Source organism: Silurus meridionalis, chromosome 28 (genome assembly GCF_014805685.1).
Source record: "Silurus meridionalis isolate SWU-2019-XX chromosome 28, ASM1480568v1, whole genome shotgun sequence".
Taxonomy (NCBI): Eukaryota; Metazoa; Chordata; class Actinopteri; order Siluriformes; family Siluridae; genus Silurus; species Silurus meridionalis.
In genome coordinates this window covers 10494427-10760352 of record NC_060911.1, presented here as the reverse complement: position 1 = coordinate 10760352, position 265926 = coordinate 10494427, and the positions used below count along the sequence as shown (strand labels likewise).

The 265926-nt window shown below is 38.0% G+C and overlaps 11 protein-coding genes and 1 long non-coding RNA gene across 19 annotated transcripts in view; 9 read left to right on the top strand and 3 right to left on the bottom strand.

Annotated features, from left to right (window-relative positions):
- The first annotated feature begins 10164 nt into the window (after positions 1-10164).
- chrna9a (cholinergic receptor, nicotinic, alpha 9a) lies at positions 10165-32993 on the top strand. The gene is made up of 6 exons (XM_046842702.1): positions 10165-10217; positions 12859-13004; positions 23218-23372; positions 26209-26392; positions 28274-28628; positions 31738-32993. Exons 1-6 carry the CDS (start codon positions 10193-10195, stop codon positions 32511-32513), a joined length of 1641 nt encoding a protein of 546 aa, XP_046698658.1. The 5' UTR covers positions 10165-10192; the 3' UTR covers positions 32514-32993.
- A 5983-nt stretch (positions 32994-38976) lies between these two features.
- LOC124381615 lies at positions 38977-41187 on the bottom strand. Its single transcript, XR_006924895.1, has 2 exons — positions 40825-41187; positions 38977-39273 (listed from the first exon to the last, which is right to left on the bottom strand). It is a non-coding gene; the product is annotated as an uncharacterized LOC124381615 (long non-coding RNA).
- A 1580-nt stretch (positions 41188-42767) lies between these two features.
- Positions 42768-65501, top strand: erlec1 (endoplasmic reticulum lectin 1). The gene is made up of 14 exons (XM_046843232.1): positions 42768-43365; positions 43707-43811; positions 49796-49876; positions 52657-52734; positions 52892-52955; positions 53044-53093; positions 53232-53455; positions 53873-54011; positions 54469-54630; positions 54808-54867; positions 55787-55911; positions 61685-61762; positions 61852-61927; positions 64987-65501. The coding sequence occupies exons 1-14, from the start codon at positions 43225-43227 to the stop codon at positions 65056-65058; spliced, it is 1455 nt and encodes a 484-aa protein (XP_046699188.1). The 5' UTR covers positions 42768-43224; the 3' UTR covers positions 65059-65501.
- Positions 65502-68995: 3494 nt separating this feature from the next.
- Positions 68996-72033, bottom strand: gpr75 (G protein-coupled receptor 75). Of its 3 annotated transcripts, none has more exons than XM_046843216.1 (2): positions 71878-72033; positions 68996-71396 (listed from the first exon to the last, which is right to left on the bottom strand). In XM_046843216.1, exon 2 carries the CDS (start codon positions 71302-71304, stop codon positions 69667-69669), a length of 1638 nt encoding a protein of 545 aa, XP_046699172.1. In that variant the 5' UTR covers positions 71305-71396; positions 71878-72033; the 3' UTR covers positions 68996-69666. The 3 variants fall into 3 exon arrangements, with proteins under 3 accessions (XP_046699172.1, XP_046699171.1, XP_046699173.1); XM_046843215.1 differs by having other exon boundaries at positions 71885-72033; XM_046843217.1 differs by having other exon boundaries at positions 68996-71393; positions 71885-72033.
- An 18459-nt stretch (positions 72034-90492) lies between these two features.
- thbs2a (thrombospondin 2a) lies at positions 90493-111815 on the top strand. 2 transcript variants are annotated; one of them, XM_046843170.1, is made up of 22 exons: positions 90493-90906; positions 91556-91627; positions 91878-92431; positions 93876-93960; positions 95661-95854; positions 97060-97200; positions 97280-97373; positions 97971-98141; positions 99869-100045; positions 100516-100689; positions 101058-101185; positions 101444-101596; positions 102249-102467; positions 102559-102666; positions 103538-103697; positions 105077-105195; positions 108018-108252; positions 108818-109045; positions 109132-109403; positions 110262-110359; positions 110530-110669; positions 110968-111815. In XM_046843170.1, exons 2-22 carry the CDS (start codon positions 91561-91563, stop codon positions 110973-110975), a joined length of 3525 nt encoding a protein of 1174 aa, XP_046699126.1. In that variant the 5' UTR covers positions 90493-90906; positions 91556-91560; the 3' UTR covers positions 110976-111815. The 2 variants fall into 2 exon arrangements, with proteins under 2 accessions (XP_046699126.1, XP_046699127.1); XM_046843171.1 differs by having other exon boundaries at positions 90822-90906; positions 91924-92431.
- A 3166-nt stretch (positions 111816-114981) lies between these two features.
- Positions 114982-122623, top strand: memo1 (mediator of cell motility 1). The gene is made up of 9 exons (XM_046843395.1): positions 114982-115379; positions 117873-117954; positions 118068-118136; positions 118221-118333; positions 118597-118708; positions 119704-119846; positions 120089-120165; positions 120303-120407; positions 122049-122623. Exons 1-9 carry the CDS (start codon positions 115160-115162, stop codon positions 122178-122180), a joined length of 1053 nt encoding a protein of 350 aa, XP_046699351.1. The 5' UTR covers positions 114982-115159; the 3' UTR covers positions 122181-122623.
- A 6502-nt stretch (positions 122624-129125) lies between these two features.
- On the top strand, positions 129126-151612 carry tasp1 (taspase, threonine aspartase, 1). 2 transcript variants are annotated; one of them, XM_046843243.1, is made up of 14 exons: positions 129126-129308; positions 130475-130692; positions 132546-132613; positions 135669-135737; positions 136955-137075; positions 137885-137969; positions 138096-138175; positions 139292-139398; positions 142348-142485; positions 142603-142681; positions 142770-142880; positions 143639-143746; positions 144154-144227; positions 150140-151612. In XM_046843243.1, the coding sequence occupies exons 2-14, from the start codon at positions 130548-130550 to the stop codon at positions 150230-150232; spliced, it is 1278 nt and encodes a 425-aa protein (XP_046699199.1). In that variant the 5' UTR covers positions 129126-129308; positions 130475-130547; the 3' UTR covers positions 150233-151612. The 2 variants fall into 2 exon arrangements, with proteins under 2 accessions (XP_046699199.1, XP_046699198.1); XM_046843242.1 differs by having other exon boundaries at positions 135660-135737.
- A 4692-nt stretch (positions 151613-156304) lies between these two features.
- Positions 156305-192214, top strand: fam184b (family with sequence similarity 184 member B). Its single transcript, XM_046843587.1, has 19 exons — positions 156305-156700; positions 161455-161634; positions 161715-162365; positions 166107-166242; positions 168086-168237; positions 169527-169790; positions 176076-176171; positions 177592-177801; positions 177975-178081; positions 180310-180427; positions 180605-180796; positions 181022-181238; positions 183829-183959; positions 184093-184259; positions 185632-185823; positions 185965-186073; positions 186181-186285; positions 189915-190138; positions 191714-192214. Exons 1-19 carry the CDS (start codon positions 156581-156583, stop codon positions 191802-191804), a joined length of 3462 nt encoding a protein of 1153 aa, XP_046699543.1. The 5' UTR covers positions 156305-156580; the 3' UTR covers positions 191805-192214.
- Positions 192215-193388: 1174 nt separating this feature from the next.
- On the top strand, positions 193389-210559 carry haspin (histone H3 associated protein kinase). 2 transcript variants are annotated; one of them, XM_046842459.1, is made up of 18 exons: positions 193389-193518; positions 194859-195057; positions 195279-195407; positions 197765-197995; positions 198171-198279; positions 198401-198957; positions 201216-202023; positions 202118-202286; positions 203649-203773; positions 203902-204087; positions 205069-205154; positions 205574-205636; positions 205738-205829; positions 206050-206129; positions 207010-207098; positions 208170-208312; positions 209830-209932; positions 210199-210559. In XM_046842459.1, the coding sequence occupies exons 2-18, from the start codon at positions 194894-194896 to the stop codon at positions 210401-210403; spliced, it is 3339 nt and encodes a 1112-aa protein (XP_046698415.1). In that variant the 5' UTR covers positions 193389-193518; positions 194859-194893; the 3' UTR covers positions 210404-210559. The 2 variants fall into 2 exon arrangements, with proteins under 2 accessions (XP_046698415.1, XP_046698416.1); XM_046842460.1 differs by lacking the exon at positions 193389-193518 and having other exon boundaries at positions 194923-195060.
- Positions 210560-212668: 2109 nt separating this feature from the next.
- On the top strand, positions 212669-246983 carry tarbp1 (TAR (HIV-1) RNA binding protein 1). Its single transcript, XM_046843045.1, has 29 exons — positions 212669-213632; positions 213707-213804; positions 214924-214993; positions 215072-215220; positions 218519-218571; positions 218680-218777; positions 219284-219419; positions 219584-219680; positions 219913-220002; positions 220134-220266; positions 220706-220960; positions 221040-221137; positions 221221-221379; positions 221685-221908; positions 224661-224868; positions 225672-225857; positions 229503-229696; positions 229833-229904; positions 230022-230142; positions 230259-230369; positions 230464-230616; positions 231022-231108; positions 232893-233113; positions 233587-233668; positions 233817-233988; positions 237964-238143; positions 239398-239522; positions 245388-245524; positions 246250-246983. Exons 1-29 carry the CDS (start codon positions 213062-213064, stop codon positions 246410-246412), a joined length of 4443 nt encoding a protein of 1480 aa, XP_046699001.1. The 5' UTR covers positions 212669-213061; the 3' UTR covers positions 246413-246983.
- A 137-nt stretch (positions 246984-247120) lies between these two features.
- LOC124381433 (G-protein coupled receptor 161) lies at positions 247121-252433 on the top strand. Of its 2 annotated transcripts, XM_046843047.1 has the most exons (4): positions 247121-247663; positions 247784-247955; positions 248710-248870; positions 250668-252433. In XM_046843047.1, exons 2-4 carry the CDS (start codon positions 247793-247795, stop codon positions 252018-252020), a joined length of 1677 nt encoding a protein of 558 aa, XP_046699003.1. In that variant the 5' UTR covers positions 247121-247663; positions 247784-247792; the 3' UTR covers positions 252021-252433. The 2 variants fall into 2 exon arrangements, with proteins under 2 accessions (XP_046699003.1, XP_046699002.1); XM_046843046.1 differs by having other exon boundaries at positions 247121-247955.
- Positions 252434-259075: 6642 nt separating this feature from the next.
- The window catches only part of lrba (LPS responsive beige-like anchor protein), a 208705-nt gene continuing 201854 nt past the window's right edge, over positions 259076-265926 (bottom strand). For both annotated transcript variants that reach the window (XM_046843284.1, XM_046843283.1), the window contains 2 exons: positions 261128-261279; positions 259076-260918 (listed from right to left, as the gene is read on the bottom strand). In XM_046843284.1, coding sequence (XP_046699240.1) covers positions 260828-260918; positions 261128-261279 — 243 coding nt within the window. In that variant the 3' untranslated portion in view covers positions 259076-260827. The remainder of the gene's footprint in view (positions 260919-261127; positions 261280-265926) is intronic.

Here is a 265926-nt window from a genome sequence, read left to right as displayed (position 1 = left end):
AGCTCAAGTGTGTAAAACCGGTGTGTAAAGAAATGGGTCTGTGTACAAAAGAGAGAGAATACAGAAATTGTGTAGATAGTTGAAATCTCCCATGAGTGAAGTAGACACCTGGCTACTTATCCTGTTTTTCATGTGTGTACTGATGCATGTGTGAGTTCACGAAGAAGAGAAAACAAAAAACAGAATGTCTACCTTAACTATGGTACTAAACATGTATTCACTTCCATTAACAGTACATCATCCATCTTCAATTTTGAAATCTTTCATCATGCACATATGATAGACTGTAAAAAAATAACAACGTTATCTATGTGAACATTGTCTAATTTAAAAAAGCATAGCTATACTGACTGTGTGTATTTTATTATGGTGACTGTGGAGATCACTACAAATTATATCAATGCTAAGATGCTAAGAAACTTTTCAATGTGTCCTTTAATGGTTTTTGAACCTTCAAATTGTACATTTGGATGATTTTAGCTTTTTGTTACAAGCAGGTCTTACATGCATATTAGATATACAATTTGGAGTTGAAAGAATTGTTCAACAAAAACAGCTCTGCATGAGTTTAATGGTAAATGATGTGGTCTATAGACACAGTGGCTTTAAGCAGATGCTTTTAGAAAACTATCGAGGGTACAAAACCCCAAAACCACTTCCCAGTAGGAGCTCTCGGCTTTCTCACAACCTTCTGAATCCTACCCGAGCTTCACCAAGATGGTCTGATCCCTTTGTGCTTCACGCACAAACTATAATAAAACATTGAGCTCACGTAAAGTCAACTAGAGTTATCTATCGTTAATTACATAACAATCCTAAGAATGTTTTAAGGTGGATGGTAAATATACATATGAAAAAAATGACTTTTTCGCACTAATTAATGGCTAGTGATCTTTAAAGAAATAAGCTACTGCTCAGTGACCCCTTAGATCTTCACTTATTTTAATGTTTTTAGGAAAGTCATGCTTAAATAAGTGCTGTAATAGGAGTTTTAGAATATTAATCTATGCTATGCATCCTGTATATTTGTGAATGGTAAGTCTTTTCATTCACTGTTTTGAAATGAGAAAAGGTTTATTATATATAGAAGTTTGCTTTGATTTTGCATATGTCACTTACTTATTTTTTATAGTATACTTTGCTATATAAATATATATTCTACTATATACAAGTATATACATACTGATATATGACAGTAGAATATATAAAAAAAGGAGTATAAATATACACACATACACTATCTATCTATCTATCTATCTATCTATCTATCTATCTATCTATCTATCTATCTATCTATCTATCTATCTATCTATCTATCTATCTATCTATCTATCTATCTATCTGTTTGGTATATATGGTGGTATATATTCATATATATATATATATATATATATATATATACACCATACAGATAGATAGATAGATAGATAGATAGATAGATAGATAGATAGATAGATAGATAGATAGATAGATAGATAGATAGATAGATAGTATATGTGTGTATATTTATACTCCTTTTTTATTACAGCCACTGTGAAGATTCTTCTTACAGAAAAAAAAGTTTCTTTGCTTTTTTGTCATACATTAGAATCAAACACCAATATTGCACCGATGTCTACATTTTCAAATTCCACTTTTTTACATTTAATCATCCGTTATATATCCGAAAAATCCTAACTTGTTTTTGCCATTGATGCTTAGCAGCACTATAGGCATGTGTTCATGTGTGTGTCTATACCTGTGAGTGTGTATGGATATATCTGTATGTAAAAGGGTGAGAGAGAAGGAAAGACATAATGTTATGACATGGCTTGAAAAATTCGTAGGTCAGTTCAGATTTTCCGGCAATTGAACACTCAAGGGTCGGTGAAACACACACATTCAACCACAAGCCTGTCTGCCTCTCTCGCTCTTTCTCTCTCTCTGTCACTCGCTTTCACTCGGTCTCTCTTCTTTCTTTCTCTCACAGGAAACACCTGCATTGAGCTCTTACCACACAAGCGCACGCTTGTGTGCTCTTACACAAACACACACACACACACACACACACACACACACACACACACACACACACACACACACACTCACACACTACTGATCACAAACACTATCACAAACATGCACAGTTGTAATTGTGACAGTTGAGCACTCGTTTTAGAGATTATGCATTATCAGTTCATTTTTAGTTTCTTCTTTATGCATCCCTACGGATGTACAACATGCAGCTATACAGGATGATCAAAGTGCTGTCGTACCATTTACACCTGCCAACATGGAGCGAAAGCAAGAGGCTTGGTGCAATGTATATATAACTACTATTAAAAGACATTTTGCAGTCTCTTGGAGGAAAGAGACCAGTCTTGTGGTGCATTTACTGTATTACATTAGACTGTTTTTCCACTCTTTACAGTCGCTCTGAAGCGCATGAAGACTACGCGCAATCATCCTTTTCTTCTATGTATTGGGTGTCAGCAGCATTTTGTCTTTAAATATTAGGCAGACGTTCAAATAATTCTTTGTCTGCTTTCATGGATCCATGTCTTGCCTGTCTGATTGTCAATACTTTTACAGTGCACCACTGTGCCTCATCTAAATATTTCCATTCTTGTAGCAACACAATCTTGAATACACATGGATACAAATGGATTTAAGCAGGATTTTTAGCATTTAAGTTACACAAAGTCTTCTCAGTATGTATTCAAACCACTTTTGGTTGCGATTAAAGCCGCGAGTCTTCTGAGTCATATCTTGATCCGCTTTGCACATCTGGATCCTGACATTTTCATCAGTTCTTCTACTTCTTTTTCTTTTAGATTAAATGTAAAGTTTGATATCTTGTGATTTGTAAACCATGTGAGGTCCTGATTGAATAAAAGAAAAGAAAAAGAAAAGTAAAGAAAGGAAAAGAAAAAAAAAGAAATGAAAAAAGGTGCTTTATTCTTGTCACATGTAATTTTCAAGCACAGTGAAATTCTTAGTGATGTTTCTAAGCTGGGGTCAGAGTACAGGGTCAGCCATGATACAGCACCCCTAGAGCACAGAGGTTAAGGGCCTTGCTAAAGGGCCCCAGAGTGGCGGTTTGGCAATACCGGAGCCTGAACCCCAACCCAGAAGGTGTTACAACTTTGAAAATGATACCTTTTGTATTTATAACTTTGATTGAATGTCTGGCCACATTGCAGCCTGATGATCATCTACCAGCAGGAGGAGGTGTCTATATAATGTAGATCATAATGGAAAGTTTCTCTCCTGGCCTGGGTTTTTGGCACCTTCCCAAACTTTGGCGTGTTCCCAAACATACCTTGAGTGAAAACAGCCAGGTCTGACTTGGTGACTCGCACTTTGAGTAGTCAGTTGTGTTGTTAGCTCACAGCTAGCTCATACTGTACAGGCAGGCAATACCCTAAACTAACCTGAATATGAACTGGGATTTTGACCTTCCAAAACAAGGTCTCATCAGACCAGACATTGATTTCCCCCAATATTTCCTTCAGCATGCTTTCTTTTCATACATTTTCTCGGTGTGTTGTCCAGGCTATGCTTGTTCTTTGCACATCTGACCTGTGGATCTCTTTTTCTTTCATTGATTAAAATTGCATGATATCCTTTAGGAGCTGATTGTACCAAATACATCAAATGTTTTAATGATGAATTTAATGGTGAAACTTTTGCTAAAAAGCAGTTCTACTGAGATCATGTAGCATTTTCATTACTAATTCAAATTATTGAGACTTGAGTTTCAAACTATAACTCCAGCACCAGTGGTGCATACCTACACAATCACATTTTTACATTATTTAGCTTTCGTAAATAAGTCTTTCAGATACACAGACTAATAAAATTGTTAGTATTAGCAGTGAGTGTTGGCAGTGAGGGTGTCCACACAATCTTTTTCAATTAAATGCAAGTTTAAAATTCACATTAAACATCTATAATAATTAAACTTGACTAGGACCAGGAGTTCTGCAGAGTGTAATACTACAAAAAATCTCCAGGGAATCAGCTAAAATCCTGTTAAGAATGTCCTACTGTTAAGATGTAAAATAAAAAAAACCCAAAACTACATCCTCTGATTATTACTATACCTTACTTTTAGAGCATAGTGGGAATTGTAGTTCCCAAAAAGTGTCTTAATAAGAGGGAGGGCAGCAGAAGCGGCAATGAGTGAGCGAGAGATTGCGAGTGAATGAGGTTGAAGAGCATGATGACTTGAGAAGAACCACTTCCTGTCTCACTTGTCTGATCTCTCATCTCAGAGCCTGCTTCTTCGGTGTGAGTGTGTGATTATGTGCGTGTGTGTTTGACTAAGGTGTAGGCAGTTGTAGGGGGTTGCGAAATACGAGTGGGTTGAAGTTTAAGCGATTTCATTCAAAGAGATCTCGAAATAACTGACACAAACTTAGCAATTCATTCACTGGAGTAAATAAAACAATTAACATCTACTGTAATTCAATTTGATGAGTAAAGATGCAGTAGGTGATACGGTTTACGTATGAATGAGACAGTGCCCTCTACTCTAATTTTCATGTTTAGTTTTAATAATCTTGCATTAAAGTCATTCAATTGCTGTCTCATACTTTTTATGGATTGCAATGAGTGTTGACTTTATAATATGATAGGTACGTAGTAATTACAAAAAATTACAACTACAAAAATTTTAACTCCTGGTCTGCAGTATACCTACAGAAACACTCTTACACTGTATATAAACTGTAGATGCTGTCTACAAGTAATGGGAATTTACGATTTATAAGATTATTTTATTGCCAGTGTCATAAGAAATCTATATTTTTACAGACCCTAATTCAGAGTAAGCAGACATTTGATCATAATTTGCTACCGTGCTGAATAATAATTATAACAGACAATCAATTACAAAGCTTCACTCCTATTCATGAGAATGACTTAATTGTATTAATTTCCTCATCAAAATCATCAACCTGCATTCTCGATCCCTTGCCTACAAGTTTCTTCAAACAGATAATTCCAGAGGTAATTGAACCTGTTTTAAAAATAATAAACTCTTCCATTAGCACTGGTTATGTACCTAAATCCTTCAAACTGGCAGTTATCCACCCCCTTATTAAGAAACCTGACCTTGACCCATGTCAGTTGTCCAACTACAGACCAATATCAAATCTCCCCTTTATATCCAAAATTTTAGAAAAGGTTGTAGCACAGCAGTTATGCTCACACCTACTTATGAATAACATTTTTGAAATGTATCAGTCAGGATTTCGGCCTCATCATAGCACAGAGACGGTGCTAATTAAGGTGGCCTGTTATTGGCCTCTGATCAGGGTTTTGTCTCTTTACTTGTTTTGCTCGACCTTAGTGCAGCTTTTGACACCATTGATCATACTATACTGCTTGCTAGACTTGAGAACGTTGTTGGAATAAAGGGAACAGCTCTCTCTTGGCTCAGGTCTAATTTGACTATTAATGGTGAGTTCTCCACACTCTCTGAGGTAAAGTTTGTTTCTCAAGGATCTGTCTTAGGCCCACTGCTTTTCTCTTTATATATTTGCTGCCTCTTGGTGAAATTATACATAAACATGGGATTCGCTTCCATTGCTATGCTGATGACACACAGCTGTATATTTCAGCAAAGCCAGATGAGCGAGATCAGCTTAACAATGTTGAGAAGTGTGTAAAGGACATTAGACAGTGGATGCTTAATAACTTTCTTCTGCTCAACTCAGATAAGACAGAAGTACTTTTACTAGGACCACATGCAGCTAGAAGCAAACTTTCCGATTATGTAGCATCTCTGGATGGTGTTTCTGTTTCAGCGTGTACGGCTGTCAAAGACCTTGGTGCTATTATTGACCCGAGTCTTTCCTTTGAGTCTAACGTGAATAATATCACCAGAATCGCCTTCTTTCACCTTAGAAATATTGCTAAAGTTAGAAATATGATGTCGTTACAGGATGCAGAAAAACTAGTTCATGCTTTTGTTACTTTTAGATAAGACTACTGTAACGCTTTACTGTCTGGGTGTGCGAGTAAGTGCATAAATAAGCTTCAGTTAGTTCAGAATGCAGCAGCAAGGGTCCTCACTAGATCTAGGAAATACGACCACATCACCCCTGTTTTAATTATTCTACACTGCTCCCAATCAAATCTCGCATTGATTATAAAATATTACTACTGACGTATAAAGCACTTAACGGTCTCGCACCGCAGTATCTGAGTGAACTTCTGTACCAGTATGATCCTCCACGCCTACTTAGATCAAAAGGTGCTGGCTATCTGTTGGTTCCTCAAATAATGAAGACTACAGCAGGGGGCAGATCTTTCTCTTATAAAGCCCCACAGTTATGGAACAGCCTTCCAATCAGTGTTCGGGACTCGGACACAGTCTCAGTGTTCAAGTCGAGGTTGAAAACATATTTATTTAGTCGAGTCTTTGATCAGTAGATTTTTTCTCAGGTAAAGGCTCAGATCTGGAGGGAACATGGATAAAGAGTGTTTGGTGAACTGGGATATTTGTATGCTGTCCTCCCCTCACATTTACACGTTCACTCAGGTTCTTTGACAGTCGTGTAGTGGGTCGTCTCTTATCCCAGAGATCCCTCATGTCGGTGTTACCTTCTGGTTCTCCCTTGTAGTTGTGCTGCCATAGCGAGTCTTGCCAGAGTCCAAACTGCACATTGACATTAACTTTCATACAACAATAAGGACACTTAATATCTTTATATATTATTATATATTATATATTAATATTGTGGATCTTCCCACTTCGTCCAGGCCTGCCTCTGGATAGTGTTCTCTTCGACTGGAGGCCACTCTGTGCAGCTTGGGACGGTTTCTCATCAACACCTTGGGTGGTTCCATGAAATTCCGGAGTAAGAACAGGAGCTTTGAGGATGGATTTGGACTGTAGTTAATGTCAACAGTCTCCTACACTGACTCAGGAATACTTTTCGCTTCTGATCATCATCACTGTACCCCGCAACATCGTATATCTGCTATAAATGGACATTCAGTGCAACCCAGATGAGGATGGGTTCCCTCTTGAGTCTGGTTCCTCTGAAGATTTCCTCCTTATGCCATCTCGTGGAGTTTTTTCTTGCCACAGTCGCCACCGACTCACTCATCAGGGACAAACTTACACTTATAAAGAACATATTCATTTTTAATCACCACATTATCTGTGTAAAGCTGCTTTGAGACAATGTTCATTGTTAAAAGCACTATACAAATAAAAATTAATTGAATTGAATAAATGAAAGCTTTTAGCTACAAATTCAATACAATTTAATTTAATTCGAATGTACAGTGGAACCCGGTTATGTCGATGTCCTAGGGGGTCGCCAAAAAGCATCGAGGTAACCGATGATCGAGATAAACGAAAATCAATATGGCGGCAATATATTAACGTGCTTGAAATTTCTTTATGTACATGATGTGCGTTAATAAATGAGAATGTGCATGCACGTGTTTTTGAAGGTTTTTTTTACACAACGGCGTTGCCGCGATTTGTTTGATGAAGGCATGCTATAAAAATACATACAGTACATGTTTATCTGTCAGGAATCCACCTGCCACGCCCCCTTCGGCCCCCTTCAGCGTGGCAGGTGCTTTCTCGGCCGCTTTCTCTGAAGCTCCGCTTCAATCGCGCACATATGGAGCTCGTTTATCCTCATCACCAGCTCCTATTTAAACTTCCACACTCTCACTGTCCGTTATTGTTGGTATATGTTGGTTCACGGCGGTCGTTGTTATCGCTCATGTGTATCCCGGTACGTGCCTTCCCACCGGCACTCTCTCAACGGCTGCTCTTTTCTTCCCAAAGCGCATTGCGGATTCCCCCCCCCCTCCGATCCTGCCGGTGTTCATTTTATGCTTTTGGATGGTCATCACACGTTCCGCGCCGCCAAGCGCGGCTTTCGCTTCCCGTTCATTGCATAACATTTAACAACAAAAGGCATATGTGCACTAACTAACAGCAGAAATTCACCAGTATACAATACAACACCTGTAGCAGCTGTAAGCCTTGATTTTTCCGCCACTTCCGCAAGTTCTTCTGCGGCTGCACCGAGATAACCGACGTTAAATGGCAAATTTTTCCCCCATTGTGCTCGAGATATTAGGGTTCGGTGACATAAAAAAAGTCGACATAACCGATAAAAAATGCTTAGAAAAAGCGAGAATTTGCCGGTTCCACTTTATAAACGTCGACTTAATAGGGTTGTCGAGTTAACCGAGGTCGAGATAACCGGGTTCCACTGTATTTCTATTGTGTTTTTCATAATGGACATTGTATCAAAGCAGCTTTACAGATTGTATGAATTATATGAGGCTGGCTCTTTTTGCAAGAAAGTACTTTATTTAATCTACATTTACACACCTTCAAAATAGTCCCCTTGCATTGCAATACAGCGCTCCCAGCGTTCCTGACACTTCTGGAATGTGTAATGGAAGTCTTCTTTTCACAGCGTGTCAAGCATCTTCTTTGATTCATGCTGGATCTCTGCAATGGTGTCAAAACAGCAACCCTTGAGCTTCATCTTCATCTTTAGGAAGAAGGCGAAGTTTGCAGGAGTCAAATCTAGCGAGTAGGGTGTGTGTGGAATTGAGATCATGCTGTTTCTGTTGAGAAACTTATGTGTTATGAGAGCTCTGTGACAGACTGCACACGTGGTCAGAATAGCAGACGTGGTAACACACATGGTCAGAATAACACCATTTGTACACGATACAATGTCTTTTGACAAACTGACTTATGAAAGTTGGTGCTCCCTGTGACTGTGCATGCAGCCTTTTGCTGCCATCTGTTACAAAACTAGTCTTGAAACTTTCCGATACTGCTGCATAAAACAAAATTCACTTATATTTAAATGAATGTGTAATTATCCCTGATGAGCAGCCTGGAGTGAATGTAAAAAAACTCTCGGAGAGTGAGAATTATGAGCACTGAAGTGTGTGATTATGAGTAATGTCCTTTCTATACTCTTATACAGTCAGTTGGAGTTGTAGAAGCAGGAGCTCCTGATCAACTCATAAATTAGCTCAACATCTGCGATCATCATATGTTTAACAGGTTTAACAACAACTCCTCCATTCCAAAGCGTTTAAATGTTCAAAGATGGAGAAACAGCACATGTAAAATATTTTTTGGCTATTGATTCAAAGTTTTTTTATCCTCAAAGTCCAATTTCCCAAATCGTCATGAAGCTGGTACTGGTGCATGTCTAAAGTCAGTTGTCATTACATTCTAAACTCATCCTAAAAACATCCTGAGGTCTGCAATCAATATGATATTAAAATAAAGTCCATATAAAAACTGACAGCTGTTTAAATAAAACATTATAAGTATTTATTAGTATTAGCATTATTTTAGTACTAAAATCAGCACTTGACCCCAGTGATCACACACACACACACACACACACACACACACACACACACACACACACACACGCACTCACACACACACACACACACAGACACACACACACACACACACACACACACACACACACACACACACACACTCTCTTTCTCTCTCATAGCACTGTATTAAAGTCCTCGTTTTTGCATATTCCTGTCAAGTCAAGTCAAGAAGCTTTTATTGTCATTTGTACCATATATAGCTGACGCAGAACACAGTGAAAATTAGACAACGTTCCTCCAGAACCCTGGTGCCACATTAAACAACATGGAGCTACATCACACAACATGAAGCTACATAAAGTGCATCGAGAGCAACCGAGTGCAAACAGTGCAGACAAAAAAACAGTGCAGACAGACAACACAAGTGTGGGACAAATCCACATAACACAAAATACAAAATAGTGCCAACCAGTAAATCTACTGTATACTGTGATTATACAGTACTGTGCAAAAGGGGACTATAAAGGACTATGAACAAAGAGTATTTGTAACCAGAAACACAATGCAGTGCAAAAACAGCAGTAGCAGCAGTCAAGAGGTGCAAAAAAACAGCATGTAAACAGAATAATATGATTAAATATAAATAATAATAAAAAATGGTGGTGGAATGGATTGAGATGAGTAATGAGTGCGTGTTAAGTTCAGGTTGTACAGTTCAGTAACACACAGTTCAGTGAGTGTGTGTGTGTGTGTGTGTGTGTGTGTGAGAGTTTCAGTTTCAGTTCAGTTCTGTGTTGAGAAACCTGATGGCTTGCGGGAAAAAGCTGTTGCACAGTCTGGATGTGAGGCCCGAATGCTTCAGGACTTCTTTCCTGATGGTAGGAGAGTTATATGTGTGTGAGGGGTGTGTGGGGTCGTCCACAATGCTGTTGATTTCGCGTATGCAGTGTGTGGTGTAAATGTCCGTGATAGAGTGGAGAGAGACTCCGATGATCTGTCCTCACTATCCTCTGTTGGGTCTTGCGATCCGAGACAGTGAAGTTCCAAAAGTCAAGTCAAGTCAAGTCATTGTCATTGACTTGACTATGTTATTGTCATTTCAACCATACATAGCTGACGCAGTACACAGTGAAATGAAACAGCGTTCCTCCTGGAAACTATAGACTTCTTCGACATGGGGAAGATGGTCGTTGTCTTGAGGCACGTAGGAACAACCTTGCTGCTCAGGGAGATGATAAAGATGTCAGTGAAGAGTCCTTTGCTCATTTGCTCATCAAGAGTCCTTTGCTTATTTGTCCTGTTTTACCTGCTGTCTTATTCTTGTTCTCCTTGTGCTCATGGTTTATGTTCCTCTTACATTTCTGAATTTTGTTTTATATTCGTTGAAATGCCTCACAGTATTTAAGTATGATTATGTCACATGTCACGAGGAAGCAGTGCAGGTGTTACTGCATGTTGCCCTAGGAACACTATCCTTAAGTAACGTGTTACCAGATATTGTAAGATGAGATGAGCCTGTGACTTCAACAAACACTTTACATTAAATCTGAATTTTAATATTTCAAATACTCTACCAGGTGATGGCATTTTTCTGTCATGCTAATGCAACCCTGTGTTTGGAGATCATGATTTCACCTGGTTTCCTTAGATACTAAGAGAAAATGTGTGTATGTGTGTGTGTGTGTTCACATGCTATGTGATACCCCAGGTCTTGTTCCACAGACACAGGAAGATTGACATTCAGGCCTTGCTCTGTATGTAGTGTGCTGTAAAGTCAGCCTGTGCCTGAGCACTATGCGAGTAGCGCACACCCATAGCTGTGGCTTTTAAATCCTGCCCCTACTGAGGTATTTAATCTATTTGTTTTTGTCGTTTTGGTCAACTTGATTTAAGTATAAAAAAAAGATGAAGGTTTGCATTCTTGGACTTCTTATCAGTATGCGACTTCATGGTGAGTAGTGACTAATGTTGCATGATAGTGAATTATATAATTTTACTGTAATAAAAATTTCCTAAACAAACATAATTTTATGAAGTAAATAAATAAATGTTGTATAATTAATGCTGTAACTACAGTATGGCACCTACTTGATATAGTGAAGTTTTCTCTGAAGAGATGTTTAATATCCAAGTAACTCTGTATCCAGTAACAGCACTTTACAACAGAGCCATTCATGACCAGCAGTCTAATTAAACAAAATTGTCAATGGTCTCTGGATGGGAGGATTATTGCATTACTCTCTTTCTCTCTCTTGAAAGAATGCCAATAACCATTAATGAGGGTATGTAATACAATGTATGTGGCAGAGAGCTTTTACTGTAGATCCGGGTTTGTAGACTCTGTGACATAAAGAGCAGCTCATAAACAGGTAGTGTCTGGATTTATGTGTCTTGGAGGAAGCATGTGCTACACTTCACTAGCCTTAGTTTGTAGCTAGTGGATAGGAAATATTGAATAACCAGAATGTGAGAAAAAAGAAGATAAAAAAATCTGTCATCTTACCCCTGCTTCAAGAAAGTTATTGTACATCATACACACCTGCCATTTAGATTTTTTTGTCCTATGACAGTACAAACCTATTATGTTTCACTTCTTAAGTTAATATGTATATTGGTCATTTCTTAGGCAGTTTTTTACGTGATTAAAAATATCAGTAATGTTTATGAATATACCTTTGTGTTTTTATGTACATGATACTATATGCTGAGGTTGTAAAATGTTCTACTCAAGTAAAAGTACTGTTATTTGAATGACATTTTACTTAAATACATGTAAAGTTACCAGTCTTAAAATCTACTAAAGTACAAGTAAAAGGTAGGTCATTTAAAATTTACTCAGCGTGAAATTTACTTTCTAATTGTTTATAATTAAAGGAACTCCTTTACAAGTTAAAGTGCAATAACAAAAACAAAAAACACCAACCCATGACGAGTCTAATGTAAGTTCTCAGCAGCAAAAAAAGTTTATAATGTCGTTTATGATAAGAGAAATTGCAAATGCAGATTCAGGATTCAGACAATACGTGCACACATTGAACAACTTTGGATTTGACAGCATTTCGCTCTCAGTCAAGTCTGCATAACTGCCGTCTGTCTTGTCCGTCTCCATCTTTCTTTTTTGTGAGTTTAGCATGTTTGTTCTCTGTCCATCAATCAATCAGCGCAGTAGTTTTTCCGGGCCTTGATTTTTCCCCCTACATTATTTTTATTTATTTAATGATTTATTTATTTATTCAAATATTATTATTTGTTATCTGATATTATTTAAAATTATTTAAAATTAATTTTAAATGTTTTTTTTAACCAAAAAATACTTAAGTAAAATAACAGAATTAAACATTTTTTTACATTTAAAATTCATCTAAAAACCTAAATTGTTACTTTCCAATTTTGACTATGTGTGTGTTTGATCACATCAACTCTTGTATTCTGTTGTTCAAAATGCAAACCAAACCAGTGTAAAATCCACCTGTACTAAATCTCTTTCTGTCCCCATTACTCTCTCTTTTTTTACTGCAGTGGCGCTATCTGCTCAAGGCCGCTACGCTCAGAAGCTTCTCAACAATCTGATGGATAATTACTCTAAGGCTTTGAGGCCTGTGGAGGACACGGACAAGGCTCTTAATGTTACATTGCAGATTACACTCTCGCAGATAAAAGATATGGTGAGGTCACCCCCTCCACACACACACACACATACACCCCCACCATATACACGCGTACACACATGTGCACACATCATAAGCAGTAACTACAGAGAGATGGCTTTGTAAGATGGTGAGAAAACTTCTCAGCTCTAACCATTGTCTCTGATATTTAGGTCAACAGCAGTAATGCAAAACATGCCACCTCCAGCTTCCTCTTGGTCTTCTTGTGGTTGATTTAAAGTACATTCACTATGCCCTTCTGCCTGCAGTGATGAAACCGCATACAGTATGACACAGATTTTAGGTCGTGATTCTGCCTAACTATATTTTACTGTTTCATTTAAAAGCTTATCCAACTGAAAAGTTGTACCACCTTTTTAATACAAAAGAGTTTGATATAATATGTAAATAAAACACAGAATGCAATGATTAGCAAATCTAATAAACCTGTATTTTATTCTTAATAGAACATGGAAAACATATCAAATGTTTAACTTGAGCAAAAGAGTAAATATATTTTTGAAAAAATAAGCTAATTTTGAATTTGATGGCTGCAACACGTCTCAAAAAAAGTATTTAAAATTTAAGTTTAAGTTTAATTTAAGTTATTAAAATTAAACAGTTAGAGAAACATTTTACATCTAATCAGGTTAATTGATAACAGGTCAGTAGGATGACTGGGTATAAATAGTGTATCTTAGAGGCAGAGTCTCTCAGAAGTAAAAATAGAATAGAATAGCCTTTATTTGTCACATATACATTACAGCACAGTGAAATTTGTTCTTTGCATATCCCAGCTTGCTCAGAAGCTGGGGTCAGAGCGCAGGGTTGGCCAAGCAAAGAGGGATAAGGGCCTTGCTTAAGGGCCCAAGAGTGGCAGCTTGGCAATACCAGGGCTTGAACCTCCCAGGGCTTGCACCTCCCGATCAGTAACCCAGCACCTTAACCACTAAGCTACCACTCTCCCATAGGCAGATGGGCAGAGCTTCACCAATCTGTGAAAGTCTGTGTCTACAAATTGTGGAAAATTTTCAGAATAATGTTCCTTAACAAATTGCAAAACAGTTGAATATAATTTACAGAGCATAATAGAGCCCTGCGTGGGACTGTTTTCTTAATCCCAATCCCACTGAATTTGTGACCATTACCGCCCGCTTCTGCAACGTGTGCGTCCCGCTCCCGCAAAGTGTGTGTCCCGCTCCCGCAAAGTGTGTGTCCCGCTCCCGCAAAGTGCGTTTTCCGCTCCTGCAACGTGTGTGTCCCTCTCCTGCAATGTGTGTGTCCCGCTCCTGCAAAGTGTGTGTCCCACTCCTGCAACGTGTGTGTCCTGCTCCTGCAAAGTGTGTGTCCCACTCCTGCAACGTCTGTGTCCCGCTCCCGCAAAGTGTGTGTCCCGCTCCCGCAAAGTGTGTGTCCCGCTCCCGCAAAGTGTGTGTCCCACTCCCGCAACGTGTGTGTCCCACTCCTGCAACGTGTGTGTCCCGCTCCCGCAACGTGTGCTAATACACGTCAGGGCTGCGATTAACTTACAGAATAATAACAAACATAAACCATTAAACTTTAGCAATGCTTTTAGTAAAGCACTGCACATAAAAAACACTGGGATTTTTATAAAAAAATTTTAATAGCCTTAAAACACTAACTTAAACAACTTTCAAACAAAACATTACCACTAGCGGAATCTGCGTGATGCCAGGATTCATGCTATATTTGTTTGACCGCCAACTCCCATCCACAACAAAAGTAAAACCACTTGGTCTCACAAGATTTGTGTTGGGACCCCATGGGATCTCAATCCCTATGCAGTACATAATATCATCAAATATAATATAATCAAAAGTTTGAAAGAATCTGGAGAAATCTTTGTGCAGAAGGGACAAGGGGTGAAAATCAATATTGGGCCTTTGATCTTTGGGCCCTCACATGGCACTGCATTAAAAACAGTCATGATTCTGTAATGGAAATCACTGCATGGGCTTATAATCACCTTCAAAAATGTCTGTAAACACAGTTTGCCATGTCATCCACAAATGTAGATGAAATATCTAACATGCAAAGAAGAAGCCATTGGTGAACATGATCCAGAAACGCTTCTGTCCTCTCTGGGCCAATGCTCATTTAAAATGTACTTGTATAATACTTGTACAATTAAAATGTACTTTGACAAAGAGGAAAACTGTTCTGTGGTCAGAAATGTATTTTTGGAAACCTCCAAAAGTAATTACCGTAATTTCCGGACTATAAAGCGCATTATATATAAGCCGCACCCACTGAATTTTACAAATATTTTTATTTTTAACATGAATAAGCTGCACCTGTCTATAATATATATTTATATACTATATATATTAGTGTCTACACTAATGTACTTTACACAGGCTTTAACGAAAGACACAGTACACACGGTGTAACGGTAGAAATATGTTGCGCTTCCTTTAGGAGCATAGCATAGCGAGCTCTCCCTTCACCCTGACTCAACGCGTTACAACGGCTTGTATCTAAACAGTAGCCGACCAAGAAAGTCATTGTTCACTGTCTTCCTCCTTCCTTTCACAACTATTTCTCTCGGGAGTTTATCTTTTGGCGTTGTCATGCGTTTAAAAATCACCCGATGGAAGTTTTTTCTCCCGATGCCGTGCAGCTCAGAACACAGGTGAGGTGCGTTTTTTTGTTTCCGTTCGGAAATTTCATTGGTCTAATGTTATGGGGTTCAGTTTTTTGGCTTGAAGTTTGTGAAACCGGGAAAAACCCAGGAAAAATCCATAGCCGCTTCGTTGTTTAAGCCACAGGGTTCAAAACGTGGGAAAAAAGTAGCGGCCTATAGTCCGAAAAATACAGTAAGACTAAAGAGGAGAGGGACCATCCAGCATGTTATCAGCGCTCAGTACAAAAAGCCACAAACATGATGTTATGGCAGTGCATTAGTGCCTAAATGGGCAGCTTGTACATTTGGAAAAGCTTTGTCAATGCTAAACAGTATATACAGGTTTTAGATGGGTTTATACAGGTCTTTTGTTTTTTTAGTGAAGGCCTTGCATATTTGAGCAAAATTACTATTCTATTACAATAGCATGACTTTGTAGTAGTCCAGGTGCTGAACTGGCCTGCCTGCCATCTCCACCTTTCACCATTTAAAAACATTTGGCGCATCATGAAACAAAAAATACAACAAAGGACACTCAGAACTGGTGAGCAGCTGGAATCCTATAACAGACACATATAGGACAACATTCTTCTCCCAAATCTTCACTGGTATTCTTATTTCCCAGATGTATACAATTAAAAAAACACAATAAATGTGGCACTTTTGCATCCAGGCGGACAGCCGAGGGCAGTAGTTTGCAAAAAATATCTTTGTGATCCCGAAGAGAGGGAGCAAATGTGTGAAAGCGGCTCTTTTACCGTTGAGGAACAACGGGATACGAATTTTGTCTAAAATAGACGATTATCTGATATGCTTCTCATTGAGAGAGCGAGCGATCAGAGATGCGAAGAGCGTGGTCACGCATCTCTACAACTTAGGATTCAGAATAAACAGGGAAAAGAGCTGCCTTAAACCTGCGCAGTTCGCTTAATATCTAGGGCTCAGTATAGATTCCCTCTCCTATCAAGTCACGCTGACAGAGAGGAGAATTGCATCTCTCATACAGTGTCTCTCCCGTTTTCAGACGGGGACTTTAGTCCCATTCAGAGTGTGCTTACGGATGCTGAGTTTAATGGCCTCTGTAATTTCTGTAGTACATTTGGGACTTCTCATGATGAGAAATTTCCAGCGATGGGTTGCGCATCTGCGGTTGTGTCCCCGGTGACATCTCAGTTGACCGGTTAGAGTAACGCATGCATGCATCAAAAAGCTCTGCCAATGGAGAAACCCCGCGACTCTTCGGTCAGGGATTCCCTTGGGGGTGGTGTTGTCGAGAGTTACTATAATGACGGACGCATCCCTAGTGGGCTGGGGAGTGACCTTAATGGGCAGAGCTGTGAATCCTGAGACATATAAACTACTTGGAGTTGTTGACATTGATTCTAGTGCTGAAACATTTTCTGACCTTCATAAAGGGTCAACATGTCCTAGTGAAAACCAACAATTTCACGGTGGTCTCTTACATCAACCGGCAGAGAGGCATACGCTCCCTCCAGTTGCATCAGTTGGCAAGAAAACTGATAATGTTGACACAAGGTTCTTATCTATTAGAGCCACTCATGTCCCAGGCATATGGAAAAGGTGTGCGGATTTATTGTTCCCCTATACGGGGAATGGAAGCTGCACACCTAAGTGGTGGAGCAGATATGGCAGAGATACAGCCGGGCTGCTGTAGATCACTTCGCCTCATGAGAAAAAGCTCAGTGTCCTCTGTACTTCTCTCTAAGGTACAAAAATGCACCGTTGGGTGTGGACGCCCATGGCCGAATGTCCTTGCATTCTATCCATTGAGCTTGATTTCCCCCATTCTAGTCAGAGTCAGGGAACTGGGCTTGTCACTGGTTCTGATAGCTCCACGCTGGGCATCCAGACACTGGGTCGCTGAGATAGTTCAACTGCTGTCAGATCAGCCGTGGCCACTCCCTTCACGGAGGGACCTCCTGTCCCAGGCGGGAGGGGAGATTTTTCATCCACACCCAGACAGGATAGCTCTCTGGGCCAAGCCCGTGAAAGGTGGAACTTGAGTGTTGCAGTTTAACCCCCATCAGTTATACACACTATTCAGAGTGCCATAGCCTTATCTACTAGCACACTTTATAACAATAAATGGCGAGTCTTTGAAGAGTGGTGCAGCCATAGCCACATTGTCTCTTTCCAGTGTTCAGTGGGAGACATTATATTTTCTCCAGGATTTGCTGGACAAAAGGAAAGCTTTTTCTACTTTGAAAGTATATCCAGCAGCTATTTCTGCATGTCATGTCGGGTTTGGCAACAAGCCTGCAGGTTGGCACCCTTTAATAAGTCGTTTTATGAAAGGAGCACGCCGTAAGAGGCTGGTGTCTAGACAGATGGTTATACTGTGGGATCTGCCTTTGCTCTTGGAGGCCCTTTCTCAACACCCTTTCGAGCCATTCGATTGCATAGGGTTGAAATTTCTTTCTCTTAAGACGACGCTGCTTGTGGCTCTGGTGACAGCTAAGCGTGTGAGTGAGCTGCAAGCCTTTTCTGTCAGTCCATCCTGTTTTAGTTTGTCCCAGGGCTCTTAAATGTTTCCTTTTGCCCTAACCCGGCGTTTGTACCTAAAGTACTGGATTCTTCTTATAGATGTCCCATTGCAGAGCTTTCGGCTTTCCACCACCCTCCATTCTCTTCTTGGTAGGAGGAGAGGTTGAATTCTTTGTGTCCAGTGCGGACTCTCCATACATATGTCAAGAGAACAGCAAGCTTCAGGAAGAATGACTAGCTATTTGTGTCTTGGGCTGCTCCTCAGAAGGGAAAGCCATTGTCAAGACAGCGACTGTCCCACTGGATTGTTGAGGCTATATCTCTAGCATATGAATGCAGAGGTTCTCAGGTGCCTGAGGGTCTAAGGGCCCATCATGGGCACTACTTAAGGGAGTTTCTGTTCAGGAAATTTGTGCGGCAGCTAGTTGGGCTACGCCACAGACTTTTGTGCAATTTTATAGATGGAATGTGTCTCAATCATCCTTAGCACATGCAGTGCTAGGAGCCAGAAGGTCAGAGCCCATGTAATTTGGTATAGCGGGATCATGTGCAATCCGGGAGTGGTCTATAGGTCCCATAGTGAAACACAGAGCAAAGTAAGAAAAATAATGATGCTTTACTAAACTTAATCCCTGGTTCTTTGATAACAGAGTGAGGTGTTTCACTATGGGAAGCTCCTATGACACCACGTCTGTCTTGAAAGACAGGTCAACCTGTCTGTTTTTTTATTTTTATACCAAATATCACTAAAATTGCATTTCTCTCTCAAAAGATCTGTGGAAATTTTGAGAGAAAATCATGCCAGTAACAAAAAGCTGATTGGCTGTTGAATGTTGGTCTGATTTGTAGTTGTAATACAGCAAGTTATATTTGGACTAGCAAAAGAAAGAACTACAACACCATGGAAACTAACAAACAAATACATTCTAACATGAAGGTGGTGAAGTTGAATTAATGAATGAACACAATTGAACAATCAAAATCAAATTATCCAGCCATCAGCAGCGTTTTAGCCTATTTTCTTAGGGTTCATTTTCACTGGAATGGTTTGATAGGATTCATTCAAATTGCAGATTCTTTTTTACAAGTTTCAGAAAAGGCCTTGAGTATAATTTGATATTTTACTTGATAATAACTTGGTTATACTTGATTCCACAATGTACCTATGAGTGTGTGCATGACTAGATTTGTTTTTATTAACTGTGCGATCTTGTGAGGCATTAGCGGCTGTTTGTGGTTTGGGGTTTTACTTATCGCATCAGTGCAAAAAAAAATAATCTTTTATTTGTGATTTTATCATTCATATTTTGTCAGACTGCTTAGATCTTAGCAGCTTTATTTTTTCTTCTGAAACCAACTGAGAGTTTCCTTGGCTGTGAGTTTGGGATCACTGTCTTGCTTAAATGCCCACCCTCGTTTCATCTTCATTATCCTGGTAGATGGCAGCAGATTTGAATCAAGAATGTCTCTGTAAATTTTTTCATTCATACTTCCTTTAATTATATGAAGTTTGCCAGTATTGTAGGCTGAACAACAGGCCCATATCACGATGTTCCCACATCCAAACTTCACTGTTGTTATGGTGGTTTTGGGGTGATGGTTACTGCCATTTGTCCTCCAAACATGGTGAATATTACATCATCCAAAAAATTTATCAAAAGAGTTCAATTTTGGTCTCATCTGACCAGACTATATTCTCCCAGTATTTCACAGACTTGTCCAAATTCTGGCAGCAAACTTTAAACAAGCTTCAACATGCTTTTTCTTCAGAAATAGAGTCTTGCGTGGTGAGCATTACTTATTGTTTTCTTTAAAACAATTGTACCCACTAATTTCAGGTCTTTCTGGAGCACTTGGTCATGGCTGGTTTATGGTTAAATGTTCTTTCCACTTCTGGATTATGGCCCCAGCAGAATGAACATTCAGAAGTTTAGAAATGCCATCAGCGTGTTTTGCAACAATGAGATGTTTCTTGTGTGACACCTTGGTAATGATGCAAAATATTTTTTATTGTGAAACAAACAAGAAATAAGACAAAAAAACAGAAAACTTGAGCGTGCATAACTATTCATGCCCCCAAAGTCAATACTTTGTAGAGCCAACTTTTGCAGCAATTACAGCTGCAAGTCTCTTGGGGTATGTATCTATAAGCTTGGCACATCTAGCCACTGGGATTTTTGCCCATTCTTCAAGGTAAAACTGCTCCAGCTCCTTCAAGTTGGATGGGTTCTGCTGGTGTACAGCAATCTTTAAGTCATACCACAGATTCTCAATTGGATTGAGGTCTGGGCTTTGACTAGGCCATTCCAAGACATTTAAATGTTTCACCTTAAACCACTCGAGTGTTGCTTTAGCAGTATGCTTAGGGTCATTGTCCTGCTGGAAGGTGAACCTCTGTCCCAGTCTCAAATCTCTGGAAGACTGAAACAGGTTTCCATCAAGAATTTCCCTGTATTTAGCGCCATCCATCATTCCTTCAATTCTGACCAGTTTCCAAGTCCCTGCTGATGAAAAACAGCATGATGCTGCCACACCATGGGATGGTGTTCTCGGGGTGATGAGAGGTGTTGGGTTTGCGCCAGACATAGCGTTTTCCTTGATGGGAAAAAAGCAAAATTTTAGTCTCATCTGACCAGAGTACCTTCTTTCATATGTTTGGGGAGTCTCCCACATGCCTTTTGGCGAACACCAAACGTGTTTGCTTATTTTTTTCTTTAAGCAATGGCTTTTTTCTGGCCACTCTTCCGTAAAGCCCAGCCCTGTGTAGTGTACGGCTTAAAGTGGTCCTATGGACAGATACTTCAATCTCCGCTGTGGAGCTTTGCAGCTCCTTCAGGGTTATCTTTGGTCTCTTTGTTGCCTCTCTGATTAATGCCCTCCTTGCCTGGTCCAGGAGTTTTGGTGGGCGGCCCTCTCTTGCCAGGTTTGTTGTGGTGCCATATTCTTTCCATTTTTTAATAATGGCTTTAATGGTGCTCCGTTGGATGTTCAAAGTTTTGGATATTTTTTTATAACCCAACCCTGATCTGTACTTCTCCACAACTTTGTCCCTGACCTGTTTGGCGAGCTCCTTGGTCTTCATGGTGCCGCTTGCCTGGTGGTGCCCCTTGCTTAGTGGTGTTGCAGACTCTGGGGTCTTTCAGAACAGGTGTAAATATATATACTGAGATCATGTGACACTTAGATTGCACACAGGTGGACTTTATTTTAGTAATTACGTGTGTAGGCAGTGCAGGCAGGGTGGAGTGGGTGGAGAAGAGTGACAGGAGTGATTTGTGATAGTAGGGTATCTGCAAAAATGAAAGGGAAAGTTTATAGGACTGTGGTGAGACCTGCAATGTTGTATGGATTAGAGACAGTGGCATTGAGTAAAAGACAGGAGGTGGAGCTGGAGGTAGCAGAGCTGAAGATGTTGAGGTTTTCGTTGGGAGTGACGAGGATGGATAAGATTAGAAATTAGTTTATTAGAGGGACAGCGCATGTAGGATGTTTTGGTGACATGGTGACATGAGATGGTTTGGACATGTGCAGAGGAGGGACATGAATTATATTGGTAAAAGAATGCTGAGGATGGAGCCACCAGGTAGGAGGAAAAAAGGAAGGCCAAGAAGGAGGTTCATGGATGTGGTGAGGGAAGACATGCAGGTAGTTGGTGTAAAAGAGGCAGATGTAGAGGACAGGGTGGTATGGAGACGGATGATCCACTGTGGCGACCCCTAATGGGAGCAGCCGAAAGAAGAAGAAGAAGACGTGACTTCTGAAGGTAATTGGTTGCACCAGATCTTATTTAGAGGCTTAATAGCAAAGGGGGTGAATACATATGCACGCACCACTTTTCCGTTATTTATTTTTTTGAATTTTTTGAAACAAGTTATTTTTTTCATTTCACTTCACCAATTTGGACTATTTTGTGTATGTCCATTACATGAAATCCAAATAAAAATCAATTTTAATTCCAAGTTGTAAGGCAACAAAATAGGAAAAACGCCAATACGTCAATACTTTTGCAAGGCACTGTATATAGGCCATTAGTTGGGACTGAACCAGCTGATATTAATTTGCACTAAGACAGGGCAGGATTGCTTTCTAATTACTGATTAATTTTAGCTGGTGACTTGGCTTCCCATAGCTTCCTTTTTTCACCTCCCTTTCATCCTGTGCTCAATACTGTTTCTATGTGTCATTTCATATTATTACACATAACTTCATTTATGGACATCTATGATTTCTTTGCATGTGTGGATTACATGGGTTGTTACTAACATCTGGTAAAGATTACATGTCAATAGCACCTTAAGAAATATATTTACTGAAAAAAATTGTGACGTGTTCAATACTTATTTTACCCGCTGTTCTTGTTTAACCTCCACATCCTGCACACCTGTTGGTAACAACCCATGTAATCCACACATGCAAAGAAATCAAACATCATAGATGTCCATAAATGAAGTTATGTGCATTGAAAATGCACAATTTAAAATTTCTGAAGAAGAAATTTAGAATTGTGCATTTTCAATCATTGTGATCCAAACCTGGGTACATCGTTTGGGCTCTTACCTGGGGACAGGTGGTAGAAGCAGCCACTAAACCTGATGCCTCTGCTTTAATCACTGGCCCACCATAGGCACCTCTTCACATATCCACTCTGGACTAGATCAGATGGTCACAAGTTAAAATCCCAGCACCACCACTGCTGGACCCTTGATCAAGGCCCTTAACCCTCTATTGCTCACTTGTAAGTTGCTCTGGATAAGAGAGTTCTGTAGATGCTGTAAATGTAAATTATCTATTAATAAAAAACCTATCTCAGTTTTTCAGCAAACTGGGGCCACAATGATGGAACTAGGAACAATGGGTCCAGGGACTTGGGTTAGTTCTAATGGCTGAAACAGCCTGATAGCCAACAGTAATCTGTTGCCAAAATCCTAATTCTATACTCTATTTTAACCACTTTACCACTGCTGGAGTATCAGTGTGGTTAGAATTTTATGGAATGATGGATTGATGAATGAATGATGAATGAATATTGGCAGCGAATTAAACTTTTTTTTTATGGCAAATGTATATATCTTTTGTTGATAGGATGAGAGAAACCAGGTGCTGACCACATATTTATGGGTGCGGCAGATCTGGCATGATGCGTATTTACGGTGGGATAAAGATGAGTATGATGGTCTGGAGGTCATCCGCATCCCTAGTGATCTGGTCTGGAGACCCGACATTGTCCTTTACAACAAGTAACGCAGTTTATAATTCTTATATATATATATATATATATATATATATATATATATATATATATATATATATATATATATATACACACAAATATTTGCTTTTTTTTGAACCAGCGTTTCTTTTGTTAATCAATAACCATGCTTAGCTGCCTGTAGCATTATAATCTCATAGTAGTAGTAGTAGTATGTAACCACATACACAGCTCGGGCATACCATTATGACCACCTGCCTAATATTGTGTTGTTCCCCCTTTTTCTGTCAATGACCCTGTCACCAGTTCACCACTGTTCCTACCTTGGAGCACTTTGGATAGATACTGACCACTGCAGATTTTGAAAAGCCAACAAGAGCTGCAGTTTTGGAGATGCTCTCACCCAGTTGTCTAGCCATCACAATTTGGTCCTGGTCAAACTCGCTCAAATCCTTACGCATGCCAATTGTTCCTGCTTTTAACACATCAAATTTGAGGACAAAAATTTTTACATGCTGCCTAATAATATCCCACTCGCCAAGAGTTGCCATGATGAAGAGATCTTCTTCTTCTTCTTTCGGCTGCTCCCATTAGGGGTCGCCACAGCAGATCATCCGTCTCCATACCACCCTGTCCTCTACATCTGCCTCTTTCACACCAACTACCTGCATGTCTTCCCTCACCACATCCATAAACCTCCTCCTTGGTCTTCCTCTTTTCCTCCTTCCTGGTGGCTCCATCCTTAGCATTCTTCTACCAATATAACTCATGTTCCTCCTCTGTACAAGTCCAAACATCTCAATCTCGCCTCCCTCACCTTGTCACCAAAACGTCCTACATGGGCTGTCCCTCTAATAAACTAATTTCTAATCTTGTCCATCCTCATCACTCCCAATGACACCTATCACCACAGTCCTATAAACTTTCCCTTTCACTCTCACAGATACTCTTCTATCACACATCACTTCTGTCACTCTTCTCCACCCACTCCACCCCGCCTGCACTTTTTTCTTTACTCCCCTAACACACTTTCCATTACTTTGCACTGTTGACCCCAGGTACCTGAACTCCTCCACCTTCTCCACCTCTTCTCCCTGCAACCACACCACTCCACTGCCCTCCCTCTCATTTACGCACATGTACTCTGTCTTACTCCTACTGACTTTCATTCCCCTTCTCTCCAGCGCATATCTCCACCTCTCCAGGATCTTCTCAACCTGCTCACTACTCTCATCACAAATCACAATATCATCCGCAAACATCATAGTCCAGGGAGACTCCTGTCTGACCTCGTCCGTCAACCTGTCCATCACCACTGCAAACAGAAAAGGGCTCAGGGCCTATCCTTGATGCAGTCCAACCTTCCCCCTTCCCCAGTCTGTCGTTCCTACTGCACACTTCACTGCTGTCACACTGTCCTCATACATGTCCTGCACCACCCTCACATACTTCTCTGACACACCTGACTTCCTCATACAATACCAGCCATGATGAAGAGATAATCAGTGTTATTTACTCACCAGTCATAATGTTATTATGTCATAATATGCCTGATTGTTGTAGTATACACTCACCGGCCACTTTATTAGGTACACCTTACTAGTACCGGGTTGGACCCCCTTTTGCCTTCAGAACTGCCTTAATCCTTCATGGCATCGATTCAACAAGGTACTGGAAACATTCCTCAGAGATTTTGGTCCATATTGAGATGATAGCATCACGCAGTTGCTGCAGATTTGTCGGCTGCACATCCATGATGCGAATCTCCCGCTCCACCACATCCCTAAGGTGCTCTATTGGATTGAGATCTGGTGACTCTGGAGGGCATTTCAGTACAGTGAACTCTTTGTCATGTGCAAGAACCCAGTCTGGGATGATTCGTGCTTTATGACATGACACGTTATCCTGCTGGAAGTAGCCATCAGAAGATGGGTACACTGTGGTCATAAAGGGATGGACATAGTCAGCAACAATACTCAGGTAGGCTGTGGCGATGACACGATGCTCAATTGGTACTAATGGGCCCAAAGTGTGCCAAGAAAATATCCCCCACACCATTACACCACCACCACCAGCCTAAACCGTTGATACAAGGCAGGATGGATCCATGCTTTCATGTTGTTGATGCCAAAGTCTGACCCTACTATCCGAATGTCGCAGCAGAAATCCAGACTCATCAGACCAGGCAACGTTTTTCCAATCTTCTATTGTCCAATTTTGGTAAACATGTGCAAATTGTAGCCTCAGTTTTCTGTTTTTAGCTGTCAGGAGTGGTACCCGGTGTGGTCTTCTGCTGCTGTAGCCCAGCCGCCTCAAGGTTCGATGTGTTGTGCATTCAAAGATGCTCTTCTGCATACCTCGGTTGTAACGAGTGGTTATTTGAGTTACTGTTGCCTTTTTATCAGCTCGAACCAGTCTGGCCATTCTCCTCTGACCTCTGGCATCAACAAGGCATTTGTGCACACAGAACTGCCACTCACTGGCATATTTTCTCTTTTTCAGACCATTCTCTGTAAACCCTAGAGATGGTTGTGCGTGAAAATCCCAGTAGATCAGCAGTTTCTGAAATACTCAGACCAGCCCGTCTGGCACCAACAACCATGCCACATTCAAAGTCACTTGAATCACCTTTCTTACCCATTCTGATGCTCGATTTGAACTGCAGCAGATCGTCTTGACCATGTCTACATGCCTAAATGCATTGAGTTGCTGCCATGTGATTGGCTGATTAGAATTTTGCGTTAACGCGCAGTTGGACAGGTGTACCTAATAAAGTGGCCGGTGAGTGTATGTTCTGTTAAATAAATACAAAATCTGGCTACATGTACATGTAAATTTTCTTTCATGCTTTCTCTTTTTTTCAGTGCTGATGAAGAAGACTCGTCAGGCCCTCCTGACACTAATGTAGTGTTACGGTACACAGGTGAAATCACATGGGATGCTCCTGCAATCACAAAGAGCACATGCGTGGTGGATGTCTCCTATTTCCCTTTTGATAGCCAGCAGTGCAACCTTACTTTTGGCTCTTGGACTTACAATGGCAACCAGGTGATACATAACAGAGACACTAACAAAATAAATACACACTGTAAATATATGTTTTAAAAACATGAAAAAGTGCAAGAGGTAATTACTCAACTTAGTAAATATGAGGTTTAGTGCTTGTGAGTAAGAAGAGTCCGTATAATAGTGTTTAGTATCTGCTTCCATGCACTGCATTTGAATAGTCTTATGTGGATACAAGGGTTGTGCATCTCTATAACTGAGGCCGATGCGATTCACATCTCGATGATATCAGGGAACCACCAGCTTTGCCCTCCCACTAATCACTCTCACCTGTCTCTAATCTACTCTCCCCTTTATAAGGGCCCCATTTCCACTCGCTCACCGTCCGATCTATGGTTCACACTGGCGATCATCCCTGGACTACCCGCATTATGGATTATACCCGCATTACGGATTATACCCACTCTCCAGGTCGTTCTTATTCTCAAGCCTCTGCCTTGTGTATTCAAACAAATAAAGCGTTTAACCATACTCTGGTATAGTCAACAATTTATGGTCATTTTTTTGTTTGGTCCTCCTGCACTATGAGGTGCATTGGGCGGCAAGGGTCTGATGCGCATTGCTTTTACAAGGGCACAAGTGTGGCAGCCAGGCATGGCTGGGACTTAAATCAACAACCACTGGATCCAAATCTTTCACCACTAGGCTACCACCTCCCCTGCATAGCTACCGATATGACTACATATACATATGAAGCAGCTACCAATGCGATACGCTTCACCCCTATTACAATGCAGTGCAATATGATTTTGATTTGATTCAATGCACACAATGCAATTCAACGCAATACAATGCCACAAAAAAAATAATAATAATAATTATGCTATGCATTTCAATGTGGTACAGATAGTTCATGTTTATTTATTTGGTTCAGACAGACAGAAAATCATCAATTTACTTAAGTTCTGAGGTGGTGCTGAGAGAATGCGCTTGAGAAACAGTTTAGCAAGGAGAAATCAATCTACATATAAAATATTGGTCACAAATTATTGGTCACTCTGTAAATAATATAAGTATAGTGCATCTATTGATAATTACATGACAACGACAAAATCCCTCCTGCAGTGTGTGCAAACCTGGTGAAAAACTACAGGAAACGTTTGACCTCTGTAATTGCAAACAAAGGCTACTGTACCAAATATTAACATTGACTTTCTCAGGTGTTCAAATACTTATTTGCAGCTGTACCATACAAATAAATAGTTTAAAAATCATATATTGTAATTTCTAGATTTTTTTTTTAGATTATGTCTCTCACAGTGGACATGCACCTACGATGACAATTTCAGACCCCTCCATGATTTCTAGGTGGGAGAACTTGCAAAATAGCAGGGTGTTCAAATACTTATTTTCCTCACTGTATATATATATATATACAAACTGTACTTTCCCACGATTCTAAATTGCACTGTTCTTAAGGTCTCCAGATCTTATTTAAAGTTGTGCTACATAATTTATAACTAACTTTATTATAATTTTATAACTATAATAAATTTTCACTTTAACCGATGCAAATATGTTAAAAATGATGCCTTGCGATACAAATGCCAACTTTGATGCACACTTTTTTAAATTGATGCATCACATAGTTAAATTTTATGCCGATGCACCGCTGCGATTCGCTGAATATTACCATCCTAGTGGATACTGTAGATTTGTACTTACAAACTATTTTAACACACTGAATAACTGATTTCTGACTGATTTTTGACTGTATCTATTATTAAAAATATTATGACAGTAAAAAAATGAGTTAAATGGAAAATCTGACACAGACCTACAATACAGCATGAGCACATGTTACCACAATCTGCATATCTCATATCACATATATGATCATTCTTCTGCCCCGACTCACTCTAGGTGGACATTAACATGGGTGGTATGAAGAGTGGTGACCTCTCAGACTTTGTGGAGAACGTGGAATGGGAATGTCATGGCATGCCCGCTGTCAGGAATGTAATCATGTATGGCTGCTGCTCAGACCCATACCCAGACATCACCTACACAGTGCTTCTCAAACGGCGCTCCTCGTTCTATATATACAACCTGCTCCTCCCCTGCTTTCTAATCTCCTTCCTGGCACCACTTGGCTTCTATCTCCCGGCTGACTCTGGCGAAAAGGTCTCACTCGGAGTCACAGTGCTTCTAGCCCTCACAGTGTTCCAGATGATGGTGGCTGAAAGCATGCCACCGTCTGAGAGTGTGCCACTCATTGGTGAGTTTGGGGTGGGGGGGGTAGTTTTAATCCATTTAAATTTTCTACGTAGGACTTGTTTGTAGGTTTTGTTTCAAAGAGGAAAGAAATATGACATCATATAAAGTTGGCCAGCATTGCTTTTATCAAAAGGGAAGAGAGAACCTTTCTACCTTGTGAGCAGGATCAGCTATGTTCTCTTAGACTCATAGCCATGTATGTCGGTTTAAGGTTTCCGCTATAAGGCAAACATGAACTGCCACATGGGAAGTTATTGTTGTTATCCATCTTAATTTTGCACTTAACAAATACTAAACAATTAATCAGGTAGCATGTTACACACTTATAAACATTTACCAGGTATCCAAAGTCCACATTAATGCTAGAAGTACGTTCTTGTACACAGAGCTAATCTTTTTGATACCACCTCGTACTAAATTACTTTACTTTACTACAAAACAATGCAGTAGTTATCTTAGTAAGTTATTGTCTCACACCATATGCAGCTTGACACAGATGGCCTGCCTCTTGATGGTATTCTCTGCATTTGGAGGCTACTCTGTGCAGCTGGGGACGGTTTCTCATCAACGCCTTGGGTGGTTAAATGAAATTCTGGAGTAAGAACGGGAGCTTTGAGGATGGATTTTTACTGTAGTTAATGTCAACTGTCTGCTACATTGACTCAGGAATACAGTTTGCTTCCGATCATCATCACTGTACCCCGCAACATCGTATATCTGCAATAAATGGACATTCGGTGCAACCCAGATGAGAATGGGTTCCCTCTTGAGTCTGGTTCATCTCAAGGTTTCTTCCTTATGCCATCTCGGGGAGTTTTTCCTCGCCACAGTCGCCACCAGCTCGCTCATCAGGGACAAACTTACTTATATAGAACATATTCACTTTTAATCACCACATTATCTGTGTAAAGCTGCTTTGAGAAAATTTTCATTGTTTAAAGCGCTATACAAATAAAAATGAATCGAATTGAATTCCACAAAACTGTACTGGAGGGATGAACACCATTCTTTCCACATACACCAACCAGGCATAACATCATGACCACCTGCTTAATATTGTCGAGCATTAACAGTATTACCTTCTTCAGCAATTCGAGCTACAATAGCTCGTCTGTTGGATCCGACCACACGGGCCAGCTTTCGCTCCCCATAATTTAACAATGGCCTAAAAAAGAAACCGTGAGAAACCAACTCACAAATGTCCATTTGTTGTTGGATTTGGAGAGGGAGAGAGAGGGATAGAGAGAGAGAGAAAAGTGGTGACAGGGAGAGAAAGATATGGACTATTAAGTATCCTTATTTTTGTATAAAAGTTAAGGTCACTGTGCAGTTGAGGACTCCAGCAGGATTTGCTCTGGCAGCATAACTTAAAGTGAGAGCCAGAAGGTAACACAGATGTGAAGGATCTCTGAGATAAGAAACGACCCACCACACCATTGTCAACAAACCTGAATGAATGTGTTAGGGTGAGGGGATGACAACATACAAATATCTCAGTTCACAGAACACTCGATATCCATGATCCCTCTGATCTGCTCCTTTACCTAAAAAAATTCTACTGATAAAAGACTTGACTAAATAAATATGTTCTCAGCCTCGACTTGAACACTGAGACTGTGTTTGAGTCTCTAACACTTGGAAGTTTGAAGACATTGGAAGATTGTTCCATAACTGTAGGGCTTTATAAAGAAAGATCTGCCTTCTGCTGTAGTCTTCATTATTTGATGTACCAACAAATAGCCTGCACCTTTTGATCTAAGTAGGCATGGAGGATCATAATGGTACAGAAGTTCACTCAGATACTGTGACGCGAGACTGTTAAGTGATTTATACGTCAATAGTAGTATTTATAATTAGTGTGAGATTTAATTGGGAACAGTGTATACTGATTTAAACAGGGCTGATGTGGTCATATTTTCTAGATCTGGTAAGGACCCTTATTGCTGCATTCTGGACTAACTGAAGCTTATGTATGCACTTACTCGAACACCCAGAGAGTAAAGTGTTACAGTAGTCTAATCTAGATGTAACAAAAGCATCAACTAGTTTTTTTTGCATCCTGTAACAACATCGTATTTCAAATTTTAGCAATATTTCTAAGGTGAAAAACGGTGATCCCGGTAATATTATACACGTGAGCCTCAAAGGTAAGACTCGGGTCAACAATTGCACCAAGGTCTTGTACTGCTGCACACACTGAGACAGAACACCATCCACGTAATCTAAAAGTTTACTTCTAACTGCATGTGGTCCTAGTAAAAGTAAGTCTTATACGAGTTGAGCAAAAGGATGTTATCAAGCATCCCCTGTTTAATGTCCTTTACACACATCTCAACATTGTTAAGCTCATCTTTCTCATCTGGCTTTGCTGAAATATACAACTGTGTATCATCAGCACAGCAATGGAAGCTAATACCATGTTTACTTATATTTTGCCCAAAGGCAGCATATATAAAGAGAAAAGCAGTGGGCCTAAGACAGATCCTTGCAGCACAAGTTTAACTGAGAAAATGTGGAGAACTCACCATTTACATCAACCAAATGATAACGAACAGTCAGATATGACCTAAGCCAGGAGAGAGCTTTTACCTTCTTTCCAGCAACATTTTATAGTCTAGCAAGGAGGAGATTGTGATTAGTGGTGTCAAAACCTTGGAGAATTTTGGAGATAAAGGGGAGGATTGATATTAGCTTATAGTTGGACAGTTGAAGGGTCAAGGTCAGGTTTTTAATTAGGGGGTTGATAACAGCAAGTTTAAAAGATTAAGGTACATAAACAGTGCTACTAGAAGAGGTTTAATTACTTCTAGAATTATCTGTTTGAAGAAACTTGTAGGTATAGGATTGAGAATACAAGTTGATGATTTTGATGAGGAAATAAATGAAATTTATTCTCATTCTCAAAGTTATGAGAATTTATTCTCATTCTCAAAGTCATTCTCTTAAATAGGAATAAAGCTTTGTAATTGATTGTCCGTTATAATTATAGTGCTACAGGGTTTATTAAATACTTTGGATTTATATCAGTCATCAGGATTTTTTGCCTAATGTTTACATTATTATTTGTTAAAAATGTTATTGCTTATGTGCTGCATGTTTTTATGCCACAGGCAAATACTACATCGCAACCATGACAATGATTACAGCCTCCACCTCATTGACGATCTTCATCATGAACATTCACTTTTGTGGTGCCGAAGCCAAACCGGTGCCCCACTGGGCCAAAGTTCTAATTATAGACTACATGGCAAAGATTTTCTTTGTGTATGAGGTAGGGGAAAACTGCACCACTCCTCAAAGTGAACGTGTGCCATCTTTTCTTGAGGATCCCCTGGCTACTCTGGAAAATTACGACTATTTCTCCAGCAGTTTTTACAGCAATCATTTACATGACGAGTCAGTTAATCAGTATAACAGGTATAATAACGGTGGCAGAGACTGTCACCATGCCAGAAATAACCAGTCAAATGGCTATCAGTTCAATTCTCTGAACGCAACACATATACCACCACAGAAACCGCACCAGCCAAAATTCATACACCACATTGGCAGAGATGGTAATGCAGTAAACCTGAGGGAGGAGAAGCTGAGACAGGGTGATCTCTCTACACCTGAAAAACTCAACGGGTACACTTATGAACCGTACACAATGCAAGACTACAGTAAAAAGTCTAGCACTGAAGAGTGCATCTGTGTGTGTGCTCAGCACCAGAAAGTGGTGCAGAACATTGAGTACATCGCCAATTGCTTTCGGGAGCAACGATCAAACCAGGCCAAAGGAGCAGAGTGGAAGAAAGTTGCCAAGGTAATGGACAGGTTTTTCATGTGGGTGTTCTTCATCATGGTCTTTCTTATGAGCATCCTCATCATGGCCAAGGCTTCTTGAGATCCAAGTTGAAGATAGGGGTAATGTGTAAAGATATGTTCCATTCAGAAGAAGCTTAAAACAAAAAGAAATGATGTAGAAAATGAGGAACACTGTTCTTCATGCTACTAAAATAGTAATTTTACCTGCAGAAAATGATAATAGAAAATTGGAATAAAACCCATATCCATTGTGACATGGATTCTTGAGGTAGACTGAATTTAATTATGATGTATAGGTTGCTGCCTGACAGGTTCCAGAGTTTGATACTGAGCTTGGGTTAGTGTCTATGTGGTGTTTTTGTGCAAGTTATATACAGTATGTTTGCTTTCTGTGGGGTTTTCCATATCCCAAATGTCATGCCAGTAAGTGGAAACTATCACTTGCCCTTTAAATGTGAATGAGAGCATCTCAATGGTCCTGAGTGCTTACTGAATATGCTGAATAAATGAAAGTATAAAAATATGCTCTGTGTCTTCATAAAGGCTTTATATTAAACACAAATTTGAATGTACTCATTAAATTGTTTCTAGTTTTTCCCTGGATGCATGTACTGTATTACATACACTATATGGTCACTATATGCATATGCAACATCCCATTTCACATTCTAAAAACAATTCAGGGGATCTGTTTTGACCACTCAATTAAAAGTTTTGTTGCAAAATAAAAAAAATCAAACTTATTGATTTAGATAAATCTTTTATGTTGCAAACATTAATGCATTACATTAACACATAAGTGTTGGTAATATATAATTTGTGTTACTTTATATTAAACAAACTTCAAGTTGCAGTAACTGAATACATTTTTGTTTACAACGTGAGTTAAGAATAAAAATCTCTGTGGCCTCGCCCACTGAACATGCCTGGACAAGTTCTGTTGAGACAAGGGAACACATTGCTTAATTAATTTAGATATAAAACATGTTTTGAAGCAACTATGACTTTGTAATTAGTAATATTTTTAATTGTGTTAGGACAAATATTGATTTAGTTTATAGCGGTTTGGCTTCACTGCCAAATGGGGGGTATGGAGATGGATGATCCGCTGTGGTGAACTCTAATGGGAGAAGCCGAAAGAAGAAGATAATGGTATCATTGCTCATGATAAGTAGTGGATTTTCCAGATAACCTTATTATTGTGCTGTGATAATTGTGGTAAATAAAAACATTTTCTTTTTCTTTTCTTTCTGTTATCATAGTTTATTGAAACAATATAGCTGTTTTGATCAACTGAATTAAAAAGAGTGACAGTTTAAAAAGCATTCTCTAATTTTAACCTAAATGATCTCTAAAATACATATCTCTAAAAATAAAGATAACCAGTATTATTATTTGCTTTACAAGGACATTAAAGAGTTTAAGCAACGCCTGCATAAGCAATGATGCACATTGCTCTCGTCACTGACCACACTCTCAGATCTGCAGCCATTGTGGTTGAATGAACTGTGAACTGAAGATGCTGTGCTCTGTTGATGGGCATAATATAAATCCAAAGGAACTCAAATATACATTTGAGGTCTTTCAGAAACAGTTCTTTGAAATTGATAGTATGAGTTTTTGGAAGCTGTTTGGGAAGTTCAGTGTTTGTGGATCATCATTTTATTTGTTGTTTTCTATCAAGATTTAAATATTGCGTAGTGTAAAGCTGCTGTTTAATAAAAAAGTTAATTGTGTTAATTGAATTACTTTAGTTATTTAAGCTACATGAATGTAAAACCAATATGAAGTTAATAAAAACATCTGATTGGAACAACTTTTTTAAAAATTGTGTCAACTTAAAATACTTTGTTGAAAGTTATTGTAATTAGGCACATAACACCAAAAGATTTCTTCAAATAATATTAAGAAGATATTTGGGACAACTTAATTTTTTGATGATTTTATCTTTTATTTATCATCAAATTAAAAAAAAAATATTCTTATCAAATATTAAGTAGGCAACTAAACTAAAAAAAAAAAACTACAAAATAGTGGTGACTGTAAAAGAAAATCTGATACCCCTAACTAAATATAGTTTGCTGGTTAAAAACAATTTCATCATAAGTTGGCGGAACTCAAAAAGAATAATGGAGATGGTTGTTTTGTTTTTTTATGTTGAGCCAAAATATTACTTTTTAGAGTGCACATTTAGTTCCCATTTGCTGTTATAATAATCTCCTAATAATCTCTCTTTTTTTTCTCTCCATAAGTGTACTTATGGAGATTTGTGCTTAAAAGTGTTAGTAAAGTCAGGTAGTAATGTAGGTGAGATGAGGAGGACTGGGGTGCAGTCAGCACTCACATTCATCCCAAAGGTGTTCAGAATAGCTGAGGTCAGGGCTCTATAGCAGGCCACTCAAGACCTTCCTTCCCAACCTTTTGACATGCTGAAACAGGTTTGGGATTCCTATTTTATGTGAAGGGAAACTTTCATGGTACTGGATCCAAAGATGCCGATACAATTATGTGCCTTCAGCTTTGCAATAACAGTTTGGGAACGAACCACATACTGTATGGCTGGGAAAGTCAGGTGTCCCAATACTTTTGTCTATATACTGTAGTGTATTTCTTTACATTCAAACACATCTCAAGGTAAGAACATTACACTGATGTTGCACAAGATATGAACACAAATGCACTCAGTCTTTAATGTCTGTTTTGTTCTTTCATTCTGTAAATTAATCCAGAAAGTACATACACAATTAAATCATAATATACAGTCTTTTGTTATAGTTAAAGCGCAGAGATGTTACGACGTGCTTGTGAGGAGTAAGACAATCTTGGCATGGACACATTAATAATATATAATTAACCTCAAGTGCACACACCCATCAATAATTTATAAACGAATTAACTGATTAAAATATATTTACAGCGCTTTAATGTTAAAAAGAAAAGCACTGTACACACACAAACACAAAGAATTACATCTTAACAACTACAACTATAACCACAATGCATTAATCACTCTGTCCTTCTACAGTAAAACATTAAGCAGAAGTACCTGTTCCACTTACTAGTGCACACTAACATTCACACAACTGCCTCCTAAACATGAAGACCTTCTGAACATTACTTTGGGAATCACTTTCACAGAGAATTTAGTGGACAACAAAAGCACACACTTCTCAGAACTAACGTACATCAGTGTAAGACCAATATCAATCTAATTCTAGAAGTAAACATACTGTTTACCTGTTTATAAATTCAAATTATTTTACAAGTAACCCTGTAGACAGCAGTGTAATTATAGCAGACAATCAACTACAAAGCTTCACTCCTATTCATGAGAATGACTTAATTTCATTAATCTCCTCATCAAAATCATCAACCTGCATTCTCGATCCCTTGCCTACAAGTTTCTTTAAACAGATAACTCCAGAGGTAATTGAACCTGTTTTAAAAATAATTAACTCTTCCATTAGCACTGGTTATGTACCTAAATCCTTCAAACTGGCAGTTATCCACCCCCTTATTAAGAAACCTGACCTTGACCCATGTCAGTTGTCCAACTACAGACCAATATCAAATCTCCCCTTTATATCCAAAATTTTAGAAAAGGTTGTAGCACAGCAGTTATGCTCACACCTACTTATGAATAACATTTTGAAATGTATCAGTCAGGATTTCGGCCTCATCATAGCACAGAGACGGCCCTAGTTAAGGTGGTAAATGACCTGTTATTGGCCTCTGATCAGGGTTTTGTCTCCTTACTTGTTTTGCTCGAACTTAGTGCAGCTTTTGACACCATTGATCACACTATACTGCTTGCTAGACTTGAGAACGTTGTTGGAATAAAGGAACAGCTCTCTTGGCTCAGGTCTTATTTGACTGATCGCTATCAGTTTGTTGATGTAAATGGTGAGTTCTCCACACTCTATGAGGTAAAGTTTGGTGTTCCTCAAGGATCTGTCTTAGGCCCACTGCTTTTCTCTTTATATATGCTGCCTCTTGGTAAAATCATTCATAAACATGTGATTCGCTTCCATTGCTATGCTGATGACACACAGCTGTATATTTCAGCAAAGCCAGATGAACGAGATCAGCTTAACAATGTTGAGAAGTGTGTAAAGGACATTAGACAGTGGATGCTTAATAACTTTCTTCTGCTCAACTCAGATAAGACGGAAGTACTTTTACTAGGACCACATGCAGCTAGAAGTAAACTTTCCGATTACGTAGCATCTCTGGATGGTGTTTCTGTTTCAGCATGTACGGCTGTCAAAGACCTTGGTGTGATTATTGACCCGAGTCTTTCCTTTGAGTCTCACGTGAATAATATCACCAGGATCGCCTTCTTTCACCTTAGAAATATTGCTAAAATTAGAAATATGATGTCGTTACAGGATGCAGAAAAACTAGTTCATGCTTTTGTTACTTCTAGATTAGACTACTGTAACGCTTTACTGTCTGGGTGTGCGAGTAAGTGCATAAATAAGCTTCAGTTAGTTCAGAATGCAGCAGCAAGGGTCCTCACTAGATCTAGGAAATATGACCACATCACCCCTGTTTTAATCAGTCTACACTGGCTCCCAATCAAATCTCGCATTGATTATAAAATATTACTACTGACGTATAAAGCACTTAACGGTCTCGCACCGCAGTATCTGAGTGAACTTCTGTACCAGTATGATCCTCCACGCCTACTTAGATCAAAAGGTGCTGGCTATCTGTTGGTTCTTCAAATAATGAAGACTACAGCAGGGGGCAGATCTTTCTCTTATAAAGCCCCACAGTTATGGAACAGCCTTCCAACCAGTGTTTGGGACTCGGACACAGTGTCAGTGTTCAAGTCGAGGTTGAAAACTTATTTATTTAGTCAAGCCTTTTATCAGTAGGTTTTTCTTAGGTAAAGGCTCAGATCTGGAGGGAGCATGGATATAGAGTGTTTGGTGAACTGGTATATTTGTATGCTGTCGTCCCCTCACATTCACACGTTCACTCGGGTTTGCTGACAGTCGTGTAGTGGGTCGTCTCTTATCCCAGAGATCCCTCATGTCTGTGTTACCTTCTGGTTCTCCCTTTTAGTTATGCTGCCATAGCGAGTCTTGCCGGAGTCCAAACTGCACAGTGACATTAACTTTCATACACCAATAGGGACACTTAATAATCCATATCCTTCTCTTCCCATCACCCTCTCTCTCTCTCTCTCTCTCTCTCTCTCGGTCGAGTTAAACATGCTCCTGAGGCTCCAGTGACCACTGTTCCTGCCCCTCTCCCCTCCGTGGATCTTCACACTTCTGTGCAGCTTGGGACGGTCTCTCATCAACACCTTGGGTGGTTCCATGTAATTCCGGAGTAGAACGGGTGCGTTGAGGATGGATTGGACTGTAGTTGGTGTCGGCGGTCTGCTGCACTGACTCGGGAGTGCAGTTTGCTTCTGATTGTCATCACTGTACCCCGCAGCATTGTATATCTGCTTCAAATGGACATTTGGTGCAACCCAGATGAGGATGGGTTCCCTCTTGAGTCTGATTCCTCTCAAGGTTTCTTCCTTATGCCATCTCAGGGAGTTTTTCCTTGCCACAGTTGCTCTTCAGGGACAAACATACTTACAAAGAACATATTTACGTTTAATCACCACATTATCTGTGTAAAGCTGCTTTGAGACAATGTTCATTGTAAAAGCGCTATACAAATAAAAATGAATTGAATTGAATTGAATTGTTTCTGAACATTTTGAGAAGTTAATCCTTTAAGTTTTATGGAGACCTCTGTTCATTGACATAAGCTTCTATGCTGAATCAGGAATTATATTACTGTCTGTGTAAACTGATGCACAGATACACTACAGGGACAAAGGTTTGTGGACACCTGATCATAAGATTTGTATGTGCTTTTTGAGCATCCGATTCAACATTTATTCCCCAATTGCTTTTATATTAACCTTCTCGTTCATAGGAAGATGTTCCAATAGACTGAGATAAAGAGTGATTGTGGAGATTTTAGGTGTTATTAAAGTCAGATACTGATGTAGGGTGAGGAGACCTAGGGTGAGCCTGCAGTTCATCCCAAAGGTGTTCAGTAGGGTTGAGGTCAGAGCTCTATAGCAGGCCACTCAAGATCTTCCACTCCAACCTATATAAAGCATATCTTCATGGAACTGGCTTTGTGTACAGGGAAATGATCATGCTGGAACAGATTTGGGTCTTCTAGTTTGTTTGCCAATTTAGTGACTTTAAATTAATGGTGTCAGTTTAAAGAAGACCCACATCTTCTTCTTCTTCTTCTTCTTCTTCTTCTTCTTCTTTCGGCTTCTCCCATTAGTGGTCGCCACAGCGGACCATCCTAAAGTAGAATCACATATGGCTGGAAAAAATAAGTATTCCAATACTTAGGCCCATATACTGTATTACATTACATTATTTGTATTATCTTTTTTTATTGACTGTGTATCTTATGACACATGTGAAGATATGATTCATGTGATCTTTGCAGTTGTTTATCAGCATGTAATTGCAATAAAAAACAGCTTATAGATGTCCTGAATCCTAAATCAGTTTTTGGTTGAACCTTCTTTAATTACTGAAGTTAAGTCAAGTAGATTTTATCGTCATTCAAACTATATACAGTGCAGTACACAGTGAAACAAAACAACGTTTCATCAGGACCAAAGTGCTCTGTCAGACTTTAACAAAAGGAACTACACAAAACTGTAAACTATTAACACAAACTGCACATGTACAACATTTAGTGCAAAATAAACAAACAAAAACAGCATAAGACAAAAACAGCAAACACTGCGACACTGTAGCGGAGACCAAAACAGTACAGAGGGTTGTGCTTGTGGATTGTCCCTATAAGAATAAAAAATAAATACTGTACATTTAAAATGTAACCAATAAGTTTAACAATTGAATTAGTACAAACAAATATTTTGACTAGAATGATTGAATAAAGTTAAAATGAATGACTAAAACAATTGACTATTACAGTAAAACAGTTGAGTTTTGACTTGTCGAATATGTTAGTTTTACTTCTCAATCACCCCTAAAAAGAAAATTAAGCAATTATTTGAAAAAAAAAAAAGAAAGCATTACTTTCCTTTTTTCCTGCACATTCATTTATTATTTTTTAGCTTCACTGATTTAACTAGGAATTTAAAAGCCTGGGAAATATTCATCACTCCTTGTACTTTCAGACTAATTTCACTAACAGCACACAACAAGACTGACCTGGAAAAGAGACAGAACAACTAAAGCTAATCAGTTCAGGGTGAGGTAAGGTGATCTTCTTAGACCAGAATCTGTTTTCACCTTTACATGCAGCACTCAAATACTCAAGTTTCAATAGTCCTTTCACTTCAACCTGCACTGTGCTCCCCTGACACTGGAAAAACCTGTAAAAATAACGTGTACAGTGTTGGGCTGCAGCTATCGATACTTTTAGTAATGGAGTATTCTACTGATTATTCCATCAAAATACTTTTTTTTTGTTAAAGAGTTGTATTTATTATGATTTTACTATTATTTTTATTGATTATTTCTTTATTCTCGAACTAAATTCATACAAAGCTAATTATAAATGTTGTTGCCTAATGAATGTATCCAGGCTTAACATACACTAGTCAAGTCAAGTCAAGAAGCTTTTATGTCATTTCAACCATATATAGCTGACGCAGTACACAGTGAAATGAAACAACGTTCCTCCTGAACCCTGATGCTACATAAAACAACAATCACAGAAACAGAAAAACACAGGGCCAAGGACTAGCAAGTGTCCTCGCCACATAAAGTGCATGTGTGCAACCTGGTGCAAACAGTGTAAAGACAACACAATACAGTGCAAACACAACACAATACAGTGCAAGACAATACACAAAACAGCTCCGCCAGTAAACCTGTCGTAATGAGATAATGTGGACAGAAGCAAAAATGTAAACAGAATATTGTGCAAAAGAATACAATACTATATAGAACACAAGCAGAGAAAGGAAGATGATTATCAGGTGATCAGGAATGTGTCTGTACTCAGTCATGTTTACATCACTGACGCCCTCTGTCTCATACACATTACCTTTATAAACTAGTCTACGTCTGTGGTGTGTTATAACCAGGAAATGATACACCAGTGAATTGAAAAAGCTGCACAATGACAGGAAATCGGTTTATGGGCTGAAAACAATGTACAATGAGAAGGAAAAATAGACTTTTCTTCAAATTAAATTATCAAACTAAAGTAACGAGCCTGTTTTAAACATGGAAGTAGAAAGTACAGATATTTGTGTAAAAATGTAAAAAGTGAATGTAAAAAGTTGTCTAAAAAAATAAATAGTGAAGTAAAATACTGACACCCGAAAAATCTACTTAAGTACAGTTACAAAGTATTTGTACTTCGTTACTTCCCACCTCTTCCGGTAACCATGTTGTTGGCCTGAAGTTTGAAGCTGTTGGTGTATGAACGAGGCCTCCACTGCTTCATCTTTCTTATTCCAACTCCAGTTTTTTCCAGGGATCAGAGGCTTAGTCTGATACCATGCGAAGCTATTGATTGTGGCCCATTTCATTTTCAATGTGTAAATTTTTCTGGCACTACAGAGGGGGTGACCCTGCCAGACTGGCTAAAAAAAAATCTGTATTGCGTGAAATAAAGTCAGAATTGTGAGAAAAAATACATTTTTCTTTTTTTATGTGGCGGAAACGGGCTTCCATATGAATCGTCTCCTCACCACTCTCTGTTTTCTCTGTTTTCTCTTCTGTGTTACCTGCCCAAAGCACTCCAGAGTTTAGTGGGTGGTGCGTCAGTAATAAATGTCCGTGGGGAAACACATTTTTTTTGTATTCAAATTACTCATTTCACTCGAGGAATTATTTCAGCCCTAGTACAGTGAATTCTTAAAAATAACGTTGGGAAAAATTGACGAGTATAAAGATCTGAGTGAGTTTGACAAGGTCAGAATGTGGTTGCAATAAAACTGGTATTGGAACAACTACAAAATGACAAGTTTTATAGGGTGTTTTTTGATATGATGGTTAGGAGCTAACAAAACTGGTCCAAAAAAGGATAACAACTGAACCAATAACAAGCTCATGGGCACGTAAGTCTCACTGATGCACGTGGAGAGCAAAGACAAAGGCAGTACAACACAATCTACTGAATAAGAAGAAGGCAAATCAAGTGAGACAGTGCAAAGGAAGCTCTGGGCAACATTCTGCTGGGAAACCTTTGGATCCTGACATTGAGGTGGATCTTACGCAGACAAATACCATCCACCTAAATATTGTTGCAGACCAAGTTAAACCCCTTGGTGTTTCCTGTAGCCTAGTGATGGGTCATTCATGAATGATTCTTGAACGAATCTTTAATGTAACTCAGAAGAACGAGTCGTCTCAAAAAGAGATTTTTCTACTAAACGCACATGAGCAAAGCATCACAAAATCTCTGTAGGTTATGTAGAGGAAACAGAATTGGGCAGCTCATCTCATGAGTCTTCTGGTTCGAGTCTTCATTTTTTTTTCATTTGACTCCAATAGATGCTACACATATTAATAGATCGAGTTTTTGTTCGAATCTCAACATTATTGTTACAATTTATGGGAGTCACGTGTAAAAAGAACTAATGACACAGACCAGAAGATATGAGAGGTGAGCTACTCATTTTGTTTATCATAATTTGTCCTTAGCTGCATTGTCATATTTTTATTTATATGTAGACGTGTTAGAGGATCTGCTTATTGAAAATGTTCAATAATTATTACTTTTGTAATAAAGTAAGAAATTTTATTTCTGATCTACGGAACGAAATAAAGTGAATGACTCGGAAAAAAAGGATTCGTTCATTTTGATGAACGAGATTCAATGAACCAAGTCACTAAAATGAATCTTCCCATCACTAATCTGAACACATTAAGATGACGTGTCGCTCTAAAGACAGATCTCGCGAGAATCCTCGATTTTTCTTTTCGAGTCTTTCGAGACCTACGTGTTCAAATACTGCGCATGCGCACGTTTCTGCTCCGTCGGATCTCGCGAGACCCCAAAGGCGCTGTATAGCGCTATAACGTGAGAATACGCGGAACGTGAATAGCGGACAGTGCATCTCCACTTCCAACCTACATATTAGTCAATTGTGCAAAAATTTTATGACAGAAGGCAAAAAATCATTATATCTTTATTATCATTAGCAGACAATAAGTTTTACGACTTATGACTTCAAGAGAGACAGGAAACAGGCACACACGCATGATGGATTTAATTTTGAACTTGACAAAAATAAAACTCGTATATTCTCATGTCATTTGTGATTTTCTGTTCTCACACCGGAAACAGACGTGGCAAACTGAACGGTCCCTGTTGTTTACAGCTGCACCTGGTCCCAAGTCCCAAAAATTTTTGAATCGACTCAGAGTCGATTCCGGGAGTGCGTGTGCTGCGTGTACTGCTTTGACACTTATCCTTAAAATACTTAGTACTTGGGACAACGTTTTGTTCATTAGACCGGTGTAATTAGTGTAAGGGGCAAAATGAACCATAGCCCTATGCCAAAATCGTTTTCATAGTAAGGAATCGACTCTTCAGGTTTAGTGTCGAATCTTGATTTCCAGTAACTGGGAACGAAGTGTCGGATCTTTTGTTGTTTGACTCCCACCCCTAGCATGAGTGCGCGGAGGTAGTTAGATGTACAACGAGCACTGCTCTGTGTCGGATGTACCCGTTAATTAACCAGTATCCTCGGGTAGTCTCTGTCCTCTGTCTCGTTACCTGTCCCATGTCTCTGTAGCAGCCGGGACACAGGGGCCGGTGGAGCCATGCTCGGAATCCGTGTGTGTGCGTTGTTTTCGTGGGCGCTGCTGCTGTATGTCGGATCTTTTGCACATCGAGGAGCCTCGCATTTATTTACAGATGAGATCCCTTTCAAAATCAACTGGCCTGGAGAGCATTTCACCCTGGTACACAAGATTTCCACACATTTTATCTGCCAAACCCGTGACGTGTTGTTTTCTAGCTGTGTCTCGTTTACACAAGGACATATGGCTTTTCATTACATCTGTATCATATTTATTGCAACCGAAACTCGTTTACTAATATCTTTATTATATAGCAGTTATTTTGAATGGGAACGTAGAAAAAATGATAAAATAAAATACAATTTTATTCCTGATATTCCTACTAGTACTCTTGTTATGCTCGTATTTCCGGGTTTGGTGCGTTGCGATTGCTGTTGTGGATCACGTGACCTCTTTCATTGTACATTAACTCTGAAAGTGATCTGCTCTCTTCCCTTCTGAAGCCAACATCCGGGGCCCTTTATGAAGATGATGACTTCCTCATTATGACCACGGCAGACAAGGAGAAGTACAAGTGTCTACTGCCTTCTTTGTCGAAGGGAGATGAGGTCAAGCATTTGACAGTATATTTTAACATGCACACATTCATTCTCTCTCTCTCTCTCTCTCTCTCTCTCTCTCTCTCTCTCTCTATCTATCTATCTATCGATTATCTCAAGTATCTATCTATCTATCTATCTATCTATCTATCTATCTATCTATCTATCTATCGATTATCTCAAGTATCTATCTATCTATCTATCTATCTATCTATCTATCTATCTATCTATCTATCTATCCATCGATTATCTCAAGATTCTATCTATCTATCTATCTATCTATCTATCTATCTATCTATCTATCTATCTATCTATCCATCTATCCATCTATCTATCCATCGATTATCTCAAGATTCTATCTATCTATCTATCTATCTCTATCTATCTATCTATCGATTATCTCAAGTATCTATCTATCTATCTATCTATCTATCTATCTATCTATCTATCTATCTATCTATCCATCTATCTATTAATCGATTATCTCAAGATTCTATCTATCTATCTATCTATCTATCTATCTATCTATCTATCTATCTATCTATCTATAGATTATCTCAAGATTCTATCTATCTATCTATCTATCTATCTATCTATCTATCTATCTATCTATCTATCTATCTATCTAATAGGGGTGGCACGGTTCACAAAACCCACAGTTCGGTTCGTATCACGGTTTTAGGGTCACGGTTTTCGGTTCTGTACGGTTCTTGTTGTTATTTTTTCTTTTAATCTTTAACACTCCAGAAATTTCTTTCAGCATTTGATATATAGCTTATTAGCTTAACTATCCACAATTTAGGATACAGTATTAACATTTTTGTAATGTAATCATGCACTAACTGAATTTGACTTGACTTTAAGCACATTATTGGGACCATCTCTGAGTAAAAGCTAGGTGAGATTTTGATACAGCAAGAGAGAAGACATTGATGATGACATGCTTTTCGTTTATTTGGCAAAAAAAAAAAAAAGTGTCGTCGAGAGGGAATATTAAACCGCGGCTCGAGTACATTCATCAGCTGACAAAATCCTTCACACTCAATCACGCTGCACGGTTGCATATCTTTTGCTATAAACATCACCAATGCTTTAGTTATGGCTATTGCCCTGTCCGACTTCTCACTGAGAGGCTGCTTAAATGCTGCGGACAGTAGAAGCTGTTTCCTAACCGGCTCTCTCCTGTTTGTGCTGTTTGTATCGACACATTGGCTTGATGTCTTCTCAAATAAACTGTCATATTAGAAGTGTTGCACACAGTCTGTTTTATACTGTTTTATTTCCGTTGTCATCGTAAGTAACACGAAATCCAAAATGTTCCCACACACCGGATTGGAATGACGCGGGCGCATCCGCCAACTCCGTACAGCCTTCATTAAATCCTCCACTTGCCATTTCTGCAGCACTCCTTACTCAACTTTTACTGTCTATATGTATGTACGTGCGAAACTGTCTGAGGCGAAACTGAGCACGAGGCTACATTGCGCATGCGTCGAACCGTGTGACGCACACGTGAACCGAACCGAGACAAGGGAACCGAACCGAGACAAGGGAACCGAACCGAGACAAGGGAACCGAACGGTTCGGGTGTTTTTCCATGTACCGTGCCACCCCATCCATCCATCCATCCATCTATCTATCTATCTCAAGATTCTATCTATCTATCTATCTATCTATCTATCTATCTATCTATCTATCTATCTATCTATCTATCTATCTATCTATCTATCTATCTATCTATTATCTATCTATCGATTTTCTCAAGATTCTATCTATCTCTCTGTCTGTCTGTACAGGGTTATTCAAAAAGAATGAACCGAATTAATTACACAATATTTTATTAAGGAAAAGTAATACAAAACTCCAGCCAAGTCACAAGTATTATACTCGCAATCAACTTAGATAATTCTTCTTTCAAATGGTCACCTACTCATTTTATGCCGATGCCTGAGAACTGAAGCAATGCGTCATGATATCGGTTCATTCTTTTTAAATATCCCTGTGTATATGTATACACAAACTAGGGTGTGCATCTTTATAACTGAGGCCAATGTGATTCACATCTCGATGCACAGCCTGATGCGATACAATTCACCCCTGTTGTGATGCAGCGTGATTCGATTTCGATTCAACAAAATGTGATTCAGTACAATATGATGCTGTGCAGTTCAATATGGTACACTTTTATTTCTTCGGTTCAGACAAACACTAAATTATCATTTTCAGTTTGCTTAAGCGCCTCCTGACCTCTAAAACACTATTTCACAAACAGGCCTTTGTAGTGCAAAACAACTAAAAATTACGATTAGATAAACCCAGCCGTTCTTTTCCTGTTCTGTCTCCAGAAAGTGCAGCTCTACCTCTACCATGTTAATCTGTATTCTACGTGATTCTCAGGACACGCCTCGGTCTTGGAGAGCGCGCTTAAGAAACAGTTTAGTGAGGATAAATCAATCTACATATCAAATATTGGTCACTTTCGAAACAATAAAAGTATAGCGCATTTACTAATAACTATATAATAAATAAAATGTTTTTTTTACCAATGAAAGTCTGTTAAAAAATGATGCATAGTTATACGAATGCCAACTTGTATCCTGTGCACACTTTTTTTTTTAATCGATGCATCACAGCATTAACTTTTATGCCAATTCTCTAATGAGAAATTTACCATCCCTTATATATATATATATATATATATATATATATATATATATATATATATATATATATATATATATATGAAATGATAGATATAATCTATAGAGAGAGAGATAATCTAGAGATAATCTATAGTCAAGTCAAGAGGCTTTTATTGTCATTTCTGCTATACACAGTACACAGTAAAAACGAGACAACGTTCTGCCAGAACCCTGGTGCTACACTAAACAACAACATAGAGCTACAACACAACACAAAGCTACATAAAGTGCATCCAGTGCAACCTAGTGCACACAGTGTAGACGAAAAACAGTGCAGACAGACAACAGAAGACAAAACACATAACCCAAGATATCACCGACCAGTAAACCTACTGTATTCTCTGATGATACAGTACTGTGCAAAGAGAAGTATAAAAACTATAACTGGGAGTAAATATAAACAAATGCAATGCAAAAAATCTAACAGGATAATTTTGGTTAAAACAACCAGATTTCATGCAACATTAGTTTAGGAACATTACATTAGGAATTTCTCCTCTGGACTTTCATTAATCACATGCACACAGCACACTTACTGCAGGGCCACTGAGGCCACGCCCCCCAACATGCACTGTTCATAACACACATTTCTTGAATCCTGCACACAAAAATAACGTCACAAAATATCCATCATGGCGAGTATTCATGCAAATTACATAAATATTACATACATTTACATTTAAAACTTCAATGTGCCATGTGTAAGCAACTATGCAAAAAATTATACTAACAGTTAAATCAAAGTCAAAATGTCAGTTAAAAAAAATAAATCGGACTTTGCATGCGTCAGCTTGTGACCAAACAAAATGTTTTGTATTTATGCTTGTTTGTGATTTATATATTTCTCTAAATCTTTATCAATTCCCATAAATTCCTGTTAAGTTTCCAACTTGGAATATTTCCAAAAATCCTGAGATGAAGTTCCTATGGAAATTTTCTGTAAATTTACCACCCCATTGCAACCCTATTCTGGTTTTACCAAACATTTCATTAAAGTTGTTCACTACTTAAGAACACAACACTGTTGTTGTGGCGGACAGACCACTTCACATATATTCGCACATGGATAATTCATACACGAGGCAGTTCTTCAGCACATAGATATATCTTAACTCTTGTCTTTACTTTTGCATATTTAGTGGTTAGTTTGACAATGAATACTGATTAAAAAGTGGACCCCAGCTGTTGTATTGATCCTGTGCCATGTTAAGAAGCTGAAACTGTGTCTGTACTTGAGTCATTGTCATTTTTTGAATGCAAATAAACAAAGCAGGAACACAATTACACAGATCGGCAAAACAATTGAATATTTATTTCAATTAATTTTTATTTGTATATCACTTTTAACAATGAACATTGTCTCAAAGCAGCTTTACACAGATAATGCAGTGATAAAGATTGAATAAGATGTTCTTTATAAGTATAAGTTTGTTTCTAATGAGAAAGCTGGTGGTGACTGTGGCAAAGAAAAACTCTGAGACGGCATAAGGAAGAAACCTTAAGGGGATCTAGACTCGAGGAAACCCATCCTCATCTGGTTCTTACTGAATATCCATTTATTACAGATAAACAATGTTGGTGTGCAGTGATGGTAATCAAATGCAAACTGTAGTCATGAGTCAGTGTTCCAGACTGCTGACATTAAATACAGTCCAAATCTATACTCAAAGCTCCTGCGCTGCCCCGTAATTTTATGTATACCCAGGCCGTTGATGTAAAAAAAACATTGGAGGACACTCTGTGCAGCTGACAATCAAAGAGAACACCATCCAAAGGCAGGCTGGGACAAAGTGGGCAGATCCAAGGAGAAGAGAGGGGCAGGAACAGTGATCACTGGCACCAGCATGTTTAACTCGACACACAGAGAGAGGAGAGAGAGAGAGAGAGTGCGAGTGCGAGTGCAACAGGGGTGACAGGGAAAGAAAGATATGGGTTATTAAGTAGCCTTGTATAAAAGTTAAGGACACTGTGCAGTTGGGACTCCAGCAGGACTCGCTATGGCAGCATAACTAAAAGGGAGAACCAGAAGGTAACACAGACATGAGGGATCTCTGGGATAAGAGACGACCCACCACACCACCGTCAACAAACCTGAGTTAATGTGTGAAAGTGAGGGGACGACAGCATACAAATATCCCAGTTTACCAAACACTCTTTATCCATGATCTCTCCAGATCTGCTCCTTTACCTACTGATAAATCTACTGATAAAAGACTTGACTAAATCATTATGTTTTCATCCTTGACAACACTGAGACTGTGTCTGAGTCCCGAACACTGATTGGAAGGATGTTCCATAACTAAGGGGCTTTATAAGAGAAAGATCTGCCCCCTGCTGTAGTCTTTATTATTTGAGGTACCAACAAATAGCCTGCACCTTTTGATTTAAGTAGGCGTAAAGGATCATACAGAAGTTCACTCAGATACTGCTGCGAGATCGTTAAGTGCTTTATACGTCAGTAGTAGTATTTTATAATCAATGCGAGATTTAATTGGGAGCAGTGTAGACTGATTAAAATGGGTGATGTCATATTTTCTAGATCTAGTGAGGACTCTGCTGCATCCTGAACTAACTGAAGTTTATTTATGCACTTACTCGAACACCCAGACAGTAAAGTGTTACAGTAGTCTAATCTAGATGTAACAAAAGCATCTACAAAGTTTTTTCTAACTAGTTTTTTCTGCATCCTGTAACGACAGTATATTTCTAATTTTAGCAATATTTCTAAGGTGAAAGAAGGCGATCCTGGTAATATTATTCACGTGAGTCTCAAAGGAAAGACTCGGGTCAATATAACACCAGATCTTTGACTGCTGTACACACTGAGACAGAACACCAACCAGAGCTGCATGTGGTCCTAGTAAAAGTACTTCCGTCTTATCGGAGTTCACTATAGATATAATATTTTTTCTCTTTTACGTCTTTTGTAAAATCATGCCAATGACAAGCATAACTTTTTTCTTTTCCTTATTCTGTATGCTCTAAAACTATAATAGAAATGTAGTTTGTGTGTGTGTTTTATTTGAAATAGATTTGGCTCCATCTAATTTTTTCATGTAAATATCTGTTTTGGGCCTTTTCTGCTGATCTTTCATCTAAAATAATAATAAATAAAAAAAAATGAGTCATGTCATGTCACTCTTTTCAAATTTCTTAATATAAAACCAATTAATTTTTATAGTCTATAGTCTATAATATAATATATATAATATAATAGTCTATAATAGTCTCATTCTCATTGTTTCCTTCTGATCATTCTTATTTGACTCCTTTCTGATTACTTTTTTTCAGGATAAGGATAAGGAGTATACAGGACACAGTCCGGCTGTTCTACTCGCACCATTATTCAAACAGAGCAGCTGCTCATACAGGGCAAGTTTCACATCTATTCACATGAAGTTTCACATCATTCTAAATCTCTTTCAGTTTTCACTATGTGATAGTGAGTGATTGTGACCAGAACAGATTGTCTGCATGTATTCAATCGTTTAATCTGATGAGTTGATGATGGTGAACAGATTTACTTCAGCCTGAAACACTGGTTGGCGTCGGTGTTGTTTCATGATTTTAACCACATATTTCTGGATTAAAGTTGTGATGTTTTAATAAAAGAAAGTCCTAATATTTTAAGTCATATTAGTTGTTTTCAGAAAGGCTCAAAACGTTATATTAATAAGTGGGTGCACGCAACAGTAACGCGTGGTGGAGGTTTCCTGCAAATAGAGTTGGAGATTTGGTTAGGATTAAAAATATGTGCTAAATTCTGCGAAATACACTCGGATATGTATCCATTTTGCAAAATTATCAGGAAGGCATATAATTGGCCTCAAATTTATTCTGCAGCAGGACAATGACCTCAAACATACAGCCAAAGATTATCTTCATAATAATTCAATTCAATTCAATTCATTTTTATTTGTATAGCGCTTTTAACAATGAACATTGTCTCAAAGCAGCTTTACACAGATAATGTGGTGATTAAACGTAAATATGTGAATAATGAGAAACAACGAGTCCTGGAAGTAATTTCTGAACTCAACAGCATCATCAAGTCTGTCTGGGATACATGAAGAGACAGAAGGATGTGAGGCAGCTTATATACACAGAAGGTCTGTGGTTAGTTTGCCAAGTTCCTTCAAAAAGATTTATGCACGTTTATCGCAAAGAACAAGAAGAACTGATGCTGTTTTGTAGGTGAGGGATCGTCACACTAGATGATTTGATTTGGATTTTTCTTCTGTTCATGTACTTGCCATTTTATTCATTGATAAACTATTATTTATCACTATTATTTAATATATTATTGATAAACTCTTATATTTGTAAGAATTCTCATGAGATTAAGATGGTTTGGACATGTGCAGAGGAGGGACATGAGTTAAATCGGTAGGAGAATGCTGAGGATGGAGCCACCAGGAAGGAGGAAAAGAGGAAGGCCAAGGTGGAGGTTTATGAATGTGGTGAGGGAAGACATGCAGGTAGTTGGTGTGAAAGAGGCAGATGTAGATGCAGTATGCTATGGAGACAAATGATCTGCTGTGGCGACCCCTAATGGGAGCAGCCGAAGAAGAAGAAGAAGAAGAAGAAGAAGATTTGTAAGAATTCTCACCTTACAGCATTCTTTCACACCTGCCTAAAACCGTTACACAGTACTGCGTAATGTGTACAGAGCCTCCAGAATGTATTCACAGTGCTTCACTTTTTTCACATTTTGCTATTTTTCCAGCCTCATTCCAAAATGGATTAACTTAATTATTTCCTTTAAAATTCTACAAACAATACCCCAAAATGACAACATGAAAAAAGTTTGTTTGAAATCTTTGCAAATTTATAAAAAATAAAATAAAAATATCACATAAATAGGTTGCCATGACCCTCAAAATGAAGCTCATGTACATCCAGTTTCCACTGATTATCCTTGAGATCTTTCTACCACGTAATTGAAGTCCACCTGTAGGAAATTCAGTTGATTAGACATGATTTGGAAAGGAAGAATGGAAGAAATTTGGAACCACCAGGACTCTTCCTAGTGCAGGCCACCCGGCCAAACTGAGCGATTAGGGAGAAGGGCCTTAGTTAAAGTGACCAAAAACTTGATGGTCATTTAGAAAGATCTCCAGCGTTTCTCTGTGGAGAGAGCAGAACCTTTTAGAACAACATCCACCTCTGCAGCGCTCCTCTAATCAGGCTTGTATGGTAGAGTGGACAGACAGATGTCACTCTTCAGTAAAAGACACATGACAGCCCACCTGGAGTTTGCCAAAGGGCACGGAAGGACTCTCAGACTCTGGTCTAAAAAAAACAAGATTGAACTCTTTGTCTTGAATGCCAAGCATCATGTCTGGAGGAAACCAGGTACTGTTCATCACCTGGCCAATACCATTCCTACAGTGAAGCATGGTGGTGGCAACATCATGCTGTGGGGATATTTTTCGGCAGCAGATACTGGGAGACTGTTTAAGAATTGTTTCAATAACAAGTATTTTTGGTGAATCCGCCAAAGTTTTCTTTCTGCCACTGGATACCACGGACACTGTATTGTTTTTGTTAATGATTTATTTAATATTTAAGCACTATCTCAACATTTAATCAGGAAATTTTATCCTTGTTTTTACTGCGTATATTCCTTCCAGTCCAAATACAGTTCATATATTCTCTCGGTTATCCTCATAGGAGACTGCATTAATTAAAGACCCACACATTTATTACAGTGTAACCGTATACTTTCTGCCTTATTCTCTGATAAAAATGGAGAAAAACAGATCACCAGCATTTCTGTCAGAATTACCCACGATCGGCTGCCTCTGTTGCTATGGAGACGGAGCCAGACAGAGGCATTCATTGCTAAGTGACATGAAAAATATATAAATACATACACGCGTTATATGTACAAAAGTATTGGGACACTTAAATTTATAGATAGAGGTCAGAGTAGATCTATGACCAGACTCAGCAGGTCAGATTGTTACCATATATGTATTCATACACACCTATAAGAAATCCACGTGTATGAATTCCTGGGGATGAAATAATTGTGTAGCTTTAGGTCGTATCTTCTTACGTTCCATAATTCCATCTTTAAAACATATTTCTGGGTAATGATTTTGCCACATCATTTTCTTTGTCATATAACAAAGACTCTTTCCTTGCAGATTGAGTCTTACTGGTCCTACGAGGTGTGCCATGGTAAACATGTCCGCCAATATCATGAGGAAAAGGAGACCGGTCAGGTCTGTAATATTCCCTTTGTTTTTATAATATATGCCAAGCACAGAATTTAGCAATGTTTAACCCGTTTGGTAAAATTGCCCTTGTACATTCACCTAAATTGTTCATTTATAGAAATTATGCAGATGTAATGCTGTTTTTTCTGTTCTGGGCCTGCAGAAAGTGAGCTTACAGGAGTATTTCCTGGGAACCATGACCACCACGCACGGTGATTCTTCAGCAGGTGATTATTATATTAGTTAATTTATGGGTTTTAAATTAATTATAGGCAAACGCATATGAAATTTACATATGATTTGTCTGCTCCTTAGAAACAGAACCTAATAATGAAACCGATGAAAGACCAGACACCAACACTGAGGTACTTGAAATGGCAAATCAATCAGGTCAAACATATTGCATGTGGAATTTTGCATGTGCAAAGTTAGTTTCTTAGATTCTGATATATTACTAGTTTGGCCACATTGTTGGTTTTTAAAAATATACTTAAACATTACAGGTGCCATCTAAGAATATTGAAGGCCAGCTGACTCCTTATTTCCCAGTTGAGATGGGCAATGGGACCCCATGTGTGTTGAAACAGAATAAGCCTCGTTCTACCTCAGTGCTGTACGTGTGTCATCCAGAGGCAAAACACGAGATCCTTTCTATTGCCGAAGTGACAACCTGCGAGTATGAGGTGGTGGTGCTCACACCACTGCTCTGTGCTCACCCTAAATATAGGTAGGTAGAAGAAATAGAGCTAAGAGTAAACACAATTATTAAAGAAAGCAATGAAAAGACGTGAACAGATTTGTGTTCCATTGATGGTTTAAATTGCGGCTCTTTTACATTTTTGATGGTTTTTTTGTCATACAAAAATTCATGCTGCATTAATTACACGTTAATAGAATTACTACCTTTAAAATTTAATGTGTTAACTCTGTCAATGTTGACATTATATAGGGTTTTGCTATTTATTACATTATTCTTTCTATATTTATGCAGTGTTTTTGCCACTTATTGCAGTATTTCAGATTTTTGCTCTATTAAAGAGCCGTTGTTCATAAAAATTTATTTGCACAATTATACAATAAAAAAGTTTTTATTTTTTAATCATTATGCTTTTGTCTTGTTTATTTTTTGTCACAACATATTCAGGTTTAAGACATCGCCTGTGAATGCCATCTTTTGTCAGGCGCTGACAGGCTCTCCACTTCGACCCCACAGCCTTTCTCAACTCGACCAGAAGCAGGAGGAGCTACTCAGGCCACCCTTTAGCCCTCCCCCTGATCGAGAGGTGAGAGCAACACACACTCAGCATTTACAACAGCAATTACATTTGTGATGGAATTTTATTAGGTTATTATTCTGCTTGTGCACGTTTGTGTCCCATGTATGCTGCTTCTACAGTCGTCCCCCGTCTAGGCGCCAAAACTGGCCGCGAACAAGCAAATTTCCACGATAAATGGACGCTACCCCAAAAATGCTTTTTAAAATTTTTTTATTATTAAATTTTTTTTAAAGCCATAAATCATCCTCCCACACTCTTTAAACACACACAGAAAACATTAGCAAGAATATATAGCGAGATGAATTTTGTGTAAATTCGTAGACGTCACATTTATAGTGAGTACTGTACATATAGTGAGTTTTTATGTACAAGGTCCAAACACCACTTTAGAGAGACACATCACACTCTAGCTTAAAGGTGATGATCACCTGTTCATGGAACTGGTCCCCCCCCCCCCTTTTAGGAGGACACATCACCTGTGCGAGAGGAGGCTTTTACTTCTACCCACAAACCCATGGCAGTAGGTGGACAAACCCAGGTGACGGTGGGCACTACACACATATCTCGCCTGACTGATGAGCAGCTGATAAAGGAATTCCTGAGTGGCTCGTATTGTCTACATGGGGTGAGACCTTAAAACCTTTGTTCCTCAATAACTTGAAAGGAAAGTGATCTTAAATCAAGGTTTTATATTTTTTCCTGTTAAACCGTAACTGTTACTGTTCCATTTGAATGGAATTGTTACCTATTTGCTTTCATTTATTGCTGTCCATTAATCACCACCCTGTGCTCTTTTGTTTAGGGTGTGGGATGGTGGAAATATGAATTCTGCTATGGAAAACATGTTCATCAGTATCATGAGGTGAGCGCGAATAGAAGGTATTGCAAAGAATTAACTGTGCATTACATGCTGGACTATATACCATTGTTTAGAACTACACATTGGGTTTTGAATTTCTTAAAAAAAATTAATACATTTGATTACAGTAGAGATAGTGTAATCCAATAGTGGATTTTACTGATACTGATAGCTAGTTTGGATGATGGAAATTTTCTATAAGAAATAAATATGAATATATTAATTATATTAATATTTATTGAAGAAAATAAGACATGCATTAAAACTGAAACAACAAGGAACAGTAAGTAAATAAATAAGAATTTTAAATCCAAAATGAACAAAAGACCATTTAAATAAACAGCACATGGTGTCAGTGATTCGCCTCTAGAGGCCGCTCTCGTTCTCTATACCGCAACCTGGAAAAACTGTCAATAGGGTTTTTTGCAGATATTTTCAGCAATCCAACTATCTGTGCCGATTAATTGCCAAAACTGACGAATCGGTCGACCTCTGGATTACAGTACAGTATGTCAAATTCCATAGGGTTTATTTATGTTTAGTGGTGAACTATCAAATAATCAAATAAACAAATTTCTCTCTTTTTGGTTGCATTATTATGTCAGGACAAAAAGCCCCTGAAATAAAAGCAGGAACTGAAAATGACATTTCAAGCCTGACAGAACATCAACAAAAATACCCAGTACTTATTATTCTCTACAGATACTATCTAGGGAGATGTTTATTATTTTCTTTGTCTATGAACTTTGTCTCATGTTCATAATACTGTTTTGCAAAGAAACAGAACTTGGCACTGTCCAATTACTTTTGGGCTGTCCTGTATTTTTCAGGAGTTTGAAAAATAGTAAAAAGTTCAACCCAATAACATTTGTGGATATCAGATGCAACAATGTGAATTTCACTTGTTTTCATGTCGTCTCAGGATAAAGAACATGGGAAGAGTATCGTAGTGGTGGGCAGCTGGAATCACGCAGAGCATCTAGAGTGGGCCACGAAGAACGTGGCACGTACCTACCAGTTTAAAGACGAGGGAACCCAGAAAGTGAAGTATGACATCTGTGCATTGATTTTTCATATGTTAATATGACAAATATTTGTTATGTAAGAAATGGGGGTGTTCAGTTATGGGAATATAATCAATTATTGAGAGTAACATTGCAGAGTAACTGTTCCCATCCTGAGGACATTCCAGTAATGTTGGTTCTTGTTATATATAACGGCTTTAAACAGGCATTGCAAGCCTATTTTTCCCTCTCTCCCTCTTGAACTTGATAAGATAAAAAAATCTGCAGCTTGTCGTGTTGCCAAGCAACTGACAATCCCTCCATCGTTAAGACTTTTCTTTGTTGGTAAACTTGACATTACAGCTGTTCCTCAGGGTGGTACAGAGTTCTGGGAATATAATATGCTTTATAGAGTACATTCTTCACAGATTTTGAGCACGTTCTAAATGTGTGAATCAGACTATTAAATTGTGCGTACATCACACTACACCGTCTGCAGATGTCCTTATCATCAGACAAGTCATCTTTTAAGTAATTAACAGTGGTGGACAGTAACGAAGTAAATTCGTTTCTGTACTTAAGTAGTTTTTTCACGTATCTGTACTTTACTCTAATATTTCCATTCGGGGAGACTTTAACTTCACTACATTTCGCAAAATCAGTCGTTACTTTTTATTTACGAGTGGATAAAAACTTGATTGGTCAAGCAGCAATCCACCAATGAGGGTGTTTTAAAATGATTTTTTTATGTCACGGTGAACAAACCTGGTCGGGATTTAGAGTGTGAACCAACCGCCTGGAGAAGTTCCCTCACTCATACACTCTAAAAGGAGAGGTGGGGGTTGGGTAACGTCACGTCACGTCACATCAGAAAGGAGAGCTGAATCCAAATTAAAATTATGGCTGACAAAAAAAAACTGTCTAAACCCTCAGGAGCCCAATTCAGAAAGAAAAGAGGAAAGAAGTAGGGGGATAAAACATGAAAAAAATAAAGGTGTGTATGCAGCTCGATCTCTCCTCGCGTTATGAGGATAGTATAATGTAATGCATTTAATATAATTGGCTAATGTCTGTTATATCACGTAGGTTATGCTGTTGTTGCCTGCTAGGCTTTTATGCATCAATATTTCTTTTAGTTTGCAAACCATTATAATTTATAGTAATCACTCATGTAGTTAATCATAATGTCTTTAGCAACAAAATAATTACAACTTAAATAGTCCAGTTGGATTGTAGTTAAAACAGTTAATTTGGTTGCCTTTAATTGAGGTGATGTCATAAAGGTTTTCTGTGATTGTTCTGAGCTGAGTTCCAGTGCAGCTGGCCTTATTTTTTTTTTTAAAGTTGTTGAAAAGAAGGTTTTGGGCTCATGATAATTTTTATAAATATCAGTGTTTAACTCCTTAATATCATTTTATTAATAAATTGGTGATCTAAGAGTAACAGAGTCTTTTTACATAAACTGAGTTGATTAAGCAGAGAGTCTTGTGATAAAAATTATTATAAGACTTTATAGCCATAATAAATCATATTACTTGCAAATTTTGTAAAATAACTTTTGTACTTTTACTCAAGTAAAAGTTTAAAGGGACACTTTTACTGGAGTAACATTCTACCTACTCCATCTCAACTTTTACTCAAGTACATGTTTTGTGTACTTTGTCCACCACTGGTAATTAACCTCATCACATACTTTAAGGACAAAAACAGAGGGAGAAAAGTCTGTCATGGTCCCCCCCCAGTAATATAAACCTGTAAGTGAGACCGTGAAAAACATAACAAATTCTAAGATTACTGTTCAAGTGTGTTTCTATTGCGCGTTTCACAATGGACATTGTTTTAAAGCAGCTTTACAAAACTTAGAATTCAGAATTATAAAAATAAAAAATAAATCTTTTTATGTAAGTGAATTATGTGTATTCATCCCTGATGAGTGAGTCTGAGGCGACTGTGGCAAGAAAAAACTTCCTTAGATGTAATGAGGAAGAAACCTTGAGAGGAACCAGACTCAAAAAGGGAACATTTACATTTGACATCGAGTGTGAGATTATAATCACGTACACAATACAAAACACTGCAGAGTGAGAACTTAAAAGAGCACCAGAGTGTGTGCTTATGAGGAATGTCTTTTTTTACAGTCTTAGACAGTCAGTTGACGTTGTGGAACCAGGAGCTACTGAGCAACTCATACAAACTTCACATGAAGTGCGATCTAAATGGCTCTGGTACATCTCTAGATGGTTTGGGATGTTTGCAGGGTCGGAATTTAGACTTTGAAGGTCCATAATCTTCATTAGTTGGTGGGACACAACTAGAGCTTTCAAGACCTTAAGGATGCCTCAGGATGGGTAGAGAAAGAGAAGCAGTGGAGAGGAATTAGCATAGATGCTGTTCATGATATTAACAAGTTGATAATGTGCATGTGATCAGATGTTCTGGAGCACAAGGGTATTATATGTGATGTGCGTTATGTTTATACCTTGCTAAAAATATACGTCTTTAATCTGCACTTAAACTGGGAGAGTGTGTCTGAGCCCTGAACACTGTCAGGAAGACTATTCCACAGTTTAGGATGTTCTACCACCTTTAGAAGTCCATAGTTTTGCGATCTCAAAGAGCATGAGGGATTGTAGTGTTAGAAGACTGGACATGGGAGATAAAACCATTTAGAGTTTTATGAGTAAGTTGCAATCGTTTGTAGTCTATTTGAAATTTAGCAGTGTAGGGATGATACGATTGGGGTTATATGATCATATTTTCTCGACCTTGTGAGAACTCTGGCTGCTGCATTCTGAACTAACTGTAGCTTGTTTATTAATGATGCAGGACATCCACCTAGTAATGCATTACAATAGTCCAGTCTGGAGTTCATGAACGCATGGACGAGCTTTTCTGCATCAGATATAGACAACATGTTTCTTAGTTTAGCAATATTTCAAAGGGGGAAGAAGCCTGTTTTTGTAATATGGGTGATATGATTTTCTATTTTCACTTCTTTGATCATCATCCTCATAGTTTCTCTTGAGAAACAACAGACTATGAGGATGATGATTAAAGAAACTCCACTCCATGCTTTATTCTCATTCTGCTATGACATTATTCCCGTGGTGCTACAACATTATTTTGGTAATCTTAGTTTCTGTATTTTTAATGGTAAACAGCAGTAGTTCAGAAGTTAGAATTCAATGTTATGGTATAAGGATATATAAATATGTAATATTATCTGAATTTACAAATCTAAACTTAAACACACACATTTCATTTCACACACATCCATGTCTTCAGCACCACCCATATTATATTATTTTATTATAACTATATAAATGCTGTTTTGCATATCGATTTGACTGCTGCTGTTGCTGTTTTGCACAACCTTTTGTGTTTACATTTTGTTTTTATTTAAAAGTAAACTTTTGTATACAGTTCTCTTTTGCACATTGTACTGTATAACACACTATACAGTAGGTTTACTGGTGGCGCTGTTTTGTGTGTTTGTCCTACACTGTCTTGTGTTTGCACCAGGTTGCACACTATGCACTTTGTGGCAAGGACGCTTACTTTAGTCCTTAGCTCTGTGTTCTGTGATGTAGCTCTGTGTTCTGTGATGTAGCTCTGTGTTCTGTGACTCAGCTCCATGTTCTGTTATGTAGCTCCGCGTTCTGTTATGTAGCTCCGCGATCTGTTATGTAGCTCCGCGATCTGTTATGTAGCTCCGCGTTCTGTTATGTAGCTCCGCGTTCTGTTATGTAGCTCTGTGTTCTGTATGTAGCTCTGTGTTCTGTATATAGCTCCGTGTTCTGTTATGTAGCTCCGCGTTCTGTTATGTAGCTCTGTGTTCTGTATATAGCTCTGTGTTCTGTATGTAGCTCTGTGTTCTGTATATAGCTCTGTTCTGTTATGTAGCTCGCGTTCTGTTATGTAGCTCTGTGTTCTGTTATGTAGCTGTGTTCTGTATAGCTCTGTGTTCTGTTATGTAGCTCGCGTTCTGTTATGTAGCTCCGCGATCTGTTATGTAGCGCTGTGTTCTGTTATGTAGCTCGCGTTCTGTTATGTAGCTCCGCGTTCTGTTATGTAGCTCCGTGTTCTGTTATGTAGCTCTGTGTTCTGTATGTAGCTCTGTGTTCTGTATATAGCTCTGTGTTCTGTATGTAGCTCTGTGTTCTGTATATAGCTCCGTGTTCTGTTATGTAGCTCCGCGTTCTGTTATGTAGCTCTGTGTTCTGTATGTAGCTCTGTGTTCTGTATATAGCTCTGTGTTCTGTTATGTAGCTCCGCGTTCTGTTATGTAGCTCCGCGATCTGTTATGTAGCTCCGCGTTCTGTTATGTAGCTCCGCGTTCTGTTATGTAGCTCCGCGTTCTGTTATGTAGCTCTGTGTTCTGTATGTAGCTCTGTGTTCTGTATATAGCTCTTTGTTCTGTTATGTAGCGCTGTGTTCTGTTATGTAGCTCTGTGTTCTGTTATGTAGCTCTGTGTTCTGTTATGTAGCTGTGTTCTGTATGTAGCTCTGTGTTCTGTATATAGCTCTGTGTTCTGTTATTTAGCTCTGTGTTCTGTATATAGCTCTGTGTTCTGTTATGTAGCGCTGTGATCTGTTATGTAGCGCTGTGTTCTGTATGTAGCTCTGTGTTCTGTTATGTAGCTCTGTGTTCTGTTATGTAGCTCCGTGTTCTGTTATGTAGCTCTGTGTTCTGTATGTAGCTCTGTGTTCTGTATATAGCTCTGTGTTCTGTATGTAGCTCTGTGTTCTGTATATAGCTCTGTTCTGTTATGTAGCTCTGTGTTCTGTTATGTAGCTCTGTGTTCTGTTATGTAGCTCCGCTCTGTTATGTAGCTCCGCTCTGTTATGTAGCTCTGTTCTGTTATGTAGCTCGCGTTCTGTTATGTAGCTCCGTGTTCTGTTATGTAGCTCCGCTCTGTTATGTAGCTCCGCTCTGTTATGTAGCTCTGTGTTCTGTATGTAGCTCTGTGTTCTGTATATAGCTCTTTGTTCTGTTATGTAGCTCTGTGTTCTGTTATGTAGCTCTGTGTTCTGTTATGTAGCTCTGTGTTCTGTTATGTAGCGCTGTGTTCTGTATGTAGCTCTGTGTTCTGTATATAGCTCTGTGTTCTGTTATTTAGCTCTGTGTTCTGTATATAGCTCTGTGTTCTGTTATGTAGCGCTGTGTTCTGTTATGTAGCGCTGTGTTCTGTATATAGCTCTGTGTTCTGTTATGTAGCTCTGTGTTCTGTACGTAACTCTGTGTTCTGTGATGTAGCTCTGTGTTCTGTGATGTAGCTCTGTGTTCTGTATATAGCTCTGTGTTCTGTTATGTAGCGCTGTGTTCTGTTATGTAGCTCTGTGTTCTGTTATGTAGCTCTGTGTTCTGTTATGTAGCGCTGTGTTCTGTATGTAGCTCTGTGTTCTGTATATAGCTCTGTGTTCTGTTATGTAGCTCTGTGTTCTGTATATAGCTCCCTGTTCTGTTATGTAGCGCTGTGTTCTGTTATGTAGCTCTGTGTTCTGTTATGTAGCTCTGTGTTCTGTTATGTAGCTCTGTGTTCTGTTATGTAGCTCTGTGTTCTGTACGTAGCTCTTTGTTCTTTGATGTAGCTCTGTGTTCTGTGATGTAGCTCTGTGTTCTGGTATGTAGCTCTGTGTTCTGGTATGTAGCTCTTTCATCTGGTATGTAGCTCTATGTTGTTTTATGTAGCACCGGGGATCTGGAGGAATGTTGTCTTATTTCACTGTGTACTGCATCAGCTATATATGGTTGAATTGACAATAAAAGCTACTTGATTATTGACTTGACTTTTTTCCCCTTGCTAATAATCCAGGGTGGTGTCTCACTTTTATGGCCATGGAGATATGTGTGACCTCACAGGGAAGCCAAGACAGGTCATTGTGAAGCTCAAGTGAGTCATTCAGTTATCAAAAAAAAAAAAAAAAAAAAAAGATTTTTGAGCCAGTCACAGTGTGTATGAATTCTGGCCTTTGCTTTCAGGTGTAAGGAATCTGAGTCCCCTCATGCTGTGGTTGTGTATCTCTTGGAACCCCAGACCTGCCAATATATTCTTGGGGTAAGAAGAAACTATATTATCATAGACTATTATTTCATCTACTTCTTCTTTCAGCTTCTCCTATTAGGGGTCGCCACAGCGGATCATTGTCTCCATACCCCCTGTCCTGTACATCTGCCTCTTTCACCCTAACTACCTGCATGTCTTCTCTCACCAAATCCATAAACCTCCTCCTTGGTCTTCTCTTTTCCTCCTTCCTGGTGGCTCCATCATCAGCATTCTTCTACCGATATACTCCATGTCCCTCCTCTGCACATGTCCAAACAATCTCAATCGAGCTTCCCTTACCTTGTCTCCAAAATGTGCTACATGTGCTGTACCTCTAATTAACTCATTTCTAATCCTGTCCATCCTCATCACTCCCAACAAAAACCTTAACATCTTCAGCTCTGCTACCTCCAGCTCCACCTCCTGTCTTTTACTCAATGCCACGGTCTCTAAACCATACAACATCGCAGGTCTCACCACAGTCATATAAACTTTCCCTTTCCCTTTTACTCTTCTATCACAAATCACTCCTGCTATTACTCTTCTCCACCCACTCCACCCTGCCTGCACTATTTTCTTCACTTCTCTAACACACTCTCCATTACTTTGCACCGTTGATCCAATGTACCTGAACTCCTCCACCTTCTCTTCTCCCTGCAACCGCACCACTCCACTGCCCTCCTTCTCATTCACACACATGTACTCTGTCTTACTCCTACTACAGCGTGTACCTCCACCTCTCCAGGCTCTTCTCAACCTGCTCTCTACTCTCACCACAAATCACAATATCATCCACAAACATCATAGTCCAGGGAGACTCCTGTCTGACCTCGTTTGTCAACCTGTCTATCACCACTGCAAACAGGAAAGGGCTCAGGGCCGATCCTTGATTCAGTCTAACATCCACCTTGAAACCAGTCTGTCATTCCTACTGCACACTTCTCTGCTGTCACTGTCCTCATACATGTCCTGCACCACCCTCACATACTTCTCTGACACACCAGACTTCCTCATACAGTACCACAACTCCTCTCTCTCCACCCTTCTCTATACTTCTCTATCAACATTCTCAAAGCAAATATTGCATCTGTGGTGCTCTTCCTCGGCATAAAACCATACTATAGCTCACAGGGGTGGTCACCTCTTCTCTCAGCCTGGCTTCCACTACTCTTTCCCATAACTTCATGGTGTGACTGATCAACTTTATTCCCCTGTAGTTACTGCAGGTCTGCACATCTCTCTTATTCTTAAAAACCGGTACCAGCACACTCCTCCTCCATATCTTAAGCATCCTCTCACCTTCCAGAATCTTGCAAAACAATCTTGTTAAAAACTCCTCTGCGATCTCTCCTAAACATCTCCATGCTTCTATCGGTATGTCATCGGGTCCTACTGACTTCCACTGTTCATTCTCTTAATAGCTGCTCTCTTCCTCCTTACTAATCCTAGCCACTTCCTGCTTCACCATTTCTATACCATCCAACCTTCTCTCTTCCTCATTTTCCTCATTCATCAGCCTCTCAAAATATTTCCTCCATCTCCTTAATACATTCTCCTCCCTAGTCAACACATTTTCATCTCCATCCTTTATTGCTCTAACCTGCAGCACATCCTTCCCAGCTCGGTCCCTCTGCCTGGCCAATCGCTACAAATCCTAAGTGTCCAACCTCTCAAACAGCTCCTCATATGCCTTTTCCTTGGCTTTGCCACGTCCCTCTTTACCTGCTGCTGCATCTCCTTGTACTCCTGCCTACTTTTCTCATCACTCTGTCGATCTCAATTCTGTTTTGCCAACCTCTTTCTCCTTATGCTCTCCTGCACTTTCTCATTCCACCACCACATCTCTTTGTCTTCCTTTCTATTTCCAGATGTCACACCAAGTACCTTTCTAGCTGTCTCCCTTATCACTTCTGCAGTATTTTCCCAATCATCAAGCACCTCTTCACCACCACCGAGCCCCTGTCTGACCTCTTCCCTAAATCTCACACTACAGTCTTCCTCCTTCAGTTTCCACCATCTTATTCTTCTTTTAGTCCTCACTCTCCTCCTCTTCTTCTTCACTTCCAAAACCATCCTACAGACCACTATCTGATGCTGTCTAGCTACACTGTCCCCTGCCAACACCTTACAGTCTCCAATCTCCTTCAGGTTGCATCTCCTACATAGAACATAGTCCACCTGTGTGCACCTTCCTCCACTCTTATACATCACCCTATGATCCTCCTTCTTTTTAATGTGTGTTCACCACTGCCATTTCCATCCTTTTAGCAAAATCTACCACCATCTGCCCTTCCACATTCCTCTCCTTAAAACCATACCTACCCATCACCTCCTCGTCACCTCTGTACCCTTCACCTACATGCCCATTAAAGTCTGCTCCAATCACCAATCGTTCATTCCTAGGTACACCATCTACCACTTCATCTAACTCACTCCAGAATTGTTCCTTCTCCTCCATCTCACAACCCACTTGTGGAGCATAAGCACTGATGTCATTTATCATCACGCATTCAACTTCCAGCTTCATGTTTATCACCCTATCAGAAACTCTCTTTACCTCCACTACACTCTTATTGTACTCTTCCTTCAGAATCACCCCTACAACATTTCAACATCTCTACCTTTCTCCTCTCCATCATATCAGCTATCTCTCTCCCTTTACCAGTCATAGTACCAACATTTAAAGTACCAACCGAACCTCCACTCTCCTACACTTCTCCTTTCCCTGTCGTCTCTGTAGACGTCTTCCTCCTCTCCTTCTCCTCCTTCGGCCAACAGTAGCCCAATGTCCACCGGTACCCTGTTGGCTAACGATACCTGTGTTGGTAACCCGGGCCTCGACCGATCCGGTATGAAATTCCAATTTGTGATCCGCATATTTGATTTGGCACATGTTTTACGCTGGATGCCCTTCCTAACGCAACCCTCCTCATTAATCCGGGCTTGGGACCGGCACTAAGAGTGCACTGGCTTGTGCCTCCCTAATGGCTGGTTATCATTTCATCTTAACATAAAAAAGGAGAAATTAAGTTTTGAATTTGTATCTCTTCTGTATTTCTTTCTCTTCTCAGGTTGAGTCTCCAGTGATCTGTAAGGTACTGGACACAGCTGATGAGAATGGCCTTCTATCCCTCCCTGTCTAAAATTTAAAAAAGACTCACGAAAAAAACATTTTGTAGAAAAGGAAGAATATAATTTTTTGGAGTGAAATGTGTAAGGAGCTTGGAGTGCTTCTGAGTACACAGGAGTTCCTCATTATCCCTTTAAGAACACTCAGAATGTGCTCTAGACTGAGATCTGGATGATGTTCGTCCTGTGTTGCAGCAGGTATGTTGTTGAAAATATGTTCACTCTGGAACTGGCAGATGTGGAGCTGTTTCATTTCCTGATCTGCTGCGGAATCTCTCTCTGATTTTGTAACCATTTGGCACATTAATTAATGACTGCACATGATTTCTTTTTGTTTTAATTTGATGCAATAGTTTCTGTAGGGTATTGTGTTGGGTTGTTTTAATAGTTTATTTATTTCTGTTAACCACATGCTTGCTGTTTCAAGCATTAAATTTCATTTGAACTAAAGAAAGTATTCAAGAAATCGAAGCAGTTTTTTTACTGAGCGAAAAAGCAGTGGAAGAGTTGCATCCTCAAGAGGACGAGGCGGACGCAGCAGGACAGACTGTGCTCTTATTTTGGACTACATCTGAGTACATACAACATGATTCAAGTGGGCATAGGTATTTACAGTAATACATTATAGTAACCATATAAAACATTATTTTAGATTATTTTACAGTAAGAAGAGTAAAATTCTTTGGTTAATTGTTAATGATATTTACGGTGTGCACGCTGTGTGTACCTTAAAAATATCTCAAGTCGGGACATTTTTTTTTTATCTTAAATTTTATCTAAAATAAACTCGGATGTGATAATTTATTACACAGTATGTCACAAAAGTTGGTGCACCCCTTACCATTCAGCAACCATTTTATTATATCTTCTCAACGGACAGTACTATAGAAATGAAACTTGGATATATTTAAGTCAATCTGTAGTATATAGTTACTGTCCTCTGAAAATAACATACAGCCATTATTGTCAAAATAGCTGACAACAAAAATCATGTTTTTGTCTGCTTGACAAAACCATTCAAATTTGTGTATTTTGTATTAGAGCAGTTAAAATTAGAATTGTTGTTCTCCACAAAGGTGGCTGTGGCTGTAAGATGATCAGTAACACCCTGAAGCTGAGTTACAGTACAGTGGTCAGGGACATACAGAGGTTTTCCAAGAAGGGTTCACCTCAGAACAGCTCTCGCAAGGGTCCATCAAAGAAGAGTCCTCGTGCTGTGCGTCAGGTGCGGAAGTTGGTTCAAAAAACAGACGACTGAGTGCTGCAGCATTGCTTTAGAGGGTGCAGAAGGTCTTCTTGTCAGTGCTCAGACCATATACCACACACTGCAACAAGTATTATAACTTGTATAACATAATAACGAGCCTAAACACACCACCAAGATGACAACTGCCATGCTGAGGAAGCTGAAGGTGATGAAGTGGCCAGGTATGTCTCCGGACCTAAACCCTTTTGAGCACCTGTAGAGCTTACTCAAGCAGAAGATGGAGACGCGCCATGTGTTAAACATCCAGCAGCTTGGTGATGTCATTATAGAGGAGTGGAAGAGGATCCCAGCAACAACCTGTGCAGCTCTGGTGAATTCCATGCCCAGGAGGATTAAGGCAGTGCTGGATAACAACAGTGCTCACACAATATTCACACAGTTTTCACATGTTCACTGAGGGTGCACTCACTTTTGTTGCCAGTTATTAAGACAATAATGGCTGTATGTTGAGTAAATCTGTACTGCTATACAATCTAAACCTTGACAACTCTAAAATATATACACGTTTCATTTCTATAGTATTGTCCCTTGAGAAGAAATAACAAACAAATGAAAAAGTGGTGGTTGAACTTGTCTTCTTTTTTCTGTGCATTATTACAAGGTAAAGTATTTTGGTCCTAATGTGAGTGATTTGTAGCTGCTTCATCCTACAGAAAATGATGAATATTATGTGACTGGTTTTCACCAGAGCTCCATGCAGTAGAACCTTTTTGACAGGTTTGTTTCACCAACCAAAGTAACATTCCGATTTAAAGAATAACCTGTGGGAAATCCCTCCAGCACAGTTACAGAACATCCTAGTGATTCTTATGGCTTGTGGTCTCCTAGCACCTTTCTTGCATTAGCTTTAATCTGTCATACGGCTCCATATCCAGCGTAACATTCTGTACCAGGACATCACAACACATTGAATTTTTTGCAAAAGCCTGTACTTTTCTCTAAATCCTTTGTTGAACTTTAAAAAGTAAGTATTTATTTGTTTCAATGAACAAATCATTGCATTCAGAATAACGAGTCCTTTTGTGATTGTTTACAAAACAAGATCTTCAAAATGTTTACTTGTGTTATCAGTATGATGGCACACAGTTTCACTATTTCCTGAGGTAAACTATGGTTTGGATCACATTGATTGTAAATGCACAAGGCTGAATTTCTTCTGTATGACAGCCATACATTTCGACAGCACAATTTTATTTATTTAATTGCAAGAAACCGGACAGAATTCACACTTCTACTGCACTATACAAGTGTTCATTCGTTTCCTGGTTGTTCATAGATTTTCAGAAATTGCAATTCTGTGCTGTCTGTATACGCTCACCAAATGAAGGTGCATAAGATTGACACAGAGAGAACCGGTTGATCTGATGCCGTACTGCCGTACTCACCCTTCGTTAGTGACATTCAAGATTTATCTGCACAAGTCATCAATTCAAGACATGTTTCCAAAACAAAAAAACAAGTTTAATGGAAATGTGAAGAAGATTGAACCATTTTGCCTTCGATCACTTATGCAACAAACTGATGTTGAGATGTTTCGGAGGTTAAAACTATTAAAATGAGAACCAGTATAATATAATTTGATCAATATGACAAACATCTGAGATTGTAGGAAACAGCAGACATTTGCACACAATCGATTAAATGAACGTACCAAAGCGTTCGAAATTTGTTCAAAACAACAAGAAATTGTTGTGCGATTACATGACGTGGCGGTTAAACAAGTCGTTTTGAGAATTTCATTTCTGATCTGAGAAAAATGCTCCAAAGCAACTGAGAAAAACGAAATAAACAGTTGCATGTTTTGTTGCTATGATCATATATGGAATGTTGTAATTTGATCTAGATGCTTATAGTTTTTCAGGAAAAGTAAAGCAAAAATAGATTTTTTTCTTTTAATGCTTAGGAGTTAATGAGGCTGTTTTGGTTAAAACACATGTATAACATTGATGAGGAACTTTTTCCTACTTTCACCCTATTTTACAGTTTTTTCTCAGTTGCTTTGGAGCATTTCTCGGATAATTCTACATATCTGCGAACCAGTAGGTGGCTTTCGTGAAACACTTTGTACAAACAGCACACCACATTGGATTCCTTGCAAAAGCCTGTACTTTTCTCAAAACTCTTAGTTAATCTCTCAAAAGTAAGTATTTGTGTCAATAGACAAATCACTGCCATCAGAATAACAAGATCTAAATGTTTAGTCATGTCAGTATGATGCTGCACAGCTTCAGTATTTCCTGATATAAACTGTAGTTTGGATCACTGATTGAAAATGCACAAGGCTGAATTTCTTCTGTATGTCATGAATTTCAACAGCACAAATGTACACATTACTGCATGTGGGATATTGATTGCAAGAGACCAAACAGGATTCACACTTTTACTGTACTGTACTAGTGTTTGTTCTTTTCCTGGCTGCTCATCTCCAATTGAAGGTTCACGAGATTCACCTTTGACCTATTTTAGACTTGCATTCATTAGTGACATTCAAGATTCATCTGCACAATTTATTAATAAATAAATAAATAAATAAATGTTTAACAGAAATTTTAGGTTGACAGATAACTGGTTGAACCATTTTGCATTTAAAGTCTTGTGCAATGAACCGATGTTGAGATGTTTGTTGAACGATATATTTTGATCAACATGACACAAACAACTGAGAATGTAGGATGTATGATAATTGTACACAATTTATTAATTTCTTGTTCAAAACAAGAAATTGTTTTTATGATGTGCACCAGTGATTACATGATGTGGAACAGGTAGTTTTGAGAAATTCGTTTCTGGTCTGAGAAACGCTCAGAAACAGAAACTGTGAAAAACTGTAATCGGCCTCACAATGAACTTGATGTACTTGGGGGGAAAAAACATTTAATATGACAGTCAGTGTAATCCAACTTCACAAACACCTTATATCTTAATGCAGACACTTTTACCATCTTATTAAAAACACTGTCAGTGTAAAAATATATATATATATATATATATTTTTTACAACACTTTCCCTATAGTTATAATCAGCATAAATTCTATTTCAGTGTGCACAGTCCAGCATTAACAAATAATGTACATTCTCTCATACATCATGTAAGGAAACGACATTTTACAGAATGTCCCTAAAGTTTCGATACATGCAGGAAAAATGAACACATTTGAGCAAAATGTAACTTTATTTCATCCAGCCATGAAAAAGATTTAATATGTTCCTCATTTGTCAAAGGCTTTCCTGAAAAAAATAGATATGAAAAAACTTTGGAAGGTATTTTGCTTAAACGTGTAAACTGCAATCCTTGTATGAAGACTTCTGGAACAACCTGTGTCGCTCCAAATATGTGTTGTGGAAGTCCAGCATTTACACTGAGGGTGTGGGGATCTGATGGGCCGAGGCACTGTCAAAGTCCTGCAGTGCCTCCTGGTGGATGTGGTAATGCATAGCCACGAAGCTCTTAGCAAAGCCAGTGGTCTGAGAGTTCACTGGGTTTAGACTGTTCGGGGAACTGGGTCCGGCTGATGGACTGCTGTTGTAGATGCTATAGTAGGGCTCGATGCGAGTGTTGATTGGTGTGGAGGTGCTAGGAGGATGGGATTTGCATTCAGAGACAGCGCGCATACTGGGCAAGCTGTCCCTCGAGTGGCTAGGCCCACACGCCTGGTCTACGAGTCTTCTCTGTGGCTTTGGCGAGAGCATGTATGCTGAGTTGGTTTCATGGTGTGAGGACTTGTTGCGGTTTACCTCAAGAGTTCCCTTGCCCATGGCGTGCAAACGGGTCTTGTGCTTGCAGCAAAAGGAGCTGAATGCCAGCCACTGGAGGAAGCAGAGGACACGTCGTCGCAAGCCGGCACTGTTTCTAGAGTAAACAAACGGGTTTATGCCTGACTTGAGAAATATTAGAGCAAATCCACACAGCTCAAACTGGTAGTGAACGAAGCTGTTCTCGGCCGACAAAACATCCTGCGCCAAAGCCACACCCATGGGCAGACAGCATAAAAGCACAGATATGACTATGACCACACACATCACTACAGCCTTGGAGTCCTTGGCTGTGGACAGGTTGGAAACCAACTGACAGCAGGTAGCATGTGTGGCAGTCCTGGCCCGACTGCTACCCTTTGTAAATGGGTGTGTTTGAACATGTTGCAGCTTATTATAGGTCTGGTTACGGTACAGCGAGGGCACCTGGACGGCACACTGGATGCCCTCGAAACCGGCAGCAATGAAGGCTGGAGGAGCAGCTGGAGGATGCGTGGCACCTACCATAATAACAGAACACTTCCGCACAAGGGCATTCTTTCGCAGTGCCTGTGCAATCATAAGATATGACATGGACACTACACCTACACAAAAAGCGAAATCGGCGAGGTACACATACACCACCACCTTCGCTTGATTCCCAGTGAGACCGAAGTGAGGCAGGCAGGGACCAGTGCTGCTGGGATAGGCTCTTAAGGTGACCAAGGCTGCCAGGGTGAAGCTAGAAGTCCACAGCAGTGCCGTGAGAGACAAAGTGCATGGGAAGGACGCAGCATGGTTTGGCTGCTGGCCTAATACCATGCGCAACCGATGCAGGGCAATGACTGCCACCGTTTCCAAAGACATGATGATGAAACCTGAGCTGGTGAGATGAAAAGCGAAGCAGAAGCCCTTTGACACCCCACCTCCGCCTTCCCCGACATCCAGGAAAAGGATGAGCGCAAACATGGGCGCGGTGATGGAGCAGATGAACAGGTCACAGAAGGACAGGTTCAGAATCATGAAGTCGAAGTTGGTACGGAATTTTCGGACTGCTGGGTCAAAGAATGAGAGGAACACCACCAAGTTGCCATAAGAGCCCAGGCAGAAGATAAGAATGAGGAGGAGAGAGCAGGAGGATAGGGTGGCTGTATGGATTAAGGCCCAGCCGCTCACAAGAGTCTGTCCTAGAGTACTATTGAATCCCTGGCTCCTAGAGAAATCCCCCAGGTCTAAAGGCCAAGCTGTGCTGTTCATCATACAAATGGAGTTGGTTGGTATCACAGCCTTAAGACTATTTCCCCCATTGTCCAGCAATCCTCCAAGTTGTGCAGTGTTTTTCTCCTTGGCTGCTGATAGAACACAGAAAAAAACACAAGTCTTATTCACAAAAAAAATGTGCAATCTAACAGTGGATTCATGCCCTTTCTGAATTATTGACGAATTATGCTACATGCGTCTGAGAGATGAAATACATTGCATGCAGTGGCCTATTAGTTACAGTATACATCCAGTCTGCTTCTTTCAGCTGCTGTAATATTGTTTTATCATTAATATTTATTATAGGAGGTCGGTCTTTTCATAGACTTCGGTGCCCAAAACACGTTGACGTTATCTATAGATAATAAAATAAAATAAAACTAATTAAATATAATATGCACATTTTTCTCCATCCTGGACAAGACGAATATTCATCCACACTCTCAGTTTGCATGTTTTACCCGATGATCTTATTTAACGCCATATTTATAGGTTTATGCAGCGCTTTTATCAACAGCACGGCGCGTTTTATAACCTTATCGATAATAATAATAAAATAAAATAAATACATACATCTTACCACATTTTATTGCATTCTGCCATTTGGATGATGTGTATAGATTTCCAAATAGAAATGTTGTAGCGTTGACAGAGATTAACTACATAGAAATGAAATAGACGTGATGTAGAGGATGAAAAAAGACTGAATATAGCGGAGGCGCGCTCCCGCGAGGTAGCTGCAGCTCTCGGCGAGCAAGAGAAGAGACAGCATGCGCGTGCCCGTGAAAAGCCTCCAAAGAGGCAGAAGGCAGGATGAGGAAGTGGATCGTGGAGGCAATTTGAATGACATCAGTTTCTAGCCATAACGCGATATTTCAAAGCGACAAGTGTTTTAAAATCCACATGTTGGAACATTTTCCCTAATAAATCTCGTAGGAACAGATGGATGAAATCACTGAAATGCTTTTATGAAATGCTTATATATGTGTGTGTGTGTGTGTGTGTGTTTGTGTGTGTGTGTGTGTGTGTGTGTATATATATATATATATATATATATATATATATATATATATATATATATATATATATATATATACAGTACAGACCAAAAGTTTGGACACACCTTCTCATTCAAAGAGTTTTCTTTATTTTTTGATGACTATGAAAATTGTAGATTCACACTGAAGGCATCAAAACTATGAATTAACACATGTGGAATTATATATGGAATTATATACATAACAAAAAAGTGTGAAACAACTGAAAAATGTCATATTGTAGGTTCTTCAAAGTAGCCACCTTTTGCTTTGATTACTGCTTTGCACACTCTTGGCATTCTCTTGATGAGCTTTAAGAGGTAGTCACCTGAAATGGTCTTCCAACAGTCTTGAAGGAGTTCCCCGAGAGATGCTTGGCACTTGTTGGCCCTTTTGCCTTCATTTTTTTTTTTTTTTTTTCTCAAACATTTCAGCAACCATTGTAGTATATCTTCTTAAGGGACAATACTATAGAAATGAAACTTGGATATATTTTTGTCAATCTGCAGCTTGTATAGCAGTACGGACTTATTGTCCATTGTTGTCTAAATAGCTGGCCCTAAGTAATAGCAGCTCTTCGTCTTGTAACCAAGCGAAGCCACATGTCTAATTCATGTTTTTGTCTTCTTGACAGGACCATACAAATTTGTTTATCTTGTACATTGTATTAGAGCAGTTACAATGTGGTGCATTGAGTACAGTTCTCTCATACTGACCACTGGATGTGAACTTAATGATAGGATTAATCATTTAAGAATTACAAATAATTAAGCCATAGTCATGCCACAACAAATCTGGATATTCACAGAATTCTTTTTTATAGGGAAACTAGTCAAGTTGAGAACACTCTCAGGGAGGTAGGGTGTATCACTGTCAAAGTTTACAAAGAAACTGCCTGCAAAGCTCAGAAACAGGATTTTGTGGAGGCAGAGATAAGGTGAGGGCTATGAAAACATCCCAAGAGTACACTGGCTTTCATAATTCTTAAATGAAACAAGTTTGGAACAACAAAGACTTTTCCTATAGCAATCAGCGGAAAAAGTGCCTTGGTAAGAACCCAATGGTCACTCTGGTTAAGTTCCAGAGATCCTGTGTGGAGATAGGAAAAATCTGCAGCTGGACAATGAATACTGCAACACCACCAATCTGTTTTTTTCATAGTTTTTCTCAGTTCCTTTGGGGCGTTTCTCAGATCAGAAATGAATTTCTCAAAACTACTTGTTCTACCTCCACATCATGGAGTCGCTTGTGCACGTCATAAAAATAATTTCTCGCTGCTTTAAACAAATCGCTAAATCCTTTGGTACATTCATGTAATTGATTGTGTACAATTGTCTGTTGTTTCCTACATTATCAGTTGTTTGTCATCTTGATAAAAATATTGGTTCTTACTTGAATATTCTTAACCCCCTGAAACATTTAGGCATCAGTTTATTGTACAAGTCATTGAATGAATCATTTGTTATAATCTGTCAAGCTTATCTTCTTCACATTTCGGGAAAACGTGTTTTGTAAATGTATCTTGAATGTCACTAATGAAGGCGAGAGTATCAGATCAACCAATGGTGAACTAGTTCTCTAAAATAGATCAAAGGTGAATCTCATGAACCAAACAACAGACAAAAAGAATTACAGAGTAAAAACACAGAATTACAATTTTTACAAAAAATTGAATCAAATAATCAATCAAATAAATCATTCTATGCTGTTAAAATTCATAGATGTCATACAAAAGAAATTCAGCCTTGTGCATTTTCAAAGAAAAAAATTGTTTTGAGAACGCACTTACTGGTTTGCAAATATTAAGAAGGATTTGATAAACTGTAAACCAAAGTGAAAAAAAAATGGAATGAAAACACATCAAAATCCACTTGTAAAACTTCATCCTCATGCTAAATCATCATGTACAATGTTGCTCTGCGCTTGAAACAACGTCATAGAAAAAGGCCATTGTTTTTTTATCCATGTCCACACCTAACCTTCCATGTATGAATCTAAAACACTGTTGCTATAGCAACAAACTACCTTTGAAGCTATGACAGCACCTGGGAAAAAGAAGAGAGGAGAAAAAATGCATACAAATTTAAGCGTGAATGCTCAATCACAGAGAAGAGACTATATCATGAAACCACTCGCAAAATATCTATATTTACTGTGTAAAGTTCAGACTCGCATGAAATGATTAGCAAATCATGACTGTTTTCTCTGTTTTTGCTCATTTTACTGCTGTTTTTTTTTTTACTGGTCTTCAGTGTGAGTAGGAGCAGCGTGAGAATGGGAAGAAGAAAAAGAAGAGGCAGAGAGAAATTAATACCGTTTTTCTCAGCGTATACAGATGGAGCAAAACACAGAATAACAATTTCTGAAAATGGATGAACAACCTGGAAATGAATGAACACTCAATTGCGTACAATAGTCTGCTGTTTCCTACAGTTGCAAAAATGCAAAATGGATAAACCAGTTGTCATCATCTGTCATCTAGAAATTTCTAATAAACTGTTTTTTTGTAAATGTGTTGAATTGATGAATTGTGCAGATGAATCTTGAATTTGACTAATGTAGGCGAGTGAGAGGCATCAGATCAACCATTCATCATCTAGTTCTCTAAAACAGGTCAAAGGTTAATCTTGGGAACCTTCATTTGGCGACAGACAGAGTAAAACACAAAAAAACTATTTCTGATAATTGGTTGAACAACCAAGAAATGAACGCTATTACAGTACAGTAAAAGTGAGAATCCTGTCCAGTCTCATGCAATCAATATAAATCAAATTATGCAATAAATTAAATACATTTGCGCTTACAGTTTTTCTAAGTTGCTTTGGGGCGTTTCTCAGATCTGAAATTAAATTCTCAAAACTACTTGTTCAACCTCTACGTCATTTAGTCACTTGTGCACATCATAAGAACATTTCTTGTTGCTTTGGTCAAACAATTTGTGTACAGTTGTCTGCCGTTTCCTACATTATCACTTGTTTATGTAAAGTTGATCAAAATATATTTTCTAGTTTAAACTGAATAGTTTTAACCCCCAAAGCATCTCGGCATCAGTTCATTGCATAAGTCATTGAATGCAAAATGGTTACAGTTTTTCCGCTGCTTTGTCTTTGTCTTTAATTTCTCAAATCATCCTTAATATTTGCAAACCATCAACTAGTTCTCTAAAACAGGTCAAAGGTGTATCTTGAGAACCTTCAGAGAGTGTATACAGACAGAGCAAAACAAAGAATGATAAATTCTGAAAAGGGATTAACACCCAAGAAACGAACGAACACTTGTATAGTACAGTAACATTTTAAATCCTGTCCGGTCTCTTGCAATCAATATAAATCGAATATGCAATAAAATAAATACATTTGAGCTACTGAAATTCATAGATGCCAAACAGAAGGAAGTCCAATTTTGTGCATTTTCAATCACTGTAATTCAAACCGTAGTTTATATCATGAAATCCTGAAACTGTGCACCATCATACTGACATCATGCTTAAACATGACAAAATGATTTGTTCATCGACACAAATACTTACTTTTGACAGATGAACTAAGGATTTTGAGAAAAGTACAGGCTTTTGCAAGAAATCCATTGTGTCGTTTGTGTTAATTGTTTTGAGAAATGCACTTACTGCTTTGCAAATATGAAAGATAATTTGAGAAAACACTCCAAAGCAACTGAAAAAAACTGTAATAGTAAAATCAGATCTGCCATGATTTGTCTTAGATTTTATTTAGTTAACAAAAACCTGTTATTAAAGAAGTGGTAGCTCTGTGGTTAAGGCTCTGGGTTACTGGTCAGGGTTCAAGCCCCAGTTTTGCCTGTGTCTGTGCTCCAGGGGCACTGTATCAGTGCGATATGCGAAGAAAGAATTGTATTTATTTTATTTTATTTCAACATTTCACACTTACTTTTAATGAATTTTATAATATATTGTCTTATGTATCAATAGTACTATATATTTTGCTTTGTAGATATCTAAGTAGAATTTTTTTATAAAGAAAACAGTATTTTTTACAATACAATATTTACACATTATAGTTCCTCGCTGGTGCTCCAGCATAATCTTTCCCTTTTATCAGCTAAACCAGCAATTATTAATAGCTAGTACTGGTCTGTGTGTGTTTATTTATTTAGCAGGAGTGTAAGAACTATGTTATAGGTTATCTTATTTTAACTATCTGTATTTATGAACAATTTAATTTAAAAGCTTTAAGAACCTATTAGAGACTTTAAACCTGTTTTATTTCCTGTTTTTAATTAGGTTCATAATTACATAATGTACTAAAAAAAACGTATACGCCCCTCTTGTATGTAAGAACTTATAACTCACATTTTCCTTGACTTTTTCTTCACATTTACAGCCAAATAACAACATGTGAGTTCAAGTAATTTCAATACCCTCCTCAGATATAACTTTTCAAATGTAGGGTTAGTGTTAAATTTCACAGACAGACAGACAGACAGACAGACAGACAGACAGACAGACAGACAGACAGACAGACAGACAGATAGATAGATAGATAGATAGATAGATAGATAGATAGATAGATAGATAGATGAGCTACAGTAACAGATAGACTAAAAGTCATGTGCACTTTTTTCACATTAAGATTTCTTACTTCTAATCAAATTCCATATGATTTCCTCATTAAACAAGAAGTCATCAACTTGATCCGCTTCAGGAGCCATCTCCAAACACTGAAAGGAAATTTTGTGTTTTCACAAGGGTGATATTTGAAAAAGATCCAGAATGAAAATCCAAGTACGTCTATCACAGACTGTGAAAATACGCTTGTGGAAACAGTTTGTCCTTGTTCTTATTCATGTCTGTAAAGCTCTGCATCTCGCTACAAACTGTTCATTCTTCTTGAATGTACATTTTTCTGAAACAACAGTCTCCAGGTGTCATTTCATTATACAGACTTCAATAAGATCCTGTATTATAAATCTTTGGACTCTTCTCTAGTGTTTTAACTTACTTGTGTTCCTTAGATTGTAGTATTTACAAAAATATATATATTTTATAAATCCTTTCAGAAGAAAAACGTTATTGGAAAATCACAGAAGTATCAAATTTCTCACTTGGGAGTTAAAGCAGTAAATCATGAGCCACTGGTTAGTCCTCCGGTCCACACTGCAGTGTAATGCGTAACTATCTTTTGAGGCTGTCAGCACTGAGTTTTTACTAAGAATGAACAAAACTGCGTACAGCTTTTTGTACACTAAGCAAAGCCTTACATTAATTCTAAAATAAATCTATTAAATGTCAAAATTAATATTATATACTTTTTATACTTTATTGCTTTACCTTCTGGCACACATTTTCATATTTATAATTTTTTTTTATCTTCTACTGCAGAAGGGACAGACAGACAGACAGACAGATATACAGTACAGACCAAAAGTTTGGACACACCTTCTCATTCAAAGAGTTTTCTTTATTTTCATGACTATGAAAATTGTAGAGTCACACTGAAGGCATCAAGGGCTATTTGACCAAGAAGGAGAGTGATGGGGTGCTGCACCAGATGACCTGGCCTCCACAGTCACCGGACCTGAACCCAATCGAGATGGTTTAGGGGTGAGCTGGACCGCAGAGTGAAGGCAAAAGGGCCAACAAGTGCCAAGCATCTCTCTGGGAACTCCTTCAAGACTGTTGGAAGACCATTTCAGGTGACTACCTCTTGAAGCTCATCAAGAGAATGCCAAGAGTGTGCAAAGCAGTAATCAAAGCAAAAGGTGGCTACTTTGAAGAACCTACAATATGACATTTTTCAGTTGTTTCACACTTTTTTGTTATGTATATAATTCCACATGTGTTAATTCATAGTTTTGATGCCTTCAGTGTGAATCTACAATTTTCATAGTCATCAAAAAATAAAGAAAACTCTTTGAATGAGAAGGTGTGTCCAAACTTTTGGTCTGTACTGTGTATATATATATTTTTAGATAGACAGATCAAGCAAAGTTAATTCAAGTCAATCGTTTGATTGACGGACAGAAAAATAGCACAAAGATTCACATACTAACCAACAGATATATTTTGGTGTTACTAGTAAAATGGCAGTGCATATAGACAGATTGGATATGATTAGTGGATGGCGGATAAATATATATACTAGAGAATGTTTGAGGAAGCAGCGTTAAGGATTACTAGGCGGGGTGACTGATTATTTAGTAGTGTGTTTCACACTAAAGATGTTTTAAGGGATTTGGCTTTGTTTTGAATAAATCTGTTTAAAGAACATTCCATTAGATTGAAACAACCCTCAAAAACCAGGCCAGTCTGTGGAAAGTAATAAAACATGAAATACAAATTATAGTAGGGACCATAATTTGGCCATGTGTCATATCACACTGGGATTAATTATTTTTTTATATTAAAACCCATGTCATTGCTGTTGGTTTTGCTTTTTGCTTTTTTTGTAAACACATACATGTATAGATGTGTTTGGGTGAATTTATATCAGGAAATTCACGTAAATCTTGGCTTTAGCATGTGGTAGCGCCTGTGTGTGAGTGATCCTAAAAGGAATGCACCAGCTTGCCTGTGTGAGCTTAAGTGTTCTGAAGAAATAAGACAGTTTACTGGAACACTATGTTATAATTTTATTTCTCGGTTCTTATATCTGTTCCTTGTGGATATTATAATGTGTCGGATTTATTTTCAAACCATATGAAATTTGCTTACAATTGATAAATGATACATGTACATATGGCTTCCAACAAAACCTTTGGCAAAGTAACCTTGATAATTTGAACAATGAATTTGCTATAAAAGATCTTTACTGTGTATAATATAAGAGGATCCCAGTGCATGCATATTTGTAAGGATATTTCTTTCAGGCTGTTTTGGGAGGGTTTAAGATTAAGATTTGTTTTTATTAAGAATATAAATGAGGTTACCATCAGAAAGTCATTTTTTCATTGTTAACAAACAAGATCGTCAAAATGTTTAGTCATGCTGTCAGTAAGACAGTGCACAGGTTTTTTTTTTCACAGTTTTTCCTCATGTAAACTACAGTTGGGATTATAGTGATGCACAATGCACAAAGTTGAATTTCTTTTGTGTGACGTCTATGAATTTCTGCAGCACAAATTTCTTTATTTCACTGCATGTTTGATTTATATTTTTTTGCAAGAAACCCAAGAGGATTCACACTTTTACTCTACTGTCCTTTAATTTCTTGGTTGTTCATCCATTTTTAAAAATTCTAATTCTGTCTTTTGCTATGCCTTTCGCCATTTGAAGGTTCACGAGATTCAACTGTGATCTATTTTAGAGAACTAGTTGATCATTGGTTGATCTGGTGCCGCTCACTCGCCTTCATTAGTGACATTCAAGATTCATCTGCGCAATTCATCAATTCAAGATGCATTTAAAAAAGCAAAAAAGTTTGCCAGAAATTTTAGATGTCTGATGATGACAACAGGTTCAACTAGTTTGCATACAATGACTTATACAATAAACTGATGCTGAGATGTTTTGGGGGTTAAGACCATTCAGGTGAAACTAGAAAATATATTTTGATCAACACCACATAAACATTTGATAATTTAGAAAACAGCAGACACAATCGATTAAATGAAAGTACCAAAGCATTCGCAATTTGTTTAAAGCAACAAGAAATGTTTTTATGATGTGCACCATTGACTACATGATGTGGAGGTCAAATAAGTAGTTTTGAGAATTTCATTTCTGATATAAAAAAGCTTCAACGCAACTGGGAAAACTGTGAACAGAAATGACATCATAGGAGAATTGAAGTCGTCTCGACTCAGGAACTCCATCAATGCCTAGACATGCAGTGGTGCACACAGTTCAAAATTTTTAACCATAATATACTTCCAAATTTGGAGTTTTGGATGAACTTGGGCGAACGCCAGCAGAATGTTCCTTCGATCCTCCCCAGTCAGTGGGCCAAAATTTTACAGCTTTTTATTGGATGGTTACATGGACTGCCACAGACAGCTTAGCAAGAAGAAGAAGATGCAGAAAAAGAAGATGATGAAGAAAAAAAAGGAGGAGAAGGAGAAAAAAATAATTAATAGGTAAAAGAAATACAAAGGGGCTTCACACCTTGCAATGCTTAGCCCTATAATAAAAAAAAAAAAAAGGAGAATAGCAATAGCAGACAAAAGGTCTGTGGTACAGTTTTTTTCTCAGTTGCTTTGGAGCATTTCTTGAATCATCATTAATATTTGCATACCAGTATGTGCATTTCTCAAAACAATTTGTACAAACAGCACAAAACATTGGATTCCTTGCAAAAGCCTGTACTTTGCTCAAAACTCTTAGTTCATCTCTCAAAATTAAGTATTGGTGTCAATTAACATCTCAAATGAACATCTCAATGTATTCAGATTAATAAGTCCTTTTGTCTTTGTTAACAAACAAGATCTTTGAAATGTTTAGTCATGTTGTCAGTATGACGCTGCACATTTTTAGTGTTTTCCGATGTAAACGACTGGATCACAATAATTGAAAATGCACAAGGCTGAATTTCTTCTGTATGTCATATGAATTTCAACAGCACAAATGCACACATGACTGTATGTGGGATATTGATTAAAAGAAACCAGACAGGATTCACACTTTTACTGTACTGTAATAGTATTCGTTCATTTCGTGGTTGTTCATCCAAATCAAATCAAATCAAATTTTATTCATCACATACACATACATACAGGGTACGACATGCAGTGAAATGCTTTATACGACGATCCGGCATGAGGGAATAGGATGGGGAAAAAGAAAAGAAGGCAGATAAATAGAGTATAAAAAAAACTATATAAAATAAAATATAAGAATATAAAGATATAAAAGATATATAAAGATATATTTATGTGAAACAAAGAGAAAAATGTATATACAAAAAAATTCTTATGGCAGTAGACAGTGAACAATGTGTAACAAAGTGTAAACAATAGACAATTTTGTGGTGGGTTGTCCATAAAGTGTCCGTGTGCGGTATGGTGTGGTGTAAAAATAAAATTAATATAAAGTGCACTTTGCTGTGCAAGTCCAGAGTTTAAAGTGTCATGGTGCGAAAGGTGAGATATGTATAGAGGGGAATTGTGATGATGGAGAGAGTGGGCCAGTTTTTAGATCCTGGGTGTTTCCTGGTTTAAACTCCGAATGGCCTGCGGGAAGAAGCTCCTCCTCATTCTCTCTGTGTTCGCTTTCAGGGAGCGGAAGCGTTTCCCTGAACGCAACAAAGAAAAGAGTCCATTGTTGGGATGGCTGAGGTCCTTCACAATCTTCCTGGCTTCCTACACCGCGTGCTGTAGATGTCCTGCAGGTCAGGGAGCTCGTTGTGGATAGTACGTTCAGCTGAAAGCACCACCCTCTGGAGGGCTTGTCTGTCCTGCATGGTGCTGTTCACAAACCAGGAAGTGATGCTACCCGTCAGGACGCTCTCACTGGTGCAGGTGTTGAAAGTCTTAAGCACCTGAGAGGGTAGTTTAAAGTCCCTTAAGCGTCTCAGATGGTACAGACGCTGCCGGGCCTTCTTCACCAGGGTGTTGGTGTGACAGGACCAAGACAGATCCTGTGTGATGTAAACACCCAGGTACCGGAAACAGTCCACTCTTTCCACTGGAGTCCCGTTGATGTTTTTGTAGTTGATGTTGATGTTTACCTCCTGTAGGTAGGCCGTCTCATCGTTGTTGGAGATCAGGCCCACCACAACAGTGTCGTCAGCAAACTTGATGATGGTGGTGGAGTTGGATGTGGCCACACAGTCATATGTGTACATTGAGTAAAGTTCCATTTTCAGAAATTGTTATTCTATGTTTTACTCTGTCTGTATACACACGCCAAATGAAGGTTAGCAAGATTCACCTTTGACTTGTTTTAAAGAGTGATTTGGTTATTGGTTGATCTGATGCCGTTCACTCGCCTTCATTAGTGACATTCCAAATTCATCTGCACAATTCATCAGTTCAAGAAGTTTAACTTGACAGATTCTGACAGCTGGTTTAACCATTAAGCATTCAATGACTAATGCAATGAGCTGATGCTTAACTATTTTGGGGGTTAAGACTATTTGGGTGAAACCAGTATAATATATTTTGATCAACATGACATAAACAATTGAAAATGTAGAAAACAGCAGACAATTGTACACAATCGATTAAATGAAAGTGCCAACGCATTCGCAATTTGTTCAAAGCAATTATTTGCATTGATGTGCAAAAGTGACTACATGACGTGGAGGTTAAACAAGTAGTTTTAAAAATTTAATTTCTGATCTGAGAAACGCCCCAAAGCAACTAAGTGTTAAAACTGTAATAATCATAAAAATCATAAACTAGACTTCGCACTTGAACCCCTAATAGCAAGAATGACCAGCATCGACATCAACAGATGTTGAGTGGCCTGGTATAGAGCTCTGACCTCAACCATAATAAACACCTTTGGGATGAATTGGAACACCGACTGCACCCCAGGCCTCCTGACCTCACCTACATCAGTACATGGCTTTACTCATGTTCTTTACTAACCACCTCTCTTCTGACCCTTGCATACTCTTTCTGACAGCAATTACATGACTTAAATACTTTTCAGAATCTCTCTGAACTTCATACATGTCCTTAGGTAGTACTAAAAAAAACAGCAGGCCACATGACTGGAATGATTTATGCTCTACTTAATGCATGCATATACATAAATATAAAGCTGTAGTAGTCGAAGCAAAAGGTAGTCACACTACGATGTTGGTTGTTTCCCATCAGCCACTGCGCCTCTTTGTTTCATGTCACATCACAGTTTGCACCTGGTTTATGTTCACAGCTAATATGCACCTTGGCCAGAAGACAGTTTATTCATGCAATACATAGCATCTGCTTTAAGAGCTCAGCTTGACTAAATATTTTTTTTCAGCATGTTCAAAATGCCTGAAATGGTTTCCTCATTCTGTCCCAGAGACCTGTATCGACTCATCGTACACATACACACACACACACACACACACACACACACACATATATATATATATATATATATATATATATATATATATATATATATATATATATAGGCTATTCCATCCTTGTGCAGGTCTACAATCTTGTCACTGATGCCCTTCGACAGCATTTTTGGTTTTGCCCATGGTTGTGGTGAAGTTTCAATAGAAGAGGTTGATTTTGTGACCGGTGTATTTTATACACAGTTGATATTAGGAGTTCTTTCCTCAAGGGACAGGACTAATTTGGGTTTGAGAAGTATTGCTAATTTGGTACGAGATCAAATTCTTATTTCACTCGATCAAATAAAAATGTAATTGTATATAACATTGATTTATTATTATCTTATGGTTTTTTTCTCTCTGTAAAAAAAACTATTCATTTAACCTGTTTATTTCTTTGTAAAGGGGTAAATATACAAAATCAGCAGGGGATCAAGTCACTATTTCCTCCACTGTAATTTGTTTTTTTGACTTCACTGTATTTTAATTAGCGTTAACAATTACAATTTGCACCTCTGCTGAAGATGTCATCAAAGCTCAACTCTTCTCTACCTGCATCTGCTGCCGTTTTCAGTCCAAGAAAAACTCGAATAAACTCCAAAAACTTTGAGAACCAGCTTTTGTTGAAGTCCAATAAAAATATTTAATAAAAAATAAATTCACTGTATATATGCATATTTGGTTTTGATTTATCTGAAATGATTTACTTTCATTTTATTTGTCAATTGAATACTAATAGTTTTTCTTATTTGTGACACGATGCTGTAGTTTTATTTGGTAATTCAAGATCCCTTTTTGAAAGATTGCTTTACTACTTTGTCCTTTTTTTTGACTGCCTTGTTTGATCTCTGTTTTATTCTGGCATGTTGAAGAGGATGTTGTGTTGATGGTTATTGCAGTGTTGAGGTACAATTTGATTTGTATTGTTGGAAATAAAACCTCATAAATCAACTGTTTCTGTTTTTTACATTTACATGTGTCTTGGTGTTGAGGATTAGTGCTTTGAGCCCACATTCAATATGAGTCAAATACTCAAGTACTGTTCAGATCAGTTACTCAAAACTTTTACTCAAGTCAAAAATTGGTGGGGCTCTCAATATATGTCTCTTATATGCATTAGTTGTTTTGAAGAAGAGTTATTAAACAAAGAAAGACTGAAACAAAGAGAACGAGAGAGAGAGAGAGAGAGAGAGAGAGAGAGATTTTTATATAGCATTGCAGCCCCTTCTGAGCCCAGGGACCCAAGTCCAAAGCTCCACCTCTGTATCACTCTCTCTCCCTGCATTCTCTGTCTCTCACTCGCTCACTCACTCACACACACACAGAAAGTGAAAGAAATCAGTCTCATGCTGATCTGCTCATAAAGCATGCATGTACTAGTATTTTCCACCTCGTTTTTGCACAAAGGTATTGCACGTTTGGCCTGACTGCTTGTTTTTTTGGCAATTATTTTGATTCAGACCTGAAGTACTTGCATTCCTTGTTTGTCTCTAAACAAATTTTGGTTTGAACACAGGGTTTGTTATCCCTCTCTGTGAATTGTCTTCGGTAATTCAGACAATAGGTACAATGCCAGATTGAAAATAATGAATGATGTGTGTAATTTCTTTTACTACATGCAACTTGGTTGATGTACATTATATACAGTATGACAACAAGATAAAGATACTGTTATATAGCTACTGCGATTGTTCAGATCTTTCTGGTTCTTTCAAGTTCTATCTAAATGTCTGCTGTCAATGGAAATTAAGTCAAATGACATCAGTGACATTCACGAATTGATGAATAATGAAGTCAAATATATAACTTGTTTCTAAATCTAAATGTTCCTTGGACTTGACCTACATTTCACATCTGTTGCTGCAGTCATTTTTTCCTTCCCCATAAGAATGCTGCTTTAAAGGCTCTTTGAATTCTTTTCAATACAACCCTTCACATAAATGCCATGGGTGGGTCGAACTTCAGAGCTCATTGTGTAAGGTTTACCTCTGAATGAACTGCAGTATCTAAACTTACTTTGCATACTCCAACATCTGTAGAGAAAACTCTGAGGGGATAAAAAATTATGGTCGTTTTCCCGCCTTTCGTATGTTATTTTATAAAACTGACACCTGTGTTTTTTGTTCCATAAGCAGGTCCATTTATATACCTACAACACTGAGGAAAATGTTATAATTAATGAACAAATGCAGCTTTATTATATATTACATATACACACATAACGATCAGGCATCACATTACAACATTAAAACATTATAAGCAGTGAAGTGAATAACACTGATCTTTTTCATCTTCTTCATCTCTTCATCTTCTTCATCTTCTTCATCTTCTTGTCTCTTCATCATGGCATCTGTTAGTGAGTGGGATATTATTAGGTGGCAAGTGAAAATTTTCTCCTCAAATTTGATGTGTTAGAAGCAGGAAAAATAGGCAAGTGTAAGGATTTGAGTTTGACGAGGGCCAAATTGTGATGTCTAGACGACTGGGTCAGAGCATCTCCAAAACTGCAGCTCTTGTAGGATGTTCCTGGTCTGCAGTGGTCAGTATTTATCAAAAGTGCTCTAAGGAGGGCAGACAGTGGTGAACCAGCCACAGGGTCGTGGGCGGCCGATGATCATTAATTAATGCTCATGGTGGGTAAAGGCTACTCCGTGTGGTCCGATCCAACAGACGAGCTCCTGTAGCTCAAACTGCTGAAGAAGTTCATGCTGTTCATGCTCGATTGGTATATTAGGTAATATTAGGTAATATTAGGCAGGTGATCATAATGTTAGGCCTGATCAGTGTTGCAGTATCTCACCAAAGTGACTGCACCCCTCACATTTCAGCAAGTTTTTATTATATGTTTTAAAGGGACAATACAATAATAATGAATCTTGGATATATTTTAGAGTAGTCAATGTGCAGCTTGTATAGCAGTACAGATTTACTGTAAAAAGAACTCAACATGCATCAAAGGTGGATAGTAAGAAAAAAAAAAAAAAACTCCTTACTGTGCTTTTTCTGGTATCAGTACTTTACTATTCATGAAAAAAAATGTTACTTTTACTCACTAAATTACTTTGCAAAAATATCTGTAGTTTTTACTTCTTACATTTTCAAACCAGACTCATTACTTTAGTTTAATCTATTTGGTGACATGATCAATATTTTTTTTCTAGCATTGTCCTCTGTTTCCAGCCCATCAATCTATTTCTTGTCATCCACAGATGAAGGCTAGTTTACGAAGCTAACAACAAGCAAGAAAGGCAACAAGCAGTATGAGGGTAATGTGGATGAGACAGAGGGAGTCAGCGATGTAAACGATGAATAGAGAGACACTCCTGATCACCTGATTATCATAATCTTTTCTCTGCTTGTGTTCTATATGGTGGATGTTCAGCCTGGATACATATATTATATAACAACATTTAAAAGTCAGAACTTTAGCTTTTACCAGAGTCTTATAAAACACGAGTATCTGTACTTTTACTTCAGTGAAGGATGTGTGTACTTTCGCCATCTCTGACATACAGCCATTATTGTCTAAATAACTGGCAACAAAAGTAAGTACACCCTAAGTGAACATGTCAAAACTGTGTCCAAAGTGTGAATATTTGTGTGATCAACATTCATTTTTATCCAGCACTGCCTTAATCCTCCTGGGCATGGGATTAACCAGAGCTGCACAGGTTGTACTGGAATCCTCTTACAGTTTTTTTTTTCAGTTGCTTTGGAGTATTTCTAAAATCATCCTTAATATTTGTAAACCAGTAAGTGCATTTCTCAAAACAATTTGTACAAACAGCACAAAAGATTGGATTTCTTTCAAAATCCTGTACTTTTCTCAAAATCCTTAGTTTATCTCTCAAAAGTAAGTATTTGTGTCATTGAATATCTAATTGCATTCAGAATAACAAGATCTTATGTCATTGTTCACAATGTTCAAAATGTTTAGTCATGTTGTCAGTATGACGCTGCACAGTTTCAGTATTTCCTGATGGTTAAACTATGGTTTGGATCACAGTGATTGAAAATGCACAAGGCTGAATTTCTTCTGTATGACATCTATGAATTTTAGCAACACTAATTTATTTATTAAATTGCATATTTGATTTATATTTAATGCATGAGACTGAACAGGATTCACACTTTTACTGTACTGTAATAGTGTTCATTCGTTTCTTGGTTGTTCATCCATTTTCAGAAATTGTTATTCTGTGTTTTGCTCTGTCTGTGTTTTGCTCTGTCTGTATACACTCGCCAAATGAAGGTTCACGAAATTCACCTTTGACCAATTTTAGAAAACTGGTTGAATATTGGTTGATCTGATGCGGTACACTCGCCTACATTAGTGACATTCAAGATTCATCTGCACAATTCATTAATTCAAGACACATTTATTTATTTATTTTATTTATAGAAATTTAAGGTTGACTGATTCTGACAACTGGTTTAACCATTTTGCGATCATTGCATTATGGCCATGAACTAAAACTAGAATAAAGTATTTTGATCAACATCACATTAACAACTGATATTGTAGGAAATAGCAGACAATTGTACACAATCAATTACATTAATGTATCAAAACATTCGCAATTTGATCAAAGCAACAAGAAATGTTTTTATGATGTGCACGAGTGACTAAATGACGCGAAGGTTGAACAACGAGTTTTGAGAATTTCATTTCTGATCTGAGAAATGCCCCAAAGCAACTAAGAAAAAATGTAAACTCCTCCATAATGACATCACAGAGCTGCTGGATGTTAGACACATGGCCCTTCTCCACCTTCTGCTTGAGAATGCACCACAGGTGCTAAATAGGGTTTAGGTCAGGAGACATACTTGGCCACTCCATCACCTTCACCTTCAGATTCCTCAGCAATGCAGTTGTCATCTTGGTGGTGTGCCTTTTAACTAGTTTCTGAAGTAATGGCATCGGGTTCTGCCTAATAATGTCATAGTACATGTTGGAATTCATGTTTCCCTCAAAGAGCTGCAGCTCTCCAGTACCAGCAGCTCTTATCAGCCCCAGACCATGATGCTACCACCACCGTGCTTGACTGTAGGCAAGACACAATTTTCTTGATACTCCTCACCAGGGCGTCACCACACATACTGGACACCTTCTGAGCCAAACAAGTTTATCTTAGTCTCATCAGACCACAGGACATGGTTGTTCTCTTGCAAACTGTTTGTGGGTTTTCTTGTGAGCCAGCTTCAAAAGAGGCTTCATCCTGGAACGATGGCCACGCAAACCGACTTGTGCAGCGTATGTCTAAGCACTGACAAGTAAACTTTCTGCAACCTCTAAAGCAAAGCTGCAGCACTCATGCGTCTGTTTCTTGAAGCAGCTTCTGCACCTGAGGCACAGCACTAGGAAGCAACTTCTTTTGTCGACCCTTGCGAGGTCTGTTCCGAGTGGAACCTGTCTTGAAAAACCTCTGTATGACTCTGGCCACTGTACTGTAACTCAGTTTCAGGGTGTTACTGATCCTCTTATAGCGTAGACCATCTTTGAGGCAAACAATTCTATGTTAAGTGCAAAGCAGAAGTCACTGAGAGCTCCAGCCCAAGTTCTTGTAAATGTACCTTCCCCTTTTGACAATGTCAAAGTATGACAGATATCAATGTGTGTTTTTATGTGGGTGGATTCCAGATTGACAAATTGATACAATGATGGCAAAGTAGTGTAATTATTTTTTTGATTGTTGATGCTGAAATTGGAAATTTGTAATATTAGAGTTAGGTCCAATCAGACAGCAGTATTCTGGGTAATGACTGAAACAAATGGAAACAAAGCCATGAGTCTGATTCTAATGTAAGTGTGTTGTGAAAGATAAAGATTTCAGGTGTGTGTAATCAGCATTTAGGTAAGTGTGAACATGTGTGTTTGGGTGTTTTATTATTGAGTGGTCTTGTTCGTAGTTCCTACTGAATTATAAATACTTATCAATATGCTGATAAATAATACAATTATTAATCAAAACAATAAATTAAAAAAATAATAATAAAAAATAAACATAACATTGGAATACAATATAAACAACTAAAATACCTATGAAATAAAAAATGTCACATTCATTACCAAGCCTATAAAGACACTGACTGATTCTCAAGGTTATCAGTCATTAATATTGACAATTAATGCACTTGGTGTATGTTTTTTCTCCCAAACTAATCATTTGTTTGTTTATAAAAAATCCTCTAACTATTTTATTGTTAAGAAATAAGAAAAGAATTAAAGCTTGACACTTCAGCTAACGTCTTCCAAAATAAATGTCAATAAATTGATTAATTACTCAGTGAATTAATTGATATTGTAATTTTTGTCATTAAATTGATTTTCAGCCAGGTTTTAAAAAGAGTAGGTCTTCATAATCTGTGAGAGTGAAATTGAAAGTTTATAGGACTGTGTTGAGACCTGCGATGTTGTATGGATTAAAGACAGTGGCATTGAGTAAAAGACAGGAGGCGGAGCTGGAGGTAGCAGAGCTGAAGATGTTGAGATATTCATTGGGAGTGACGAGGATGGACAGGATTAGAAATGAGTTTATTAGAGGGACAGCGCATGTAGGACGTTTTGGAGACAAGGTGAAGGAGGTGAGATTGAAATGGTTTGGACATGTGCAGAGGAGGAACATGGGGTATATCAGTAGGAGAATGCTGAGGATGGATCCAGCAGGAAGGAGCAAAAGAGGAAGACCAAGGAGGAGGTTTATGGATGTGGTGAGGGAAGACATGCAGGTAGTTGGGTTAAAAGAGGCAGATGTAGAGGACAGGGGGTATGGAGACGCATGATCCGCTGTGGGGACCCCTAATGGGAGAAGCTGAAAGAAGAAGTAGAAGAAGAAGTCTTCATAATTTAATATAGGCTCGATATAAACCATTCAAATAGTCATCATTGAGGATTTAAGAGATATTGGCTTTGCTTTTCTAATGACAAGAAAACTTTGTCTTAAAACTAGGACAATTTATCTCCATAACTATGTGATTAGAACATCTCCTACATTACAAAAGTTTTTTTTTTAGAAGGTCTCATCTATCATGAAATGATAGATTGCTGTCTGATGCTGATTATGACGCGATACTCAGAAGAAGGCTTTTCTTTTAAGACGTAGGAGAGTGTCGGTTTTCCTTTCATGCTCCTCCTTCAATCAGATTTCACAAAGATGAGCTCGTTATTGGACTTGTAAAGTGGGAGGGCGCCAGAAAAACCGAGTGATATACGGATTTATGACAATATCGGAATTACGAAAGCTCTACAGCAGACGCAGGAATAGTTGAGATACCGCTGGCATTCCCTTTTCAAACTATATAAGACGGAGTGGATGACGCTCAGGGCATTTCTTCCAAACCTTCAGGATTTAGGCGACTTCTTGGATGTGATGGTATTTTTTAGATTAACGCGGGTTGCTCTTTCTGGATAACGTTTGGTTTGTCTGCTGTAAAGCTTAGTTTAGTCCGGTTTTTCTTTTTTTTGTCAGTTTTTTTTGTTTTTTACATATTTAAACTAAAAGTAAACTAATCAATATTAGAACATATATTTTTGTTTCACTTTTTTTTATTCTCAGAGGATCGTTTGAATTTTTTTTAGGATTGAATTTTTTAAACAGGTATATGAGTTATTATTCTTTTTTAATATAATTGTTGATAATTTCAGCCCACTTCTTGACAAATATTCGAGACAACTCAACGTGGCAGTCATAGTTGGTAGCAGCATAGATATTATATTATACTATTGCATTTGTTATTTTATATATGTATATTACTATATATATTGGCAATGGTGTATTGAGTATGTAAGAGGGAATCCACTAATAGGTATACATTGAATATTGCTGTCATTATTGTTTACAATGCAAAAAATTAGCTTGAAAGGATCAGTTAGCTGTTTTATATACATGTTCTTAGACCAAGATATATACGTATATATTAACAGAGAGAGATGCAGGTGTGAATGACGTAAATGCACATGTGGAAAAGACTTGTATTTGTGCCGTGTCCACTAATAATGAAGCTGTTGGTATTAATTCCTTGTGCCTTTTTTCCCCCATTATATTTCTTTACGTTTTTTTCTCATTGCAGTTCAGCTTAAAATGATGATTATGATTAATGTCCAGGAATGTCTTTGTGTTTTCAAATGGTTCCATTGCACTTTTTCCAGCCATTCATTATTGATTATTTAAAAAGACCATGTTATAAGTGGTTAATATTCACCCTCGAATGCTGAATATTTGATCAATTCTGATATGTCCTTTTTAGGAATTATGATACTCAGGACTTTTCACATTTTTCTACCAATGCTGTTACTGTGCACGGCAGCTGTGCCTCAAGGTAACTATATAAAGCACTTATAATTCAATTATTATTCACATTTTTTTATATTATTAAAATAAAGGTTTCACATTTTTTTTAATAACATGGTTTTGACATGTTTTGTTTAATATATATATATATATATATATATATATATATATATATATATATATATATATATATATATAGATAGATAGATATAGATATAGATATAGATATATCAGTAACTGAGTAAATGGTAAGAGGTCTGAAATACGTTACTCCCTAGGCGACCAAGAGGATGACGAATCCACTTTTAATTTGTTTGAGATCAGCAACATTACCAGGAAGACAATTGGTGCTAAAGTCTTCAAGGGACATGATTGGGATTCTCCAGCGTATCGCTTCATCCGCTTTGACCACATTCCTCCAGTCAGCTCTCACATACTCCAGCAGCTCTTAAGACAGATCCAGATCAATGACGGCTTTGTGTTTGTGGCTTCCATACGTCAGGACCGGTCTTCTCGTGGCACCCTTGTAGGCTTAGAAGATTCCGGTGGCCGTCGACATTTTGAGATCATCTCTAATGGCCGTGCCAACAGTCTGGACTTAGTCTACTGGGTGGATGGATCCCAGAATGTTGTGTCCTTTGAGGATGTGGATCTATCAGACTCACAGTGGAAAAACATCACTTTGCATGTGTGTGGAGAGAATGCCAATCTCTACGTGGACTGCAGCCTCATTGATAGCTTTACCCTGGATGGGTCTTTTTATGAGCAATTGCAAACCGAGGGCAGTCGCATGTATGTGGCCAAGGGATCTAACAGGGAGAGCCACTTCAGGGTAAGAGGCATTTCTCCTATGCCCTATTAGTGTCTTTCATCCATAACCATTTGTGCTACCTAGTTCATAAATGTAGTCATGCTTTATCCTGGTCAGTGTTAAAATAAATATAGAGCTTTTCAGGGAACAGTGATTGGTTGGCAAGAACCCTGGATGAGACACCAGCCTATTGCAGGGCAGGCCAAGCTATCTTGATTTGTTACTGTTTATTCTAGACTTGAATTATTCGCCTCAAATCTGAAATTTACAAAAGCTTAGTCTAATTTTCATCTGGCCACCAGATTTACCACTTGTATACAGTTGTCATTATTTCTATTCCAGTAGGTACAGAAGGGTATTCAAACTCATTTAAATTGAAGACCATCTGGCCATCAATCTACACACAATTATTAATGGTAACAAGCAACAAAAATAAAAATTAATTTGTCTTGTCTATTTTTTTATGGACATAATTTATGTCATAGGCTGCTTGGAGCATTCTCAGAGTTAGAATTTCATTGTATGGTCAAACAAACTGTTTCCTGTACATACACAGCAATAAACTGCACATTTCTTAAAAACATAATTTATATAAACTTTATTTATATGAGCATCCACACCCTTCATTCAGTGCATTGTTGAATTCCCTTTTACAGCGGCTTTGAATCTTTATAGAGAAATAAGGGAATCCACATGGTCTCCATCTTGTTACTCTACCAAAAAATGGCCTGATTGATGGAGCATACTGAAGTATTTCTCTTTTGAGAAATTTTTTCCATTTCTGTGTAGAATCTCTGAAGCTCTGTACGAGCGACATATCTTCCTCTCTAACAATTTTAGTCTTTTTAACTGAGTTTTTCTGGACATCATGAACTAGAAAAGGATTTCTTTCTAATCACAATGATCCAGCTCATTGTGCTCATGGAACATTCCAAATTCTAGGGTTAGTTTTTTATACTCTTGCCCTGGTCTATGTGTCACTGCAGTTTAATTTTGGAGGCCTTTGGATTTCATTGCTTAAATATTTGAGTGACATGCACAGGTTTATGCCTTAAATGGACCACAGGTGACAATTTGAGTGGAGTAAAGGTCTAGAAACAAATGATAATAAAAATATATATTTCAGGATCTGATTGTTAATATATGTGTATTTGTTTTGTAATTGTGAAATTTTGTGTGTAGATTTATATTCAAAAAGCACATTTAATCCATTAAACTATATAGCACAAGAAAGTATGCTAAAGCTTTAAGGGAGTGCAGAACTTATTAGACCTACTGTAACTAAAGTTCAGCAATTGCTCACAGCATTAAATAATGATCGTACAATTGCAAGTGGTTTATGCTCTTTCAGGTAATTTTGTTATGGTCTGTACATCTTACAGAATATATTATATTTTTGGTGAATGTAATGTAATAAAATCTGTATAATAGATTACCACAGTATTAATACTTGCATATCTTTCAGGGTTTGCTGCAGAATGTTTATTTCATTTTTGACACCCACATCGAAGATATTCTGAGAAAAAGAGGCTGTGAGATTTCCAAGCCTGGTAAGAATTGCATAACAATATCTAAAAGATACAAAAAAATAATAATTAATGAGACTAATCATAAGGAAACATTTTGTATGATAAGTTGAGGTAAGTATAATTTAATTTGCATAATAACGATTGGCTCTTTGATTGGTTCAGTGAAAGTGAGTCAAAAAAAGCATCAGTCTGTGTTATGTCAAGTTAATTGGAATTGACTGGGGCTCTGAACTACACTGAGGTCAAACAGGATGCACATTCTAACAAAGTTTTAAAGTATACTTTTATTTCAATTATGAACATTTTCAGAAAACAATCAAAACTCGTATAGGATTAGTGTTCCTTTTACTTACTCCCTTATACTGATAAAAACAGATGCAGTGAGATCATAAATTGGCAGTCACCTTGCTGACTTTACACTTGGCATCATGCCATGTGGTCCTTTGCTCACACTTGGAGCCGGCCAGAAAGTCCATACACCCAGCTAAATCAATACCATTCGGATTGGCCTTCCTTTTTGTCCACAAACAAAGCATCATCTGACATGGATTTAATTTCCGTTTAATGAAATTTAGAAAGTCTTACCATGACTACATAAAAAACGTGTACAGTTAGAGTTGGTTAGCTTTGTGTTGAATGCCTCTATGCACTGAACATTTAAAGTAAATATACAGTAGCATCCAGTTTTCCTCTATATGTTAAGGTTTTTTGAAATCTTAGTGTTTAGGTACCTTCAATGGCCCAGTTTAGCAGTGCCACATCAGATTGTGGACCAGAATGACTGATAATGCTCTATGCTTTTAGCATTCACACAGATGAACACTGCTTCTCTGCACAGCATGTGCAATTTATGTTTTTTCAACTGTCTATATTTAGGTGTTTTAGCGCCCTGTATACACACCATAATAACAAGCCTTGTGTTATAGTATATATTTAGGAGTTACATTCCTCATATAAACATGTTTTTAAGGGTGACAGGCTTTGACTACCTGCATGAAGCCATAAATGCAAAGCTAGTTATGCTCACACATATTGGTTTCTCTATAGGAAATGATTGCAGCTCTGGACCAACCTGAGTGTATGAACTAAAGTTTTCCATTTGTCTTGGCTTGCTGTCCGAAATAATGCAAGTCTTGGGCAAATGATCATAATTTCCTTTCTTTTTTTCTGATTCATCATCTCTTGGTCCAAGCTTTGGGTCTCTTGGTTCATTTAAAAATGTTGTTTCTATGTAGCTCGAACAGAACGTTTATCTTATATAAGTTGGAGCGGAAAAGGAGTCGTAAATCTGGGAGACTGAATTATTTCCAAATATTGTCAGCATGTTTATTTGGGTTCTTTTAAATCCTCATTTGTACATTTTGAACTGCAATTCTGGCGGCCGTAATTGTTGTTTTTGTTTGGTTTTCTGCCTAAGTGACCAAAATGAAAAGATAAATCAGCCAGCTGCCAAGTTCATCACTAATCCATTTACCTGAGTGAGATGCGTGACACAGCTATTTCTGAGATGTTAAGATTTCCTTTCATTTATATATTAATTTAGTATTTAAATGCATAGTTGTGAAATTTACATGATTCCCAAAATATTTCTGAATCCTGAGATTTTATTAAATTATGTCGATATTTATGTTTGTCTGTTTGTCTGTCTGTCTTGCTAATTCGCTTTATAAAATGATATAGCTAAATAATATATATTTGTGTTTTAATTAAAAATCTCTCAGATGATGTGCAGACAGTTAGCGAGGTTGAAGACATCGTGGAAGTCAGTTCGGCCATCTCCACCAACTATATACGACAAAATATGGGGAAAGCGGACATGTGTGAGCATTCCTGCGAGCAGCTCAGCACCATGTTGCAAGAGCTCAAAGGTCTCCGCATATTGGTTGGAAACCTAATGGATGGCCTACAGAAAGTGGTGAGCTGCTTTCTGTACTTATTGTGAATGATGTTCTTTTAACAGTCAGGAGAACTCCCCTGTCCCCTGAGTGATGATTTATTGTCTTCAGCTATGATGCATTCCTTCAAATGTAAGTGTAGTAGGGAAAAGAATGGAAGGTTAGAAGTAAATTTTTTGTTTTGGTAATAGCAGGACAAAACATTATATTAATAATGCTATTGACAATATATACTAACAGTGTTTTGCTCTGGTGTTTACTGGATAGGAACACAGACAAACTATAAAGTGGTAAATTTTATAAAGTAATGGCAGTTAAACTTGAAACTAAAATGAAATTAGATTAGTTCTGTATGAGTTGATAACGCTCTCATGATTTTATTGGGTGTAGAGAACAAAATCACTCATTAAACTTCACCCAGAAATGACTCCTGGCTTGTGTAGGCATAAATATTTTAATCTGCTTTTATTCATAAGTTATTGCTGAATTGTACATGAGGTTAACTAAAGTTAAATAATAGAATTCCAGCAGAAGTTGAGTTTTTATGATTCATTTCATCGGGACAGAGTAAGTGTTCCCCTGTTTGTGTGCGGGAGCCGAGACATGTCTGGCTGTGTTTAAACATCACTCTCTCTTTCTTTTTTTTTCCTTTGGGAGCATCCCAGCAGTGAAAGAGTTTTGGCAAGATCTCTGGGAAATTCAGCTGCTGCTGAACACACTCGGTCCCTAAGGCTCTTGCAGACCAAGTGGTGTGCCATTTTGTGGAGTCACACCACACTTTCTCTCTCTTTCTCTCTCTTTCTCTCTCTATCTAAGACACACACGCATACGCTTGAAAACACATGCTGTTCATTTCTTGAGTGTTGTTCCACACGGTTACACAGATAACCCTATTTTGGCACATACTCCCTCATAAACCTGTGACGACCACGGAGGAAATAACAGATTAGGAGTTGATGTTGCAAAAGGCATGTCTCTGATTATCCAGGTCTTTATTGTTGCACATATTTACGCAGCTGTATCACAGAAATATTGATTCCTTCATGTGGAGTTATGTGGACTGGTAACAGTTTAGTCAAATTCTTCTTGCTGTGTAAAATTGTTCACGGTTTTAATATTACCTATATTATCTACCAAATAAATGTAGTTACACATCCATATTTTGCTGTTTTTTTACTGAAAACATAGCAAATAAGGTTTCTTTGCTATTGTGTCTGTCTTTCAGAATGAGGAAAACACAGTCATGAAGAAAACTCTGGGCAACATTATGAATATCAAACACAACCATATGTGCTGGCAAGATGGCCGCTTGTTCGAGGATAAAGAAGACTGGGTGGTGGATAGCTGCACCAAATGCACTTGTCTGGTAGGAAAAAATAAATGAAAGAGATTAAGACTTTAAATGTCAGTGTTTCCCCTTAATGAGCCCTGGTTTTCGTCGGTAGGAGTCGAAGATTGTGTGTCACCAGATAACTTGTCCTCCTGTGGCCTGTGCAAGTCCAGTTTTCCTGGATGGAGAGTGCTGCCCCATGTGTCTGCGTGAGTATAATTATTTAAATCGGACATAGAACATAAGGCAGATCTAAATCTGTTTCCTTTCACATTATGTGGTACCATCGTCATTGTACTTTCTTTGTGAAGTTTCATATGTTGTCCTATATTCCTGTGTCTTTCCACTGTAAAACATGCAGGTAGGTGAATTTGCCTAAGAAAAAAATCTCCTTAGGTATAAATGAGTGTGCAAAGTATGCCCTGTTATGGACCCTGACCAAGATAATATGGCTACTGAAGATGTATAAATGAAGGGAGCTATCTGTTATGCCTGTATGGTTAAGAACAAATTGAAATGTTTGTACAGAATATATCCATCCATTTACATTCACATTTACATTTGTGGCATGTAGCAGACGCCCTTATCCAGAGCGACGTACAAAATCCCAACTGCGCATATGTAGTTCAGGTTTTTGGCCTGTTTTGCTGCTGTATTTGTGTCGTTACTACAATAAAAAGACCACAGTGGGTGTGGTGAGGTCAACCTTATTTATCCTCTGCCTGGGTTTTTCTTGCACTAATAGTCATACTGTTAGCTGGAGCTGGATAAAAAGACCTGTGTTTCTTGTATGTGACTGGTTGCAGCTAAGGACAGTGAAGATGGCTGGTCACCCTGGTCTGAGTGGACAGAATGCACAGTCACATGTGGGACGGGAACCCAGCAGAGAGGCAGGTCGTGTGATGCAACCAGCAATCCATGTAGCGGTCCTTCTATCCAGACACGCACATGTAGCTTGTCTAAATGTGACAGCAGAGGTAAGAAAATACATCTTTTATTGTTACGTTTTTTTGTTAAGTTTTTTTTTTTGTTGTATTTCAAAAGAGGCAATACAAAGTTTTCCATCACAGATCTAACATGCCACGTAGAAAACACATGAAAAAGCCCACTTTTCTCATAGATGATATAATCATCTCATAAAAATGGAACCATTGAGGTAAATCATAAGATTTCGCAATCACTAAACAACTTGCTGAAATGACTTGCTACAGGTGTCTTGTATTTATGATTTGTACAGCTCATTCTTTTAGCACAGATGAGTCATTCTACATAAAATATGTGATTGTGTAACAAAGCACTTACTTGCAAGCGATGATGACTTTCGATAAAATTCCAAACCAGTGACCGAGGCTGCAAAAACCACTGAATTGCGGTTTCTGAAATCATTTCTGTGTTCACATGTACGCACATTTATAGACAACAGACGGATTTCAGAGGCCCCATATCCTAATGCAGGGTTCATGATAACATCATCTTATACAGGAATTGTAATCTCAGATTTTGTCCAAAAATGGTAATGATATGTATTACTAAAAATGTCTCTTTTTTTTTTTTTTTTTTTTATATATTTTGACTGCAGCCCATAATGCCATGATGTACAAACACACAAACCTACCAAATGTATTGTTGTGGAGACATTTTTTTTTAAACCACCACATTTTCTGATGGCAGCACGCCTATGTTCTGTTTTTGGTAAACTATTCCAGAGTTAAACAATTTTAGGTCATGTCTTTTATGTTAGGAAATCTTACTAGTTACAAGTCTTTTTTCTGTTATGTTAAAAAACATGTCTCTCCTTTCCCAACATATTAGCAGACAAAGCACCTTAAGATTTTTAACAGAAACAGGAAATGATCAATAGCAAAATAAGGCTGACTTCTGGGTATAAAGAAGAACTGCCCTTAATAACATTTTCAAATTCCCTGCTCAGGTGATATTGCTGTTACAAGCACCTATAAGTGTGTCTAATGCAGGGGTCCCCAAATCTTTTTCTGTGTGGGCCACATCATTTTTCCCTCCTTTAATGGGGGCGGGTCGGTTTGTAACAGAAAATGGCTTGGGCTGAAATAACTACCAGTATTATTGTGGAGATTTTATTATGATTTTAGATGTATTTATTACGCCTCCTCATGCTTGATTCATTTATTATTTTGTTATGCACCGTACAAACAAATGAGCATTACTTTTCAAGAGATATAGAGCCTATTAAAAGAGCATTATTACTATCATAATGACATTTGTTCATATTCAATTCTCTTGAAATTCAAATAATTACTTACTTATGCATTAGAATATGTTTGGTGGGTGAATTAAAAAAATACTTAGACTATGTTAATAACTAGAGGTTGACCGATATCGTTCTTGAAGTTTTTTAATCAACTGATAGTATTTAAAATGGATACTGGATAAAAAACAGAAAAATCAGAAGACCAGAAGCTGGAAAAACTATCGGTAGGGATTTTTGCTGATAGACCCCGATTAATAACTACGGGAAATTTTAGTTTGAAAGCCAACCTTTATTATTAAAAACATATATTTGAAATAAAACTTTTAAAATATGTCTCCGGCATTGTCCAGGGGGCCATTTAAAATGTGGGGGTGGGGCATATTCAGCCCACAGGCCGTAGTTTAGTGACCCCCCGATCTAATGTATTACATAATAATATACAACGCTGAAAATAGAAAATGCTGCCATGCTTTTCAGTTCGTCAGGATGGAGGTTGGAGTCTTTGGTCTCCTTGGTCCTCCTGTTCAGTAACATGTGGTGAAGGCCAGATTACCAGAATACGCCACTGCAACTCGCCAGTGCCCCAGTTGGGTGGGAAGGACTGTGAAGGAAGTGGCAGAGAGACTCAACATTGTGATGCCAAGCCCTGTCCTAGTGAGTTCACACTCTCTTATTTATTCCATAAAGAAAGTCCAAATTCTCATTAAGCTGTGTGTTGAGAACTGCATGGAAACTTGCCATAACATACTGTCATATGTATGTATATGTGAACACCTGAACTGTTGGCGCAAAGTTTGAAGCTAACACTTGAATGTCTAAAATGTCATTGTATGCTGTAGCATTACTAAGTTCTCCTTTAATGTTCAAAGCTTGGTCCAAAGGCTAGGTCCTAGGTTCACTGGTGTTGTGTTGAAGAACTTAGGAGGTCAGCAAAGAGCTCTGACCGCAACCCCTACTAAACATGTTTGGCATGAATTAAAACATCCAAATGAGGATGCAATGGTCAGGATTTCACATTATTTGCTAATTACTACTAGTAGAGGAAGACTGTAGAAAGTTCAGGTAGACTAAAAACATTCACAGACATTAATGCTTGATTATAATTTTTTTGATGGCACTTGCAGTTGATGGAAAATGGGGCCCATGGTCCCCTTGGGCTATATGCTCAGTGACATGTGGTGGAGGAGTGCGGACTCGAATGCGTGTGTGTAACAGCCCTAAGCCACAGCATGGTGGAAAATGGTGCGCAGGAGAAGCTGAAAACACAGGGACGTGCAACAAGCAAGACTGCCCTGAAGGTTTGTTTATGGTGTTTGCTGTCTAGTTTATCCCTACACTGCTCTTGTTGTTCTTTACAATTTTTTTCATACAATACTGGTAATTGGCAATGCATTCATTTGAATTTTTCATGTTTTCTTGTCATATACTTTTCACACTATTTATACAGTACATTAGGTAGTAATATGATAATAAAGTCTTACAAGTTAAGCTGTATTCCTGAAGCATTTCAGATTTCCCCTTGCTATATGAATATATACTATTATATGCTATATGCTATATGCAATATGCTATTTGACATTACATTTATTTTTTTCTTTATATTTTTTTCTTTATATTTTTATAATGTACTTTTGCATGATGTCGCTTTTTAATTTTCTTTGATTAGATGGCTGTCTGTCCAATCCCTGCTTTGGAGGGGCGGAATGCACTAGCACACCTGACGGCTCGTGGGAGTGTGGTCCCTGTCCTGACGGTTTTCAAGGCAATGGAACATTTTGTGAGGATGTCAATGAGGTAAACCGGACACAAAGGAAACTGGAAAGAATGTGTTAATGTAATCAGCATGGTGTGAAAGGGCCCTGTGATTTTCCACTTCAGATCAGCAGACACTCAGCAGTACACTGTCCCCGGATTTTCAAGTGACATGTACAAGAAAATGTCTATGAATAATGTCACGCTTCAGTTTTAATTTGTCCATATTATGTCCAAATATTCCTGATTTCACCACCATCTCCTTGTGTGTTTGTGTTTGTGTGTGCATTCCATCCATAGTGTGATATGGTGCCTGATGTGTGCTTTAAAGTCAGTGGGAAACAGCGCTGCATGAACACTGACCCAGGATTCCATTGCCTTCCATGTCCTCCACGTTACAAAGGGAATCAGCCATTTGGCATGGGAGTAGAAGTAGCCAGGAACAATAAGCAGGTTAGAAAATCTTGGATTATTGTATAGTGGTACTACTTCAAGGTCTAATCAGGTGAAATATTTAATTTTGATTAATCGCATGATTGTCATGAATTATCACGTAATTAATCGCAACTTAATCGCACATTTTTATCTGCTCTAAATGTACTTTAAATGTATACATTTTAACTTTTTAATTATCTAATCAACATAGACATAGACTAATATTGATACCTTATGCAAATGTATGTTTATTATTAGTGAAAGCAAAGTCAACATAGAGCATGAAGACAAAATATCCTTGTAACTCTTGTAACTAATTATGGTGTTTTAAATTATGTAAATCATCAGAACACCAAACAGAACTTTTGCTATGTTTCCACACGGACGGTTTTAATTGCCGGATGTGTGCGCCACGGCAAATTTGTTCATTGTCAGTATAACAAATGTTTAGTGATCCAAAATTATTTTTCGGTGGAGTTTATTGTTTTTATATCTGAGTAAAGTAAGGATGTCATCATCAAACAGAAATTTTAGATAGATAGATAGATAGATAGATAGATAGATAGATAGATAGATAGATAGATAGATAGATAGATAGATAGATGGATAGATGGATAGATAGATAGATCAATTTCACATTACAGTACCTGACATCTTTTTAATCCCACAGATTTGTGAACCTGAGAACCCTTGCAAGGACAAGACTCATAGTTGTCATAGGTTTGCTGAGTGCATCTACCTGAGCCATTTCAGTGACCCTATGTATAAATGTCAGTGTAAGATTGGCTATGCTGGAGATGGCTTTATCTGTGGAGAAGATTCTGATCTGGATGGTTGGCCCAATCATAACTTAGTGTGTAGAGCTAATGCCACCTACCACTGCAAGAAGGTAAGCAGACAATACACCATACACAACAATATTACTACTTCAAGATTTTTTTTTTAAGGTTTTGATTTTTTTGCTCCCTTTTATCCTCTAGGATAATTGTCCCAGTCTTCCTAATTCTGGCCAGGAGGACTTTGACAAGGATGGCCAAGGAGATGCATGCGACAAAGATGATGACAACGATGGAATTATGGACGAGAGAGTGAGAGTTCTTGTTAGCTTCTCTTTTAAAGACTTAAATCTGTACTAATTTAACAGCTTGTGCAGTGCTTTTACATAATTCCAAGATGTATTTGCTTGGAATGGGTAAAGTCTGGGAATATATTTAGCTTTTTAAACATCTGATTACATTAAAGAATTACTTACCTTTTTCATACATAGTGGATTGTCATCAATTTGGCTAGTTTCTGGTCATGATTCTTTCAAATTCAAATTGTATTTGTACACAACCATACACAATTCGCCTTGCAGTGAATAAAAAAATAAAAAAAATAAAAAAGACTTGTCCATGACATTAAATAGAAGAATTAAAATAAAAATAAAAATAGCAGAATAAAATGAAAAGAATAAAAAGATAGAATAAGAGGAATAGAAATTTAAATGACATAGTAAAATATAATTGCTATATATATATATATATATATAAATCGAATATAGAAAACACATTGGAAGCAGAATTTACATTCTGGACAGCAGAAATAGTGACTTATTATGAGCATACCGATTTAAGTGCAGCTGTGCCAGATGTGTAATCTGTGCAGTATATTTATGTGTGCAGAGAGCAGGTTGAGGCAGAGGCGCATAAATGAGGTATGCAGCATATGCAGTGAATAGGATGCCACACATAGGGGAGGGGGCGCCCTTTATTTATTCTTGTATAGACCTCATTTTTTTGGGAGGTGAAGGTGGTTGCCAATCATGATCTCACTTACCCCTCAGTGCAGTTGCACCCCTGGGTTGAGGTAGTGAGTGTAAGTCCAAGCTCTAGACGTTTTATATGAATTTTCCTTCAGCTCAATGAATCTGTTTTCCATCTTTTTCCTTCATGACTTGAAATTTCTCATTCTCAACAGGACAACTGCCCTCTGCTGTTTAATCCCAGGCAGTTTGATTATGATAAGGATGATGTAGGTGATCGGTGTGACAACTGCCCCAATGCACACAATCCAGCTCAAATAGATACCGATAACAATGGGGAAGGAGATGCATGTGCTGTGGACATTGATGGTGATGGTATGCCCTAACCCTTTATATGCTTTCAAAAAAATCAACTTTGTAAAAGATTTGCTGTTGACTATTTCTATTACGGGTTTTTTAGTTCTGTGACATGCACATTGACCGCAAACTTATATCGTATATCTCACAAATACACAGATACACAAAGCCACAGATACTTTTTCCAACAAAGTTTTAGAGTGCGTTTTGTTTATTATAATCAAAGAGTGTGACTACTTCTATAAAGGCCAAAATGACAATGAAATAGATTATGTGAAAGACTCAAATAAAAGTAAAATATTCATCACATTAATTGATATAATCTTACAAGCCTACATGCCTGGTCCCTCATACTTCTTCTTACTCTTTTTTTTTGGGCTGTTACCGTAATGGGTCACCACAGCGGATCATCCGTCTCCATACCACTCTATCCCTTATATCTGCCTCTTCGAAACCAACTATCTGCATGTCTTCCCTCATTTCATCCATAACCATCTCCTTGGCATTCCTCTTTTGCTCCTGCCTGGCAGTTCAATCCTCAGCATTTTTCTACCATTATATCCCATGTCCTTCCTCTGCACACAACCAATCCATCTCAATCACTCCTCCCTCACCTTGTCTCCAAAGTTCTAATATAGAGATCGACCAATAGTAGATTTTACCTATACCGATAGCTAAATTGGATTGTACTTGCCGATAACTGATCAATCAACTCAGAGTTTTCAAAATGGATACTGGATTAATTGGCAAAACCGATCAATCGGTCAACCCCTACTCTAATTCTGTCCATCAGTGTCACTTCTATTGAAAATCTCAGCATCTTCAGATCTGCTACCTCCAGTTCCACCTCCTGTCTTTAAGTCAATGCTACTGTCTCTAAACCATACAACATCGCAGGTCTCACCACAGTCCTATAAACTTTCATTTCACTCTTCTATCACAAATCACTCCTGCTATCACTGTTCTCCAACCAATCCGTCATGCCTGCATTCCTTTCTGCATGTGTGTAACACACTCTCCATAAATTTGCACTGTTGACCTCAGGTACCCCAGGTACCCCAGATACCCCAGATACTCATTCACCTTTACCACCTCTTCTCCCTGCAACTGCATACAGAGTGTTAAAATGTTATCAACAAAATATTCACATTACTAATTGATGATGTTTTGTGTAATGTTCCATAAATTTCTTCACTCAGGTCATAAAGTACACACACAGAGAACAGATTATCACAGTTTGAATCTTGAATACGTGAATGCTATAATCACACAGCAAAATCTGGTTTAAGAAATATTGTCAAGATTACAGAAAAGCCTTTGTTATGATGAACCTTTACATATGAGTAAGAACAAGACATTGTTTATACCTTGTGAACTCTTGACTGTGTGTGTTCCAGGCATCCTGAATAAAAATGACAACTGCCCTTATGCATACAACAGTGACCAAAAGGACAGTGACAAGGACGGAGTGGGAGACCAGTGTGACAACTGTCCCCTGCTTCATAATCCTGATCAGGTACTTGTGGTATAAATACATTATGTAGCAGACACCACACACTTATACAGTGAAGAATGCGAAAATTAGATTGAGACAAGACAAAATCTTTCAGGGGTCAATGTCTAGTTGGAATGGTAAGATTCACAGATTCGCATCAGTGACGTATAAAGTTTTGCATCGATTAAAAAGTGTGCAGCAGGTACAAATTGGCATTTGTATCGCAATGCATAGATATAATGTAATTTTTTAATATATTATTATCAGTAAAAGCGCTATACTTTTAGTATTTAAAAATTGACCAATAATTTGTGACTAATATTTTATATGTAGATTGATTCCTCCTCGCTAAACTACTGCTAAGTGAATATGACGTATCACAATATTACGGAGACCGAAGCGCGTCATGAGAGTCACGTAGAATACAGATTAACATGGCAGAGGTAGAGCTGCATCTTTCTGTAGACAGAACAGGAAAAGAACCTTTAGTTTTATTTCATCTTTTTCTTCTTTTTTTAAACTACAAAGGTCTGTTTGTGAAAGGGCCATGCGTTAGAAGTCAGAAGGCACTTGATGATAAATTGATGATTTGCTGTCTGTCGGGAACCAAATAATTAAATGTGAACTATCTGTACCATATTATAGCATTATAGCATCATATTTTTTCCATTGCATTGTTTTGTATTGAATTGCATTGTGTTGGATCAAATCCAAATCGGATCACACTGCATCATAATAGGGATGAATCGTGTCACATCACATCAGTAGCTTTCCACATGTATTTTTATTTATATCGTATCGTTGGATATGCAACGAGAAATTAATCTAATCAGCCGCAGTAATGGAGATGCATATCCCTTATGTCTAGTGAAGGCCAAATTTAAATGAAAGAAAGACCAAATCTGGCCACGGTTATGTGAAGAGCGAGTCTTAAGGCAGTCAAAACCAAATGAAGTAAAAAAAAAAAAAATAGGTCAAAAGGTGAGATTAAATAGACTGTGCTGTGCTGTGCTAAAACTGCAAGACTGCTGTGGTACGTAGCACTAAGTCGTAACAGTAGATCCCTAAATTCCTGAAACTTTGTGAGGAACATTCAACAGACACTCCAATTGAGATCTGAGGAAATTGGAAGCTAAGTCAACACCTTGAACTCTTTATAATTTTATTCAAACAATTCCAGTCTGGCAGAGAGCATTATCTTGTTGAAAGAGGACACTTTAGGGATATTAGAGAATTCCATTGCAGCAATGTTTTGCGAGGTGTTACGTCTTAAGCCAAGCATAAGTAAACCTTCTATTACCATAAAATATTACTTTATGACACAGCTGCTTAAAATGTTTTATATCTATTCTCAGTAGATATTAAAGCGGTTTTAAAGAAGCACCCATATATTACTTTGAAACACATATTCTTAAATTTATGACTTTTCTGTATCTTTGCAGCTACACCAGGATCATGTATCTGTGTGATCTCAACATGTTCCTCACTACCCAAATTAGACTAATCAGAAATTTTTAGGAAGAAACATTGTCTTTTTCACCACTAATTCAGATGGTTATCATCAAATAGGCATAATTCATACCTACATTATACACCTAAAATAACAATAACTTAGACAATATGCAAATAATATTAGAGCTTGTGTGTGTGTGTGTGTGTGTGTGTGTGTGTGTGTGTGTATGTGTTTTGTGTGCATATATTCTCTATCAACTTGTGTACTACACTTACTTTTGTACTAGGTAATGTAATAGTGCACATTTCCAATATCATCATGACTTTCTAGGTACAATGTGGCATTAGACCTAATTAATAAATGTATTTTTTATTGTGTTATTGTTTGCTTTGCTACATAATCAGGGTGTAACACTACACAAAATTCACGGTTTTGTACGTACCTCGGTTTTTAAGTCAAGGTTCGGTTAAATTTTGGTACAGTTTAAGGAAAAAAACCATAAAATTGCTTTTCTTTTTTTATTATCGCAGTTTATTATTATTAGCATTTGTGAACATCAGCAGTTTACCTTTTTAAAACAATTTTAAATAAAATGGCAGCTTGGTTAAAAATATATTTGATAAAAAATAATATGTCAAATGAATGCTATAGATTTTTTTATTATATTGATTAGATTGGCTCGAATTAAATTGATTAAATAAGAAATAAATCGAAAAATTAAATTAAATAGTTTACTTTGTTAGACCCTAATTGGGTAATACAGATGTTTTGTGTGTGTGTGTGTGTGTGTGTGTGTGTGTGTGTGTGTGTGTGTGTGTGTGTTCAAAAATTCTTGAAGCTGAACATAAAACGCTAAAGAAACCATATTTCTATACTGTCTCAAAACAAAATCGGAGTCTACAAATTGTATTTCAGTGCACCACAAATCATTTACGGTATGGAGCAAGTATCCACAGTGACACTGCGCTAACTCTAGTTTCTATTTTATACCCCTGGCGTTGTTGTGTATGTTTTCAATTTTAATAATAATCATTAAAAAAATGATAAACAGTGACACTGTGCTCAAAATGTGAGGCAGAGACTAAACAAACTTTCCACTTAATTCGTTTGTGAGGGATTTGAACTTTTTTCTGCAATAAAAAGAATTGCATTCGGTACACATGAGCACCAAACCTAAAGCCTTGTGAATTGGTATGAAAACATGGACCATTACTACCCTACTACATAATAATTTTTTTGAAAGTTTTTGCTTTATTATATATTCGATTTGAATATGTAAAATATTCTTACATTAATTGTTTTCAGCTTTGTGAATATTTATTTTATTGCATTGTAAATATGTATTTATTGTATTGTATTGTGATCACATGCATTTTTTTATGTCTAACAGACTGATACGGATAATGATCTTGTAGGAGATCAGTGTGACAACAACCACGATATCGATGAGGACGGCCATCAGAACAACTTGGACAATTGCCCTTACGTTCCTAATGCCAACCAGGCAGATCAAGACAAGGATGGGATTGGAGATGCTTGTGACTCTGATGACGATAATGATGGAATTCCTGATGACAAAGACAACTGCAGGCTGGTAGCCAACGAAGATCAGACGGACTCAAATGGTGGGTTAAAGTGTGATAAAGGCTTTATAATATTGCATTATTATTTGTTGAGAAATCAACGAGCTGAATAATATGCATTTGTTAAATTAATGCTATATGATCCCTTTTTTTATTGAATGTTTTTTATTGCTAGTTAGATCGTTCACTTCAGTAAACGCTTGACTTATTAGAACATGGACTATAAATGGTTATGGATATAGGTTAGACATTATGTGTAGATCTATGTCTTAAATTAGCTGATGTCTGATCCACACACAATTGCATAGGCAATCTAGTAGTGCAGTGTAGTGTTCCACATGTGGCTATGGAAAGCTTTTCGGACTTTTTTATCACATGTAAACTACCATGGAACCATCCTATTCATTTAATTAATTAATGTATTAATAAGTTATTGGAAGCTGTGTCTTTTGTTGATATGAGGTTTGAACATTAATTTGAATTGGGCTTTTTGGACCTCTTGTACTGCAGAAGAGGCTTAAGCCACTTATCCCAGTTTTGAACATTATTGTGAACAAACATACAATGTGTTTTTAGCAATTTTACAGTACATTCTGACGTTGTACAGGTGATGGTCGAGGTGATGTCTGCCAGGACGATTTTGATAATGACAGCATCCCTGACATTTTGGACATGTGCCCAGAGAACAGCGCAATAAGTTTTACCGACTTCCGAAAGTTCCAGATGGTGCATTTGGATCCTAAAGGGACCACTCAAATTGATCCCAATTGGGTAGTTAGGCATCAGGGCAAGGAACTGGTCCAGACTGCCAATTCAGACCCTGGAATTGCAGTTGGTAAGTTCATACTGTAAATGCTCAAATAGCACCTCATAGCCACATCGTGGTCTGGTATTTTCTTTACAGTGGAATTTCTCCTCTAGGTTATGATGAGTTCAGTGCTGTAGACTTCAGCGGCACGTTTTATGTGAACACGGACAGAGATGATGACTACGCTGGCTTTGTGTTCGGTTACCAGTCAAGCGGGCGCTTCTACGTGGTTATGTGGAAGCAGATTACCCAAACATACTGGGAGGAGAAGCCATCAAAGGCATTTGGAATCTCAGGTGTCTCCCTCAAAGTGGTTAACTCCACCACAGGCACTGGGGAAAATTTGCGCAATGCCCTATGGCACACCGGGGACACCCCTGGTCAGGTGAGCCAGAAGAACAGTTTTATTAAAAAAAACAGAAGCTACACTGAAATACACATTTTCTGCTTTCTTACTTTTGTTTCGACTTGGGTTTTTTTTCTGCCTTTTATGTTAAACACAAAGACAAAAGCACTCCATAGAGTTTAATTAGGCTTATAATGAAATAATACTGAAACAGCCTGTAGTATACAATGCTACAATTCACAGCATATTTACAGCGAAGGTTCTTTCGGCTTCCCCCATTAGGGGGCACCACAGCAGATCATCCGTATTCGAGATCCTCATGTTTGATTTAGCACATGTTTTTATGCTGGATGCCCTTCCTAACGCAACGATAGTCAGGTACCAAATCAGCCTAAAAAGGATGGGGGATGGATTTGGACTGTTATTAATATCAGGAGCCTACTACAGTGGCTCAGGACCCCAGTGTGCATTTGATTACCTATCACTTGCACATCTTAAAAATGATTAACTGAATAGATATTTGGTGCTACCCAGATGAGAATGGGTTTCCTTCGTTCTGGTTCCTCTCATGGTTTCTTCCTCAAACCGTCTCAGGGAGATTTCCTTGCCACAGTCACCACTGGCTTGGACACACTTTTTCAATTACAAGGAACAAACTTATACATTATTTTTTTACCACTTTATCTGTGTAAAGCTGCTTTAAGACCGTTGTTAAAAGCACTATACAAATAAATATGAATGGAACTGTATTGAAAGGTAGGTGAGGTAAAGAGGCCTGGGGTGCGGTCAACGTCCCAATTCATCCCAAAGGTGTTCAAAAGGATTGGGGTCCTAGAAAAATATACTCTTATATACTAGATACTAATATAAATGATGAATAAAATCGATTTGTTCCAGGTTCGAACTCTGTGGCATGACCCTAAGAACATTGGTTGGAAGGACTATACTGCATATAGGTGGCATCTCATTCATAGACCTAAGACTGGATTGATAAGGTGAGATAACAGCACAAACAGCACTATGTAATATATAACACATAAAATATACAATTACATTATATATATATATATATATATATATATATATATATATATATATATATATATATATATATATATATATATATATATACATACATATAAAACTGAATATATTCTTGTTTCAGAGTGGTAGTATATGAGGGGAAACAGATCATGGCAGACTCAGGACTAGTCTATGATAAGTCGTTTGCAGGAGGGCGACTGGGGTTGTTCGTCTTCTCGCAGGAACTGGTTTACTTTTCCGACCTTAAATATGAATGTCGTGGTAAGTAAAGTTCTACTTTGCAATGACATCTGAGTAACGTAATTATGAAGCTAATTTAAGATCATATCAGTATAGTTTATTTTGGATGTAGACAAATTTTGAAGCTGTCACATCCCAGCGCTGATAAATCCTAGCAATGATAATCCATGACTATCAGACCTAGCGTTTCTGAAGTCTTTTAAAGTCATTCCTGTCTGCTAATAATAATCAAGAACATTTCCTTATAAGCCTTAATGCATGATGTCTTAAAAATACCAACCATTGCATGATATAAACATCGAGGTTTTTTTCATCATAGATGTGTGAGGACATGCAGACTAAGGATTCTTTTCCAGCTTGATGAAATGCCTGTGTTTGTAGCAGAGTAGACCTGATCAAAAGAGGTAAAGTAAAACAAAATGTGATAGAATCAAAACCCACACAGGACATGGATGGAAAACTGTACCACTTCTATCACCTTTTACAATTTTCTGGAAAAATCTGTATTCTTCTTCACACCAGCACAGATCTGTTTTTATGTGTTATATGTCCATTATTTTTCACCTGTTTGCCACTGAAATTACATGTAGACCTATTATCTTTTTTTTTCATTAAAATAGTTTGTAGGCCAATAGCATTTCTGAATTTTCTTCCTACATTGTATTCACAATCTGTACTATTTAATTATCCATTAACTAGTCATCCAACAAGGGTTTTATATGTTTTTGAGTCAGATAACTCCTTGTAAAATTTTGAATAATTTAGTAGATTATATAAATGCAATAGATTGCCCTTTTGAATTTAAATGTGACTGAAATGTTAGGATTTCTCTTTTTTGTGTGTGTTGTATTTTTGTGATTTCTATTTTGATTTCTATTTTTTTTTTTAGTTTGTGGTTTAGTTTGTAGTTTGCATTGTTTATTCTGTAATTTTGGGAACAATAACTGAGTGCTTTTTTGCCATGGAGATGTTAATATTAAGATTAAATTTTTTTCTGTAAATTATTTATGTGTCAATTTTCACCAGAATGTGTCTAAATGTTGCTTTCAACACAAGGAGATTGTATATAATTATTATTTATTTGTTTACACCGACTACAGACAGAAGTTTATATAGCAACTATTTTTTCTGTCTTTCTCATCTGCATTAAACGATTCTATGTACACATGCTGTTGCTCAGTGCCTGATTAATTTGTCCAACACAATGTAAGATATAATGTGAGTTTGTTGTGTTAGTCATTGCAAGAGCTTTTATATTCAAGCTATAAAAGTAACTATAATGGGGTGCATGTTGAAAGTGCTATAAATTTGTTTTATTTGCAGATTTATTTTGGTTTTGGTTTCTAAGCCCCTTTGACTAGAATAGCCTTTATTTGTCACATATACATTACAGCACAGTGAAACTTTGTTCTTCGCATATCCCTGGAGCACAGAGGGTTAAGGGCCTTGCTCAAGGGCCCAAAAATGGCAGCTTTGGCGATACCGGGGCTTGAACTCCTGACCTTCCAATCAGTAACCCGGCGCCTAAACCACTGAACTAGACTTAGACTTGTTATATTTTTAGATATTTTTATGCCTTAATTTATTACATTGTTCTTTGAGTGAAGATGTGTAGACTAATGTATACACATGCGGACTGTATGCAATACATCAGTGTGGTAAGATCTCAGTCAAATAAATTCCCACATTAAACCCCAGTGATAAAATCTAATAAACACATCAAAGCCAGATGTGAACATTTACTCTATTTAATAGACAGATGTTTCAATAATAAAAAACAATTTAATGGTGGTACAAATGAATATACACAATACAAAGTATTGGAATACAAAAATATTGGGACACCTGACTTTTCCAGCGGTATGTGGTTCTTGCCCAAACTGTTACCATAAAGTTGGAGGCACACAATTGTATTGGCTTTAATGCGATAGCATAAACATTTTCCCTTCATTTGAACTAGGAGGCCCAAACCTGCTTCAGCATGGCAATGCTCCTGCAAAGTCAGCTCTATGAAGATAAGTTACATGGGTTTTAGTGAAACATCTTGAGTGACCTGCTATAGAGCTCTGATCTCAACCCTGTTTAACACTGTTGGAATCACCTCACCTACCTACACAAGTACCTGACTTTATGAACATCCTTGTGACTGAATTAGAACACGTCTCCACAAACACACTTCAGAATCTGTTGGAACATCTACCCAAAAGTGTGGAAGTTATTTTCCCAACAAATGGGGACTTTAATGTGGAATGGGATTTCCAAAAAGCACATACCAAACTTTTGATCAGGTGTCCACAAACTTTTGCCAATATAGTGTAGATAAAATTGTACTTGCATTTAAAGTGAAAAAGCATATAATTCTTATAAATGTTAGTAATCATGCCTGAAGCATTGTTTAACAGTGTGTGATATAAGATTAAGAGAGGCTAAGGATTACTTAATCTAAAGGGTGGGTTAACATGGCACTATGAATAAACATTAAAGATGATGAATTGCTAATAATAAAAATAGAATTGATTGAGAGTGATGCAGCAAAAACACCTGGATCAGTGGTTTTTATCTTGTGTGCTGGGGTTTCCTGGTTTTCGGGTTTCCAACGAAAAATCCATTTTAATCCTTAATTTATTGAACTAATTGTTCAATCTGGGTGGATTTTTTTAATTAGGTTGTTACATAGTGTCACTGATAGATGGCAGTAGAAGAACAGGAGTGAATATTAGAAATCACTAAACAGCCTTCATGAGTCATATCGCTGTGTATTGTGTGACGTCATCATACTAATTACGTCACACAATATAAAATATACATACATATATTAGTATATATATCAAGTGAGGAGGACTGAAAAGATCTATGAGGTCTCTCTCTCTCTCTCTCTACCCTTCAGCATTGTTGCAGGCTACATACACCACTAACACACTTTTCACTCTTCAGGCCGAACGTCCAAACTGTGTAACAGATTCCTTCCACAAGCCATTAGACTACTCAATACAATGGGACTGGACTGACACAAACACACACACACACACACACACACACACACACACACACACACACACACACACACACACACATGCAAATGAATAATCTTATTACCTGTTTTGTAAAGAAATTGCTGCTTAAACATTTTCAGTGTTTGCATGTACAGTATTTGTTATTATATGGACAGTTAATTTAACATAACATTCTCTGTACTAACAACATCTTGTGTACTGGTCTGCCAGCCATCTGCACCATCTCTATACCATCTGACTCTTTTATGTCTACTGTTTTATGCTGGGGGTTTTTGCACCAAATGTCACAGATGTGCATTTAATACCATGCTCCAGTTTTGTGCAACTTTTTGTTTATTGTCTTATGTATGACTTTGGTCCTAGAGAATAGTGTTTCATTTCACTGTATACTCACACTGTTTCTGAATGACAGTAAACTTAACTTTACTTGAACTACACACAATCAGTTTGGGTTTTTATTTTTGTCACATGACTACTATAAGTGCTACACAATGCAATAGATATTTGGTCTTGACATTTGTGTTCAATAATGATGGGAGTCACATGACAAAAAAAACTAATGACAAGGACCACAAGATATGAGAAGTAAACTAATCAAGTCAAGTCAAGTCAAGTTTATTGCTATAGCGCATTTCACAACAGACATTGTCTCAAAGCAGCTTTACAGAATTTAATAGTTAAGGGGAGCGATGTTTATTTATCCCTGATGAGCAGCCATGGCATCTGTGGCAAGGAAAAACTCCATTAGATGTTATGAGGAAAGAAACCTTGAGAGGAACCAGACTCAAAAGGGGAACCCATCCACATCAAGAGTGTGATTATAGTCTTTAAACAATACAAATACTGGAGAGGGAGAACTAACATGAGCACTGGAATGTAAGATTATAAGTAATGTTCTTTCTACAGTCTTATACAGTCATTGTGGTTATAAAACTAAGAGCTACTGAGCAATAAAATAGCTCAACATTTACGATCATCACAGATCCAACACCAGCTTCTCCATGACAGAGCCTTTAAACTTTTTTACTAGTCATTCTATTTATCATAATTTCTCCTTAGCTGCGTTGTCATATTTAATTGTTGTTGTTTGTAATAAATTATTTTAAAAAGATCAGTTCATTTTGATGAACGAGTTTCAATGAACCAGGTCACTAAAATGATCCGATCTTCCCATCACTAACACACAATAAAAAAACTTCCATTCGGAATCTCCAGAAAACGCTGATTGGATGATCAAATGTGCTTTGATCCGTCCTTCGCCTATCGTCGACCAATCAGAAGTCAGTATGGCTTTAACTTCATGGACCAATCAGATTCGCGGAGGATCTGACAGAAGCTGAGCAGAGTGACTTGCTTGAAGAAACTACTCGGCGCTTTGTTCCACAAAGACATCTATTCTACCAAGTTTTCCAGGGTTTTTTTTTCGTCCTGGATATGAACTCCATCTTTCCTTTTTCACGGATAGCTTAAACGTGTTTTTGTTGTTGTTTTAAATATATGTTATATCTTATTTCCTTGTGTGCCCGAACTACTTTGTCCAATCCGGTTGCTAGCTGGCGGTTTGGTGATTCTTCTCTTCAAGTCTTTGCTGTATACGAGTTATATATATATTTATTTGGTTTTAATCTGACCAAGATAGGCGGCTCGGGTACCAAGATGTCGAACCGAATGGTGTGCAGAGAAGCGAGCCACGCCGGCAGCTGGTACACCGCCTCAGGTAGAGCCGGGGACGGGGACTGGTGGGGGAGAAGCGGCCGCTGTAGTGCATGCTAGCTAACATTAAGCTAACATTAAGCTAACATTAAGCTAACATTAAGCTAACATTAAGCTAGCATGGTGGTCGGGATGGGATGTGGGTGCTGTGTGGGATCAGCTGTGAATTTTGATGGCTATTTATTCAGGGTTAACTCCCTCGCCAAGCGGTGTTAAGCCGAACTTTTTTTCCGGGGCCTGCGATCCAGCTGATCGGCTTCCCTGCACATAAACACCCGCTCAGTGAGTTCAGGGACAAAGGCGCTAGTTTTAGCTTTCAGTGGGTTTGAGCTGAAAAATATTCCGACTGCTCGAGTGACAGCTCATGAAGTGGATTTATTTAATGAAGCAGCATCGGGTAGAAAACACTGAACATCACTTGAACGTTTATTTATAATGTATTTTCGTTTTATTGTTCATCGTAGCATAAAGGGGAGGGAGGGAGACAGGGAAGGGGGGGTTAGCCATTCTACGAACGAAAACACCCGAGTGCGCATGCGCAGTGTTTTGATCCCTAAATGATAAGATTGTAATAATATCCACATGCATGTATTATTAGTTATTGTTAACAGGGAAGATAAACGGGACAGGCTCTGATTTTTGGCTCTTGGCTGGATGTGCTGTTTCCAAATTGGCTTCTTATTAGTCAGCAGATTTTGAAGCTGGGTGAAAAGTGTGTCAGTTTCCTGACACTGGCAAATCAGAGCCTCTTCTACTGCCTGGCCTTCATCTTCATCTTCATCCCAAACACCCTGGACTGTCACTGTAGCAAGTCTGTTTAGTGACATCAGCTGAAACCCCTTTCCTTTTCATATATACACCAATCAGGCGTAACATCATGATCACCTGCCTATGATTCGGGTTGGTCCCCCTTTTGTTGGCAAAACAGTAATGACCCATTGAGCGTGAACTTGTTCAGCAATTCAATCTACGTCCATGACCCTGTCTCCGGTTCACAACTGTTCCATCATTGGACCACTTGTTTTTGATAGATACTGACCACTGCACACTGGGAAAAATCCCACAAGATCTGCAGTTTTGAGCTGCTCTGACCCAGTCGTCTAGACATCAGAATTCTTTTCAGAATCCTTACGCTCGCCCATTTTTCCTGCTTCTAACACATCAGTCTTATGAGAACAAAATGTTAATTTGCTGCCTAATAATATCCCACACACTAACAGGTGCCGTGATGAAGAGATCATCAGTGTTTTTCACTTCGAGTTATGCCTGATTGGTTTATATATGAACTTCCTCTGTGCTTTTGTATCATTAATCAGCACTGTGAAAAGCAGAACGACTCTGTATCTCTTTTATGTTTCACCCTGCAGCTCATGTTCTAAAACCTTCATTCTGGTTCAAATTTGGGCCTTCGATTCCTCACAAGCAAGAACACACCGTGTGCTTCCTTCAGCAGAATATAACTAGACACCAACACTTTCTTTAGGAATTTACTGATCTATTTAAAGACCAAAACGATGGCATGAAATCACGGTTCTTTAAACGAGATGCCATTCGTGTGAGGATGTCAGTGTCCTTGTCATTTCTAAGTATACGAAGCATCAGACATTGCAAAAAGGGGCTCAGGGCATGCAGCATTTTGTAATTAGCAGCTGTGTATTAGTTTTTGAGTTAATAACTAGTCAAACACACACATTTCATATATATATATATATATATATATATATATATATATATATATATATATATATATATATATATATATATATATATGGCGGCACAGATAAATTGCTTTTCGAAAGTGTATATATTTCATGCACATGGATTGCAAGAGAACTGTTATTGTAATTTCTCTGGGTTGGTCAAATGTCGCTAATATATACTATATAGACAAAAGTATTTGGACACCGGACTTTTCCAGACATGTTTTTTTTTTCCTTTTTCCCCCCAAACTGTTACCACAAATCTGGAGACCCAAACCTGTTCCAGCATGACAATGCCCCTGTGCACAAAGCCAGCTCCATGAAGGTTTACTTTGGAAGATGTTGAGTGGTCTTCTGTAAAGCTCTGACCTCAACAAAATTGCACACCTCTGGGATAAATGTGAATGCTGGCAGCACCCCAGGCCTCCTCACTACACCTACCTGGGAACAGGATGGGATTATTATGTTCAGAAAACATACCAATTTTATGGTCAGGTGTCCACAGACTTTGTCGATATAGTGTGTATGTTTGTGTAAGCTACAGCTTTTCAATTTTAATAAACAATGCCTGTTACTCAAAAACATGAAAGTCCTGACCAGGTGAACAAACTAATGAATGTTCTTTCACCCAATTTCTAAAAAATGAACAGCAATCCCTTCATGATCTGTGTCTTCAGCCATAGTACACTATTGTATGTGGAGTACTAATTATAATATTGAATTCTTGTTGGTTAAACTATCGTTATTTAATAAGGAGTAATCTCTTTTTTTTTTTTTTTTTACACCTCTTACTTTAGGATCCCAGCTGAATGCACAGCTGGAGGGCTGGTTATCTCAAGCACAATCTACATTAGGACCTGCTAGAGCCATTATAGCACCGTATGTGACTATATCTTTTTTGTAATAAATGTAATTAAAATAAATGTATTTGTAAATTAGTGCTGAAATTCGCTCTAACAAAAAGCTTTAAGCCCCGGCATCTGTTATTACAGACACGCTGGTTATACCTACTGCGGCGCTTGTGCAGGACATGCCTACAAGCAAGTGGACCCTTCTATTACGTGAGTTGAAACACTGAGATGTTGGAAGTATTGAAGAGATAATTTCTACGTTTATTAATGGAAGGCATGGTTTTTTTTTGGTAGCCGGAGGGTATTTATTCTAGGACCTTCCCACCATGTGCCCCTGTCTCGCTGTGCTCTATCTCCTGCTGAGGTCTACAGAACACCACTGTATGATCTGAGGATCGACCAGAAGGGTAATGCAGGTTTTTGTTTTGAACAACATCTGTTTCACTCGCTTTTATTAGCACTAATTCAGTGTTATTAGGATCTGAGTGTTCCACAAAGATTTAGCTTGTTGCCGTACCCATCTGAATACTAAGTTGTGATTGGGTGTTCTTTGACTAGCTAACTAAGCATCTATTTAAACCTGTTTTATGAAGGACAATTGTTTATTTAGAACCGCCTCCGCACCTACGTCCCTGTCCACAATGCATATGTCTTTTCGCCACCTTTGTAGTGTATGCCGATCTCTGGAAAACGGGCATGTTCGAGAGGATGACTTTGCAAACAGATGAAGACGAGCACAGCATTGAGATGCACCTGCCTTACACTGCCAAAGCAATGGAAAGGTTTGCAATCATGATCCTCGCTTGTCTGTGTATTGATATTGTCGCAAAAGCATCATGTTCAATACTTCATAGTGGTGTATGTAGTGTGTAGGACCTCATCTGCAGAAACAGAAACGTTTTGAAATCTTATGGAAACACCATTACAGCGATGGAGTAAAACAAATAAATAAAAATGTTGTGTGTAGATCAGTGGATCTCAAACTTTTTTCTGCCCTTCCCCACTAGGGGGTTTAGATTTTTAAGCCCCACCTTTCCATCACCCCAAAAATGGAAATGAAATACAGGTTTAAAAATGGCATTTATTGACAGTTAAAAAACATCAAACGGCATCAAGTAAAAAAATAAAAGGGGAGGTCTGTTAGGTGCCCTAACTGATGTTGTTTTGATTTACTTGCATTATTGACCTAATTGTTTGTTTGTGGTTGCTTTGAGTGTATGGAATTTTTTTTTTAATAGTGAAAATGATGAATTAAGAATAATGAAGAACACAAAAAATGAACTCCTGCCATTGGATGTGTCCCACCTGTCATGTGTTTTTTTTCCTCCACTAGAGGGCGTATCTCACACTTTGAGAACCACTGATCTAGTTACAAATTTTTGTCCACTTAAGTAGGAACAATTGTACACCTGCTCACCCGTTCCTCATGATCACCTCCGAGCTGACAGGATTGGAACCTAGTGTGATCCCCGTCTACTACTAGTGATTGAGTTTTTATATCTTTTCTTAATAACAAGGAATTTCCATCCAAAGAACTTAATATTTCACCACTCACTCAGCCCTTGACCGAGATAGAAGTTTCTCATATTCTGCAGTGAACATGAACTGAAACTCTTGACCTGATATCTGCATTATCATACGCATTGTGCTGCTCTGAGAAGATAAACGCTGATTGGATGAGCAGGTGTTTCTATTAAAGTGGACAGTGAGTGTATATTCCTTTTAAATCAGGCATTAATAAGTAATAGTATCTATTGTTTTTCTTTTAAAATCACAGCTGCAAAGATGAGTTCAGCATCGTTCCGGTGCTTGTGGGAGCGCTGAGTGAATCTAAAGAGCAGGAGTACGGCAAGCTGCTTAGCAAATATCTTGCTGATCCCTCCAACCTTTTTATTATCTCTTCAGATTTTTGCCACTGGGGTGTGTACTACTTTTATCTTTCTTTCTTTCTTTCTTTCTGTCTCTCTCTCTCTCTCTCTCTCTCTCTTTCTCTCATACACACACACACACACACACACACACACACACACACACTACACTTCAGCTTTTTGTTTAAACCTAATGCAAAATATATTATTTATTTATTCTGTTCTCAGTTGCTTTATTTGAGTGTGGAAATCGACTCGATTGAATTTCTCAGCCGTGTTTGCCATTTGTTTCAGGTCAACGGTTCCGTTACACATACTATGATGAAAATCAGGGCGAAATCTATAGATCCATCGAGCATCTGGACAAGATGGTAAACCTATTTCTTTGTACTTCCTTATTACTGTTATATAATACCAGGATAAACGAATAATACAAATAAGTTGCGCTTTTGAAGTTTTGAATTCTGTAACAAAATGCAGTGTTCTAATAACTTTTTATTTTCTTTAGGGTATGGGAATTATAGAACAGCTGGACCCTGTGTCCTTTAGTAACTACTTGAGGAAATATCACAATACTATTTGTGGTCGTCACCCCATTGGAGTTCTACTCAATGCAAGTTGAATTTTCTTTTTTTTTTTCTTTTTTTTTTTTACAAAACAAAACAAATGAGTAACAGTATGTGGAGCCGTTGAAAATAAGATTGAAGCGAATACTTTAGCTGTAAAACGTCTATATAATCTAATGATTATGCACCGATCAGCCATAACTTTAAACCCCAAATGTGTAATATTGCATAGATCCCTCTTCTGCCCCTAAAACAGCTGTGACCTCTTGAGGCATGGACGCCAGAAGATCTTGGAAGGTATTTCTACTGCATGTGTCCAGCACCAAGAAACGATCACCAGAATCCTATAGACTGTGCGACAGTGGCATTCTGCTAAAAGAGGCCACTGCTGTTGGGGAATACCGTTTCCATGAAGGACCTGATCTATAATAATATTTAGGGAGGTATGTGTCAAAGGGCCTAATGCTTCCCAGTAAAACGCTGCCCAGAGCATCACACTGCCTTTCTAATAGGGAGGTGGTGGTAGCACTGGACTTGGGTCATGAGTTCAAATCCCAGCCACACCACACCAGCACTTCTGGGCCCCTGAGTAAGGCCCTTAACCCAATATCTGCTTAGTTGTATGAATGGAATAAATGTAGGTTGGTCTGGATAAGTCCAAATGCCATTAATGTTAATATTAAAATAGCATGGCTTCTTCTTATGGTTTCTCCCGGTGTCATTTGTTTCCCAGATAAGAAAGCACACACCCCTGACAATTTCCATTATGTTATAGGAAACGTGATTTATCAGGTTAAGCTTCCTATGGTACAGTTCTGCTGCTAACGTGCTCATTGTAGGTGCTTTTGTTGGTCCACTGAATTCAACATGCTCACTGTGTTCTGAGACCTTTCTATTATAGCCTGCATGAACTTTCATTATTTATTTTTATTTGTATTCCAGTAACTCTTGTTGAGTACAAAAAAAAGTCGCTCAGGTTGGTAAACTTGCGGCAGATCATTTCCAAGAACCGATGTTCATGTAATATAACTTAGATCATACAGGTGCAACTGTAAATAGTTAAAGTTATGGCTGATCTCTGTGTATTTATGTAGATATCTTGTGTGTAATTTTTCTTTGTCATGTGATTATAGATACGGGGTGGTATCAAAACGTTTCGAGACCGGCTCTGTTTACAAGAAAGCCCATCATTTATCTACGTTTACACACAATCACCTTCAGAATAGACCATTAGCACAGCAGTACAGCGTTCCCAGTGTTCCTGCCGAATCTGCAGCAGTGTCAAAATGTCATCCCCCAAATCTGGAGTAGGTTGGGTGAGATCATATGGATTGCACCCCCCGACGATCATTATGCACGAGTTGCTGAATGTTTTCCACATTTTCGGGTGTTCCGCTCGTTGAAGGTCTTCCCGATCTCTCGTCGTCTTCCAGTGATCTTCTTTCGCTCTCGAAAGAGCGCACGTGCCGCTCGAAACATCGCAGCAGATCTGCCCAGTTTCACACAGAATTTCACGTTCGCTCTTCCTTCCAACTTGAAATCGTTGACGTGGTAACGCACCGGGTCGGAATAGCACCATTATACCATTAGTCTCGAAACATTTTGATACCATTTCATATATGATGTTACATGACCTTATTTTTTGATGTATGAAATCCTTATCGATTACTCTCTCGTTTTCTCTCCAGGCCGTGGCAGAGCTGAAAAAGACTGGTCTAGACATGAACTTTTCTTTCCTCAACTATGCTCAGTCGAGCCAGTGCCGAAACTGGTCAGACAGCTCAGTGAGTTATGCTGCTGGAGCTCTTATAGTTCATTGAGGTGAATTCTCCGAGGAGCAACTTGAGCTTCTTTGAAGACCCCAGAAATCCTTCCCAACTACTTAAAAACAGCCGAAGCTTCCCCTCAGCCTCTTTATAACGCTGTTTCCTGATTTTCTTTTCCAGCGAAAGGACCTTAGATTTGCTGAGAGAAGCTATAAAGCATTAAATATTAATTAAATATCTTCAACTATTGCACCCCACCCATTTATTTCTTTTCATACTAGGTTAATGCTTTAGAAGTACAGTTGCAGCCTGTGCTGCTTTGGATGGTTTTTAATTTAGTTTATTTAGTTGTTGTTTTTTTTTTTTTAATGCAAGCTTTCCTGCAGTGGATTTTGCAGCCTGATGGAATCTGCGAGGACTTGTCAAGTTCTTCAATATCTGTAAGAAAGTTTGTTTCCATTTAAGTTGAAATAAAGCAAACGATATATCCCTATTGACATCGCCCTCTTTGCAGATCTCTGATAATGTAACCCACATTGAGTAAAAATAAAAATATATAACATTGGTGCAGTAATGAAAGGAACACTAAAGGAGGTGACTGATGACTTTTCTGCGTTTATGAAAACACTGACAGTAGTAGAATAGTGATGAGTATGTTGCCATCCTTGTTCATATACCTGTTTCATTTGTCAGTGAAGTAAAATGTTTTATAAAAAATCTCCAGGATCTTACAATATGTCCATTTTTATATTTATATATATATATATATTTTTTTATTTTTATTTTTTTTTTTACTTTCAGACAATTAAAATGTTTTTTTCTGCTTATCTTAATACTTTCTTTCCTTTTCTTTTTTTTTATATATTAGCCTTCTTTAATTATCATCAGTGCAACAGCATTTTTATATTTAAAAGCTTATCTCTTCTCAGTTCTTCTTTATAGGCATACTATATGGCCAAAAGTATTAGGACACCACTTAAACTCAAACTCTTTCCACAAAGTTATAGAATGGATTTGGGTGTGCCATTACATTTTCTGTTTTCCAAAACCTGTTCCAGCATGACAAATGCCCCTGTGCAAAAACCAGCTCCATGTATGCGTTACATGGGTTGGTGTAGAAGTGAACTGATCTTGAGTGGCCTTCTATAGAGCTTTGGGATGTGAACCCCAGACATCCTCACCTCACGTACATCAGAACATGACTTTACTAACGCCCTTGTAGCTAAATGAATTTCGCACAAATCTCCACATGCACACTCCCAACATCTAGTGAAACATCTTCCCAGAAGAGTGGAGGTTATTACAGCAAATGGGGTTTAAAACCCATGATTAATGATGTCCACATAATTTAGTCCTTATAGTGTATGTTAAATTATTTGGACACTACAAGATGAGATTTGATTAATTTTCTAATGGAAATTGTTCACTCTCTTGGTTAGGTGGATATAATCACCCTCTTTGACAAACATTCAGTCAATGTGTATACAAAAACTAGGATCAATTTAATGTTATGGGTTGATCATGTGATCTTGTGACCATTCAGTCCTGACCCGACATGCATCAGTGAGCCTGAGGTCCCCCCCCGACCCTGTTTGCCACTGTTTCTTCCTTGGAGCACTTTTTAAAATAGATCCTGACCACTGCAGACCAGAAACATCCCCCAAGAGCTGCAGATCCAGTCGTCTAGACATCACAATTTGGCCCTCGTCAAACTCGCTCAAATCTTTACTCTTGCCCATTTTTCCTACTTTGAACACGTCAACTTTGAGGACAAAATGTTCACTTGCTTCTTAATATATCCCACTCACTAACAGATGCCATGATGAAGAGACAATCAGTGTATTCACTTCACCGCTCATAATGTTGTCATAATGTTATTCCTGATTAGTGTAGATGCCACATCCTCAATTAATTTTTATTTGTATAGCGATTTTAACGACGGACTTCGTCTCAATGCAGATTTACACACGTAATGCGGCAATAAAGAATGAATAAGCTTGTTCATTGTTCAACCATCCGAACGAAGGAAAGAATTTCACACACAACAGAATAATTTTTATTCCTCATATGCATTTACATGTATTAGAATTCTTGTTGTTTTATCACGTGATACATTCAACACACCACAAACAACCGACAAAACAGCAGAATTACCATCCTAATATTACAATTTGACCAGAAATGGTTCCTCAGTTGTGATTGACATTAGAGTGGAAGTAAACATCGCAGCTAGATACAGTTGAGTGCATTAAACTGTGTAACAGTTGTGATCTAAATCTGAATGATCTTAAATGTTTTAAGATTTTAAATAGAATTGACTTGTAATAACAAATGTAATAGAAAGGAACAATAAGAATACGTAGCTCAGGAATATAATTATTAACGTAAGTGCTTTCTAATTTAATGACATTTTTATTTCTATAGCGCTTTTAACGATGCACATTGTCTCAAAGCAGCTTTACGGAATATACGAATTATACAACAAAATTCTGAACTGAACTGAAACTCGCACGCACTCAATTGTGTGTATTGAGTTGCTACAAAACTCAACTCAAACACACACTCATACTCATTTCACACATCCATGTCTTAAGTACCACCCATATTATATTATTTTTATTACATAACTGTTTACATGCTGTTTTTTTAACATTCACTCGTGTTATTTACAAGTACACTCCTGTACTCAGTTCTCTTTTACACACTGCACTGTATAATACACAGTTACTGCTGTTTTGTGTTTTGTGTATTTGTTCTACACTGTCTTGCCTTGCACTGTTTGCACACAATGCACTTTATGTGGCAAGTACTGATATGCATTTCTGTTATGCATCTTTATGTTGTTTAATGTAGCACCAGTGGTCTGGAGGAACGTTGTCTCGTTTCACTGTGTACTGCGTCAGCCAAATATGGTGGAAATTACAATAAAAGCTTCTTGACTTGAAAATTCATTATATTTAAATAGATGTGTATTTATCCCTGATGAGGAAGCCCAAGGCGACTGTGGCAAGGTAAAACTTTTTTAGATGGCGTGAGGAAGAATCTTTGAGAGGAACCAGACTCAGAAAGGGAACCCCAAAAAATGGCACCAGGAGTAATTATTAGTAAAGACTGAAACTGACACACCCAATTCTCTTTCTCTCTCAAGTTTTAAACATTCATTCATATAAATGTGATCTTATTTGCAATGAAGGGGTCCCAAGAGTGACAGATTTCCAATAACTGGGCTTAAACCCTGAACTATCAGTAACCCAGAGCCTTAACCACCGGAATACCACTTCCCTACTTCAGCTCTGTGTATGGTGTAAATCAGACAGACTTATAGATCTATACAAATTAAATAACAAAAATTCAAATTTTATTTCAGTTTTGCACAGTAGAAATCAGCGAAAGCTTTAATCTGTCAATGTACTTATGACCATTAACTTTTTAATGCAGTTATTTTATTCTCCTCCAGCGTCGTTTATCAAAATCGTGTAATGCATGCATGTACACGGATTATCCTTTAAATATATTCTACAGTGCATCCGGAAAGTATTCATCACGCTTCACTGTTTCCACATTTTGTTGTGTTACAGCCTTATTCCAAAATTGATGAAATTAAATATTTTCCTCGAAATTCTACAAACAAAACCCCATAATGACAACATGAAAGAAAGCCCAGCCAAACTGAGTGATCAGCCTTAGTCAGGGAGTTGACCAAGAACCCGATGATCACTCAGAAAGAGCTCCAGCATTTCTCTGTGGAGACAGGAGAACCTTTCAGAAGAACTTCTGCAGCACTTCACCATTTAGGCCTGTGTGGTAGAGTGGACAGACAGAAACCACTCCTTGGTAAAAGGCACATGACCACCTGCCTGGAGGTTGCCAAAAAGGCACCTGAAGGACTCTCAGACCATGAGAAACAAAATTCTCTGGTGATGATACAAAGATTAAACTCTCTGACCTGAAAGCCAAGTGGCAGCCTATCTCCTCAAGAAGTGTGAGAGAATGATCACCAGAAGCCAGTGAGACCCTGCAGGACTGTTTGAGCATACGGATTGGAATGTGCTGTCTGAACCACATGGGGAAGACATCAACAAAATCACGGACTGAATTACTGACTATAGTAACTTCTGCCACGACACCATTAACCCTCAAACAACGGTACAGCAGCGTGTTCACTCTTTCTGGATGTAGTGGTTTTGTGAGGATCATGTTTTTTTTTATTTCTCCAGTGCCTTTAATAAAATACAACAATTTCTACTGAGTGAGAAACTGCTCAGGATGGGTGTCAGCACTTTGTGTCCTGGATAGCTGACTGTTAAATAGGCCCCAGTTAGGAAGGTTGAAGTATTTCCTGTCTGATGTGATGGTCAGTAACACAGCAGCACCTCAGGGGACTGTCCTTCCAGGATTCCTGTTTACTCTGTACACCTCAGGTTTCCAATACAACTCTGAGTCCTGCCACCTGCAGAAGTTCTCTGATGATGCAGTGGTGGGGTGTATTAGGGATGGACAGGAGTCAGAGTACAGAGGACTTCTGGACTGCTTTGTGAAGTGGTGCACCAGGTCCAACCATCTGCTTCTGAACATCGTGAAAACCAAGGAGATGGTAGTGGACTTTAGGAAAAGTAAAACTGTGATTAAACCTGTTACCATCATGGGTGAGGAGGTTGGGGTTGTGGACATCAAGTACTTGGGTGTTTACTTAAACAGCAAATCGGACTGGAGGACCAACACCAATGCTGTGTATAAGAAGGGGTTAAGCAGATTTCTTTTCTGAGGAAGCTCAGATCCTTCAATGTAGCAGGATGCATTTTATATCAGTCTGCTGTGGCAAGTGCCCTTTATAGTGCTGTGGTCTGCTGGGGGAGCAGCATCAGTGCCAGGGACGCAGGCAAGATCAATATAATCATCCACAAGACTGAATACACAATCAGACACAAACTGGACAGATTGAGGGACAACAGGTCACTAAACAACCTCCTGTCAATCATGGATTTAATTGATTGATTGATTATTTACTCTCACTTCACACACACACACAAACACACACACACACACACACACACACACACACACACTGACAATTTGCACATTTCATTCTTTTTCTTTTCTTTCTTTTTGAATTGCCAGTTTGCACTTTGTGAATGTCCTTGAGTTGTCCAGTCAGAGCCCAGACATAAACCCAACTGAACATCTCTGGAGATCTGAAAATGACTGTACACTGACGCTCCCCATCCAACCTGATGGAGCTTAAGAGGTTCTACAAAGGAGAATGGGAGAAACTGCCCCAAAAATAGTTGTGCCCAGCTTGTAGCATCAAACTTAAACAGACTTGAGGCTGTAATTAGTGCCAACTGTGCTTCAACAAAGTATTGAGCAAATGCTGTGAAAACTTCTGTAAATTTTTTTATTTTATTTATTTTTCATTTTTTCAAACAAACGTCTTTCACATTGTCATTATGGGGTTTTGTTTATAGAATTTTTAGAAAATAATGAATTTAATTTATTTTGGAATGAGGCTTTAAATTAACAAAATGTGGAAAAAGTGAAGCGCTGTGAATACGTTCCGGATGCACTGTCATTGCCATAGAAATGTACTCTGATTGTTAATTTGGAGTAAAAAAAAATTGCAATCATATTTCCTTTTATTTTCCAAATTACACTATATCTCCAAAAGTATTGGGTCACCTGCTCTTTCCCGCTATATGTGGTTATTTTCCAAACTGTAACCACAAAGCTGGAGGCATTTAATTTTACAGGACGTCTTTAGACGCCGTATAATAACATTTTGCATTCACTTGAATTTGGAAGCCCAAACCTGTTCCCGCATGGCAATGCCCCAGTGCACATAGTGAGCTCCTTAAAGATCTGGTTTACATGCTTTGGAGAGGAAGATGAGTGGCCTGTTATAGAGCTCTGATCTCATCCCTATTGAACACCTTTGGGATGAATGTGAACTCTGACTGCACCTCAGGCCTTCTCACCTCACCTCCATCAATACCTGCCTTTCATAAAATCCTTGTGGCTGATGACACAAATATCCATAAGCACACTCCAAAATCTAGTGGAACATCTTCCCAGAAGAGTGAAGGGAATTGGAAAAGCAAATTGGGACTGAATGTGAAATGCAATGCTCAAAAATCACATATGACCAGGTGACCCAATACTTTTGGAAATATACTGTAACTCTCTTTTCTATTGTCCATTAATTATTCTGGTGGGTTTAGAAAATCTAGAAGAAATTTGTTGTTGTTATACAGAAGTCCTAAGAGGCCATGTATTATAATATTTTTTTCTTTCTTGTTTTCTTCTGATAGAGACTAAATTTGCTCGTGGTCTCATTGTAAAAACCCACAATGTAATTGTATCATATGTCATGGAGTATGTGTTGACGTCTGAAATCTCTATAATAAAGGTACTAATTTCCCGCAGCAGATATGGACTTTATCTCTGCGTTATGAGAGAGTGGTGTGTCCCAGTGGAGAACCTGACAAAAATAGAGTAAATTACAGTAGGCCTATTGTTAAGATTCTAGATTAACAGGAGGTTTGCGATTCCTGTTTTATAATTATTGAAATAGTAACACCAATAATGCATGTGTTTGGAAAATAACAAGCCCTCACTAGCTGGGATTAAACAACTTTTGTTATGTCAAAACCACAAGAAAATGAAGTCATGATAATGAGAAAACAAGTTTTGTTATGTTGAGAAAATTAAGTTGTGATCCATAGAAAACAAGAATAGAAAAAATATTATAATGCATGGCCTATTAGGACTTCCGTAGTTTTAAGTAAACATTTACTCAACTAAAAAACAAACAAACAAAAAAGGATGAGTATTATTAATGTTTTTAGCTTAGCCCAAAACGTTATATTACACTCCAGTAGATGGCGGTAAAAGCTCCAGTCGTGGGATTGCGCTAGATAAACAAGCGTAGAAGAAGAATCATACTAGTTAGTAGTAGTAGTAGAAGAAGAAGAAGAAGAAGAAGAAGAGAGGAGAAGGAAGAAGAAGAAGAAAAATACTTAATAATAATAATAATAATAATAATAATAATAATAATAATAATAATAATAATAATAATAAAAAATTATAATAGTAATAATAATATTAATAATATTAAATAAATGTGAGCAGCATTCCTGGATAAACTAGATATATTTAAGCAGTTGTACAGCAAAGGATGAATTATAGGTATGTATTTACGTTTTATTATATACTGAAAACTACTTGATGTTCTGAGTTTTATATTTGATTTGCTTTATGTATATTTTGTATGATGTATGAAATTGTTGGAAATGTCTGCGACACAAGTTGCAAGGTATCACTGTGTCCTCTTATGGCTGCAAAACTCGTTTTGTGCAGCGATGCTTTTACATTTATAGATTTAATTTTTAACTCCTATGCTGTGTGTTTTTACTTTTTCATTTATCTATAAACTCTAAACAATGTACACACTTTATGGACAAAAATTTCAGGACTTCTGAGCATGAGATTGATGTGTTTTCTATTTAACATCCCATTCCACATGTAGTCCTCATTTGCTGTTATAATAACCTCCACTCCTCTGGGAAGATGTTTCACTAGATTTTGGAGTGTGTTTGTGGAAATGTGCATGAGATTCATTCAGACACAAGGGTTTTAGTAAAGTCAGGTACTGATGTAGATACTGTTAGGAGGCCTGGGTGCAGTCAGCATGATGTCATCTCAGAGGTGTTCAATAGGGTTGAGGTCAGAGCTGTATAGCAGGAGATCTTCCACTCCAACCCATGTAAAGTATATCTTCATGGAGCTGGAGCTTTGTGTACGAGGGGCATTGTCATGCTGAAACAGGTTTGGGTCTCCTAGTAAAGGTCAATTCAGGCGTCCCAATATTTTTGTCCATATAGTGTCTAAACAGTGTCTGGATTCTGTCCCAGACTTGATAAAGTAAACACCCTTTTTTAACTGAATCAGGTATATTAGTGCATGCTATCATGTAGATATAGGACAGATTTTTTTGGTCACTGTTTTGTTGTTCATGGAGCTCATGATGCAGCAACAGTCAAGCTGAATCCTATAGGTTTTCGGGGTTCAAGCCCCTGTATGGCTGTACTGTCACTCTTGGGGCCCTTGAGCAAGGCTCTTAACCGTCTCTACTCCAGATGTGCAGTATCATGGCTGACCCTGTAGTACAGCTTCCTAACATCACTTGGATATGTGAAGAAAGAATTTTACTTTGCTGTAAAGCTTCTTTCTTTCTTTTAAAATAATTTTTCCTGAAAACATAAAAAAAAATCGAATAAATAAATACGATTACTGATTCTTTATAAACGACTCTGAAATGATGGATTTCTTCCCCCCTAATTTCCTTTCTGTAGGAATCTAAGGGCCAGTATGTATAAGCTGTGAGCGATCGGTGGACCAAGATGCACCTGCTTCTGAGCACGGGTCATGGAGAAAGCGATAAAACCAACAGGTTGCAAAGGGAACGCATCCCCAGTCAATTATATCAGAAGTTTACAGAACAGCAACGAGCAACCTTTACAGATTGCCAGCAAAGAGTGCACGGCTGTGGGCTTTGTGCTGGTGCATGCAGGTCTGTTTCACATCTTTTCTAAATGAATTAATATCCATATATGCTGTTTCTAGTGTGCTTGGTCAGATTTGTGCTCATTTAGACGGGGGTCTTGCTTTGTGCATAGGAGCATTGTTATGATGGAACAGGTTTGGAAAATTTCTTACTTCCACGTCCAAAGACACCCGATACAAATGTTTTTTTAATATAGAAAACAAATATAAAACAAATTCAGCAGGCATCTTCTTTAGGTATAGTCTACATTTGACTTTTATTTGTATTTGTCAGACTCATTGGGTAGCTCAGTGGTTAAGATGTTGGTCTTGTGATTTGAACGTTCTGAGTTCAAATCCCAGCACAACTTAGCTGCCACTGCTGGGCCTTTGAGCATGGACTTTAACCCTCAACTCTTCAGTTGTACAAATGAGATCATTATAAGTCTGCCAAATAATGTAAATGGAATTAAAACATGCAATAATCTTAAATAAAAAACAGATTTACATAGTGTCAGGACTTCGTAAAAAATATGACTGTTATTTAAATAGACGTAAGAGAATCACATCACCTCATACATAAAGGTTTTTCAAATGTTAAGGACTCATTGGTTGCCAAAGACACTTTAAACAAACAGCACGCAGTTTCAGTGATTTGCCCCTTGAGGCCGCTCTCATACTGTATAATGCAACCCGGAAAAACTATCGGTATGTCTATAAATTGGCAATAAAAACACAGAGTGAAGAAATTTAGGCCCTAATTGATTATTTCTGGTCCTATTTATGCTTGCTTTTCTTGACTGCACATTTATCAAGGGTGAAAAATGTGTGTAGACACTTACTGTGCACTTCCTGACTGCATTATGGATTTTCTGCAGATTTTTCAGGTTCCCTGTCATGCTGCGAATCTCCTGTTTTTATATCCGAAATGTTGCTTAATTGGATTTGGATTCAGTGACTGGGAAAACGTGTGAAGAACATTGAACCCATTGTCATGCTCATGAAACTAGACTTTGTGGTGGCCAAAAACATTTACCCAATTCATTACACTATATTCAGCTACCTGGGCAGTTCACACATGGGTTAATGGATTCATGCTGGGGAGGTGGTTGCTTAGTGGCTACCACCTCAGTAGCCTAATGGTTAAGGCAGTGGTTCTCAAAGTGTAGGGTGCGCCCTCTAGTGGGCAATAAAGACATGACATGTAGGTTGCAATGAGGGACAGGATTTATATAATTTTTTTTGTGTTCTTTATTATTGTTTATTTATGATTTTTACTATTAAAAATAAAGTTAATTCACTCAAAGCAACCAAAAACAAACAATTATGTCATTAATGCAAGTAAATCAGTTAGGGGACCTAACAAAATTACTCTTTTATTTTCTCTATTTTTAATTCTCTCTCTATTTTATTTGATATTTTAAGAAATTAGACATTTTTAAACTTGGAGTATTTTATTACTATTTTTTGGAGTGATGGAAGACAGGTTGGGCTTGAAATTCTATCCACATGTACAGTGGGGAATCGTAGAAAAAAGTTTGAGAACTACTGGGTTAAGGCATTTGGACCCCTTAATCCGAAAGCTGCTTAGTTGTTTGCTTGAACATAAATGGAGAATTGTCAGACCAGGCTGTGTTTTTTCTTTTTCTGCTGTTTGACATGCTGTGTATTCTGTGATGCTTTTCTGTTCACAACAATTCTACAGAGTAGTTTTTACATGCATGTTACTTTACTACATAGTGTGCGAAATGTTCACTCATGCATCTATATACAATATTTAAAAAAATGTCAAGCGTTGGTTATGATGTTATTATTTAATATGTAATATTAATATTAATAAATGTATTAATGTTGCATATTTCTTTTTATTTTTTGATGCAGGGGCAGGGTATCATTCCGAATCCAAAGCCAAGGAGTATAAACATGTGTGCAAAAGAGCCTGTCAGAAAGTTAGTACATTTCATCTTATTGTCCAAATTTTGGTCCTGCAAAGTATATGTCTTGTAGATTTTTATTTTTTATTTCTAGTTAGTGCACATCTTCAGTATACTCAGACTGATCCATCAATATGAAGTATATTGCATAATTTCTGTACTGCACAGAAATGTTTGTTTTTATATCTGTGACCTTCTATATTGTAGTGTGTATTTATTTGATTGACCATATTCTATGTTGTGTGTATGTTCTCAAGAAAAAAAACTCTATGTAACATTAAGTATATATAATAAGTGTGTCACAAACTTTGAACCTTGAATCCTTTGTGACAGATATGAGGTGGTATCAAAAAGTTTAGAGGCTAGTTTTGTAACACGCCAACAGATGGCAGCACAATTTTGCACGCACAGTCACATGGAGCACCGACCTTCATAAGTCAGTGTACCGAAAGACATCATCCCGTGTACATCGGAAGCTGTGCAACCCGGTGTTATTCTGACCACGTGCGTTACCACGTCTGCTATTCTGACCACGTGCGCCCCCTGTCACAAGCTCTTCTCACACGAGTTTCTCACCAAAAACATGATCTGACTTCTAACCCACGGTTGGGCAAAGATACATTTAAATGTATTTTAAAATAAAATAACTTCAAGATAAAAAAATAAATACCTTAACTTTAAGTGTATTAAAATAAACTACAAAATATAGCAGCCACATCATGTATTAAAATAGACTACTGTATTCTTGTATTTAAAAATATTAGTTAGTTAATTAAGTAAACAATGTTTTAACAGAAGCTTTTCTCAGGTGGAGTCACACCATATATCTGACATACGCAACCAGTTAACAGATCAAATATTCACATACATCTCCCAGATGGAGGTTCGTTTCAAAGTAACCACCAGTTTAATGTTTGACAGTTTGCAAATTAATCATAATTTAATTTAATTTAGTAACTTAGTGTTTGGTAATGAAAGGCTACTTTACATCAGCAACACCGACTCAATGACAAACAAGTCATTCATAAGAAAACAACTAATGGCACCTGATATTCAGAACAACTCGTTTCTAAATAACTAACTAGTCACTTGATTGTTAATTGTAAATATAGTAATATATTATGTGTCAGGCAGTCATTCATGCATTGGCTTGCAAAATCATGATTCTCCTAAACAGCTTCAATTACGGTACAATATTCGGCAAACAAATATTTATTTATCCGTCGTTGGACATCTATTTGAAAGCTGGCAGCCTGTACGTTTTCTTACCTTCACCACCTTCTTCCATATGGAACAATGTTCTCTTCTGAACACGTCTGGGCAAAATACTAAGTAGTCACCAATCAGAGGCCGCAATTTTTATGATGTCATTATGTAGAACTTCTTACAAATTATTTGACAGTAAACTTTTAAAACTAAAAACATACAAAACTAAAGTATTTTTATGCTATTTTAAATTTGAAATACATGTATCATAAATACATCCGTGCCCTCGCCCACCCTACTCGCCAGATTTAGCATCTACAGACTTCACCCTCTTCGTGAAGATGAAGACGAAGCTCAAAGGTGGCCGTTTTGACACCATTGCAGAGATCCATAATAAGGTGCTTGGCACACTTCGAAAAGAAGATCTCTAGGACACATTCCTGAAGTGTATCGCTGTGCAAGGGGACTATTTTGAATGTGATGGTGTGTACATTTTTTGATACCACCTTGTGGTGGAAAGTAGGACAACCATCATTTCCATTCTGTACAACAAACAGCTTTCCCTCCACAGCCTACTGATCATCTGAGCTCATTTAATAGTAGATTCATTTATTTGCACCAACTTATCACTGTGCCGGGACACAAGTTTGCACTGAGCCGGTTTTAAGATAAACTCTTATACACATTGTGTACATTTTATAAATATTTACCAGTGTTGACACAATATTTACAGTGTTTGCCACTGTTTTATTAAGTCTGTTGCTTGTATCTACAATGTATCTACAATACACCCGACTGCACAACCACATCACACTCTTAGATTTACATTTAGTACACTTGTACCTGTGCTACTTAATACACTACATGGATATAGGAACATCACATATCGCATTTAATCCCATTTGCTCTTATAACCTCCACTCTCCTGAAAAGATCTTATATGAGATTTTAGAGTGTGCTTGTGGAGATTTGTGCTGATTCAGCTACAAGGGTGTTAGTAAAGTCATGTACTGATGTATGTGATGTGAGGAGGCCTCTGGTGCAGTCAGCATTCCAATTCCTCCCAAAGGTGTTTATTAGGGTTGAGGTCAGAGCTCTATAGAAGGCCACTCAAGATCTTCAAAACAATTGTTCTCTTCATGGAGCTTGCTTTGTGCACAGGTGCATTGTCATGCTGGAACAGGTTTGGGTCTCTTAGTTCAAGTAAAGGGATGCTTTAATGCGACCGCATCTACAGACATCATATACAATTGTGTGCCTCCAACTTCATTGTAAGAATGATGTAGGAAGAACCACATATTGCTGGAACACCAATATTTGCTCTATATAGCGTACAGACATGCGTACGCATATACATACACACACATTTACATATATGTTGTGATTTTAATTAACAGTGTGCATCATTTCTAACAGCCTTGTTAATGGATTGTGTCTTTGTTCCTATAAGTTTCTGTTTCTAGCGAAATTAATGTTTAGTTTTCCTCGTAAATGTGTATGTGCAAAATGCCTGGACAGAAGGTCTCAGTTGAGTAGAAGGAACAAAGAACCATGGTTGTGAGTATGATAGGTTGAAAAATGGGGTCCAGGTGCAGGTTGAGACTGGAAGTGTGTGTGTGTGTGTGTGTGTGTGTGTGTGTGTGTGTGTGTGTGTGTGTGTGTGTGTGTGTAAGAGACAAGCTGTGTGTATTATTAACTCGAGAGAGGAAGAATTGCCTCTTCTTTACAGGCACTTTGTGTGTGAGTATCTGAGATGCAGAGAACAGAATAAACTTTACTCTTATTCATTAATTTTCTCAGTTTATTAATTTTATCAGTATATATATTTATACACACACACACACTAATAATTTAGTTTTTGCAGGCCATGGAGAGATTAAGGGAAGGTGCCCTGGCTGTGGAGGCAGTGACTGCAGCTCTTATAGAGCTTGAGGTGATTTTTTTTTTTTTTCTGTTCACTAAGCATATTTTTATTTAGTAATATTTATCCTCATTAATCAAAGTGGTGTGAACATCAGTATGATTAATTTCCATGAAACATGCTGTAATTTCTGAAGGTGTTGCAATAGTTAAACAAAAAAAGCTTTGGCTCAGCTAATTAGTTTTGAGGGAAAAAAGAGCAGAGTGTTTGATGTAAAGATGCTTACGGCCACAATCAATTAAGAATTAAAAATAATTTCTGTCATCAACTGTCAAATGTACAGTTTTTTTACAGCTCATTTTTACTCATTTCGGATTAAACTAAAATGTGAAAGCTGCATCTATAAATATAGATGAGGCAAGTTTTGATATTAATTAAATAAGAAGAAACAAACTAAATACTGAAAAAAAAGACCTTGAATTGTTTTGCATTCCAAACCATTTATGATTAAAACAAAAAGAAAATCAGTACCTATTGTCTGGATTTACTGTATAGAGAAGTCAATAAGTAAATACTTTGAGTTGAAATCAAGTTAGAACATAAAACTTAAAAAGTAAATCAATAAACTATATAAATCAATAAAAACATAATATTGTATGGCACATGTTCTTCATTGTAGATTAGTGAGAGCCATTTTATTATATTCTACTTATAGTAAAATAAATTCCAGAATAATTAAGTTAATAATTACCCATATACCTTAGAAGAAAAAAAACCCAAATAAAAAAAAATTCTACTAAAGTGTTAAACTTGGAAAAAAAAAAAGAAAATAGATTTTCACGTTTTAATAATTAGTTCGTCATTTAATTTTATGACATTTTATATTACAGCAAACTAAATTGAAATACAGAGTCATGAGTTTGCCTGGAAGAATGTGTAAAACATTCGCACGTGTGGTTGGTCTAGTGGTTAGGATGCGGCGCTCTCACCGCTGCGGCTCGGGTTCGTTTCCCGGTCAGGGAACCAACCCCAGCCATTTGGGTTGCACAAGCCTTAGTGCCGGTTCCAAGCCCGGATAAATGGGGAGGGTTGCGTTAGGAAGGGCATCCAGCGTAAAAACATGTGTCAAATCAAACATGCGGATGATCCGCTGTGGCGACTCCTAACGGGAGAAGCCGAAAGAAAAAAATAAATAAAAGTGTGAATTTGTTTAGTAGCAGCTAACATTTATATGCTGATTTTCTCTGGACAAAAATAAGGATATCTTTAGTATCGTCTTTTGTTTACAGGATTCACCATTCACCAATGCTGGTACAGGCTCTAATCTAAACCTGGTTGGGGATATTGAATGTGATGCCAGCATCATGGAGGGAAAATCTTTTGATTATGGAGCAGTGGGTGCTTTAAGCGGTGGGTTGATTCATTGTTGATTTTACTAAACACATACTCAAACCTTTTTTGTCTGCGACTTCCTGCACATGGCCTAAGCAAGTGTATTTAAAGGCAAAGTATGAACGCTTTTAGTTGGTGTTGTCTTTTAAGCACTTGAAGATTTAAATAATGCAGATAGAGGAAAAAAAAGGAAATCATGTTAAAAGCTCCATAATAGGAATGTAAAGCAATTCGGTGCATATGCTGCCCTATGCGTGTTTACCACATCTGGTGTAGATGAGGCTTTTACTTATTCATTTGTTCCTTTCATTTCCCAACTCGAAAACTCAAATCTGAAACCTTGAGCAGCATGGGCACATTAAGGGCCTCATATTTTGAATTTGTTTTCATGCGTCCTTTAAAAAGGAGAGGCTTTCATCATTACATTGACGGCTGACCTCGTATTCAAGAATTCTGAAAGCCATTTTGCTCTACGCAGCCTTCAGTTTTTTGCTAATATATGCATTTTCAGCACTTAGACCTTAATATGAACAGGTGTCATATTAATATCAATTAAATGTACCACAAGTGGACACTTGATGTGGTAATGTTATATAATTGAATTTTTTTTATTTATTCTAATCGCTATATCTTTGCTGATATCTGCCACATCACAATCCCGCACTTTGGATCAGTGCAAAAAATGCCTATTCTACTATTACCTGATTTCTACTCAAAACAATAAATGGAGTCACCACGTACAAATACTGGGTGACTATGACACAGAGTGCAATACATTTTGAGTCCAAACGGTTAATATTTTTTATATTTCTTTTTATATTTCTCAGGAATCAAGAATCCAGTATTGGTTGCCAGAACACTCCTGAATGAAGCACAGAAAGGAAAACTTTCAGCCGGAAGAATTCCTCCCTGGTGAGCTTGTGTTTTTATTAGACCAAATCTGAAATAAAGATCTGATTCAGGCAAAAGTATTCAAACTCTCACTGTTTTAAAGTAAATAGGTTGATGCTTTTTTTTTCTTCTATTTATTAATTTTAGTTTTTTAGCTGGCGTTGGAGCTCAACAGTGGGCTGTCAGTCATGGAATACCCCCATGTCCTTCGGAGAAGATGGCAACTAGTAAGTATTTGCATGTATGTGAGCGTATGTAAAGCGATATGTATGTGTATACAGTATATTAGGGGTTTAACACAAACTTAGGGTGGTACACAAAATTCACGGGTCGGTGCATATCTCTGTTTTGAAGTTATGATTCGGTTCAATTTGGGGACCGTTTGAGTAAAGAAATGCAAAACATAAGTTTTATAAACATGAGTTTGTTATTATTAACATTTTTGAAGATTAACAGTTTACATTTTTAAAACAATTTGAAATAAGATGCCTGCTTGGTTAAATAACATATAGAATAATATTTTATAAAAAAACCCAAACATTTAATCGAATAAATCAAATTAATGCAATACAGAGTTTTTATTATATTGATTAAATTTAGGAAATCGATTAAATTGGCACAAATTAAATTGATTAAATGAAATGTAATAAATGGAAAAATGGAATGAAATAGTTTATATTTGTTCGACCCCATTGGGTAATACAGATGTGTATTTGTTTTGTGTGTGTGTGTGTGTGTGTGTGTGTGTGTGTGTGTGTGTTTTACATTTAATATTTAATTTCTTAAAGATATGCCTTCATTCCTTCCATCCTTCATTCTTTCACTCCCTCGATATGTGGAATTGGAATCAGGATTTTCCCCTTTTAAGAAATTTTTTTGAAGCTGGACATAAAACGCTAAACAATCCATAATGCTAGACTTTTGTAGAAATGGAAGTTGCCACGTTTTTTTTATTTCTGATACGGAGTCAATAGCCACAGTGACACTGTGCTAAGTTTCTTTTATACCCCTGGCATTTTTTGTGTATGTGAGTTTAATAATCATAAAAAAATCATATTACATATACAGTAGTATACATTCAAGTAATCATGAGAGATTAGTCAAATGAGATTGTGCTAATGGTATCACCCTTTAGACTTACACTGCAAAAAAGAATGGCACATGAGGCAAGCCAGTGAAGTAGGGAGTTGCAGAAGTACATTTTGCCATAATAGGTTTCATGCTGGTGAAGCTTGAACCTGTAGGCTCCAGATATATAGTGCTGCAAGTTCTAAACTTGTTCTGTGTTGGAGAATAAAACATCTAATGTCAAACATTGACGCATTTCTTTTAAATATTTTCAGAATTTAGTCTTTCAGCTTACAAAAGGAATAAACGAAAGATGGAAATGGCAGAGAAGATGGAACCAGAGCATAACTCCTTCAAGAGACGGCGACAATCAAGTGGAACTGTGAGTTAACTATTAAAAACCTATTTCTTAAATCAGTATTATATAGTGGTCTCCTGTAGTAGTCATTTTCCGATTGTAGTTCTGTCTACCATTCTGTCTAGTCTTTGTCCATGATAGCACCAGATTCCTGTTTTTGACTGACGTAAATGGAACCTTATGAAACCTTTTTGCCCATCCACCTCAAAGTTTTGTGTTTTTTAAAATGATTTTCTAATTATCTTAGTTTTGAGTGCTTATTAGAGTTACTATAGACAGTATAGTAATTATTTCTATTAACTCAAACTTATTTGAGTTACTATAGACCATCAGCTCAGTCCGGTCTCTTTTAAGCTTTTTCATGAAGGTCAGCCTTCATGTATGTAATAATTAACTTTATGGAATGTATGTATGTAATAATCAGCTTTATGGAATTCTAGAAATGGCTTAAGATTTAGGCCACCTTCTTCTTCTTTCGACTGATCTTGTTAGAAGTTGCTTCTGCAGATTATCCGTCTCCACGCTACTCTGTCCTATTTTAAACCAAACACTTGCATGTCTTCCTGTACCACATCCATAAACCTCCTCCTTGGTCTTCCACTTTTTCTCTTTCCTGGTGTCTCCATCCTCAGCATTCTCCTACCGATATACCCCATGTTCCTCCTCTGCACATGTCCAAACCATCTCAATCGTTTCTCTCTCACCTTGTCTCCAAAACGTCCTACATGCGCTGTCCCTCTAATAAACTAATTTCTAATCCTCCCAATAAAAATTGCAACGTTTAACTCTGCCAGCTTCGCTTCACCTAATGAAGCTCATTCTCTATTGGGTATCATCAGATTGTGTGATTATAAGTCATTCAACTTTGACAACTGTATACTGTCCACAGCATATAAATTTTTGTTAGCATTATACACTCTATAGTGGGCTCAAACTAAAACTTGAACTAAAATTTTCCTCGTTATTAATAGAGGTCGAGGCACTGATTGTTGATTGTTGGAATTACCGATAACGGCTTTCAGCAAAAATCCATACCGATATTTTTTTCGGCTTCCAGTCTACACCCATTACGAGAGTGGCCTCTAGAGGCGAATCACTGATGCTACCTGAGACTGCGCTTTATAGAGAGTCTTCTTCTTCTTTCGGCTGCTCCCATTAGGGGTCGCCACAGCTGATCACCCGTCTCCACACTCCTCTGTCCTTTACATCTGCCTCTTCCAAACCAACTACCTACATGTCTTCCCTCACCACATCCATAAACCTCCTTTTTGGCCTTCCTTTTTTCCTTCTTCCTGGTGGCTCCATCCTCAGCATTCTTCTACCAATATAACTCATGTCCCCTATGTTCCTATGCACAGGTTTAAACCATCTCAATCGGGCCTTTCTCACTTTGTCTCCAAAACATCCTACATGCGCTGTACCTCTAATAAACTTATTTCTAAACCTGTCCATCTTCATCACTCCCAACGAAAACCTCAACATCTTCAGCTCTGCTACCTCCAGCTACAGGCTTTTACTCAATGTGACTGTCTCTAAACCATACAACATCGCTTTCACTCTTACAGATACTCTTCTATCACAAATCACTCCTGCTATCACTCTTCTCCACCCACTCCACCCTGCCTGCACACTTTTCTTCACTTCTCAAACACACTCTACATTATTTTGCACTGTTGACCACAGATACCTGAACTCCTCCACCTTCTCCACCTCTTTTCTGCAACCGCGCCACTCCACGGCCCTCCCTCTCATTCACACACATGTACTCTGTCTTACTCCTACTGACTTTTATTCCCCTTCTCTCTAGCGTGTACCTCCACCTCTCCAGGCTCTTCTCAACCTGCTCCCTACTCTCACCACAAATCACAATATCATCCGCAGACATCATAGTCCATGGAAAATCCTGTCTGACCTCATCCGTCAACCTGTCCATCACCACTGCAAACAAAAAAGGGCTCAGAGCCGATCCTTGATGCAGTCCCACATCCACCTTAAACCAGTCTGTCGTTCACTGCTGTCACACTGTCCTCAAACATGTACTGCACCACCATCACATACTTCTCTGCCACACCAGACTTCCTCAATACAATACCACAACTCCTCTTTTTTCACCCTGTCGTACGCTTTCTCTAAATCCACAAACACACAATGCCACTCCTTCCAACCTTCGCTTTTCTTCATCAACATTCTTAAAGTGCTATATTATTTTAATTATTTATAATTTATCTATTATATCAATATATTTATTAATGAATTTAAACTTTCTTTGAATATATTCATATTTATTTGATTTAGCACATTTGCATAATTCAGTACTGTTCATTACTGTTAATAATAAAGTTTAGTACTATTTTACATTTAATGTTATGTTTGGTTTTTATCCAGTATCCATTTAAAAAAAATATCTGTTGATTAATCTGGTTATTAGCAAGTACAATCCAACCTGGCTATCAGTAAAATCCACTATAATTCGACCTATAACATGGTCTAATTATTTGTTTTATTCACCCATCAACCATATGCATAAGTAATTAAATGTTTCGATTTCAATAGCAATGAATATGGAAAAATGTGATTGATAGTAATAATTCCCTTTTTTTTTTAATAGGTTCTATAATCTCATTAAAAGTAATGCTCATTTGTGTGTACGGTGCATAAGAAAATAATAAACAAGTCTAGTATTATGAGGAATAATAAATACATTTAAAATCATCATAAAATCTCCACAATAATACTGATAGTCACTCCGGACCATGTAATTTTCTGTTAATGATCCACCCGGCCCTCTATTAAAGAAAGGAAACATTTTGTGACCCTCACAGAAAAAGGTTTGTGGACCCCTGCTTTATAGTATGCAATTGAAGTTATTCTCTGAATAATGAATGAGAATTGAGCATAGACTGTTTGACTATGCACAGCTTCTTTTTGATGTCTGCGTGATACCATAAACAGTCTTAGTCTTATGTCTATCAGGTGAATGAAATGGTGGATTTAGAGGAGCCTTCGTCCCTGGATACGGTTGGAGCTGTTGTTGTGGACCAGCAAGGGAATGTTGCAGCGGCTGTCTCTAGTGGAGGTTTAGCTATGAAACACCCAGGGCGGGTAGGCCAGGTAAGAGCTGCTGTTTCTCCTGATATGGAATAATTTTTCTCTTTTCTTTATGTGAGGGCTGATATGCAAGAGTAAAAGCTGTGCCTTTAGAGTTTCTTACTCTTTTTTCTTTATTAGGCTGCTCAGTATGGGTGTGGCTGTTGGGCTGAAAATGCTCATGATGCGAGACCTTATTCTACAGCCGTGAGTACCTCAGGTATAAACACAACCTCGTGAAATATTTGTCCTATTATAAAAGCGAAAGAATGCAGAAATAAAATATATATTTTTGCGGATTGTCACAGGATGTGGAGAGCATCTGATGCGCACTATGCTGGCTCGAGAGTGCTCCACAGCTATGCAGGCTGACAATGCTCATCAGGCTCTTCTGGAGGCTATGCAAAATAAGTTTATTGGTGAGAACCTTGCTTCTTTTCATATATGTGAGGCTGCATGTGAAAGCGAGTCAGAATACTTTGAAAACCTCCATGAGTTCTATTACTTATTTGTTCAATGTGTTTTGAGTGCCACGCGTGTTTAAGAGCTGGAGAACATCACTGGAACACCAAGAGAGATCAGGAAAATGTCGAAACCATTCGGCAACTTGTGCATGATGATCGTCGGAGAACAATCCATATGATCTCACTTTCACCCTACTCGCAAGATTTGGTTCCTGCAGACTTCACCCTCCTTTTAAATTTGAAGTAATAGCTCAAAGGTTGTCCTTTTGACACCATTGAGGAGATCCAGCACGAATAGAAGAAGGTGCCACCCCATTAATGCTATTTTATGTATACAGTACTGTATTAACATTTTACCTGATTTTATAATTTATAATTATATTTGTATTAATACATTTCATTATTTCAACATAAAACTCCATAAAAACAATTCCCTAGAAGTTTTTTTTTTATCCGGGAGAAACCGGGAAAATCAGCTAAACAAATTAGTTATGTGGCAAATGCAATTTTCCGCGATAAACCAGGGCACGAGATTTGAACCGCGGTAAAGCGGGGGATGACTGTACTACTGTATAAACCATTCTTTAAGACTCCTGGGTAAGCTAGGCCAGGTTTCCACTCACGACATTTTCAAGTTATGACGAGGTCATCGAAACGCATCTTCATCATAAGTTGGGGAACACCTGTATTTATGTCTATGAATTATTTTTCAGACTCACCATTTCTGGCAAGTGAGGATGGTGTTCTGGGTGGCATTATCGTTCTGAGATGCTGTAGATGCGGCGAGGACCACAGCTCTGGAAACTTGCCGGCCTTACTGGGTATATTCTGTCCTCCTAACACAGCACCTGCACTTCAATGACACAATATTTTCAGCAATTATACATTTCAGCAATGCCAATTCTTAACTCATAAAAAATCCAGGCCTTCTGTGAGTGCACTGTTTTCAAATTTTCAGAATGAGTGTTTTGCATATTGCTCTTTCTTATATCTCGCTTTTCCTTTGCACTGTTTTTTTCTGGGTTTTTCCAGTATTTCTGGAACAACGAGAAAACAAGTAAAAATTACTTACAATTTTAAATTCAAGCTCAGGATTCTTTGGAACAATAAATAGCTACAAGGACAGATACTGCTATAGAAAACGCAGAAGTGGAGTCTGGGTATTGTACTGATGTTATATTAATTATATACAAATGATTAACTCTCTTTTTCTGCCCCCAACATACAGTGGAGTTTCTGTGGACTCATACTACAGAGAGCATGTGTGTGGGGTACATGTCTGCAAATGACAGGAAAGCTAGGGTAAGGATATCACAAACAACCAAACAGAGTATCACAGAATACTAGAGTCCTTCAATTTATTGTAATCATAAAAATAGACATAATGGTGGAAACTGAAGCAGGAAGACTGTAGTGTGAGATTCAGGGAAGAGGTCAGACAGGGGCTCGGTGGTGGTGAAGAGGTGCTGGATGATTGGGGAACTACTGCAGAAGTGATCAGGGAGACAGCTAGAAAAGTACTTGGTGTGACATCTGGAAAAAGAAAGGAAGACAAAGAGATGTAAAGGTGGAATGAGGAAGTGCAGGAGAGCATAAGGAGAAAGAGGTTGGCAAAACAGAATTGGGATCGACAGAGTGATGAGAAAAGTAGGCAGGAGTACAAGGAGATGTGGCAGCAGGTGAAGAGAGATGTGGCAAAGCCAAGGAAAAGGCATATGAGGAGCTGTATGAGAGGTTGGACACTAAGGAAGGAGAAAAGGATTTGTAGCGATTGGCCAGGCAGAGAGACCGAGCAGGGAAGGATGTGCTGCAGGTTAGAGCAATAAAGGATGGAGACGGAAATGTGTTGACTAGTGAGGAGAGTGTGTTGAGAAGATAGAGGGAATATTTTAAGCAGCTGATGAATGAGGAAAATGAGAGAGAGAGAGAGAGAGAGAGAGAAGGTTGGATGGTGTGGAGATGGTGAAGCAGGAATTGGATAGGATTAGTAAGGAGGAAGTGAGAGCAGAGATTAAGAGGATGAAGAGTGGAAAGTCAGTTGGACCATATGACATACCGGTAGAGAAGGTCAGAAGGAGTTGCATTGTGTGTTTGTGGATTTAGAGAAAGCGTACAAAAGGGTGGAAAGAGGAGTTGTGGTATTGTATGAGGAAGTCTGGTGTGTCAGAGAAGTATGTGAGGGTGGTGCAGGACATGTATGAGGACAGTGTGAGCAGTAGGAACGACAGACTGGTTTAAGGTGGAGGCTGGACTGCATCAAGACATGATTCTACACAGTGTTAAACATGGCCCTGTCCCAACTTTTTTGAAATGTGTTGCAGCCATCAAATTCCAAATGACCTTGTAGTTTTTTTCCTTAAATTGGTATGTACAGCCGTCCCTTGGTAGTTACTTGCCAAAAACGAATTTCCACGATAAATAGATGCCACCCCAAAAATGCTTTAAAAAAAAAAAATTGTTTAAGCTATGAATCGTCCTCCCAAATTCTTTAAACACACACAGAAAATATTTGCAAGAATATAGCAAGATGAATTTTTTTGTAAATTTGTAGAAATATCACATTTATAGTGAGTACTGTACAGTACTGTACTGTAGCGTAGCCTATACGTAGTTTCTCTGCTTGTTTATTGGTTGAAGTGTCTTATGATGACAAAAAAGGGGCCGAGTTAAAGCTACACCTCACTGCATTCTTTATTTTCATTGCCTAAATCTTGTGACCCATGTCTTTAACTCCACCCTTTTTTTAATGTCAGAGGACTACTGTAGGATTACTACAACCAATAAATAAGCGGAATCCTAGGGTTTCTTGTAATGCTACTCATTTCTTCTGGTACATACAGTACCAAATAAGGAAGTGCTTTGTTTCTTTTCATTTGGATCGCACATCAAATTATTTTGTTTGCATTCTTTAAATTCTTTTGCCTTTCTTATCAGTTTTGTTTCTTACTGTATTTTTTTCTTACCTACTTCTTTTGGGATTAAATCAAATATCAATATGTACAGTACAATAGGTTTTATTTGTAAAAGACAAAATATAGGTGCAAAAATAATATGTACAGTATTTACACTTGGTACAATACAAAAAAATATACACAATATGTACAGTAGAAATTTAAAGTTGTTCCACATTGCCTTAGGGGATTCAAGAGATTAAACAGAGTCTGGCATATCTTCTTGTTAGAGGTCGTCTGAAGTCTCATTTCCTGCAGAACCTTTTGAATGACTTAAAACCTTTAGATTAAGAATTTACACCAAAACTCCTTCAGTGAAAAATTTGTGTCATGGCCTCGAAGAGGTGCTGCATTGATTTTCTCGTATACAGCGCCTTAAAGGTGCAGATGATGCCTTGATCTAAAGCAGGGGTCTCAAACTCAATTTGGCTGGGGGCCATTGCTGTGAGTGACATTGCTCATTCGAGGGCAATTTTAACATTTAATCAAAACATGAATGCGCTCCTCATCCACTTTTCTTTTTGGTTTAGAAAGAGACATTTTTCTTCTTCTTTCGCAGCCAAACAACAACAAAAAGTTCCTAAACCAGCTCTATTCCTATCAAATCTGCCACATCCGTGTTTTTTTCAACATAAAACTAAAAACAATTTACCATAAGTTTAGATATTGCGCAATAACTCGGGACCATTTGCTAAATAGTTATGTGCCAAAATGAAAATCGCGATAAACTGGGACCGCGAGATTCTAACCGTGATAAATCGAGGGACGACTGCATTATCTCACAAAAGTTATGAACCCTTTACATTTCTATTGTAGTGTATCTTCTCAGGGAACAATATAATAGAATACCCCTTATTTGTCACATATACATTACAGCACGGTGAAATTCTTCTCTTCGCATATCCCAGTTTGTTTAGAACCTGTGGTCAAAGACAAAACATCACCCCTGGAGCACAAAGTGTTAAGGGCCCTGCTCAAGGGCCCAATAATGGCAGCTTGGCGATACCGGGGCTTGAACCCCTGATCTTCCAATCAGTAACCCAGAGCACTGAGCTACCACCCCCACTATAGAAATTAAACTTGGATATATTTTAGAGTAGTCAATGTGCAACTTGTAAAGCAGTATATATTTACTGTTCTTTAAAAATAACAAAAAATACACATATTATTGTCTAAATAACTGGCAAGAAAAGTGAGTACACCCTCAGTGATAACAGCTGTGCATCGTGTGACCAAACAAAGACACATGTCCTATTCATCATGTTCATGTTTTTGTCTGCTTTACAGGACCATACTAATGTGTGTATCTTGTATTAGAGCAGTCAAAATGTGGTGCTTTGAGTACAATTCTCTCGTACTGACCACTGGATATTCAGTGTTAAAGACGCTCTACTAAAGCTGGCTAACAAGAAAACCTACAAACAGTTTGCTGAAGAACAATCTGTCCAAGAGCATGAATTACTGCAACCATGTCCTCTGGTCTGATGAGACTAAAATAAACTTGTTTGGATCAGATGGTGTCCAGCATGTGTGGTGATGCCCTGGTGAGGAGAAACAAGACAATTGTGTCTTGCCTACAGTCAAGCATGGTGGTGGTAGCATCGGGGTCTGGGGCTGCATGAGTGCTGCTGGTATGAGGAGCTGTGGTCCATTAAAGGAATATGGATTCCAAGATGTACTTTGAGATTCTGAAGCTGAACATGATGCTTTTCAGAAACAGGGCCGAACAGCAAGTATGCAAGTATGTTTTCAGACCTGAACCCTATTGATCACCTAGGAAGCATCTCCAAGAGGAAGATGGAAAAAGTGCCATGTGTTTAACACCCAGCAGCTCCGTGATGTCATTATGGAGGAGTGGAAGAGGATCCCAGCAACATCCTGTGTAGCTCTGGTGAATTTCATACCCAGGAGGATTAAGGCAGTGCTGGATAACAACAGTGCTCACACACAATATTCACACTTTGGAGCCAAGTTGAGTTAATTTCATAGGAAATTAAATCTATTCTGATATACACGCTGCACATTGACTACTCAAAAATATATTATTAATTATAAAATTATTATTATTAAATATATAAGTTTAATTTTATAGTATTGTCCCTTGAGAAAATAATATGAAACATTTAATATTATTATTAATATAAAATGGTTGCTGGAATATAAGGGGTGTACTCACTTTTGTGAAATACTGTGTAGTCTTAGTTTAAACATTTGATGTATTTTTATGTTTTATTGTAAATAGAATATGGATTTGTATTGTTTGCAAATCATTGCATTCTGTTTTTATTTTTATTTTACGGTGTCTTTTTTTGGAATTATTTATTTATCATATATCATATTTATCATATTCGATTCCCGGTCAGGGAACCTACCCCAGCCATTAGGGTTGCACAAGCCAGTGTAGTTTTTGTGGCGGTCCCAAGCCCGGATAAATGGGAAGGGGTTGCGTTAGGAAGGCCATCCGGCATAAAAACATGCCAAATCAAACATGCGGATCACGAATACGGATGATCCGCTGTGGCGCCCCCTAATGGGAGAAGCTGAAAGAAAGTTTTATAGATACAAGTCATCACAAATCATGAATACATTCATTATTAAATATGTTAACAGTGAATGTGTGCTTGCGCAGTGTAGAACATTGCACTACCTAGCCCAAAAAAAATGTGGACACCTCTTTAACACACTTTTGCGGTTCTTCCTAACAACTTTAATGGCATTTGTCAGACACCCTGAGCCAGAATGACTCGCAGTTGTCTTATTAATACAAGGAATCAGCTGAGGATTAATGGCATTGCTCAAGGGCCTGGCTGTGGGGCTGGGAGTTGAACTCATGACCTTCTGATTCAAAGTTCAATCGTTAAGCTTAAGATCTTAAAGCTTATTAAGATTTCACCTTGGCGAGAGCTAAACCAATCTATAAAGATAGATTTAGAGAAAATTGTGTGAACTAGGCTTTTTTCTGAGCTCTTCATTGTGAACGCCAAAGGACTATTTATTTCTTACATTTATGGTATTTGGCAGACACCCTAATCCAGAGTGACATACATTTTTTGCATTCATACAATTAAACAGCGTTTAATTAAGGGCCTTGCTCAGGGGCCCAGGAACGGCAGGTTGGTGTGATTGGGAGTTGAACTCACGACTTTTGGATCCATAGTCGACGGCTTTAACCACTTAGCTACTCCCTAACCCTGTAAAGTGCTGCTAAATCAATAATAGCTTATTTAGTCATCACATGTGTGGGTACTTTTGCCACATTGATGATTATTATTAATTATATATCATTACTGTTTAGGGCACTATTAATACTGCACAAGTGACCGTTCCTTGGAACCACATCCTGTCAGTGTCTGAACTAAAAATCACGCGATGCTTTGCTTGGCTTCGCTCCTCGGCTGAGTACGTGATCTTCGCTTCTACATCACTGCTCTTTTATCTAACTCTCAGTCTTAATGTTCAACGTGCCTTCTTATACTCCAAAATTGTGGAACTTAGAGAAGTCTTTTAGTGTGTTGAAGTCTCTTCTAAAAAAGAGTTTTGAATGTAGTATTTAATTGATTAATTAAATTTTTTTTCTTTTTTTTATGTAATTTAAAAAGTTAATAATTATTTTAAATTGTACTTAATTCTAACCCTTTTTTAATGGAGGCATATTTACTTTGTTTCAAGCTTTGTTAATCCCACTTAAAAACACCCTTAAGGCACTATATAATATAGTTATTATTTTAATTAGGGCTGACAATTGATTGAAATATTTAATCGCGACCTAATCGCACAATCTGTTCTAAATGTACCTTAAATTAATACATTTCAAGTTTTTAATACTCTAATCAACATCGACTATTTTTAATTGCCTGATGTTGCTCAAGGGCTTTAGAGTGGAAGCTTGGGCATACTGGGGGTGAACCCCGGACTTTCCGACCAGTAACAGAAACTTAACCATATCCCCTATCAGCTATCACTGTTCACCATCCAAATGATCAAATCCATTCGCATCAAAACATTCTGCAGAATTTTCCTCCATTGCCTGGTAAATTTCTTAGGATAAAGAATATGATCGTGTGAAATGTCTTTTCCTGGACTTACATCCACGATGAATTCAACTTTACAAATTGTGTCTTGTAACAGAAATCGCTTGTAACAATCTTCTCAGAATAAATCATTTGATAGAAACTTGTTTTGGAAGCTACTTTTGTAATATAATTAAATAGATTACTGATAGAAGTGAACACTAACTAAAGAAAATTCTTTATTTCTGTCCAGGCTCATATATCCAGACTGCCTCCCGGGGCTGTGGCAGGACAGTCGCTGGCGATTGAAGGTGGAGTGTGTCGACTTGGGGGTATGCGTGACTGAACAGAATAAATCACTTTATTTACATAGCAATATGCTGAAGTCATTATTGACGAGTCTGGAGAACGTGCCATCACTTCTATAAATCATATAAAAGGTTGTAAAGGATGAAATCCTAAAGCCGCATCTTGTTTATGTTTGATTTATCCATGAAAGGGATAGTTTTGTCAGTTAAGGTAGTTTTACACTTTAGTCTCTTTAGTGCCACAAGATAAACAGGCATATAATAGATGAATATATGAAATACAACTGTTTATTTTGGGAGCACGCAAGCAAACAGGATTGAATCATCGAATAAGCTTTTTTTCCGTAAACATTCGAGCTGCTGCTCTTTGTTTTGCACAGACAAATTGTTTTCCGTTTTTATCATACAATCTATTTTTTTTTTTCTGTTTTGCGTCACCCCTTTATTAAATAAAGCGTTTAAAAGGAACCGCACCGCGTCTTGACCAAAGCTTGTTTTGACTATTAGAAAATGCTCTCATCATCTTCGCATTGATCCAAGCATTACTCGTTTTAAAAACAGACTATGCGTCTTAAATGCACCTTATTCGGTAGTTCGCTAGTCTCTGTACTGTATTTCCATTTGTCCGGGAAATTTTATTAAGCAAAAATCATTCAATTATCTTTATCGCTGTTGCACAAATGAACTTTTGGAAGCTGAAGTCGGAGTAATATTGCAGTAGTATAAAATTTTAGTACGATTTATTTTATTTTTTTGAGTGTAAGCTATCTTGTATGCGGTGTGTGCAGGGAAATAGCCTCCTTAGAACGCATGAGTGAATGTGCTGATTGCTCTAGAAATTGCACTAATTTTATATCAAACCTGGTCTAATGTCTGCAATATGCTTTTCACGTGTGTTTTGGTGCAGTGGCATTTCTTTGATATTTGAGAGGATATTTCCGAAAGATTTATAAATTCCATTCTCATTATATATCTGACAGATCCAATGACATATAATATTAGGGTGTAGGCTTACTAGGACGTATCCTCAGCAATATTTATTAATTATATCGATTTTATGTTCAAGTTTCGCAGCTGTTACATAGAAGCATGTCAAGCGTGTGTTTTTTTTTTTTTTTTTGGGGGTCTGAAAGAGGAAATGTTTTCTGTGCATATATTCAGAATGCTATTAACATTGCCTTTGCAAAGCTTTGTTCTATCATTGTGTTTTACTTTGTACTTTTCCTTGCTTGTGTAGTTTAGAGAACTTAATTTCAGCTCACGCTTGAAATTGTCCTGCGACTGAGACATATTGAGTTCAAACTTGAGGTTTTTATTGTTTTTGTGTTATGTATTATTCTTTGTTAAAACTATTTGGATAGAAGGGGACATTTTTATCATCTTCACATTAATGAAATAAATCTATTATGTGCTTACAAGTGTTGAATTGGACTAAATGAATGCTTGTCTCATCAGTTATTACTACTACTGGGTTTCCATCAGAATCAGAATCAGGTTTATTGGTCAAGTGTGTTGACACACACAAGGATTTTGGTTCCAGCTGTTAGTGACTCCCAAAGTACAGACATAAATAAAAACTATATTCATGAACTACATTTAGCTTGGACTATACAAGACAATACAGACAATGTGAGACGATATAGACAGTATGAGTATTAAATAAGGATTCAGATTATATGACAGATCAGTAATGCACATAAAGTGTAAATTCATGGTAGTGCAATATACAGATATATATACACAGATATATATATATATACAGATAATGTGATGACTGACAGTTCTGTGCAGTACTTCTGGATATGAAGTCCAGTATACAGGTGAAATACCTCATCACACAAAAGCTGCTTGTTTTTTTTTTTTTTCATTAGATTCTAATTACATTTGAATCACCTTTTAACAAGGAGAACATAAAAAAAAAACATGTATATGTTTATCACTCCACATAGTTCAGAACTATGAATGGACATTATATTCACTATACATAATTAAGTCTATGTGATGGTAAGGACCTAAACCTTACCTGTCCATCAGGGTATTTACATGGATTTACACATGTAGCTGTAGTTTTATAAAACCTGGGTTAGTGCTGGTGAGAATCAGCTCATTTTCTTGTGCAGACAAACCTTCAACAAAGTCAATTTTCAAATTGAGGTCTGTAAGAGACATAGTTTGCCAAGTTCTGTGTGACCCGTTTCCTCCTTATTTTATAGCAGTTCATTCTTATTTCTATGGTGGTCATTTATAGGGATATACAGTATGCAGTCCAAAGATGTGTCAGTCTGAAAAAGGCAATCGTTAGTCTTGAAACACAAAACTGATTTATCAGAGATATAGCAGAAACTTTAGGCGTAGCCAAATCAACAATCTGATATATTCTTAAAAAAAAAAAAAAAAAAGGAGTGATGACGTGAAGGAAAAAAAACAACTAAAGAGGTAGGATGGGAGAATCATTTTCTTGGTGAGGAAAATAAACCTTCAGAACATCTAGCAAAGATCTAGATCAAGTGAGTAGGCGTATCATCATTAAAGTTTAAAAGATGCAAGCCAGAGGTTACATTTAGAAATATGAGAAAACAGCCTTAAAATGTGGAGTTGTTGAGGATGGGTTCATGATCCAAAGCATACCATATCAAATTAATAATCTAATAAGGTGGAGGCAGTGTTACAGCTTGGACATGGCTGTGAATGGAACTGAGTTACTAGTGCTTATTGATGATGTGACTGCTGATGAACAAAGCAGGATGTGATCTGATGTGTATAGAACTATATTTATATATATATATATATATATATATATATATATATATATATACACAGTATGGAAAATAAGTATTTGAACACCCTGCTATTTTGCAAGTTCTCCCACTTAGAAATCATGGAGGGGTCTGAAATTGTCATCGTAGGTGCATGTCCACTGTGAGAGACATAATCTAAAAAAAAAATAATCCAGAAATCACAATATATGATTTTTAAACTATTTATTTGTATGATACAGCTGCAAATAAGTATTTGAACACCTGTCTATCAGCTAGAATTCTGACCCTCAAAGACCTGTTAGTCTGCCTTTAAAATGTCCACATCCACTACATTTATTATCCTAAATCAGATGCACCTGTTTGAGGTCGTTAGCTGCATAAAGACACCTGTCCACCCCATACAATCAGTAAGAATCCAACTACTAACATGGCCAAGACCAAAGAGCTGTCCAAAGACCACTAGAGACAAAATTGTACACCTCCACAAGGCTGGAAAGGGCTACGGGGAAATTGCCAAGCAGCTTGGTGAAAAAAGGTCCACTGTTGGAGCAATCATTAGAAAATGGAAGAAGCTAAACATGACTGTCAATCTCCCTCGGACTGGGGCTCCATGCAAGATCTCACCTCATGGGGTCTCAATGATCCTAAGGAAGGTGGGAAATCAGCCCAGAACTGCATGGGAGGAGCTGGTCAATGACCTGAAAAGAGCTGGGACCACCGTTTCCAAGGTTACTGTTGGTAATACACTAAGATGTCATGGTTTGAAATCATGCATGGCAAAAAACAGCACATGTCCAGGCACGTCTTAAGTTTGCCAATGACCATTTGGATGATCCAGAGGAGTCATGGGAGAAAGTCATGTGGTCAGATGAGACCAAAATAGAACTTTTGGGTCATAATTCCACTAAACGTGTTTGGAGGAAGAAGAATGATAAGTACCATTCCTACTGTGAAGCATGGGTCGAGGCTGGGTCTTCCAACATGACAATGACCCAAAGCACACAGCCAGGATAACCAAGGTTTCTCAGCGACAGGCCAGAAACCTGACTGATCTAGAGAAGATTCGTGTGGAGGAGTAGGTAGAAATCCCCCCATTAAATTGTTTGCATTACAAAGGTATTTAGGTTGGCAGCTTTTGCTAAGATTCAGTCAAAAGCTGCCAACCTAAATACCTTTGTAATGCAAACAATTTAATGTTCTTATTTGACCAAGTCAGTCACCTGACCTCAATCTAGCATGGTTTACTCTTACTGACGTCAAAAGCAAAGGCAGTCACATACAAGCAAGAAATAAATATGGCTGTAGCAATGACCAGGTTCTGTAATGTCAATGCATAGATATATATTTTTAATAAATCAATTCACATTCCTATATAATACACATTACTATAAGATTATTAATTCACACTACAACAGCACAAGATAAAATTACTTTTATTTACTGAAGTGTTTTATAAGGCGGTGTGTGCATGTGCATTTTTTTTTAATCTACAGCTTTTATGAAATAATACTTAAAGGTAATCATGTCAATGGAAAGTCCTCATAAGGAGGGGAAAAGTATGATTGTGTGAGTGCAGGGGAACGACATGAGCAGTTTATATTGCAGTAACACAGGTTGCCATCATAATATAAATTCTCATGGTGCACCAAAAGGGTCATAAGCGCTCGGAAAAAGTCTTTCTCTTCAGTAAATAAACGCAAACCTGGTTTCAGAAAATGGTGAGAATTCACACTTGTGCTGCATTAAACTCGAGGCTGTGACTCGTAATTCCTCATCGTCAACCAAAGAAATCTCCCCCTCGACCTGGAGCTCCTGCACTTCAACTGCAGGAAACATCTAATCAATATTGGATATTGGTATGTAGCCTCAAGAGATCATTTTAGATAATGACTGATTCTTGATCGTCGTTTTCTGCACCGATTTATCTTTTTTTCAGTTTTTCTCTCTGATACGACACTGATTCAAATACTGCAAAACATGCAGTTATTGGCGGAAGAGTTGTTTGTGATTTGTACTGATAAATCAGAAAATGTTATTATAACCATAAGCACATTTATTCAGTTCTTCAGCAATACTCAAATAAATTTGATAAACAGCAAATAATAATTATTTAACCACAATTATTATAATATGAATAATTAAATGCATAATTACAGTGTCGGCACCACGAGCGGGCCCTGGGGGGGCGTGGCCCGGCCACTTGAGTCACTGTGCCCCCTTACTTCTCAAAACAATAACAAACTTCATAATTAAAAAAATGTTTTACAAATTTATTTTATTATACCATGAATACTGGTTAAATAATTAAGAGAATAAGTAAATAAAATAAAGAAATGACTAACCCATAATGCAGTGCTAACATAGTCAGCCATTTACATCCACGCTGCCACTACGTCAGTAACGTAAATCAGTAGCTAAATGGTCAGTGAAATCGTTATTCTGAATTTCGTCTAAAACATTTACCAAAACACTGTTTTAATTAAAAAATCTTTAATAATGGATAAAAGAAAATGGTTCGACTTGTTCTTCAAAAATGTAATTCCTCCTCCTCTCATTGTCTGCAGCTCTTCTATAGTTAAGATGTTCGAGATAGGCCCCCCCAGGCCCCCCCAGTTAAACATGAGGCCCCCTCATTCTGTATTCTCTGGCGCAGACACTGCATCAATATATGAATAATAAAAACACCACAAATATTCTGTGTGTCAAAATGCACAACATTTTAAGGGGCGGTCACATTTAATAATCATTGCAAAATTGCCTGAATTCAAGTATGTAAGCATAAACAAACTTTAGCTTAAAAACAGGTAAATAAATGGCCGAGGGCAGCAGCGAGGCAGGGGGGGTTTACTGCTGCCCCACAACCCTAGGCGACCTAGTAAACACCCCTTGCCTCGCTGCCGCCCTCACCTTTCTTCGCATTTCCCAGCTTTTTAGAAAGTTAGGGTCAGAGCGCAGGGTCAGCCATGGCACAGCGCCCCCTGGTGCAGGGATGGTTAAGGGCCTTGCTCAAGGGCCCGGAGTGGCAGCTTGGCAGTGCTGGCGCTTGAACCTTGATCTTTCGATCAGTAACCCAGAGCCCCCGGTGCAAAAGCTGAAGCTGCTTGCTCACAGAAACTTTGATGTGGTGTGATATCCGGTTGCGGCCCATATAAATTCACGTGTTGATGAACGGTTAGTGAGGTGTCTCCACCCCCAAATTTATGCACGATTGAACATTTTGGCTTTCCATAAAGTCACCACCGCCTTGCAAATACCGGCGCAAGGCCAGGCGCGCGCATGCCGCTGCTGCGTGGGGCGGGTATGAGGGGCGGGGCTTGGTGGGGGTGGGGGGTGGAGGGGAGAGCCGCAGCGTCTATAACCGTGTGAGCCAATAGAATAAGACTATGATTGCACGGGGTTCTGAGGTCAAACGACGGACAACTTGTCATAGAATGCCGTCCAAGCCAAGTCCCGGTGAGCGCTGTGTTTTAGGCTGAAAAGAAATTAAATCCACCAGATCCCGTTATTATAATAACCGGGCGTGATCTCGGGAGCGCGCGCGCCCAGCGATCACCAGATTTGTGATTGGTCAGCATATTCTAAAGGAAGACTCCCGGCTCCAGGGCTGTGACGTCCAGCACGGGGAAGATGAGCCTGCCACCGGATGCGTGTAACGGGACCGCTGCGGACTTCTCCAGCGCTGAAGAGGAGCTTTATGATTATCAGATGCACACCAGAATGTGCAAGAAAATAGCGCAGCTCACTAAGGTAGGCGCAGTAGATGCACTCAGATGCTGGAGATCACGTTGCTCAGTCCGGTGCGTGTCACTGGATCTATTGATCTGTGCATAAAAAAAAAACTGATTGCAAAATATATTTAGGTGTAATAAAGACGTGTGTTCATGCAAATAATCACACGTGGTATCTCAGGTATCTAAACGTGCACAGATGCGCGTGTCAGCTGTCATCAGTCATCATGTCATCATGACAATGTCTTTCCCCATAAAGGTCTGATAGCTCGTGTGAAGAACAGTGCATGAGTAACTTTGTTTTTGCAAGAAACTTGTAATAATTTTTTGAAGAATGACGCACACATTTAGAGCAAATTATCATTATGTTCACCTTGAATTAATAATAATGATAAACATTTAATTTCCCATTTCAAGTTCAAGCATCATGGGCACGTTTCAAACTTGAGCACGTGAGAAAAAATTGTTCACTACACATACCATGCTGAGAGGAAAAACACTAGCATTTGATCAGAAATGCTGAGGATACATATTGTGCTCATTGAGAATGTTGTTGAGGTGTTTATAAAGAGCACTAATCTGGTGGTGTACAGAGCTCACATGGCTTGGTTGCAAATAAAACATTCTGAACTGGTGAGCGTGAAAGCATCTGAAATGGGTTGAAATCATTAGTTATAAGAATGTAATTTCACCTGCTACATATTTGTCAGTGCACAGGTTCCATTACGTCATTGAACCGTTTTGCAATGAATATTGCAGTAGTGGAAGTAAAAAAGGGGTTATGCATTTTCTTAAATGCTATCTCAATAAATGAGAATACATCATTAAACAGGAACCAGGATGTCCGGGATCTGGATCAGGAACGTGAAAAGTGTCCCAAACGTATGTTAGACATTTTTCCTTTCCACAGTTGCCATGGCTTGCTCATCAGGGATAAATGCACACCATTCACCTTGACTGTTGATTTCTGTAAAGCTGCCTTGAGACAATGTCTGTTGTGAAAAGCGCTATACAAATAAACTTGACTTGACATTAATCCATGCATTTCTCAACTACGGATAATTCAGTTTTTGAATGAATTTCTTCAAATGATAATAATCGTTCTAGCTGAATTTCATCAACTGACTCATTTCCACGTTCACATGATTCCTTTGGACACTGTGAAGGAGAATATCATCGACCTGTAGAACGAATACGTCTCATGTTGAGTCTGAATATGAGCAGTGATTTTGATTGAACGGGGCTCAGGTTCAGTGCGAACATCAAGAAATGATTGAAAAAAGCTGGTAATTGTTTCTTATGGATATTAGTTTTACTGGTTTAACAAGAGCAGGACGGGCCGAAGCCGTGTTATGGAACGCCTAGCGCTTTGAAGAAGTTTTGGAGCGTAATCCCTAATTATTAATACTTAATGACTGATGACCTAACACAATAAACCTGACGTCGATGGTCAGCCATGGCACGGCGCCCCCTGGTGCAGGGAGGGTTAAGGGCCTTGCTCAAGGGCCCCGAGTGGCAGCTTGGTGGTGCTTCCAGTTGAACCTCAAACTTTCAATCAGTAACCCAGAGCCCCCGGCGCAAAAGGAGAAGCTGCTTAGTTTTTGCTCTGCGAACCAAAACTTTACATTAAACATTGATTACTGTAAATGTACGTTTTTCAGACTCATACTCAGTTAATTTTAAATGTAGGGAAATGTAAAAGCCCTGCTGTTCTCAGGTTACATTTGAAAATAATCTTAATTTTATTTGTAAAAAAAACAAGAACATGAGCAAATGAACAAAGGATGTGCTAAATCACTTTGTCGGTTTGGCTGGTATTTTATTTGTTTGCTTTCAACAAGAAGAGAAAGAGCCATGCTTTTGAAAAACGTGTAAGATAAAAGTCTGTAGGTTCCCTGGTGGTCTAGTGGTTAGGATGCCGCGCTCTCACCGCTGCGGCTCGGGTTCGATCCCTGGTCAGGGAACCAACCCCAGCCATTAGAGTTGCACAAGCCTAGTGCCGGTCCCAAGCCCAGATAAATGGGGAGGGTTGTGTTAGGAAGGGCATCCAGCGTAAAAACATGTGCCAAATCAAACATGCGGATGATCCGCTGTGGCGACCCCTAACGGGAGAAGCTGAAAGAAAGTTTCTTATAAAAGTCTGTAACAAGACCGAGACAATGTTATTGAGTTGTTTATAGTATAATCCGCTGTACATGAATGTATAAAAAATGACCGATGGTGATTTTTATTTAAACTATTGAATGACTTTATCCATGTGTGGAAAATTCTTGTCTTTTTTTTTATTACATTTGTATTTTCATTTGTGAATGATTTTCTGATATAACTTCCCGGGAAAAGAATCACCATTCTTAAAAGTTCTCAAAGCTGACGTGTTGGAAGAAGGAAAAATGGGCGAACATAAGGATCTAAGAGACTTTGATAAAGGCGAAACTGTGATGGTTAGATAACTGAGAACAGAAACAGCAGGTCTTTGGAGGTATTTCTTAACATGTGATAATACAGTGGACAATCAGTGAACTGCTGACAGGGTCATGGGTACCAAAGCTGATGTTTTTTGGCGTGAAGGTAAAAAAAAACTCATGTTGGCTCTGCTGTACCTTGGAGCAATTGAAGAAGGTGGTCAGGTCTGATGGATCATGTTTTCTTTTCATCATGTGGACAGTCACTTCAAGTGTGTGTGTGTGTGTGTGTGTGTGTGTGTGTGTGTGTGTGTGTGTGTGTGTGTGTGTGTGTGTGTGTGTGTGGGGTTGGGGGATGGGATGAAGGCAAGCTGTTTAAGGCAATGTGATGCTCTAGGCAATGTTCTGCTGGGAAAATGTTGGGTTCTTGTGTTCATACTATGTAAAATTGACCTAAACATTCTGTCTGAGTCTGAGGTGTTTATTTAGCCTCCAAATTCACCAGAGGTGTAAAGACTACCTAAAAACGATATTTGAACAAAAGTATAGATTTACTGCAAAACTTACACCTACAAGATAACATTTTTAGAGTATCTGGTTTGAACAGTACTTGAATACTCGACTCATATTGAACGTAGGCTCAAAGATGCACAAATCTTCAACACCAGGACGCATGTTAATGAAAAGCAAAAAACTGTTGATTTGTGAGGTTTAATTTCCTAAAATCAAAATCAAATTGTACCTTTACACTGCATAACCATCAACACAACAGCCTCCTCACCATGCCATGAAACAAAGATCAAACAAGTCGGTCAAAAAAAAATAGTAGTAGTAAAGTAAGCTTCAATTACCGAATCATTCAATTTCAGTATCGTGTCATTAGAAGTCAATAAACAAAAATTTTAAGTCAATAATTTTAGATTAAGCAAACGAACTGTGTGATTTGATTCTCCTCTTAGTCTCAGAGACTGTTAACAGTCTGTGGGATGTGCTGGGCAAACAAGCTCATAGAGGCACCCAATTTGGCAATTTTTCAAGACTTACTGCTTATGTCTTAGTGCCAGATACTACAGCTTACCTTCAGCAGTCTTACAGAGTCCACGTCTTGACATAACCATAATTTTAGGCAGGTGGTTTTCACGTGTGGGCACATGATCATTGTGTACATAAAAGAATATTTAATTGCATGCTATTTATGTATATATAAAAGGGCAGTTATAGAAATGCTCAGTGGGGTTTCAACCTATAGATGAGCTCACTTTATTGTGCTTATATCACATAATATCTGGCATTTCACACAGACATGCCATTAACATTATGTCCACTGGGAATTAGAAACCCTTTATTCTGATGGTAAGAATTTGCTTGATAAAACACTCAGCCAGGCTCCTCTTGGTTTTTCCAATGTTTAGTTGATTAGATCTCTTACAGGAAAGAAAGCCAATAAACAACTTGTGCACTAATGCACAGTGAGGGATGGGCAATAAAAATCTCCATTAGGGCCTATAATGTTAGTGAGTGTATGAGTACATTTTCATGTGAAACATCTACAAGGACTGCATGCAGGATTACCACATATACTGTAATCGTTAAAAAGGTATTCACTCCTGGAACACAGGGTCCTTCAACATTATTTCTTTGACTCTCTATCTTATGTAGACTGTAATACAGGCTGGTGTCTGCTTAGTACATTTTTTAATAATCCTGCTAGTAATGCATTATAATAATCTGTATTATATATATAGAATGTACACTACATGGATAAAAGTTTGTGGATTGTTATGTGATTTATGAATATTCCATTACACATTTATTCTCCATTCTCTGTTATAATAACCTCCACTCTTCTGGAAAGATGTTTCACTAGATTTTGCTTGTGGAGACTTTTGCTCAGCCACAAGGGTGTTCGTAAAGTCAGATACTGATGTAGGTGAGGTAAGGAGACCTGAAATGCAGGTTCCAGTTAATCTCAAAGGTGTTCAATAGGTTTGAGGTCTGCAGCAGGCCAACTCCAACTCATCTTCCACACTAACCTGTGTAGACCATGCCTTCATGGAGCTGGCTTTGTGCAGAGGGTCATTGTCATGCAGGAACAGGTCTGGGTCTCCTTCTGTAGATCAGGTGATGGGAAAATGTAATGCTACCATAGCCAATGAGATCCTATACAATTGTGTGTGTGGTTAATTAGGGAAAAACTACATATGGCTGAAAAGGTCAGGTGTCTCAGTACCTTTGTCCATATAGTGTTCTGTAATATAAAATTTATTATAAAACAAAGGGAAACATTTTACAATCATTTTTAATTAGAGTTTGATGACCTCCCAACTGTACTTCTTTGTTTTTCTTTTGTTTTTCTACTGTATGTTTATAGGTAATATATTCTCTCAACACTAAGAATGAGGAGCAGGAAGCAACATTGCAAATGCTGCTACATGTTAACACAGACACAGCGGACAACTTTCAGCCGACCGCAAGTCATTACGAAGAGGGGGAGGAACCCGCATCTGCCCTTCGGACCCGTCTTTTAGAGCTCCAGGCTGCAGTAGAAGAGGTTGAATTCACCACACATATATGCATCTTCAAATTAACATTAATTCCATTTACGAGCGTTTGTATTGACCTGTTTTCCAGGTAGAAGAGCGAGAACAGAGGTCGGAAGCAAGACATGCTGAGCGTATGGCCGTGCTAACCCGAGAGGCAGCAGACCTCCGTCGAAACTACCACAGTCTAGAGATAGAACGAGACAACCAGAGCAGGCTACTGCAGCAAATCCAGGAGGAAAACAAATGCCTAGAAGAAGAATGCCAGCACTTGCGCCAAGTATGGGACGAGAGCATACAGAAGGAGGACGATGCAAAGAGAAGGGAGGAAGAAGAGAGGAAGAAAGAAGTTGAGGAGCAGAGGAGAGAATTAGAAGAACGGAAGAAAGTGGAGAACGAATGGGAGGAACGTTTTTTCACACTGAGAAGTGCCCTCAAAACACTAGAGGAGGAAAGAGAACGATTACAAGAACAGTGGGGGATAGAGAAGGAAGAGTGGAAGAACAGAATGGAGGTCGTAGAGAAGGAAAGAAGGGAGGAACAGGAAGCAGCACGAAAAGCCTTACAGCAAAGCCTCAATGATCACATAAGCCAGTGGCAACAGAGAGAGCAAGAGAACTGTAAATCCCATAATTCACTTCTGCAACAGAAACTGAAGAAAGCAGAGGCAGAGCTGGAAATACAGGAAGAGAGACTGATCGAGTGCAACAGACACAGCAGTAAATTGCAAGCAAGATTAGAGGTAGACACACACACACACACACACACACACACACACACACATTCATATCAAGCTTACTAAACATGATTACTTATGAATAATGATTTTGATGGCTCATTGTGCTGATCGGTAAACAGTTTATTTTATATATAAAACACATGAAACTCTTCATTCACATTATATAGGCAAAAGTATGTGGACAACTTAAAATTATTTGAACCCAAAATCCGATTAGTGATTTAGAGATTTCTTCACATATGGGGATGATGCAATCGTGACTTTTTATTTGTATTCGTGACTAATTTACATATATTTATAAATTGAACTTGAAAAATGATCATCCATCCTTTCAGAGTTGCTACTACTTTTTCAGTTTTTTATATTGCTAATGTGTAGCTAAAAATAAACCTGGAAGTGCCTAGTGCCTAACTCACTATGTGCAAAAATAGAATTAGACTACTGCTTTGAGTGACATGTCAATCTTTAACTGAGACAGAGATTAGAGGGGTCAGACCTAGAATTAAAGATAATTACCAGTGCTTACTTTTCTTACAGTGCTCATTTTGCTTACACAAATAGACACAAAAATAGACTGTAATGACTTTTATACAAGTCAGAAAAAAAGCCTGTAACTCTTGTGCGAAAATTTAAAGCTGAAACTAAAGTAGTAGCAAGTAGTAGTTGAGTTATAAACTCTAGCAGTAAGTGATGCTGGACTGGTTGAATGAATGGATCAGAGATACCATGTAAACTCATTTTTGTCATCTAAACTATGATTAAGTAAAGTATTCCTCAGCGATTGATTGGTTTCAGTTTAATGCATATTTCATGGTGAACGATGATGTGGTTACGTCTGAAAGAATACACTTACACGATACAAAGAAACACAGACAGTATATGTTTTTTTCTCACACCCACACATATACATTCACAAGGGGTGTTCAAGTCAAACCAAGACTTTTGAGAAATTTCCAAGAGTGGGAACATATTTTTGACATACTCCCCTGCTACATTTATACATCTAATCCAGCGTTTAACTAATGCCTGAAAAGATTCGGCATAAAACGGTTTGTCAGTACGCCTAAACCATCCGGGAACAGCCATTCACCCTTCCCACAGAAAGATTCGTCTCTTGTGTCATTTCAAGTTATGTGTCGATTATCCATCAGGTGTTCCACATGCTGAATGTTCACAAGAACGACTGATGTGGGCTGGGAACCACTACGGCCACCTTTGAAACGTTTACACCATTCAAATGTCTTACTGCAAATGATAGTCTTCTGTAGATATCCGTGGATTTTATGCCTTTGTTCACAAAAAACTTCATCACCACATGCTGTTCCTCGCACTAACACTGTTGACTGTAATCTTGATTAACGGTCTTTGGATCGGCCCACTACATGTGGACCACCTATAAGTAATAGGACACACTAGCAACATACTACTACATGTAGTACTGCCACACTTCTTCTTCTTCTTTCAGCTGCTCCCATTAGGGGCCGCCACAGCGGATCATCTGTTCCCTTTACCCCCCTGTCCTTTACATCTGCCTCTTTCAAACCAACATCCTGCATGTCTTCCCTCACCACATCCATAAACCTCCTCCTTGGTCCTCCTCTTTTCCTCCTTCCTGCTGACATCCATATTTATACCTGTAAAATTACAAGTCCCGGTTTGACTTGAACATCCCTGGTACTTATATACTTTAACCACCTGAATTACACAGAGAACCTTTTAACACAAACTCAGATCCAAAAACATATTAAGCTTTTAACATGTCCTGAAGTTTATTAATCTGTCACTTATCTGCTTTTGCGTCTGTGTCTTCTTAATAAATGTGGAATCTAATACCATATTTTAAATAATGTTACAAAGAAGTAGCATGTACAGTATAAAGAAAATAGTGAATGTAGCTCAGTGGTAAAATGTTGTAATTGTGATCGGACGGTCCATCAATATTATATCAATAACAAGTTGCAACTGCTGGGCGCTTGTGCAAGGCGCTTTACTGACAAATGCTCAGTTTCATCTGCCAAATGTTGTTAACGTGGTATTTTAAACAATGGGTTCTAAAACAGAGCCTTGTGAAACACCAAACTATATCTTATGCATGGGGAAGTCACCATTTACATTTATAAACTGATAACAATTAATCAAATTAGACCTGTGGAAGCACAACATGTTCTACTTTATCAAGGAGAATAGTAGGACCAGTGATGTCAAAACTAATTTTAAGCAACACTAGGATCACAGTTGCCCCTCTCCCCTCCGTGGATCTTCCCACTTTGTCCAGGCCTGCCTCTGGATAGTGTTCTCTTCGACTGGAGGCCACTCTGTGCAGCTTGGGACGGTTTCTCATCAACACCTTGGGTGGTTCCATGAAATTCCGGAGTAAGAACGGGCGCTTTAAGAATGGATTTGGACTGTAGTTAATGTCAACAGTCTCCTACACTGACTCAGGACTTCTTTTAGCTTCTGATCATCATCATCACTGTACCCCGCAACATTGTATATCTGCTACAAATGGACATTCGGTGCAACCCAGATGAGGATGGGTTCCCTCTTGAGTCTGGTTCCTCTCAAGGTTTCTTCCTTATGCCATCTCGGGGAGTTTTTCCTTGCCACAGTGGTCACCGGCTCGCTCATCAGAGACATATTCACTTATAAAGAACGTATTCACTTTTAATCACCACATTATCTGTGTAAAGCTGCTTTGAGACAATGTTCATTGTTAAAAGCGCAATACAAATAAAAATGAATTGAATTGAATTTAATAGTAGTAAACTTACAATTATAAGGAACAAATGTATACGCACTAAACTTATACTTTCCTTTTACACAACTTTTTAACCACTTTATCTCTGTAAAGCTGCTTTGAGATTATGTCCATTGTAAAAAATGCTCTACTGTCTGATCTACAGTTTACTCTACAGATCATCTCTGGACTACCTATGTGCTGCATCCCACCCGTTCTTTGGTGTTCGCTTCTCTGGAGGTTTCAAGGAAAATAAAGCGCATTGACTTTACGACCGGTTTCTGACTCTTGATCCGTGCGTGACAGAGGCCAATAGTTGGACACCTGACAGGGTTTGAGATGAGGGTTTTTTTAATGATGGATTTGATAATATCTTGTTTAAAAGCTTTGGGGTTCATTGGTGGTCTAGTGGTTAGAATGCGGCACTCTCACCGCTGTGGCCTGGGTTCGATTCCCGGAACCATCCCCAGCAATTAGGGTTGCACAAGCCAGTGCACTCTTAGTGCCGGTCCCAAGCCCGGATAAATGGGGAGGGTTGCGTTAGGAAGGGCATCCAGCGTAAAAACATGCCAAATCAAATATGCGGATCATGAAAACGAATGATCCGCTATGGCGACCCCTAATGGGAGAAGCCGAAAGAAGGTTTTGTTTAAAAGCTTTGAAGATGTTTTTTTTTCTAGTATTATCTAATTGAAGAAACATGTTGCAAGATATCTAATACACGAGTTGGTGGTTTTGATGGGATTAAAACATTCTAACTGCTTCTGTGAAAGTAGAAGAAATATGAAAAACGAATTGTATGTTCTGGTTAAACCCATTGGATTAAAATGCCTACAGTTCTATTATAGCTTGATTGCTTGATTATAAATCATTTCAAATCGGGTATGCAGACGCAAATGTACGGAAATTATACCACTTTCCAAACCTGACAAATAGTATATTCCCTGACTGTATATACTATTGATTGAAAAGCACCAAGTTTACTTTTTTCTCTTATATTACATTAGGATCTAGAAGAGCAGCTGGAAAATTGCCATCATCGAGTTGCAGAGGCAGAAAGAGTAACTAGGAAAGCAGAGGAGGAGCTTGCTGTGGCAAAAGAACGATTATTACTGCAAGAGAATGAACTGCAAAACAAATCAGGTAAACTGTAAAAAAGATTATTATAAATAAATCTACCCTCAGTTACAGTTACATATTCTGGTAAACCGGTCACAAGCACACAAGAAACGACTCACCTGTCTTAGGTACACCCTGTTTATGCTTACATTCATTAGCCCTTTTGTCAAGTACTCCTACAATATCGATACACACTGTGGAAAATTACTGACTGTGGCCTTTCTGCTCAATTATCTTTACCCTGTCCATCAGAAAAAATCACCACAGGACCATCACTGACCAGATATTATTTAGATGCCCATTGTCAGCATCGCAGTGAATACTGATTTTGTAGTTGGCATTTATTTGCACTACACTATCACCTGGTGGGTTTAGAACAGAGGTGCCCAATCTCTTTTTTATAAAAAAATCAAACTTATTTGACGAACGCGGGCCAAAAATAAATATATTACATATTACAATGAAAGTTGCTGTGGATCCCTCAAATATAATTTTATAATATTTAGAAGTAATTACATTACTAGATGTTTTACTATCAACGTTTTTTTTTGTCAAATTAAACGTTCAAGTAGTACATCGAACAATCCCATTTATAGTACATTAGAGTAATATTGTACTATAGAGTCAATACAGCTATTCAGGCAATTAACTAAACAGCCATGTTTTATTCCCAGTGACCTCTAATTATGTACATTAAGCAACTTCTTATTTTATTTATTCTTTTAAAATTGGGCTAATTCCCTTATTCACTCTTATATACTCTAATTCTTTTTTCAGTTGAGTATTTTTTTCAGCTTTAAATGAGGAAAAATATGTTATATTAAATATCAAATTAAATGAATTTCTATATGAAGTCACTACAGGCATCTGTCAAACTACTAGTTTTAGGCATCTATGGTTCAGAATAACAGTTTGCTTAAATATAAAATCATAAAACGACTGCTCATAAAGGGCCAGATGATGTGGAATGCGATATGATAATGCTCCAAGTGTGTAAAAGGAATTGTTATAACGCTTATATATATATATATATATATATATATATATATATATATATATATATATATATTACTGCTTGAATTTGGCTTTGACGTCTGTTGCAAGTGTGTCCAATACAACAACGTTTTTTTTGTTTGGCAATTTGAAAATAAAACTATAAAAAAAGCATATACTTAAGAATTAATGTAAGAATAAAGTAGAATAAAACTGGGAAATGTATACAAAATCTAAAGGAGGAGTGTTTAGGGCATTAGACCTTACATCAGAAGGTCATAAGGTTAAATCCCAGTACCTCTAAGCGACCCCTGCTGGAGCAAGACTCTTAACCCTCAACTGCTCAGTTGTAATTCGTCTGGATAAGGGCATTTGCCAAATGTCATAAATCTAAATAGAAACAAGTTAAAGTATAACGCCTTGGTTAAATAAAATGTGTTAATAAAACCGTTATCGATATTATTATAAAGTGACAAGTTATAAAGTGCACAAAAGCAGCAAAAGGTACGCCTTGTGAAATAGTTCTGGGGAATTATTAGGGTCATGGTTGGAGAGTGATGGCAGCTGCAGCTCTGGGTAAGAAACTGCACTTCAGTCTATTTGTTTGTGACTTGATGGCCCTGTACCTCTTTCCAGATGGTAAGAGGACAAATGCTCCATTAATGGAGTCTTTACTAATGCTACTCGCATTTCTTTGCAGTTGACTTACATATTTTGTATCATTTACTATGTGTGTGTGTGTGTGTGTGTGTGTGTGTGTGTGTGTGTGTGTGTGTGTGTGTGTGAGATACAAACCGCTGTTTTATGATATGGCTTTGTGTCAAACTTCCGACGTGGTTAGGAAAATGCTAAGAAAGTCTTAATTACTCTTTAGAGGAACTGTTGAACCAAAGCTCCTCTCAAGTGCTGGTGTCTGCTGAAGTGGAGGAACTGAGATCTCAATTGAGTCGTCTCAATATTAGGAACAAAGAACTGGAACTTCAAAACAGCAGCCGCTCTAATGACCATGCTCGCATGCTCAAACAGGTAACCGCCTCCACCTGGATGCCCAAATAATATCCACATAGCAGGTAAACATAATAATTAAGCCTCTTCTGAATTCTCAGTGCTCAAGCAGGTAAATTAGGCAATTAACTATATAGCGCAAATTCATTTCAGAGGCATTCATTTTATTAACGTTAAGATTAATCCAGTGGCCATTTCTATACAATTTCTATAAATCTTTTTATTAAAAATATAAATACATTTATATTAGAGCCGAATTGAAAACCTTCAATGCAACAAACATTTATTCACGACGTCCGTTTCTTTACTCAGATCTTAAAAATAATAAACTCCACTGGAAAATTATTTGTAATCACTAAACATTTGTTATACTGACGATCCAAGTCTCGAATCAAGCACCAAAATCCACCATGCCGCACACATCCGGCAATTAAAACCGTCCGTGTGGAAACATAGCAAAAGTTCCGTTTGGTGTCCTGATGATTTACGTAATTTAAAGCACCACAATTACTTTAAAACATTTACAAGAATATTTTTTTCTTCATGCTCTATGTTAAGTTTGATTTCACTAAAAATAAACATACATTTGAATAAATTGTCAATATTTGTCCATACCCATGTTGATTAGAGTAAACTTGAAAAGTATTAATATGGTATTATCTAAATATATTCATTTACATGATAAAAAAAAATAATAGTACTACATACAGTTTCACAAGTGATTATTAGACAATTCTGTTGTTTTGCTGTTGGGTTTTAGACACACAACCCACAGTATTCTGGAGATCCTGTTAGTTGGAGATATTGGAGAAGCTGTCGCCAGGATACCGTGACAGCTGTGTTTGCTTGAACAGACTTCCACTGAGCACATACACCTATGGAAATTACAAAAATGCACACAACATTGTGTTTTTCTGCAAGTTCTTTTCAACATTCTTTCCTCGGTCTCAGTTCTGCTATGGCTGTGCTGTCAGCTGTAGATTGTGCAGTTCCCTATACCACAATGCAGGGAAGAGATCATTTACTATAAATATTCCCTTGACGCTGTTAGAGCTTTGACAGTAACGAGCTAAGGATCGAACTGGTGTTGGTTATAAACTGATATTTATTACCTGTTTAAATCAATGGTAACATAAACTTTTGAAATGTTTCACATGCTTAAATCTGTACTTTTTAATTAACATATAATATATGTAAGAAAAGACAAGAGAAGGGTAAGAGATGTAGTCTCTTTATAAGTTTTTTTTAAAATACTGATTATATTACATACAATATGCTGAATGTGCTATTTACTGGCGTGTGTGTTTTAGCATGCAGATGCTTTGTCTTCCATGCGCCTGGAGCTGCAGCGTGCTCATGCTGAGGAGATTCAGCGCCTCCACCAAGAGGTGGAGAAAGAGCGATCAAATGACATGCACGAGTTGGAGGACGAAAAGAAAAGAGTGCAGAAAAATATGGAGGAGGAAAAAGTCCGTCTTAAAGAGAAACTGAGGAAAGCGCTGGAAGAATTGATCTGTAAACATGCCAGTGAGTTGCGCCAAACACAAGCGTCGCTGGAAAACGAGAGGAAGCAGGTACAGAAACTTCTGAAGTCTAGATTTATGACATACAAGAGGCATTCTTGTGCACTCACATTTAGGTTACGATTACATCTAGGTTCAAATGTTTGGAAATAAATGTGTTTCCCATTCCGAATCCAGAGCGAGCACCTTGGTCAAGGGTAGCAACAGTGGTAGCTTGGTTGTGCTGGGATTTGAACTCATGCCATTATGATCTGAAGTTCATTTAACCGACATTTTAACCAATGAGCTACCAATTCCTCCCAATTTGATTATATTAATTTATACTTTACGCAAACAGCATTATTAGTATGTGGAAAGACAGTCTTTATAGTTTCTAGTATTGAAATTACAAAAAATATTTTAAGGACACCATGGACTGAAAGGGACTAGTCAACTCTTCAGAATCGCCAAAACATCCATTTCCTTATCCCTGGTACCTGCAGGTGCATCTCAATAAATATAAATATAATTAAAACTTTATTTATTTTAGTAATTCAGTACAAACATTATATTATAGTGATTCATCACACACAAACTGATACAGTGCCTTGCAAAAGTATTGACCCCCCTTGGCGTTTTTCCTATTTTGTTGTCTTACAACCTGGAATTGAAATGGATTTTTTGGGGGTTTGTATCATTTGATTTACACAACATGCCTACCACTTTGAAGATGCAAAATATTTTTTATTGAGAAACAAACAAGAAATAAGACAAAAAAACAGAAAACTTGAGCGTGCATAACTATTCACCCCCCAAAGTCAATACTTTGTAGAGCCACCTTTTGCAGCAATTACAGCTGCAAGTCTCTTGGGGTATGTATCTATAAGCTTGGCACATCTAGCCACTGGGATTTTTGCCCATTCTTCAAGGTAAAACTGCTCCAGCTCCTTCAAGTTGGATGGGTTCCGCTGGTGTACAGCAATCTTTAAGTCATACCACAGATTCTCAATTGGATTGAGGTCTGGGCTTTGACTAGGCCATTCCAAGACATTTAAATGTTTCCCCTTAAACCACTGGAGTGTTGCTTTAGCAGTATGCTTAGGGTCATTGTCCTGCTGGAAGGTGAACCTCCGTCCCAGTCTCAAATCTCTGGAAGACTAAAACAGGTTTCCCTCAAAAATTTCCCTGTATTTAGCGCCATCCATCATTCCTTCAATTATGACCAGTTTCCCAGTCCCTGCTGATGAAAAACATCCCCACAGCATGATGCTGCCACCACCATGCTTCACTGGACGGGATGGTGTTCTCGGGGTGATGAGAGATGTTGGGTTTGCGCCAGACATAGCGTTTTCCTTGATGGGCAAAAAGCTCAATTTTAGTCTCATCTGACCAGAGTACCTTCTTTCATATGTTTGGGGAGTCTCCCACATGCCTTTTGGCGAACACCAAACATGTTTGCTTATTTTTTTCTTAAAGCAATGGCTTTTTTCTGGCCACTCTTCCATAAAGCCCAGCTCTGTGTAGTGTACGGCTTAAAGTGGTCCTATGGACAGATACTCCAATCTTCGCTGTGGAGCTTTGCAGCTCCTTCAGGGTTATCTTTGGTCTCTTTGTTGCCTCTCTGATTAATGCCCTCCTTGCCTGGTCTGTGAGTTTTGGTGGGTGGCCCTCTCTTGCCAGGTTTGTTGTGGTGCCATATTCTTTCCATTTTTTAATAATGGCTTTAATGGTGCTCTGTGGGATGTTCAAAGTTTTGGATTTTTTTTTATAACCCAACCCTGATCTGTACTTCTCCACAACTTTGTCCCTGACCTGTTTGGCGAGCTCCTTGGTCTTCATGGTGCCGCTTGCTTGGTGGTGCCCCTTGCTTAGTGGTGTTGCAGACTCTGGGGCCTTTCAGAACAGGTGTATATATATATATATATATATATATATATATATATATATATATATATATATATATATATATATATACTGAGATAATGTGACACTTAGATTGCACACAGGTGGACTTTATTTAAGTAATTACGTGACTTCTGAAGGTAATTGGTTGCACCAGATCTTATTTAGAGGCTTAATAGCAAAGGGGGTGAATACATATGCACGCACCACTTTTCCGTTATTTATTTTTAAAAATCTTTTGAAACAAGTTATTTTTTCATTTCACTTCACCAATTTGGACTATTTTGTGTATGTCCATTACATGAAATCCAAATAAAAATCCATTTTAATTCCAAGTTGTAAGGCAACAAAATAGGAAAAACGCCAAGGGGGGTCAATACTTTTGCAAGGCACTGTATATTTCAGATGTTTATTTCTTTTAATTTTGATGATTTTGGCTCACAGCTAAATTCTGGAAATTTGCATATTGTGAAAAGGTTCAATATTGGAGACTGGTGGTGTCACACTCTAATCAGCTCATTAAATTCAAACACCTGCAAAGGTTTCCTGAGCCTTTAAATGGTGTCTCAGTCTGGTTCAGGTTAAACAATCATGGGGAAAGACTGCTGACTTGACAGTTGTCCCGAAGACGATCATTGACACCCTGCACATGGAGGGTAAGGCACAAAAGGTCATCGCTAAAGAAGCTGCTGTTCACAGTGTGCTGCATCCAAGGACAGTAATGGAATGTTGAATGTTAGGAAAAAGGTGGTAGAAAAAGGTGAAATGAAGCCCGTTCAAGAATTTGGGGGAGATTCACAAAGAGTGGACTGCAGCTGGCGTCAGTGCTTCAAGAGCCTCCACGCACAGACGTATCCATGGGCTACAACTGACTCATTCCTTGTGTCAAGCCACTCCTGAACCAGAGACAACGTCAGAGGTGTCTTACCTGGACAAAGGACAAAAAGGACTGGACTGTTGCTCAGTGGGCCAAAGTGGTCTTTTCAGATGAAAGAAAATGTGCATTTCATTTGGAAATCAAGGTCCCAGAGTCTGAAATAGGAGAGGAGAGGCACAGAATCCAAGTTGCTTGAGGTCCAGTGTAAAGTTTGCACAGTCAGTGGTGGTTTGGGGGGTCGTGTCAACTGCTGGTGTTGGTCCACTGTGTTTTATCGAAGCCAAGGTCAGCACAGCCGTTTACCAGGAAGTTTAGAGCACTTCATGCTTCCCTCTGCTGACCAGCTTTATGGAGATGCTGATTTTATTTTCCAGAAGGATTTGGCACCTGCCCACACTGCCAAAAGCACTAAAAGTTAGTTAAATGACTATGGTGTTGGTGTGCTTGACTGGCCAGCAAACTCACCAGACCTGAACCTCATAGAGAATCTATGGGGTATTGTTAAGAGGAAAATGAGAAACAAGAGACCAAAAAAATGCAAATGAGCTGAAGGCCACTGTCAAAGAAACCTGGGCTTCCATACCACCTCAGCACTGCCACAGACTGATCACCTCCATGCCACGCCGAAATGAGGCAGTAATTAAAGCAAAAGTAGCTCCTATGATGTATTGAGTACATATACAGTAAATGACCATATTTGAGCATACTTTCCAGAATCCAAAAATGTTTTTTTTATTGGTCTTATGAAGTATTCAAATTTTTTGAAATAGTGAATTGGTGGGTTTTTGTTAATGTGAGCTAAAATCATCAAATTGAAAAGAAATATACACTTAAACTACTTCAGTCTCTGTGTAATGAATCTATATAATATACAAGATTTTCTCTTTTTATTGAATTACTCAAATAAATTAACTTTTTAATGCTATTCTAATTTATTGAGATGCACCTGTAGATGGTGCTTACAAAATGCCAGTAAGCTGGGGTTTCCCCTAAGATCATCACAGATCTGATTGGTAGTTCACAGAGTCACATATTTTCTCAACCTTCCATCATGTTAACAATCCCAGTCATCTTCCATGCTTCATGAGGATATTTTTCATTGCTATGAATGTTGCCTATAGTATTCTTCGTCCACTTTATTTGTTGTAATAGACATTATCTCATGAATGTTTAGGAGCAGATGAAAGAGCTAGTGAGATCACTGGCGTATTTACCAGAGGCATTAATCACAAATCTAGAGCTGTATTATGACCACAGCTTTTGAATACACATTCATTTTTGATTCTTGAAGGATGAAATGAATTTGACAGCCGAGACCCTATACTTCAGAATGGGTTAGGCATTTAAAAAAATCCAGCTTCTCGTTTTTCTTCGGCACTTTTTATTATCAGTCTGCAGCACATTCGTTGCTACAGCCAATCCACATTCCCAGTGCACAGAACCTAAAAAAACGCTCCAATGGTGCGCTATTAGCAGTGTCCACTAGAGAAGTCCACAAGAGAAGCAGCCAGTAAGAGTATAGTTACACTCAGTGTCTAAATCCAAGCAAAGCAGCTGTACTAGGCTCCTGAATTCTGCATCTGAATTCTATACTGTTGCATTGCTGGTAACAGCTCTGGCAGTTGTCTCATTCCTGTTCTAGGGGGGTTGAGTAACCAAGCCTTCTGCCCATTTTATTCATGGCTGTTCCTTTTTTTTAAACTGGAGGGTTAGGGTTAGGGTTAGAGTTGTGTCGCCATGTCTGCACGTCTGTTCACATTAATCCAGAATGTCGAAAACTTCTGACACACATCATTGTTCATGTTCTAGTTGCACAAGGCAGACCCCAATGATTCATATATAATATTACAGTACTAAAAAAAACAATGATGGTTACCATCTTGAATCCTCCCTCAAATCTTTGAGAAGCATGGCATGTTGTGGAACCTTTCTAATCACAAAGTGGTGACTTTTCCATTAGTATTGAAGCAAACTAACAAACAGGTCCAGTACAAAAAAAAAGAAAACATTTTATAATTATAGATATTATTATAAGGGGTGTAACGGTACATCTATTTGGTACAGGGCTTTTAGTTCGATATGTGCACTGAATGTTTTTTATTATTTTGTTAATATAATTATTATTAAACCAGGAAGTGGTTGATGCTTGCGCTTTGGATTCTTTAGCTTTTTATATCCAGCTTTATGTTTATAAAAAGTAGAAAATCCTGGCAAGTCGACAATTTGAGGAAGTGAATGAATGAAGGATGGAAGGAATAATGACATTTGTTAAAGTTTGCTGAAATAAGTAGAACAGTTAGGTAGATCATATCTTTAGAAAATTAAATATAAAACTCACACACACACACACACACACAGACACACACACACACACACACACACACACACACACACACACACTTATATATACACTTGTATTACTGTATTATGGTTTAACAAATGTAAATTATTTAATTAAGTTTTTCCATTAATTACATTTTATTTAATTAATTTAATTGAATTGAAATATAATTTTATATAATATTTAACCAAACAGGCATTTTTTTTTATTGTTTTCATAATGTACAAAATAAAAACAACAAGCAATTTTATGTTTAGCATTTCTTCACCCAAACTGTAACGAAATTGAACCAAACTGCGACTTAAAAACCGAGGTACGTGCCGACCTGTGAAATTTGTGTACTGTTACACACCCTATATATATATATATATATATATATATATATATATATATATATATATATATATATATATATATATATATATATATATATATATATATATATATATATATATATATATATATATATATATATATATATATATATATATATATATATATATATATATATATATATATATATATATATATACTTTGTTGCCCCTGTGCCCAATTTTTTGAGACCTATCAAATTTGAAATGCGCTCATTTTGTGCAAAAAGTGTAAAACTGAAAAATTAAAAAAACAAATTTACTAGTAAAAATCTCTGTAGGAATACGAGCCTATTTTGGAAAGACGAGCATTTCTTTGACGCGTTTGGTTCCAGTCACGCGTTCGTCGCTCGTTACCATAGACATTCTTCCGAGTGCATTCTCGTCATTCTCTTTTGTGAATATTGTGAATTTTGTCTGTTTTTATAGTGTTTTTGTTTTATCTCACTATAAATTTTGCATCATAGGTCCCAAGAAGTGTAGTGATAGCGTTGGAAATAAGGTTGTAAAAATAATTAACCGTTGAAATAAAAAGAGAAATTGTAGAAAAGCATGAACGTGGTGTACGCACACGAGATCTTTGTCTGCAATATGGCATGTCTAGTTCAACAGTAAGTACAATCAAAAAGAAAAAAAGTGATTTATTTATTTATTTATGTTTATAATTTAATCCTTTTTTTATGTATATTTCGTTACAAGTATATTTGTGTGTTAAATTAGGCATAACAAATGTTTAAGGGCTGAATGTTTAAGGTCTGGGAACGGATAAAGTCCTGCCACTTTCTGGATTAGTGTAGCGTGTTAGCCTCAGTTATATAGTCATTGATGTTTCGTTTAGCAGAGTTTGTGACAATGTCCCGCTACAGGCAGAGGAATGCAGAAAGACTGCAGAGGAGGAAAAACATAACCTGGAGGCAGAGAGAGAGGAACTACACAAGGAACTACAGGCGTCCATGATAAAGGTAGGAATGAAAAAATGATAAAATATTAAATATGATTCTTAAAACATGATATAAAATGAAAACACTGCACTGTTATTCTTGGTTTTGTTCTGAGCACTGACATTGACAAAGCAAGTACTCCCCTTTTGCCTGTGGGTTTCTTTTGTTTAGACCATTTTCCTTCCAACCCAGAAAAATATAGCTATAAAGTAAAATAAAGCGTGAATGAATGTGTGTATTGTGTGTCAGATACCCTGCAGTTGATTTTGCAGCACCTCGGTGTCATTACAAAAAAAGCTTTGATGTATGCACTCGTTGTACTCTGAGAAATGGTGAGTTCGTTTGAGCAGTGTTATATGTGCAGGAGTGTGATCAGAGCAGGGTGTGATACATGCTTTAAGATAGCTAAGCTAACATCAGTGCATTCAATGTGACATAAAAAGCTACATTAATCCAATGGTAGGAGAATACCAGTGAGATGGTGTAAAAGAACAGAAGTCAAAACAGGTTGAAAACAAATTGTGCAGCTTGTTTTCTGGATTAGTTGCAGAGATCTAATGACATGACATGACATCTAAAGATCTGCCAGGAGTTAATTGCAGTACTCCAGTCTTGGAATTGACAAAAGACTGAACATGCACCTTAACCTCCACTGTGGACTGACAACTGTTGTTGTAAAGGAGAAACTTGCATGATTTGGTTTACCAGTGGTGAAAAAGAATGAGGAAAAATGTGATCTCAGTCACCATGGCATTGTTGTTTGTATCACATGGGCTGGCTTGAGGATCTCAAAAATGGCTGATGTTCTCAAAATTTTACACACAGCAGTATTTAGTATCGTTTCTTTTTTTAATTATATTATATATATATCAATATATCGATATATATATCAATGAGCCTCGGCCGCCCACGACCCAGTTGCCGGTTCACCAGTGTTCCTCACTTTTGATAGATACTAACCACTGCAGTATGGGAACAGCCCACAAGAGCTGCAGTTTTTGAGAAGCTCGTCTAGCCATCACAATCTGTGTAGTCCAGTCGTCTAGACATAACAATTTTACGCTTTTCAAACTCTCTCAAATCCTTATGCGCTCCCATTTTTTTCCTGATACTAACACATCAATTTGAGGACAAAATATTCACTTGCTGCCTAATAATATCTGCTTAATAATATTTTAATAAAATCACTACACCGTTTATAATGTTATAATGTCATAATGTTATGGCTGATGGAAGTATATTCCCTGCTCACAGTAACTTCAAAGTAAAAAAAAACTGCCATCATAGCTGGGTCAAGACTTTGACAAGAACTTTATATTCAATTCCTTTAACAATGAACAAAGTAACAAACAGCTTTACAGGAATGTGTTGTATGCATTAACCGATACCATAAGTATGCAATGGCTGAACCAAATGTATCTAAGGTAAATGTCTTTGGCAGATCCTGAACCTGGAGGATGTAATCCAGACATTGGAGAAGGAAACAGAAAAATTCAGAAGAAGTGAGGAGGAAAGAGAGCGTGAACAAGAAAGGGAAAGAAAGCAAGAGAAAGAAATGGAAGTAACCGAGTTGGAGCCTCTGGGCAATTCTGAGTGTGAGAGACTAAATGAAGAACTGGAAAATACCCATTGTACCATAAGGCAAATGCAGGTATTAACCCAAACACACACCAAATTTTTCCCATAATTATGCTGCTCAGATAAAGAGATGTTGAGAGAAAGAAAGAAAGAGAGAGAGAGAGAGAGAGAGAGAGAGAGAGAGAGCACCATATAAATGTTTTCCTGAAACCCATCGATCTTGCGATCAACACATCTTTCTTCCAGGTTGAATTTGATCTGGAGAAGGAAACGTTGAAGTTGGAAATCTCCACTCTCAAACAAGAGAGAAATGCACTACAGCAGTCAAGCCACAGTATGGAGGAGAGGATAAGGTATGCGTAAGATCATTAGGAGCAAACCATATAGCAAGCAAAAAAAAGAGCTTACCCATTCATCTGCTTTTTCATCCTGAACTATTCATTCTGGACATTCCAGAAATTCCCCATTTCAGGAAGTTATTAAAGTGTCAACCAAGCTATAGAATGCGGTGTATAAAAAAAAAATCTACAGATTTCAGCTAAAATGTGAATTTTTTTGATGTAGAAAAAGATCAATCTTGTCAGTCACTTCCCTTGTGGGATTTTTATTTTTATTTTTTTATGCAAGGCTTATTTCTTTTTACATTTCTTCACAGAATGATCAGAATAAGATATATTATCTTATTGGGAGAAAAAGCGTAGTTCTCTATGAATTCAGACATTGAACATCGTCCACCCCCCCACAATAACCAAATTGGGATGATCTTCATTTCATAACACATCTGCAAACATTCTATTGTGAGATTCTGACTGTACCTCAGAATAATAAACTATTTAGTATATATATATATATATATATATATATATTCAGGGTCAACCCTATAAGAAAATATACAAGATTGCCTAAACTTTGGCAAGAATATTTAATTTTCTTATTAGACCACAGTATTTTTCTGTCAGATCTGTTTGGCATAGTAACAAAACAGCTTATCAGCTGAAAGACGTACAGGCTACGATAATTTTAATCGTTATTTGTTCCATGAGTAACCAGGTGAGACTGCCAGGTTTTGGCAATGTTCAGTATTCTATAATATAAAGCAGGTGGCAGTAGTGATGCAGGTCCCAATGCTATCACTCTACTGTGCAGTTGAACTATGACTGGTGTTTGTAATAAAGAAGCTCTCTAGTTGAATTATGAATCTCTTAGTGGAAAATTTACTCTGTTATAATTATAATTAGTATATGTTAGTATATGTTAGAATTACAACTATTGAAGTTGACTTAATCCACCTCTTAATACCACCACTATCACGTCGTGATTATAGAAACCATCAATACAATACAAAAACGCAATATAACAATTACAGTGATACAGAGATAAAATACCATTTTACTAAAGCAAGAAAACCCAATTAAGTCTCCAAACTTCTACACTACAACCACCACTGTGCACCTACATCATCTAGAGCAGTTCAGAAACAATATTTGTCTAATAACATAACAAAAACATAAAAATGTAAATAAAATACAAGCTACTTACCAGAGATGCACACTCATAATGTGCACCGCTCCTCAGAGGCTGTAATCCACTGGTACCGCTCGTATTCACTGGTCTGGAAGTGATGAACAAACCCTTTCCCGGGCTGAGACATGCTAGCTAGCTTCGAGGTCAGCCGACCTCCTCACCATGTCTAGCTTTTCTTCACAATGTTTTTTTTAATTATGTCTGAGACCAAATTAATTTCTCTTCCTCTGTAGGCATAAAAAAGTCTAACTCAAGTCTAACTCAACTTTGCCAGTCGAACTTGGCTGTAACAGTTTCCTTCTGACCAACCAATCAGAGGACGGAGAAATCCTAACGCTATACTGGGCCAGCTAGCTGCCCTGTGAGGCGAATATGAAATCTGATTGGTTAAAGAACCAGAGCTATTTATTAAGGAGACTTTGGTTAAAAGAGCCAGCACTACTGAATTTGAAGGCCCTGGGCAGATTTTGGTTGACATGGCAGCACATAGAGGCTGAAATCTGATTGGACAAAAAAATCTAACATCCACATACACGTACTGGAAACAGTGCAGCCAAGAGAAACACTACAAAATGAAGAGAATAAACTGTTGGGAATAAATTAATAAAATTTCATCGAACAAATATTTATGTTGTAAATGTAGGTCAGTGCTTCTGATAGTGTTGAGGCCAGCAGAGAAGGCCTTGCTGGCCCTGACTGCCCACCACTGGGTTTCTGTTACTTGTAGAGGTCGACCGATAGTGGGCTTTACCGATACCGATAGATAGATTGAATCGTACTTGCCGATAACCGATTTATCACCCAATAGTTTTTAAAATGTGTACTGGAAAAAACACTAGTAAGCTATAAAATAGTACTAAACTTTATTACAAAGATAAAAAAACAGTCCTGAATTATAAAAATGTGCTAAATTAAATAAATATGAATATATTAAAGCCATCCCTTTACTCCTGTAAATATATTTTAGATTGTGTTGTTATTTTGTTTAATTTGTCAGAAATTTTACTCTTTCATTTAATGGATACAATCTAATACAACATACTGCATGTCTGTCTAGGCTGCAGTTTGAGAAGCATTTCTGTGATCATGTAGCAGATCTACAGAAAGATAAAGAAAAAGAGATCCAAGACATTAATCTGCATTGGCAACAAAGGATAGATGAACTACAGACACAGGTAACACGCACTCTTAATATGATATGCAAATAAAATAATTTCATTGTGCTGTAATGTGTATGTAACAAATTATGTCTATTCTATTCTATTCTATTCTATTCTATTCTTCTACTCACACACAGTTACACGCATAGCTGTTTGTCTTCTTGTAAAACTTACTTTGTGTCGCATTTATAGCTCCAGGAAAAAGAATTGCTATTCCAGAGGAGCACGGAAGAAAGAGATAGGGTGGACTGCCATGATAATGAAGAGCTGGAGAGAATGAAGCTGGAGATTCAAAAAACAATAGAAATGAACAGCTCTCTGAGTGCCCAGCTTTATGCTACAATGCAGGAGAAAGAAAAGTTAATGCAGAAACAGCAGTTACAGGTAAATTGCAAACGCCATTAGAATACTGTATCATTTGAGCCATTGTTTTTATTTTATTCCCTTTTTTTGTGACTTTGTTTTGTGATTTTCCTCAACGAGACAGCTCATCAGAAGGATCAGGGGGTAAAATCTGGCTGAAGTATAAAATCATTTTATCAGACCCTGATCGTGATGCAGCTGACACTAATAATACAGAAGGATGATGTTATACGTTTTGTTAAATAGGTTATACAAGAGGAAGACGAGGAGGAGGAAGCGGTGAAGGGAAATGGCTTAACAGACGGGAAAAGAGATGATCGTGGATGGCATCAGCGAGAGCAGGAGTTGTTACAGGTGGAGAGACTCAACCACCAGCATGCCTTACAGTCTCTGGAGAAACAAGCAAGTGAGGAGCTGCAAGCAGAAAGACAGCACCTTCACACCCAGTACAAGCTACAGTTAGGTAAGCATGTGAAACACCATTAACATCATCACTATTAACATTATTAACTTGTTAAAAATTAATAATAATAAAAAAAAACATTTATATATATATATATATATATATATATATATATATATATATATATATATATATATATATATATATATATATATATATATATATATATATATATATATACAGTGGAACCCGCTTATCTAGCCTCGGTTACCTCGACAACCCTATTAAGTCGACGTTTTTGAAGTGGAACCGCCAAATTCTCCCTTTTTCTAAGCATTTTTTTATCGGTTATGTCGATAAAACATATAACTTTTTTTTATGTCGCCGAACCCTGATATCTCGAGCACAAGGGGGGAAAATTTGCCATTTAACGTCGGTTATCTCGGTGCAGCCGCAGAAGAACTCGTGAAAGTGGCGGAAAAATCAAGTCTTACAGCTGCTACAGGTGTTGTATTGTATACTGGTGAATCTCTGCTGTTAGTTAGTGCTAGTGTTTGTAGTGTTAGTAGGGGCGCGGCGCGGCTTTGGGAAGAAAAGCGCAGCCGTTGGGAGAGTGCCGGTGGGAAGGCACGTACCGGGAAACGCATGAGCGATAACAACGACAACAATAACGGGCAGTGAGAGTGTGGAAGTTTAAATAGGAGCTGGTGATGATGCTAAACGAGCATCATATGTGAGAAGCGGCTGAGAAAGCACCTGACACGCTGAAGGGGGCCGAAGGGGGCGTGGCAGGTGGATTCCTGACAGATAAACATGTACTGTATGTATTTTTATAGCATGCCTTCATCAAACAAATCACGGCAACGCTGTTGTGTAAAAAAACCCTTCAAAAACACGTGCATGCACATTTATCTCGATCATCGGTTACCTCGATGCTTTTTGGCGACCCCCTAGGACATCGACATAACCGGGTTCCACTGTATATATATATATATATATATATATATATATATATATATATATATATATATATACAGTACAGACCAAAAGTTTGGACACACCTTCTCATTCAAAGAGTTTTCTTTATTTTCATGACTATGAAAATTGTAGATTCACACTGAAGGCATCAAAACTATGAATTAATATATGGAATTATATACATAACAAAAAAGTGTGAAACAACTAAATATATGTCATATTCTAGGTTCTTCAAAGTAGCCACCTTTTGCTTAGATTACTGCTTTGCACACTCTTGGCATTCTCTTGATGCCTACTTTGAAGAACCTAGAATATGACATATTTTCAGTTGTTTCACACTTTTTTGTTATGTATATAATTCCACATGTGTTAATTCATAGTTTTGATGCCTTCAGTGTGACTACAATTTTAATAGTCATGAAAATAAAGAAAACTCTTTGAATGAGAAGGTGTGTCCAAACTTTTGGTCTGTACTGTATATATAATATATATAAACTTTTGGTCTGTACTGTATATATAATATATATACAGTACAGACCAAAGGTTTGGACACACCTTTTCATTCAAAGAGTTTTCTTTATTTTCATGACTTTTGGTCTGTACTGTATATATATATATATATATATATATATATATATATATATATATATATATATATATATATATATATATATATACAAAAATTTTATGAAATTTAAAAAGAATAAACACATCTAATGTGTCATACTTTGAGTTTAAGGATTAGAAATGTTTTTTTAGTACTTTATTTTATCTACTTATATTGTTCAGCTATTATTTATTATCTATTTATTCGTCTATCTATCCTTCATTTTTTATTTTAGGTGGACTGGTAGTTCAGTGGTTTAGGTGCTGGGTGACTGATCGGAAGGTTGGGGGTCCAAGCCCCTGGGCCAGTCATGTTACCAGTGCCCCTGGAGCACAGATGATTGAGGGCCTTGCTCAAGGACCCAAGAGTGGCAGCTTGGAGATACCAGGGTTTGAACACCTCAAGTTTCTGATCAGTAGCCCAGAGCCTAAACCACTGAGCTGCCACCACCTCCCTAATGCTTATTCATCCATTTAGTTTCCTTCCCCTTTCATTGGTGGATTCCAGTGGCAGTACCTGGTGATTGTCATTCAATGCTCCTCCATACCCTACCATGGATTTCAAAACTCTAGTAGTTCTCTAAACATTCTGAAACCAAGGTCCCTACTACTGGCACTTCTGTTGTGAGGAGGACAGCCCCTTACTCAGAGGCTATCGCAAATGATCAGATACTCACCCAGTCACAACACTTACTTAGTGAGCATCAATGTCTCCTGTCTCCCCAAGTATCACATTTTACAATGAGGATTTTGCAGTGACAGCACTGTGATTTTTATAATGCAATACGTTCATTCTTCCACTAGTATTTCACTGTGTTTGACATTTCACCATGCATCTGTTTTAATGTGTTTAGAGTTATCTGTGTTTTTGTTTCGGTTTCTCTCTCTCTCTCTCTCTCTCTCTCTCTCTCTCTCTCTCTCTCTCTCTCTCTCTCTCTCTCTCTCTCTTTCTCTCTCTCTCTTTCTCATTGTATGTATATATATATATATACATATACATATATATGTATGTATCTGTGTGTGTGTGTGTGTGTGTGTGTGTGTGTGTGTGTGTGTGTGTGTGTAGAAAAACAGAAAGCAGAGTTAACACAACAGCACACTGAATGGGTCAGGCAGGTCACGCAGAGGCATATGCAGCAGATAGAAGATCTGCAGAATGAACTCCAGACACATACAGAGATGATGGCTTTACAACAGGTAAAATGTGCAAATCCTGGCATTACTAAACCTGAGAACAGAAACACACCATACAGCATACATGCATATGACAAATATCCACTATGTAGCGTAACCATTTACCTCTTTGTCTCACTCTCTCGCTTTCTGCAAGGACCTAAAGCAGCAGAACCGTCTGCAGTCACTTGAGAGGCAGCTGGATGAGAGGAGCAGTGAGGTGCAAGAGCTAAAACGACAGAATGAGGAACTGAGAGAACAAGTGCATGAACTCGGCATAGAGAAAGAAATCAGCATGAACCTCAAACCAAAGAGCAGCAGAAGGTCAGAATAATTTTCATATATACATTATATATGAAACTTTGATATATTAAAGTTTGTGGACGCTTGACCATACATTTTATATGCACTTTTTGGACATCCCATACTACATTTAGTCTGCATTTCCAGCTATAATAACTTCCACAAGTAAGATGTTCCACTGGATTTGGAGTATGTTGTATTTGTGGTGACTTCAGCCACAAGGGTGTTGGTAAAGTCAGGTACTGATGTAGGTGAGGTGAGGTGGCCTGGGGTGCAGTCAGTGTTTACATTCATCCCAAAGGTGTTCAATAGGGTTGAGGTCAAGATCTTCCACTTGTGTACAGAGGCATTGTCATGCTGGAACAGGTTTGGGTCACCTACTTTAAATAAAGGGAATATTTAACGCTACCACATCCAGAAACATCGTATACAATTGTGTACCTCCAACTTTTTGGTAAAACATTAGGGATTGTAAGATTCTGTGGCTCGCATTGGTGCATCAGCATAAACCTAAACACTCTGATGCATTAATTTAAAAAAGTGTGCATGGGATACGTTGGCATTTGTATTATTAGCTTATTTGCATTAAAAAAAAAAAGATTTATTTGTATATAATTAATAATAATTAAGAATTACAATAATTTGTGATCAATATTTTATATGTAAATTGATTTCTCCTCGCTAAACTCTTTCTCGAGAGCGTTCTCTCAGCGCCACTTAGCAGCAGTGAATATAAAGTGAATATAACGTATCACAACACTACGGAGACCGAGGCGTGTCCTGAGAGTCACATAGAATACAGATTAACATGGCAGAGGTAGAGCTGCATCTTCCTGGAGACAGAACAGGAAAAGAACATTTGGTTTTTATTTATCTTTTTTCTCTTTTTTTTCTGCACTAAAAAGGTCTGTTTGTGAAAAGAGTCATGCGTTAGAAGTCAGAAGGCACTTAAGTAAATTTATGATTCGCTCTCTGTCTGAACCAAAGAAAAAACTGTAATCTATCAGTACTATATTGAATTGCACAGCATAATTTATTTTTTTAATTATTGCATCGTATTGCATTGAAATGCATTGTTTTGAATCAAATCGAAATCGCACTGCATCGTGATAGGAATCAATTGTAGCGCATTACATCAGTAGTTAATTCATATGTATTTTTATTGTATTGTATTGTTGGAAATGCTTCAAGATGCAAATTGCATCAGCCTCTGTAAAATGCACATCCCTAAAATATATACTGAATCTCTGTACTGTCAATTCCGTTCCCTTCTTTTACTGCTATTTACACAGAATTTTTTTGTGAACTCTGTTTTGACGAAGTTCAAGGTCCAGGCCATTGCATGTACATTTTAGTTTTTCTATTAGTACTTAAAATCTCAGTATTTTTGCAGGTTGTCCAGTTTCTGGAAGGACAAAGGGGATGTGGGTGGATCGAGGGATGTGGAGGAAGACAGGAATGATGAAACCCAGAGTGAAATGGAGACCATGAAACCTGAAGAGAAAAAGGATATAAAGTCCACGATGTCTGATTTTACCTCTGTCCAAACACAACTACATGCCCACATTGTTGCCTGCGAAACAGAGAAAGCATTATTTTTATTATATCTTTCCAATAATGCACCACTTCCTCACATTTCTTGCAACATATATAGCTCTAGCATGCAAACAACTAAGCCTATATTCGATCATACAAAATAACTGTTTTTGTATATGTAAAAATATAGACTGAAAGAGAGAGAGGAGATGGGTAAAAGAAGAGCAGAGGACCTGCACATCATTTCTAAACTGCAAGACAAGCTCAATGAGAGAGACCAGCTCATCAAGAGACTGGTGGTTAGTACAAAAGATATAGATACATGCAGGCAAATAAGGCTTAAGTGTGTACACTAATTATGATCATACAGAAACTAAGATTCCATTTTTGTTCTTTTGTCCACCAGGACGACCTCCATCAGCTATCCCAACATCCTCCTCTTAGCAGCGATGTGACTATGAAGTCCTACCACCTCAGGACACAATCAGGAAATCTCACACCTACCATGAAGGTTAGTTTCACAAATCTCACATAGAGATTTTAGCATGTGTATAAGCCAAAGTGCTGTAAGGAGTGATGTTTATGCATTTTGCCACATATCGGCATAAATTCAGCAAACAGTTCAAGTTCAAGTTTATTTCTATTGTGCTTTTCAAAATGGACATTGTCTCAATGCAGCTTTTTTATCCCTGATGAGGAAGCCTGTGGCCTGTGGAGGGGTGACTGTGGCAAGGAAAAACTACCTTAGATAGTATGAGGAAGAAACTTTGAAAGGAACCAGACTCAAAAGGGAACCCATCCTCATTTAGGTGATATCAAGAGTTATGATTATAAATCATGAAAACAAACACCAGAGAGTGAGAAATACCATGAGCACAGAAGTGTGTGATTATGAGAAATGTCCTTTATACAGTCTTGTACAGTCAGTTGACGTTGTGGAACCAGGAGCTACTGAGCAACTCAAAAAATAGCTCAATATCAATATTGAGCTTATCATAGATCCAACACCAAATCCTCCATGCCAGAGCCTTTAAATGTTTAATGATGGAGAAACAGCAGATGTAGAATGTAATATTTTGAGTAGCGATTAAGAGGTTGTTTATTCTTAAACTCTCCATGAAGTGGGATTCAAAGTGCGCTGGTACGTCTCTGGTTCGGGATGTTTCCAGGGTCGGCATCTACTCTTTATTGGTCCACAATGAGGGGAGGTGGGAAACAACTTGAGATGGCGCAACCTTTAGGATGCCTCAGGTTGGGTGGAGAAAGAGAAGCAGTGGAGAGGAATTAGTGTAGCTGCTGTTAATGATATTAACAAGCACAAGTTGTGCATTTGATCAAAGCTACTGGGCACAAGGTTGTGATGTGATGTGTTATATTTATGCCTCACTAAAAAGATATGTCTTTAATCTGCACTTAAACCGGGAGAGTGTGTCTGAGCCCCAAACACTGTCAGGACTATTCCAAAGTCTAGGAGCTAAATGTGAGAATGATCTACCACCTTTAGTGTCAGGAGAATGCGGGTGAGTGAGGACCCAAATGCAGGATGTGAGCAGGTACTGGGCAGGCACAAAAATCCTGGGGCATGAGGACGGTTGGGTGCCAGCGGCGGACACAGCGGGACTTGAGGCGAACTGAAACTGGGTAGAAAGCCTTGGAGGTCAGGAAAGGTGCCTCCAGGTGGCTGCCCCTAGCACCGAGGCTTTGTGGCCGATGTAATGAGGCGGAGCGGCGCCCTTGGCAGAGGTCTGGACCACCCTCAGCGCTCGGAGGTCTGAAGAGGAGCGGCGCCCTTCGGCGGAGAGGTCTGGAGCGGAAGCGGCACCCGCGGCGGGGCTCGAGAGTGGAGCGGCACCCTCTGTAGTGCTCGAGAGGGAGTGACGTCCTCGGCACGGTTGACAGGCTGGGAAGCGAGTTTGGCGAATCAGACAGGCTGGAGGGTTGTGCTTGGCAGGGCAGACAGGCAGAGTGGTGATCTCAGCAGGTCGGGAGAGCTGGGCAATACCTCCAGCCAGGCAGGAAGGCTGAGGTTGGGCAGCCTCCCCAGCAGGGCCCAGGGGATGTTTTGAAATGTTATCCAGGGCCAACCTGCATGACATAGATTGTTCATGACGCACCCTAAAATACTCCGTTCTCTGCTGTGGGCTGAACTTCAAAATATCGACAGTCTCGGTTGGGTCTCTGAATTGCCAGTTTGAAGTATGCTTTAGTGCATCTGCTGGGTCCATTGTTGGCCAGATTATTCTGTCAGGAGTCGGGACACGATGCAAGGCCAGATTATTCTGTCAGGGGAATGTGGGTGACTGGGTGAGTGAGGAACAAAATGCAGGATACGAGCAGGTGTATAATAAAGTTCTTTAATGAAGGTCAGCACAGTTCCTAAAACAATTCCAGTGACAGACCAATGGGGCACAGAGGGTAAAAACACAGTCCGAAAAACAGTTCAGGGTTTGAACACAATTATTTATTCATATAATGATTAAATTGTAACACACATTATTTTACCATGCATAAAAAAGCTAAATTATTACTTGCTGCTTCTCAAAATACTTAAACTTATTGCAAGATAAAATATTATTGAATGCATAATGTCAATACTGAACACTGGAAGATATTTAACATGAGAAACTGAAATCAACTACAGAACAACTTATAAAAGGCTTAAATTCTTTGTATAAATGTTTGGAAAGAGTGTGGTGATTTTGTACTGCAGACTCTTATAATTTTTTATTAAGTTGTAAATAAATGTGTTGGTGTTGACTTAAAACAAACATTTGGAATAAATAATACTAATGAACAAGTCCTCTAAGTGAGAGTATTGAGCATTTTTTTACTGGACAACCATAAAATCACTTATTACAGATAAATAAATGTAAATAAAATCTAATAAATAAAATAACTAACTGAAAAAATCATAATAAACGTACACAATCTGCCATCTGTTGCTTAGTATTTTATATTTGAAATAAGATCAGTAAGATTTAATGGCTAGAAATAAGACTTGTCTAAATAAGTAGTTTCTGTAGTGTAATCAAGTGATGAGCAGGAATCACTGTTTAATGCCATATGGTGATATTGTGGTGATATCACTGAAGTTTTAATATTTAGCTTTATATTCTTGCAATCTTATAATTAAAGAAAGGAAGCCGACGAACATCCATAAACTGTCATTTAAATGGCTCATATGGTCAGGACTGTACAGATGCTTCTATGTGGCACAACAGCAAAGAGTTCACAAGTTTGAATCATGAAAATGCTACTGCAACTTATGAATTTGAGTTCCAAATGAATAACTATGGTTGTGCTGTCCAGGTGGAAGGGATGGCATTAGTCTCTCAGTTAGTGTGACACTGACTAATAATAAGTGTGTGTGAGTTTATGTACAGTATCTCACAAAAGCGAGTACGCCCATCACATTTCTGCAACTATTTTAGTATATCTTCTCAATGGATAATAATGCTACAGAGATTAAACTTGTATTTATTTTAAAGTAGTCAATGTGCAGCTTGTACAGCAGTACAGATTTACTGTCCTCTAAAAATAACTCAACATACAGCCATTATTGTCAAAATAACTGCCAACCAAAAGTGAGTACACCCTCAGTGAACATGTCAAAACTGTGTCCAAAGTGTCAATATTTTGTGTGAACACCATTGTTATTTAGCACTGCCTTAATCCTCCTGATCATGGAATTCACCTGAGCCGCACAGGTTGTTGCTGGGATCCTCTTCCACTCCTCCATAATGATATCACAGAGTTGCTAGTCACATGGCACTTCTCCACCTTCAGCTTGATGATGCCCAACAGGTGCTCAATAGGGTTCAGTTCTGGAGACATACTTGGCCACTCCGTTACCTTCAGCTTTCTCAGTTGTCATTTTGGTAGTGTGTTTAGGCTTGTTATGTTGGAAAACTGCCGTTCGGCCGAGTGCATCATGTTCTGCTTCAGAATGTTACAGTATATGTTGGAATCCATGTTTCCCTAAATTAAATTCTAATTCTTAAATCCTCAGAGAGTCTTTACCATGAGGTGCATGTTAAACTTCCAGTGGTCAGTATGAGAGAATTGTACTATGGGCTGTGAAGCTGTATTTGAAAAAAGCTGTCAGGCAAGCAAAGCAAATGTACTTTGTCATGTTTCCAGAGAAAGATCTTGGACGACATCCCAACAAGTGGAACCAGCATACCAAGTCTCAGTTCAGTGGAGGGGGCATTGCCCAAGTCATCACATTTGTCAAGTCATTCGATCCTCCCATTACAGACTCCGATTTCTGTTCATTCTGAAGCCAAGACTTCTGTTCGACACAAGTTTTCTCCCAGTCATGACCTCCTGCACCAGTTGCACCTTAACAACAGCAAGCACATCAGGTATTTGCAGACACTTGTGCAAATGAATACACATTGGCATATGTAACTATAATAACTGTTGTGAAAAAAACAAAGATTTTTAGAGTTTGTTAAATTTTTTACGCTAATAACAAATTGTCCCTTATTGGGTTTTTTTAAAAACTGCTGATCCTAAATATCGATCACACAACGGTTTGTAGAGTTTACCACACAATGGTGTGAAAAACAGAAAACGTGTGTGAAGGGACTGCAGTCTGAAAGGCCTTTTACATGCGAGATATAAGTGGAGATTGACCAGATTGGTCTGAGTTTACAGAAAGTCTAGAGCAGGGGTCACCAACCTTTTTGAAACTGAGAGCTACTTCTTGGGTAAATGTGAAGGGCTACCAGTTTGATACACACTTCTGAAATAACAAATTTGCTCAATTTACCTTTAATTATATGTTATTATTAATAATTAATGATATTCATCTATATCTAGTCATCTATATTTTTAAATATTGGGGTTTTTTTTTATTCACACCAATGCAAGTGTGATTTTGTCAGGGAACCACCAGACACGCCTCCCTCCAAGGCTCTAACTCTCACTTGGACTCTCCCTGCTCTAATCACCTACACCTGTTCCCCATTACCTTTCCCATTTATAAGCTCCCGATTCCACCGTATTCACTATCGGATCTACACGTTGCCATGAGAGATCTACCGGACTTCCTACCACTAGTATTCCCCATAGTTCCATGCTCCTGGCTCCGCTTCGGAGGAAGCGCTTAAGATAGGTTTGCCTTTAACGGTTCACATTGTCGATCATCCCTGGACTACCCGCATTACGGATCATACCCGCATTACGGTTTATACCCGCTCTCCGGTTCGTACTTCTCTTCAAGCCTCTGTCTTGTATATGTTCAGACTAAATAAAGACAAGGTGTTCAACCATACGCCGGTTTCCGACTCTTGGTCTATCCGTGACAGATTTAAAAAAGCAGCTCACTGGTAAGTGGCGCTATGGTGAGCTATTTTTAGAAAAGGCTCTCGGGCGACTTCTGTGGTCCTTGCGGGTGACCTGGTGAACCATGTTGGTGACCCCCGGTCTAGAGTAACTCCAATAAGCTTTACAACAGTGGTGAGCTGAAAATAAGTGCAGAACATGTCACGCCAGTTTATGTGTTCCTGCACTCATGATAGCCTTTGATTCCTTTTCTTGGCTGTGGAACCCATGGTGTCTTATTTTGTTGTTGCTCATCCACCTCAAAATTAAAAATTTGATGCAATTTTTTGATTGACCGTAGTTCTGTAGTATGATCTCGAACAAGCTACATCAACTTCACACTGAAGAAGGTTATTGGGTATACTGCGTTCACTGAATACATGAATATGAATAGTGTAGCTTGCTTATGTCTGTGGCCTGCTGGATTTCACCAGTGCGACTTCTGCAGGTTTCTCCTGTACCCAACTAATGAGACACAACAATATCAAAGCTCACACAAAAATATTTCATGTCAATTGTGTGACTGGATAAAGTTTATTTTTATAATGAGTTCTGTATGTCCTTGTTGTTCCATGTATTGCTATGTTTAATGATGTATGTGTCTGTTTTAGAGCTCAGTCTGAAAAGCGTGTGATTGAAACAGGACCTGACAGCCAAGACCCCAAGAGGCAGGAGTGGTTCACCAAATACTTCTCTTTCTGAGCATTGTGGATCACGATTTTCTGATATAGTCATCTGTTCAGACATTTCTTGAACCAACACTCAGAGTTTGAGGAACTACAGTATACAAGCACATACAGACTGGTAATAAAAAACTACAGGTGCCTTTGTTATTCTCTGTGTGGCCGCTTATGGAAGCACAACAACAAATGATTAGATTTTCGTTTTTCACCTACCCGCACAAATTATGCTGCCATACATTTTGCGATTGTGACTGTGAAAGGGAAGTAAAACCATGAATCCTCATAAATAAACCTGAAACAAATGATGCAACATGTACAGTTTTTGATCATATCTTAATAAGAGGAATATTATTTATTGTAAGGGTATGCTGCATGACGTAATGTCTCTAAATGTATAACCAAATAAAAAATTAACTCTTGTTAAAAAAAGTTGTTCATTACTGCATATATTTTGGAAATACTTGAAGATAAAGCAGACATTTTGCATGAGAGATTGTCTATAAGCATGTTTATTTTTTTAATAGTTGAGAAGACTCTTCGAGCATCTGACTTCCCCTCGCTCCTGATTTCTTTCTGCGCGCTCCCGACTCTCTCCGCGCTCCCGACTCTCTCCACCATCTAGAGTCTCTGTGTTCTAGATTCTGCGCACTCCAGACACTCTTCGAACTCCCGACTCTCTCCACCATCTAGAGTCTCTGTGTTCTAGATTCTGCGCACTCCAGACACTCTTCGAACTCCCGACTCTCTCCACCATCTAGAGTCTCTGTGCTCTAGATTCTGTGTGCTCCAGACACTCTTCGAACTCCTGACTCTCTCCACCCTCTAGAGTCTCTGTGCTCTAGATTCTGTGCGCTCCAGACACTCTTCAAACTCCTGACTCTCTCCACCCTCTAGAGTCTCTGTGCTCTAGATTCTCCAAGCTTCCGGATTCTTCACGATCTCCTGACCCTCTCCACGCTGTAGACTCTTCGCGCACCCAATTCTTTACACGCTCTAGATTCTCAGCGCTCCCGACTCTTTCACGCTCTAGACTCTCCGCTTACGATTCTCTCTGAACTCCCTACTCTTTCCGTGCTGTAGACTCTCCGCGCTCCTGACTCTTTCTGCGCTCTAGAGTCTCCACGCTCCCGACTCTTTCCACGCTCTCGACTCCATCCGCACTCCCTGTGCTCCCAACTGCCATACATAATACATATCATATAATTTACTTATTAATCTATTCCATGTATAATAAAAATTTCCCCTATAATCCAGAACCAGTGAAACTTAATTTGTTGATTCATTAAAAAAATCTGAACCCCCAAACTCAACTAAATTAAATAAAAATATAAAGTTGTATATTTTTCTGTGCGACCCGGTGCTTGGGGGACCCCCCCTTTTCCAGATCGTTGAAATGCATGTTAGTGGGTTTTATAGCGCCATCTACAGGCGTGAAATGGTAACATCGTCAATACTGGACCGTTTTAAAGCCAAACGGAAATTCGGTTGAGGAACTGCACCGATTGGGGGCGCTCATTTTCCCAAATGCCAACCGCCACAAAACACCGACGAAGAAGACTACTGACGCAGAAGTGGGTGGAGCTCAGCTTGCAGCCAATCAAAAGCATCCATCAGTTTGAACGAGAAGCGCTTTGCTAACATGACCACTGTCATCTTTTATTCTTAGCAGATTTCCTGATTATATTTCATTCATTTTATTTAGGAAAATTATCGGCGGTGGAAAACAATTTATGGTATTTGTTTTTACTTTACTTTTCATTCGGCTGTTCAGTAACATTCCAGTTTAAAGTTAACGGTAGTTTATTTGTATGAATATTGAGTTAGATCTTGTGCATGTTTATTTATTTACTTTTTTTTTAGATGTTTTGAATCAGTAAAAAACTTGATAAATCAGTGATTCAACTTTATCATGATGCTTTAGTTGCTACATTTCTATGGTATTTGGAATAATTGCTTTGTTGTGGTTGGTTGGAATGCAGTTATTATCCAAAAGTAACACGTCAGAAACATAATCATGATTAGACTTCATAATAAATAGACATATACTTATAATAATAATACTACTACTAATAATAATAATAATAATTCTCAGATGACTGCGGTAGTGTCTTGAGACAGTGATGAGAAAGATTACAGTACAGTAGTGCAGCATTTTGTCACGTGATGTGGACCTTAGAAAAAAGGAAGGCATCTGTGACTCCTGTCTTCAATCGTAGAGATGGTGGAGGATTACAAATACCTGTGGGTTTACATAGACAATAAACTAGAATTGACCAAAAACACTGCGGTACTCTACAGAGCTGCCTCTATCATTTTTTGAGGAGGCTGGGGTCCTTCAACATCTGCAGAACAATGCTGAGGGTGTTCTGTTATTGCCAGTGTTCTCCTGTACGCTGTGGCATGCTGGTGGCAGATACTCAACAAACTCAAGATCTGCAAAGCCAGAGATGTTGTTTAAGAGGAACTGGATTCTCTGATGTTGTCTGAAAGGAGGATGTTGTCCAAAGTGCATTCTATCTTGGATAACTCCTTCCATCCGGTACAGAAAGCAGTGGTCAATCTGAGGAATATGTTGTTGACAGACTCGTACAAACACGATGCACCACAGAGCGACAGAGGAGATTATTTCTGCCTGTGGCCATCAAACAATATAACAGCTGCTCCACCATATAGATGTTATACGATATAAATAATATACAGTTAATTTGATAGATTTTCATGCCACACAAATATATAATTAATATCTTGGACAATTATGTGCAATAATCCAAGTGTAATAATAATTAGTTACATGTGCAATAACTTTTATAGCTATTGTTGTAGTCTGATTTTTCTGACCTCTGTTTTTCACTGCTCTTACAATTCCATTTTATGCTGCTACACATTTCATTTATTTGAATATGTACCTTTATATATTTATATTTTCTTATTTTTATTTTTTTACTGTGAACAACTGCAACAAAGCAATTTCCCTGTTGCATCAATAAAGTATTTTTGTGGTGCCATTCTTTTAAGATAGAGACCATATATCCTTTTTTTCCCCCTTAATGATGTGTGTCCATTTACCTTTAAGGAATAAAAAAAGAAAAGAAAACCAACAAAACAAAGATGAGTGTGTTTGATCAACGTAAACCGACGTTTTTAAAGACCTACGGAAAACAGAAGCGCAGAGTGGAGCAATGGATCTCCCCTGACCTGAGGAAGAAAGCCTTCTCCTTCTCCAGTACACCATCATCAGATCAGTCCATACCGGAGCTGAATTCCAAGAAACGGTAGTGTAAAGCATATGTGTGCAAAGTTCTGTGTTTTATTTATGATAGATAGATAGATAGATAGATAGATAGATAGATAGATAGATAGATAGATAGATAGATAGATAGATAGATAGATAGATAGATAGATAGATTGATTGATTGATTTGGACAGCATGATTGAAAGATTACATTTCTGGGTGCACCATTTGCAGTTCAAATCTGTTTTCTGTCTCCTAAAGAAAAAAACCCAACCAAAAAAGCACAGCTTCAAGCAGCTCCAGGAATCGCTTGGCAAAACAGAAAGCTATGGAAGCCTTGAAAGACCCGGAGAGTGATGAGAGTAATTTTCTTCCAGAAACAGCTTTCAGGTAATACTTGCTTATGTGCATTCTCCCAGTCATGTCTGAAGTGGTTGTTATACTGTGTGTGGTGGATTTTTTTGCTCCTGAACAACCAAACGAGCAGAACAAACAAAATAGTCCAGTTCAACTGCTGTCTAATATTTCCCACCTGTTGATGGAGGCATAAAGGTACATTTAATTCAGTCGCACGGGTCTGTTTATAAGTTACGGTTCGATTTAATTTCAAAGATAGAAATGCAGAACATAAAATTGCTTGTCGTTCTTATTAACATAGTTTTTATTTATTTATTTATTTTTTTACATTTGTGAGCATCAATTGTTTAAATAAACATATTTATATATTTATTATATAAATAGAATAAATTTTAATTTATTTAATAATAATTTAATAAATACACTTATTATATTGATTAAATTAAGTAATTGACTAAATTTTGCACAAATAAAATTAAATGAAAAAAAAAGTTAATTTAAATAGTTTATTTTTGTTAGACCCCCAGTGCAGATGTGTGTGTGTGTGTGTGTGTGTGTGTGTGTGTGTGTGTGTGTGTTTTACATTTAATATTTAAATTCTAAACATGTGCTCTTAACAACTTCTTTCGGCTGCTCTCATTAAGATCATCCGTCTCCACACTGCTCTGTCCTCTACATCTGCCTCTTTCAAAACAACTACCTGCATGTCTTCCCTCACCACATCCATAAACCTCCTTCTTGGTCTTCCTCTTTTCCTCCTTCCTGGGGTCTCCATCCTCAGCATTTTCCTACCGATATACCGCATGTCCCTCCTTTGCACATGTCCAAACCATCTCAATCTCGCCTCCCTCACCTTGTCTCCAAAACGTCCTACATGCGCTCTCCCTCTGATAAACTCATTTCTAATCCTGTCCATTGTCGTGACTCCCATTTAAAACCTCAACATCTTCAGCTCTGCTACCTCCAGTCTTCCTCCTTTAGTTTCCACCATCTTATTCTTCTTTCAGTCCTCACTCTCCTTCTCTTCTTTACCTCCAAAACCATCCTACTGACCACCATCCCATGCTGTCTAGCTACACTGTCCCCTGCCAACATCTTACAGTCTCCAATCTCCTTCAGGTTGCATCTCCTACATAGAACATAGTCCACCTGTGTGCATCTTCCTCCACTCTTATACGTCATCTTATGCTCCCCCTTCTTCTTAACATATGTATTTACCACTGCCATTTCCATCCTTTTAGCAAAATCTACCCCTCTCTGCACTTCTACATTCCTCTTCTAAAGTCAAACCCTACCCATAACCTCCTCATCACCTCTGTTCCCTTCACCTACATGGCCAATGAAATCTGCCCCAATCACCAATCGTTCATTCCTAGGTTCACTCTCCACCACTTCATCTAACTCACTCCAGAATTTTTTTTTTTTATTTCTCCTCCATCTCACAACCCACTTGTGGAGCATAAGCACTGATGATCATTTATCATCACGCGTTCAACTTCCAGCTTCAGTGGTGACACTGCGCACAAAGTGTGAGGCGAAGACTAAAGAAACTTGCGGCCCGCCAACTAATGCGTTCATGAGGGAAGGATTGTATTTACTTCACATGTTTACCGTACTGAAAGTCCTGTACCTAAAAGGTTCATTGCGAATGTGTGTAACATTACACCCCTAGTTGACAGGATCGGCGTGGAGATTTAAGGGGAAACAAGAATGTCCGTCAGAAGGGGGGAGAGGATTGTTTGAGCGTCATAGTAATGAATGAAAAAGTGAGGATATGACCTCACCAAGAGAACAAGGTTACATGAAAAACAGGAGTGAACCAAGTACTGAGCCTTGTGGCACACCGGAGTTATGGAGTCCGCTTGGACGATCTAGTTCTTCTTTGTTATGGCCAGTAGGACAGTCTTCATGGAATATGCATTTTTTTAAAAGATAGACTGGTTAGATAGAGACATAACTGATTATGGACAGTGCATTTAAAGAATTTTGGAAAGGAAAACGAAAAGTGATTTGCTGTGGTTGCTGATTTTTGAGGGACCCAGATTGGGTTTCTTGAGGGTGGATGAAGGGTGAATAAACCCTTGTTCTGTTCACTGTAGTCATTTTGTAGGCAAAATGTTGTAGATCCAGTGGTCGTAGTAGTGAATAATCTACTTAATATTATCCTATAATCAAACATGCGGATCATGAATACGGATGATCCGCTGTGGCGACCCCTAATGGGAGAAGCCAAAAGAAAGATTAAATTAAAGAATATTTAATATATACTCAGTATATTTTATCCGGACAAAAAAAAAAAACTGTCTATAACCCCAACAACCTATAAAATGATTGCACTATTTCTAGATTTCTCAATCCTGAAGTTAACTAACTAACCTGTCTTTATGCAGGAGGAAACCAAGCACCAAAATAATTAAGAAGGCTGCAGTCCCAAGCAAAACGCCAGGCATACCTGGATTCACAGCCAGCAAGGAGGAACATGACAGTCAGTACAGAATGAGGATAAGAAAAAAACGGCCAGTTTTTAGCAGCAGCGAGAATGAAAGTGACTGTTTTGTCACAGAGAACAAACGTTCAAATGCCCCCAGGCAGAGGAAGACTTCTAAGATCAAACATACAAAGTAAGTTTTATTTTTTTCCAGGAGACTTCCATCTGCATATCCAGTGCAAGCATAATTTATGATAGGACAATTTGAATGTATCAGCTTAAGTCTCTAACACAGGACGATCCCTATTCTTCACCCATTTTGAAGTGGGCAGTCATATGAATATCTACATATTGTTGTCTCCAATTAGGCAAGAAGAGAACCGTGAACCAGTTGGTCTGCCCGATGTGCACAGATTTGTCACGCAGCGCAAGAGAGTGCCTCGCATACAATCTAAGAAACAGACTTGTGAAAAGAGTGTAAGAAAAGGAAATATTATATGGAAGTGGCTATAGAAATATTTCGTAACTGATCTGCTTTTCTCATTGAATTCTTTTTCTAATGGCTGTTTCCTTCTTTTTTCCCTGTTATTCTCCACAGTTGGGAATTTCCAACAACACCTTGAATACGCCAAAAGACTTTAGCTTTGGAATTCCTTCATTTTCGAATGGTATGACCAATCCAAAACAGTGCACGATTCAACAGGAGTCTGATACTAAGCATCCTATCGTGTTTCCCCGTGGCGATCGCTCAGGCAGAGTGTTACGCGAAGTCTCGTTTAACGATTTAGAGGAACGGACGATGTCCTGTAAACACCCGCTGCTGTGCAGTACACCATCCCTGGTTTCGAAACAAATCCAGCACTGCCTTGAGCCCTCTCTCAGTGAGATCTCGTCCTTTATTTGTGACGAATTGGACAAGCCTCCTACTCCTCATTTATATGAAAGCTCAGCAAACGATCTGAGGAGCAAACCACGTAAACCCCGCATGAGGCAGAGGAGCGACATGCAAGTAAAGGACTCCCCAAAAACTGAGACAGAGCAACAGATAAAGGAGCATGCAAATGCGCAGTCCATGTTGAGGATGGAGAAACATGAGACATGCTCAAGTAGTGAAATTGTGTCTGCTCGGCCACACCTAAAGCAATTGAAACAGAGGTAAGCTGATTTTCTAATACATATTTTTTATTGTGTATATAAATTAGGTGTCTCTGACTAAGGATTTACATGGTTGAATCAGAATTGTCAAGGCTTGCCTATAGTCAACTATTATTTGATTCGTGTGTGTGTGTGCGTGAACTTTCTAATAAAGCAACCAAAACTGCCGGTCACGTGATGGACGAAACTTTTGAAGGTTAATGAATGAAATGCAATGTGGATAAAAATTAGCAAAATGATTCCTCCTAACATTTTCAAGACACGATGTAAAGATCATCACACAAAGATATGGAAGAAAATGTATATATATTAAAAAAAAAAAAATAAAAAAAAAATATTGGATCGATAAACCTAAAAAATAACAAAGAAATAACTGCAGAAAGGCCACACTGCAGTCAGGATTCACATTTCACGTGTCGGCAAATCAAATCGTCCGAATTCCCTGTGCGAGCGTGCTCTAGCGCAACATCGATGCACCGGAAAAACTAATTTATAGAATTAAATTAGAACCTTTACAAAATCCACCAGAGATAACATTTTTAAATCCCTACTGCCAAAATGCTCCTGTGTCGGTCACGGATCATGGAAACTTAAATCTGTCACGGGGTTGGATTTATTTAGACACGTTAAAAAAAGTTATTAAAAGCTTTTTTCTTTTCATTTTTCATATTTACCGCATTATCACAATAGGCTGAATATTAACTTATCTGGGAGAAAACTGGTAGTTCTACGAGAAATCAGACATTGAGCACCCCTGTCTAACTATAATGGCACGATCCTAGTTTCTTAACTGCGAGATTGTAGTCGAATCCGGTTTAGAAATCTGACACTTCAGACACTTCACCCCTAATATAAATGCTTATTTTCTAGTCATTCTCATTGTAAATGTTTAAATCCTGGAAACGCAGTTATATCAAATGATATTCAGACCATGAACATTGAGCGAAGGGGCATGCCATTCTTAGAAGTTCTGCAGTGTGATTCATTTAGAGGACATTCAACAGCCTTAGAATCAGTGGCACTGAGTATGCGTTAATGTTACCAGTAAGGATTTCCACAGTGATGGTCAGTGAGGAGGCCTTTGTGCTTCTGGTTGTGTTCGACATTTTGGCAAGAATGAATGAGGTGTCGTGTACTCTGTAGAACATAAGCTGCTTTGGTTCATGTCTGGGCCTTGTTCCCCCCTCAGCTTGCTCATGATGCACGTGGACACATCATTAGTAACGTAACTTGGATTCATCGAGTGCTTTGGGTCTTGCAAAGCCCAAGCGACCAAGCTTTTAATGTCCAAGACTCAAAGCACTCGATGACCCCAAGTTACCTTACTAATGAATTGTCCATCTGTATCATTAATCTTCAAAAGCCAAAGTTATACAAATAACTGTTTATCAACTATGAAATAAAAAAATCAAACATTAAAATGAAATGTAATCTGATGTATAACATCAAGCACTTAGTATAATTCATTTACCACTTTCTGCCCCTAATGTTAAAAGATCTATCCGCAACATGGGAGTTCTTGTGTGATGCATGGAAACAGCTATGCTCACGTCTTTATTACAATAATGTCCACACTAAAGCGATATCAGATGTTTTAATCTGACCGCCCTATTAGATAACAAGAAGTCTAAGTGATGCAAATGAATTCATTTGATTTAAATTGTTTTTATTTTTATTTTATCTGCCTTAAATGAAAGAATTTCATGTGCAGAAAGGATTCAGACATTTTTTTTTACTTTTAAAGCTTTAAGTTGAAATGCCATATTTACATTAATCTACGCTCTACAGCCTGTAATAAAGGAAATAATATTTATGATAACTTTGCAAATGAAAAAGAAAAATGTTGAAAGTGAACACTGACAAATTTCAGATCTTTTGCTATGACCCTTGAAATTGCATGCCATTTCTCAGGATTCTCTTTGCGATGTTTCTACTCTTTGATCAGAGTCTACATGTGGCAAAGTCAACTGATTGGACATGATTTGTAAAGGCACAGATCTTTCATTTTAAGGATAAATTTGTTCACTTAGTTTATTTTTTTATAAACACAGGCACTTTTGTTCAAATCAGTTCGTGATTTTTCAGTATGTTAGTGATTTACAATTTAATAGGAAACTATATTCCATGATTAAAAACACTGGTGTGTATTAACTTGTCATGTTAATATGTACATGTACTGAAAACAGTAAAGTTTGATCCCTGGTTTGGAATTTGTCCAATTTTTATGTTTTCTTTTTTTATTACCTGCTCTCTTTTAGGGCTGTTGTCATGCTGGAGGAGCTTGAAGTCTTGGACATACTGTCAAATAAAAGTGATAATAGAAAACAAGAGGACAATAAAACATATTCTCCCAGTTCGGATGCGGGTCCTGCCGCGTCAGCAAATGCTATAACAAGCTGCCTTGGCAAGCGAAACCGTCACTTGTCCTCGGATTACGCCGTGTCGAACGGCAGTTCTCGTGAAACCACTTCTTGCAACCCATCTTCCTTTTCATCAGCTTGTCCTCTTTCGGCACCGCAAACCTCTGAGCTCAGTAATTCACTCCATGAGCAGATTGATCGTCTTAAGGTAGAGTGCCTGTCCTCTTGCCTCACTGTAAGCCTCCAGCATCTGGACCTGAACACCATCCCCAAGGCCCAGAAAAAGATAACCGAGACCCATAAGGACCTCCAGGTTGCTTCTCCTATTTGTTCTGGAGCCAAAACTGGGCAAAATTCCAGCAACTCGAAGAATTGTGCTTCTTTGTTGGACACTGAATCAGCAGAGCAATCATCTGGCAGTGAATTCCAGACTGGAGGACTGGTTCGACAGCTGGCGAGCTCATTCATTCTATCTACTATCCCCCCCGCAACTGTTACAGCTCCAAGTAAAATGCCGGCAGCGAAAGAAAACGCCAGTCTGTGTACCAGCCGTAAAGTATGTGTGAGCGGCCTGAATGCTAGCCGGTGGTCAAAGAGAGGTATGAGCGAGCAAAAAAGAAAGCAGAGGCATAAGGAAACTAGGACTAAACCAGGAGAGTTCTCATCCAGCAACCTGCTGCCCACCGGAGCAGATTCATACATTGGGGTATTGCACTGTTTCCTTTGTTGAGTTTGTAGAAATAATTAGAATGTAAATTATCTCATATTGTTGGTTTTTTTTTTTTTTTTTTTATAAACAGGAACCTGCTTGTAGCTGGCTGCAGAGCAGCAGAGTGATGGGATTGCCCAAAACTCCTATAAAACTGCTGAACCTTTCTTCCTTTCTGACTAGCTTCACTCCAGAATCACTTACAACACACAACTGGGGGCGTCTCAAAGCTGCACTGTCCATACACAAGAGGAAGACAGGTACACCTGAGAAACATGCACACTAGGGATAGTAAGGTGCATAAATATTAGTAATGTGATGCATTGATTTTTTTAAAGTGTGCATTGGATGCAAGTTGGCATTTGTATCATGATGCATCTTTTACAAAAATATGTGTGTGGGGGGAAAAAACTACCGTAATTTCCGGACTATTAAACGCAACCAAATATAAGCCGCACGCACTGAATTTTACGAAGATGTTTATTTTGAACATAAATACGCCGCACCCGTCTATAAGCCGCAGGTGTCTACACTGAAACTAATGAACTTTACACAGGCTTTAATGAAAGACAGTGCCTGTTACACAGCTTGTATCTAAACGGTAGCCTACCAAGAAAGTCATTGTTCACTGTCTTCCTCCTTCCTTTCACAACAATTTCTCTCAGGAGTTTATCTTTTAGCATCGTCGTGCGTTTAAAAATCACCATCGGTGAAGCTTTTCTCCCGATGCCGTGCAGCTCAGAACACAGGTGAAGTGTGTGTTTTCATGCCCGGTTGTTTTCAGCGTGACGAATCATTCGCATTTCCTGTAGACAGTCCGAGTGAGCGGCAGGTCAAACGTCAGAGGAACCTCATCCATATTTATGATGTGGTGCGGCCCGATTCAGTGGGAGCGCATCTGATTTAATATAAAGAGTTTCATTGGTTCACCTGAACCCGTTCAGCAATTTCATTGGTCTAATGTTATGGGGCTCAGTTTATTGGCTTGAAGCTTGTGACCCGGGAAAAACCCAGGAAAAATCTCAAAGGTTCAAAGAGTGGGAAAAAAGTAGCGACTTATAGTGCGGAAAATACGGTATTTATTTATATATAATTATTGGTAGATATTTTATATTTATGCTCATTTATTTTCGCTAAGCGGTTTTTAGAGCGCGTTCTCTTAGCACCACTGCTGAAACGTGAATATGACGTATCACAACACTATGGAGATTGAGGCGTGTTTCGAGAGTCACATACAATACAGATTAACATGGCAGAGGTAGAGCTGCATCTTCCTGGAGACAGAACAGGAAAAGAATGTCTGTTTTTTTTTTTTTTTCTTCCTCTCCACTACCAAAAAATTCTGTACCATATTGAATTGCACAGAATCATATTTTTTCCACTGCATTGAATTGCATTGTGTTGAATCAAATTGTTTTGAACTGCATCGTAAAAGGGATGAATCGTAACGCATCGGTAGCAGCTTCATATGTATCTTCATTGTATCCTATTGTTGGCTAAGCATCGAGACTGAGAATCGCGTTGGCCTCAGTTATGGAGAAGCGTATCCCTAATTTGATTTATCTTTTGGAAGCAGTCTTAAACTTTGCTTGTGTGTTTCTACTTATTCACTTGTTTTGCAGCATTTAAAACCCCTCAGCGGCTGGCTCAAGGGATGATGGACACCAGTCTAGAGCTTTTTGGCACCCCGAGATCTTATAAAGCTTCGACTCACCTGCTCCTGTCCAGCATAAACAATACCTCTATGGTTAGGTCTTTAGCATCAACTTTAAAAAATGTTTATAAGTACATTATTACTATAATGCTTTTATTTTTTTTGCTTTTTTATTTTTTTGTGTGTTAACTTTTTTTTTTTTCCCCTTCTGTTGAATTTAGATTTCATGTAATGAAGACATCAGTGATGCAGAGAAAGTGTATCAGGAGTGTCAGCAAGAAGGCCCCATTTCCTTTGATGATTGCCTTGCTCCTGAAGCCATGAAACACTGCATTAAGATTGGAGAGGGCACGTTTGGTGAGGTCTTCTCCATTGTGAATGACGCCAAGCAGACGGTGGCTCTCAAAGTACGCAAGCAAAATCTTATAAATTGTTTTGTAAAATGTAGCCAATTGAGGTTTGTGTGAAAGTTGGATCACAGAAAAATCAGTGTATTCTTGTTTATCAAGATATTTTTATTCAGGAATCTTTTGTAGGAACATTTTGGTATCCATTTGATATTTGAGAAAATTATTTTCAGTGCTTATGTAAGTCTATGCATAAGGAGACTCGTATACCGTGATTGACTTCGGATCAAATAAATTGCATGGATTATTTCACTTTTTTATATGGCTTATACTGTCATTGGAAAGTTTAACAGAGGCGCTTATTAAATATGAGCTACAGAGGTTCCCATTTACTAATTTCTATGCTAGTTCTCTAGGACAAAGAATAAGAAAACTGTCAAGTTTATGAGGGAATGAGGATTAAAGATTAGAAATTAGTCATGTTTGCTTTTATTGCTTTACTTTAGATCCAGCGCATCTGCTGGATCGAATTATCTAGTGTAATATGCTTTATGTAATATGCATTTTTCCCACCTCATGTAATTTATAGCTGTTTACATTTTCAGGTGCTACGAGTACCGTAGTAGTCATTTAGTCTTTTTAAATTTCTGTGCATTTTATGGAGTTTTGTCTCCTTTTATGGAGTTTTGTGTCAGTATGTCTAAAATCCAGTGTAAATTAATTAGCTCACACACCAATTTATACAACTTCATAAAGAAATGATAAATGGTGCTGTTTTATTTTTACCGGAAGGCTTTCAACAAGGATGAAATAAACTATCATACAATGCAAAAATCCTCTGTTGCATTGAGGTTTTCAAGAAATGATGTATATACTGAAGCATTTCTCTCACAGAGCATATATTTTAATAATTGCTAGAAACTCCTAGATTCTTATTTATCATTTCATAGTGCAAACCTGCAGTAAATATAAATTAGACAAAGCTGATTAAATTTTTATATTGTTCAAATGTGGTCAGTAATATTTTCTTTATCATTTCAGATTATTCCAATCGAAGGCAGTCAGAAAGTCAATGATGAAGCACAGAAAACGTTTGGAGAAGTTCTTCATGAAATTATCATTTCTAAGTATGATTTTAAATCAGTTAATCCCTCAAGGTTTTGTTCAATTTATTTATTTATTTATTATTTTATTTTATTTTATTTTTTTTAACAGTAATTGTTAGCAAAATGTTATATTTTTGTTTCATAAAAAGGAAACAGAAAATAAAAAGAAATGAATCAAGGCGGATGTAATTTTGGCCTTGGAGAATTTATTTTTGCTTTCATGCATTCTATATTTTTGTCAGATTTATTATTCAAAGCCAGAAATGTAATGAGTGCAAAATAATGCTCGTAACCAGAATTCTATAATTATAATAAATATATTCTACAATTATTGCAAACATAAATTTATACTAAAGTTACTGTAAGTATATTTGTGTAATAATGTGATAATCTGGGGTTGGTAATGTTTTGTCTTGGCCTAATGATTGTTTGCCCCACAGGGAGTTAAGTGCACTCAATTCCAAGGAGTACAACAAAACCAGTGGATTCATCGGCCTCATTAAGTAAGATTTATGACCTAATTTTATTTCAAAATTAATGATACTATTAGCGTGATTTAATTTTTGTATGTATGAAAACTAAAATGTGTACAATATTGTTTTAGTCTTCACTGTGTGCAGGGGTGCTATCCCATCACCCTGCTCAAAGCATGGGACAAGTTTGACAAAGAAAAGGGATCGGAAAATGACAGACCTGGTAAACCTATATTTCTGGAAAACACACAAATAAAATATATATACAGTATATATTCATATTCAATTTGCAACAGTGCCTGGTGTTTTTATATATATATATATATATATATATATATATATATATATATATATATATATATATATATATATATAGTTATAAAATATAAAATAAATACTCAATTGAATCTGAATCTAAGCTTCTTGGTTATGTCCATGTACAGATTTCTTTGGTGCAGAGCAGCTTTTTCTGATCCTGGAGTTTGAATTTGGAGGCAGTGATTTGGAGAATATGAATGGAAAGGTAAGCTTCATTTACTTTATGATGTTAGGTTCTCCATTTATTTTTGATGATCATCTTACATGGTGGCCTTTAAAGCTGATTTTACCCCAAGCATGGTTAGGCATGCTCTAAGGTGATTTGCAGTTTTATAGTGGAGCAATTGTTTTGTTTGTTAGTGACAGTTTGCATTGTAACAGATGGAAGGGCGCACACTGCAGTCACCCTATAAATACTAGTTACAGTACAGTGGTGATAGAATTTAACTAGTTCAATAGTTTTCATATGTAAATATTACCTATAAATGAAATTGTAAAATAATTTTAAGGATCTATGATTATAGTCACAGGAATGTATTGAAATGGCAATGATGCAATGATTGTACTGGTGAAATATAGGCATAAAATTGGTCTTAAAAAATGTTTTAAAATCTATTGTGTGGCGAAGCCATCTTCTGTCTACCCTGTAAAATCACATTGGACCTATCATCTATTATTACTACTTAAACTGAAAAAACAGATGCATAAATAATAAACAGAGACATTAAATGACGTTAGTTCTACCTTGCTTAGGTCTCCCATGAGGCATAACTGGACATGGAGCTGTAATTATTTCAGCACGAAATGAACATTACATTTATGTTACCTCCTTTTGTTTAATGCCTTTCTAATATTAAGAGGAAGTGCTCTCCATCACGTTCAACGGTACTACACAAAATCTAAACCTGAGCCTATTCCCTTAATTTTTTATTCAATGCATATACATTTGACTTGTGCAAAATAATAAATGTGTAATGAATAAGTATTAAAAACAGCTTGACTATAATTGCAAAATCCTCATTTATGTTCTCCATCGTTTCGATTGAGGAGAAATCCATTGAAACTGTGTGCTTGTCTGTGTGTAGCTCGCATCTATGGCCCAAGCTAAAAGCGTGCTGCACCAGGTTACTGCTGCGCTGGCTGTTGCTGAAGAGGCACTTTGCTTCGAACACAGGTAGTATTACACACATGTGCTACCAGATGCATTTTGGAGCAGGGGTACTTAAATAAGACATGAGTTGCAGTAGATTACATGCTAGTAGAGATATTATAGATAGTAGGGATGGTAAGATTCACCAATTCGCATCGGCATGAAAGTTAACGATGTGGTGCATCGATTTAAATAACAAGTATGCAAATACAATGGGGCATTTGTATCCCGATGCATAGTTTTTCACATATTTGCATAGGTAAAACCATTTTATTTATATATATACAATTATTAGAAATGCGCTATACTATTATTAATTAGTAAGTGATCAATAAATTGTGACCAATATTTTGTGTATTTTATTAATCGATTTCTTCTCGCTAAACTGTTTTTTTTTAGTTTTTTTTAAGTGCGTTCTCTCAGCACCAACACTGCTACATGAATTTAACGTATCACAACATTACAGACATCAAAGCGTGTCCTGAGAGTCACATAGAATACAGATTAACATGGCAGAGTTAGAGCTGTATCTTCCTAAAGACAGAACAGGAAAAATTGTTTTTTTCTTTTCATCATTACAAAGGCCTGTTTGCGAAAGGGCTACACGTTAGAAGTCAGAAGGCACTTAAGTAAATGTGTCATTTGCTGTCTGTCTGAACAGTGGAAACAAAATCTGTACCATATCGAATAGCATTTTTTTCCCCATTGCATCGTATTGTGTTGAATCTAATGGAAATCGGATAACACTGCATCGTAATAGGGGTAAATCGTATCGCTGTGCATCAGTAGCTGCTTCATATGTATCTTTAATGTAATGTATAGTTGGCTATTCATTGAGAGGCGAATCGATACAGCCTTAGTTATGGAAATGCGCATCCCTAATAGATAGCAATTGTCAAACAACATACATACACGTATGAAGAACTACCTTTAGATTTCTGTCATTTTAACCTCATCACATTTCTGTCTACCCATATTCAGTTCATCAAGCAATATTATGTTTCTCTGAAGAGAACTGAAGAGAAGTTTTTGTCTATGGTAAAATAATGGGTACTTTGTTATTGTTGTTTTTTGTATGTAATTTTCTTTATGCAGGGACCTGCACTGGGGAAACATTCTGGTGAAAAATACTAAAGAGAAGCAGAATCAGTTTATTCTGAATGGATATGTGCACTCTATAGAGACACGAGGAGTTCATGTTAACATTATAGACTATTCGCTCTCACGTCTTGAGATCGGTGAGTTCAAAATTTCTTCATGTCTGTCACATAACTAACCATTTGTTTTTTTGAAGTTTTTTCAGTATGTTTTTCTTCACTATTTAAAGGATATGTTAAAGTTGGCATGGAGAAGAAATTCTCCGACTAATAACCAAGCAGGAATTTAATAACTAACTGATTTTTTGAAGCATGTGTGCAGTAGTGTACATTTTAAATACACAGCTGACCTTCTACTTTATTTTGATCATCTGTAGAGGTCGATCGATTCATCGATGTTGCTGATTAATTGGCACCGATAGTTGATTGCTGGAACTATCGGCCATCTGCAAAATCCATACAGGAAAGTTTAAAGGACTGTGGTGAGATGGTGGATGACTGTATACTCAATATTTATTGTTCTACGCACCATTCTGTTTAAACTCTAGAGACTGGTGTGTGTGATATTCCCAAGAGATTAACCGTTTCTGAAATACCCAAAGCAGCCCATCTGGTACCAACATCCATGTAATGAGCAATCACATTTTACACTGTACAACTGTATGAAGGTGTAAAAGACAGGAGGTGGAGCTGGAGGTAGCAGAGCTGAAGATGTTGAGGTTTTCATTGGAAGTGATGAGGATGGACAGGACTAGAAATGAGTTTATTAGAGGGACAGCGCATGTAGGACGTTTTGGAGACAAGGTGAGGAAGGTGAGATTGAGATGGTTTGGAAGGGAAGGGAAGGGACATGGGGTAAATCAGTAGGAGAATGCTGAGGAGTAGCCACCAGGAAGGAGGAAAAGAGGAAGACCAAGGAGGAGGTTTATGGATGTGGTGAAGGAAGACATGCAGGTAGTTGGTTTGAAACATCTTCAGCTCTGCTACCTCCAGCTCCACCTCCTGTCTTTTACACTTTATACTTTCATACAGTTGTATAGTGTAAAATGTGATTGATCATTACATGGATGTTGGTACCAGATGGGCTGCTTTGGGTATTTCAGAAACGTTTAATCTCTTTTGAATATCACACACACCAGTCTCTAGAGTTTACAAAGAATGGTGCGTAAAACAATAAATATTGAACTAGCGACAGATATGTAAGTTGTCATCCACTCCTGTCAGTAAAAAAACAGGAATAAGAAATCATCAGGTGCACAGATGCACAAAAACTTTACATCAGAAACAAAGCCTTTGCCCACGATACCTGTTTTCAACGTGGTCTGCTGTTGTTGTAGCCTATCCATCTCAAGAGTCAACTCTAACCCTAACCCTGATCAGTTTTCCTCATCTGGTGTTTGATGTAATATGAAGCTCATGACTTGTATCTTTAGGATTTTTTTGTATTGCTGCCACATGACAGGCTGATTAGATAACTGCATGTAAAATTGTGCAGTTAACAGTGTAGAAATGGCTTATTATGATTTACTGAGCAGTCCAATCTGGAGCTTGAACAATTTAGGATTTCTTGAAAATTTTGTGGTGCCCATACATGATAAGTATCTAATTAATTTGTTGTTGTTGTTGTTGTTGTTTTTTTCCATGTTTCTTTGTTATAGATGGCCTAACTGTGTCCTGTGATATTGCAAATGAAGAAGAGTTATTCATGGGCCAGGGGGACTACCAATTTGAAATCTACCGTCTCATGAAGAAAGAGAACAAGTAAGCATTTCTAACTATGCAAAGTGTGAACCAGCACTAAGAGTAGGGGCAGGTGATGTAATTGTTTTAGAGAGTGCAATTAAAATGGTTCCTCATCATCTGTCTGCCTGTCGATCTGTCTGTCTGTCTGTCTATCTATCTATCTATTCATCCCTATTATTTCTTGTTCTTTTCCGTATGTGAATGTTTTAAAATTGATAAATTTTGTTTTTAATTAATTTAGTCGTTTTAGTTTGTGGTACATACTAATTTAATTTGTCTCGTAGTAACTGCTGGACGGATTATAATCCTCACTCCAACGTACTGTGGCTACACTATCTGGCAGATAAGCTTTTGACTATGAGGTACAGGAATAAATCACAGACAAGCCAACAGAGGGCCTTGAAAAGCAGCCTGAAGTCATTTCAGTCAGAAGTTCTCAACTTTCAATCAGCAAAAGATGTCCTCATGCAGTCCACTCTGTTTCAGTAAACTCCAGTGTGTGCTGATGTTTTTTTTTAACAGTGCTTTCAGACCTGTTTAAATTGTTGTAAAGTACATTGTAGACTGATGTATTAAATTCTTTGTAAAAAAAAAAAAAATTAATAAAAAATCTATGAAAAAGCAAATAAAGAAAAATGGATTTTCTTCTGATCAATTTGAGTGGGTTTTGTTGATTCCGCAATATACTTTGTAAGCTTGGTAAAGAGGAACATTGTGCAATGCAGTAGTTTGAGTCTGCAAATTAGCAGGAGGTGGAGCAGCTGGTGCTATGGTGCAATCAGATCAACCTAGAGCTAAACACTCAAAACTGGAGATGAAAGTGGACTGTAGGAAACACCTCAACACTACTTCCCCTAACAATATCCGACAGCCCTGTGTCATCAATGGAGACCTTCAAGTTCCTGGGAACTACCATTTCCCAAGACCTGAAATGGAAGTCCAACATAAACTCCATTCTCAAAAAGGCCAGCGGAGGATGTACTTTCTACACCAATTGAGGACTTATGGTCTGCCACAGGAGCTGCCCTGTGCACATTCATCCCATAACCTGTGTGTCTTATTTGTGGAGCTAATGTGGCTGTAATTAAGGAATTTAATCTAAGACACCACTACGAGACAAAACATCAGACTCTGAAGCACAAAAAAATAATTTTGGCTTCGCAACCCATTTGCCGTTGATATTGGAAACGGCACCTGTACAGATTCAGATGTAGCTGATTGAGCTGCAGTGTAATGGGACACTAAATGCAAAGCACGACACTGAAGGGCCGCACAGTTTATTCGCTCCATTCCTGAAGCAATGCCCCAGCTCCGTCCACATGCGGCTCATACCTTCTGCATGTTTGGTAGCACATATCTGTGTGAGAAATGCTTCTCAGTGATGAAGATTAACAAAACAGCACACAAAAGTCATCTCACTGATGAACACCTGCAGTCCATCCTGAGAATCTCCACAACACACGACCTCACTCCAAACCTAAAAGAACTTGTTGCCAAAAAAAGATGCTGAGCATCCAGCTCTGACAAAATGGCATAAGAGCAACGAAAACAGAATGTTTTGATTTGTTGTTATTTTAACGTTTGCTGAAAAGCACAAATTTTATTTATATTTTCAGGATTTTATTTTTTTTGCAGTTCATATTTTGAATTTGTATAATTTTGACAGGAGATATTTTTATGGAGAGCAAAATATTTTAAGTTATTTAAAGGTCAAGTTTACTTTTTTTTATAAAATTGCATAAGAGCAGAGAAATCTGATCGTTTTGATTTGTTGTTATTTTAATGTTTACTTAAAAGCACAATTTATTATTTATTTTTTCAGTTTTTTTGCAGCATGTTCATATTTCTAACTTGTATAATTTTGACAGGAAATATTTTTATGGAGAGCAAAATAAGTTATTTGAAGTTTAAGTTTATTCATATTTATGTTCAAAAAAACATTTAGTTTTAGTGTGTTCAATAAATGTTTATCCTGTTCGGCTCGCGACCTAAAGTGTGCTTTGAGTTTTGTCCCCCTGTGCAATTGAGTTCGACACCCCTGCTTTACACCCAGGGCACAACCTCTTTCAACTCCTCCTTCCTGGCAGGTGCTACAAAACTTTGTTTACCAAAACTGCCAGGTAAACGAACAGTTTCTTTCCTCGGGCATCTGACCTTAAGTATATGCCCTGCTTTATATTTATACTGCATTATAAGAACAGTCACTCATCACTTCATTTTCATATGTTACACACACTGTTACTGCTGTATATTGTACAGCAGTCCTAAAGTACCCTGTTTATCTTATCCGTCATGCACTCTCACACTTTAAGTACATTACTAATCTTTCACATACTCTGTCTATTGTGTTCTTTTTTTAATCCGTATTGTCTGTATTTCTAAATTGTCTTGTATAGTCTAAGCTTAATTTGTAGTTATTTATGTCTGTAGTTTTGAGTCAGCAACAGCTGGAACCAAATTCCTTGGCCAAAAAACCTGATTCTGATTCTGACAAATTATTGGTCACTTTCTAAAAAGTATGAAGCATCTACTAATAATTATCTATAAATTAAAAAACAAACAACAAAAAAAAAACCTTTTTTTTATTAAATCGACGCATCAAATCGTCAAATGTTATACCGATGCGCCACTGCGAATCGGTGAATTGTACTATCCCTTATTGTATGTAGTACTGCATCCACCCTCCAGGCCAGTGTGTGGCAGTATAACATTCATAGCCGCCTAACAGTCGGTGTAAAAACTATTAACAACAACAACAAAACGAAGAAGAAGAAGTTCCAGCAGCGTGTGTAGTGTGATCCTGATCCTGCGACTCTGTAAGACAGTCATGTCCACTGTCCTGATGAAAGTGTTGGTGTCTCAGTGCCAGGACACGGAGCGCGCGCTGGACATGTTATGCTGGCCGAGTTGCTCATGGCCGGAATTGGACAGGGTTGAAGCTCTCAGGTTATTTCTTGGAGAGCTTGTCCTCAAATCGCACTCCAGCGGTTTTAATGGGTTTAAGACCAAAGAAGGTTTTAAGAGTAAAGTGCAGTCAGTGATCTGGGACCAGTGTGTGCCACTTTTAAAAATGATTTCAAGTGAAAATAGCACACAGAGTGGTAAGAGGAAGGAGATGCTCCATGCCACTTGTGCAGTTCTTATGATATGTGTAAAGAGTGTCAGACAGAAACCCTGGACAAAATAACAAGTTTAGTTTTTCCTGCCTTGTCAGAAAGTAAAGAAACACAAGCTGACACACTGCAACTAGATACTGATGTGGCCATTGAGGTTCTGGCAGTGTTACTCTCAGCTGCTTCCTCCAGTTCTGACTTAACTAAAACATCACTGTCTTGTACCCTTCTTAGTGTCAAGGAACTTTCTGAGACTTGGGTCTCCAAAATTATTGTCCGTGTCTGGTTCACATGTCTTAACTCAGCGAGCAAAGAAATGCAAGCGGAAATCCTCTGTTACATTTGGGGGGATTTACTTGAATGGTTTGAGCAGGAGGGCACAGAATTGGCAACCGAACGCCTTCTGTTATGCCTTACTGCTCTTTCTGACTTCCTGTTCTCTTTGGAACAAAAGGGACCAGAAATGTCTCATACTTTTTTCAAAGTGGTCCAAGCTGGACTTGTACACAAGGACAACTTGGCCCGCAAGAGAGCTCTTTATCTGCTAAACAGATGTCTCTCTCTGGCAGAGGCACGCCATGCAGATGTTCATATCTGTGAGACAGGTAAGGTGTGTGATGTCTGTTTTGTTGTTGTTCTAGGTAAAAAATTTAGGTACATTTTTCTTGTTTCTTTGCAGAAGATTTTTTCTTCAACTGGACAGCAGAGCACAAATTAGTTCTTCGTGAGTTTTGGGAAGCCTATACCCTGGTCCTGGAAACTCTTGAGGAATACCAGGTATGTAGTCTTCAGTATCCTTTTTATTTTTTTAGTTCATGTATTTATTTTTTACTTTTTTTTTTGTTGTAAGAGTAAAAACAGTATGAAACTTATTTATAATATTCATTGTTAATATTGAGTTGCTGAAGTCCTGCATTTTCTTGCCATTTGAGTTATTTGGAGAACCCAGGTATGTCTCATAGACAGAATAGTCCAGCCATAGTTTTTAATTTATTAAGGATAAATGGCATAAAACTACACAGAATGCTGAAACTAATAAAGAAACGATCCAGTCGTTGGTACTGGGAAGACATACATGACTTTTGATTTGCAAAGATCATCATCATAAAATAAATGTGTATATATATATATATATATATATATATATATATATATATATATATATATATATATATGTATATATAGTGTGCGTGTGTGTGTAGGTGTAAGTGTAGGGTTTTGTGTGTGTTGCATACAGTAAATGACATGGTTACACACTATCCTTCACCTGGTGGCAGGTGTATATGTAGTTGCTCTTTCTCTCCAGTAAGTGGGGCTGTTTGTCTGGGGCTGAGAAGGAGTTAAATTTGGGAATGATTTGGTAAAGAATTCGGTTTGAATGTAGCTCTTATCAGGAATCATAAAAAAAAAAAAAAAAAAACTCCGCTTTAATAAAAATATTTTAATGGGAAAAGTTATACTTGTCTGGCACTTGTCATGTAGTTTTCATGAATGGAATATAAAAATGAACTATATATAAGTTTTTGGATACCTGACAATAAGATCCGTATGTACTTTTTGATCATCTCAATTCCACATTTAGTTCCTATTTGCTGTTATGATGACCTCCATTCTTCTGGGAAGATGTTCCACTAGGTTTTGGAGTGTACTTGTGGAGTTTTGTGCTCATTCAGCTACAAGGCTGTTAGTAAAGTCAGGTACTGATGTAGGGTGATGAGGCCTGGTCTGCAGTCAGCATTCACATTCATCCCAGAGATGTTCAATGGTGTTGAAGTCAGAGATCTTTAGCCAGCCACTGAAGATCTATCAATCCAACTCATGTAATGTATATCTGACTTTGTGCACAGGGGCATTGTCATGCTGGAACATTGATTTGATTGATTGATTTGTATTTAGATCCACGTGATACGACCTGTACTAAGCCGAATAGACATGCTCGTCAAGCCTACTTCAGCAGATACTCAGGGTGAGTCGCATTTCATAATGGATCAACCTGCAGATTTTTTGCAGTTTGCTTCCTGATTCTTTTCTACTCTGAATGCAGGAGGTGGACTGATCCATCCATCCTGGTTACTGTGTGTCTATCAGCGCATGTTCCACAGTGAAAACAAGGCTGTAATAAAGGAGGGTGTCACTCATCTGTTGGGGCTACAAACGCTTCAGCATCCTTCTTTTGCCATTGCGTTTTCCCAGGTAAGTCCATTCTTTTTACTGGTTGTGGAGCTGATACAAGTTTATTGATGGGGTTTTTAGTAGTATATATATAAATGCATATATAGTATAGTATAGTATAGTATACAGTGAGGAAAATAAGTATTTGAACACCCTGCTATTTTGCAAGTTCTCCCACTTAGAAATCATGGAGGGGTCTGAAATTGTCATCGTAGGTGCATGTCCAGAGATCACAATATATGATTTTTTAACTATTTATTTGTATGATACAGCTGCAAATAAGTATTTGCACACCTGAGAAAGTCAATGTTAATATTTGGTACAGTAGCCTTTGTTTGCAATTACAGAAGTCAAACGTTTCCTGTAGTTTTTCACCAGGTTTGCACACACTGCAGGAGGGATTTTGGCCCACTCCTCCACACAGATCTTCTCTAGATCAGTCAGGTTTCTGGCCTGTCGCTGAGAAACACGGAGTTTAAGCTCCCTCCAAAGATTCTCTATTGGGTTTAAGTCTGGAGACTGGCTAGGCCACGCCAGAACCTTGATATGCTTCCTACAGAGCCACTCCTTGGTTATCTTGGCTGTGTGCTTCGGGTCATTGTCATGTTGGAAGAACCAGCCTCGACCCATCTTCAATGCTCTAACTGAGGGAAGGAGGTTGTTCCCCAAAATCTTGCAATACATGGCCTCGGTCATCCTCTCCTTAATACAGTGCAGTCGCCCTGTCCCATGTGCAGAAAAACACCCCCAAAGCATGATGCTACCACCCCCATGCTTCACAGTAGGGATGGTGTTCTTGGTATGGTACTCATCATTCTTCTTCCTCCAAACACGTTTAGTGGAATTATGACCCAAAAGTTCTATTTTGGTCTCATCTGACCACATGACTTTCTCCCATGACTCCTCTGGATCATCCAAATGGTCATTGGCAAACTTGCAAAAAAGACGTGCCAGGACATGTGCTGGTTTAAGCAGGGGAACCTTCCGTGCCATGCATGATTTCAAACCATGACATCTTAGTGTATTACCTACAGTAACCTTGGAAACGGCAGCTCTTTTCAGGTCATTGACCAGCTCCTTCCGTGTAGTTCTGGGCTGATTTCTCACCTTCCTTAGGATCATTGAGACCCCACGAGGTGAGATCTTGCATGGAGCCCCAGTCCGAGGGAAATTGACAGTCATGTTTAGCTTCTTCCATTTTCTAATGATTGCTCCACTAGTGGACCTTTTTTCACCAAGCTGCTTGGCAATTTCCCCGTAGCCCTTTCCAGCCTTGTGGAGGTGTACAATTTTGTCTCTAGTGTCTTTGGACAGCTCTTTGGTCTTGGCCATGTTAGTAGTTGGATTCTTACTGATTGTATGGGGTGGACAGGTGTCTTTATGCAGATAATGACCTCAAACAGGTGCATCTAATTTAGGATAATAAATGTAGTGGATGTGGACATTTTAAAGGCAGACTAACAGGTCTTTGAGGGTCAGAATTCTAGCTGATAGACAGGTGTTCAAATACTTATTTCCAGCTGTATCATACAAATAAATAGTTTAAAAATCATATATTGTGATTTCTGGATTTTTTTTTTAGATTATGTCTCTCATAGTGGACATGCACCTACGATGACAATTTCAGACCCCTCCATGATTTCTAAGTGGGAGAACTTGCAAAATAGCAGGGTATTCAAATACTTATTTTCCTCACTGTATATAAATATATAAATGTTTAAAAGTAAATATGTTGTTTAAAATTATGTAAATCATCAGGACACCAAACTGAACTTTAGCTATGTTTCCACACGGACGGTTTTAATTGCCGGATGTGTGCGTCATGGCGGATTTTGGTGCTGATTTGAGACTTGGCACATCAGTAAAACAAAAGGTTTAGTGATAAATTATTTTTCGATGGATTTTATTTTATTTTTTTAGATCTAAATAAAGAAACGACGTCGTGAATAAATGTGTTGTATTGAAGGATTTATTATTTATCATTAATTCTGCCTCTTTTATATATTTTTTTAATTTTATTTTCTAAAAATTGTCTGCATTACTCGCACGTTAATAAAAATGTGTGCCGTTAAAATGAATTTACGTTAATTTCGAAAGCCCTAATGTGTATAGATAGATGCCATGGAGGATGCCTACAGAGGGGAGGACAAAGCCCTGTATAAGCAGGCCAGGAATCTAATAACATGTTGATGACATAAGGGTGATGCATCAACAAAATGTTGTAAAAGGTGTAACATGTAAAAGAAGGAACAGAAATACTGTAATCTGGTGTCTAAGGCACATTTAAATGTGCTGTTCTAATTTGTGTTTAGTGGTTAGTTACAAATTGTCACTGCTTAATCAGGCAGCATTGTTGGGCTTTTTGACTGTGCATTCTTCAGTAGCGGTTCAGCGATTAATCGGTTTTGCACATTCATCAGCGTGTAGTTGATTATATCTATAGCTGTTCGCTGTGACAATAGTCTATCAGCAAAATACCGACAGTTTTTCTGGGATGTGTTGTTTAGAGAAGGGCTGCTGTTATAATACAGTAGAAGAGCGACCTCTTGAGGCGAATCACTGTTAACACATTCACAATTAATTTGGATGAAACTGTTTTTATTTATTTGCAGTGATCCTTTTTGTTTGTTTGAATGCATGTCTTTTTTTTTTTAATCAAGTTTTATTTAGTACTATTTTACGTGGGGTGTTTTGTTTTTATTATTATAATTTTTTTTATCCAGTATTTATTTTAAAAACTATTGGTTGATTAATCGGTTTTCTGCAAGTACGATCCAACCTAGCGATCGGTATCGGTCGACCTCTATTCTTCAAGTTGTCATTTCATTACACACAAGTGCTGTAGCTTAGTAGTCTATGAGGTCCTGGATGCCTTGCGATGTCTGCAATGTGTCCTTGGTGTTTATTAAGCACCATGAATTTTTATCTGCATGGTTGCACTTCACCACTTTGATAATCAGGAAAAGACTGTTGGCAGTAGACACTTAATGTGAGGTTATATGTTTTTGGCCGTGAGCAGTCAACTATGGTTTTTGGTTTGCATGTAGCTGATGTAGATAGTCACAGATGTTGCATAATCATAGCGTTGGTGTTATATCTAGCAACCTCTATGAAAATATTCCAGTCTTCGTGCTCAAAACGGAGAGCAACGAAGTACTAATTACGGTCATTTATGGTGCCCAAATAAATTGTGTATATATATATATATATATATATATATATATATATATATATATATATATATATATATATATATATGATTATACAGTTTCAATTCTCTTGTTTGGGTTAATTAGTTGTTTGGGTTAACCATACCCAGTTTGTTGTAGGTCCCTTCATGGATGTCCTAGCTGAGACCTCGCTGTATCACAGGTGTGTCTGGTCCTCAGTCTAAGCTCATACTAATTCATAATTAAATGTTAGGAAGAATCTTAGACAGTGACATTAATAAGATTGCATCTGCTGTTTATTTGTTTAAAGATCTGCTGAACAAGCCATTGGAGAATGTCCAGAACTAGGGCTGAAACTGCAGAGGTTCTTGGCAATGTTCTTCAGCAGTTTGCCTGAGGACAGACAAGGTATAAGGAGGATCCTTTCTATTAATGTCTGTTATGGTTCATGAAGATAGTCTTCAGTAATATACAACCTCTGTGTGTAAGCAGCGATTGAGTCCAATGTATTTTTATTTGTTTTAAGAATGGACATGGTCCCAAAGAAGCTTTAATAAAGCATTAATAAAGTTGCATTTTAACAAATGTGTACGTTTAGACTGGAAAGGGAACCTGTCCTCATCTGGTTTTTACAGAATGTCCATTCATTACAGTTTATCTTTATCTTAGTAGACTGGTGATATTTATTACAGTCCAAATCCATTCTCAATGTTCTTAAGTTGCTAAGTAGCTTCATGGATCTTTAGGCTGTTGGGGTGAAACCATCCCCAGTGGTTTCCATGAGAACTCCATCCAGATGTAAGGTTTTGGGATGAATCCTCCAAAGAGAAGAAAAGGACAGAGACACTGGTCACTGGTACCTCTGAAGAGGGAGAGAGAAGATGTAGTAATGTTCTTTAATGATCTGTGTTTAGGATCAGTGTTGCTGCAGATGCTCAAACATTTGAGCAGTCAAAGGTGGTATTCTATCCCTTTGCTGTTCCTCTCTCAAGCCCTGTCCTGCTTGTCACCTCGCCCTCTTCTGAAAGCTGATGGACTCCAAATACTCAGGTATATTGTAATTAGTTATTTAGTGGGCATATTTGCCCAAATTTTCATGTACATTGTTTGGGAAGAATCATTTAAAAATGTCAGTCCTTGTAATCACTTTAAACTATAAGGAAAACAGTGTTTCGGTAAAATTATAAATGAATCAACTGTGTTTTAATTTTTAGAGAGGTGCTTGGCTGCAGTATAGTCCACCACCACATTCTACTAAGAGGAGCCACCCAGTGCTTTCTGCTTCACACTGTTCTCCACCTGGCTGATGTGGTATGAACTCATAAATGGCCTTGAGTGCAGGATTTCAGTTTGAGAACCCATGCTTCTGCCTTTCAAATGGCCTCATTGTTAAATGTTATTACTGTGTTGTGTAAAAGTACGTAATGTAATGCTCTAAAAGAAGTACCGAAGGCGATTTGTTTGCATTATTTCACTAGGAATCGTGAATTACTGTTTAATAGATAATATAGCTATCAGAACTGTGTTTGTTCTTTCTTGTTAGTCAGGGGTGTCCCTCAATGAAATATTTGCTTTACTTGCACATTTTCGAGCTGAGGAATCTCTGTGCCCGGGGACCCCAATTTGGGAAAAGGTAGGCTACCTAACTGAATAAAGACAAACAAGATTTCTTTTCTTGTTACATTGTATGTCTATATATTATCATTCCAGCAATGTTTCCCGAAGCATTTGTGTCAGCTTAATTACATACATCTCTAATTGCAGCTCTGTGATTGGTTTCTGGCTAACGAGGGACATTTTCTGCCTGCTTCGACTTCCACCAGTGATTCCCCAAAGAAAGTCTCAGTGCATAGCTACCAGTCTTTAAAAGTCTTCCTGACCACATCGTCCAGTGCAGGTGATCATTGACATAACACAGGGGTATTTAATGAGGTTAATGTTGATGTTTCTGCTAGAGATCAGGTATGCGGGTGGTGCAGCTGCTGAAGACTTGCAGAATTGTGTTCTTTGGGTTTCTTGTTTTAGTAATTGCATTCATCCACTCTGTATGATGTACCTGTCTGTGATGTAGCGCTCTGTTATACTGCATTTCTGATGCTAATGTAAATGGTTTCTATAGCCGTGGCATCATAATGGTGGTATTACGAGGTGGATTGATTCAGGTAGGACACCGCTGAAGGCCTGGGTGTGAAATGCACGCCACATCACTGATTATTACTGTGTGCATAAACCATTAAATGCACATGCATTTATTTAATTTATGTTTGTGTGTCCAAATGTTGATTTATTTTTTTTATTTATTTGATAAATAATCACTCCGGTTTTGTTTTTAATAGATCAGGCAAACCAGCTACCCGTAGTAGGCGAGGCGGAAGTGTTAGCTCGCACCCTTCTCCTCTCTGCAGACTTGGAATGGAAGAGAAAAGAGAAGCAGAGTTCTGAGGACATGACACTGGAACAGCTTTTCTGCCCTTTACTTGATATCCTGCACCGGCTCAACACCAGCGTTTACTTGCCTCTGGGCAAAACTGACAAGAGTCTCCAGCTCATGTTAAGGCTTCTGGTGCTAATTGACAAAAATAGGGAGAATGGTATGTGTTCTGAGTGAAAATGCTACCAAGGTTATATTTCTAAAAAACTAGTGGTGAACTTTAATTTCTGGTTTTCTAGGAGGTAAGATGGCAGGTGCCCTGACACAGCTGCTGTTGGACGTGACAGAACCAGTCCAAGAGTACATACTAAGAAGGCTGAATGGAGACCTACAGGAGGTGAGTGCTACATAAACCCACCAACACTTTATAAAAACGCATATATGTGCTTGAACTGTTTGTTTATTTATTTATTTTTGTAGTTTTCCGATATAGGCAGGGCACATCTGTATCTGTCTCTTCTACGGGTGCTGATAAGAACCTACAACAAAGTGCCAGGCTACAGGTGTAACTTGCAGAAAAACTATGTGTCCAGACTCACTACCAACTGTCTGAGATTTCTCAGTGAACCATCTGACGAGGTACTGTGCAATGCTTTTTGTGCACTCTTAGATAGCTTGAACGAAACGCAAAAGACAGTGACCATATATAAAAATGTGGTTGCTATATTAGTATGTTGACACTATCAGTCATCAAGCCCATTTACTGAACCATTTCTGTGAACTGGTCCCTTTTGAGCTTTCACTAACCTACATAATAAATACACAGATAAGCCGAAACATTAAAACCACCAGCTACCTGTATGTGCTATAACAATGTATGTAGTATTTAAGCTTATCTATAATTTCTCTGGTGTTTGTTTGACTTTTACAATAATGTTTTCCAGAATCCATCCATTTCTGGACAGGTACAAAAAGCGGTTAGCATGGCAACATTAGCCTTGCTATGTGAGCTGGCTGAACAGTGTGTGTTTGACTCCCAGTCGGAGGCTATGAGATCACTTTGCTCCCTCACCGCCTATTTCTGTCCATCTTCATCCTCTTCATCCATGCCTCTGTTCTTCAATCAGACCTTACTGAAGCCTTCCTCTACAGTGGATATCTCTGGCTGGTATGTTTCAAATTAGAAATAGATTTTTGTGTCTTTCTAGTTACCAAGTGTTTTAATTTTATGACGTCTTTACGTCTTCTCTATCTCGTCTGTGTCCAGTCAAAGCCTTTAGTTCTTTATCTCCAGGGAGCATAATCTTCAAAAGAGGATCTGAAAAGCTGTTTGTCTATTATCATTGTGTCAACATAATCTCTAATATCTCTGCTTTATAAATTTACCAGCTTGTTCTGTGATTGTCCTGATGAGGGTCAGGATTTGTGCCAAGTTTTTAATGGTTTTATGATAGATTGTACATTTGTACATTCTACACATCCTATTACAGTGATGGGGGGTACTGTGTATAAATATGTTTAGGTAGTTCAGGTAAACTCAAAGGTACAATTTTAGATAAAAAGCTAATTTGATTGAAGGAAGCTGCTGTCGGGTGCCACAAAAGAAAACATTTGAGGCAGAAGTCAGAGATATTGTCAATATTTCTATTTGATGAATTTGAAGCAGTATTAAAAGGCTTATTGGGAAAAGAAAGAGGAAGGAGGAGGTAATACAGTTCCCAACGGTTCCCAACTCTGGATCTGGTGTATCCATACCTGACCTAACTTCATCTTATTTCAGCTGCTCCCATTAGGGGTCACCACAGCGGTTCATCTGTCTCCACACCAGCCTGTCTTCTACATCTGCTACTTTCAAACCAACTACCTGCATGTCTTCCCTCACCGCATCCATAAACCTCCTCCTTGGTCTTCCTCTTTTCCTCCTTCCTAGTGGATCCATCCTCAGCATTCTCCTACCGATGTACCCCATGTCCCTCCTCTGGGATGTCCAAACCATCTCAATCACTCCTCCCTCATGTTGTCTTCAAAACGTCCTCCATGCGCTGTCTCTCTAATAAACTTATTTCTAATCCTGTCCATCCTCATCACTTCCAACGAAAAGCTCAACATCTTCAGCTCTGCTACCTCCAGCTCCACCTCCTGTCTTTTACTCAATGTCACTGTCTCTAAAACATACAACAGTCCTATAAACTTTCCCTTTTACTCTCACAGATACTCTTCTCTCACAAATCACTCCTGCTATCACTCTTCTCCACCCACTCCACCCTGCCTGCACTCTTTTCTTCACTTCTCTAACACAATCTCCATTACTTTGCACTGTTGATCCCAGGTACTTGAACTCCTCCACCTCTTCTCCCTGCAACCACACCACTTTACTGCCCTCCCTCTCATTCACACACATGTACTCTGTCTTACTCCTACTGACTTTCATTCCCCTTCTCTTTATCACATACCTCCACCTCTCCAGGCTCTTTTTAACCTTCTCCCTACTCTCTCCACAAATCACAATATCATCCGCAAACATCATAGTCCATGGAGACTCCTGTCTGACCTCGTCCATCAACCTGTCCATCACCACTGCAAACAGGAAAGGGCTCAGAGCCGATGCAGTCCAACCTCCACCTTGAACCAGTCTGTCATTCCTATAGCATTTACATTTACATTTACATTTGCGGCATTTAGCAGACACACGTACAAAAGTGCTTTAAATCTCTAGTAATGAATAAATCTACACTGGTACGCAAGATTACAAACTTAATATAAATATAACTCGAATTCTACAAACTTGGAAAGTGCTAATTTAGGTATTTAAGGAAGAGGTAGGTCTTCAGTCGTCGCTTGAAGATAATCAGGGACTCTGCTGTACGGACATCTAGGGGAAGTTCATTCCTCCACCTCGGTGCCAGAACAGAGAAGAGCCTTAAAGTGTACTTACCTCTAATTCTGAGAGAAGGTGGTACCAGTCGAGCAGTGCTGGAGGATCTCAGACAGCGTGGTGCAGTGCGAGATGTGATAAGGTCACTGAGGTAAGATGGTGCTGGTCCATTTTTGGCCTTGTAGGCAAGCATCAGTGTTTTGAATCTGATACGTGCAGCTACTGGAAGCCAGTGAAGGAAACACAGCAGTGGGGTGGTGTGGGAGAACTTGGGCTGATTGAACACAAGTCGTGCAACTGCGTTTTGGATCGTTTGCAGTGGACGAATAGCACACTTCACTGCTGTCCCACTGTCCTCATACATGTCCTGCACCACCCTCACATACTTCTCTGACACACCTGACTTCCGCTAATAACAGGATGTGTAGGATAGGGGGCGCCCTATTACCAAAGTTGGGATCTTGCGCTGTAGAGAGAGGTGTGAGGATATAAAATCAGGGAAGAGTTTTGTTCAGCTTAAGTGTAGTCTGAGTGCTCTGGTCACTTAGATCAACCATTTCTTGTTCGTAGGCGTAAATCTTTCATTTAGACATTTTGTTCATGAATCAGTAATTAATTTAATGTTTAAAAGCAGTATGAATTTATAATATCAGAGGATATTTTTACAGTATAGCATCTCCTATTCCTCTTTTTCATGGTTGTGTTGCTTTCTTCTGGTTTGGTCACAAGAGGTTGGTTGGTTGTGCCAAAATGAATCAAGGTATGAACCAGTCTAAATGTCTGTGAGCATGTTACACTGTTTTGCCCTGGCCTTCCATCCAGGCTGTATTTATTCCTCATACCAAATGTTTTAGAGATTGGCCCTAGATGCATAGTGATAAATCATTTACAGAAAATCATTGATTGAATATAGCACAAATATTGATATTGATATTGATATTGGTAATAATCCTAGTGAAATATTTGTAAGGTTAACCGCTCAGCATTACCTTAACTTCAATTTACTCTGAACAAACAAATTAATTTCAAATATGTATTTTTTCAGTACATATGGTGACCCACTACTAAGAGACTGGAACAGAGTGGTGGCTTACTTCCTCAGAGACCAGTGGACATGCATCAGTTTTCTTCAGAAGTTTTCTGAGATCCCTAGAGCTACGGAGGCATTTCAGGCTGCTGTTGAAGCTCTTTCCCTGTTGCCAAGTGATTTGGTTCTGCCTGTACTGGACTTTATGTGTGCGGCTTTACCACAGGTCAACTCATTACTTACATTTTGTTATTAAAACGCTGACAGTTTTTGATGTAGGGTTTTTTTTCTTAATTTAACAACAAATTAAAAATATGGTTGAAAATGATTATAATGAACATCCGGTGCATTTTGATTACAATGGATGATGAAACACAAACACCAGCTAATTATCAGACCTATCAAAGAGCACGTAATTGCCTTTTTGTGTCTATAGCATAGCTTAATCATGAAACCTATTCAAAGAGGTTGCTTACCCCTACATGCACAAAAGTATCTATGGCATGTCTGCCATCATTTAACATTTGATGGGTTGTGAAAGTGGGCACACATGCATGTGTCGTCTTGTGATTTAAGTTTAGGACCAAACACATTTATTTTGAAAGACATGCAGAATAAAAAATAACTAATTATTTGTGAGTATATAATCATGCATTATGTATGCCCATGTCGCTAACAATAACTCTGGTCTACAAGGAAGCTACAATTTTACCAAAATTGGGTCACTATTAAAGGGAAATGAAGTCATAAGTGTTAATTGGCTTCAGTTTCCAAAATACAGCTTTAGGTTACAATTGCATTAAAATAATTTCTCTGCAAAATGTGATCTAGTAATGAGGATGGTGCCACACCAATCAATATAAATGTATTGATTCGAATAACAATGTTTTTTTCATGTAACATTTTCATGCTTTTTTGTAGACCAGTGTAACACATTTCGATGTAGAATTCAATCATGTAGTCATTTATATGTTCCAGTCTCTCTTTTTATTTAATAATAGCTGCTTATACTCTTTTTTATCTTACTAGGTCCTACATAAGGAAGCCTTATGTCTTCAGGCAGTCTCTGTGTCCTGGAAGCTGGTACATGCCTTAAGTACAAATGCTCATGATTTCTGGCCTGCCCTGCGTGCTTTTGTACGCTTGGCCTTCCATCACAGCTTGCTTGAGCTGCAGGGTGACCAAAACCACAAAATAACTGCCTGCATCCAAAAGGTAAGTGTAGAAGTGTATGAGTAGAACATCAGAATTTGCACATGACAATAAAAAGTAGATAAGGCTTAAATATTATTCCATGTAATTGACGTATTAATGTAACAAGTAAGGGATAATCAATGGCTAGGCTTTTGTCACATAGACTGAATAACGACTGCACACGAAGCAGAGGTTGGTTGCACCAGAGAATGCATTACTTTTTTTTTTAAACATTATCCTCTTTAGTTTTTCAAATTCATCTTGTGTCTTTATAAATGACATGCAAAACCATCTATTTAGCTCAGTAACGTGGCATTAGGAAGTATTTGCAATTGCTGCCTTACTCTTTATGCAACTGTTACTGTCTGTTAACAGTTGATTATAAGGCAGCATTAATATAGCTTATATAATATATAACTGAACAGAACTATGTGTGTTTAACAGTTTGAACTCACACCTGTAAGTCAGACCATTGTTATATACAGTTGTGTTCAAAATTATTCAACCCCCAATGCTGTAAATGGTTTTAGGGAATTTAGTGTACATTTGTAATTGTATTCAGAATGAAATCCTACAAGGACTTCTTAAAGAACCATATGCAACTAAAATGACATCAATTAGTTTTGTAATACAGTAGTAAATGTTTCTTTTGTGAATTCTTCATTGACATAATTATTCAACCCCCAAGTGACATTCAATCTTAGTACTTAGTACAACATCCTTTTACAGTTATAACAGCTTTTAAACGTGAAGCATAGCTTGACACATGTGTCTTGCAGCGATCTACGGGTATCTTCGCCCATTCATCATGGGCAAAAGCCTCCAGTTCAGTCACATTCTTAGGCTTGCGCACTGCAACTGCTTTCTTTAAGTCCCACCAGAGGTTCTCAATCGGATTTAAGTCTGGTGACTGCGATGGCCACTTCAAAATGTTCCAGCCTTTAATCTGCAACCATGCTCTAGTGGACTTGGAGGTATGCTTGGGATCATTGTCCTGTTGAAAGGTCCAACGCCTTCCAAGCCTCAGGTTTGTGACGGACTGCATCACATTGTCATCCAATATCTCCTGGTACTGAAGAGAATTCATGGTACCTTGCACACGCTGAAGCTTCCCAGTACCTGCAGAAGCAAAACAGCCCCAAAGCATGATTGACCCCCGCCATGCTTGACAAGGTGTTCTTTTCTTCATAGGCCTTGTTCTTCCTCCTCCAAACATAGCGTTGATCCATGGGCCCAAACAGTTCTAATTTTGTTTCATCAGTCCACAGAACACTATCCCAAAACTTCTGTGGTTTGTCCACATGACTTTTGGCATACTGCAGTCGACTCTTCTTATTCTTTGGGGACAGCAAGGTGCGCCTGGGAGTTCTGGCATGGAGGCCTTCATTACGCAGGGTGCGCCGTATTGTCTGAGCAGAAACTTCAGTACCCACATCTGACAAATCTTTTCTCAGTTCCTCAGCAGTCACACGGGACTTTTCTCCACTCTACGCTTCAGGTAGCGCACAGCAGTCGAAGTCAGCATCTTCTTTCTGCCACGACCAGGTAGCGTTTCAACAGTGCCCTTTGCCTTGAATTTGCGAATGATGCTTCCTATGGTGTCTCTTGGTATGTTTAACATCTTTGCAATCTTCTTATAGCCATTGCCCTTCCTGTGAAGAGTAATCACCTGTTCTCTTGTCTTCCTGGACCATGCTCTTGACCTCACCATGTTTGTAACCACACCAGTAAATGTCTAGAAGGAGCTGAGTATCACAGTCATTTTAAAGCTGCCTAATTGGTGCTTATTAGGCTTTATTGCTGCTCCCTGATATCCACAGGTGTTTTCAATACCTGATTGAAAACACTTCATTGAACCTCTGTTCTTCAGAGTGGTAGTCTTTAAGGGGTTGAATAATTATGTCAATGAAGAATTCACAAAAGAAACATTTACTACTGTATTACAAAACTAATTGATGTCATTTTAGTTGCATATGGTTCTTTAAGAAGTCCTTGTAGGATTTCATTCTGAATACAGTAGTAAATGTTTCTTTTGTGAATTCATAATATATGATTTTTAAACTATTTATTTGTGTGATACAGCTGGAAATAAGTATTTGAACACCTTTCTATCAGCTAGAATTCTGACCCTCAAAGACCTGTTAGTCTGCCTTTAAAATGTCCACCTCCACTACATTTATTATCCTAAATTAGATGCACCTGTTTGAGGTCGTTAGCTGCATAAAGACACCTGTCCACCCCATACAATCAGTAAGAATCCAACTACTAACATGGCCAAGACCAAAGAGCTGTCCAAAGACACTAGAGACAAAATTGTACACCTCCACAAGGCTGGAAAGGGCTACGGGGAAATTGCCAAGCAGCTTGGTGAAAAAAGGTCCACTGAAAAAAAAGAAGAAGCTAAACATGACTGTCAATCTCCATCGGACTGGGGCTCCATGCAAGATCTCACCTCGTGGGGTCTCAATGATTCTAAGAAAGGTGAGAAATCAGCCCAGAACTACACAGGAGGAGCTGGTCAATGACCTGAAAAGAGCTGGGACCACCGTTTCCAAGGTTACTGTTGGTAATACACTAAGACGTCATGGTTTTAAATCATGCATGGCATGGAAGGTTCCCCTGCTTAAACCAGCACATGTCCAGGCACGTCTTAAGTTTGCCAATGACCGTTTGGATGATCCAGAGGAGTCATGGGAGAAAGTCATGTGGTCAGATGAGACCAAAATAGAACTTTTGGGTCATAATTCCACTAAACGTGTTTGGAGGAAGAAGAATGATGAGTACCATACCAAGAACACCATCCCTACTGTGAAGCATGGGGGTGGTAGCATCATGCTTTGGGGGTGTTTTTCTGCACATGGAACAGGGCGACTGCACTGTATTAAGGAGAGGATGACCGGGGCCATGTATTGCGAGATTTTGGGGAACAACCTCCTTCCTCCAGTTAGAGCATTGAAGATGGGTCGAGGCTGGGTCTTCCAACATGACAATGACCCGAAGCACACAGCCAAGATAACCAAGGAGTGGCTCTGTAGGAAGCATATCAAGGTTCTGGCGTGGCCTAGCCAGTCTCCAGACTTAAACCCAATAGAGAATCTTCGGAATGAGCTCAAACTCCGTGTTTCTCAGCGACAGGCCAGAAACCTGACTGATCTAGAAAAGATCTGTGTGGAGGAGTGGGCCAAAATCCTCCTGCAGTGTGTGCAAACCTGGTGAAAAACTACAGGAAACGTTTGACCTCTGTAATTGCAAACAAAGGCTACTGTACCAAATATTAACATTGACTTTCTCAGGTGTTCAAATACTTATTTGCAGCTGTATCATACAAATAAATAGTAAAAAAATCATACATTGTGATTTCTGGATTATTTTTTTTTAGATTACGTCTCTCAGTGGACATGCACCTATGATGACAATTTTAGACCCCTCCATGATTTCTAAGTGGGAGAACTTGCAAAATAGCAGGGTGTTCAAATACTTATTTTCCTCACTGTATATATATATGTATATGTGTATATATGTGTATATATATATATATATATATATATATATATATATATATATATATATATATATATATATATATATATAAAGCATATAATATATAGTATGGGTACAAATTTTGTGTTATAAAAAACATTTATACTATGAAATGTCTTTTGGAAGGTTACACATGAGCTGATTGAGCTCTCCCAGGCTAAGTTTGGAGTTTTTAATGTGCTCATTGAGCACTGCTGCAACACCTGGCTTCCCTCTGACCCTAACAACCAGACAGACACAGCTTTCGAGAGTGCCTTAAATCACTTGGACATACTGATTGAGGCTTGCATCCATGGGCCGCTCTACAGAAAAGATCAAAGGTATCTCAAAAAAATACAAGGCATTAAATTAACCAATGATTTGTTTGCAAGTCTGTTGCTATGACTCACTTGAATTCCCAGTAGTAAACAGAGATCTGCCTACAGTCTTTTTACTGCAGTTGTTTTTGTTCTTTAGACTCCTTCAAGAGGTTCAGACTTATGTCAAACAGCTCGGGGATGAGATTGCAGCAAATGTAGTGATTAACAGGTTGGGCTATGTACTTGTTTATCCTGAAACAAAGAATGTAGTTTAGACCAGCTTTATTAATATGTATATAAAATATCTAGTATGCTCTTAAAATATTTCTTCACTTTTACTTTTAAGTTGGAGCAGGGACGATCAGTTTCCACGTTTGTGCATATTGGCCTTTCTGAGTCGTCTCGAACCCTCCAATAGTCTACATCAGAGGCTGATGGAAAAACTAGTGCAGTGGTTAATCAAAAAGGTTTGTGTATTTAAGAATAAGTGTCTGTATGTGTTTCCTCAACTACAGAAGCTCAGATGTATACACTATGTACTTTCTCTTCTCCAAATCTTACATCTTTGCTCCTGCTTTCATAGGATAAGGAGATATCAAGGTCAAAGATCCGTTATTATAATAACTCTATGCAGCACAGAGTGAAGAATAGAGTTTGGCAAACATTGCTGCTCCTGCTGCCCAAGCTGAAGCCGGTGAGCAGCACAGATATAAAATGCACCCACTGTTTTTTATTGTATAAAAAATGAAAGAAAACAACATAATCTGTTATGGTGACTGCAATTATAGGAGTTTGTGGTGGAGAATGTGTTTGGCCTGGTGTGTGAGGCCGGCTTTGGCAACAACCAGCCTTCCGTCAAGTACTTGATTGAGTGGGCCCTGATTCTGATCCTCCACCAGAACCCCTCTCAAATTCAGCATCTCTGGGATTGTTTTGATGTGGTGAGCACTATTTGCTAAAATTAAATAGTTCAATACATTTTAGGGGCCGGGAATCCCATTTATTAATGCATAGAAAAAAGAAACAAATGTGCAAAAGTATTTAACACAAATTTCAAAATAATTGTTGAGTACAGATTTTTTGCAATTCAATTATGTTTGCTTGTCCAATTAAATGCTACAGTAAAATGTTTGTGCAGTTTTAATTATATCACACTTATTTAGAGTAAGATTAATGCAAATCTCATACCCAAAGAAAGCGCTTCTACGCATAGATACATAGATATGTACTTATTATGCATAAATACACTACATATGCATATGTACACAAAACCTATGTGTTAGTGCGGTTTATAAATGAGACCCCAGTATTATTCCAAAGAGCAATGCATCTGACTGGTTTGGCAGGATCAAGAGAAAACCAAGACAAGCATCTGTACATTCCTTTCTGTCTTGGTGCACCTGGGCATCCTGCTCCCTAAACTACAGGATAAGGTATGATAATACCTCTGTTTTATATTATTTTTTTATATTCTGTGCTAATGTACTGTGTTGTAACTTTTCCCACATAAAATCTAGAGGTCTGCAGATTAGAGACGCCAACATTCATCTAGAGCAGGGGTGCACACACTTTTTCAGCATGCAAGCTACGTATAAAAAAGTTAAAAGGATCTACTATAAATTTGCATAAATAAATATATATATTTTTAAATGTCATGCAATCTACCCACTCTACCTATGCGTTTGACCGGTAGATCGCGATCGACGTATTGCGCACCAGGGACGTATCAGGCCCCTGATCTAGAGATTGACGAAACGTAGATTTTTGTTGAAGCTAGAATAACGAGTCAACTGCAATAAAGACTTTGCAGGAGGAAAAGAGGAAGCTATATTTAATTGTATGTTAGGCAGTTATAACTGATTAAAAGCAGCTGAAAAAGCCAACATCTGGAACCAAATCACAGAAAGAAGTTAATTTGATGTAAAAGAAGTAAAAAGAAAAACAGTTTGAAAAAGAATTTGGATCTCATGTACTTGGGTGAATTCTGAAACCAAAGCATATTTCAACTGGGAACTGCTTTGTTTGTCTCAAAGCAGTGAATGTTAGCTAGATATCGCTAATTCAATAATATGGGCTTCCTAATGCCTTGTCGGAGAGGAGGGAGTGCATCATATGAAGCTTTATGTTGCTCAAACCAGTAATTATAATAATAATTATATACTGTCATACACTTTGAACAGCAGAACAACAGGGAAAACATACAGCCATTACTTACATATCCAAAATAATGTTTCATTTTCTATAATGAATCACCTTCCGACATGCACAGTAATAAACAGGATTGTAACAAATATTGTAAAATTTTGAGGTCTTTATTAGATTATTTGTGATTTTAAATGCCATATTAACTTGTAATAACACTGTATAAGTCTGTTTCATAAGTATTAGGACAGGGACTCAATTTTTCTAAGTTTGCCTTTGTACACAACCATCACCACTGCGGATTTGAAACGAAGCAGTCAAGACAGTCATTTTTTGCACAGTGCTTCCTGAGTCAAGCATATTTATAACACACAAATATGATTTGACACAGAAAAAAACAATTGTTCTACGCACAATAAGAACACTTTTTCTAAACACAGAAACATGTTACTTGATGTCAAACAGTGCATGCTTCCATTACCTGTAAATGTTTTTTTGGGGGATTTTTTTTGCAACAGCCTTTAGTTTTGATGTGTTTCTGAAGTTGCATCTCATCTATGAATTTGCAGTGTGTTTGAGAAATAGAGTGCACATGTCAATTTAATTCAAATCTGTTTTGTGATTTTGGTCTGGTGTTTTTAAATATGCATAACAAAATAATGAATCCTGTGTATTACAGATTATTGGTTCATTTTTAGTGTTAGTGCTACAGTGTGTGTGTGTGTGTATACATATATAAATGTGTGAAGTGGCCACTAACTGGTTATAACATTAGACTTTTTCTCAGAAGGTCACAAGGTCAAATCCCAGTGATGCCAAATTGCCATTTCTGGGCCTCTAAGCAAGGCCATAGCTGCTGAATTGTATTAATGAGATAAATGTAAGTTGTTCTGTATAAGGGCATCTGCTAAGTACCCTAAATGTAAAATGTAAATGTATTGGAATATTAATGGAATGGGGAAATCTGTCGACCGTACAGTTTCAGGATATATCTGCCGATTTCGACCCATTGGAGTTGTTAGTATTTATTTTTTTAGTATTAGTTTTTATTTTTCTCCATACACTTCTCTTTCAGGCAAGGCAGTGGCAGAAGGCTCTAGAGGTGATTTTGCTTTGGTGTTTCAGTCATAACTTTACAGTCCGTCTTTATGCATTTCTGGCACTGAAAAGAGTGTGGGGTTTGGAGGGAGCACGTCACCTGGCTGCAAAAGAACAGTGCAGTTCAGCCTCCCTGAAGGGACTAGCTACAGTTGTTGAGGCGTGCCTACATCAAGCCGAGGTCTTGCAGAGTACTGGGTGAGTCCTATTTGTTAGCATGGTCCATTTTAAATAATTCATTTCCCTGTTCAATTATGGTTTTATCAACATTGAATTGTGTGACTGCTATGTTAAAGATACAGTTTGTCGACAAATGTTTGTGGACACCTGACCAAAAAATTCGTCATTTCTGAGCATCCCATTTCCACATTTAGTCCACATTTACTGTTATAATAACTTCCACTCTTCTGGGAAGATGTTCTACTGTGGAGTTTTGTGCTCATTTAGCCACAAAGTGGTATTGTATTAGTAATGTCAGGTACTGGTGTGGGTAAGGTGAGGCCTGGGGTGCAGTCAGCATTCCAAATTATCCCAAAAGTGTTCAATAGGGTTGAGGTCAGAGCTCTATAACAGTGCTCAGGGCTCAGTGTCTCTTTAAATTTTCCATATAGTGTATTGTAATGATTTTTTTCATAAATTTGATTTATGCACTCACATATGTAACTCTACAGCAATGCCGTAAAGAACTGGTCCAGAATCCAGGAGCATTTTTTCTTCAGTGCTTTTCATCCTATAAACGATTATAGTGTAGAGGTGAGCCTTAGCTTTCATTACTCTATTACTTACTTTTATTACTCTAATGATTTCACAAAAAAGTAATAGTTTTCACAATGTTCTGTTGTCTAACATTTTGTGTTTTTTTTAGCCACGATACATTAAAACACTGATTCTTCTTATCTAGACAATTTTCCAAACATTTCCTGTTCTGTCAGAACTGGCAGAGGATGAGTGCATTCCGATGTGGAAGTTTGAGAAGCTGGTGGACTTTGAGCACAGTTCCTTTGTGCCTTTGAAAAATGCAGGCAGAGAGCTGAGCGAGCTGAAGCCTAGTGACTGGGTTCAGCAGGATAGAGGTAGCATCTTCATTATACAATCATTTGGCTTACTGAATGTCAATACAGTGGAACCTCGGAGCTCGCAGGGGTTAGGGACCAAGACCGGTCGCGAGTTCCGAATTTTCGCGACCTTTTGATACGCCCCTTCCAACCCAGTAGAAACCCAAAGAACACTATACGAAATCGATTTAAATGAGTAAATAACACTATTTCACTCCATAACACTTAATTATTAGACTATTTTAACAATACTTTATGTAAATTAACAGCAATTACAATGCTTAATTAAAAAAAATAAAGTACAGGTACAGTAAAGTATGCAGTAGAGAAGTACAGAAAATACAGTACAATACAGTACAGAAAATACAGTAATGGGTACTCACTTTATATAGTATGCTGAAGTGTGTTTTAATGAGATAAACCTTGATTAGAAATGTTAAAACTAGCGTTTTGAGCAGCTCGCGGTTGCTCACGAGCCGATCTGAATGAGAGTCGCCGGTCGGAATGAAAGTCGCGAGCATGCGAGGTCGCGAGCGCTAAGGCCGCGAGCTCCGAGGTTCCACTGTATACTGATTAAGAGCAAATATTAAAATCAATATTGGGATCAATGTTATAATTGATTTTGCTATAATCACTAGTAGTGTTTATGACAGTGTTTATGGCTCACTAATGACAAAGGAATTTGACCGTGTAAATTGAAAGAGAGTGGAACTCGTTGATGGGAAGAAGGTTGCAATTTCAGTTAGACACAATGTAAAGAAACAAACGAATCTGTAATTATTATAAAAAAAAATCTGATGCCATCTCACATAAAATTTGTGTTTACCTACCAGCGGACTCTATGTTGATAACGATAACTAAACATCTAAACATCTAAAGAGCTCTTGTGCATAACTGAACTTTATAAAGCATTCGTATTAAAATAAGATTATCTACAGTATACAGACTATTCATTTTGGGACTATTTATAAACAGTCCATACAGAATATGCAGAACGAAATCAGGCTAATGACAAAATCATTGTGGTTTACCAGTGTCAGTGTTCAGGCATCTTGTATCAGATTACACTGTGGCCAGTAACATAGATAAATATTTATAAAGATGAAACATAATTGTCTCTTACTGTTTATTTCCTTTAAAACATGATTGGATTTGTAATGTAATATTGTTCTTGAATTTGCAAGGACCACAAGTTTTGTTCCTGTTCTCTGTTTTGCTGCAGTACTTTACATTTTACCCTTAAAATGCTACTGCATGAGTGACAGAATAGCTTTCCAAGTCATTAAAGTTCCCTTTAGGCCCTGCGTACCAGAGGTCAAGTGGTTCATCGGGTTTTGCCGATTAAGCGGCGGTGATAGTTGAGTGCTATCCTCAAATTATCCGCTATTGCCAGATTTCATACTGATAGTTTTTCCGGGGTGCATCTGAGAAGGTCTGCTGTCATTATACAGTGTAACAGCGGCCTCTAGAGGCGAATCACTGACATCCCATGCAGTTTGTTTTGACGTCAGATTGTGCTTGCTGTACTTTTTAAGTTAACAGATAAAATGTAAATTAACTTAATTTGAAAATGTAATTGTAAATGTTTGAATTAACAAACAAACAAACAAAAAAACAATACTAAAGCACCTACTAACTTCAGTTGATGACAATGTTACATGTAATCTTACTGTAAAGCATTAGCAATTCACATAAATCCCATCAGTCATGCTTAAAATGTTTATTCTTCACAAAGGCCATATTGTAAATTTTTATATTCTACATTCTCTACACATATTGTGCTTACACACATCCTGCGCTAATATAAATTCATAATTCATAAATTAAAATTCATATATCATGTTGATATATGTTATACACAGTATCTCACAAAAGTGAGTACACATATCAGCAACTTTATTTATTTGTTCTCAAGAGACAAAACTATAGAAATGAAACTTATATTTTATATTTTTGAGTAGTCAATGTGCAGCTTTATATCAAAATAGATCTAATGTCCCCTGAAAATAACTCAACATACAGCCATTATTGTCTAAATAACTGGCAACAAAGTGAGTACACCCTCAGTAAACATGTCAAAACTGCATCCAAAGTGTGAATATTGTGTGTGAGCACTGTTGTTATGAAGCACTGCCTTAATCCTCCTGGGCATGGAATTCACCAGAGCTGCACAGGTTGTTACTAAGATCCTCTTCCACTCCTCCATAATGACATCACAGATTTATTGGATGTTAGTCACATGGCACTTCTCCACCTTCAGCTTGAGGATGCCTCACAGGTGCTTAATAGGGTTCAGGTCTGGAGACATATTTGGCCACTCCATCACCTTCACCTTCAGCTTCCTCAGCAAGGCAGTTGTCATCTTGGCTTTGTTTTTAGGCTCGTTATTATCTTGGAAAACTGCTGTTCAGCCCAGTTCTTTAAGGAAGGGCATCATGTTCATCTTCAGAATGTCACAGTACATGTTGGAAACCATGTTTCCTTAATGAACTGCACCTCCCCAGTACCAGCAGCACTCATGCAGCCCCAGACCATGATGCTACCACCACCATGTTTGACTGTAGACAAGACACAATTTTCTTGGTTCTCCTCACCAGGACGTCACCACACATGCTGGACACCATCTGAGCCAAACAAGTTTATCTTAGTCTCATCAGACCACAGGACATGGTTCTAGTAAATCATGTTCTTGGACAGGTTGTCCTTAAGCAAACTGTTTGTGGGTTTACTTGTGAGCCAGCTTCAGAAGAGGCTTCCTTCTGGGACGTTGGCCACGCAAACCGACTTGTTGCAGTGTGTGGCGTATGGTCTGAGCACTGACAAGAAGACCTTCTGTCTGTTTTTTTTTTAATCAGTTTCTGCACCTAATGCACAGCACGAGGTGTCAACTTCATTGATGGACCCTTGCAAGGTCTGTTCAGAGTGGAACCCATCTTGGAAAACCTCTGTATGACACTGATCACTGTACTGTAACTCAGTTTCAGGTTGTTACCAATCTTCTTATAGCCTGGGCCATCTTTGTGGAGAGCAACAATTCTAATTCTAAAAACCTGTCCTGTCAAGCAGACAAAAACATGAACATGATGAATAGGACATGGTTACATGACATAGCATACTGAGGGTGTACTCAGTTTTATTGCCAGCTATTTTGACATGCTGTGTATGTTGAGTTTTTTTCAGAGGACAGTAAATCTGTACTGCTATAAAAGCTGCACATTGACTAAAATATATCCAAGTTTTATACTATAGTATTGTCCCTTGAGAAGATATAATAAAACGATTGCTGAAATGTCAGGGGTGTGTTCTCACTTTTGTGAGATACTGTATATTCTTATTGTACTTGCTCACCAGCTTCCACACATTTTTACACTGCCATAGCCTTTATATTTATTTGTTGCATATTTATCCACTTATATATTACATGCTGCACAAATATTTGCATATTTATCTGCACTTGTCAGTTTGCACAGTTGCTACTATTTGCACTTCTGGTAGATGCTAAACTGTACTATACAATGACACTTATCTTTTTTTACATGGTTCAAGGTGGCTAGATAGGAGAAGAAAATCATCAAGAACAACATATTTACTCAAATAAATTTGGACATACAAACTACAATTACTCCAAACCATGTGGCAAAAGGTATCATTGTCTGATTTAGACATAACCCTAATAGATATGTTTACCACAAAAAACAACCCTGCTCATCACCCAAAATACTCCTTGATGAAGCATGGTGGTAGTAGCATCTAATGACTGGAGCTATAGCCATAATAAAAAGGTATCAAGAACAGCTCAACAAAACGCACAAAACTTGCATGCTTCATTGGTATTTATTTCAAATTAGAGGTGGGAAAGAAAGTCTGAGATGATTTGTTTTGGTTAACATTTTTTACATTTACATAACCTGTGTTTTTTAAAGAGGTGTGTAGTCTTATTTGTAGGTTCTTGTTTGAAATATTCATGAGTATATGTATTTACATGTTATACAGGTGAGCTGGAACAAGAAGAGCGCTGGGCAGATGTACAGAAAAAGATTGCCCCTTGGAGTCTGAACGTGCAGGAGGTGGAGCCACACCTTGTGACCCAGCAGAGAGTAGCACGTCTGGGCAAACCTACCACTGCCCTCCTGGTGGTCGGCTCCCTTATTGACAAGCCCACAAACCTGGGTGGTATGAGCTATTTTTACTTACATTTCTGTATGCACGTTCTGCTTTAGACTGCTTGATCAAAATGAAGAAAAAAAAAAATTATTAAAATAAATAAATAAATAAATGGTATACAGGGCTGTGGCATTGGTGACTGACTGAAGTATATATTAGTATTTAAGGATAAAATGAATTTTTTTTTTAATTTGTGCTCCTCAGAGGAGCTAAGCATGAGTGCCAAATAAACAATACCATGTCAGTATTTCTAGATGTGATTGCGCCAAAAACCTGGAAAAAACATGAATACAGCAATCCGGCGCTTTTCTGCGGTTCGAATCTCGTGACTCGTATTGCGGAACTGCATTTGCCACATAACTTATAGGGAATTGTTTTTATGGAGTTTTATGTTAAAATAATGAAATTTATTAATAAAAATATAATTATTAATTATAAAATAAAGTAAAATGTTAATACAGTACAGTACTGTAGACATAAAGTAGCATTTTTGGGTAGGCGTCTGTTTATCACAGTTTTTTTTTTAAATGGGGGATCACTGTTTAATGAATAAATTAATTTAATGAATAAATATTTACCAGTAATGATGAGAATTATTTTGTGTATAATTATTTTGTGATCACATATTGTATTTTGCCTGAATAGTCCAGAAATGATGAGTAACTGGCAGTCAGTCAGAATTAATCCAGTGAAGTGTATTGTGAATCTGGGTCCCTGGTGGTCTAGTGGTTAGGATGCGGCGCTCTCACCGCTGCGGCTCGGGTTCGATCCCTGGTCAGGGAACCAACCCCAGCCATTAGGGTTGCACAAGCCTTAGTGCCGGTCCCAAGCCCGGATAAATGGGGAGGGTTGCATTAGGAAGGGCATCCAGCGTAAAAACATGTGCCGAATCAAACATGCGCCGAATCAAACATGCGGATGATCCGCTGTGGCGACCCCTAACGGGTGGAAGCCGAAAGAAAGTTTTAGTGTATTGTGCATCTATGAGTTGTGCTTTCTTTCTAAGTTACCATATTGTATTTTTGTATAAAATTGCTTCCTATATGTTAAAGAGGAAATGTCTGGTGTTATTTGACTTAAAGATATAATTAGGTTTCTGAATCAGGCCAACAGGACAATTTAACAATGTAAATTTTATATTACTAACCCTTATTAATGTCTTTTTAATATCAGCCACAGCTTAGTGTTGGACATGGTAATAATACACCAATGGAAAATTAATAAAATAAATTTAATTGTCATTTGTTTTTTGTTTTTCCAAAGGTCTTTGCCGAACTTGTGAAATCTTTGGAGCCAGTGCTCTAGTGCTGGGAAGCCTGCATCATGTTGGTGACAAACAATTCCAAGCCTTGAGTGTTTCTTCTGAGCTATGGCTTCCATTGATGGAGGTATGTTTGTTTGGTGTTTGGCATCTACACTGAAACTAATGAACTTTACACAGGCTTTAACGAAAGACAGTGTCAGTTACACGGTGTAACAGGTGAAATATGTTGTGGCTCCTTTAAGAGCAGAGCTGCATTTTGGGAATAGCCTGCCGCCGCATTTTTCCGCTATTACTGAATGTGTGCAAGACCCAGGAATATGTCCTTATTATTTTCTGATCTTAATTTCTAAGTTTCTTTGACTTAACCCGTAACGCTGTTGCTAAGAAAAATAAAAAAGCACGAGTTTTGGAAACCTGTCTGTGCTTATATGATTTCTGTTGTAACTGGAGTTAGCGAGCTCTCCCATGACCCAGACTCAACGCGTTACAACGGCTTGTATCTAAACAGTAGCCGACCAAGAAAGTCATTGTTCGCTGTCTTCCTCCTTCCTTTCACAACTATTGCTCTCAGGAGTTTATCTTTTTGCATCGTTGTGTGTAAAAAAAAAAAAAAAAAGGTTTTTCTCCCGATGCCGTGCAGCTCAGAACACAGGTGAGGTGCGTTTTTTCGTTTCCATTCGGAAATTTCATTGGTCTAATGTTATGTCGCTCAGTTTTTTGGCTTGTAGTTTGTGAAACCGGGAAAAACCCAGGAAAAATCCATAAATTAGCTGCTTTGTTGTTTAAGCCGCGGGGTTCAAAACGTGGGAAAAAGTAGCCGCTTATAGTCCGAAAAATACGGTACATAGAGAAATATTATCCAATTTCAGATTTCAACTTGGATAAAAGTACTTGTGTTTAAATAGACTTAAGTTTTAAAAAATGTAAGTTCTGATCAATGAGAACTAGTTTAATTATTAATGCAATTCAGTGTTCCATTCTCCTGTACAGCATCTCATCAAATGCAATTTATATATATTCTTTTAAAAAACGGTTATAAACGGCATCTTTTTCTGAAATGTATAGTAGTGAAAATCTCATGTAATTTTCCACATTGTAATTGCTTTGCTTCGGATCATTCTTAATATTTGCAAATCCAGTAAGTGTCAGTAAGTGCATTTTTAAAGCAATTGGTACAAAAAGCACCATACTATCGATTACTTGCAAAAGTCTGTACTTTTCTCAAAATACATACTTCATCTCTTAAAAGTGAGTATTTGCATCAATTAACAAATCATTACCATCAAAATGACAAGTCCTTTTGTCAATGTTCCCAAACAAGATCAGAATGTTTTGTCATGTTGTCGGTGTGACAGTGCATGGTTTCAGTATTTCCTGATGAAAATCTGTAATGCTGATTTATATTGATCTGAATTTCTGAACAGATTTACACATAGCAGTTGATCCAGTCATACTTTTTTTTGTCACTTGTATTTCAGATCATGATCTCAGATCATATCATAAATGGGGTTTTTTTTATTGACTTAATGACCACCATAATCCCATGTATTCTCGTTTTTATTTATTTTGACTGATGCATAATGTTCATGTCGGTGTTTTATCTAGTAGGAATCCATTTCATGAATAAATATTTGCACACATTGATAAGATAAAATAAAAAAAAAATTGTATTTGGCTTGCATACTGTGAGAGATTTTTATTGCAGTCCTAGTTCAGTAAACCAGAAAAAGGTTGCAAAACCATCTGTCACTGACTGTTAATCAATATGTACCTAATGTAGTGCATTGTGAATGTACAAAATGTGGCACGGTACAGTGAAAACGGTGAATCATTAACAGGACTAGCGCTGGATAGTTTTGTACTAAGCTTGGCAAAGGTAAAAGATTACATAAATGAACAGTCACTTCTGTCTATTATATATCGATTATTTAGAATAGCATGGACTGATATGATTAGGTTTTATAAAAAAAACCTTTCTGACTTGGAATAAAATAGTGTAAAGCTGCTAAATGTGCACATATTTTGCTCTTAGCCATTCTCTAAACTATATACAGTGATGTGAAAAAGTCCTGATTTCTTATTTTTTTGCATGTTTGTCACACTTTAATGTTTCAGATCATCAAACTAATTTAAATATTAGTAAAAGATAACACAAGTGAACACAACATGCAGTTTGTAAATGAAGGATTTTATTATTGAGGGAAAATAAAATCTAAAACTACATGGCCCTGTGTGAAAAAGTGTTTTCCCCCTAAACCTAATAACTGGTTCACCCACCCTTAGCAGCAACTGCAATCAAGCGTTTCCCATAACTTGCAGTGAGTCTGTTACAGCGCTGTGGAGGAATTCTGGTCACTCATTTCTGCAGAATTGTTGTAATTCAGCCACATTGGAGGATTTTCAAGCATAAACCTCCTTTTTAAGGTCATGCCACAGCAACTTAATAGGAATCAGGGCAGGACTTTGACTGGGACACTCCAAAGTCTTCATTTTGTTTTACTTCAGCCATTCAGAGGTGGACTTGCTGGTGTGTTTTGAATCAGAACCCAAGTTCACTTTAGCTTGAGGTCAAGAAACAGCAGAATTCATGGTTCTAATAATCACAGAAAGTCTTGCAGGTCCTGAAGCAGCAAAACAGCCCCAGACCATCACACTACCACCACCATATTTTACTGTTGGTATAATGTTCTTTTTCTGAAATTACGCCAGACGTAATGGGGGACACAACTTCCAAAAAAAACCTTTTGTCTCGTCAGTCCACAGAGTATTTTTTTTCCAAAAGTCTTGGGGATCATCAAGTTTTCTGCAAAAACTGAGACAAGCCTTTATGTTCTTTTTGCTTAGCAGCAGTTTTCATCTTGGTACTCAGACCATTTTTCCCCAGTCGCTTTCTTATGGTGGAGTCATGAACACTGACCTTAACTGAGGCAAGTGAGGCCTGCAGTTTTTTGCTATTTGTGAATAATTGGCTTTTACTGTGGTTCACTGGAGTCCCAAAGCTTTAGAAATATCTTTATAACCTTTTCCAGACTGATAGATCACAATTACTTTCTTTTTCATTTGTTTCTGAATTTCTTTGGATCTCAGCATGATATCTAGCTTTTGAGGATCTTTTGGTCTACTTCACTTTGTCAGGCAGGTCCTATTTAAGCTGATTTCACCACTGTATAATAAATGCAGGTAATAAATTTGGAGGCAATTATGTATTTTTAATTGATACCTTTTGTTCTACACTTGTGTCTCTCTATGAATTCTGCCAGGGTCATAATTTATTTAAATTATTTTCTGCTTAATTTATTTTGGCTTTTCACACAGTCTTTTCTTTACTTTTTTGAGCATGTAATCAACTGTATTACCTTTTCTAAAAAAATTATATGCTTTCTTTGTATGCACATATTTTTTGCATTCTTTTATTATAGTCGCAATTTAGTTTCAATATAACTGAGTCCAGAATACAGCGAACTCCAGGGCTTTTTAGTCAATTTCTGACATTTTTATAAAGATAAAATACATTAATCAAAATCATTTTTGTATTCATTTGCAGTGAGTTCTTGCAAAGGGAACATGAAACCCCAGAACATGGCAGTAAAATGTCCAACTAAAAAAACACCAATCATTAATTAGTAATTTATTCTTTATTAATTTCTTTATCCAAAAAAGCTTGGAGTTTTTGAATGGTTAAATAGTTAAATAATAGAAAATGTTTTTGTTTTTTTATGTACTTGTGTTTTCATGGTTTTATTTTATTTAATATTTTAAACTACACTAACTGAAGACATTTTGTGTATGGTTTATTTAAAAAAAAGTGCAAGCACGTGGGCAGAAGTTTATTCAGGCTCCTGTGTATCCAGGAAAAATCGTTGACAAAGTTTCTATTCATGAAACACATACCGTATTTTCCGCACTATAAGCCGCTACTTTTTTCCAACGCTTTGAACCCCGTGGCTTAAACAACGAAGCGGCTAATTTATGGATTTTTCCTGGGTTTTTCCCGGGTCACAAGCTTCAAGCCAACAAAACTGAGCCCCAAAACAATAAACCAATGAAATTGCTGAACGGGTTCAGGTGAACCAATGAAACTCTTTATATTAAATCAGATGCGCTCCCACTGAATCGGGCCGCACCACATCATAAATATGGATGATGTTCCTCTGACGTTTGACCTGCCGCTCACTCGGACTGTCTACAGGAAATGTCAATCATTCGTCACGCTGAAAACAACCGTGCATGAAAACACACACTTCACCTGTGTTCTGAGCTGCACGGCATCGGGAGAAAAGCTTCACCGATGGTGATTTTTAAACGCACGACGATGCAAAAAGATAAACTCCTGAGAGAAATTGTTGTGAAAGGAAGGAGGAAGACAGTGAACAATGACCTTCATGGTAGTCTACTGTTTAGATACAAGCCGTGTAACTGACACTGTCTTTCGTTAAAGCCTGTGTAAAGTTCATTAGTTTCAGTGTAGACACCTTCGGCTTATAGACAGGTGCGGCCTATTTATGTTCAAAATAAAAATATTTGTTAAATTCTGTGGGTGCGGCTTATATTTGGGTGCGCTTAATAGTCCGGAAATTACGGTAATAAACAACGTCCAAATGACTCTTCTTTTAAAACGAATTATTATTTAGGTCTTCTTATTTATATTTTGAGAGCAAAGCCATGGTCATGTAATGTTTTGTCTTTATATGTTTGCCAGAACAGATAAGGAACACTTAGATACTTGTTGCTTTGTTCCAAAGTGAAACAGCATTTATAAGGACTCATATAAGAACATATTTACTTTTAATCACCACATTATCTGTGTAAAGCTGCTTTGAGACAATGTTCATTGTTAAAAGCTCTATACAAATAAAAATGAATTGAATTGAATTGAATATAGAATACAAAACAGGTGTACGTGAGAAGTACTAAAATGGGAAGCACATATGTCTGTGTGTTCTAACCTTAAACTACAGACCTTCAAGTTTTTCAACTTTTCTGCCAACTTTGTAAAGAATAAGGGCGTGATGCATGGCATGAAATGTCCTGGAAATTAAAGTCTTAAAAGATTGGCCAAAATATACAGTAGTATTTAAATCATGTGCAAGCATTATATTTATATTCTGACACTGATATGGTATAAACAATGGCCACAATATACATATCTTACTGCATTGTGCACATTTTTCTCGTTAGCCAATCAAATCCATCTGCCATAAATCTGGAATAAATGTGCTCCAATGTTTTTACTTAATCAACTCAAAATCAACTCAAAAGTTCATTTAAAAAAAAGACTCTAATTATTACTCTTAGCACACCAATCTGTTATGATGATATTAATTATTTAAACACTGATTGATATCTAAATGATCATGAGCCCAAAACCTTCTTTTCAACTACATCAAAAATAAATGGTGCAAACAAGGCCACGGGTATCGTGGCGAGTTCGACTCACGAGTTTCTTTCATCATTTATTCCTCTCTAATTGTTCTGCTTGCTGTTGAACTGATGTGAACTGTATGTTTGTGATAAGTAGATAACACCAAGCGCCAATCAAAACCAGGTCAAAACGGGGCGTGCGCTCCACCCTGACTGTTGGCTTACTGTTTGTTTGACCAGTTATGTTTTTATCCACTCATAAATAAAAACTAACGACTTTGCAAAATGTATTTGAGTTAAAAGTTTTAATATCTTTTTACTTTTTTGAGTAAAAAGATATTAAGTAAAATAAGTAAAAGTCTCCTTCAGGAAATACTTCAGTAAAGTACAGATATAGGAAAAAGCTATTACAAATTACATTCACATTGTTACTGTCCACCACTGATGATTGGTAAATTTTCATTTGAGATGAATGATAGAACTAATAGAATTTATTTTATCTTAGATATTCAAAGTAGTAAAAAAATAATGCTCTTATGATCTGGTCTGTTGGGTCAGTAGTCTTATTAAGTTGGTCTTTTTGATAGTCTTTTGTCTGATAGTTAACATGATTTATATTTTCTTCCAGGTGAAGCCCATGGAGCTGGCAGGCTTCTTGCAGCTAAAACAAAGAGAAGGTTACAGCATCATAGGTGTAGAACAGACAGCCAACAGCCAGAGTTTGCAAAGTTATAGATTTCCAGAGAAGACCCTCCTGCTGTTAGGGTAATAACAACATCATGTTTCTCAAGAGGCCACAAAAGATCTAATCTTTAATAGAAGGCTCTGCACATCTTGTATGCATCTCTGTGGGAGCTGACATGGCAGAATGTTATCAGGCTAATTTAGGTTGCTCTCATGGGGTAATCTCTTTACCTCTACATGTTGGAGACAGAACAGACTTGTCCCAGCATGTAGTATGCTTATCAGCAAAACTATCAGAGAGATGTATATAACAAAAAGGCAGCATGTGGCACAAAAAACATCAAACATCATAAGAACAAAGTACACAACCCTAATTTATGTGAACGTTTTAAACGTTATATGACTGAACATATTCAGCTCTCATTACACGTTCCATTATACAGTACATGTGCATGGAAAATGGCAGGTAGTCAGATTTTTATTTGGAGGTGGAGAATTCATGCATAATAGCAGGAGAGTTTGTATTAATTTGGAATAAGTCTTGAATTGTAATTGGAATATATTTTGAAATCTTGCATCATCAGGTAAATCCTGAAAGTGTATTAAAATGATGAAGCCAGATTGTCAGATTGTGTGTTCTAACTCATGGAACCTAAAAGCACAAATACGTTCTAAAAAAAACACTGTTTAATCAATGATTTTTGCAGTAGATTCCTGAGCTTTTGTGATTATTGTAAACGTTTAATGTTTCTGTGCAAATCAGATCAGCTTCAATATCAATAATCTGCCTAATTTTTCCCTATTAGGAATGAACGAGAGGGTATTCCTGCTGATCTCCTGCAGTTGTTGGACGTATGTGTGGAGATTCCTCAGCAGGGAGTGACACGTTCTCTCAACGTGCATGTTAGTGCTGCTCTACTGGTGTGGGAATACACCAGACAGCACCTAAGTACTGACCAGTCTCTCTAAAAGCTCAGCTGTGAAATTGCACATTTATGTTCCTAGTCCTGAAACGCGTACCTGAAACTATTAGCCATACAGTATATGGAAAAAGTTTGTGGACACCTGAGCATAAGTTTGGTATGTACGTTCCATTTTACATTTAATCCCCATTTGCTCCACTTTTCTGGGGAGATGTTTTAGGTTTAGGAGTGTGGAGTATGGAGATTTGTGCTCATGTAGTCTCTATAGAAGGCCACTCCAGATCTTACACTCCAACCCATGCAAAGCATATCTTCATGGAGCACAGGGGCATTGCCATGCTGGAAGAGGTTTGGCTCTCCTAGTTGAAGTGAATGGAAAATTTAATGCTACAGCATCCAAACACATACATACGATTGTGTCCCTCTAACTTTAAGGTAACTATTTGAGGAAGAGCCACATATAGCTGTAAAAGTCAGGTGTCCCAATACTTTTGTCTATATAGTGTATATTAAGGATAAGTGGAAAGTGTAAATTACACAGAAATACTGCAAAATATATTTCTTACATCAATTTTTGACTGCCTTTTAAGTTTAATAAAGATTTTTCTATAAATCAATCCAGCCTTCCATATGTTGTCCTTCCAGCATCAACATGTTCTCATAACAACAAAACAAGGCATTCTGATATTGGAGGTTGGGCTCCGTGACAATATGTGTGCACAGTTCATCAGCCAGATGTGTTTAGAAACTCCCACTTTTTTGTAATCTTCTGCATTTGCTTTAATATATTTGTATTCTTAATACACAAAGTAGGATTGCTATGTTTGTATTATTCTCTGTTTTGGGACAGAGAATAAAATAAACCAAGTTACAAAAGGACGTTTTGAAATATCAATCAACTCTTTGGTCTTATTTGAATTTACAAGATTACACAGCTGCTGCTGAGAGAATCTCACACATAGAAGTAGATGTTAAAACATACAAATACTTTTAAAGGATTTAAATAGGATAGTTAAAATGCCGACCCAACTGTGGGAAATAAAACATTTGAGCCGATAGCCTGTTTACAGACCATCGGCTGGCATTATTTACTTCTTGTGTATCTTGGGTAATTTTACAATTTACTAATTTGTTTTTGTTAAGTGTTTGATTTTCCACCTTTGCCAGCTGAAGAACATGCACTGGGCTTGCCTCTCCCTCCCCTCTATACACACACCTGTGATTTCAACAAGCCTCAGAGAGAAAGGAAGGATCTTACTGATGCACAGCTCCAACTCACAATTTCACTTAGTTCAATGTATGTTTATTTTTCAATTCATAGTTTTCCCTAAATGGTTTCATTTCTTCTGAAACTAATGCAGAGAGATTTGGAATACATTTTTCCTTTTTTTCTTTAACCTACCTTGGTATCCTTGAGTGTTTTTAAATGGGCTGGCCAGGCAACATATGGTTGGATGCCAGAGAGACTTTCCTTGGTGAGACCCGAGCTTCGTGGAGAAACTCGACGAGTTCTGTGTTGTCCTTTTCTCCACGTGGGAAGCTGCTCCTGGAGGTGCTCATGGTGCTTATGTGTGTCGGCGCAGTTACTGGTGCGGTTACGTATTTTAATTTCATATTTTAATTTCATATTTTAATAAGCTAAAAATAATAGATAAGATGTTCAATTATAACTTAAAATAGTTTGGAAGGAGAATGCTAGGCTACAGCTAGTGAAAATTGATCCTATGTATTTTCCCTTATCTACTTTCAATCACTTTGTGGTATGTAAAGAAACCATGAGACAAGTTATCAAAAGCTTTTAATCAGATATTGAAAATTTTTTCACTGTGTTTTATGTATACATTTCTCTTGAAGATTTAAGGCAACTTGAGCTATGATATAAACTGGTTCATTTTGTACTTTTAGCACATGGAAATATGAACTTAAGTGATGATAGGATCTTTCTTTACTTCTTTTGCAGCAAATGTCCTTAAAAACTCAATTAAATGATTTCTATTTTTTGTAGTAGTAATATAATCCCTTGTTCTGTTTATCTCATTTCCCTAATGAAAATTATTTGGAAAAAAAATTTAATTTCTTTTGCACATTGGCTTTGTTCCACTGTTTATTCTATAAATGTTTTGGACTTAGAATCAAACTGATGGTGAAAGGTCAGTCAACACTATTTGTGTCTATTTGGTTTCCAAAAATATAGATGCATCCATGATCGACCATGCCTAATCTAATTATCTGTCTCAATTCAAATTCAATATGACCTGTGAACACATTTCACATTTCAGATTGTAAAAATGTTTAATATTTTTTCCTCTGCTCTGACCCCCTATTTCAATTTCTGTTTGTTAGGAAATATCCTGGTCATCATAATTGTGGTGGCAACGAAAACATTCCACTGTGTGACGTCTGTGCTCATTATTAACTTGGCAATCAGTGACTTCCTGGTTGGCATCGGTGTCATGCCGTTTGTGGCTGTTTCTATCATGAACAATGGATGGGTGAACTGCACTGTTAGTAAGGCCAGATACTCATACATCTCTGATTATAAATGCATGTTTTTCGCAGTATTTCTCAGATGCTTTGGGGCGTTTCTCAGATCAGAAATTAAATTCTCAAAACTACTTATTTAACCTCCACATCATGTAGTCACTTGTGCACATTATAAAAGCAGTTCTCGGTGCTTTGATCAAATTGCGACTGATTTGGTACATTCATTTAATTAATTGTGTACAAGTGTGCTGTTTCCTACATTATCAGTTGTTAATGTCATGTTAATCAAAATATATTCTACTGGTTCTCACCTTGATAGTCCTAAACCAGTTCATTGCAAAAGTCATTGACTGCAAAATAGTTACACCAGTTGTTATAATATGTCAAGCTTATCTTCTTTACATTTCTTATTAAACTTTTTTTGTAATTGTGTCTTGAATTGAGGAATTGTACAGATGAATCTTGAATGTCACTAATGTAGGCGGGTGTACGGCATCAGATCAACCAATAATCAACTAGTTCTCTAAAGCGGGTCAAAGGTGAATCTTGTGAATGTTCTATTGGCGAGTTTATATAAACAGCAAAACACAGAATAACAATTTCTGAAAATGGATGAACCAAGAAACCAACGAACACTATTACAGTACAGTAAAAGTGTGAATCCTCTCCCGCCTTTTTTCCAATCAATATCCCATAAACACTAATGTGTACATTCATAGATGCCACAAAAGAAATTCAGCCTTGTGCATTTTCAATCAGTGTAATCCAAACCATAGTTTACATCAGGAAATACTAAAACTGTGCAGCATCATACTTATATGCCTTGTTTTTTTTTTTTTTTTTTTTTAAACAATCTTGTTTGTGAACAATAACAAAAGGACTCGTTATTCTGATGGCAATGAGATTGTAACAAATACTTACTTTTGATAGATGACCTAAGGAAGAGAAAAGTGCAGGCTTTTGCAAGAAATGTGCTGTGCTGTTTAAATAATAATACAAAATAATAGTTTTGGGAATGCACTTACTGGTTTGCGAATATCAAAAATGAATTTGTGAAATTTGAAAGAATTTGTGAAATGCTCCAAAGCAACTGAGGACAAAAAACACTACACACACTATCCATACACACATCCTTCTTACATGAAATTAAACCAATTTAATATTAACTTAGATGAATGTATTAACTGCTATCCATCTTGAATTTTTGTCTGAAATATTGATTTCAAATAGCATAGCGGCACTTTGCTCTTTAATGGGAATACCTGCACATATTTATGCCCCCATTCAATCATGTGGTAGCAGCACAATTAATAAAATAATACTGATAAAAATAAAAAAAAGAGCTTCATGCCAAACATTAGAAAGAGGGAAGAGTGTGACTTTAACCATAGCATGTTTGTTGGTAGCAGATTGGCACAACAGGAGGCATGCAAACTTGGATTTCTGTTTTTAGCTGACCGGAGTGGAACTGATGTGTTGTGGTCTTCTGCTGTTGTAGCCTATCCACCGCAAGGTTTAATGTTTTATGTATTCTGAGATGCTGAGAGTGACTGAGTTACTGTAATTTTCCTGACATTTTACTTAATGTGAAATACTTAAACCAAAGTGTCTGGCATCAACAGCCATGCCTAGTCTCAGACATCACATTTTTCATGATTGGGAAGGTTACTATGAAGCCCATAACCTGTATTTGTGTGATTTGTTTTGCTGCAACATGATTGGGTGATTGGATTACTGCATAAATAATCAGGTGTACTTTAAAAGTGGACAGTAACTATGAAGTATTTAATGATTGTCATTGTTTATGTTTACTGCAGGATTTATGTCTTTATGTGGGTTACACCTCCTCGGTCTACTGCAGTGCCTCAGTCCTGACACTTGCAGCTATCGCTTTGGATCGCTATTACTCTATTGTGGACTGTCTGCGCTATAGTTCACGCTGTACTGCATGGCGAACTGGTGCAGCTGTATTATGGATCTGGCTGCAGGCCATGCTCACCAGTTGTCCACCTCTATTAGGCTGGAGTAACATCAGTTTTGTGAGCCCTATGTACAGCTGTGCTGTCAACTGGGCTAGCAGTCCCAGCTATACAGTCTTCATGGCAGCCCTTTGCTTTTTATTTCCTGCCATAGTCATTCTTTTTTGCTATGTGAAGATTGTCCGCGTGGCCCAGCACCATGCCCAGAGGATCCACAGCCTTCAGCAACATTTTCAACCCAGCAGAAGCCAACACGTTTCCTCACCATTCGATTCATCCCACCAGTGTTCAGCTGTGGACCTAGACATGCATGACCCATCCAGACTTGTTTACTTTGTAAGTGGGAGGTTTGTATCAGAAGCTCAGTTCAATGTTCCTAAGGCAGATCTGACTGGAGAGCTAACTTCACAACTTGAAGAAAAAAACAGCACCAGACCTTCTAGTCGTCGTCTGCATACCTTCCTTGCTCATCTCCAGAGTGGTAGCACTTTGCAAAACAGTCATCCACAGCAACATGGTGTCGTGAGGCTTTTCATTGTTATTGCTGCCTTCTTTCTGTGCTGGACGCCTTACATTGGAGTTACTCTGGTGCAGGCCACTGAGACCGCCCTCTCCCGATCAGCAAGCCAGGTGCCACCTGCTGCTGTCACCTTCTCATACTGGCTTGTGCTCTTCAACTCGGACATCAACCCATTACTGTATGCTCTTCTCAGCAAACGATTCCAGGGGGCCCTGCAGAATCTCAAGAAAAAGATCCAGGCAAAATTGGGCATTATTCAAGGTGCAGAAGAAGGAAGAACAGATGGAGAAGGTGGAAGGTTCACAAGTCCCTCGAATGTAATGCCCAGTGTCACAGATCAGCAACGCCAAGATAACAGACCCCATCAGAATGGATCTGTGTACTCCTCTCTTTTCGCAATGAATACCAATTTTCCCAAAAGCTACAAACAAGAACCAAATGAAGTCCTTCTACCAGGGAGTATGTTATCATCTTCCTTTTCGAATTCTTGCTCATCCATTTCCCTTTGTCATAAGTGTAGCAGAAATACTGCAGGAAAGTCGGACTGCTTGCACGTTTCTTCAAAGCCACAAGGGTGGGAAAAACTACACAGTACCTCTGTAATTAAGGAGAGACATGCAACTTTTTTTTATGGCCAAATTGCAGTGCGAGTGGAAGAGGAAATCTGCTGAGCCTGTAGATGTTGGAGTACAGACAAGCTGGAAATAAACCTGCATGTTACTTGAAATATTTTATTTTCAGAAATTGCATTTGTGCTTCTGCTTTAAATATTTATTTAACATACACAATCCCACATTCATCACGCTAAATAAAAAAACTTCAAAGCAAAGAATTGATAATCCAAAGCTTTTTAAAAAGGCGATTCATATCATAAGGGACTCATGAGGAAAACTCTAGATTTTAGATTTTGAAGTAATGTTACTACGACTGAAATATTACTACGTGATTAAAACACCTGTTTTGTAAATACACAATGTTTTTCATATTTTAGACTTCATTGCTGCGTTCTGTAAACACTGACAGATTATACCATAAAAAAGAGAATAAATGCTACACACAGAAATTAATTCTGTTGCTATTTTTTTTTATCCATTTTGTTTTTACTTTTCTTTGTCCTTTTTTCCTCTTCCTTCTATCTTCATGTTGTTCTTCATCCTCTTCTTCTTCTTTTCCCCCTCCATCATCCCTTTTCTTTTTTTTCTTTCTCTTCTTCCATGTTTGTTTTCTGTTCTTTTTTTTTTTTACTTCATCACCACAATCATCTTCATAGTCTTCTTTCTTCCTCCAACATATTTATTTTGTTCTTTCATTTCTCTATATTCTCTTTTCCTATATATCTTCTTTCCTATACCACTGTTTTTGTCTTCTGCTTCATATCTTTTCATATATTCATTTTCTTATATCTCCTATTTCATGATCTTTTCTTCTTCTTTTCTTTTCTTCTGTTTTCTTTTCTTCTTATTCTTTGTCTCTTTCTTTTCTTCACCTTTTTCTTCTTTCCTATGTTTATTTGTTTTCTTCTTCCATTTCTCCTTCTTCTTCCTTTATTTTCCTCATTTATCAGCTGCTCAAAATATTCCTCCATCTTCTCAACACACTCTCCTCACTAGTCAACACATTTCCATCATCTCCTTTACTGCTCTAACTTGCAGCACATCCTTCCCAGCTCGGTCCCTCTGCCTGGCCAATTGGTACAAATCCTTTTATCCTTCCTTACTGTCCAACCACTCATACAGCTCCTCATATGCCTTTTCCTTTGCTTTATTCACATCTCTTTTCACCTGCAGCCGCATCTCCTTTTCTCATCACTCTGTCGATCCCACTTCTGTTTTGCTAACCTCTTTCTCCTTATGCTCTCCTGCACTTCCTCATTCCACCTTTACGTCTCTTTGTCTTCTTTTCTATTTCCAGATGTCACACCAAGTACCTTTCTAGCTGTCTCCCTTATCACTTCTGCAGTATTTGCCCAATCATCCAGCACCTCTTCACCACCACTGAGCCTGTCTGTCCTCTTCTCTGAATCTTACACTACAGTCTTCCTCCTTCAGTTTCCACCATCTTATTCTTCTTTCAGTCTTTACTCTCCTCTTCTTCTTTTTCACCTCCAAAACTATCCTACAGACCACCATCCCATGCTGTCTAGCTACACTGTCCCCCGCCAACACCTTACAGTCTCCAATCTCCTTCAGGTTGCATCTCCTGCATAGAATATTCTCTCTGTAGACGTCTTCCTCCTCCTTCTCCTCCTTCAGCCAACAGTAGCCCAATTTCCACTGGTACCCTGTTGGCTAACAATACCTGTGGCGGTCGTTTGATTTGGCACAACCTTCGGTTATGTCGATTCTTTTATGTGCCGAACCCTAATATCTCGAGCACAAGGGGGAAAAATTTGCCGTCGGTTATCTCGGTGCAGCCGCAGAAGAACTTGCGAAAGTAGCGGAAAAATCAAGCCTTACAGATGCTACAGGTGTTGTATTGTATACTGGTGAATTTCTGCTGTTAGTTAGTGCACATATGCCTTTTGTTGTTAAATGTTATGCGATGAACGGTAGGCGAAAGCCGCGCTTGGTGGCGCGGAACGTGGGATGAGCAGCAAAAGCATAGAATGAACAGCGGCAGGATCGGGGGGAATCCGCGGTGCGCTTTGGAAAGAAAAGAGCAGCCGTTGAGAGAGTGCCGTGGGAAGACACGCATCGATACGCATGAGCGATAACAACGACCGCCGTGAACCAACATATACCAAAAATAACGGACAGTGAGAGTGCGGAAGTTTAAATAGGAGCTGGTGATGAGGATAAACGAGCACCATATGTGCGCGATTGAAGCCGGGAGCTTCAGAGAAAGCGGCCGAGAAAGCACGTGACACGCTGAAGGGGGCCGAAGGGGGCGTGGCAGGTGGATTCCTGACAGATAAACATGTACTGTATGTATTTTTATAGCATGCCTTCATCAAACAAATCGCGGCAACGCTGTTGTGTAAAAAAAACCTTCAAAAACACGTGCATGCACATTCTCATTTATTAACGCACATCATGTACATAAAGAAATTTCAAGCACGTTAATATATTGCCGCCATTTAAATTTTTGTTTATCTTGATCATCGGTTATCTCGATGCTTTTTGGCGACCCCCTAGGACATCGACATAACCGGGTTCCACTGTAATTAGTAGAAAGTCAGGATAGAGCTGTTTCCTCCGTGTGGCCAGAATTCCAGAGCCGGTGTTTTAAATTTTACATAATTTCTTTGAATTAACTTTTTGAACAATTGCCATTTAAAACAAATAGTTTTTGTTAGGATTGATGAGGATCGACAGGATTAGAAATGAGTTTATTAGAGGGACGGCGCATGTAGAACCTTTTGGAGACAAAGTGAGGGAGGCGAGATTGAGATGGTTTGGACATGTGCAGAAAAGGGATATGGGGTATATCAGTAGGAGCCACCAGGAAGGAGGAAAAGAGGAAAACCAACGAGGAGGTTTATGGATGTGGTGAGAGAAGACATACAGGTAGTTTGGGTGAAAGAGGCAGATGTAGAGGACAGGAGGGTGTGGAGACGCATGATCCGCTGTGGCGACCCCTAATGGAAGAAGCCGAAAGAAGAAGAAGAAGAAGAAAACAAGTAAAACAACAACAACCAAAAGAGTTTTATGGTGGTTTTGGTGTTTTAGTTTTCATATTAAACTTCACTAAAACCACCATAAAACTATTGATTTAAATGGTAATTGTTCAAAGATGTTATGCCAAATAGAGAACAACGGTTCTGTAATTACTAATTTTGACCACATGGGGGCACTAGCTTTATCCTGAATTTTTGTTACTAAATTCACAATGTATAAATATATATATATCAGTGGCAGGCCATGCATTTAGTACCTGGGCCTTCAGTGGGGACTTACCAGACTTAATCCAAACGCAATATAACAATGCATGGCATTACAGCGAAAGAGGCATTTCACATATGAAGGGTCAATACCATTTTACTAAAGCAAAAAACCCAGCTAAGACTCCAAACCTATACACTACAACCACAACTGTGCATCTACATCATCTGGAGCAGTTCAGAATCAATATTTGTCTAATAACATGACAAAAACATTAAAATATAAATAAAATACACCCTACTCACCAGAGATGCAGACTCATCATTTGCACCGCTCCTCAGATGCTGTAATCCAGTGGTACCGCTCGTATTCACTGGTCTGGAAGTGGAGAACAAACCCTTTCTCAGGCTGTGACCAAATACATTTCTCTTTCTCCGTAGGCATAAACAAGTGGCGGTCGTCCCTGAACGACCGCCACTGGTATTATTATAATACAGTAGGAATTGTAACAACCACCACTAAACCAACACACACACACAAACACACACACACAGTATTTATCTTACTGTCTATAAAAAAGTCTTCTGCCTTTGCTGTATTCATATTGATGTTCTTGGTTGGCTAAATAAAAAAAATAAAACAACTCCTGATGGCAGTAGTTTGTATAGTCGTGCACTAAGTGACATGATGGCTCATAATTATTCAAATCCATGTTCATGTCACCATTTTAACTGTGTACACTTTTTTGGAGAATTAAAGAAAAATATATATGTATTTAACAAGGATCTCCATTAGAAGGAGCTCCTGAATATCCTGATACTGTATGGGTCTTATTATTACATTTGAGTTCCATTAAACTTAAAGCAAATGTTCATTATGTAAATGTATAATCGTCCACCTGACTGAAATGAAATGTTAAGTTCTATTCAAATTAAAGCTGAAGTTCATGTTAATGTATGTAAATGCATGTAATTGTTTACCTGATAGTAAAAGGAAATTGTACGAAAGTGTAAATCTATAAAATAAAAAAATACTAAATACAACTGTGAGCAAATGAATAAATTGTGATTTTAATTGCAAAATGTTTGTTGTGATGCATAAATCTTTTTGGAAGATATGAAAATATATGACAATATACAGACAGTGATGCACGTTCAACAACAACAACAACAACATGGTTCTAATTGTCTTAACATAAACCCCTGACTTCAACTGTATTTAGTAACAGGTCAAGATAGAGCTGCTGCTCCCGTGTGGCCAGAGGCAGTAATTACAGCACATATTCCTTACTGCAGCCTTAAACCTACTTTAAAGATTATTTAATGATTTATATTATGACTCGTGTGACCTGCTACACTTCCTACACCTAAAACTATAACTATAACTATCTTTCTCTCTCTCTCTCTCTCTCTCTCTCTGTATGTATGTATATATATATATATACACACATATATATATATATACACACATATATATATATATATATATATATATATATATATATATATATATATTTAAATATTAATGACTTAGACATACTTTATTGTTCAGGAGCAGATGGTTCCTGATGCACCACTCCACAAAGCTGTTCAGAAGTCCTCTGTACTCTGACTCTGATTCAGAATACCAGACAGCTGAGCAGCAGAAGACTTTAGGATCCTGGGGCTTATATCATCAGCGCCTGCAGCCTTGTTTTGGTTGAGTTTTGGAGTTTTTCCAACTGTCTTCTTAAGTGTTATCTGCTTACTAAATGCTCACTGGATTTATTTGTAGGTCACGAGTTCAAGCCCTGGTATCGCCAAGCTGCCACTCTTGGGTCCTTGAACAAGACCCTTAACCCTCTGTGCTCCAGAGGCGCCGTATCATGGCTGACAATGCGCTCTGACCCCAGCTTTCAGAGCAAGCTTCGAAGAATTGAAATTCGAAGAACGAATTTCACTGTTCTGTAATGTATATGTGACAAATAAAGGCTATTCTGCTTCTTCTGAAGTTTCTATTTAAAGCTTGATTGTTTTAAACATTGGTTCAAGCATTAAACTTATGTAGTAATGATCATGATTCCGTATGACTAAAATCTTAAGACAAGCAAAGTTTTGTGTTCGTCTTTTGCTGTAGACCTGTGAGTTTTTGTAGAATGTTGAGATGACTGAGTTAGGTCAGTATTGATCATGCATGATTACAAGAATTTAAATACTGGGAGAAAAAAAAAAAGAAGCATTTTTCTGTTATTCCGCTAGGGGGCAGAATGGAGCAATGTAATTTTAAGATAGAGCTTACACTCTGGTCTATTAGCTACTGTCAAATATACTGATATAAGGAGATTGTTTAGTAAATAAATAAAAATTTGCAACTGTAACTGTTTCTTTTCAACAGAGGGCTTTTTAACCTGAACTTATTTGACTATTGAGTTCAAATATCTGTTCAACTTGTCCTCTAGGAACCACAACCTGTAACCACTGCACCACGCTGGTTGTGCTTACGGATAGCACTGTTGGCTGATGAATACGTGTCACTGTTTGGCTTTGCTGTTGCTATACTTCATAAAGGAACACTAGGAACTGTTGAGTTATGTGATACATAATTAATTAAATCATAACCATCATCAATGCATAATTCTCATTATCAGCACTTCACTTTTGTAAATCCCAAACTCTGACTAGTATTAAGTCTTTAGCATGAGTAGTTGATCCAGGTCTCTAATGAAAATGCTTGTAAATGTACACATTAAAGAGACGTCTCAGATTCATTTTTATATTGGACTGAGTGAAATAGAGCCCTTTACCTTACAGGAGTTTGCTGGTGTAATTACAGTTTTGTCTCAGTTGCTTTGAAGCATTTTTCAGATAAAATTCTGAAATTCTCAAAACTACTTGTTCAACTTCCACATCATGTAGTCACTTGTGCTCACCATAAAACCATTTCTCCTTGTTTAGATCAAATTGCGAATGCTTTAGTACATTAATTTAATTGAGTACAAGTGTCTGCTGTTTCCAACAATATTAGGTGTTAATGTCATGTTGATCAAAATGTATTGTACTGATTTCATCTGAAGAGACTCAACCCCAAAATGTTTTATTTTGTAAATGTATCTTGAATTGATGAATTGTGCAAGAATGTCACTAAAGAAGGCGAGTGTACGGCATCAGATCAACCAATAATCAACTAGTTCTTTAAAACAGGTCAAAGGTGGATCTCGTGAACCTTCATTTGGAGAGCGTGTGCGGATGGAGCAAAACACAGAACAACAATTTCTATAAATTAATAAACAACCAAGAAAAGAACAAACACTATTACAGTACAGTAAAAGTGTGAATCCTCTTCAGTCTCTTGCAATCGATATTAATCAAATAAATAAAATTGTGCTGCTGATATTTATATCTGCCAAAGAGAAGAAATTCAGCCTTGTGCATTTTCAATCACTATAATCCAAACCGTAGTTTACACCAGGAAATACTGAAACTGCATCATACGATATTTTATTGACATAAATACTGAACTAAGAGTTTTGAGAAAATTACAGGCTTTTGCAAGAAATCCAATGTGTTGTGCTGTTTATACAAATTGTTTTAAGAAACTGGTTTTTAAATATTAATGATGATTCGAGAAATGCTCCAAAGCAACTGAGAAAAAACTGCAATTGAACTAAAATCTGTTTTGTGTTGTAGCAGTGTTGATCGCTCTCATTTCTGCCATCAGGAACTTCCTGGAGCACAGAGAAAGGACTCTGGGACTCCATAAGGACTTGAAAGATAAGAAGATGGTGAATTCATCATCAGATAGCAGGAGTATAACAATGTTTTATCATGAATTTGTTTTAAATGCACTACTGAGTGAATGCACACAGTGAGTTGTGGTGTGTTTGGGACAGTGGTAGAAGTGTGAAAACAAAACCCACTTGATTTGAATTCAATTATAAAACTCTTTTATTGTTTCAATTTTGTCACGTTTCAATTCTGATTGTCATGGAAACAAACAAAACATCACAAAAAAAAAAAGAACAAACAAACTAGTAGGCATCACTGACTGACCTCATCACTAGGCATGTGTTAATAGTGAGGATGTGAAATATCACCCCTCCCTGTGGGTTCTACACGGGAGGACGCTGCCGAAGCAGACGGCATGTTTAGGCATGGAATGAGAACAAGGCTCGCGATATCAGCACGATGCCCAGTCCCTACGCTCCAGTGATTCATTTGAAGGTTTATAATTCAGTACACTTCATACAGTGAACATTATGTCAGCATGTCATAGTGCAGGCATTAATCGAATGAAGCTTTAAGAGATTTTACTGATGACATCACTTCCTGTTTACATGGGTACACAGCTACAGTAAGACACACCAGGACTCGTTTGGTAAATCAACAGATGTTTGGGAGAAAAAAAAGATGATAATAATAATAATAATATATTTTGCAATCCACTTGCTTCACCCTCCACACACACACACACACACACACACACACACACACACACACACACACACACAAAATTATATCATTTGCAATTTTTCTGCTGATATTCAAATTAAAGCCCTTTTAAGAAACATAAATAGAGCACAGATCATTACAGATGCTGCTCTCAATGAAAAAAAAACCCCATCAGAGTCAGGATTTCCTCTGTAATAATGATACATAAAAGTAAAGTTAAAATTCTGCTGTCGACCCCAAAGCTCACGCTGCAGCTGACACCGTGCAAGTTTAACTGTTAATCACTCAGCTAGTGGCAGAGCTAAAGTTAAGTTTGATTCACAGATTGGTCACGTGACGTCCTGTGCTCGACGTACTTCACCTAAAATGCTGGTTTCGATCGCACATCGTGTATCCGATATGTTATTCCACATTCGAACAGAATCCAGTCTCGCTGAAATGATGGAAGGCTGAGTAGTTAAAGACAAATTAAATAGCACTGATCTGTAAAAACTGGTGATGTGGTTTTTCTAACACGCTCGTTTTCGCGATTTTGCTTCACGTAACGTCATTTGCATAGAATTGAGAGAATAAAGGACAAGGCTCATTATTAATGATCTATGAGAGTTTGAATCTGGAATTGAGGCAGCTGACTGGGTTACTCTGCAGTTTGTAGCTTAATTCTCCATTTTAATCAGATTTAGAGTTTGCTCAAGATAACAGTCACAGGATAAAGACAAAAAAAAGCCCACTCACCCAGAAAAACACATAAAGGGATTTCATTAAGCATGTGCCGAGAATCGGTCATGATTGGACACGTTCTGACGTTTGTTGTGCAGTTTGCGGTGCTCTCCCAGATTTATGAAGCGTGCACTATTTTGAAGGCAGTACAGGATTAGATGTTATTCGACATGGCGGATGGCAGTCCTTTATTAACGAAACAATATCGTTATAACGTGGAGACCTGGTATCAGGTGATACTCGAGCCATATTAACGTTATCGGCACATGCTTAATATTTAATCTGTATATTTATATTTACGCATTCATGATAGCCTCAAGGTGAAAATAGAGCTAAAATAGATTTTTTTTTATTTTATTTTATATTTAATCAGAAAATTTGAGATCTACAAAACACTATTAAAAAATAACTACACTATTCTGATTACATTCAGTGTTCAGGAGTCAACTGGGCTGTTGCCACGGTCACCGGTGCCATCATTGTTACAGTGTGCGACCGTGGAAACGGGCATCAGTACCGGGTTCGGTACTCATGATGCCATCTGTTGAAGTCGTTGTAGAAGAGAACAATGCTGCCAGACGCCATGCCGGTAATGATACATCTATATACAGAGAGAGATTTAAAATAAGAATCATTACATTTCTATGAATATAATTTAATTTGGTGATTATTATGGTATGGATCAACAGACAATTGTTAATATTAATTGGGATTGATGAGTGTCAGTATAGATAGTCATTGTTTAGTAACATGGATGTATGGCACCTCTGTACTGTGTGTGTGTGTGTGTGTGTGTGTGTGTGTACGTGCCTTTGGTCACTGCTTATAGCCATTGAGCGAATGGCAGCATCGCAGCCTGGATAAGTGAAGAGCTGTTTAAGATCATGGAGCTGCCACACAGTGAGAATACCGCGCTCTCCTCCACAAAGCAGGTACTGACCATCTTTACTCAATACCATCGCCTAAAAACACACACACACACACACACACACACACACACACACACACACACACACACAGAGAGAAAGAACAAAAAATGGTTTAGGTGTATAGAACACACTAACGCTATTAAACATGGACAACCACATTAAAATGCATCACACTTCACCTGTTACACCACGTGAATACACACACAGCTCAGCCACAATTACCACTCTGTGTATATGTATGAAACAGTTCATGAGGGACACTGATGTAGGACAAAAATGTGAGCACATTTGGTGATAAGGACAGTGTAGGTCATTCTGTGGGGATTGTAATGAGACCACGACGTGTTGATGAATGTCACATGACTGGCTTACATTGCACACTACACTGCAGTTACAGAGCAGTCCAGAGCAGCCACACAGTCAAAACACAACACACAATCCTCATCAAGATGATAATGTATGAGAACTATCATGTGCCGAGGCAGGATGAAGGAATGTACATCAATCTTAGCTGGAGGGAGCAGCCAAGAAGAACAGGACATTCAGAAAAAGGTAAATAAATGCAGATATCTGATATCGCTGATATCAATTGTTTGTCTTTTTTAATTTAACACAGTTTATTATTATTATAATTTGTCAACATTTGAGCAGTTTACATTTTTAAACTAATTTAAATAAAATATTTGATAAAAATAAAATTAATTAATTAATTCAAAACACTTTTTAAATTAAATTGGCACAAAAAAAATGTATTAAATAATTGGATTTATTTATTTATTTTTATATAATTTACAATTTGTTAGACCCCATTTGGGTAATATAAATGTGTGTGTGTTTTACATTTAATATAATATTTTCTAAAGATATGATTTACTTAACTGTGCTACTTATTTAAGCATAATTTAACAAATGCCTTCATAACTTCATTCACTCCCTCGATATGTGAAAATGTCAGAATGTTCTCCTTTTAAGAGAAATTCTTGAAACTTGACACAAAACACTAAAGAATGCATAGCGCTAGCAGCTATGGATTTCATGCATGCGCAAAACAAATCGTATTTAAGACTTAATCCACGTGTGTGTGCATGTTGAGTGGATTCTATCAATAACTGTTGATTTCTTAAGCTGCCCTGTTGCATATCCGGTTGCAATCATACCAGCGGTTTTCCCTCTTCATCCCTCCTGTCTTTTTGCTTGATTTGTTCCAAAGACACTTTTCTTGGCTTTATGTTTGTTCATCGTTTGTAACAACTAACAACAAGCATCAACGGTGAAACGCAAAGTGTAAAGCCCGATTAGACATTCAGAACTATTCATTTTTTTTTTTTTTGTGTAAAACAATCAGTCTATCAGGATTGTGCTGGGCAGCAATAAACACCTATCAGCCACATGATCAGGGACAAACTTGCACAAAGAACATCTCATGCATTCTTTATCACTGCATTATCTGCTTTGAGACAATGTTCATTGTTAAATGCGCTATACAAATAAAAATAAATTGAATGTTCTAAGATGTTTTAAAAAATTGATGGTTTAAACCAAACCTGCCATGTTCTAAGTTGGTTACGGAATATTTGATGTCTTATAGCGAAGCCAAAAACATTTTTCAGAAACATACACACACTGCAAACCTATTAGATAAACAGAAAGACAAAGATGGACACAGGTAGACAAATAATTGGATACAGTCCTATAGATTGGCAGATGGATAAGCATTCATAAATAATTAGATAGACTGGAAACATTAGATAACTAAAATGACAAACATATCGATGGAGACAAAGGGACATACAGTATTGTTCAAAATAATAGCAGTACAATGTGACTAACCAGAATAATCCAGGTTTTTAGTATATTTTTTATTCTACGTGGCAAACAAGTTACCAGTAGGTGCAGTAGATTCTCACAAAACAAACAAGACCAAGCATTCATGATATACACGCTCTTAAGGCTGTGCAATTGGGCAATTAGTTGAAAGGGGTGTGTTAAAAAAAAATAGCAGTATATGCCGTTGACTGTACAAACTCAAAACTATTTTGTACAAACATTTTTGTTTCTAGGATTTAGCAATCCTGTGAATCACTAAACTAATATTTAGTTGTATGACCACAGTTTTTCAAAACTGCTTCACATCTGTGTGGCATGGAGTCAACCAACTTGTGGCACCTCTCAGCTGTTATTCCACTCCATGATTCTCTAACAACATTCCACAATTCATTTACATTTCTTGGTTTTGCTTCAGAAACAGCATTTTTGATATCACCCCACAAGTTCTCGATTGGATTAAGGTCCAGGGATTGGGCTGGCCACTCCATAACATTAATTTTGTTGGTTTGGAACCAAGACTTTGCTCGTTTACTAGTGTGTTTGGGGTCATTGTCTTGTTGAAACAACCATTTCAAGGGCATGTCCTCTTCAGCATAAGGCAACATGACCTCTTCAAGTATTTTGACATAGGCAAACTGATCTATGATCCCTGGTATGCGATAAATAGGCCCAACACCATAGTAGGAGAAACATGCCCATATCATGATGCTTGCACCACCATGCTTCACTGTCTTCACTGTGTACTGTGGCTTGAATTCAGAGTTTGGGGGTCGTCTCACAAACTGTCTGTGGCCCTTGGACCCAAAAAGAACAATTTTACTCTCATCAGTCCACAAAATGTTCCTCCATTTCTCTTTAGGCCAGTTGATGTGTTCTTTGGCAAATTGTAACCTCTTCTGCACATGCCTTTTTTTTTTAACAGAGGGACTTTGCAGGGGACTCTTGAAAATAGATTAGCTTCACACAGACGTCTTGCTAACTGTCACAGTACTTACAGGTAACTCCAGACTGTCTTTGATCATCCTGGAGCTGATCATTGGCTGAGCCTTTGCCATTCTGGTTATTCTTGATCCATTTTGATGGTTGTCTTCCGTTTTCTTCCACGTCTCTCTGGTTTTGCTCTCCATTTTAAGGCATTGGAGATCATTTTAGCTGAACAGCCTATACTTTTTTGCACCTCTTTATAGGTTTTCCCCTCTCCAATCAACTTTTTAATCAAAGTACGCTGTTCTTCTGAACAATGTCTTGAACGACCCATTTTCCTCAGGCTTTCAAATGCATGTTCAACAAGTGCTGGCTTCATCCTTAAATAGGGGCCACCTGATTCACACCTGTTTTTTCACAAAATTGATGACCTCAGTGATTGAATGCCACACTGCTATTTTTTTTAACACACCCCTTTCAACTAATTGCCCAATTGTACAGCCTTAAGAGCGTGCATATCATGAATGCTGGGTCTTGTTTGTTTTCTGAGAATCTACTGCACCTACTGGTAACTGGTAACTAGCAATAAAAAATATACTAAAAACCTGGATTATTCTGGTTAGTCACATTGTACTGCTATTATTTTGAACAATACTGTATGAGAGTTATTCTTATTGACACATTTATAGACAAACACAGTTATATTAGATAGACTGAGATAAAATAATGAGCCCTAATAAATAGGATGTGTGTATATTTCTGTCTGGTGTGTCAGAGCAGAGATGTATCCCATGTCCTGTCCCAAGGACGGTGCTGTGTTGGAGCTGCACATCGTCCATGTGTCTGGCAATGTTGTGTATGATGCTGCTCATTGTCATCGGGATGCTGAGCATGATTAACGCACATTTCCGAGCTAGCTGTCTCAATCACACACATCTACAGCTTCACAGTAAGTTCATGTGCACTGCTGCTACACGAAGTGTCTTATATCGCACAACACAACTACAGCAACTAATCCCATAATGCATAGCTTTTATATTTAGCTTCAGTTTCAGTTTAGTGTTGTGTTATTTCATTCATAATACATTTGTAATGCAATAAGTCAGTTTCCATGGTTACAGACATGATTAATAGACTCATGTGATTGTTGTGTTTTCCTGTGTTGTAGATTCTTCAGTAACAGATGCTCAATAACACTGGGTGTGTGTGAACTGGTGCAGACACCACCAGCCACCTGCTTAATCAGCATGTAGAAAAGTACCGTTCTTCTTCTTCTTTCAGCTGCTCCCATTAGGGGTCACCACAGCAGATCATCTCCACACTACTCTGTCCTCTACATCTGCCTCTTTCAAACCAACTACCTGCATGTCTTCCCTCACCACATCAATAAACCTCCTCTTTGGTTTTCCTCTTTTCCTCCACCCCCAGCATTCCTCTACTGATTTACCCCATGTCCCTACTCCGTACATGTCCAAACCACCTCGATCTTGCCTTTCTCACATTGTCTCCAAAACGTCCTACATGCGCTGTCCCTCTAATAAACTAATTTCTAATCTTGTCCATCTTCGTCACTCCCAACGTAAACCTAAACATCTTCAGCTCTGCTACCTCCAGCTCCACCTCCTGTCTTTTACTCAATGTCACTGTCTGTAAACCATACATCATCTCAGGTTTTACCACAGTCCTATAAACTTTCACAAATCACTCCTGCTATCACTCTTCTCCACCCACTCCACCCTGCCTGCACTTCTTCACTTCTCTAACACACTCTCCATTACTATGCACTGTTGACCCCAGATATCTGAACTTCTCCACCTTCTTTACCTCTTCTCCCTGCAACTGCATCACTCCACTGCCCTCCCTCTCATTCACACACATGTAATCATGTAATCTTACTCCTACTGACTTTCATTCCCCTTCTCTCCAGCA

What these genes read in the sequence shown, in the direction of transcription:
- chrna9a (XM_046842702.1), top strand. Translation starts at nt 10,193, where the DNA reads ATGCTTCAGGACTTCTTTCCTGATG. An exon ending in TCTCGCAGATAAAAGATATG is followed by an intron (nt 13,005 to 23,217) that starts GTGAGGTCACCC and finishes TTTTGTTGATAG; the next exon opens with GATGAGAGAAACCAGGTGCT. An exon ending in GACATTGTCCTTTACAACAA is followed by an intron (nt 23,373 to 26,208) that starts GTAACGCAGTTT and finishes TCTTTTTTTCAG; the next exon opens with TGCTGATGAAGAAGACTCGT.
- thbs2a (XM_046843170.1), top strand. Translation starts at nt 91,561, where the DNA reads ATGATACTCAGGACTTTTCACATTTTTCTACCAATGCTGTTACTGTGC. An exon ending in ATGGAATTATGGACGAGAGA is followed by an intron (nt 102,667 to 103,537) that starts GTGAGAGTTCTT and finishes CATTCTCAACAG; the next exon opens with GACAACTGCCCTCTGCTGTT. An exon ending in CCTAAGACTGGATTGATAAG is followed by an intron (nt 110,360 to 110,529) that starts GTGAGATAACAG and finishes TTCTTGTTTCAG; the next exon opens with AGTGGTAGTATATGAGGGGA.
- fam184b (XM_046843587.1), top strand. Translation starts at nt 156,581, where the DNA reads ATGAGCCTGCCACCGGATGCGTGTAACGGGACCGCTGCGGACTTCTCC. An exon ending in TCCAGGCTGCAGTAGAAGAG is followed by an intron (nt 161,635 to 161,714) that starts GTTGAATTCACC and finishes CCTGTTTTCCAG; the next exon opens with GTAGAAGAGCGAGAACAGAG. An exon ending in ATTGTTGCCTGCGAAACAGA is followed by an intron (nt 185,824 to 185,964) that starts GAAAGCATTATT and finishes GTAAAAATATAG; the next exon opens with ACTGAAAGAGAGAGAGGAGA.
- tasp1 (XM_046843242.1), top strand. Translation starts at nt 130,548, where the DNA reads ATGGAGAAAGCGATAAAACCAACAGGTTGCAAAGGGAACGCATCCCCA. An exon ending in GCCGGAAGAATTCCTCCCTG is followed by an intron (nt 137,970 to 138,095) that starts GTGAGCTTGTGT and finishes TATTAATTTTAG; the next exon opens with TTTTTTAGCTGGCGTTGGAG. An exon ending in CAAATGACAGGAAAGCTAGG is followed by an intron (nt 144,228 to 150,139) that starts GTAAGGATATCA and finishes ATTTCTGTCCAG; the next exon opens with GCTCATATATCCAGACTGCC.
- LOC124381433 (XM_046843047.1), top strand. Translation starts at nt 247,793, where the DNA reads ATGGGCTGGCCAGGCAACATATGGTTGGATGCCAGAGAGACTTTCCTT. An exon ending in GTGTGTCGGCGCAGTTACTG is followed by an intron (nt 247,956 to 248,709) that starts GTGCGGTTACGT and finishes TCTGTTTGTTAG; the next exon opens with GAAATATCCTGGTCATCATA. An exon ending in ATGGATGGGTGAACTGCACT is followed by an intron (nt 248,871 to 250,667) that starts GTTAGTAAGGCC and finishes TGTTTACTGCAG; the next exon opens with GATTTATGTCTTTATGTGGG.
- erlec1 (XM_046843232.1), top strand. Translation starts at nt 43,225, where the DNA reads ATGCTCGGAATCCGTGTGTGTGCGTTGTTTTCGTGGGCGCTGCTGCTG. An exon ending in GCTCGTATTGTCTACATGGG is followed by an intron (nt 54,631 to 54,807) that starts GTGAGACCTTAA and finishes TCTTTTGTTTAG; the next exon opens with GGTGTGGGATGGTGGAAATA. An exon ending in ATGTTCATCAGTATCATGAG is followed by an intron (nt 54,868 to 55,786) that starts GTGAGCGCGAAT and finishes ATGTCGTCTCAG; the next exon opens with GATAAAGAACATGGGAAGAG.
- tarbp1 (XM_046843045.1), top strand. Translation starts at nt 213,062, where the DNA reads ATGTGTAAAGAGTGTCAGACAGAAACCCTGGACAAAATAACAAGTTTA. An exon ending in TTGCCATTGCGTTTTCCCAG is followed by an intron (nt 215,221 to 218,518) that starts GTAAGTCCATTC and finishes AACCATACCCAG; the next exon opens with TTTGTTGTAGGTCCCTTCAT. An exon ending in TATGGCTTCCATTGATGGAG is followed by an intron (nt 239,523 to 245,387) that starts GTATGTTTGTTT and finishes ATTTTCTTCCAG; the next exon opens with GTGAAGCCCATGGAGCTGGC.
- memo1 (XM_046843395.1), top strand. Translation starts at nt 115,160, where the DNA reads ATGTTATATCTTATTTCCTTGTGTGCCCGAACTACTTTGTCCAATCCG. An exon ending in CAGCTGGTACACCGCCTCAG is followed by an intron (nt 115,380 to 117,872) that starts GTAGAGCCGGGG and finishes CTCTTACTTTAG; the next exon opens with GATCCCAGCTGAATGCACAG. An exon ending in TCTGAGGATCGACCAGAAGG is followed by an intron (nt 118,334 to 118,596) that starts GTAATGCAGGTT and finishes CCACCTTTGTAG; the next exon opens with TGTATGCCGATCTCTGGAAA.
- gpr75 (XM_046843216.1), bottom strand. Translation starts at nt 71,304, where the DNA reads ATGATGAACAGCACAGCTTGGCCTTTAGACCTGGGGGATTTCTCTAGG.
- haspin (XM_046842459.1), top strand. Translation starts at nt 194,894, where the DNA reads ATGAGTGTGTTTGATCAACGTAAACCGACGTTTTTAAAGACCTACGGA. An exon ending in ATCGGAAAATGACAGACCTG is followed by an intron (nt 205,830 to 206,049) that starts GTAAACCTATAT and finishes GTCCATGTACAG; the next exon opens with ATTTCTTTGGTGCAGAGCAG. An exon ending in TGGAGAATATGAATGGAAAG is followed by an intron (nt 206,130 to 207,009) that starts GTAAGCTTCATT and finishes GTCTGTGTGTAG; the next exon opens with CTCGCATCTATGGCCCAAGC.